The sequence below is a fragment of the Tachysurus fulvidraco genome, chromosome 22, assembly GCF_022655615.1.
Source record: "Tachysurus fulvidraco isolate hzauxx_2018 chromosome 22, HZAU_PFXX_2.0, whole genome shotgun sequence".
Lineage (NCBI taxonomy): Eukaryota > Metazoa > Chordata > Actinopteri > Siluriformes > Bagridae > Tachysurus > Tachysurus fulvidraco.
In genome coordinates this window covers 7,999,101-8,287,458 of record NC_062539.1, presented here as the reverse complement: position 1 = coordinate 8,287,458, position 288,358 = coordinate 7,999,101, and the positions used below count along the sequence as shown (strand labels likewise).

At 36.6% G+C, this 288,358-nt stretch overlaps 11 protein-coding genes across 31 annotated transcripts; 8 read left to right on the top strand and 3 right to left on the bottom strand.

Moving 5' to 3' along the window:
• Positions 1-24,823: 24,823 nt before the first annotated feature.
• LOC113640680 (CD48 antigen-like) lies at positions 24,824-46,459 on the top strand. Of its 3 annotated transcripts, none has more exons than XM_047806452.1 (8): positions 24,824-24,940; positions 27,713-28,009; positions 42,484-42,756; positions 42,905-43,045; positions 44,535-44,578; positions 44,680-44,790; positions 45,987-46,043; positions 46,166-46,459. In XM_047806452.1, the coding sequence occupies exons 1-8, from the start codon at positions 24,886-24,888 to the stop codon at positions 46,250-46,252; spliced, it is 1,065 nt and encodes a 354-aa protein (XP_047662408.1). In that variant the 5' UTR covers positions 24,824-24,885; the 3' UTR covers positions 46,253-46,459. The 3 variants fall into 3 exon arrangements, with proteins under 3 accessions (XP_047662408.1, XP_047662407.1, XP_047662409.1); XM_047806451.1 differs by lacking the exons at positions 24,824-24,940; positions 27,713-28,009 and adding exons at positions 39,648-39,795; positions 42,055-42,351; XM_047806453.1 differs by lacking the exons at positions 24,824-24,940; positions 27,713-28,009; positions 45,987-46,043; positions 46,166-46,459 and adding exons at positions 39,648-39,795; positions 42,055-42,351; positions 43,442-43,559 and having other exon boundaries at positions 44,680-44,703.
• Positions 46,460-58,353: 11,894 nt separating this feature from the next.
• Positions 58,354-60,217, top strand: LOC113640660 (SLAM family member 9-like). The gene is made up of 2 exons (XM_027143248.2): positions 58,354-58,691; positions 58,842-60,217. The coding sequence occupies exons 1-2, from the start codon at positions 58,406-58,408 to the stop codon at positions 59,090-59,092; spliced, it is 537 nt and encodes a 178-aa protein (XP_026999049.2). The 5' UTR covers positions 58,354-58,405; the 3' UTR covers positions 59,093-60,217.
• A 5,954-nt stretch (positions 60,218-66,171) lies between these two features.
• Positions 66,172-72,886, top strand: LOC113640682 (SLAM family member 9-like). Its single transcript, XM_027143291.2, has 3 exons — positions 66,172-66,343; positions 70,742-71,035; positions 71,169-72,886. Exons 1-3 carry the CDS (start codon positions 66,295-66,297, stop codon positions 71,471-71,473), a joined length of 648 nt encoding a protein of 215 aa, XP_026999092.2. The 5' UTR covers positions 66,172-66,294; the 3' UTR covers positions 71,474-72,886.
• Positions 72,887-77,603: 4,717 nt separating this feature from the next.
• LOC113636965 (SLAM family member 7-like) lies at positions 77,604-134,627 on the top strand. Of its 2 annotated transcripts, XM_047806449.1 has the most exons (10): positions 77,604-77,773; positions 89,601-89,728; positions 92,104-92,400; positions 128,139-128,411; positions 128,540-128,662; positions 129,673-129,711; positions 131,484-131,527; positions 131,629-131,739; positions 133,378-133,431; positions 133,562-134,627. In XM_047806449.1, the coding sequence occupies exons 1-10, from the start codon at positions 77,619-77,621 to the stop codon at positions 133,655-133,657; spliced, it is 1,320 nt and encodes a 439-aa protein (XP_047662405.1). In that variant the 5' UTR covers positions 77,604-77,618; the 3' UTR covers positions 133,658-134,627. The 2 variants fall into 2 exon arrangements, with proteins under 2 accessions (XP_047662405.1, XP_047662406.1); XM_047806450.1 differs by lacking the exons at positions 77,604-77,773; positions 89,601-89,728; positions 92,104-92,400 and adding exons at positions 121,044-121,111; positions 127,634-127,930.
• On the top strand, positions 98,987-157,296 carry LOC125139947 (SLAM family member 5-like). The gene is made up of 4 exons (XM_047806455.1): positions 98,987-99,046; positions 154,440-154,567; positions 156,508-156,804; positions 156,942-157,296. Exons 2-4 carry the CDS (start codon positions 154,510-154,512, stop codon positions 157,244-157,246), a joined length of 660 nt encoding a protein of 219 aa, XP_047662411.1. The 5' UTR covers positions 98,987-99,046; positions 154,440-154,509; the 3' UTR covers positions 157,247-157,296.
• Positions 157,297-159,733: 2,437 nt separating this feature from the next.
• svilb (supervillin b) lies at positions 159,734-223,864 on the bottom strand. 14 transcript variants are annotated; one of them, XR_007139126.1, is made up of 41 exons: positions 215,516-215,670; positions 213,946-214,006; positions 211,608-211,693; positions 211,474-211,528; positions 210,935-211,089; positions 209,960-210,668; positions 204,518-206,779; positions 203,697-203,870; positions 203,453-203,478; positions 203,281-203,345; positions 202,915-203,051; positions 201,927-202,022; positions 200,263-200,524; positions 199,923-200,009; positions 198,307-198,967; positions 196,226-196,685; positions 195,445-195,571; positions 194,432-194,479; positions 193,990-194,070; positions 193,038-193,185; positions 192,753-192,848; positions 192,533-192,613; positions 192,239-192,416; positions 191,317-191,489; positions 190,898-191,053; positions 190,635-190,771; positions 189,818-189,965; positions 189,581-189,726; positions 188,206-188,381; positions 187,979-188,126; positions 187,325-187,625; positions 186,979-187,133; positions 186,674-186,779; positions 186,295-186,502; positions 185,297-185,430; positions 185,029-185,184; positions 183,711-183,854; positions 183,081-183,202; positions 182,579-182,734; positions 181,182-181,425; positions 159,734-160,342 (listed from the first exon to the last, which is right to left on the bottom strand). XR_007139126.1 is itself a non-coding variant. In XM_047806437.1 (41 exons), exons 2-41 carry the CDS (start codon positions 219,712-219,714, stop codon positions 181,339-181,341), a joined length of 8,724 nt encoding a protein of 2,907 aa, XP_047662393.1. In that variant the 5' UTR covers positions 219,715-219,793; positions 223,712-223,835; the 3' UTR covers positions 180,410-181,338. The 14 variants fall into 14 exon arrangements, 13 of the variants coding, with proteins under 13 accessions (XP_047662393.1, XP_047662394.1, XP_047662396.1 ...); XM_047806437.1 differs by lacking the exons at positions 159,734-160,342; positions 215,516-215,670 and adding exons at positions 219,699-219,793; positions 223,712-223,835 and having other exon boundaries at positions 180,410-181,425; XM_047806438.1 differs by lacking the exons at positions 159,734-160,342; positions 215,516-215,670 and adding exons at positions 219,699-219,793; positions 222,136-222,521 and having other exon boundaries at positions 180,410-181,425.
• LOC113636967 (SLAM family member 9-like) lies at positions 162,961-167,164 on the top strand. The gene is made up of 4 exons (XM_027137337.2): positions 162,961-162,978; positions 163,591-163,718; positions 165,667-165,963; positions 166,109-167,164. The coding sequence occupies exons 2-4, from the start codon at positions 163,661-163,663 to the stop codon at positions 166,414-166,416; spliced, it is 663 nt and encodes a 220-aa protein (XP_026993138.2). The 5' UTR covers positions 162,961-162,978; positions 163,591-163,660; the 3' UTR covers positions 166,417-167,164.
• LOC113636969 lies at positions 174,690-178,593 on the top strand. The gene is made up of 3 exons (XM_047806454.1): positions 174,690-174,844; positions 176,942-177,241; positions 177,381-178,593. Exons 1-3 carry the CDS (start codon positions 174,790-174,792, stop codon positions 177,683-177,685), a joined length of 660 nt encoding a protein of 219 aa, XP_047662410.1. The 5' UTR covers positions 174,690-174,789; the 3' UTR covers positions 177,686-178,593.
• A 2,381-nt stretch (positions 223,865-226,245) lies between the features above and the next one.
• On the bottom strand, positions 226,246-246,258 carry LOC113636970. Of its 2 annotated transcripts, none has more exons than XM_047806657.1 (4): positions 246,145-246,258; positions 238,532-239,083; positions 232,634-238,101; positions 226,246-229,668 (listed from the first exon to the last, which is right to left on the bottom strand). In XM_047806657.1, the coding sequence occupies exons 2-4, from the start codon at positions 238,888-238,890 to the stop codon at positions 229,634-229,636; spliced, it is 5,862 nt and encodes a 1,953-aa protein (XP_047662613.1). In that variant the 5' UTR covers positions 238,891-239,083; positions 246,145-246,258; the 3' UTR covers positions 226,246-229,633. The 2 variants fall into 2 exon arrangements, with proteins under 2 accessions (XP_047662613.1, XP_047662612.1); XM_047806656.1 differs by lacking the exon at positions 246,145-246,258 and adding an exon at positions 245,585-246,060.
• A 5,894-nt stretch (positions 246,259-252,152) lies between these two features.
• kcnj9 (potassium inwardly rectifying channel subfamily J member 9) lies at positions 252,153-274,085 on the bottom strand. Of its 2 annotated transcripts, XM_047806627.1 has the most exons (9): positions 273,659-274,085; positions 267,752-268,008; positions 267,580-267,667; positions 266,880-267,093; positions 262,450-262,651; positions 259,719-259,911; positions 258,446-258,643; positions 257,328-257,458; positions 252,153-257,018 (listed from the first exon to the last, which is right to left on the bottom strand). In XM_047806627.1, exons 2-9 carry the CDS (start codon positions 267,872-267,874, stop codon positions 256,737-256,739), a joined length of 1,431 nt encoding a protein of 476 aa, XP_047662583.1. In that variant the 5' UTR covers positions 267,875-268,008; positions 273,659-274,085; the 3' UTR covers positions 252,153-256,736. The 2 variants fall into 2 exon arrangements, with proteins under 2 accessions (XP_047662583.1, XP_026993149.1); XM_027137348.2 differs by having other exon boundaries at positions 267,580-268,008; positions 273,659-274,082.
• Positions 274,086-276,372: 2,287 nt separating this feature from the next.
• Positions 276,373-284,691, top strand: LOC113636944 (calcium-binding mitochondrial carrier protein SCaMC-1-like). Of its 3 annotated transcripts, XR_003439238.2 has the most exons (11): positions 276,373-276,577; positions 277,735-277,861; positions 278,201-278,288; positions 278,936-279,047; positions 279,315-279,473; positions 279,746-279,898; positions 282,073-282,180; positions 282,431-282,598; positions 283,181-283,331; positions 283,428-283,545; positions 283,717-283,857. XR_003439238.2 is itself a non-coding variant. In XM_027137299.2 (10 exons), the coding sequence occupies exons 1-10, from the start codon at positions 276,395-276,397 to the stop codon at positions 283,896-283,898; spliced, it is 1,428 nt and encodes a 475-aa protein (XP_026993100.1). In that variant the 5' UTR covers positions 276,373-276,394; the 3' UTR covers positions 283,899-284,691. The 3 variants fall into 3 exon arrangements, 2 of the variants coding, with proteins under 2 accessions (XP_026993100.1, XP_026993099.1); XM_027137299.2 differs by lacking the exon at positions 283,428-283,545 and having other exon boundaries at positions 277,738-277,861; positions 283,717-284,691; XM_027137298.2 differs by lacking the exon at positions 283,428-283,545 and having other exon boundaries at positions 283,717-284,691.
• Positions 284,692-288,358: the final 3,667 nt, after the last annotated feature.

Genomic DNA, 288,358 nt, shown 5'->3' with positions numbered 1-288,358 from the left:
TTTGGAGAATTTTAAATTGTTTCTTCGCTCGTTTCTGTTCCTCCTCCAAGTATTTATATTCAAACTCCAATTCCTCCACCTTCATCTCCAGTCGTGATGCCTGACCTCGTAACTCCTCCATCGTCACATCTGCTTTCTGGCTTCGTTCCAGAGCTTCCTTTATTGCTCTTTCCTGCTGTTTCCAAGGGGGTCAGCTGCACTTCTTCTTCCAGTCTCACTCTTACTCCTCTCATATCGTGCAGGGGCTCCACATCAACTGGGGCCGCCCTTGGGCTTATGTCGTCATCGCTCACCATTTCCATTGGGGTGAGAGACTTTTGGTCACTCCGTCCTTTTATTCTCTCGCCGGGCATTTCTGTACCTTCCTCCAGCTGTTGATGCCGTTGCCGCACCTCCCCTGTCTTTCCATTGGGTGATAAATTCCCATCTGCCTTGGTCTGTTGTTTCTTTTCTTGCTCCTCCTGGACCGCTATGAGGGTCCTTTTTGTCGCACAGTCATTTGGTTTGCTTAGGGACCCCTGGGCTTCGCTGAGGTTCTTATGATGTTCCATGTTCCATCTGCCCGGTCTTTATTAATCCTCTCCTTCCCGACTGGCAGACATCTTCCATTTGTGGCTCCATATGTTCTCCTGCCCAATGTGCTGTTGGTGTGCTGTGTCTTTTTAAACCTGGCGGGTGTGTGTATTCAGTCAACCACTCCATATTACGCTCCTCTGCTTGTTGCCTCGATAAGTGGGAGTGACCTTCCTCCCATCGGGCATTAGCTTTCTCCACCTCCCTGTCCCAGTACCGGCGTCGGTATTCATCATCTTCCAGCGCTTCCTCTCTTCCTCCTGTAGCCCCTTCTGGGCATTCTGGGTATTTTCCTTCTTCTCCTCTGCTGCCGCCCTTTACCATGGGAGGGCAGTCCTCTTGCTCTCCCTTGGGACGTTCTTTTTCTGCTGACGTCTGCCGGATTACTCCTCTGACTTGCCCTCCTGTAATCTCCAGCTCTATTTCTTGTGTTTCACCTCCTTCTCCCAACTGTATTGATGGATCCCATTGTACTCGGATCTGTAATGTTCGCTATAAGATGGGGGTTGCAGCTGCTCCCTCCTCACATTCACCTGAGGGTGGGGCTGTAGCCTACTCTTACTCTTGTTCTTTACTCTGTTCTCCCTTTAACCCCTTTAACCCTGTAAAGCCCACCGTTGTAGAATTACACCACCTTGTTTATTTGTCCAGTCACTTGGCCATGAACTCACCCTACCTGCAAATTTATTATTATTTTTTTTTTTCCATGACTGGTTTTGTCAAGATCCGTATAAAATTCCTCAAAAAAGTTTCTGTGTTCATTACAATGTCTAGAACACATACATATTTAGTTAATTTGGAAAACTAGAGCTTATGTCCATGCTGTAATTCTACAACTTTGGGCCAAAGTGGTAGTCAAAATAGCCTGTGTACCTTATGCCTTACATAAAGACACTGCACTTCTTACATCATCACAAATCGAAATTTAAACTGTAAGATGATTCACTGTAATTCATTTCTAAATGTGCTTTTCTGTTAAATTTATACTTATTTTCAATTAGACCATAATTACAGGGACAGGTGCAAATGGATATGCTGGATAATATGTAGATTTCTCTTTCAGTTAGTCTATTCTTCCAGTTTACTGTAATAGTGGATACACAAACACACTGTGTAGCAAGTGCAATGTTCGCCTGTGCTTTTCAGTAGAAAAGAGCTGTCTTAGGGCCTATCACTGCAACCAATCACAGACTTCCAACCACACCAAAAGTGACAGAACAAAAACAAAAGCAAAGCAGAAACAAAAACTCTCCTAAATATTTTCTTCTCAATACCCATATCAATAAATGCCCATTCATACATCATATTATTATGCACAGTAAGCAATCAACCCTGCAAATGAATGCCTAAATGCTCTGTATATCTGATCAGACAAAGTAAGTACAAATACAGAAATTCTGCTCCTAGCAGAGCCCAACATTGCACTATTACAACATTTTCCTAAAAAACTTACTAAAATGTAAAAAATTTAAACAAAAAAATTTCACCATGCTTTTTACTTCTTCCCAGCATTTTATACTTACTCTCATCTTCCTGCATTTTACCTCATCAAACGTGCCTCCTTCAGGCCACTGCAATTCTCCTTTTGTCCGGTCTTGCCATTTTTTCCATGTACTGTACTTCTTAATTTCTTTTTCAGCCATCTTGTGCTTTATTATTACAATTGCAGCTGGAGTAATTAAGTTCTTTTACCTTTCTCCATCATGCACCCTTGTCTCGCCCTTGTGGCACTGTCACGTGGTTCTGTAATTATTGCAGTTGAATGTTTATTCTTTTTCTGGAAAACGTGGTTGTGCAGGATTCCTTCTAGTATAATTCTCAAGAAAGACAAGGCAGATATCAAGATCAGAGTATAAGTCCAATAAGTAACTTCAATTAAAATGAAAATTAAATTAAAATTGATTAAAATCAAATCAACTGAACATTCAAATAATTACATACTCAACCAAGTATTGACCTATTCAATTATTAACTCACTAATAAATCAAATAAAATCAAATAAACAATCAATCAATCAAATAAACTACCAGTTAAATCACTGTTAAATCACTTAGATAAATAATCAAAACAAATTGTTAAGTTGTAAAAATTAAATTGTTCTTACATTGTCCAAAAGGAAAAAATACAAATAAAAAATAAAAGTGAAAAAAACAAATCAATTAAATTGTTGTTAACTTGTTGGTAATTGTCTCATCAAACGACCCACTTATAACATAATATAACTCTATTAGAATATCTCATTGGAACCAAAACAATCTCTGTGTGTGTGCGTGTGTGTTACAAATGTCAAGGTGATTCTAGGCTTTACTGGCACAGAGTTACAGAGGCTAGAATGGAGGGTTTCTTTTACTGAAACAAAAACACTACATTAGGTTCTTATATGTCTTAATGTAATTATAAATCATATTGTAGTTTATGTCTAGTCCTGTTATGAATTAAAACAGATTTGTATGTATGAATATGCATATGTGTGGACCCAGGAAGACTAGCTGATTGCATAGACTTTCAGCTAATGGGATCCATATAAACAAACACAAACAACAAAAAAGTAAAATAAAATAAAACAAAGACAAAGACAAAAAATAAAATAAATAAAATAAAAATAACTTACACCTGGTGTAACACTACTAAAAAAACTTTCCCCAACAAAACAAACAAAACGTATGAAGTCAAAAAGAATGGCCCAAGAATTGTTTAAATTCTTTAACAAAATTAAAATGATTTATTATATGAATGTTTTCCCACTAAGCATTAGTATCTGCTCACGAAAAGAGAAAAAACTCAGAAAAGCTGTTCTGTGTGTATGTGTGTGTTTGGGAATTAAGTCATAACATTCACCTTGCCAGATGGCCCTTATCGCTCCTCGTTAAAATCGTCTCCTTATTGGCTAAAGGGACGTCAGGGTCTCGCTACTTGTTACTGGCTGGCCCAACTGCCAAACAAATACCGGTTACCGGGTATTGGCTTCTAAGCTTGTCTATCTCTGCTCTATGGGGCATCTATTGGCTCATGTGAGCTGGACTACAAATATGACACCAAATTTGTAGTTCATCAACTAGGAAGCGAGAGTCGGAAAAAAATGGACGGGAATAAACTCCGTGTACAGTCTTCGGTCAGAAAAATAACTATTGTAAGGCGAACACAGCAATTTGGATTAAAAGGCTTAGATACTTCTTGGACCCTTGGGGATTTATTAAAAAATATTGAAAACTATGAAGCAAGGTGAATCAGATGAATCAGGTGAATCTTATTTTCACTCAGTGTGTCTCATACAGTTCTCTGCTATAACTGAATGCTTGTGTAACTTAAATAAATGTTATGTTCTGCTTGTGTGACTTAGCGCTTTTTTCCGTTGCAACTCATTTTATAAGATCTTATAAGTGCCATAAAACACTTCACAATTGCTTGTTTGTACTTTATCACACATCAAACTGAATCGTCATTCAGTTTGACAATACACAAATACATATGTGCACATAAACAATTCATACACATTACACACCGTACACGTATCATTTATTATATACTTATTGGCGTACACTTATTTATGAATACTCATTTGGCTCTGTCCACTTATCAATGTGTACGTTGCCGTATCCACTTATCATTGTGTATCGCCGTATACTTATGATGATAACGTGCACGTATATAAACACTTATAAATACTGGGTACTTTACCGTACCCCAGGTACTTTACCGTACCCCCAGGGGGCCCCCACCAGCCCTACCTTATCTAGGGCCAACGCGTTTTCTCCACCTGCCCGTTCAGTCCCGGCTGTGAGTTATATACACACCGGCGGTACGCCACAGGAATTTTCAATCCTTAATACTAAAAATATAAGTAAGTAAAAAAATGTATACACCAGAATTCACTCATGAGTTTTTTTCTGTCACACACACACACACCCCTCACTCTGTCTCTCGCTCGCTCTTTCCGTGTGTGTGTCTCTCACGACAGAATGCACCCATGAGATTTTGTTCTGTCACACACACACACCTCTCCCTCTTTCTCCATGTGCGTGCCTCTCACGACAGAACTCACTCATGAGATTATGCCTGTCACACACACACACACCTCTCTCTCTGTCTAAGTGTGTGTGTGCCTCTCACAACAGAATCCGCACATGAGATTTTACCCTGCCACTCACACAGTCACAAATCAAAACAAAAAACAACTTTATCTATTTCCCTTCTCATCCAGTTATTATACTGATTATACTGTATTTCACTCTTAAGAGTTCTTGACATCAAGGGCAGCTGTCCGCCTCCCAGGGCCACCCCTCCCTTTTCAGGTCACAGATTCACTACGCACAGACTTCGAATATAACAGGCGTCTGCTTACCTTAATATTATGGCCGGCCTCTGTGACCCTTCAGAGAGAGTGGTCCTGGTCCCGGACACAGGTCACGCTAGCCCCTTTGAAGTCCCATCTGTGGTGCCATTAGATATGTCGGAACTCAGAGCCGGTCTCCAAGTCGACACATCACTGGGTGATCTCTTCTCTTAGGCCTTTAGTTAAATTTCACTGTTAACTCTATAATTACTACAAAAATACTGAGAAAACTCCTCAGACCTGGATGAGAATGAGCAAACTTCTTTATTGTGGTCAATCAGCCAACAAATTATAATTTGCCAAATTCAAAGTAACAAATTGCCAAATTCAAAGTAACAAATTGCCAAATTCAAAGTAACAAATGAAAACCCCCAAAAAGAGCATGTCATGCAAAATCAATCAAGAAAAACAAGAACTCTCGCGACGTCCTTGCAAAAATAAAAACCACCCACCTTGACCCGCGGACACGGGCACGCGCCCGTGTGCGCGCGCACGCGCCCCCACACGCACACACACACCTTCACCCCCGAAGAACCAAAAAAAAAACCTCAGATATCTTCTCAATATATACCCTGGCACTCCTAGGAGCCCAGGTGCCATATCACCTTATTTACCGGAATCATCTCCTATGTTTTCTAAATACACTGACCCAATTTCCCCTTATTTCCCATTACCTTTCACCCATATGCCCATTTATGGATTTTCCTTCCCTTATTTTTCATGACCTCAGACTAAACACCTGGGCCTTCTTCAGTCTGCACAACAAGTTTATGAGCACCACATGCCCATATATGGATTTTCCTTCCTTTAGTTATCAGTGCCTAGGTCTGTGGACCACTGTTTTTTTCATTCTACATAACATGTTATTGCTATGGACCAAGGTCTGAGAACCATGGTGTTCTTCATTTTCCATAACAATTTATGAGCTAAGGTCTGGGAACAATGGTATTTTCCCTTCTACATAACAAGTTGTTATTACAAATGTGCTCAGACTGACTAGGCCTAACAGCCCCGAATCTGGTTGCAATAAACAGCTTTGGCCTACCACATCACCTACATATGTCTTATGACAGCAATTGGAATATTTTGCAAGGCCTAACACTTTACTTTGGTTATAGTATTGTAAGGAATAATATTTTAATTATTTCTACTAAGATTTTTTTCCAACAAGGCACTTGGTTCTCGTGTTCTGTTTGTGATTGAGCTAGCTCTGCTGCTGCTACGCTAGCTCTCCTCCTCTGCTGCTGCTAGCTCTCCTTTTCTGCTGCTGCTAGCTCTCCTCCTCTGCTGCTGTCCCTAAGGTAGCTGAACCAGGAGTGGACCGTTAAAGGTTCTGGTTGCTCCTTGGGAAATTGGGATGGCATGATGTTCATGATGATCTGGAGTTTTCTGCAGCCTTGAATCGTATACAGGCACTGAGCCTTCCGTTGGTGGGGGGGGGGGGTTAATGGTCAGTGGTTGCTAGTAAATGGTAAAGGAACTGCTTTCCATGCCTGATAACATGTCCTCTGATCTGTTGGTATTTTACTAATAAGTTTGGCTAGTGAAAAGCTCGCTTTAATCCTCTGCTGGCTCTTCAGTTAGCATGAAGAGCCAGGGAGGATTGCCTGGTATGGTCTGTATGGGGGGGATTTTGTCTGGCTGCTTTCCCAGTTAATGGGAGATTGTCCCCCCACGAAGCTGCTGCTGTTCCCTGACTAGCTTTCATGGAGCTCATGAAAAGGAAGGGGAATTCAGAACAGAGCCATACCGCCAAATGTAAATTTCATAAGCTTGCAGATAAAAAATTTAAATATTTCAAAGAATTGTCTTTATTTTGACTCAAGTGGTCCTAACTGAAATATAGCGTTCAGCGTCAGTTCAGGCAGGCCACATAGTCAAGCTCAGCTATCAGCTGATGTCAATTTTCTAACCCTGCCCATCAGCTGATCTGATTCCTAAGCGCGCTATTGGTCCATTTCAAACAGGGCGACCTATTTAAATGCTTTTTTCAGTCTGTCTGCTGGGCTGTTTCCTCTGCATTGCTGCAACCCACCTCCTCCCCTAGCTCCTCCTTGGAACTGTGTTTAACTTAATCAGTGTCATTCTGTTGTCACTGATGCAGGCTCTGTTCTAAATGAGGGGGGATTTTGTCTGGCTGCTTTCCAAGTTAATGGGAGATTGTCCCCCCACGAAGCTGCTGCTGTTCCCTGACTAGCTTTCATGGAGCTCATAAAAAGGAAGGGGAATTCAGAACAGATCCATACCGCCAAATGTAAATTTCATAAGCTTGCAAATAAAAAATTTAAATATTTCAAAGAATTGTCTTTATTTTGACTCAAGTGGTCCTGACTGAACTAATATGTAAGCAAGATGAACTGTTGTGATTAATAATTAAGTGGTGCTTTATTAATTTATCATAATTAGCAAGGTGTTCTTAATCAGGATATTTTTATTTGGTAATTATTGAATACCAAATAAAGAATTACCTGTCCTAAATGTGCTATTACTTATACTGTTTAGTTCATCTTGCTTCCATATTAGTTCGTAGTATTAAGCTCAGTGTTAATGCAGTACTACCTATTACTTCCTGCATAGTCACTTGTTACCAACAAACCATTATTTTAAAGTGTTAGCACAAAATTCTCTCTGTTATTAGTGATAACTAACCCACCATTTCGGCGCCAGTGGATTAAAAGAGGGCGGGGCGCATGCGCACTTTGTGGAATCGATTCATCTTCCCTCGGATAGTAATGCCTGTGAACGTGATGACGTATTTTTGACAGTTGTTTCGCAGACCATTTTCGTGTGTGTAAAAGAGGTGTTGTGAAAACAAGCGTTGTGTCTGTAAACTGTCGTGGCCATAGATTTTGGGATCCAACTCTGCAAAAAAAATAATTACGTACAATAGTTTTAAATTACGCACAACTAAATTAAAGTTTACACACAAATGCTTTGAATTACGTATTATTATTATTGACAGTGTTTTTATTCCATATAGCTCACCCTATAGAAACTGTGTCTGTTCCCCGAGCAGTGAGCTCAAAAAGTAAGTACGTGAGAAGTTCTCGAAATAATCTTACTGTAATCAGACCAGAAAAATGCCAAAGAAACAAACAAAAACAGTTCTTAAGGTTTGGCCTTCTGAACATTAGACCGCTTGCACCCAAAGCACATATAGTAAATGAAAAGTTCTCAGAAAATAGCCTTACTGCACTCTGCCTTACTGAAACTTGGATTAAACCAAATGAATACATCAGTCTAAACTAGAAGGGTACATTTCCTAAAGAAAATGTGAATGTGCTTGCACATGGCAAGTTCCCCTCATCGTGCTGAGTGTTTTGATATATGACATGTCCATGTTGTGCTAAATTTATCTTGAACTAAAGCATCAATCAGTGATTTTACTGGGAAAAAATATAATCACGTTACAATAAGGATCATTAGTTCAAATGTAATGTATTAACTAACATTTACTAACCATGAGCAATAAATTATTGTATTTAGTAATCTTTGTTAAAATAAAGTTTATTCTTTGTTCATGTTAGTTCACAGTATATTAAGTAATGTTAACACGGTGTTAATAATGTATTAGTAAATGTTGAAATTAACATGAACAAAATGAATAAATGCTGTAGAAGTGCAGTTCCTTATTAGTTCATGTTAAGTAATGTGGTAAATAATGCCAACTAATGAACCTTTATTATAAAGTGTTGGAAAATATTACTGTCCAAGGGTGGATTCGAACCCCAAATCTCTGCATGCTAAACAAATTCGCTATCCACTAGGCCATTCAGGAAGACGAGAAAGGCTTTGTGGATTTATGTATTAATTCACTAATGTGAAGAATGGTGAGTCTAACAGTACCCAAGCCTTATTATATTAGTCATTCTTATCATTCTTTGTCATATACATGTGTCATATGTTTAAAAAATATTATGTAATGAGCGGAGACAAAGAAAAAATGCGCTTAATTTGAATTAATGGGTGTCTCTTAAAAGAGTCATTGCTGCTCTTAAAAGGACATTAGTTTAAACTGAAATAAAAATTATAAAAACTACACTGATAGTTGAAAACAACAAAAGGTTATACAAATGGCAGAAACAACAACATATGTGACCGCAGTGCCGTCCACGGCAAACCACCACTAGTTTTAAGCATTAAATCCTCTAAATACACAGTTAAATTTTATATTGTTTGAAAGCTTAGACTCTTGGGATTTTATTAAGCCCACACACAAAGCATAATATGATTTATAGACATCATACTAATTTAATCCAATTTGACTAGGCGGCGCTAGTCCAGTCGTTTACTTACGATTAAACGCTCCCCTTTCTTCACTGGGGTAATATTTTCCAAATCAAATGCTTGTAAAAATCCCCAAGAGTCTAAGGAACTGGAATATGTAAGCCTTTTAATCCAAAACGCTTTAATCCAAAACGCGTTTCTGATCGAAATCTGTAAACAGCAATCCACTTCCGTCCTTTGTTTTCGGCTCTCACTTTATTTTCCAAAACAAATGCTTGTAAAAATCCCCAAGAGTCTAAGGAACTGGAATGTGTCAGCCTTTTAATCAAAAACGCTTTAATCCAAAATGCGTTTCTGACCGAAATCTGTAAACAACAGTTCACTTCCGTCCTTTGTTTTCGGCTCTCACTTGTCCTAGGAGGCTTAAAAAACTACACTGAGGCGTCAGATTTGTAGTCCAGGGCCTAACGAATCAAGCGAAAATCATGAAAATAGGGGGCGATCCCACAATATATATATATATATATGAAATGAAACTGAAGCTCACTGTGAAATATAGCAACAAGCTTTAAAGACCTTTACACAGATTCACTGGTGTCTGCTGCCCTCTTTTAGATGTTAGCACATCTACAGAGAGATTTTAAGAATTCCCCATTCAAGTCTATGGGGAAAAACACCCCTTTGAGCTTCCATACTGGGAATTCTGGAATTCTGATCGCTTATAAAACCTACAGCACACCTCTCCTCAATGAGCCGGTCGATTTGACACCTCATTTATGGGTCTAGGACAAAAGCTGCGGGACAAGTTACGTGCCGAAAAAGTGTCCGGAAGAAGAAGCAGAAGAAGAAGCAGAACTAGAACGGTACATTTCCTAAAGAAAATGTGAATGTGCTTGCACATGACGTCAGTTCCCCTCATCGTGCTGAGTGTTTTGATATATGACATGTCCATGTTGTGCTAAATTTTTGATTTCGCTTATTTTGGGGGCGGGGCTACACGTGACGTCAGTTCCCCTCATCGTGCTGAGTGTTTTATGTTGTGTAACTGAGATATGGCTTCTTTATATTGCAATATGGTTCGTAAGGTGCACTACATGGTTGCTAGGGTATGGCTGCACAGTTACTATGATTATATTTGCAGACTAGTTTCTCACCTGCAACAAAAGAGCACACCTGAAAATCCACTTATCTTTTTCTGAAACAAGCGCCATGAACATCTTGAACTAAAGCATCAATCAGTGATTTTACTGGGAAAAAATATAATCACGTTACAATAAGGATCATTAGTTCAAATGTAATGCATTTACTAACATCTACTAACCATGAGCAATAAATTATTGTATTCAGTAATCTTTGTTAAAATAAAGTTTATTCTTTGTTCATGTTAGTTCACAGTATATTAACACGGTGTTAATAATGTATTAGTAAATGTTGAAATTAACATGAACAAAATGAATAAATGCTGTAGAAGTGCAGTTCATTATTAGTTCATGTTAAGTAATGTGGTAACTAATGTCAACTAATGAACCTTTATTATAAAGTTTTAGAAAAAAATAAACTATCCAACGGTGGATTCGAACCCCGAATCTCTGCATGCTAAACGGATTCGCTATCCACTAGGCCATTCAGGAAGACGAGAAAGCCTTTGCGGTTTTATGTATTAATTCACTAATGTGAAGAAAGGCGCGTCTAATAGTACCCAAGCTTTATTATATTAAAGTCATTCTCATCATTTTTTGTGATTTACGTGTCATATCATGTCAAAAAATAATTATGTAATGTGAGGATACAAAGAAAAAATGCGCTTAATTTTAATTAATGGGTGGCTCTTAAAAGAGCCGTTGCTGCTCTTAAAAGGACATTAGTTTAAACTGAAATAAAAAATTATAAAAACTACACTGATAGTTGAAAACAACAAAAAGTTATACAAATGGCAGAAACAACAACATATGTGACCGCCATGCTGTCCAAGGCACGCGACCACAAGTTTTAAACATCAAATACACGGTTAAATGTTATAGTGTTTGAAAGCTTAGTCTCTCAGGATTTTATTAAGCCCACACACAAAGCATAATATGATTTATAGCCATCATACTAATTTAATCCATCTTGATAGTCACCGGAAATAGGCGGCGCTTACCTTTCTTCACTGGGGTAATATTTTCCAAAACAAATGCTTGTAAAAAATCCGCAAGAGTCTAAGGAACTGGCCAAAGATCGCAGCCAATGACCCATTTGCATTGAGAGAGTTTGCTGATTTCCTTCAGGGACGTGCTGCAGCTATACCCTATGTTAAAGGATCGGTGATTTTGAATGATTGTGAAGAAAATCACAAGCTTCTTAAGAAACTTCCTGAATGGGTGGTGCGCAGGTGGAGTCGTATAGTCGTGGATAAATTAGACAAATTTGGCGAATATCCAAGTTTTGCTGACTTCACAAGTTTCCTGAAAAAGGAAGCTCGAGTAGTATGTAATTCAGTAGCCTCTCCTTTCCTAATTAACACCAAACCCACAGATGAGAGAGTGCCAAAGAGAGCCAAAGCACTTAACACAAGCACTTACGTAAGAAATCCTACTCCAGCGTCACCTTCTCGACACCCAAAGTGATTCAACCTTCATCTTGGAGGACTTAGCCTCAGAACTAAATGTGAACATGCAGTCAGTACAACTCAAGCTCAGTACTATGACAGCTGTCAACTCAGTGATAGCAAGTAAAACTGTTAGTGGTTTACAAGTTCGGGGACTGAACACCAATGCACATGTCAAACTGCAGCAAGCATATACACGAGATTTTATCCCAGTAGATAGGTCTCGTATCCCCACCAATAGCACAGCACTTCAGTGGTCTCATTTAAGACACCTGCAAAATAAGTTACCCTCATTGCAAGATTGCGATGTAGGATTGTTAATTGGCTATGACTTTCCATCAGCACTAGCTCCCTTAGAGGTCGTCATAGGTCATGAAACCGAGCCCTTTGCTCAAAGAACTGCACTAGGCTGGAGCATTATAGGAACAGTTAACCCTCTCTTAGATAGACAGGGAAGACAGAGTTTTGTTCATCGAATCGCTGTGAAAGAGATACCTGTGCCAGCTGCTGCTGATGTGCTGAAGATCTTAGAAGCAGATTTCAATGAGAGGAGTTATGAGGAAAAGTGTGCATCCCAAGAGGATATCCGTTTCATACAACTCTTAAGCGACAAAATAAGACAGAATGAGAACGGACATTATGAGATGCCACTTCCCTTCAAAGGCAATGGTCTACCTTCACTTCCTAACAATAAAAGGCTAGCCACTGTTCGGCTGCAACACCTGAAGAAAAAGTTAATGTCTAACAGACAGTATTATGACCATTACTTGACCTTCATGGATGAAATAATCGAAAGGGGTGATTCAGAGCTAGCACCTCCAGCATCTGAAGGAGACACTGTTTGGTACATCCCACATCATGGAGTGTACCACCCAAGGAAGCCAGATAAGTTAAGAGTAGTCTTTGATTGCTCAGCTAAGTTCTGTGGAATCTCTTTAAACGACACCCTACTGACAGGTCCAGACCTTATCAACTCACTCGTGGGAGTCCTGTGTCACTTTAGAAGGGAAGCAGTAGCTGGTAGACACCTTCACTTTCAACCTAAATACAAAGGACCACCCTTCAACTCGCCGTAGCCTCCTAGCGGTTATAGCCTCTCTGTTCGACCCACTTGGTTTTGTGACTCCTTTTACTTTAATGGGAAAACGCATACTACAGGAGCTGTGTCGTAGAGGCATTGAAAAGGACGGTCCAATTCCTGAGTGCATGCGCTCACGGTGGGAGCAGTGGAAAAATGGACTCCAAGGATTAAAGGAAATAGCTATACCAAGTTGTTATCATCCTCATAACTTTGGTAACATTGTTAGAGTGGAATTGCACCACTTTTCAGATGCTAGTAAGGTATGGCTCATGTTCCTACTTAAGGTATAAAAATGACAAGGACGAGATTCATTGTTGTCTTGTTATGGCTAAGGCACGGGTTGCACCTTTAAAAATCATAAGCATCCCAAGATTAGAGCTGTCAGCTGCAGTTACCTCAGCCAAGATGAGTGTTATGCTGAAGGCAGAGCTAGAGATTAAAACTGATGAAGAATTCTTTTGGACTGACTCTCAGGTCGTGCTGGCTTACATCAACAATGAAGCACGGAGATTCAATGTGTTTGTGGCAAACCGTGTTCAACTAATAAGAGAGTGTACAGACCCAAGTCAATGACATTATGTTGACACAGCACAAAACCCAGCTGACCATGTCTCGAGAGGTCTTGAGGCAGGAGAGATCTCTTCAGTTAGTTGGTTATCAGGGCCCAAGTTTTTATGGGAAGAAGAGGCGCTCTCACCACCTAAGTCCTCTAAAGAGCTGCTTGTTGGAGATCCAGAGGTTAAGTCAATTCGAGTATTTGTAAGTCAGGTCAGTGTGGTTGAAGATATTATAAGCCGCTTGAGTCGTTTCTCCATGTGGACAACAGTTGTCAAAGTTGTCGCAAGAATCAAAAGACTAGGGTCCAAACTAAAACAGCACAGTGACTTTGTCACTGTCGAGGAACGCAAGGGAGCTGCTAAAGTGTTAATTAATCTCATCCAGCAACAGGCCTTCTCTAAAGAACTAAATATTCTTAAAGGTGACCTTAAGGAGGCAACTCTTCCAAGGTCAAGCCCTCTTTTCCGCTTTGATCCCATTCTGAATGAAGGACTGCTTCGTGTTGGGGAAGATTGAAAGGGTCAACCCTCAGTCAAGAATTAAAGCATCCCATTATTCTGCCTAAAGATAGCCATATTACTAAGTTGATTCTATCTCACTACCATAACCAAATCCATCATCAGGGACGAACTCAAACCCTAATGGAACTCAGAGCTAACGGATTTTGGACACTATTTTACGAAGCGATGGCTATAATAAACAACCGTCCATTGCATGTCGATGTAATCAATGACCCCATGTCACTAGAACCCTTGACTCCAAATCATATCATCCTGATGAAATCCAAGACTGCCTTACCCCCTCCTGGAAAATTTGTTAAAGAGGACATGTATGCTGCAAAAAGGTGGTGCAGAGTACAATACTTAGTCGAACAATTCTGGAGCCGTTGGAAGAAAGAGTACCTGCTGAATGTTTCCGTAAGACAAAAATGGCACACACCTCGACGAAACTTGAAGGTGGATGACATAGTCATCATCAAGGAAGACTCACTTCCTAGGAATGAGTGGCGTCTTGGAAGAGTCTCAGACTTGCTCATAGAGGGATAAATATATACAGATTGTGAACTATATATATCTAATAATAATCTTGCATTTTTTTATTCTGTTAATTCTTTTCTTTTATTATTCGTTATTTCTTTTATTATTCCTTATGTTTACTCTTTTATTATTCCTTATGTTTATGTTCTGTAAAGCTGCTTTGAGACAATGTCTATTGTAAAATGTGCTATACAAATAAACTTGAATTGAAACTTGAATTGAATTGAACATCCTTTGTCTTTATTTTCTTTTAGGTTTCACGCTGTCTGCTAAAAAGAAAGAGAGAGTTAAAAATAAACAATAAAAGGACATCTGTATGAAGCATGGCCATTATTGTATTAGACCTGTGCAGCTATAATTATAAATATATTTGTATTGATTACATTATGTATGCTGAGAAATAAAATAGAATTATTGATGTGTATTTTTATTTAGATCAGGGGTCGGCAACTTAAACACTCAAAGAGCCATTTGGACCCGTTTCCCACAGGAAAAAAAAAAACACAGGGAGCCACAAAACCCATTTGACATCTAAAATGAAGACAACACTGCGTATATCATGTATACCCCCCCCCCCAACCCCAATTTTTTTCATTGGTTGTTGGGTTAAATCTTTCCCGGATATTGCTATTTTATGATTGGCTATTGTGTAACCTCTTTTTTGATTGGCTGATAAGTGTCAGGCTCGACTAATAACTTCAGGGGAGACGCGCTTGATTCCTGCGCGGTTCCATACAGCGGTGCGGACTGATACATTTTGGGTGCTGCAGCTTATTAAATATATGATAATTAGTAAAAAAGTTTTTCTGCATGAGAAATACGATGTGTGGCGGGAGAGCGTGATAAAAGACGCAAATCCGTGACTGTCACTCTCAATGTGTGACACCTGACAGCCCTGCATGACATCAAAATTTTAACTTGCTGGCTGCAGCAAACCAAAAATGCTTCTGCTTCTGTGTCGGATTTCACAAGTCGGCAGTTATGACACGGTTTATTTTAATGTTACAAGAGAATTTAGAATTACTTTTTAAACTAACTAACTAAAAATAAATTTAAATTAAATTTTTATTTTCCAAATCTACAGGGAGCCGCAGCAGAGGGATAAAAGAGCCACTTGCGGCTCCGGAGCCGCGGGTTGCCGACCCCTGATTTAGATGCATTAGATTTATTCAGGACATTACTGTATATTTATTTAGTTGCATGGATATACTGGGATTATTAAGATGTTGATAAACACATTAAAATATATAGTTTCATTAATATAAAAATTGCTTCATAAATTTGTGTAATCCACTCTGCACGTCCAGTGGAAAAAGGTGTATTACTATTACTATTTATTAGCCTATTAGTTTTCAAGTATAAATTGGCAATGTTACATACATACTTAATAAAAAAAGAATGTTTTAAAAAAAAGAATGTAAAAAGATTCACTTTCTACCCATATTATTGATTGCCCCAGAATATAGAAATGATAAAAATAAAAATTTTGGTGTTCTACAATGTCAGCTTGCTCTTATTCTGTTAAACCTACTGTATAAAGTTGGAAATTCCCTGTGACACTGTCACAGAGTTTGCACTTCAAAACCCAAGATTTACTGAAATTTGGCTGCACTGAACTTCTCACTGGCTTCTCAGAATGCACTCTCACTTCCTCATTCACAGTCACCAGCTTACTGAACACCCTCACATGTTCACAATTGCACATTCACTCACTTAAATCCCCATTAAAAGTAAGTCATTCACAGGTATTGTGCAGTATATGCTCTTTGTTCTTTACCTGACATTAATGAGCATTCGTTTATTGATCGTCACTCTGGTTTTTGATATTGATTCTACCTAAAGCTGTGGGTTGAATGTATGAGCTGTGCTTGTTGTTTGGACATTCAGAAGAAGATGCTTCTGGACTTTCAAACAGGACAATGCTTAGAACCTGAATTTCTAGGCACCGAACCCCCAACTTCTCCCCGGGCGCCGCAGCATAAATGGCTGCCCACTGCTCCGGGTGTGTGTTCACGGTGTGTGTGTGTGTTCACTGCTGTGTGTGTGCACTTTGGATGGGTTAAACGCAGAGAACAAATTCTGAGTATGGGTCACCGTACTTAGCCATATGTCACATCACTTCTACTAGTGTAATGAAGCGTCATGAGACGGAGGATCCATTTACACGCTTTAATAAGAGATTCGTGTTACAACAGGCATGGGTCAGAACCGACATACACAACAACATAGGAAGCAAAATCAGAAACTTAAGTAAAGTTGGCCTCATATTCACAGATTCAAGTTTCCCTAGTCAATAGCTCCTGAACTAAAGGGTGTTACTATAAAAATAACACCTCTTTTTTATCGTAGTAATGTAAAGAGTCAGCTACAACCAAATTTTTCTCAAAATCGTCTTTCCTCCACGGTGGACAAAATACACATGTCTCTATGTGCAGAAGACTGAGAAACAGCTTCCAAGGGACCGTCTGCAAAGTGCAAACCCGAAAAGCGAATACAAAAAAACAGTCAATAACTTTACTGTAGTACACTGTACTGTCACCAGTTTCAACTCACACATCACTGATGTCCTACAACACTTATTTTGGGGAAATGTCTTTTTGTTTATTTTGTATGATTTTTCATAATTTTAAAAAAACAATAAAAAACCACTTTACTGTAATACACTGTACTGTCACCAAACTCGTAACACACATCACTGATGTCCTGATACATATACTAAAACACTTATTTTGGGGAAATGTATTTTTGTTGATTTTTTATATTATGAAAAATCATAAAAATTAAACAAAAAGACATTTCCCCAAAAAAAGTGTTGTAGTATATCAATATGGACATCAGTGATTTGTGACCAGAGTTTGATGACAGTACAGTGTATTACAGTAAAGTTATTGATTTTTTTATATTATGAAAAATTATAAAAAATCAACAAAAAGACATTTCCCCAAAATTAGTGTTTTAGTATATGTATTATGACATCAGTGATGTGTGTTATGAGTTTGGTGCCAGTACAGTGTATTACAGTAAAGTTATAGATTTTTTATTAATTATGAAAAATCATAAAAAATCAACAAAAAGACATTTCCCCAAAATTAGTGTTTTAGTATACGTATTAGGCCACATATACTAATACATATACTAAATACATATACTAAAACACTAATTTGGGGGAAATGTCTTTTTGTTATTGACTGTTTTTTGTATTTGCTTTTCAGGTTTTGCACTTTGCAGACGGTCCCTTGGAATCTGTCTCTTCGGTGTTCGCACATAGATAATTATGTATTATGTCCAACGCAGAGGAAAGCTGATATAGAGGAAAATTGGGTTGTAGCTGCATTGTAGCTGCCTCTATACATTACTAAGATAAAAATGAGGTGTTATTTGTGTAGTAACACCCTATAGCTCAGGAGTTATTGACTCAGGAAAATCGAATCTGTGAGGCCAACTCTACTTAAGTAATCAGAATCGGTAATACAGGGGAAAAAAGTCAGGGCAGGCGACAGACAAATGTAAATCAAAGCAAACAGAACAAAGTCAGAAACCGGGAGAACACAGGACATGAATGCTCAGACCGATAGCAGCGGCAAATCGAGACTTCGCAGTGAAATGGAGTTCAAATTCATGCTTTATAGGAAACAGGTGATTGAAAGCAACTGGTGGTGTAATCATGACAGGAGCAGTGGTTTGTGGGAGATGTAGTCCGGAAGCCGCTAGAACTCGGGCGAAGGTTCCCTCTGGTGGCGGTCGGGAGACGAGGCAGGTGCTTTATTCATAACAACCAGATTTGTTTGCAGAGCAAATATTGCACTACATTTGCACATATTGGCACATCTGCACTTTATTTATAGTCTTACTGTTCTACCACCAAATTGCAATTATATTTACATATTTATATTTTTCCGTATGTCTTTTAAAAATTTATAAAATTCCAAACTTTAAGAATATTATTCTGTAACATCTTCAGAAAAGCATCTAGAATTTTGGGTGTGTCGTGAGAGAGGTTAAAATCACAACCAGCTGTATAACAGTTTTTTTCTCATTTGTAGAATTACAACATTGCTATTTTATGCCCAACATGTTATTAGCACCTAACATGTTATTATGTGGTTGTGCAGGTTTTTGACCTCCTTGGGCAAACCCATCATGCACCATAGCTGACCTCCTGGATGCAATCCTACTTCCAAAAGCAATTGCAGTTTGTAAATGTGAAGCGCAAATGCGTAATAATGATCCTATTTACATAGGTAACGCCAAAGCTGATGCAAGGGCAGCAGCAATACAACCTGAGCAATAACAAAACACAAAAATCATGACTAAACTGTCTTCTGTCCTAAATCTCACTGAATTACATGGTATGAGCAATCGTGAGAAAAAACAAAGCTGTAGAAAGCTGGGATGTGTCCAAAAACAGGGACCCTGTTATAGTCCCACGCATGGGCGTAAATTTCATTTAACACTAGGGGGTGACAATAAATATAAAATTCAGACCTGCCAACCTTGGAAAAAATTTTTGAGTAGCAACTTACTGCATCGACGCGGCGCAAGGTCAGACACATTTGCTGGTCAGTGTTGATTAAGTTCACATTCATCACAAATTTTTACTATATTTTTCCTATATAAATACTGGCAAATAAAGTAAAATAATTTGATCTGTGCGTAAAACTTAAACTTGAGGCACAACACCGGTCAAGAACTTCTGAGTGGCATATACTCGCTTCTTTTTAGATTTGCTTCCCTCTCCCTCTCTGTCAGTTCTCTCATCTGACATCATGTGTATTACTAACTGGAGTGTTGTATAAAGTACTAGAAGGCAATACTCGAGTAAAAGTACAAGTATCGTACTAGAAAAAGACTTTGGTAGAAGTGAAAGTCACCTTTTAGAATATTACTCAAGTAAAAGTCTTAAAGTATCTGATATTTACTGTACTTAAGTATTTGAAGTAAAAGTAAAAAGTAAAATTTCAGTGATTTTCGGTAGGCATAAGACCAGGGGAGGTTCTAGGGTTTCATCTTTAGGGGTTTAGTTAGGTTTAGTTTAGGTTTAGCCCTCAGTGAGAATTTAAAACAAGACGAGTTTTATATATTGTATATTTATATATAATATTATATATTATATATTATATGACTACATAGTAAGCCAAACGTTATGGTATTATTAAATGGCAAAAGTGGGCACCAAAATTTTATGCATGATGTAATGATGCCAGTCTTGAATCAAATCAGTTCATGTATGTGTGCATTCTCTACAGTGTGTCCAATGAATGCAGTCATTAATAAACAAATATTCACAAGACAAAGACCAAATCAATAAATGTTATTTTTATTTAGTATTGAATGGATTGTTTGCATTAATATTTTGTTTGTGCTATCAACTGTGGTAATAAGAATAGTGAAATTTCACTGCTTTTGATTGCCGTATTTGCGGCTTTCAGCCGAATAAACGCCTCCAGCTCTGACTGCGCGTGCACGCTGCACGTGCCTGTACTTCTCCGTAGCGCGCGCGGACGTGTGTAATGCAATCTAGGAGCAGTGATTCGCCAAACCTCCCTTATTACAGTCACTCACATTTCTTCTGATTTTATTTTGTAGTAACGAGTAACGAAGATGCTTGGTGGAAATATAGCGGAGTAAAAGTATACATTTTATCTAGGAAATGTAGTGGAGTAAAAGTGAATGTTGACATAAATTTAAATAGCGAAGTACAGATACGTGACATTTCTACTTAAGTACGGTAACGAAGTATTTGTACTTCGTTACATTACAACACTGACTAACTGCAAGGCACACACAACACACAGGAAACACACATTTGCATGAAAACACTTTGTACATTATTAATATGTTTTAAGGCATAAATGGCATGTAAGAAGATTCGCATTTTACACTACTGATGTACAAAATGTACAATAACAATACTTGGCTGCTACTAAAATAAAGAGTATAACGTTATGTGCATGATCGTTTGTGTATAATATCGAATACTCTTTATGTATTGCCATAAATTAGATCTAATGAACTAAACAGTAACTTCATATCTGACCACACATACATGTGTTAATTTTCTCAGCAATCATGCAAGACTCTAGACTTCACTGTGGTTTTGACTGGCTGATCATATAATAATACCTCCCTCATCATTTCTACTTTCTGCTTCTATTTCCCTGCTTTTCACAAAAAAAAATCTGATGTCCATCAGATGTGATCTACAGGAGCCAGTAACAATCGAGTCAGAATACGATTGATATTTAAAAAATTACATTAGTATCGTCATGTTATAGCATGACTGCGTGCTATAAAAGGGATACACAGACGCTCGCGGATATTGATTTCTGCGTGTTTGCGTGTTTGTCTTTTCCGTTAAAGTACGACGGTAATACTTTTACAGGCATGACTTACGTTTCCTATATAAATACTGGAAAATTATGGAATAAAAACACTGTCAATAATAATCGTATGTAATTCAAAGCATTTGTGCATTAAATTTTAATTTTGCGGAGTTGGATCCCAAAATCTACGGCCACGACAGTTTACAGATACGAGATTTTGAGTATTTGTTCAAATACAACTCCAAAATGTACGACTATGACAGATTACACACACAACGCTTGTTTTCACAACACCTCTTTTTCACACACGAAAACGGTCTGCGAAACAACTGTCAAAAATATGTCATCACGTTCACAGCCATTACTATCCGAGGGAAGATGAATCGATACCACGAAGTGTGCATGCGCCCCGCCCTCTTTTAAACCACTGACGCTGAAATGGCGGATCAGCAGCCATGCGCTCACTCATCGTCTGAGGTAAGTTGGTTTTTCCTTCCAAATTCGGACATGTTTGAGGGTTAGTTATCACTAATAACAGAGAGGAGTAATATTACAGATATAGGTTAACTATAGTAAGTAAGATTAGCTCTCAGAGTAAGGTTACATTAGGTGCTTAAAGAATACAGCTGTTTAGGAGGTCATCACTACAGTCTGTAGCGTGATAAGATAGGCCTACATAAAAGACACACCTCACACCTAGCCATTTCCTGCTGCACTGACTGCCCATTTGACTTGGACCTTCTTGCTTGTGCTGACTGTCCACTGATATTGGAGTGGTTCCCCATTTTCTGTTGTCCAACACTTAAGGTGTTGGTCAACATCGACACCAGATTCTGGGCTGAGTGCAAGATGTCACCTAATGGAACCTGATAAACAATAAAATATGACTTTAACACTTAAGCAGTGAACACATATTGCATGACCTGTGTATTCCATTGCATTTTATTTAAAGGCGCCTTTCTAACACTCAAGGTCAGCAGTGTTGTAACGGAGTAAAAATACTTTGTACTTACGTAGAAATGTCACGTATCTGTAATTTACTTCGCTATTTAAATTTGTCAACTTTCACTTTTACTTCACTACATTTCCTAGATAAAATGTATACTTTTACTCCGTTATATTTCCACTAAGCATCTTGGTTACTACAAAATAAAATCAGAAGAAATGTGTGTGACTGTAATAAGGGAGGTTTGGTGAATCACTGCTCCTAGATTGCATTACGCTCCGCACTCTGTACGGAGAAGCACAGGTACGCGCATCGTGCACGTGCAGTCAGAGCTGGAGGCGTTAATGTATAACGTTAATCGGAAAGCTGCAAATACAGCAACCAAAAGCAGTGAAATTTCGCTATTCTTATCACCAGAGTTGTAGCACAAACAAAATATTAATGCAAACAATCCACACAATACTAAATAAAAATAACATTTATTGATTTGGTCTTTGTGAATATTAGTTTATTAATGACTGCATTCATTGGACACACTCTTGTAGAGAATGCACACATACATGAACTGATTTGATTCAAGACTGGCATCCTTACATCATGCATAAAATTTTGGTGTCCACTTTTGCCATTTAATAATAGCATAACTTTTGGCTTACTATGTAGTCATATATTATATAAATATAAAACTCTTCTTGTTTTAGATTCTCACTGAGGGCTAAAACCCCCTAAAGATGAAACCCTAGAACTGCCCCTGCTCTTATGCCTACCGAAAATCACTGAAATTTTACTTTTACTTCAAATACTTAAGTACATTAAATATCAGAAAATGACTTGATACTTAAGTACAGTAATTATCAGATACTTTAAGACTTTTACTTGAGTATTATTCTAAAAGGTGACTTTCACTTCTACCAAAGTCTTTTTCTAGTACGATACTTGTACTTTTACTCAAGTATTGCTTTCTACTACTTTATACAACACTGACGATGAGTGAGCGCTTGGCTGCTGATCTATGGAATAAAAACACTGCCAATAATAATCGTACGTAATTCAAAGCATTTGTGTGTAAATTTTAATTTACAGACACGATGATCTGGATTTCTCAGTGTCTTCTCAATGCCATAGTCCCTCTCATCTCACGAGAACATGTGTATTTGAACCTGTTATAGCTCCTTACAGAGAACTTTAAACATTTCAGAGGGAACACATCACATATAAGCTCCTAAATATAACAAAAAATGTTTAAACAATAAATGAACTTAAATTGAAATACATCACAGTGAAAGCAACTGTCCTGACAGTTAGAATAACTTTGCTACAAAATGTATATCAATCACATTAAAATAACATTCTATACATTTCTTTTGTCTAAAAACAACTACAATTCTTACCGCAATTCTTTCGGATACTGATCAGCCTAATTACATTGCTTCTGATGAGAGCATCCTTCTTTGTGGGTTATTCTCTGATATGTTCCACCTCTGCCTTAACAATGTAAATGTAAATAACAAATACCAGATTAAGTTAAATAGTTATTTGTTTAGTTAATGCTAAAATAAACAGGGATCAGAGATGATTCTTATTTAACCAAACATAAGCCCCGATTGCCTGCCAAGGTGCCACCACACACAAAAAAAAAAAATAATCTCTGCATTGCACACAACCTGAACAGTAATTGAGTGAAATCCTTTCCTGTATACAAAAAGATTTTTAGTTGGTGCCTGAATGCACACATGACTAGCACTGATACAGCCAAAAAAAGTCTTTCCTTGATTTGTGTGGCATTCTCCAGAGTGGGAAGAAAACATTTTGGTGAGCCTCTTCTTGAAGGGGCAGCTGTTGTAATTCTGCTTACATTCACAGTATCATTGATTGTATTTGGGAATGATCGACTTATATAGAAATTAGTACCTGCAGCGCTAGGGATAGTGTTCCCTTCCTATCATTTACATTTTCCAGCTGCAGTTATAACTAGCCAATTAATAACAACTCAATCCTTCTGAATCAAAAGCTTTTAAGTTTTTCTTTTTACCTTATATAAGATTTTGACTCAGATGTAGCACTACGTTTGATGTAAAAGTTATTAATTCTACATTGGATTTTAGGAGCATTTTATATCCAGCTTAGTCTTAAAATTGGGTGTATGTTCAACTAATACAACCAGCACAGTGAATCTAAGGGTAGCTTAGCTAGCTTTCAATGCCTTTTTAAATAAAATTTAGTTAAGTATTGAGCAGTTGCTTTTTAGTGTGATAAGGCAGAACCTAATGATATTGTCAACCTTTGAATTTGGACTTATTAGGAGAGACTGAGAATTAAAAAGGAGGATATCAACAGGTACAACAGAACACATATATACAGTATAAATATTGACTTCTATAACAGGCATTATTTAAAATGTACCAGTTGTCACCATGTGCTAAAATATACAAAAGTTAAAATGATTCAAGAAAAGGAACCAGCAGGCTTGGTGTGGGTTAAATCTTTTAGCACCCTTCAAAAAAATTATGTGGTCAGTTAATACTAAAAAGGTTGAGTGAAACCCAAAATGCTTAGAATTTATTCAGTTTGGGACTCCTCTTAAACCCAGACTATTTTACAAAAGACTACAACAGTGTCACATCCAACACACTACGATTTTAATCAATATCTCCTTTACACTGAACACTTACATTGTAGTGATTAATTTCAAAGCATGCTCAAGTCTGGTTTCATTCTTTACTTAAAATAATCTGTGGAAAGTCCTAATCATGAGTCATAAAGTATGAAGTATGCTGTAACTTAAAATAGACACCACAAATGGGCATTGCATTAACATCATTTTTAAAACTACCTAGTTCTGTACATGGCATAATGAAACAGAGTAATTTCCATAAAGTTCTATAAATGTATTTTTATTTGTCCTGTATATATCCGGTTTTAAAAAAGAACGTAAAAAGATCTACTTTCTACCAATATTTTGAATGCCCCAGAATATAGAAATAATAAGAATAAATAGAAAAAATAGATAGATAGATAGATAGATAGATAGATAGATAGATAGATAGATAGATAGATAGATAGATAGATAGATAGATAGATAGATACATACATACATACATACATACATACATACATACATACATACATTTTTTTGTGCCATCACGAGCCTCTAGAGACTGTTTTTTGACAGGCCCTACAGGAGGAAGTACAACTTCCGCCCTGAAAAATAAGTTACAAGATGGTAACGGCAATGCAGCTCGTCTTTTTTCTCTACATTTTGGTTTCCATCACTGGTAAACTAATCTTCTAAAATCTTTCTAAATTAATACAGTAAAGTGTTTGCTATACTATAATGTACAGTTTAGATAACAGACAGTATTCAAAAAAGAATGTTACCCTTTAGGATATAGTGTTAGTGCTTAACTCTGCTAGTGCTTAAACTTTCTAAATTATCTAAAGCCAATGATGACAGTCAATAATTTCTAAATTAGTTGCTGTGATCCAATATTACACACCAAATTATACAAGTATGAACCTGCTCCTTCCAGACAAAGTGACATGTTAATGGATTATGACTATAAACAGTTCTTACCAACTAAATCTGATTTCTGAGACTGAACTTGTACGTTCAGGAGGCAGATGTAAGCTAAATATACATTTAAGATTTTATAAGATTTTATATTTTGAGGAAATGTAAAATCTGATTGTTTCTTTTTTTTTCTTTGAAAAAAGTCTTTTCCGGTTACTCTCAGGTTCTTTCCATAGATGACTTGCACTTTGTTGCACTTTGTAATTCATGTTTGGGTGTAGGTTGTTTCTGTTTAGCGCATTTAAGAAATATAAAATGATCATACTATTTAAAATTGCTTTTATTTTATTTATATTTTATACTTTATTATCTGTATTTATTACAATTTTTGAATGTATGTGTTTTTTTTTTGTTTGACTTTATTTTGCTTTGTTAATTGGTTTTGGCCAAATTAAAAAATATATATATTTTTTTTATTATTATTTGTTGTGACCAAATTGAAAAAAAAATATATATCTTTTTTTTTTTTTGTACTTAAAAAAATGAAATCCTGCAGTTATTAATAAAGTAATATACAGCATTTGGCAGACAATCCTATCCTATCTCCTAACCCTTACATTTTATTTCATTTATACAATTGAGTGTTAAGGGCCTTGCTGAGGGGCCCAGCAATGAGAGCTTGCTGGACCTGGGATTTGAAGTCATAACCTTTCAATTGGCAGTTTAACACATTAACCACTAAGCTACCGTGTCCCATTAAATACACATATTTAATGTAAGGTTCAATAATATTTATTTATTAGTGTTAACATAGGGATTATAGGTTTCCCACTTTACAGATATCAGACACTAAGTGATAATTTACTTATTACTTACAGTAGTAGAGTTTGGTCAGTCAAAATGAGCAAGGGGAAGAGCTGCTTAGTGGGGAACAAACAATGTGGCAATAATGCTTGAAAGGTCTGAATGCTTAAAAACATCTTTAAAACTGATTTAAAAGTGTCCCTGAAAGGATGATACCTTTTACAAATGTAAATGAATATAAATATATGAGGACTGAGCAGGTGGTTTAACACAATGTAAATGAATATACAGTAAGTGAGGCTTATTTGAAACAGCCTCATATACCAGCCCAATCTAGGCTCAGTGCATTTAATTAGTGAAGCTTAGGTGCAAAATGCTGCATTTGCTGCACAGAAAACGCCCACTCAACTTGAACTTGAACCAACTTATAAGCTTGGGGTTGTCTTCTCACCTACTAGTTTCTTCCTTTTTTGGAGCAATGTTAAATCAACATGGCCCTGCCCACAGTGAAAGCTATAAAAGTACTCAGCATAGTTTCTTGCACTACTGAATTTTAATTGTCATGTCATGTCATGTTGGTGCTCCGTTTTCTTTATTTGTCAATGATGCCATTTTCAGGTTTTGTGTATATCATGTGTTATACAGCTGTTTAAATAAATTAAGCCCCATATTGGAAAGATTAATTTGGTAGGCAGTGGCCATATTCTTTAGACACGTTTTACAGATTTTTTAATAGTTTACAACAGATTTTCTTACGTAATCCTACACAGTTTGGAAGATCTTTTAAAAATCCTAGGATATGATTACAAAAGTTTAGCCTGTAGTATATAATAAATAAATATTTTTTAGCATTTTATTGCATTTGCAACTTCAAGAGAAAAAAAATTCAAGAGAAAAAAAATATTTCCCTTTTTTTACATGAGACATTCTTGTTAATAAGCTTAAACATTGAAGGTATATGCAAAGTTATTTAAATATCATGCAAATTAGTTAAAAATAAATAAATAATCACAAGTGGGCAGAACTAAGTGGACACAATTGCAAATTGTTTCAGAATTTTCTCAAGGCCCAGTTGTTGTCAAGATATTTCCATAAAATTTGAAATTGCATACTATTCTGCCCTATAACAGCACTATTAGACTACCTGCCTCTTGCATGACATTCCAAATACAGTTCTTCATTCTTGCCTATAGGAAGAACAGCATCCTTTATACAACTGCAATGTGCACACCTAATCAAAAGGCACTATACTCTTTTCCTAACCAGACTAAACATTTTGGCATTGGTCCTGAAATGCAAAAACATTTACGCTGACTAATCTTATTATTTTCTACTTTTTTAATTTATAACAGTATTGCCTAAAGATCATTAAATATTCAGGCGAAGCACATTGTTATATCTATATTATTGACCATATGAATCATTGTTGTCTGTTAATAGTTTGTTGCTATAGTAAATTGTGTGCATATTAGTTTGCTGTAATATAAAACAAAACTTTCTACTGTGACTCTGACCTGTATTGTAAAAACCTGGTTAAAGTACCTCTTAAGTTACTTATGGTCTGATTGTGCAAAAGAATTATACATTCATTGTAGCTGTGCTGACAATGTTTCTGTTTTTGAATGAATAGTTCATTTATTAATTGATAAATTATAGAGATATAAAATATAATACATGGTCTTCATAACATTTAATTAACAATTAAATAGGTTTCTTTGCTCTTTTCTCACAGTGTGCAATGATGTTTTTAAGATGGAGAACAGTTCTGTTCAACTGGACATTCAAATAAAAGTTGAAAAGTTTGACGATATTGCCTGGACATTTAACACAAAAACCTTCATTGTGAGATTTCTTTATGGAAAGCCTCCAAGTAGAGTGTATGGAAGTTATAAAGACAGGGTGGAGTTTAATGAGGAAACCTACAGTCTGACACTGAAGAATGTACAGAAGAGTGATAGTGGAATCTATGAAGCAAGAGCCAATGATGAAACGGAGGAAGTTGTTGCTATGTACCAACTACATGTGTTGGGTAAGTCTTACAGACAAAATACACAACTAATACAAAAATAGTGTCCTTATCAGTTAAGTAATGAGTAATAATTAATTAATTACAGTAATTAATGTGTGTGTGTGTGTGTGTGTGTGTGTGTGTGTGTGTGTGTGTGTGTGTGTGTGTGTGTGTGTTGGCATTGACTTACAGTACAGTAATGCATGTGTGTGTGTGTATCTCAGATCCAGTGGAGAAACCAGTCCTTACTGCTTCTCATCAGCAAAGCAATGACACCTGTAATGTGACTCTCACCTGTGAAGCTCAGAAGCTCTCAGTAACCTCTCACTGCTACAATGATAATTGTGATATGATGGAAAAGAAAACATCTGGAGACATGTTCCTTTCCCTCTCACTGTATGTTAGTAACAACTTCATCATTTGTAATCATAGCAACCAAGCGAGCTGGAAAAATACAACTCTGGAGATAAAACATGTGAAAGAACTGTGCCCTAGTGAAGGTGTGAGCATGAACACATACACGCACACCATGTTTTATTTATCCACACATACACATGTACCTTTTTCATATAGCTTAATATTCTTATTGGATTATAGTATATGTAAGTTGTATTAAAAATAACATATTTCCCTACTAGATACAATTCCTGTGTCAGATAAAAAAGGCACAGATTCATCACGGACCATCTTAATTATCATCATAATTTTCATCATCATCATCATCATCATCATCATCATCTCCTGGCTGAGGAAAAGAAATACAAGAAGTATTTTTCACATATAAGGCGCACCTAAGAGCACAAAAATCAGCCGTGCGCCTAATAATCCGGTGCACCTTATATGTGCACAAAAATCTGTAAAAATGTTGTGTGACTTTGGTAAACGCTCCGCTTGATTTCCCGCTGACACAGGGACGTAATACATACACTACGTATGCTGGCAGCGATAAACAAATCAGAGAACATTACGTAATACGTACAGTACGTACGCTTACCTCCGCCACGCCTCCGGTAGGTATACTACCGGTATGTTGCAAAACAACATTTGTTTCTTCCTAACTGTCGCTACTCTATCCGTACAGCAACACGATCGGTTCGGCGCATGTGCGAAATGACGTCACTTCCTGTCATCGCCGACCCGCAGTATCGGAAATTAACGCTATCCTTACCGTTGTCATAGCACTTTATTTGTATTGCTCGTTTAATGTCTGTTTTGTGTGCAAGTTTGTTTACTCTAACGTGTTTTTATGGTATTGTTGTCCTAAGCAATCACTAAAACAATATATAAAATTTTTAAGGTTAATATGTGACAAAATAAAATGTATGAGAAAATGTAGTAAAATTAAACTATAGTTTACATGTTACACATCATTTGGGAAATACAGATGTGTGTGTTTACATTTACAAACACAGGACAAAACTGATTTATTCATAAATTAATTTGTTCACTCACTCACTTCCTCCCTCCCTCACTCACTCACATTCACGGAACATGGCATTGACATTTAAGCCTTTTTTTTATCAATGCAGTAGGACAAAAAATGTTTCCATGTCCTCTTGACATTTAAAAATAAACATAAAGTCATCCTTTGCCTCAGAGAATTCATCACACACGACCCTGTTGAGGGCGGTTTTTATTTATTTTATTTTATTTTCCGGGAGGGAGGGAACAAATTAATTTATGAATAAATCAGTTTAGTCCTGTGTTTTTGTAAATGTAAACATCTGTATTTCCCAAATTATGTGTAACATGTAAACTATATTTTAATTTTGTGTCACATATTAACCTTAAAAGTTTTATATATTATTTTAGTGATTGCTTAGGACAACAATACCATAACAAGTTAGAGTAACACAAAACAGCCATTAAACGAGCAATATTATTAAATGTTGAAAGGCAGACAAATAAGATTTGCTTGATAAGACTTGAAAATAAAGTGCTATGACAACGGTACGGATAGCGTTAATAACCGAAACTGCCGTCGATGACAGGAAGTGACGTAATTTCGCACATGCGCGGAACCGATCGTGTTGCTGGTACAGATCGAGTAGCGACACTAACCATTCATAGAAATCTATACACTAGATGTCGCCTTGGGGTCCTAAAAATGCGTCAAAACCGCCGCCATCTTTGTACGGTGCTCTTTTACCTCAAATGCATGGACGATGCCGGACTTCTGTGCTGCATATGGTTATTCAAACGAAAGAAATCTAAAAACCAGACAGCAATGGATTACATTACACAAGTGAGAATGTGTTTTATGATATTGAATGTTAGGAAATTATATTTCTTGTTCCGTTGGTTTGATTTATTCCTTGGTTAACGACCGCAGCTGATCCATGCTAGTTACCCATTAATTTTTGACAGTTAGGAAAACCGACAATGTTTGTAGAATCCGAAGCTCTTAATAAGGACATTAAAAATTGACCCATGCTTTTTTTGCTTAAAGGTGAAAAGACCCAACTTTATGTATGTTTTGTAAGATGTATGTCCAAGATTGTCCTGGACTTAACACAAGCTCTTTTATCAAGTTACTTCACTTAAGGACAGATTTAATGACATTATGTCTGAAAAGGGTTTGGATTTTTTTTTATCATATGTTAATTAAAATAAAAAATCTTATAATATGACTTGCTGTTTATATTTGTTTTGTTTTTATTGCATTTATATGATATTTGTGTTTTTGTAATTGAATTTTGCCATGAAAATAGCTTTTGATTGCTGACATGGTATTAAATTGAGTAATCAGAATCTGAATCTGTTTGCCCCAAGTGATAAAAGAGACGTCAGTCATGGACAAGTTGCAGGGAGACTAAACACTTTTTTTGGAGGAAGCAAGAAAATGAACTGCGCTAAGTTAAGAAGACACACTAGATGAGGACTTTGCTGGATTTGTGGGAGATGATTGATTTAAAAATAATGTGTGGGTATTGTTAAATAGTAGAATAAAGTTCAACTTAACTCACTGTTTTGCTTCTGTTACAGTACCTTTTTTTGTAGACCGTATGTTTTAGCATGCGCCTTATAATACGGTGCGCCTTATAGTATGGGTACAGAAATAGACCCCGTAATTGAGACTGTGCCTTATAATCCGGTGCGCCTTATGACTGAAAGCACCATTATTGGAATTTACATTTTTTTGGTACAAAATTCCAGTGATTTTGAATTTTTCTTTAAAAGCATTATTATTATCATTATTACAATTATCCTTACAGTGCAATGAGAGAGAGAGAGAGAGAGAGAGAGAGAGAGAGAGACTTATCACTTTGTATTTGACCCTTTTTTTTGATAATTAAAGAGCATTCTTCCTTAAAGCATTCACTAAATCTATTGTGTCAAGATAAACTAAAACTAAACTAACTCATGTTTAGCATGTTATGTATTTAACTTGTACATTAATATACACTACCAGTCAAAGTTTTTGGACACCTCGTGTTTTTCGTATATATTACAATTTTATAGAAATATTGTACTGAAAATAAGTAATATATTTAACTACAGCACAACAAAGGAGTTTTGATCTGCTATTTGAAATGAAATAACATTCATTCATTTTCTACCACTTATCCGAACTTCTCGGGTCACGGGGAGCCTGTGCCTATCGTCATCGGGCATCAAGGCAGGATACACCCTGGACGGAGTGCAAACCCATCGCACACTCTCATTCACTCATACACTCACATATTGTGCTCAAATTTCCAGAGATGCCAATAAACCTACCATGCATGTCTTTGGACCGGGGGAGGAAACCGGAGTACCCGGAGAGAACATGCAAACTCCACACACACAAGGCGCAGGCGGGAACCCCGACCCTGGAGGTGCGAGGCAAACACACACACACACACACACACACACACACACACACACACACACACACCCCGAGCATAATTCTTGAACTTTTTCAATGATGGTCTAAATTTAATTTGTAACTGACAGCAGTACTTCAGTACCTGTATACAGGTAATACTATAAAAGTGAAGTGTCTCTGTCACAGGCTGTGCTGTCAAGATGAATTGAATTAGAGCTTAATGGTTTGTCAAATAGTGGGTCTGTTTTAGGGTTCATCTTTATATGTTTTTATAACATTCAGTGTCAACTGGCAAATGTGAACTAACAAGAGAGAATAGGCAAGCTATTGTTACGCTGAAGAATGAAGGCATTTCTTACAGAAAGATTGCCCAGAAACTCAAAATACCAGTGAGTACTGTAGCATACACCATTAAGAGGCATGCAGAAATGGCGAAGAATGCTGATTGGAAAAGAACTGGAAGACCTCGTTCAACTACAATGTTGTAGGAGAAATATCTGAGTCTCCGGCCTACATAACAGTAAGCAAAGTGCACCAGAAATCACAGCACAGCTTTAAGCAACTTAAGCTGGGCCAGTGTCAAATTTGACAGTGCAGAGGAGACTTTAGGAAGCTGACTTGATGGGGCATGTACTGTAGCTGCCAAGAAACCCCTGCAGGAGAGTGCAGAAGAAGGTCAAAGGGCTTCTTTGGGCAAAGGAACACAAAAATTGGATTGTTGCTGACTGGAGAAATGTCTTGTGGTCTGATGAATCAAAGTTTGATATTTTTGGTTCTAAATGAAGATTTTACATGCTGGCAAGAAGATGATACCAAACTGAATAGTACCAATTGTCAAGGATGGAGGCAGAAGTGTTATAGTATGGGGGTGTTTTGCAAGCTGTAGAGTTGATGACCAGAGTTGATTATTTAGGGTTACCAGAATTCTCAACAAAGATTTCTACATAGTATTCTCCAGAGACATGCCATAGCATCTGGCTTAAGACTATTTGGACAGTCCTTCATACTACAACAGTACAATGATCTGAACACACATCTAAGCTTTGTCAGAACTATTTAAAAAAAAAATGAGGAAGGAAAGTGATGACATGGCCCTAGTAATGGGCAATATAAACGATATGCGATATAAACGATACAAAATTGGCTTACGATAGAGATTTTAATTCTATATCGCGATAATGCTTGTTGATGACGCAATCTACCCACGAAATTTAGAGCCACAAGCTGCAGCCGGCTGCAACGAATCATCATATTCGCCATTTTGAATAGAAATTGGCTGAAAGCGTCAGCGAAACAGAGGAGCTCGTGATAAAGACCGGTGCAACATCTATTATTTGGAATTGGTTTCCAATTCCAAACTCTGTAGAATGTGTGGGGCAAAAGTTCCAGCTAAGAGCGGTAACACGACTAATCTGTTCTACCACCTCAAAACTAAACATGTCGTTGAATACCACCAGCATTGCCAGGCAATGCAGCCAACCGCAAGATCCAGTACAAAGAATGCAGGACAGAAAAAACAGGAACTGATCCAAACCTCAATCCAACAGTCATTTTCAAAAGGTACTGCTTATATTAGGAAGAGCCCGCAATGGATTGAAATTACCAGGGCCATAACTGTTTACTTGTGTAAGGACATGGTCCCTTTTCAAACGGTAGAGAGACGCGGCTTTAAAGCAATGATCAGAGCTATTGATCCACGATATGAGGTGCCAAGCTGAAAATACTTCACAGAAACCGAGATGCCAAAATTTTGCTCCGCGAAAATGTTGAAAAAGAGCTGTGTGACTTGAAATACTTTGCTACTACAACGGACCTGTGGTCGAGCCGTACCATGGAGCCTTTCCTCAGTCTGACCATTCACTATATAACGGATGATTAGAATCTTGGCAGCCGGTGTTTGCAGACGTCGTACTTCCCCGCTGAACATACGGCCGAGGAGATAGCACAAGGACTCAAGGAAGCGCTTGAGTCATGGGGTTTTAAAGACGTGTATATATATATATATATATATATATATATATATATATATATATATATATATATATATATATATATATATATATATATATATATATGTAAACCCACTTGGTATTATATTAACATATTAATTATTTTTGTCTTTTTAGAGATGTAGAATTTGCCTCTGTTCAGTTGTATACCCAATGCTATTTTAATGTTGCATTTGTGTTAAGTGATGTTCATTCAATCCTAACAAGCATTTCAATAGTTCTAATGATAGTTGTTCAGTGTGTGTGGGGAGAGAGAGAGAGAGAGAGAGAGAGATTATAGATAAAATTAACTAATATCTTACAAATTTGTCAACAGAAAAAAGTATGAAAGACTCCCGAACTGACCGTGCTGTTGGCGTATGCAAGAAGATTGTGAGTGCCTTTTCATACTCTTGGAAAAGAAGAAAAGAGTTGAAGAAAGCCCAGGCAGAGCACCATCTTCCCTTTCATCGGCTCATCACAGAAACACCAACAAGGTGGGGGTCACGCCAGATGATGATCCAGAGGGTGCTTGAACAAGAGAAGGCACTACAACAGGTACTGAAAGCAGACAAGAAAACCAAACACCTGGTACCCACTTGGCAAGATACAGATGTCTTGGAATCTATAAGCCAGACCCTTGGCCCACTGCTGGAATTCACAGACGCGATGTGTGGTGAAGATTAGGTCAGTGTGTCGTACATCAAACCTGTTCTCCATCTTTTCTCCAAAACCACTCTTGCTGCAGCTGATGATGACACCGAGCTGACCAAGGACATGAAAAGAGTCATCTTAGAGTACTTAAACGAGAAGTACTCGGACCCAAAAACGGTTGACCTGCTAGATATGGCCTCCTTGGTCGACCCACGGTTTAAAGATGCATATATAGCTGATGACCGCCAGGAGTTCATCAAGACCAGAGCGGTAGCAGAAATTCTGTCACTGTTGGAGATGCAAGCTGCGACGGTCAGAGAGCCACTGCCACACCCAAGCACAGAAGCTGCAGCTGATGGTGCTGAAGCTGCTGAAGTAGCTGTTGAGAGGCAATCAAAGAAAGTAAAATGGAGCCTGGGAAGCTTTTTCAAAAAGGCCTCCTCCGATGGCACAGCTGCTCTCACTGACAGAGAGGTCATCAATGTGGAGCTAAAAAGTTGATGGAGAGACTGATCCACTGGACTGGTGGCGGCTGTACCAAGCTAATTTTCCAAGAGTGGCTAGACTGGCCCAGAAATATCTCTGTATCCCGGCCACAAGTGCTCCTTCAGAAAGGGCATTTAGCTTTGGTGGCAACATTGTTACCTGCCATCGGTCTCTGTTGAAGCCAGAGACTGTGGACAAGCTTGTGTTCCTGGCTAATAATCTTTAGGGCCTAACAAATGACAAATGGTGTGTATTAAACAAAATCTCAGTGAGTGCCTGATTTTAGGGTTCGTTGTTGTTGCTTTTTAACTGAGAAGACACCAGACAGTTTTTCCTGTTCTTTGCATATTTTGTCCTTTAAGAAAATAACTAAAACTACATTTGCACTTTTTACTGTATATATGGCATGGCACTACTGTAAAGAAACTTTTATACTTTAAAAATTTTCTTTAGTTGACGTATATGTTCCTTATACTGAAAGTATTTTATTTATTTATTTTGTGCTTTCATTTAGCACTTTATAGTGTTTTCATTTGAAGTATATGTGCACTACACTTGGAAGAATTTTCTTTATTTAAAATAGCCATGCCTAATACTGGAAGTATATCCCTAATTCACAGTGTCCGTTCCTTTATTAACAAGAAACCAGTTTTAATTTCATTAGGAGAACAAAATGTTTAAAACCAAATGCGTTACCTCGGCTGCAGGTTTGAAATATGTTTTTATTTAAAGTGTCTGTGCATTTACACAAAATTTTCTTTGCCTAATTAATACTGGAAGTATTTTCAGTACAGTGTATGTTCCTTAACAGTCTACCTCTACAGCACATCTGTGCTCACTCCATATCAAACGTTTCAACATCAGTATATATGGCCTAACTATATATATATATATATATATATATATATATATATATATATATATATATGTATATATCTAACTTCCTAAACCACTCTTTTTCATAGCTCTCATCTGGTTCCTGTCTGTGTATGTGTGCAGTTCAATGCAGAGCTTCCGGTTTTATGTTGTCTGTTTGAGAAGGGGAAGTAATGCATGTGATGTCAGTAACAAAAAAATCATGGCCCCTCCCTCTGGTATAATCTCCTTGGGCCTCAGACAACTGAACCATGGTGAGATGGTGTTTGATTGACTTTTCTTGCATTTATGAAACTGTTTCTCAGATGTGCCTCGTATGGTGTGAGATCAGCCGCTGCTGCCATGATGCCATGTTAGCAATCAGGGTCTGAAATAACACACATGCAATCTACAGTACTATACTGTTCATCTTTGCACAGATCAGATTTTTTCTACATTCTTAAATGCTGCTACAAACTGAATTTTTTTAGACAAATGCTGCTACATGTTGTTTACTTGTCTGCACTATTTTGATGCACTTCTGTTATATCTGCCTTGTAGTTTATTGTAGTCTCTTATCTCTTGTCTTACACTATTTACACAAGGGTGCACACACCACAGTCCTGGATAAACATTATTTCATTTCCCTGTGTACTTTATCTGCTATATATGGTCAAAATGACAATAAGAGCTGCATGAATAAGGCTTGCTTAATTTATTTTCTTTCTGTCAGTTGTCAAATACAAAAGCCTGGTGGCTAAATGCAATACTGTAAGTAAATTTAAAGCGGAGTCCACATGTAGCAAACTAAACCACATCCTTCCTTTTACACCAGAGGTACATGGTGCTAATAACATGTTGGGCATAAAATAGCAATGTTTTCAATTTGTACTTCTACAAATGAGGAAAAAAAAGGTTATACAGCTGGTTGTAGATACATAGGATATTTTTCAAACATGATTTTAACCTCTCTCATGTCACTAGATGCTTTTCTGTAGATGTTACAGAACAATATTCTTAAAGTTTGGCACTTTATAAATTCTTAAAAGACATATGGAAAAAATATATATGTGTAAATATAATTGCAATTTGGTGGTAGAACAGTATGACTACTATAAATGAAGTGCAGATGTGCCAATGTGTGCAAATGTAGTGCAATATTTGCTCTGCAAACAAATCTGGTAGAAATAGTGCATGTTGTGCAGATAAATCCAGGTTCTAAGCATTGTCCTGTTTGAAAGTCCAGAAGCATCTTCTTCTGGATGTCAAAACAAGCATAGTTCAGGCAATCAACCCACAGCTTTTGGTAGAATCAATATCAAAAACCAGAAGCAATTTTTTTACGAAGCAATTTTTATGTTAATGAAGCTATAACTTTTGTAAAGAACTCAAAAGTATGACAATGTGTTTATCAACATCTTAATATTCCCAGTATATCCATACAATTAAATAAATATACTGTAAAGTCCTGAAAAAATCCAATGCATCTAAATAAACATATACATCAGCAATTGTACAGTATTTTATTTCTCAGCACACATAATGTAATCAATACAAATATATTTATAATTATTGCTGCACAGGTAAATAAAGGAGGGCACGGTGGCTTAGTGATTAGCACGTTCGCCTCACACCTCCAGGGTTGGGGTTCGATTCCCGCCTCCGCCTTGTGTGTGCGGAGTTTGCATCCGGGTACTCCGGTTTCCTCCCCCGGTCCAAAGACATGCATGGTAGGTTGATTGACATCTCTGGAAAATTGTCCATAGTATGTGATTGCGTGAGTGAATGAGAGTGTGTGTGCCCTGCGATGGGTTGGCATTCCGTCCAGGGTGTATCCTGCCTTGATGCCCAATGACGCCTAAGATAGGTAATTCGGATAAGCGGTAGAAAATGAAGGAATGGAAGGTCTAATAAAATAACCTACAAGAAAATAAAGACAAAATATGTTCAAATAAACATTTCTCAATGTCTCCACAATGCCACAGTCCCTCTCTCATCTCACAAGAACTTGTGACCTGTTATGCCTCAATAGCAAATTTTACTTAAAGAGCCCCTTACTTAGAGAGAACTTTAAACATTTCAGAGGGCACATGTCACAGATAAGCTCCTTCTGTAAATATAACATACATTATTTAAACAATAAATTAACTTAAATTGAAATACATTTTCAATGCAAACCTACATCACAGTGAAAGCAACTGTCATGACAGTTATTGTATAATAAGTTTGCTACAAAATTTATACCAGTCACATTAGAATAAAATATCATTCTATATGTTCCACCTCTACCTTGACAATGCAAATGTTAATAACAAATACCAGAATAAGTTAAATAGTTATTTGTTTAGTTAATGCTAAAATAAACTGGGTTTAGGGATAATTCTTATTTAACCAAACATAAGCCACAGTTGCCTGCCAAGGTGCCACCACAAAAACAAATATTCAATCTCTGCATTGCACACAACCTGAACAGTAATTGAGTGAAATCCTTTCCTGTTTACAAAAAGATTTTTAGTTGGTGCCTGAATGCACACATTGACTACCATTGATAAAGCCAAAAAAAGTCTTTCTTGATTTGTGTGGCATTCTCCAGAGTGGGAAGAAAACATTTTGGTGAGCCTCTTCTTGAAGGGGCAGCTGTTGTAATTCTGCTTACATTCACAGTATCATTGATTGTATTTGGGAATGATCAACTTATATAAAATCGAAAAGAAATTAGTACCTGCAGCGCTAGGGATAGTGTTCCCTTCCTATCATTTACATTTTCCAGCTGCAGTTATAACTAGCCAGTTAATGCCAACAGCTCAATCCTTCTGAATCAAAAGCTTTTAAAAATGTTTTTCTTATTACCTTATATAAGATTTTGACTCAGATGTAGCACTATGTTTGATGTAAAAGTTATTAATTCTACATTGGATTTAAGGAGCATTTTATATCCAGCTTAGTCTTAAAATTGGGTGTATGTTCAACTAATACAACCAGCACAGTGAATCTAAGAGTAGCTTAGCTAGCTTTCAATGCCTTATTCATGAAAATTTGGTAGTGAGCAGTTGCTTTTTAGTGTGACAAGGCAGAACCTACTCATATTGTTGACCTTTGAATTTGGACTTATTCGGAGAGACTGAGAATAAAAAAGAAGGATATATCATCAGGTACAGTACAACAGAACATTGACTTCTATAACAGGCATTATTCAAAATCTACCAGTTGTCACCAGTGCTAAAATATACGTTAAAAGTAAGTTAAAATGATTCAAGAAAAGGAACCAGCAGGCTTTGTGTGGGTTAAATCTTTTAGCAAACTTCAAAAAAATCATGTGATCAATTAATACTAAAAAGGTTGAATGAAACCCAAAATGCTTAGAATTCATTCAGTTTGGGACTCCTCTTAAACTCAGACTATTTTACAAAAGACTACAAAAGTGTCACAAGCAACACACTACTATTTTAATCAATATTTCCTTTACACTGGTATTGTGTTGATTCATTTCACAGCATGCTCAAATCTGGTTTCATTCATTACTTTAAATACTATGTGGAAAGTCCTTATCATGAGTCATAAAGTATGATGTATAAGGACATGGCATAATAAAACACATTAATTTCCATAAAGTTCTATTAATGTATTTTTATTTGGACCTGTACTGTATATATCAGTTGTCATTAGTTTTTTTTTTAATCTAAAATTATTACTTTATTACTTATTAAAAGTGTTCTTAATAGAGAGCAATTTCTTTAAAAAAAAAAAAAAAAAGACAAATGTTCATGTATTCACAAATTAAAATTCAACTAAATAAAACTGAAAAATGAAACAAATATAACAGCCACCAGACATCTTTGCACTTGGGCAACTTTCACACTTGTCCTAAACAGACAAGTGGCAAATTAAAGTAAAACAATTCTGTTTTTGACAGGCCCTACAGGAGGAAGTACAACTTCAGTCCTAACAAAGAAGTTACAAGATGGTAACGGCAATGCAGCTCGTCTTCTTTCTCTACATTTTGGTCTCTATCACTGGTAAACTAATCTTCTAAAATCTTTCTAAATTAATACAGTAAAGTGTTTGCTATACTATAATGTACAGTTTAGATAACAGACAGTATTCAAAAAAGAATGTTAACCTTTAGGATATAGTGTTAGTGCTTAACTCTGCTAGTGCTTAAACTTTCTAAATTATCTGAAGCCAATGATGACAGTCAATAATTTCTAAATTAATTGCTGTGATCCAATATTACACACCAAATTATACAAGTATGAACCTGCTCCTTCCAGACAAAGTGACATGTTAATGGATTATTATTATTATTACTCTCTAAATCTGATTTCTGAGACTGAACTTGAAATTTCAGGAGGCAGATGTAAGCTAAATATACATTTAAGATTTTATAAGATTTTATATTTTGAGGAAGTGTAAAATCTGATTGTTTCTTTTTTTTTCTTTGAAAAGAGTCTTTTTCCGGTTACTCTCGGGTTCTTTCCATTGAAGAAAAAGAAAAAAAATTGTTCCGCTTGCACTTTGTTACACAATTCATGTTTGGGCATAGGTTTTTTCTGTTTAGCGCATTGGGGCAAATATTCCTTGTATATTTCATAGTTTAATTATAGTTTGGCATAGATCTAATACTGCAGAGTTCTTTTAACTGAAATGTATACTATATTAATAATGTATACTATATAAAAAGGCATATAAAATTATTATTATAATTTTTTTCTTATCTGAGTATTAACCAAAGATTAATGAATCAAAGCAATGGGCTCATTTAATATAATTTAAATATAAAATGATCCTACTATTTAGAATTGCTTTTATTTTATTTATATTTTATACTTTATAATCTGTATTTATTACAATTTTTGAATGTAGGTGATATTTTTTTGTTTGATATTATTTTGCTTTGTTAATTTGTTTTGACCAAATTAAAACAGACACACCTATCCTATCTCCTAACCCTTACTTTTTTTCATTTATACAATTGAGTGTTAAGGGTTTCTTCCTTTTTTAAATCATGTTGTTAAATCAACATGGCCCTGCACACAGTGAATGCTATAAAAGTAATGAGCATACAGTTTCTTGCACTACTGAATTTTAATTGTCATGTCATGTCATGTCATGTTCCTTTTTCTTTATTTGTCAATGATGGCATTTTCAGGTTTTGTGTATATCATGTGTTATACAGCTGTTTAAATAAATTAAGCCCCATATTGGAAAGATTAATTTGGCAGGCAGTGGCCATATTCTTTAGATACTTTTTACAGATTTTTGAATAGTTTACAACAGATTTTCTTATGTAATCCTACACAGTTTGGAAGATCTTTTAAAAATCCTAGGATATGATTACAAAAGTTTAGCCTGTAGTATATAATAAATAAATATTTTTTAGCATTTTATTGCATTAGCAACTTCAAGAGAAAAAAAATTTCAAGAGAAAAAAAATATTCCAATTTTTTTTTACGAGACATTCTTGTTAATAAGCTTAAACATTGAAGGTATATGCAAAGTTATTTAAATATCATGCAAATTAGTAAAAAAGAATTTTCTCAAGGCCCTGTTGTTGTCAAGATATTTCCATAAAATTTAAAATTGCATACTATTCTGCCCTATAACACCACTATTAGACTACCTGCCTCTTGCATGACATTCCAAATACAGTTCTTCATTCTTGCCTATAGGAAGAACAGCATCCTTTATACAACTGCAATGTGCACACCTAATCAAAAGGCACTATACTCTTTTCCTAACCAGACTAAACATTTTGGCATTGGTCCTGAAATGCAAAAACATTTATGCTGACTAATCTTATTATTTTCTACTTTTTTAATTTATAATAGTATTGCCTAAAGATCATTAAATATTCAGGCGAAGCACATTGTTATATCTATATTATTGACCATATGAATCATTGTTGTCTGTTAATAGTTTGTTGCTATAGTAAATTGTGTGCAAATTAGTTTGCTGTAATATAAAACAAAACTTTCTACTGTGACTCTGACCTGTATTGTAAAAACCTGTTTAAAGTACCTCTTAAGTTACTTATGGTCTGACTTGAGGTGGCACTGATTGTAGCAAAAGAAAATGAATTACTTTAATAATTTAATCTGTTTATGCTGTTATAGCTGTGCTGTCAATGTTTCTGTATTTGAATGAATAGTTTATTTATTAATTGATAAATTATACAGTAGATATATAATATAATACATGGTCTTCATAAAATAATGATTATGATTTGAAAATAATGATTTATTTTATTTTATTTTATTTTTGCTCTTTTCTCACAGTGTGCGATGATGTTTTTAAGCTTGTTAACAGTTCTGTTCAACTGGACATTCAAATAAAAGTTGAAAAGTTCGACGATATTGCCTGGAAATTTAACACAAAAACCTTCATTGTGAGATTTCTTTATGGAAAGCCTCCAAGTAGAGTGTATGGAAGTTATAAAGACAGGGTGGAGTTTAATGAGGAAACCTACAGTCTGACACTGAAGAATGTACAGAAGAGTGATAGTGGAATCTATGCAGCAGAAGCCGCTGGTGAAACGAAGGAAGTTGTTGCTAAGTACCAATTACATGTGTTCGGTAAGTCTTATAGCCAAAATACACTACTGATACAATAATAGTGTCCTTATCAGTTAAGTAATGAGTAAAAATTAATTAATGTGTGTGTGGGCATTGACTAACAGTACAGTAATGCATGTGTGTGTATTTCAGATCCAGTGCAGAAACCAGTCCTTACTGCTTCTCTCCAAAGTAATGACACCTGTAATGTGACTCTCACCTGTGAATCTCAGAATCTCTCAGTAACCTCTCACTGCTACAATGATAATTGTGATATGATGGAAAAGAAAACATCTGGAGACATGTTCCTTTCCCTCTCACTGTATGTTAGTAACAACTTCATCATTTGTAATCATAGCAACCAAGCGAGCTGGAAAAATACAACTCTGGAGATAAAACATGTGAAAGAACTGTGCCCTAGTGAAGGTGTGAGCATGCACACATTCTGTACACGCACACCATGTTTTATTTATCCACACATGCAGTACACATGTACCTTTTTCATATAGCTTAATATTCTTATTGGATTATATTATATGTAAATTGTATTCTAAATAGCATTTTTCCCTACTAGATAAGAGTCCTGTGCTAGATAAAAAAGGCACAGATTTATTATGGACCATCTTAATAATTTCCATCTTAATTTTCATCATCATCATCATCATCATCATCATCATCATCATCATCTTCTGGCTGAGGAAAAGAAAAACAATAAGTAATTATCTTTTTATATAAATATTATGAATACTGGCAAACACTATTAAAGTGATACATTTTTTATCACTTTATTGTTATCCGTTAACTGTCAGCTATATTGTCCTTACACTGACATTTATGTCATGCTGAAAGCACAATTATTGGAATTTACTTTTTTTTGGTATAAAAGTTCAGTGATTTTGAATTTTTCCTTAAAAGCATTATTATTATCATTATTACATGTATCCTTACAATGTGATGTGAGAGAGAGAGAGAGAGAGAGAGAGAGAGAGAGAGAGAGAGAGAGAGAGAGAGAGAGAGAGCGAGAGAGAGATTACTCTTAGCACTTTGTATTTGACTTTTTTTTTTATAGAAATATTGTACTGAAAATAAGTAATATATGTGAGTACTGTAGCATACACCATTAAGAGGCATGCAGAAACAGGGAAGAATGCTGACCGGAAAAGAACTGGAAGACCTCGTTCAACTACAATGTTGTTGGAGAAATATCTGAGTCTCCAGCCTACATAACAGTAAGCAAAGTGCACCAGAAATCACAGCACAGCTTTAAGCAACTTAAGCTGTGCCAGTGTCAAATTTGGCAGTGCAGAGGAGACTTTAGGAAGCTGACTTGATGGGGCATGTACTGTAGCTGCTAAGAAACCCCTGCAGGAGAGTGCAGAAGAAGGTCAAAGGGCTTCTTTGGGCAAAGGAACACAAAAATTGGATTGTTGCTGACTGGAGAAATGTCTTGTGGTCTGATGAATCAAAGTTTGATATTTTTGGTTCTAAAGATTTTACATGCATCGCAGAACTGGCAAGAAGATGATTCTAAACTGAATAGTACCAATTGTCAAGGATGGAGGTGAAAGTGTTATAGTATGGGGGTGTTTTGCGAGCTCTAGGGTTGATGACCTATTTATGGTGACCAGAATTCTCAACAAAGATTTTTACCATAGCATTCTCCAGAGACATGCCATAGCATCTGGCTTAAAACTATTTGGATAGTACTTCATACTACAACAGTACAATGATCTGAACACACATCTAAGCTTTGTCAGAACTATTTTAAGAAAAATGAGGAAGGAAATGATGACATGGCCCCCACAGTTACCCGACAATAACCCAATCGAGTTAGCATGGGACAAACTCAACAGAAAGGTTAAGGCCAGACAACTAGCCAGTGCTGATTCCCATTAAATAAAGTCCTTTAATGCTGGAAGTAAATTAGCATATAGTATGGTGCTTTGTGATTTGTAATTCATTTTTGCAAACACTTAATATTGAATATGAATTTTCTTTTTATTTCAGTAAATGAGTAACACAATAAATAGACATGGGCAGTACAGTTGTTATTATCAATCTAATGTGTACTGAATTTAAGTCTGGTATTTAGAGATAGAATCTTTGTGCAGTTTCTGAGGGATTAGTCTGATATTTATATTTTAATTGTGTCTTATATTTTGAATGCAATTTAAAAATCTAAATTATTTCCTTTCTAAACCTAGATTCTGTCAACACAATCTATGAAGAAGTTGATGCTAAAAACAAGGTGACCTTTTGATAGTAATATCTTTTGCATATCAATTACAAATTATGGGGGGGAACAGTATTTGGTGTGTGTATAACAGTTTGGTTAAACCATGTCTACAGGGGGGGGGGAAAGCAGAGTCAGTTGAGATGTCAGCGAACCATGCGGCTCCTTCTACTGTGTACTATACTGTTGGGATGCAAGCCCCCGCTTATAGTAATGATGAGAGCACTGTAAGTGTTATATATAATGTTATATGACTATTGTATAAAATATAAATATGCATTTATACACTGTTATTTATGTAGATACCATACCTTCCTTATGCATAATGGTTTATTGTTTTTTTTTAAACCACAAATATTGTAAAAAGTAGAATGTCATTTTTTTCCTATTTTTTTTTTTTTTTGCAATCCATCATTTCAATTAGTTGCTCAAAGTCCTTAAAGTGACTCTTTAGTACTCAAGTAAAGCTTAGTACTTTAGTACTGTCTATTTTGCTTACCAGTCTGTATGTTAGAGTTCTTAGTAGTAATCTTTCTCAAGCTTTCATACTTCAGATCACACTGAACTTTTAAAATGCTTCTGTGGCATGGATTCTGCTGTCTGTTCCTGGTAGCTTTACATGGTCATGTATTCATTCTTGTGAGATTTTTTTTTTTGTTATTCACAAACAAAACCTTTTGTATTCTACATTTGATTCTTTATAGTATTCAGGTTTAATTCTACTACCTTTTTTATTTGAAACCAGTAACCTAGCCAATCTGCTCTTGAAGAAAGGACCTGTATACATTTTATTTACCTCTCTTTTAACCAATGTTTGGTTAAGAAAAAAGTCATAATTCTTAGTATCCCGATTTTATACTTTCGGGCATCAACTTGTTAGTTTGTAAAACCCTGAGATCATTCTTATTCTTGTGTTAAAGAGGGCTAATTACTATTATATAGTGTGCCATTCAACAGAAGTTCATGTTAAATTACTGTCTGTGCTAATGTGGCTAATAGTGGCTAACAGAAAAAAGTTATTCATTATATTTTCTTTTGATGGATATGAATAGATAAATAAACAGTTTGAATTTAAAGACCAAATAAGTGCCTAGAATATATCTAGCTAAAAGAATGTCTCTGTCGATCTGTTTAATTAAATATATTTTAACTAGAATAACACAGAACATTACTAACTTTAAGGTCTGTGCCCTATACAATACATGTATTTGCTCCAGTTTATCGACTGCATTATTACAAAATCTTAATTAAGGAAATCACAATGTTATTATTATGCATAAGAATAAGATTATTAATTGCCAAGTGTGATTTAACCAGTCTATCTTTATTTGTATGTCCATATGTCTGTCTTATATATTTGTTTATGTTTATTATGTGCCATATTTTAATGTTCAAATTTTATTTTCTTTGTTCCTTTCTTTAGGGAATGGACATCAAGAAAGTGCCGCCCAGTGACAGCAAATTCTGTGAAACTCATCAAGTATGCTTAACAGAATCTTTCTGATTTCCTGAGTTACTGTAATTAGAGTCTGTAATGTAGTTTGAAGTTTTGAAAATTTAATCATGGCTTGTTTGTATTTTTCTATATATTTTTGTACCTAGAATGAAGGGGGAGAATGGAAAGATGATTCAGTGGACTTACCACAAACCATTTATTCTACAGTGAACAAGGCTGGTAAACCTGTTTGAGGAGCATGAACATGTCTTGTATGATTGATATTTTTGTAATTTTTTTTTATTTATTTAAACATTTTCCATACAGAATGTGAAATACCTCAAGAATTCTGGACAAATGTGATTTATAGTGATTATTATGTATGTAGAGTCATAAATGTCAAATAGTTTTATGTCAAATGTCTGTGGCATGAGACCAGAATGCTTTAAAAAGTCTCATTATTTTGTAATATTCTTTTTAATTTTTTTTTTGTTTTTTTGTTTAGTTTTAAGTTTAGTTGATTATTGTTTAGTTTTAAGTTTTGTTACATTTACAGCATTTACAGCATTGTTGATTATTGTAAGTATGATTGTTAGAGGGGGGAAATGGTCGGCCTTCAGTAATGTAACAATTTTACAGGACTTCTCTATTTAAGACCAAGTGTTCATGTCCGTCTCCTGGCCTGAAGTGTAAGATCAGTTTCTTCTTTTTGTTTTGTTTTTAATTGTATTGAATTGATAGAGAGATATAGATTTTTGTAAATATTTGTCTGTCTATAAAATATTTATCTATCTGTCTGTCTGTCTGTCTTTCTATTTATCTATCTTTTTAATATTTAAAAATATTTTAAAATGCCATGGCTGCAAAATGCCAAAGTCAGCTTAAATGACATGTTCACAGTATATATAGTAAATATACAAAACAGAATGAAAATTTACCTTATGTCTTTGCAGTATACATTACAATCACCAAGCTAATTTGTTATAAAAGAATCCACCACACACCCAACTCTATCTTCATTCTTTTTTTATCTCCTACATGTGTCCCTGCTTCATCAGAATAACACCCAACAAGCAACATTTATTCTCTTCTTTTTCACAGTCTTTCTCAAGCTGCATATACAACACAGGATCCTCTGAATAAATGCCTCAACAGAATGAGATATTCACAGTTTTGTTGCATTCGTGTTTTGTTCTGTGGATTTGGCAGCAGGGTTATTTCATTAAATTAGTAGAAATTGCAGGGGACACTGGTTGAAGCCAGGGCATTAATCTAGTAGAGCATTTTAGCATAGTAATTAATAGCAGAGAGATCTGTGCCAGTGCAGTTTTTAGAGCTAAATCAAATGGCCTCCCACAGAAATGCCATAGTAGTCCTTAACTTGTAACTTATTGCTGTCATGGCCATCCATTTTTTTTACTTTTGACATCTATCCTGACTATTCTGTAAATGTTGCCTCTGTATTATAGCATAAACAAATGTTTTTATAACCCAATATACTACAAAACATTGTAAATGGCTAAAAAGATGCATTTTACAGTTTTTAGTTTTCCTTTTTATTTCTCTGGTGAAGCAGAACAAAATGATAGCAGAAAACACATCACATCACGTGCTTCCTGTCTTTCCACCAAAACGGAACCAGTTAGTTTCACATCACTGAATACTCAGAAGTGTGAACTACAAAAATATGAGAGGCAAAAGAGACAAAAATTAACCTCAATGGGTTATGACCCCAAGTTAAGTCTTGGAGGTTCTCAGGGTCAGCAACTAGCGATGACCAATGTCGCTGTGAAGGGATGGAAAAGGCTAATCGGTATAATATAATATAATATATATAATAACTACCATATATAGCCAACAACAATAATTACATATCCTGATACAATGCTTGTGTTGATTTTTCTTTACTGTACAATGGGGCAATCTTATTTACAATAATATATACAAGTATATAAAAAAATGCTTTTGTACTACTACACCAGACATTGAAAATCATCTATAATTGTGTCCAAGCATAACTTTATTCTTTCTGCAATCATCGGAGCCAGTAACTTAGCAACATTATTGATTAAAGTTATGGGTCTCCAATTGTCTAATAGTAAGCAATCTTTATTAGGTTTTGGGATCAGTGTAATTAAACCCTGACACATTGTTTATGGGAGTTTACCATTATCTATATCCTCCAGAAAAACTAACAACAAAAATTCCAGTATGTAATCTTGAAATGCCTTATAAAATTCTCCAGTAAGGGCATCACTGTCTGGGGATTTATTATCTTTTAAAATACTTATGATTATAGTTCTTCTAGGGATATATTTTGATCACATACTTCTTTCTGGGCTTTGTCAATGCTTCTTGCCTCATTTTTTTGAGACAAGACATTTGAACCTTGATTGTTATCATGTTTGAGATATATTTTTTTTATAAAAACATTTTCTACATTTACATTTTTGCAGAGTGATGTACAATTTATTTCAAATTAAAAAAATAATACAACTGAGGGTTAAGGGCCTTGCTCAGGGACCCAGAAGTGACAGCTTGGTGGAGCTTGGATTCAAACTTATGACCTTCCAGTCAATAGTCCAACACCTTAACCACTCGGCCAGAGCGAGGGAAAAAGGGACTGTTAACAAGACAATTATTAATAATAACAATATATTTTTAATTCAACTATTATTACTATTTAATTTAATCCCAATTTTTATATTATAGCTACAATAATTATTATATAAATACTATCACTATAGAGCTTTTCACTTATTACAATGGTTATAACATAAAAAAATTGCTAGAAGAAATAAAAAGTATTTGAAGTTAAATAAATGTTTGAATTACAAAGGGTCTTTCCACTGTTCAATGGCCTTTCGAGATGCTGGACAGTACCATTTACCTTTAATTTGAGTATGGCCAGTAAGTTTGTTCTTTGACTGACCACATAATTTACACTGGTAGTGGTAGCCTTCTTTTGACAGACGCTTTTTTGGTGGCTCCCCTCTTGCCACAAGCTCTGCCTTTCGCAGTCTCCATGCAAGTTGTTGGTTCTGGGACTGTGGGACTGGAGCTATTGGCTGGGGACCTGGCAAAAGTGAAAGTGACGTGACATACGGCTAAGTATGGTGACTTAGAATTCGTTCTCTGCATTTGACCCATCCAAAGTGCACACATACAGCAGTGAACACACACCCGGAGCAGTGGGCAGCCATTTATGCTGCGGCGCCCGGGGAGCAGTTGGGGGTTTCGGTGCCTTGCTCAAGGGCACCTCAGTCGTGGCCGGCCCGAGACTCGAACCCACAACCTTAGGATTACGAGTCAGACGCTCTAACCATTAGGCCACGACTTGCACGATTAGGCATGACGATAAAGAACCCTGACTGCACTGACAGCACTGATAGGTGATGACCTGGCATAAAGGATGTATACAGTAATGTAAAGGGCGATGACCCTGTTGATTTAAATATCCAGGCCAGTTAAACCACACAGGATCATGCTTGACACTAGGCCAGAAAGAAGATTCACACGCCATATGAGTCAGGCTGGTGCAAGGTGCAGCTACATCTGCATGTGATACCACGGTCTCAGTTGTACCATGTTTGTGGTAGCGAATTACTGCCTCGCCCTTAAAATTTTCAGGCTCCTGGAAATCCATAACAGCATGCGCAGGTTCCACAGGTGCTCTTGGAAGCCCTCTTGGGTTTGGCAGTGAATGCTTTGCCTCTCTGATCTGCTGGGGAAGCTCCAATCCTTGCAGCCCCGGTCAGTCCTTTTTTGTCAGTCAAGCAGCCTGACAAAACAAATCCATTTTAGAAATATAGCTGCAAGCAGCGATGGCGGGCCCTCGCACGTTTTTTTATCGCTATACGGTGCCTCCCAGAAAACAATGCACAGTGGGCAAGTGCATCAAGTGGGTAAATATCAGTGGACTATTTTATGTTGTTACTGACCCATTTGGGGACGGTATGTAAATGAAACCCCACATTTTAGACAAACAGGGGGACTTAAGTGACACACCTTTGTCTGACCTTTTTGTCCACACTTAACGGCCGACAAATGTGATGTATGTGTCAAATTTCAAGTTAATCTAAACACCCCAAAAGCCTTAAATATGCCTGAAATAAAAGTAAACTTTGACACGATGCCATGGCAACAGTGTTTGAGTTATCAAAAATCCATTCACAATTTCACATTAGATTCAATCACATGAATCCTCTAGGAGGAGTATTTAAAAGTTCATTGCATGCAACTGTGAAAAAATCCACATTAGTGACTGACACACTTCCTGGGGCCTGTTGGTGGAGCTATGTCCGAGATTCACAATAGACACATCGATGCGATCGGAATCCTTGGCCGAACATACAAACCGCGTGTCATCACAATGACATTTTTTGCTTTAGATATTAGACATTTCCTGTTTCCCTGAATTCCCCATAATTTAGTCGCCTCGCCATGGCAGTGTCGGAACTCAGAGCCGGTCTCCAAGTCGACACATCGCAGGGTGATCTCCACACTTAGACTTTTTGGTTACTAAAGACTGTTTTAGTTAAACTTAACTGTTAACTCCATAATTACTACAAAAATACTGAGAAAACTCCTCAGACCTGGATGAGAATGACTCTTTATTGTGGTCAATCAGCCAACAAATTATAATTTGCCAAATTAAAAGTAACAAATTGCCAAATTAAAAGTAACAAATTGCCACATTAAAAGTAACAAATGAAAACCCCCAAAAAGAGCATGTCATGCAAAATCAATCAAGAAAAACAAGAACTCTCGCGACGTCCTTGCAAAAATAAAAACCACCCACTTTGACCCGCGGACACGGGCACGCGCCCGCACGCGCGCCACCACGCACCCAGGCGCACACACACCTTCGCCCCCAAAGAACCAAAAAAAAACCTCAGATATCTTCTCAATATATACCCTGGCGCTCCTAGGAGCCCAGGTGCCATATCACCTTATTTACCGGCATTACCTCCTATGTTTTCTAAATACACTGACCCAATTTCTTCTTATTTCCCATTACCTTTCACCCATATGACCATTTATGGATTTTCCTCCCCTTATTTTTCATGACCTCAGACTAAACACCTAGGCCTTCTTCAGTATGCACAACAAGTTTATGAGCACCATATGCCCATTTGGCATATGGCATCATGTTCACCACGTTTGGTGTCAATCGCATAAATTCCCTAGGAGGACTATTTAAAAGTTCATTGCATGCAACTGTGAAAAAAAACACCTTTGTGACTGACACAATTCCTGGGGCCTGTTGGTGGCGCTATACCCAGGACTCACAATAAGCACATCGATGCGATCGATGGAATCCTTGGCCGAACATACACACCACGTGTCATCCCAATAAGACATTTTTTGGCTTAGATAGAAGACACTTCCTGTTTCTCTGAATTCACCATAAGTAGTGGCCTCGCCATGGCAGCACCATTCAAGATATCAAAAATCCCTTCACAATTTAGCAAGTGCAATGTCTCGGCATCATGTTGACCACTTTTGGTGTCAATCGCATGAATGTCCTAGGAGGAGTATTTAAAAGTTCACCACATGCAACTGTTGTGACTGACACACTTCCTGGTGCCTGTTGGTGGCGCTATGTCCGATATTCACAATAGGCACATCGATGCGATCGGAATCCTTGGCCGAACATACACACCGCGTGCAACATCTCGGCATCATGTTCACCACGTTTGATGTCAATCGCATGATTTCCCTAGGAGGACTATTTAAAAGTTCACCGCATGCAATTATGAAATAATCCAAAATGGCTGACTTCCTGTTAGGCGGAGCTCATAGTTTAGAGCACGAAAGTTGTTCGGGTCAATGAGATCTATATGCGTACCAACTCTCGTACATGTGCGTACATAATTGCCCGATCTGTGCACAAATGTTTGTTTTTGCATTACAGGGGGCGCTACAGAGCCCACCTGCCACGCCCGTATTCCAGCCTTTGCCCGAGCCTAGCGTTGCCCGACTCTGACGTGTGTGCCAAATTTCAAGAGTTTTCGAGCATGTTAAGGGACCCCAATTGGCCAATGTGTGCAAAAAATAAATAAATAAATAAATAAAATATAGCTGCAAGCAGCGATGGCGGGCCATCGCACGTTTTTTTATCGCTATACGGTGCCTCCCAGAAAACAATGCACGGTGGGCAAGTGCATCAAGTGGGTAAATATCAGTGGACTATTTTACATTGTTACTGACCCATTTGGGAACTGTAGGTAAATGAAACCCCACATTTTAGACAAATGGGGGCGCTAGTGAGCCACTTAAGAGACACAGCTTTGTCTGACCTTTTTGTCCACTGTTGTGTATTCACGTGAAATAATAAGGCAATACACCGAGTACCAAACAGGTTTCATTTACTGAACATTAGCAACATGTGCCACTTCACTTCTTCTCTCCTGCTACCCTTCTAGCTATCACACACTAGCTCCATCTAATGTACATCTATTAATTAGCAATGTAATAAGAACACAACATCCACACTTAACAGCCGACAAATGTGATGTATGTGTCAAATTTCAAGTTAACCTAAGCATGCCAAAAGCCTTAAATATGCCTGAAATAAAAGTACATTTGACACGATGCCATGGCAACGGTGTTTGAGATATCAAAAATCTGTTCGCAATTTCGCATCTCTAATATCTCTGCGTCATAGTGGCCAAGTGTGGTCTCAATTGCATGAACCCTCTAGGAGGAGCATTTAAAAGTTCATTGCATGCAACTGTGAAAAAATCCACCTTTGTGACTGACACACTTCCTGGTGCCTGTTGGTGGCGCTATACCCGGGACTCACAATAAGCACATCGATGTGATCGGAATCCTTGGCCGCACATACAGACCACGTATCATCACAATAAGCCAATAACTCACCAAGAGGAGACTTTAGTGTTGTTATAAACAATATAAACACTTATATACACTTATAAACAATATAAACACTTATATACACTTATATACAATATAAACACTTATATACACTTATAAACAATATATACGTATATACACTTATAAACACTTATGTACACGTATATACACCTATAAACAATATAAACACTTATATACACTTATAAACAATATAAACACTTATATACAATATAAACACTTATATACACTTATAAACAATATACACATATATACACTTATAAACACTTATATACACGTATATACACCTATAAACAATATAAACACTTCTATACACTTATAAACAATATACACGTATATACACTTATAAACACTTATATACACGTATATACACCTATAAACAATATAAACACTTATATACACTTATAAACAATATAAATAATATACTTACACTTATACACCGTCTCCTATGGAGCCTCCCAAAATGTAAATGAAATCACAAATCCCTCTGCTTTAACATTTTTGTACAAGGACAAAACTTTGTCACATAAACAATCTTACTCAGTATTGAAATGTCATTGTATTGAAAAGTATTTCTTTTCTTAGTGTATAAACACATATTAAACACCTGCTGCCTTATTTCCAGAAAATAAAAATCATCTTTTCTTATTTTTTGTCATGGACCATTTTATATACAAACACAGACCATATTACAGTGTGATGTCCAATTTTAAAAGATGAAATTGTCTTCCTCGACCTTTTTTAACCTTTTACAAATGAGAATATAATTTTTACTGACTAAATTAAATAATGTAATTGTCAGGAGAACATAGACATTTTTTCTCTGTTCACTATGTTCTCGTGCCAGACCACTAGAGGGCAGCCCTGCACGACCCTTCTGTTGTGTGATTAAATTAATCAGTTCATGATGTTCGCCTGTTTTTTGTTGTTTAATTAGCTACCTGATTGAAGCTCTTTGTCTCACTATGTCTTTGTGAACCTTCTGTTGATGTAAGTATATTTTTGTGCCTATCTTTGAACAAGTTTTTGTGTGTTCATGACTCTAGTGTTTGTATCTACATGCTGCTAGATCAGCCAATCTGTCATCCGTTCTTATCCTCCTTGACCTTTCAGCAGCGTTTGATACGGTCAACCACAAGACTCTTATCCACCCTCAAGAGTCTTGGGATCTGCGGATCAGCTTGGGGATAGTTTGCTTCCTACCTGGAAGGAAGCTCATATCAGGTAACATACATACAATCACGTTCTTCAGTGAAACTTTAATTTTACTGTTTGTTGGACATTAATGCTCCGATATGTAAGTAGTAACACTACTTGCACTTTGTGTGCTAATGTATCACTGAACATTTGATGTTAAATAATTATGTTTTTTTGACTGGAGCATGGTTTAAGTTACATTGTTTATGCTACACTGTTGATTCCATATATTTTTGCACGCCAGTTTATAGCAGACACTGAATGTTCACCTTGTTTACCTGTTCATAATATAGTATTGCAACTGGTCACCTCTTGATATATTCTGTAAAATTAAGCATATTATTAAAAAAGTAGGTGATTATAGATTTATATTTAAATAGAACTTTGCTACAATAGTTGTTTTGGTTCGTAGTCTTCCTTCTCTCTCTATAGTTTTAGAGGGTTAGTTACATTAAACATACTGATTAAGGACTAAATACTCATTCCTGCGCATCGTTACATTATTTGTGCATTGTTTGTAGATTATATATTTATTACCTAAATGTTGTCCTTTATTTCTTTGAATACTAGGGGGATGAAAGATAATGCAAAACGTAAGGCTATTTTTCTTTTCTGTAAGGAGCAAAAGGCTAATTGTGTATTCTTACAAGAAACTCACTCAGCTGAGGCTGATGCAACATTTCACTCACAACGGTTTATTCCTCCGTACACTGGAAAAACCTCCGTAATAACGTGTTACTAAAACAAAAAAAAATACTCATTAGTATGAGAAAATGGAAAAAAAAAATAAAAGGGAATGTCGGTTGTAGCATGTGGTGTTATAACTGAAGCATGCGCACATCCAACTAGTACACACAACAAAATAAAGGCTCATTGCTCTTAAAGGGGTAGCACCACTCCACTCGTTACAAGTGACAACATTTGTATTGTATATACACATGTATATCATGTATGTTGGTGCTTTTTTTTTTTTTCTGGCGTTGTTTCCCTTTAAATGAAAAGTTCCGTTTTACTGTGGTGTTTTCTCTCTTCACAAATAGTGTCTTTATGCAACAATAGCTGGCTGTAAAGGTGTGGAAACGTACTGAGAAATTACATAAGTAAAACATGGGTGAAAAAAATCAAATGTCAAAAATTTACATAAAATAGGAAAATTATTATTTTAAATTTATTGAAAGGTTCAATAAGTAAAGATTCTTTTTAAATGCATTTTTATTTATGCATTTAGCAGACACTTTCATCCAAAGCGAATATTAAATGAGAATATAATTTTAACTGACTAACTTTAAATAATGTAATTGTCGAGGAGAACATGGACATTTTTTCTCTGTTCACTATGTTCTCGTGCCAGACCACTAGAGGGCAGCCCTGCACGACCCTTCTGTTGTTTTTTTTGTTTGTTTGTTTGTTTGTTTTTTCATCACGTTCACAGGCATTACTATCCGAGGGAAGATGAATCGATACCACGAAGTGTGCATGCGCCCTGCCCTCTTTTCAACCACTGGCGCCGAAATGGCGGATCAGCAGCCAAGCGCTCACTCGTCGTCTCAGGTAAGTTGGTTTTTCCTTCAAATTCAGACATGATTAAGGGTTAGTTATCACTAATAACAGAGAGGAGTAATATTACAGATATAGGTTAACTATAGTAAGTAAGATTAGCTCTCAGAGTAAGGTTACATTAGGTGCTTAAAGAATACAGCTGTTTAGGAGGTCATCACTGCAGTCTGTAGCGTGATAAGATAGGCCTACATAAAAGAATTAGCAATTTTAATTTTTTTTTTTTTTTTTTTTTAAATCTTACTTACTATAGTTAACCTATATCTGTAATATTACTCCTCTCTGTTATTAGTGATAACTAACCCTTAAACATGTCTGAATTTGGAAGGAAAAACCAACTTACCTGAGACGATGAGCAGTGTTGTAATGTAACTGAGTAAAAATACTTTGTTACTGTACTTAGAAATGTCATGTATCTGTACTTTACTTCGCTATTTAAATTTGTCAACTTTCACTTTTACTCCACTACAGTTCCTAGATAAAATGTATACTTTTACACCGTTATATTTCCACTAAGCATCTTCGTTACTCGTTACTACAAAATAAAATCAGAAGAAATGTGTGTGACTGTAATAAGGGAGGTTTGGTGAATCACTGCTCCTAGATTGCATTACGCTCCGCACTCTGTACGGAGAAGCACAGGTACGCGCAGCGTGCACGCGCAGTCAGCGCTGGAGGCGTTAATGTATAACGTTAATCGGAAAGCTGCAAATACAGCAACCAAAAGCAGTGAAATTTCACTGTTCTTATTACCAGAGTTGTAGCACAAACAAAATATTTATGCAAACAATCCATACAATACTAAATAAAAATAACATTTATTGATTTGGTCTTTGTGAATATTAGTTTATTAATGACTGCATTCATTGGACACACTCTTGTAGAGAATGCACACATACATGAACTATTTTGATTTAAGACTGGCATCCTTACATCATGCATAAAATTTTGGTGTCCACTTTTGCCATTTAATACCATAACTTTTGGCTTACTATGTAGTCATATATTATATAAAACTCTTCTTGTTTTAAATTCTCACTGAGGGCTAAAACCCCCTAAAGATGAAACCCTAGAACCGCCCCTGCTCTTATGCCTACAGAAAATCACTGACATTTTACTTCCCTCAGATAGTAATGCCTGTGAACGTGATGAAATATTTTTGACAGTTGTTTCGCAGACCGTTTTCGTGTGTGAAAAAGAGGTGTTGTGAAAACAAGCGTTGTGTGTGTAAACTTTCATAGTCGTACATTTCAGAGTTGTATTTGAACAAACGCACAATCTTGTATCTGTAAACTGTCGTGGCCGTAGATTTTGGGATCCAACTCCGCAAAATTAAAATTTACACACAAATGCTTTGAATTACGTACGATTATTATTGACAGTGTTTTTATTCCATAATGACGTTCACCTGTTTTGTGTTTAATTAGCTACCTGATTTAAATAGTATGTCTGTTAATCTTCTGTTGAGGTCAGTATATTTTTGTGCCTATCTTTGAACCACTTTTTGTGTATTCCTGACTCTAGTGTTTGTTTTGTTTCTTAAAGATGGGGTGCATGATGTTTGAAAGCCAATGTTGACATTTGAAATCACCAAAACAAACACGCCCCTAACCCAAATGGGTGTCGCCCCTGTTTTTATAGCTCCACCCCACACATACATGCGTAACCCAGGCAACTATTATGGGGGAACTTGTTGGGGAAGCCAGCCAAAGGGATATTTTTATCCATAAATAAACTGAGTAATACTATGGTAATACAAATGTGTTTTTGTAGTACTGTGTTTTACCATGAAAGGTAAAACACACAGTAAGACATTCAGTTCTCTCCAGCGCTGGAAATCTGATCCTATATTAACAGGTCCTGCTGCTTCTTGCTTTATCGTAAGCCTTTTTTTCGGTTTTATCTGGTTTGTCAATGTTTCAATCACTTTCTGCTAATGTCAGACATGTGCACTGAACATGCCCCTTTCTGCGCATTGGCTACACGTTTGATTTGTTTGTCGGTCCGACTCAGTTTTCTGAAGTATTTCTCAATGTACCCCACTTTTAATCTAGTAACTGTAAATAAATCTCTTCTGCACGAGTCCACCATCACCTGTATGTGACACAATTTTTCATGTGAAAAATAATTCTTATTAATACTCTTAGAAACAATTAAGCCACTTTGATTATGGTTTTATTATAATAAACACGGTCACTATTATATAACCAAAAATGAAAAATAATTTTGTTAGGAATTAGTGTGTACGTCTTGTTTGTATTATCAGACACTTTTGAAGTAAATGCTGTCCAGTTAAATAATTCTTACAGGGTTGTTGGTGTACAGGGGGCATGGTGTCTTAGAGGATAGCACATTTCCATCGCACCTCTATGCATGCTGACTAACATCTATATTGGCTGTAGTGTGTAAATGTGTGTGATTGGTTTCCACCACATCCAGGGTGTCCCCAACTTTATGCCCAAGTCCCTTGGAATTGGCTCCCGACAAACCTAAGTGGTAGAGTGGTACAGAAAATAGATGGAATTAATGTAGAGAATGTTTAGTGTAGTGAAGTTTGAGATACAGCCCGATGTATTTAAAAAAAAAAAAAAAAAAGACTTTCACTGATATGCCAGTGCTTTGCTAGCTCTACTTGTTGGCTGAATAGTTAATTTGTTAATTCGTGTAAATTATTCTGACAATGAATAAAACAAAATAAATCATCAAAAACAAGATAATTAAATAGTTTATTTTTGCTCTTTTCTTAGTGTGCAAAGATGTTTTTAAGCTGGTTAACAGTTCTGTACAACTGGACATACAAAAAAAATGGAACAGCCGATAAAGATATTGACTGGACATTTAAAGCAAAAAGTCTCATTGTGAGATATAATGGAAATCCTCCAAGTAGAATATTTAGAGGTTATAAAGACAGGGTGGAGTTTAATGAGGAAACCTACAGTCTGACACTGAAGAACTTACAGAAGAGTGATAGTGGAATCTATGAAGCAGAAGCCTCTGGTGAAACGAAGGAAGTTGTTGCTATGTACCAACTACATGTGTTCGGTAAGTCTTATAGCCAAAATACACTACTGATACAATAAAAGTGTCCTTATCAGTTAAGTAACAAGTAATAGTTAATTAAGGTGTGTGTGTGTGTGGGGGGGGGGGGTCATTAAATAGCAGTACAGTAATGCGTGTGTGTGTGTGTCTCAGATCTAGTGGAGAAACCAGTCCTTACTGCTTCTCATCAGCAAAGCGATGACTTCTGTAATGTGACTCTCACCTGTGAAGCTCAGAAGCTCTCAGTAACCTCTCACTGCTACAATGATAATTGTGATATGAAGGAAAAGAATACATCTGGAGACATGTTTCCATTCCTCTCACTGTATGTTAGTAACAACATTATTTGTAATCATAGCAACCAAGTGAGCTGGAAAAATACAACTATGGAGATAAACATGTGAAAGCTTTACAAGTGTTTGAAATTTTCATTTATGTGCTGGTACCATGAGTTGTCAAAAGACAAAAACTGTCTAAAAAGCATTATGGTGTGATCAAGATCACTGGATACAAACAAAAAAGTAAGCGTTCTATGGAAGAAGCGAGTGGTCTGGAATGCAGAAGGAATAATAAGTCAACCTGACTACATACTTTTTAGGGAATTCTCAATTATGCACTCATTTATGTCAATCCTACAATCTGCCTGCCTAGAAAACTAAAATATATGCTAATTATTTTATTACTTCTGCTAGCAAGCTCCATTGATCTGTGCATTGGTCACGTCCATGTTGCTATATTGATGTCTGGATGCTGCGGTTTGTATTTCTTTTTTATTTTTTCTGTCTTTTCTATGTATAGGGAGACTGTAAATATGAACTACCCTATTAATAAAGGAAAAAATAAAATCTGGATAACAGTCCAACATTGTGGACCATCAGTGCTCATGTGAGTGACATTATATTAGAAAATGATTTAGTAAATCTTAAGAACAACCTTCAATCCAGCCAAATATGTATAAAATAAAAAAGCAAATAAAATATTTATATAGGTTCCAAATTCAGAACTGTGTAAGTGCCATCCTCACATTTAAATCTTTTCAATTTGTTTCACTTTTTAGATCTTTAGAATCATGTGCATTCATTGCAGCAGTTTTTCTGTTCTTTTAGCTCTGAGCAGAGCTCCATGTCATAGTTTTCGATTTCTGAATCCAAACTTAGAAAAAAGGTTTAAAAAATATATTAAAAAAAGAAGAGAATAATTGTTGCACTTATTTTGTTGAAAAATTAGTTATCTTCCTAAATTATTCTTGCTAAAATCTCAAGCAGTGGTGCTTGAAGGTTGTTGAAGCATCTAGAATTTTCTATATTTCTGCAAAAAAGATGACCCAAAACACTCAGATTTTCATGGTTTCCAACAGCAGTGTGCAGCAATAACTGCAAGTAACCGTTTCCGCTAACTGTTGATCAGTCCTGCATTTATGTGAAAATCTGATGTTTTGGGTCATAAATTCACAGAAATATAGAATATTCTAAACATTTTATAATATACTGTATATTATCTTCTAATAAAAATGACATTTTAAAGCCATTGTCTGTCAAATCTTTTGATAGTGTGAAATAGAAATTGTATAAAACCTAGAATTAATAAACAATAAAAAATTTAAAAAGTATTTTTATACCTGATTTCTGCTGATGTCTTTGTCGCTGATATCCAAATACACACTGTCCATTTCAGAGTCATTCTGGAAACTACGGGTTAGCATACTATCTTCTAAGTCACACTAAAACAACTCTGAAATCTGAGATTTTGCTTTTGAAACAGCAATAATAAGATTTTGTTTAAATGTTCTTAAACAGTGTATCTGAGTGCTGTTTTAAATCTTTGAACTAATATAAAACTATTCATACATCTATGTATATGAAATATAAATACTTGCATCTCATCGAAAGACATGTGTCCCAAATGAACATAATTATTTTAAGCCAAAAACTGTAATTCATTAAGCATTACACAACTGTGCTAAATTCATATGAAAGAAAAGTGGTCATATGCCTATAATTACTTTACTCTATTGATGTTGTTCTTTATGACTATTTGTATATTTGTTTGACAAAGACAAACCTATTTGTAATTAAACACAAAGCAACAGTCCAATACAAATTTCTATTTAGGGAAAATTTAAATAAAATCCAGAAAAGTGTGTTGTAAAGTTGTTTGACAGGTTGAAAATTGATTATGCAAATTCTCCCAAGAAATACAGGTAAAAAGACCTTATTCAAGTCATTTTTTTTATTAGAAGGGCCGTGTAAGTGTAGAGAAGAGGCAACATCATTGCAGTTACTAGGCTTTTACTACAGTAATGTTAAAAAATAAACTATTGCTAAAACTTTTTACCATTCTTACTGGATATTCTGTTCCTCATCTAGATTTCTCCTTTTCTGCCTTCAAAGCATAACATTAGCTTAAATAAGAGTCACGCGGACACACAAAAAATGACTCTTATTCTACAATATAAATGCTAAAAGATAGATTGTGTATATACTTCAAACATAATGGCTTGAACATCATGGCTTAAATATCAAAAATACACACTGCATTTCAAATTGATCAAAATAATGTTTTGTTTTTTTGTTTGTTTTTTTTGTTTTGTTGTTATGTTATTACAGTGTTTTTTTGTTATGTGTGTCTACAAATAAAAGTAGACCCTTTACAGATTTGATCGATGTATTGCTCTTATCTGAACGATCAAAACTGAAAGTGTAATTTAAGTTCTTTTTGGCCTAATCAGGAGATTATGCCACAAAACGCATATCCGCGTTTATCGACTCCAGAGGGTTAAATTCAGTCATTTCTTGAAACTAAAGAACTCAAATTCAGATTTTCTATTGAAAAGAGGCCAATTTTGATTAGCAGTCAGTATATGTATCATCAAACTAATGAAAGACTTTCTAATCACATGAGCCAATATTTTATTCACAATACAGTAGAACAAAGATAACATATCAAATGTTTAAACAGAGAAATTTTACACTTTTATTCACTAAATGCGCTTATTTGATGTCTGCTACAGGTCTCAAAATAGTTGGGATGAGGGCATGTTTACCATGGTGTAGTATCTCCTCTTCTTTTCAAAACTATTTGAAGACTTTGCTGAAGACGAGGTTTCTGGGGTTTTGGTGTTGGAATTTGGTGTTGGAAGCACCCGGACTCTTCTATGACAAAGCCATTCCATTGTAATACTTTAATTCAAGCAACAATGTTGAGCAACAGAATGAGGCCAAGTTCTGTCATTACCATTCACAGCAAAATCCAAATGCAAGAAAGAGGTGTTCATTCCAGAGTGTCACATACAACATTTTTTGTACTAACTGTCTATGAAAAACATTAAATGTGCATGAATTACTTGCATAGGGTCATATCCAAAGCCAGTTGAACAGATTAAAAGGGTGAAATAAGTTGGTCACTTAAAGCTTAAGCAGATCACATCTATGCTATCTCTCTAAATTCTGTATAATCCATGTAACTAAACAGCTGCAATCCATATCTAAGCTTCCACATATCCATTGGCCGAAGTATTATAAGTCCATACATTTTCACATTTTTATCACATTTGAGTCTGTCATTCTGTGCACTCCTAGTGATTAGCCACAGTTAGAAGGATGGAAATGGAAATGTCTCAGCTCCCTGCATAAATACATGCTATGAATCTGCTGGTAAGGGGCTGAACAAAGTTTGAAGTCAAATTTGATCTAATTGTCGTAGCCTAAACAATCTTTTCATGTTCATCAATGCCCAATAAGCAGACGAAAGCCCAGTCTGGACTGGAATTGGCACTGATAGGCATTCATATTACTCTTCAAAACAGCATCAGTCACAATCTGCTGTTTTTTTCTATTCTATACAATGGATGGATGGCTGTGAGATTTTTACTTTTTACTTGACTTATTTACAGTATGTATTTATTTTCTTAAGTCCCAAATCCAGTGGATGTTTCTTTAAATTATTGCAGTCAACCAGACTAATCAAAAATTATCAAAGTTCAATCTAATACCATTTGGGAGTCATATTATGCACCATTTAAAAGTGGTACTAACTTTTCTGCTACATGGTCAAAGGAGCACATAGTGTGAGAATAAGATAATAAGAAAAATAAAAATAAAGATTGCTAATAATAATAATAATAATAATAATAATAATAATAATAATAATAATAATAATAATAATCTAGCCACAGTTTTTGCATGCCAGTGACTTCTTTGCGAAGTCCAGGTAAAGAGATGGTTGAATCAAGAAGGGCATCCGGTGTAAAACATGTGAGAAGATGCCTGACTAATTCAGGAGAAGTCTTCTAGTGCTGATCTTTATGAACAAGGGTGATGTGCAGAGTTGTAACAACTACAGAGGTATAAAGTTGGTGAGCCACACAATGAAGCTATGGGAAAGAGTATTGGAAGCTAGGCTAAGAAAGGAAGTGGATATTTGTGAGCAGCAGTATGGATTCATGCCCAGAAAGAGCACTACTGATGCAATTTTGTCTCTGAGAATGTTAATAGAGAAGAACAGAGATGGTCAGAAGGAGCTGCATTGCATCTTTGTGGATTTAGAGAATGCATATGACAGGGTGCATTTGCTTAATATATTTTCTGTCAAAAACACAAGGCTGGTTAATAATGTCTAAATGCAGCAAGTAAGTGTAAAGCTGACCCCAAATGTGCCAAAATCACCCACATCCTTCCTTTGAAAGCACATAGGTACATGTTGCTAATAGCATGTTTCACATACTGTAAAATATCTTCTACAAATGTAAAAACTGTGATGCAGCTTGTTGTAGATACATAGGCTATTTCAAACATGACTTAACCCTCTTACCCCACCCCCAAAAGTCTTTGGGCTTTTTTTTTTTTTATGTTACAGAACAGGAGGACATTGCAATGTGTGTTTTGGGGCTTTCTATGGTTGGGTCAGCAACTGTAAGCTAAGGCCTTTGGATGCAGCGGTTAAGGCAGTAAGAGACTTGCAGGTAAGTTGTTTAATGCCCATTCCTCAAGAGTTAATTAGCACTGTGAGGATAGAGAGTGCCAGAGTGTAATATTCTGGAAGGTTATGTGAAGGTATGACGAGACATAGACAGGGAGAATCTAAGAAGCAACAGCTTGGTGAACCTCTCGTATGAGGTTCAGATCTTGCCTCCTTGTTTCCAGACAGCTAAAGCTGACTTCAAAGCCTTCATTGTGAAGAGCTTGATTGATGGCTTGCCACCAGTCTGGCTCTTCCTGTATCTATGTAGCAGCAAATTGTTTTGCTGACAGATGCAATTGCAGGTAAAATAAAGGCTTGGCTCCAAATTGACAGACGATACGAAGGTGAATATGAAGGTCAAAAACGAAGGTTCAGTTGGGACCAGGTGAGGGTCATTATTAAGCTGGTGACTGTGAACAAGGAAGTGAGTGTGCAGTCTGTGCAGCCATGTTTGTAGGCCACAGTGAATCTTGGGTATTGGAGTGCAAAGTCTGAGAAACATCACAGGGAATTTCAATCTTTATAGGTCTAACAGAATAAGAGCAGGCTGACACTGTAGAGTACTGACATTTTCCTTCCACCTGACATGCAAGTTCATTAAACACTACTAAATAGGTACAGTACCATGGCCTCTAAAGAAAATAATAGAGCAATGAATAGTGATACTAATAAATCTTTTTGGATGTACAGAATAGCTTATTTAAATTTATAAATAAGTTGAATAAATGCTTCTGATGAGAGTACCCTTCTCTGTGGGTTTGTCTCTGATATGTTCCACCTCTGCATTAACTATCACAATTTTTCCTTTGGGAGAGTCTTGACAATTCAAATGTTAATAACAAATACCAGATTAAGTTAAACAGTTATTTATTTAGTTAAGGCTAATCAGGGATCAGGGATGATTCATATATAACCAAACATGCACTCTCACCTGCACCTGCACTCCTACTCAGCATTCAATGACAGAGTTTGTCCATGATTGCACATAGTTGTATTGCCTTTCCTGCTCCGTCTGGGGTTAGTTCAGGGTCCATGAGCTACTTTTTTAAAGAGTAGCCACTGTTGCCAAGCATTATTGTGAGAGAGATCTGTCTCCCCTCACACACTCCGGCCAGATCACTTTCTTTCAAAAAAGAAAAAAGAGGCATGTATCATGGGCACACCCAATGTGCAACCACATACATACATTTAAACTCTCCATCGCACGCAACCTAAGCAATAATTGAGTAAAATCCTTTCCTGTTTACAAAAAAGGGTAAACAAATCAGTAGCCAGCTAGCTAGAGATGCATTATTTGGTTTTTATACTATATTTAAAATAACCAGTGTGGAGCATAGTTTTTAGCATGGCAAGACAGAAACTACTGATTTTGTTGACATTTTGGTTTGGACTTTTTAGGTGAGACTCAGAATTAAACATGAGGCCTGATCAACAGATAAAACAGAACACAATCATATGTATAAATACTGTATAGATTTGTACTGTAATTCAGGCATGATGTGTGCATGATCTTCCCATTGTCACCAGTGGTAAAATACACAAAAGTTAAAATGATTCAAGAAAAAGAACCAGCAGGCTTGGTGTGGGTGACATCTTTTAGCACCCTTCAAAAAAAATTAATGTGGTCATGTGGTCAGTTAATACTAATCAGTGTCACATTCAACACACTACTTTCACAGCATTCTCAAGTCTTGTTTCAGTCTTTACTTAAAAAAACTCTGTGGAAAGTCTTAATCGAGCTATAATGAGGAAAAAATGTTAAAATAGACACCACAAAATGCAGAAACTTAAATTATAGCAATGCCTATCTTTTTGTTTAATGAACTGGATTGTTTATGGACATATAAATAAGTCATATTTTCCTATTTGTTTGGTTTCTTACTAACCATCTGTTTTGGTGATTTATTCTCCATCCTATTTTATATTAGCAGACTTATGAACACTGGTTATGGAAATCTTCCACAGAAAGTGGGGCATTTTAGTGACCAGTAGATATTTTGCAATCCTTAGCCTATTATGATAACTTCCACAATTATCTTTTTGTTGTGTTAGTAACCTCATTGTGTGAAATGTTTTATGTGCTTTGTCATTATTTTCAGTTCTCTAGTCGCTGGGAAATGGATGATAGAAGACCATCAGAAATAGTGTACATCACTGCAATACAGTTAAGATACTATGCAGAAAACACAAATGATTAGTATGATTAGTAACAGGTTAATTTCTAGAACGTTTTACTATTGTATTTTTTAGTTCTTGTAGTTTGTATCTTGTAGTTGACATTAGCTTTTCATCTAAAATCATTAATTTATTAATTTAAAAAGTTGTTCTACAAAAATAAGAACATAAATATTCCATACTAAAATCTGTGCTTAAATGCATTTTCTACCCATATTAATGAATGATCTGTATAAAATAAAATTTGAAATAAATAAAAATGCTGACATATGAAACAAATATAACAGACACCAGAAATAAATGCATCTTTTACACTGTTGTTTTTGCAGTCTGACATATACAAGTGACAGATTAAAGTAAAACAACATGAACTCTGTCAAGCTACTGGGTGGAGGAATACTGTTTTTTTATAGGCCTTACAAAAGGAAGCACAACTTCCTTTCTCACAAACAAGTTACAGTACAAGATAACAATGGCAATGCAGCTTGTCTTCTTTCTCTACATGTTGGTCCCCATCACAGGTAAACTAATATCATAAAATCTTTCTAAAATGAAAAGGGTAAAGTGTTTTATATACTATGACCTAAAGTAAAGATTAGATAACAATGTTCAAAAAAATAATGGCATCCATCAGACAGTGACACATTAATGTTGGTGTGTAACGGAGGAAGTGTAAAATCTGATTGTTAGTTTGTGTTATTTACTTTGTCTTTTTGCCTTTTTACTCATATGTTATTTGAATAGAAAAGATGAAGGAAAGAGGTTCAGCTTGCACTTTATTTCACAATTCATGTTTGAGCGTAGGTTGTTTCTGTCCAGTGTAGTAGGGTAACTACTAGGGTCCCCTGTATATTTTATAGTTTAGTTATAGTTTGGGAGAGTTCTATTAATATATTAAAATGTATGACTCATAGTAAAGTTAAATATTACAATATTTTCTTAAAATACTATATTAAATAATAAAAAAAGAAAAGAAAAAGAAAAAACCAAGATCAGTCATGTAAGAACTTTTTCCAACCTCAATGTTTTTTGAAATACAGCATTACAAATGTAAGTGAAAAACCATCAGAAATATTTTAAGAAAAATAAAAAAAAATTTAAAAATTACTATAACCTAGTTGCATGTATGCACACTCATTTAACAATTTAATTATTGTCACAATTTGATTCTATGGCAGTTTTATGTGTAAGAGTCTATCAGCATGGCACATCTTGATTTTGGCAATATTTTCCCAATTTTTCTTGCAAAAAAAAAAAAAAATTCTAGATCCATCATTTTGTAAGGGCATTTTTAGTTAGATTCAGTTCTGGGCTCTGGCTAGTCATTTAAAAACTAGCCATCTTAACCTATAGCCAAAATATGTGAAGAATATGAGAGATTACTGCCAGAGGCAGAGCAATTAGTCTTGACTGCAGCTCCTTTAATGTTGCCTGTATGTCAAATGCCAGCATCCCTGATATGTTTTTGTGTTGTTCTATAGGTTTTAGAGGAATGTGCTTTCCTAGGTGTTTTCATGTTGGTGCTTCTTCTTCTTTATTTATTAATGATGGCCTTTATGTTGTTTTATGGTACATATGAATGCTTTGCCACATTTCCAATTATAAACAGCTGTGCACGTTTATGGAGCCATATTTTTATTAGATATTTTTATATGGATTTATATATTAGATTAATTTATTATATGGTTTTATTTTTCTTAATTTTCTCTTAAGTGCTTCAGATTTTTATTCATTTAATTTTGAAACATTGTAATTTACCAGCAAGGATGAGTAAAAATATGTATAATAATTGTTTTATTATTTCTATTATTCTTAGTAATTATTTATTAATTATTATCATTAGAATCATAATCATAATAGTAAATAATTTATCTTAGTTTAATTAATTTCTTTCTTTCTTTCATTTTTTATTTTACATGACAAAAATCTGCCATATACATTGGCATGTTGTATATGAGAAAAAGTCACATGAACTTAACCACACCCCTAATGGTGACCACAACCCAACTATAGCACAGGCCTGAGAATCTAGCCCTGAAAATACCGTTTAAGTTTTGTGCATATACTGTTATGTGTTATAGCTGTTTGAGTAAATTAAAATCCATCTTTTAATAGTTTACAGACAAAATTTAATACGTAATTTTACACAGTTTGGAAGATATTGCAAAATACTAGGATTTATTTACAAATGATCATGTCTATAATACACAATATCCATAAATAAATATAAATAAAAAAATACATTATAATAATTACAAATTTTCTGTCTTTTTTATACCATATGCAACCGAGGGGGTTTTTACACCTGGTCACTTCATGCGTTTTCTGTGATCCGATAGCTATCCGATCGTAAAAAGACCAGGTGTAAATACCCTCCGAGACGGTTTCAAGATGGAAATAAATCCGATCGCTCAAACCACTTCAGGAGGTGGTCTGGGACGCATTTCAGATGAAACTGGACAGGTGTAAATGCATGTGGTTGTTCAAGCCACATACATCAGTGCTATACTCCTCCCAAACGGAAGTATGTCACTCGCAGGTGACACGCGAGTCGTGCATCGCGCCAGAAACAAATACTGGCTCCGATCTTTCACCCAGGTGTCTCGTTGGGTCTTAAAATGCTGCCGCCAGCGAAAATGCAGCAAACAGTAACATGCTGTTTTTGGTAGCAACTGTATACACCAAAGCGTGTTCCATTTCAATTACCCGAGAAATGAGGTAAAATATATTAGCATTTTGGGCGGGAGTAGAAAGATCGGATTGATATCAGATTCACCAAGACGCATTTATGTGGCCTAATGTAAATGGAACAATTTTAACCTGTTCAGGACCTCGTCCCCTTTTTGCAGGTTTTTCACCTACATGACCTACCCAACAAAAAGTGGTACAGCTCCCACATACTTTGACACACAGGGGTGAGCCTGGTCTCATTGGAAAGAAGAGATTCTCTAGTTTCAGATGTCAGATTGATTCTAGGCCTTACTGGCACAAAGTTACAGAGGCTAGAATGGAAGGTTTTCATTTCCGCCTGAGTTGTTTACCTGATAAACTGATTAATCTTATTTTTCTGGAACATGTTAGGGACCAAATAACAACTGAGGGTCATAGCCACCTGTCTTGGCTTTCACCAAAAAAAAATTCAAGTCAAAAGACCCAAATTTTTATTGGCTTCAATAAAAATATTTTTCTACGGACATGTCCGTCCAGTCATGTGTTTTTGTGTACTTGTTTACTGTATAACTTTGAATTAAAAAGACTGCATGCTCAGTTTAAAAGGCCTAAAACACACATAGCCTCTCTGTCTACAAGTCTGCTGTGAAAAAAGGCCTGTAACCTGACACCCTGAGCTCTGAGAGTGTGAAAAGGTCGAGGATTGCGCAATAATTCTTTTGCGCACCTTTTTCACGCAGCTTCAGGCTGCGGAGACGTGCCATGTTGCATACCGTTGGAATCGTCTCCTTATTGGCTAAACAGCTGTAAAGGTCCCGGCACATTTCATTGCTATTGGAAGGAGTAATTGTCAGTCAAAGGCGGGTTCCCAAAAATGATGTCATGACATCATTGGCTTCTCAGCCATCTATCTCTGCAATACAAGCGCCGATTGGTTCAAGTGAGGGCTTGTTTGATTCGTTAGGCCCTGGGCTTTAAATATGACGTAAATTTTTGAAACCCCCAATGAGAAGTTAGAGCCGAAAAACAAGATGGTGGCGCACTACTGTTTCCAGTTTTCGGAACACAAACGGAATATTTGCGGCGCGACCAAAGCGTTTTGGATTAAAAGGCTTACAGATTCCAGTTCCTGTGGGGATTTTGTGGAATATTTGTTTTGGAAAATATTATCTCAGTGAAGAAAGGGAAGCGTCTAAAGGTAAGGGGAAAACTGGTCTAGCGCCACCTAGGTCAGTTTTCTCCAAAAAAAATTTCAAATAGTATGCCGGCTATGAATCATATTATGCTTTGTGCGTGGGCTTAAGAAAATCTTGAGAGTATAAACTTTACTAGGTAAATAGGTTTTTTCGTGTTTTTAGAGGATTTAATGCTTTAAAGCTGCAATGAAGCTTGTTTCTGGCTCATCCCCTAGTGGTCACTTTGTCTTCCGTGCCGTAAAGAGGTTTAACAAATCAGATAGCTATCGGATCAGAGAAAACACATGAAGTGACCAGGTGTAAAAAGGCCCTGAATCAGAAAGAAAGAATAGTCCTCTTATTTAACATGTGCCATGCTTGTTAGCATAAAAAATGGTGTTTGAAGTGACTTCAGTCTCGTTTCCTACGTTCAATCTTGAGGATTTATTTGTACGTGATGAATCGATTTATGTGGAACTGGAAATGTTTTGCACTGGATTTATCCTGGAATTGAACTGTTGTTGAGTCATAATTTAGTAATTTGAACTTTTCAACGCTCAAAGCTGTTGTGGACAACAGCTTAAACAAAGCTAACCATTACCACACGTTAAGGCTTGACTTGCATTAGGGTTAATGGATGTCATTTCAGTTCTTAGGCTGTTAGTTGTTCTGCGTGTTTGTCCTTGTTCTGTGTTCTTTGTTTATATCTGGCAAATTTCTGTACACTGTACTAACTAATGTACACTGTACTAACATATATGCTTGTACTGGTTGTGCATCATCTATTTCTCTGCCATTTCTCTGTGAAGGGTTATTAAGTGGAGGTGTTTCTTTTACTGTGTACGACTGAGGCCAGCCTCATATTTTGTCCGGGGTAAATCTGTAACGGGTGAAATATGATGTGGCTCCTTTAAGAGCAGTGCGGCATTTTGCGGCAGACACGTGACACAGAACATAAATAAAGCACATATCCAAAAGTCCGTGCTGGATCCTGACAATAAATGAATGTAACATAAAAATATAACACAAGTTATGAGTATAATGAAGTAGTATATATTTGCTCTTTTCTTACAGTATGTGATGTTTTTAAGCTGGTTAACAGTTCTGTACAACTGGACATACAAGAACATTTGGACAAGTCCTTCTTCTTTCTTTTCTGGATATTTAACACATCCAATTACATTGTGAGATATATTGAAAATTCCCAAACTAGAGTATCTGAAAGATATAAAGAAAGGATGAAGTTCAATGAGGAAACCTACAGTCTGACACTGAAGAACCTACAGAAGAGTGATAGTGGAATCTATGAAGCAAAAGCAGTTGGGGATGACAGTGTAATTGTTGCTATGTACCAATTAAAGGTGTTGGGTAAGTCTTAATTCCAAAATGCACTACTGATACAATAATATTGTCCTTATCATTTGTCATGAGTAATAATTAATTTTGTGTGTGTGCATGTGCATTGACTAGCAGTACAGTAATGCATGTGTGTGTATTTCAGATCCAGTGCAGAAACCAGACCTTACTGCTTCTCTCCAAAGTAATGACAACTGTAATGTGACTTTCACCTGTGAAGCTCAGAAACTCTCAGTAACCTCTCACTGCTACAATGATAATTGTGATATGAAGGAAAAGAAAACATCAGGAGACATGTTTCCATTCCTCTCACTGTATGTTAGTAACAACTTCATTATTTGTAATCATAGCAACCCAGTGAGCTGGAAAAATACAACTATGGAGATAAAACATGTGAAAGATGTCTGCCCTAGTGAAGGTGTAAGCATGCACACATACTGCCTGGTCTAAATTTAAATGTAAGTTCTTCCTCTCCATGCTATGCTGCATTGTCAGATTCTCTGATGATACAATACTGAATTATCTTCTCAAATGCCATGGTCTGATCATAGGTGTGCTGTACTTGCATGTGTAAAATGGTGTGATAGCAATTTTGTTCAGCTTAATGTGACTAAAACTATAAAACTAATTGTAGACTTAAGGCAAACCAAAACCAGCATCATTCACAGAGTAGTTCATACAAACATACAAGTATTTAGGAACGGTTTGAATTACAACTGAGGTTTGATAAACACTATCTGTATTGTCAAGGTGGAACATCAGAGAATTTTATGTAACTTTCCACAAAAAACTGTCTAAAAAGCATTGTTATGGTGTGATCAAGATCACTGAATACAAACAAAAAAGTAAGCGTTCTATGGAAGAAGCGAGTGGTCTGGAATGCAGAAGGAATAATAAGTCAACCTGACTACATACTTTTTAGGGAATTCTCAATTATGCACTCAATTATGTCAATCCTACAATCTGCCTGCCTAGAAAACTAAAATATATGCTAATTATTTTATTATTTCTGCTAGCAAGCTCCATTGATCTGTGCATTGGTCACGTCCATGTTGCTGTATTGTCTGGATGCTGCTGTTTGTTTTTGTATTTATCTTTTTGATTTTCTCAGTCTTTTCTATGTATAGGGAGACTGTAAAAATGAACTACCTTATTAATAAAGGAAAAATAAAATAAAATCTGGATAACAGTCCAACATTGTGGACCATCAGTGCTCATGTGAGTTACTAAATCATTTTCTAATATAATGTCAATCTTAAGAACAACCTTCAATCCAGCCAAAGATGTATAAAATAAAAAAGCAAATAAAATATTTATATAGGTTCCAAATTCAGAACTGTGTAAGTGCCATCCTCACATTTAAATCTTTTCAATTTGTTTCACTTTTTAGATCTTTAGAATCATGTGCATTCATTGCAGCAGTTTTTCTGTGCTTTTAGCTCTGAGCAGAGCTCCATGTCATAGTTTTCGATTTCTGAATCCAAACTTAGAAAAAGGGTTTAAAAAATATATTAAAAAAAGAAGAGAATAATTGTTGCACTTATTTTGTTGAAAAATTAGTTATCTTCCTAAATTATTCTTGCTAACATCTCAAGCAGTGGTGCTTGAAGGTTGTTGAAGCATCTAGAATTTTCTATATTTCTGCAAAAAAGATGACCCAAAACACTCAGATTTTCATGGTTTCCAACAGCAGTGTGCAGCAATAACTGCAAGTAAACGTTTCCGCTAACTGTTGATCAGTCCTGCATTTATGTGAAAATCTGATGATGTTTTGGGTCATAAATTCGCAGAAATATAGAATATTCTAAACATTTTATAATATACTGTATATTATCTTCTAATAAAAATGACATTTTAAAGCCATTGTCTGTCAAATCTTTTGATAGTGTGAAATAGAAATTGTATAAAACCTAGAATTAATAAACAATAAAAAATTTAAAGTAATTTTTATACCTGATTTCTGCTGATGTCTTTGTCGCTGATATCCAAATACACACTGTCCATTTCAGAGTCATTCTAGAAACTACTGGTTAGCATACTATCTTCTAAGTCACACTAAAACAACTCTGAAATCTGAGATTTTGCTTTTGAAACAGCAATAATAAGATTTTGTTTAAATGTTCTTAAACAGTGTATCTGAGTGCTGTTTTAAATCTTTTAACTAATATAAAACTATTCATACATCTATGTATATGAAATATAAATACTTGCATCTCATCGAAAGACATGTGTCCCAAATGAACATAATTATTTTAAGCCAAAACCTGTAATTCATTAAGCATTACACAACTGTGCTAAATTCATATGAAAGAAAAGTGGTCATATGCCTATAATTACTTTACTCTATTGATGTTGTTCTTTATGACTATTTGTATATTTGTTTGACAAAGACAAACCTATTTGTAATTAAACACAAAGCAACAGTCCAATACAAATTTCTATTTAGGGAAAATTTAAATAAAATCCAGAAGAGTGTGTTGTAAAGTTGTTTGACAGGTTGAAAATTGATTATGCAAATTCTCCCAAGAAATACAGGTAAAAAGACCTTATTCAAGTCATTTTTTTTATTAGAAGGGCCGTGTAAGTGTAGAGAAGAGGCAACATCATTGCAGTTACTAGGCTTTTACTATAGTAATGTTAAAAAATAAACTATTGCTAAAACTTTTTCCATTCTTACTGGATATTCTGTTCCTCATCTAGATTTCTCCTTTTCTGCCTTCAAAGCATAACATTAGCTTAAATAAGAGTCACACAGACACACAAAAAAATGACTCTTATTCTACAATATAAATGCTAAAAGATAGATTGTGTATATACTTCAAACATAATGGCTTGAACATCATGGCTTAAATATCAAAAATACACACTGCATTTCAAATTGATCAAAATAATGTTTTGTTTTTTTGTTTGTTTTTTTTTGTTTTGTTTTGTTATGTTATTACAGTGTTTTTTTGTTATGTGTGTCTACAAATAAAAGTAGACCCTTTACAGATTTGATCGATGTATTGCTCTTATCTGAACGATCAAAACTGAAAGTGTAATTTAAGTTCTTTTTGGCCTAATCAGGAGATTATGCCACAAAACGCATATCCACGTTTATCGACTCCAGAGGGTTAAATTCAATCATTTCTTGAAACTAAAGAACTCAAATTCAGATTTTCTATTGAAAAGAGGCCAATTTTGATTAGCAGTCAGTATATGTATCATCAAACTAATGAAAGACTTTCTAATCACATGAGCCAATATTTTATTCACAATACAGTTGTAACAAAGATAACATATCAAATGTTTAAACAGAGAAATTTTACACTTTTATTCACTAAATGCGCTTATTTGATGTCTGCTACAGGTCTCAAAATAGTTGGGATGAGGGCATGTTTACCATGGTGTAGTATCTCCTCTTCTTTTCAAAACTATTTGAAGACTTTGCTGAAGACGAGGTTTCTGGGGTTTTGGTGTTGGAATTTGGTGTTGGAAGCACCCGGACTCTTCTATGACAAAGCCATTCCATTGTAATACTTTAATTCAAGCAACAGAATGAGGCCAAGTTCTGTCATTACCATTCACAGCAAAATCCAAATGCAAGAAAGAGGTGTTCATTCCAGAGTGTCACATACAGCATTTTTTGTACTAACTGACTATGAAAAACATTAAATGTGCATGAATTACTTGCATAGGGTCATATCCAAAGCCAGTTGAACAGATTAAGAGGGTGAAATACGTTGGTTACTTAAAGCTTAAGCAGATCACATCTATGCTATCTCTTTAAATTCTGTATAATCCATGTAACTAAACAGCTGCAATCCATATCTAAGCTTCCACATATCCATTGGCCGAAGTATTATAGGTCCATACATTTTGCTATCACATTTGAGTCTTTCATTCTGTGCACTCCTAGTGATTAGCCACAGTTAGAAGGATGGAAATGGAAATGTCTCAGCTCCCTGCATAAATACATGCTATGAATCTGCTGGTAAGGGGCTGAACAAAGTTTGAAGTCAAATTTGATCTAATTGTCGTAGCCTAAACAATCTTTTCATGTTCATCAATGCCCAATAAGCAGACGAAAGCCCAGTCTGGACTGGAATTGGCACTGATAGGCATTCATATTACTCTTCAAAACAGCATCAGTCACAATCTGCTGTTTTTTTCTATTCTATACAATGGATGGATGGCTGTGAGATTTTTACTTTTTACTTGACTTATTTACAGTATGTATTTATTTTCTTAAGTCCCAAATCCAGTGGATGTTTCTTTAAATTATTGCAGTCAACCAGACTAATCAAAAATTATCAAAGTTCAATCTAATACCATTTGGGAGTCATATTATGCACCATTTAAAAGTGGTACTAACTTTTCTGCTACATGGTCAAAGGAGCACATAGTGTGAGAATAAGATAATAATAAAAATAAAAATAAAGATTGCTAATAATAATAATAATAATAATAATAATAATAATAATAATAATAATAATAATAATAATAATAATAATAATCTAGCCACAGTTTTTGCATGCCAGTGACTTCTTTGCGAAGTCCAGATAAAGAGATGGTTGAATCAAGAAGGGCATCCGGCGTAAAACATGTGAGAAGATGCCTGACTAATTCAGGAGAAGTCTTCTAGTGCTGATCTTTAAGAACAAGGGTGATGTGCAGAGTTGTAACAACCACAGAGGTATAAAGTTGGTGAGCCACACAATGAAGCTATGGGAAAGAGTATTGGAAGCTAGGCTAAGAAAGGAAGTGGATATTTGTGAGCAGCAGTATGGATTCATGCCCAGAAAGAGCACTACTGATGCAATTTTGTCTCTGAGAATGTTAATAGAGAAGAACAGAGATGGTCAGAAGGAGCTGCATTGCATCTTTGTGGATTTAGAGAATGCATATGACAGGGTGCATTTGCTTAATATATTTTCTGTCAAAAACACAAGGCTGGTTAATCAGGGATCAGGGATGATTCATATATAACCAAACATGCACTCTCACCTGTACCTGCACTCCTACTCAGCATTCAATGACAGAGTTTGTCCATGAGTGCACATAGTTGTATTGCCTTTCCTGCTCCGTCTGGGGTTAGTTCAGGGTCCATGAGCTACTTTTTTAAAGAGTAGCCACTGTTGCCAAGCATTATTGTGAGAGAGATCTGTCTCCCCTCACACACTCCGGCCAGATCACTTTCTTTCAAAAAAGAAAAAAAGAGGCATGTATCATGGGCACACCCAATGTGCAACCACATACATACATTTAAACTCTCCATCGCACGCAACCTAAGCAATAATTGAGTAAAATCCTTTCCTGTTTACAAAAAAGGGTAAACAAATCAGTAGCCAGCTAGCTAGAGATGCATTATTTGGTTTTTATACTATATTTAAAATAACCAGTGTGGAGCATAGTTTTTAGCATGGCAAGACAGAAACAACTGATTTTGTTGACATTTTGGTTTGGACTTTTTAGGTGAGACTCAGAATTAAACATGAGGCCTGATCAACAGATAAAACAGAACACAATCATATGTATAAATACTGTATAGATTTGTACTGTAATTCAGGCATGATGTGTGCATGATCTTCCCATTGTCACCAGTGGTAAAATACACAAAAGTTAAAATGATTCAAGAAAAAGAACCAGCAGGCTTGGTGTGGGTGACATCTTTTAGCACCCTTCAAAAAATTCATGTGGTCATGTGGTCAGTTAATACTAATCAGTGTCACATTCAACAAACTACTTTCACAGCATTCTCAAGTCTTGTTTCAGTCTTTACTTAAAAAAACTCTGTGGAAAGTCTTAATCGAGCTATAATGAGGAAAAAATGTTAAAATAGACACCACAAAATGCAGAAACTTAAATTATAGCAATGCCTATCTTTTTGTTTAATGAACTGGATTGTTTATGGACATATAAATAAGTCATATTTTCCTATTTGTTTGGTTTCTTACTAACCATCTGTTTTGGTGATTTATTCTCCATCCTATTTTATATTAGCAGACTTATGAACACTGGTTATGGAAATCTTCCACAGAAAGTGGGGCATTTTAGTGACCAGTAGATATTTTGCAATCCTTAGCCTATTATGATAACTTCCACAATTATCTTTTTGTTGTGTTAGTAACCTTATTGTGTGAAATGTTTTATGTGCTTTGTCATTATTTTCAGTTCTCTAGTCGCTGGGAAATGGATGATAGAAGACCATCAGAAATAGTGTACATCACTGCAATACAGTTAAGATACTATGCAGAAAACACAAATGATTAGTATGATTAGTAACAGGTTAATTTCTAGAACGTTTTACTATTGTATTTTTTAGTTCTTGTAGTTTGTATCTTGTAGTTGACATTAGCTTTTCATCTAAAATCATTAATTTATTAATTTAAAAAGTTGTTCTACAAAAATAAGAACATAAATATTCCATACTAAAATCTGTGCTTAAATGCATTTTCTACCCATATTAATGAATGATCTGTATAAAATAAAATTTGAAATAAATAAAAATGCTGACATATGAAACAAATATAACAGACACCAGAAATAAATGCATCTTTTACACTGTTGTTTTTGCAGTCTGACATATACAAGTGACAGATTAAAGTAAAACAACATGAACTCTGTCAAGCTACTGGGTGGAGGAATACTGTTTTTTTATAGGCCTTACAAAAGGAAGCACAACTTCCTTTCTCACAAACAAGTTACAGTACAAGATAACAATGGCAATGCAGCTTGTCTTCTTTCTCTACATGTTGGTCCCCATCACAGGTAAACTAATATCATAAAATCTTTCTAAAATGAAAAGGGTAAAGTGTTTTATATACTATGACCTAAAGTAAAGATTAGATAACAATGTTCAAAAAAATAATGGCATCCATCAGACAGTGACACATTAATGTTGGTGTGTAACGGAGGAAGTGTAAAATCTGATTGTTAGTTTGTGTTATTTACTTTGTCTTTTTGCCTTTTTACTCATATGTTATTTGAATAGAAAAGATGAAGGAAAGAGGTTCAGCTTGCACTTTATTTCACAATTCATGTTTGAGCGTAGGTTGTTTCTGTCCAGTGTAGTAGGGTAACTACTAGGGTCCCCTGTATATTTTATAGTTTAGTTATAGTTTGGGAGAGTTCTATTAATATATTAAAATGTATGACTCATAGTAAAGTTAAATATTACAATATTTTCTTAAAATACTATATTAAATAATAAAAAAAGAAAAGAAAAAGAAAAAACCAAGATCAGTCATGTAAGAACTTTTTCCAACCTCAATGTTTTTTGAAATACAGCATTACAAATGTAAGTGAAAAACCATCAGAAATATTTTAGGAAAAATAAAAAAAAATTTAAAAATTACTATAACCTAGTTGCATGTATGCACACTCATTTAACAATTTAATTATTGTCACAATTTGATTCTATGGCAGTTTTATGGGTAAGAGTCTATCAGCATGGCACATCTTGATTTTGGCAATATTTTCCCAATTTTTCTTGCAAAAAAAAAAAAAAATTCTAGATCCATCATTTTGTAAGGGCATTTTTAGTTAGATTCAGTTCTGGGCTCTGGCTAGTCATTTAAAAACTAGCCATCTTAACCTATAGCCAAAATATGTGAAGAATATGAGAGATTACTGCCAGAGGCAGAGCAATTAGTCTTGACTGCAGCTCCTTTAATGTTGCCTGTATGTCAAATGCCAGCATCCCTGATATGTTTTTGTGTTGTTCTATAGGTTTTAGAGGAATGTGTTTTCCTAGGTGTTTTCATGTTGGTGCTTCTTCTTCTTTATTTATTAATGATGGCCTTTATGTTGTTTTATGGTACATATGAATGCTTTGCCACATTTCCAATTATAAACAGCTGTGCGCGTTTATGGAGCCATATTTTTATTAGATATTTTTATATGGATTTATATATTAGATTAATTTATTATATGGTTTTATTTTTCTTAATTTTCTCTTAAGTGCTTCAGATTTTTATTCATTTAATTTTGAAACATTGTAATTTACCAGCAAGGATGAGTAAAAATATGTATAATAATTGTTTTATTATTTCTATTATTCTTAGTAATTATTTATTAATTATTATCATTAGAATCATAATCATAATAGTAAATAATTTATCTTAGTTTAATTAATTTCTTTCTTTCTTTCATTTTTTATTTTACATGACAAAAATCTGCCATATACATTGGCATGTTGTATATGAGAAAAAGTCACATGAACTTAATCACACCCCTAATGGTGACCACAACCCAACTATAGCACAGGCCTGAGAATCTAGCCCTGAAAATACCGTTTAAGTTTTGTGCATATACTGTTATGTGTTATAGCTGTTTGAGTAAATTAAAATCCATCTTTTAATAGTTTACAGACAAAATTTAATACGTAATTTTACACAGTTTGGAAGATATTGCAAAATACTAGGATTTATTTACAAATGATCATGTCTATAATACACAATATCCATAAATAAATATAAATAAAAAAATACATTATAATAATTACAAATTTTCTGTCTTTTTTATACCATATGCAACCGAGGGGGTTTTTACACCTGGTCACTTCATGCGTTTTCTGTGATCCGATAGCTATCCGATCGTAAAAAGACCAGGTGTAAATACCCTCCGAGACGGTTTCAAGATGGAAATAAATCCGATCGCTCAAACCACTTCAGGAGGTGGTCTGGGACGCATTTCAGATGAAACTGGACAGGTGTAAATGCATGTGGTTGTTCAAGCCACATACATCAGTGCTATACTCCTCCCAAACGGAAGTATGTCACTCGCAGGTGACACGCGAGTCGTGCATCGCGCCAGAAACAAATACTGGCTCCGATCTTTCACCCAGGTGTCTCGTTGGGTCTTAAAATGCTGCCGCCAGCGAAAATGCAGCAAACAGTAACATGCTGTTTTTGGTAGCAACTGTATACACCAAAGCGTGTTCCATTTCAATTACCCGAGAAATGAGGTAAAATATATTAGCATTTTGGGCGGGAGTAGAAAGATCGGATTGATATCAGATTCACCAAGACGCATTTATGTGGCCTAATGTAAATGGAACAATTTTAACCTGTTCAGGACCTCGTCCCCTTTTTGCAGGTTTTTCACCTACATGACCTACCCAACAAAAAGTGGTACAGCTCCCACATACTTTGACACACAGGGGTGAGCCTGGTCTCATTGGAAAGAAGAGATTCTCTAGTTTCAGATGTCAGATTGATTCTAGGCCTTACTGGCACAAAGTTACAGAGGCTAGAATGGAAGGTTTTCATTTCCGCCTGAGTTGTTTACCTGATAAACTGATTAATCTTATTTTTCTGGAACATGTTAGGGACCAAATAACAACTGAGGGTCATAGCCACCTGTCTTGGCTTTCACCAAAAAAAAATTCAAGTCAAAAGACCCAAATTTTTATTGGCTTCAATAAAAATATTTTTCTACGGACATGTCCGTCCAGTCATGTGTTTTTGTGTACTTGTTTACTGTATAACTTTGAATTAAAAAGACTGCATGCTCAGTTTAAAAGGCCTAAAACACACATAGCCTCTCTGTCTACAAGTCTGCTGTGAAAAAAGGCCTGTAACCTGACACCCTGAGCTCTGAGAGTGTGAAAAGGTCGAGGATTGCGCAATAATTCTTTTGCGCACCTTTTTCACGCAGCTTCAGGCTGCGGAGACGTGCCATGTTGCATACCGTTGGAATCGTCTCCTTATTGGCTAAACAGCTGTAGAGGTCCCGGCACATTTCATTGCTATTGGAAGGAGTAATTGTCAGTCAAAGGCGGGTTCCCAAAAATGATGTCATGACATCATTGGCTTCTCAGCCATCTATCTCTGCAATACAAGCGCCGATTGGCTCAAGTGAGGGCTTGTTTGATTCGTTAGGCCCTGGGCTTTAAATATGACGTAAATTTTTGAAACCCCCAATGAGAAGTTAGAGCCGAAAAACAAGATGGTGGCGCACTACTGTTTCCAGTTTTCGGAACACAAACGGAATATTTGCGGCGCGACCAAAGCGTTTTGGATTAAAAGGCTTACAGATTCCAGTTCCTGTGGGGATTTTGTGGAATATTTGTTTTGGAATATATTACCCCAGTGAGGAAAGGGAAGCGTCTAAAGGTAAGGGGAAAACTGGTCTAGCGCCACCTAGGTCAGTTTTCTCCAAAAAATTTTCAAATAGTATGACGGCTATGAATCATATTATGCTTTCTGTGTGGGCTTAAGAAAATCTTGAGAGTATAAACTTTACTAGGTAAATAGGTTTTTTCGTGTTTTTAGAGGATTTAATGCTTTAAAGCTGCAATGAAGCTTGTTTCTGGCTCATCCCCTAGTGGTCACTTTGTCTTCCGTGCCGTAAAGAGGTTTAACAAATCAGATAGCTATCGGATCAGAGAAAACACATGAAGTGACCAGGTGTAAAAAGGCCCTGAATCAGAAAGAAAGAATAGTCCTCTTATTTAACATGTGCCATGCTTGTTAGCATAAAAAATGGTGTTTGAAGTGACTTCAGTCTCGTTTCCTACGTTCAATCTTGAGGATTTATTTGTACGTGATGAATCGATTTATGTGGAACTGGAAATGTTTTGCACTGGATTTATCCTGGAATTGAACTGTTGTTGAGTCATAATTTAGTAATTTGAACTTTTCAACGCTCAAAGCTGTTGTGGACAACAGCTTAAACAAAGCTAACCATTACCACACGTTAAGGCTTGACTTGCATTAGGGTTAATGGATGTCATTTCAGTTCTTAGGCTGTTAGTTGTTCTGCGTGTTTGTCCTTGTTCTGTGTTCTTTGTTTATATCTGGCAAATTTCTGTACACTGTACTAACTAATGTACACTGTACTAACATATATGCTTGTACTGGTTGTGCATCATCTATTTCTCTGCCATTTCTCTGTGAAGGGTTATTAAGTGGAGGTGTTTCTTTTACTGTGTACGACTGAGGCCAGCCTCATATTTTGTCCGGGGTAAATCTGTAACGGGTGAAATATGATGTGGCTCCTTTAAGAGCAGTGCGGCATTTTGCGGCAGACACGTGACACAGAACATAAATAAAGCACATATCCAAAAGTCCGTGCTGGATCCTGACAATAAATGAATGTAACATAAAAATATAACACAAGTTATGAGTATAATGAAATAGTATATATTTGCTCTTTTCTTACAGTATGTGATGTTTTTAAGCTGGTTAACAGTTCTGTACAACTGGACATACCAGAACATTTGGAAAAGTCCTTCGATCTTTTCTGGATATTTAACACATCCAATTACATTGTGAGATATATTGAAAATTCCATAACTAGAGTATCTGAAAGATATAAAGAAAGGATGAAGTTCAATGAGAAATCCTACAGTCTGACACTGAAGAACCTACAGAAGAGTGATAGTTAAAAGCTATTGATATTTTTATTTTATGAAAAATCATTAAAAAAAATCAACAAAAAGACATTTCTCCAAAATAAGTGTTTTAGTACATGTATTATGACATCAGTGATGTGTGATCTGAGTTTGATGACAGTACAGTGTATTACAGTAAAGTTATTGACTGTTTTTATAGTATTCGCTTTTCGGGTTTTGCACTTTGCAGACGGTCCCTTGGAATCTGTTTCTCAGTTGTCTGCACATAGAGTCTTGTTTATTTTGTCCACCGCGGAGGAAAGCCGATTTTGAGGAAAATTTGGTTTTAGCTGCCTCTCTACATTACTAAGATAAAAACGAGGTGTTATTTGTGTAGTAACACCCTTTAGTTCAGGAGCTATTGACTCGGGAAACTCGAATCTGGGAATATGGGGCCAACTTTACTTAAGTATAGTGGAATCTATGAAGCAAAAGCAGTTGGGGATCGCAGTGTAACTGTTGCTACGTACCAGTTACATGTGTTGGGTAAGTCTTAATGCCAAAATGCACTACTGATACAATAATATTGTCCTTATCAGTTATGTAATGAGTAATAATTAATTTTGTGTGTGCATTAATTTTGCATGTGCATTGACTAGCAGTACAGTAATGCATGTGTGTGTCAGATCCAGTAGAGAAACCTGTCCTTACTGCTTCTCTCCAAAGTAATGACAACTGTAATGTGACTCTCACCTGTGAAGCTCAGAAGCTTTTAGTAAAGTTCGGATACAGCGGTAGAAAATGAATGAATTCTGATAATGAATAACAAAATAAATCAACAAAAACGAGATAATTAAATAATATATTTGTGCTCTTTTCTCACAGTGTGTGATGATGTTTTTAAGATGGAGAACAGTTCTGTTCAACTGGACATACAAATAAAAGTTGAACAGTTCGATATTGCCTGGAAATTTAACACAAAAACCATTGTGAAATTTTTTTATGGAATACCTCGAAGTATAGTGCTTGGAAGTTATAAAGACAGGGTGGAGTTTAATGAGGAAACCTACAGTCTGACACTGAAGAATGTACAGAAGACTGATAGTGGAATCTATGAAGCAAGAGCCGATGATGAAACGGAGGAAGTTGTTGTTATGTACCAACTACATGTGTTGGGTAAGTCTTATAGCCAAAATACACTACTAATACAATAATCGTGTTCTTATCAGTTATGTAATGAGTGATAATGAATTAATGTGTGTGTGGGGGGGGGGGGCATTGACTAGCAGTACAGTAATGCATGTGTGTGTATTTCAGATCCAGTGCAGAAACCAGTCCTTACTGCTTCTCTCCAAAGTAATGACACCTGTAATGTGACTCTCACCTGTGAAGCTCAGAAGCTCTCAGTAACCTCTCACTGCTACAATGATAATTGTGATATGAAGGAAAAGAAAACATCTGGAGACATGTTTCCATTCCTCTCACTGTATGTTAGTAACAACTTCATCATTTGTAATCATAGCAACCCAGTGAGCTGGAAAAATACAACTATGGAGATAAAACATGTGAAACAACTCTGCCCTAGTGAAGGTGTAAGCATGCACACATACTGCCTGGTCTAAATGTAAGAGAATGTACCTTCTATATTAATGTACTATTACTAATTGATATTTGTGGTAAAGTATTCCTGTGTATAAACAGATTATGTAGCCTCATGAAGCCTGTTTCTTTCTGCCTGTCCCTTTAATGTCCATACATGTCTTCTATATGTAAGGAAAATACTCTCTAGGCTATATTTAATACCTCCCTAATAAAAGAAATGAAAGTATTTCTTTTCTTAGTGTATGAACACATATTGAAAAACCTGCTGCTTTATTTAGAGAAAATAAAAATCTTATCATATTTTTTGTCATGGACCAATTTATATACACAAACAGACCATATTACAGCGTGATGCCCAATTTTAAAAGATTAAATTGTCTGCCTTACCGAATATAGCTTAGCTTTACACAAAGCATGATGCAGCTGTGTTTTTTTTTTCATTGAGCAATTAACTTCTGATGTTAAGTCACCGGATAATATTTTAGTGTTACTTTTAAACTTTAGAACAGATAAACACACGTTTACTGGCACATGTCCATCATAATAACACATTGTGTTACAAATATTTAGGAACAGTGTTTGACTTGCAACTTTGATGATAACACTAGCTGTATTGTCAAGGGGGACATCTGAGAATTTTATGCAACTTTCGGTGTTTTACCTTTTCACAATGTATATACACAAACAGACCATATTACAGTGTGCTACTCATACTCTGTCTACTGTACCTAAAGCTGAGATACAGAGTAGTAAAATATTATGCTATTAATCTTACAAGATGAAATCGCCTCCTTTGTTGATGGCAAAGATTTGTTAACCTTTAACAATTGGCAAAGTAATTTTATCTGACTAACATAGATAATTGAATGTTTTCTCTTATTCACTATGCTTATGTGCCAGAATACTAGAGGGCAACCATACATAACCCTTCAGTTGTACAGCTTTGACCTAGTTTTTGTGTTTTTTGTTTGTTTTTCCATAGTTTCTGTTTACTATAGTAGTTTATCTTGTACTGTAAATAAAGACTCCCAAGACTTTTATTTATTGATTATAGCTCAGTGTTTAACAAGAGGCAGCTGTTGTTTTTTATATAGCAATATGCTTCTGATGTTAGGGGTTTTTGTTTATTTGAGCATGTACAAAAATGGCACTTGCCAGGTGTTTCAGGTGTTCAGGCTTATTGTTAAAACTCATTTTTTATATCCATATTTTTGAAGTAGAAAGAACCATCATTGAAATTGGAGCTTTTATTATTCAGATATTTTGTTAAAATGGAAACATTGGGGATTAAATCCAGAATGATCTGCCTTTGCCTATTCACCCCAATTGTGAAGGGTTTTATCCAGAGTGCAAATATGTGAACCAGACAAAAGAATGAGTATTATCGCTATATTACCCATAGATTGTGAATGTGTACGATTGTGCCCTGTGATGGGCTGATTCGCAGTCCACAAGGTGTGCCTTGTACCTCAAGTCATGTGATAGGCTCCAGGCTAACTGTATAGATGGCAGAGATAGATGGATGTTTTAGAATCAAGTTTATATTAGAATCTGCTTTATCCATTAGTTAATGAAAATATTGTATCTGTGCTAATGTGTCCCAGCAGTGAAGAGGGGGTCATTATTACACTGTATGTCTTACATAAGAATGTAACCATAATAACATTGCACAATAAGCAGAACACAAGTTTTATTCAGGGGAGATTTTTTTCCATTTCACTTTTGTACGTGACAAATTCTTGAATCTCTATTCAAATGTATTTACATACAGAAAAAATACATCACTATATTATGGTGATAAGTGTAAATATGCTTTATTACCATTGCCTTTATCACAAGTTAAGTCTTTGAAATACAGACTAGAGTCCATTCTGTATATAAACTGTACACAAAAGCAAGGCACTATGCTGTACATTTACAGTGTTTCATTTGTTAATTCATCTTTTAACTCTCCTCACATATTTCATAATGTTTTAACAAGTACAAGCAATGACTCCAAGATCTTCGATGCAAGAGATCACCTGACAACAGCCAAAGTTCGTTCACACAGTAAAAGTACCTTACGTTCTGGTAAACTCCACTGTAGATGGAAAATACAAGAGCAATTTGAAAATTAAAAGAGAGTACTGTACGCTCCCTTGCTACAAATTAGGCTACACTTTCCTCAAGCACACAGCACTATCCCAGGAAAAGTTGGGAAGACACAAAAACCAGACTGGATTACCTTTACTTGTGTAATAATAAGAGAACAGAATAGCTGTTGTCAAAGATGGTACAGAAACTTACTGCACAGCACAGTTCATAGAAAAGTGATGACACACAGTGGTGACTGTTGAAAGTGCATAGAAACAAAACACGTCAACATCATATACAGACACCACAGCAGGTAAACACCGTTAAACCTAAAGTGACATTTTGCATAACCCATGCATGGTCAACATCACTATTGAGAGGCAATTAAAAGAGTCCTTTGGCTTTTTTTAGGTTGACTTGCTTCCACCCTGGCAAGGCTTCATACTCCTCTCTCTTCATCTCCAGGGTTTTCTGGGAGGAAAAAAGCACAGTGCTTATGAAAGGAGAGGAACACAATGAATGCATGAAAAACTCTCATTCTGCTACTTCTCAATTTTATTATGCTACACCAATAATATCTTGGATTCACAGAAGTCATAGCAGTCATTCATTCCCCAGTCATAGCAACTGCTTGTCTTCTATAGACCACTGTACAGCATCTCAGATGGCTGAAACAATGGTTATTATACACAGATGTTTATCCACCATGAGGAGCCAGATCAACAGATCATGATGCAGTTTTTAAAGATGAATGGGTGAATAAATGGTTTCACACGTCTCAGAGGAATTTGGATTAGAAGAAAAAGCAGCATTTATTTTTCACATGTACATTAAAGCACAGTGAAATAGCTCCTTTGCATATTCCAACATTAGAAGTTGGGGTCTGAGTGCAGGGACAGCCATGATACAGCACCCCTGGAGCAGTGATCAAGGGCGCAATAGTGGCCGTTTTGCAGTGCTGGGGCTTGAACCCAATCAACAACCCAGAGCATTAACCGCTTGAGCTACCACTGCCCTCAACTGTTCACAACTACAGTCTTTAAATTTCCAGGCACATGTAGCCTCACACTTAATAGGTAATGAATTTTATTGACCAGTAGATTTCAGGGAATTGTTGTAATGTGACTCTCACCTGTGAAGCTCAGAAGCTCTCAGTAACCTCTCACTGCTACAATGATAATTGTGATATGAAGGAAAAGAAAACATCAGGAGACATGTTTCCATTTATCTCACTGTATGTTAGTAACAACTTCATCATTTGTAATCATAGCAACCCAGTGAGCTGGAAAAATATGGAGATAAAACATGTGAAAGATGTCTGCCCTAGTGAAGGTGTAAGCATGCACACATACTGCCTGGTCTAAATTTAAATGTAAGTTCTTCCTCTCCATGCTATGCTGCATTGTCAGATACTCTGATGATACAATCCTGAATTATCTTCTCAAATGCCATGGTCTGATCATGGGTGTGCTGTACCTGCATGTGTCAAATGGTGTGATAACAACTTTGTTCAGCTTAATGTGACTAAAACTATAAAACTAATTGTAGACTTAAGGCAAACCAAAACCAGCATCATTCACAGAGTAGTTTAACAAGCATACAAGAATTTAGGAAAAGTGTTTGACTTACAATTGAGGTTTGATAAACACTATCTGTATTGTCAAGGCGGAACATCAGAGAATTTTATGTAACTTTCATCAAAGCTTTACGAGTGTTTTAAAGTTTTCATTTATGTGCTGGTACCATGAGTCTAAAAAGCATTGTTATGGTCTGCTCCAAGATCACTGGATACAGACAAAAAAGTAAGCGTTCTATGGAAGAAGCGAGTGGGCTGGAATGCAGAAGGAATAATAAGTCAACCTGACTACATACTTTTTAGGGAATTTTCAATTATGAACTCGATTATGTCAATCCTACAATCTGCCTGCCTAGAAAACTAAAATATATGCTAATTATTTTATTACTTATGCTAGCAAGCTTCATTGATCTGTGCATTGGTCACGTCCATGTTGCTGTATTGATGTCTGGATGCTGCTGTTTGTTTTTGTATTTATCTTTTTGATTTTCTCAGTCTTTTCTATGTATAGGGAGACTGTAAAAATGAACTACAGTACACTATTAATAAAGGAAAAATAAAATCCAGGTCATAGTTTTTTTATTTCTGAATCCAAACTTAGAAAAAATGTTTAAAAATATATATTAAAAAAAGAAGAGAATAATTGTTTAATTTTTTGTTGAAAAATGAGTTATCTTCCAATATTATTATTGCTAAAATCTCAAGCAGTGGTGTATTGAGTCATAAATTCACAGAAATATAGAATATTCTAAACATTTTATAATATACTGTATATTATCTTCTAATAAAAATGACCTTTTAAAGCCATTGTCTGTCAAATCTTTTGATAGTGTGAAATAGAAATTGTATAAAACCTAGAATTAATAAACAATAGAAAATTTAAAAAGTAATTTTTATCCCTTAATTCTGCTGATCTGTTTGAGTCGCTGATATCCAAATACACACTGTCCATTTCAGAGTCATTCTGGAAACTATTGGTTAGTGTACCATCATCTAAGTCACACTAAAACAACTCTGAAATCTGAGATATTGCTTTTCATAAGATTTCCTAGATATGAAAGAAATTAAAACGTCTGCATTTTCACTTTTTTGACTCAAAGGCCCAATCATTACCTATGTGTGGTTATATGTCTCTAAATAGAATAGGTATAAATGTGTACTACAAGATATGAGAGGCAAAACAGACAAAATTCTAAAATTCACAAGGATATGTCCATGTAGATTTCAGTGTTGTTATTTGGTACTGTTTGTTATGAAATCATAGTTTCATACATAAAAAATCTGTCCTATCCGCCTTACATTAAACAGATTTTGCCACTGAGGTCTAACATGAGCAACTTTTTAAGAGATACAACCTGAGTCACAAGATGAGAAATTACTGGCAGCGCTCAGGTACAGTGTCGTTCCCTATTGTTTCAGTTCTTACTTACAAAAGACTATCCAAGTTCAGGTGTGTGGAAATGTTCACATAAAGACATGAATACATTTGCATGTTATCATGAATTTGTTTTATTATGTATGGTTAAATCTAGAATCTGACTATATTAACATGTTAATTCTGTTTGAAGCATGTTTTATGTATTATTAAAGGTATTCATATGTTTTCATGTACAGTATAATCAAATTTAAAAGAAACCAAGAAATTTTGTTATTCATCATCATCATCATCATTATCATCATCTTCTTCTTCTTCTTCATATTATTATTCTGGGGTTTTCACCAGACTTGCCAGTCTAAGTAAGACTGAAAAAAAATAAATGATTCAAGGCAAAGTCACTTGTGACTGCAACTTATTATATAATAACGGTGTAATTAAAATAGTAATTTAAGCAAATTAGTTCATTATAATTATAAGAATTTAAGTATGTGATTATAAATAATTTAAATAATTGATAAGCAATAGAAATTAAGTAATAATTAAATATATATTTTTTCCTGTTTTGTACCAAGCAAATAGATCATAGCTCCTCCCACTTGGTTTCTATTGGTTCATGAGTTTATATTCACAGATCAAAGTTCACCCTAAGTAAAGACCAACACGATCATAACTTCCTCCATCTGAGGAGGAAGCTCTCGTACATGATGGCGCTGGTGATGCAGCTGGTCTTCTTTCTGTCCGTTTGGGTCTCAGTTACAGGTAACTAATCTTCTAAACTGACTGAAGAGGTCAAAATGCTTTGATTTAATGTGTGTGAGCTTTGGATACAGATTAGAGATTAAAATTGAAGGATCATAAATATCAGTGCTAGTGTTGTTGCCCTTTAAATGAAAAGTTCCATTTTACTGTGGTGTTTTCTCTCCTCACAAATATCATGTCTTTATGCAACAATGGCTGGTGTGGAAAGGTGTGGAAATGTACTGAGAAATTAAATATTACATAAGTAAAAATATGGGGAGAAAAATCAAGTGTCAAAAATGTACTCAAAAAAGGAAAATTATTATTATTGTAAATTTATTGAAAGGATCAATAAGTGAAAATCATTTTTAAATGTACTTTTATTTATGCATTTAGCAGACACTTTTATCCAAAGCAAATATTAAATGAGAATATAATTTTTACTGACTAACTTAAATAATGTAATTGTTGAGGAGAACATGGACATATTTTCACTGTTGACTATGTTCTTGTGCCAGACCACTAGAGGGCAGCCCTGCATGACCCTTCTGTTGTGTGATTACTTTCACCAGTTCATGATGTTCATGATGTTGTTTAATTAGCTACCTGATTTAACCTCTTTGTCTCACTATATCTTTGTTAATCTTCTGTTGATGTCAGTATATTTTTGTACATATCTTTGAACCAGTTTTTGTGTATTTATGACTAGTTTTTGTTTTCTGTTTAGTAAAGGTGTGTGTGCACGATGTTTGAAAGCCAATGTTGACATTTGAAATCACCAAAACAAACATGCCCCTAACCCAAATTTATTTCACCCCAGTTTTGATATCTTTGCCCCACACATTCATACTTAACCCAGGCAACTATTACTGTATGGCGGAACCTGCTGGGGCAGCTGGCCGAGGGGACATTTTTATCAGTAAATTAACTCAATGAGTAATACTATGGTAATACAAATGTGTTTTTGTAGCACTGTGTGTTGTACCATAAAAGGTTTAGCTTCGTTTCACATGGAAGACATTCAGTTCTCTTCAGCACTGGAAAGCTGATCCTATATGAACATGGGTCCTGCTTCTTGCCTTATCGTAAGCCATTTTTTCACTTTTCGTTTTTATCCGTTAATGTTTCAATCGCTTTCTGTTAATGTCATGTGCACTGAACACTCTCTCCACCACATATTGACAAGACACGCCCCTTTCTGCTCATTGGTTACACGTTTGTTTAGTTTGTTGGCCCGACTCAGTTTTCTGAAGCATTTCTCAAACAACGTGCACCCCACCTTTAATCTAGTAGTTTCTCTTGCACTGTAAATAAATGTCTTCTTCTGCACTTGAGTCCACCATCATCACCTGTATGTGACACAATTTTTCATGTGAAAAATAATTCTTATTAATACTCTTAGAAACAAATAAGCCACTTTGATAATGGTTTTATTATAATAAACACAGTCACTATTATATAACCAAAAATGGAAAATAATTCTGTTAGAAATTAGTGTGTACATCTTGTTTGTATTATCAGACACTTTTGAAGTCAATGCTGTCCAGTTAAATACTTCTTACAGGGTTGTTGGTGTACAGGGGCATGGCGACTTAGAGGATAGCACATTTCCATCACACCTCCATGCATGCTGACTGACATATATTGGCTGTAGTGTGTAAATGTGTGTGATTGGTTTCTACCACATCCAGGGTGTCCCCAACTTTATCCTGCGAGTCCCTTGAAATTGGCTCAACACAACCCTAAGTGGTAGAGTGGTACAGAAAATGGATGGATTTAGTGTGGAGAATGTTTAGTGTAGTGAAGTTTGGGATACACCCCAATATATAAATATATAAATAAATAAATAAAATGCATACTTTCATCGATTGCTTTGCTAGCTCTACGTGTTGGCTGGAATATAAATTTGTTAATTTATGGAAATTATTCTGACAATGGGGGGGGGGGGGGGCATGGTGGCTTAGTCGTCAGCACGTTTGCCTCACACCTCCAGGGTTGGGTTTTCGATTCCCGCCTCCGCCTTGTGTGTGTGGAGTTTGCATGTTCTCCCCATGCCTCGGGGGTTTCCTCCGGGTACTCCGGTTTCTTCCCCCGGTTCCAAAGACATGCATGGTAGGTTGATTGGCATCTCTGGAAAATTGTCCATAGTGTGTGATTGCGTGAGTAAATGAGAGTGTGTGTGCCCTGCGATGGGTTGGCACTCCGTCCAGGGTGTATCTTGCCTTGATGCCCCATGACGCCTGAGATAGGCATAGGCCCCCGTGACCCGAGAAGTTCGGATACAGAGGTAGAAAATGAATGAATGAATGAATGAATGAATTCTGACAAGGAATAAAACAAAATAAATCAACAAAAACGAGATAATTAAATAATATATTTGTGCTCTTTTCTCACAGTGTGTGATGATGTTTTTAAGATGGAGAACAGTTCTGTTCAACTGGACATACAAAAAAAAGTTGAAAAGTTCGACGACATTGCCTGGAAATTTAACACAAAAACTTTCATTGTGAGATTTCTTTATGGAAAGCCTCCAAGTAGAGTGTATGGAAGTTATAAAGACAGGGTGGAGTTTAATGAGGAAACCTACAGTCTGACACTGAAGAATGTACAGAAGACTGATAGTGGAATCTATGAAGCAAGAGCCAATGATGAAACGGAGGAAGTTGTTGCTATGTACCAACTACATGTGTTGGGTAAGTCTTACAGACAAAATACACTACTAATACAATAATCGTGTTCTTATCAGTTAAGTAATGAGTAATAATTAATTGTAATTACAGTAATGCATGTGTGTGTATCTCAGATCCAGTGGAGAAACCAGTCCTTACTGCTTCTCTCCAAAGTTATGACACCTGTAATGTGACTCTCACCTGTGAAGCTCAGAAGCTCTCAGTAACCTCTCACTGCCACAATGATAATTGTGATATGAAGGAAAAGAAAACATCTGGAGACATGTTTCCATTCCTCTCACTGTATGTTAGTAACAACTTCATCATTTGTAATCATAGCAACCCAGTGAGCTGGAAAAATACAACTATGGAGATAAAACATGTGAAACAACTCTGCCCTAGTGAAGGTGTAAGCATGCACACATACTGCCTGGTCTAAATTTAAATGTAAGAGAATGTACCTTCTATATTAATGTACGATTACTAATTGATATTTGTGGTAAAGTATTCCTGTGTATAAACAGATTATGTAGCCTCATGAAGCCTGTTTCTTTCTGCCTGTCCCTTCAATGTCCATACATGTCTTCTATATGTAAGGAAAATACTCTCTAGGCTATATTTAATACCTCCCTAATAAAAGAAATGAAAGTATTTCTTTTCTTAGTGTATGAACACATATTGAAAAACCTGCTGCTTTATTTAGAGAAAATAAAAATCTTATCATCATATTTTTTGTCATGGAACAATTTATATACACAAACAGACCATATTACATCGTGATGCCCAATTTTAAAAGATTAAATTGTCTTCCTCGATGATGGTAAACCTTTTTTTAACATTTTACAAATGAGAATATAATTTTTACTGACTAAATTAAATAATGTAATTGTCAGGAGAACATGGACATTTTTTCTCTGTTCACTATGTTCTCGTGCCAGACCACTAGAGGGCAGCCCTGCACGACCCTTCTGTTGTGTGATTAAATTCATCAGTTCATGATGTTCGCCTGTTTTCTGTTGTTTAATTAGATACCTGATTTAACCTCTTTGTCTCACTATGTCTTTGTGAACCTTCTGTTGATGTCAGTATATTTTTGTGCCTATCTTTGACCCAGTTTCTGTGTATTCATGACTCTAGTGTTTGTTTTCTGTTACTTAATCTAGTAGTTTCTCTTGCACTTTAAATAAATATTTTCTGCACCTGAGTCCGCCTTCATTTCCTCTACAATTTTTTAAGTGAAAAGTAACACAAATTAATACTCTTACAGCAACAAATGTCACTCTACTCTGATATAGTAGCAATAACAACCTTGGTCACTATGATATAACCAGAATTGAAAATAATTTTGTATGAATTTTTATTTGATGGCAAACTAGACCCACTGCAGTTTGCATTGAAACTGGAAAAGGCGTAGAGGACTTAAAGCTTTTCATCCTCTACAGCTGTATAAACATCATGAACAACCCAACTCACATGCAAGGCTTTTATTTACAGAATATAGCTTAGCTTTACACAAAGCATAATGCAGTTGTATTTTTTTCATTGAGCAATTAACTTCTGATGTTAAGTCACCAGATAATATTTTAGTGTTACTTTTAAACTTTAGAACAGATAAACACACGTTTACTGACACATGTCCCTCATAATAACACATGTATTGTGTTACAAATATTTAGGAACAGTGTTTGACTTGCAACATTGATGATAACACTAGCTGTATTGTCAAGGGGGACATCTGAGAATTTTAGGCAACTTTCAGTGTTTTACCGAGTGTTTTACCTTTTCACAATGAGTTGTGTACAAAATACAAAACCTGTCTAAATAGAATTGTTAGGGTCTGCTCCATGATCAACCAAGTCCAAGAAAAAAGACTATGCTCTCTAAGGAAGTAGCAATAGGTCCAGAGAGCAGAGGGTATAATAAGTCAACCTGACTGTGTACCTTCTAGGGAATATCTTAATTATGTAAATCCTAAGATAATTCATTAATTAATTTGTCATAGACCATTTTATATACACAAACAGACCATATTACAGTGTGCTGCTCATACTCTGTCTACCTAAAGCTGAGATACAGAGTAGTAAAATATTATGCTATTAATCTTACAAGATGAAATCACCTCCTTTGTTGATGGCAAAGATTTTTTTAACCTTTAACAAATAGCAAAGTAATTTTATCTGTCTAACATAGATAATTGGACATTTTTTCCTTTATTCACTATGCTTACGTGCCAGAACACTAGAGGGCAACCATACATAACCCTTCAGTTGTACAGCTTTGACCTAGTTTTTTTGTTTGTTTTGTTTAGTATTTCCATAGTTTCTGTTTTTTACTATAGTAAAACTATAATAAAACATAACAACTCTTGTACTGTAAATAAAGACTCCCAAGACTTTTATTTATTGATTATAGCTCAGTGTTTAACAAGGAAGCTGTATTTTTTATATAGCAATAAGCTTCTGATGTTAGGTTACCAGATAACATTTTAGTGTTTCTTTTAAACAGGGCATCAATCTCCGGGCAGTTAGCACAGCTGTGTCTGTCCTGGCCTCAGTAAAAGCAGAGCTGAAGGCAAAAACAGCATTGATGTTCCTCTAGGGGACACTCTTTTCCTGCCAAGCTACATGGATTTGGGGAGGTTTGGTAATGGCAGGTCTCCTTTGAATCTTGGGAAGGGGCGAGACAGGAGGTTGGGGTGCTGGTTTCTGAGGAGGTTATTCCAGGTGAATGGCTTGGGTGATAAACGGTGATATCAAGATATCTTGGTTCTTGGATGCGAGTCCTTGTAGCGTGGTTAAGGCTCTACAGATCACCTGGCATTTAAGGTGGGAGAAGTGACTGAACAAAGCGTGTACCTGAGTGTCGGCATCCCATACAGCAGATGCCCAGTCAAGGACCCTCCCTGGGAGTAGGAGCCTTAGAGAGTTGCACTTGGTTGACTTCTCGCAGTAGGCCTAGGGCTGGAGGGAAAGGCTTTGTACCTGCCTGCTTAGCCATCAATTCTTTCAGGCAGAGCCATTTATGCCTCAGGCCTGGGAGTGGGAATGCCGCACTTAGGAATTGTCATAAAGGTTAAAGTAATATTCAAAAAGTAAAGATAGTAATGAACTTGGTATTACACAATGATATTGGATAATTCTTGAATCAAATCAGCAATGTCTGATATATTCACATTTCAAGTAAAAAAGCTCATGATATCCAGAGATTATCAGGATTAAATGAAAAATGTATAGATATTAAGACATTAAATTTAACATGCAGTGAACACAACATATGTTATTGAATGAAGCCTCTCTCAACACCCCTTGGACACAGAATGATTACAAATTGCATAATCATGCAATACTAAATTCACATAATTAAAGCACAATCTTCTTAGATAGGTGTAAAGTGATAAGGAGTTTTTGTTTATTAGAGCATGTAAAAAAAAGGCACTTGCTAGGTGTTTCAGGTGTTCAGGCTTATTGTTAAAAATCGTTTTATATATATATATGTATATATATATATATATATATATATATATATATATATATATATATATATATATATATATATATATATATATTTGAAAGAACCTTTCAAAAAAAAAGAATTGACATTGTCTGTAAAAACTTTTGATAGTGTGAAATAGAATTCAATTAAATATGTAATTAGTTATAGTCTAGAAATTGTATAAAACCTAGAATTAATAAACAATAAAAAAATTAAAAAGTCATTTTTATACCTGAATGCTGCTGATCTGTTTGAGTCCCTGTTTGATATCCAAATACACACTGTCCATTTCAGAGTCATTCTGGAAACTACTGGTTAGCATACCACCATCTAATTCTTCACGGATTATTGGTGTTTGTGACAATTTAAAGGTTGTGAACTCCACCCATCTTTGGGGAGATGACCAATACTTCGGTCAAGGTTTTGGAGGGAAAAACTCCCTTTGTTTCAGGTGTCTGTGGGTGTGGTTTAGCTATCAAACTTTTAGATGACTTTAAAGTTTTATCCAGGGTGTATTAAGACGGTATGGCACCTTTCGTGCTCAAATACAATACACCATTGTTTGAAAAACAAGTAACCGATAATTTTGTGGTCATTTGGATACTAAACATGAAGGGTAATGACGGTATAAAGGCAGCGGTAAATTACATACACAGATCAGTAATCGAAGGGTAACTGATGTTAATACGCTATTGTGTTCTTATAAAAGCAAAGAAACAAAAATGAAACATAGAACAAAATGCACTTTCATTAGGGAAGTAAAAAGAAAATGTTAGCTTCGTATACATTCTGACATTAGACAGCATTAGAACAGGTATACATTAACATGTCATGATCAGTAATTAGAGTATAACTGATTTTAAAATACAATGTTGTTTTCTGACACATGAATAAAATACACCCTTGTCAGGAAATTAAGGAGCAAATAATTTTAAGTCAGGCAAGCCTTAAAAGAAGAACACATTACAAAAAGGGTTATAAGAATGAGAACCTTAGAGTACCTTATCTTCGGGTTTTATTAGTAAAAGGAATGTCTCATTGTGTTGTGTGTGTGTGTGTGTGTGTGTGTGTTGAGGGCCCCTATGGTTTCAATCAGAGAAGCCGCATGTGGTCTTTGTGTAGGCTCCAGACATTCTGGAGCCAGGTGTGTGTGTAAAACTGGGTTGCTCATCGGTTAATTGAGGAGTAGATGTTGAAATTTAGGGTGCCTGGGACATGAAATCTAAAATGACCTGTACCAGACGCTACACTATCACAATTTTTCCTTTGGGAGAGTCTTGACAATTCAAATGCTAATAAGAAATTCCAGATTAAGTTAAAAAGTTATTTATTTAGTTAAGGCTAAACAGGGAACAGGGATGATTCATATATAACCAAACACCCTCACCTGCACCTGCACTCAGCATTCAATGACATAGTTTGTCCATGAGTGCAAATAGTTGTATTGCCTTTTAGTTCAGGGACTATCAGCTACTTTTTTAAAGAGTAACCACTGTTGCCAAGCATTATTGTGAGAGAGATCTGTCTCCTCTCACACACTCCACATAAATTTATTTAAACTTTCCATCCCACACAACCTAAGCAATAATTGAGTAAAATCCTTTCCTGTTTACCAAAAATGTACACAAATCAGTAGCCTAGCTAGCTAGAGATGCATTATTTGGGTATTATACTATATTTAAAATAACCAGTGTGCAGCATAGTTTTTAGCATGGCAAGGCAGAAACTACTGATTTTGTTGACGTTTTGGTTTTTAGGCGAGACTGAGAATTAAACAAGTGGCCTGGTCGACAGATAAAACAGAATCATATGTATAGATATAGATTTGTAATTCAGGCATAATGTATGCATGATCTTCCCATTGTCAGCAGTGGTAAAATATACAAAAGTTAAAATGATTCAAGAAAAGGAACCAGCAGGCTTGGTGTGGGTGACATCTTTTAGCACCCTTCAAAAAAATTAATGTGGTCATGTAGTCAGTTAATACTAAACAGTGTCACATTCAACACACTACTTTCACAGCATGCTCAAGTCTTGTTTCAGTCTTTACTTAAAAAACTCTGTGGAAAGTCTTAATCGAGCTATAATGAGGAATACATGTTCAAATAGACACCACAAAATACAGAAACTGAAACTTAGTAATGCCTATATTTTTGATTAATGAACTGGATTATTTATGGACATATAAATAAGTCATATTTTCTTATTTGTTTGGTTTATTACTAACCATCTGTTTTGAAGCTTTATTCTCCTGCCTATTTTATATTAGCAGACTTATGAACACTTGTTTGGTAATCCTCCACAGAAAGTGGGGCATTTTAGTGACCAATAGACATTTTGCAATCCTTAGACTATTATGATAACTTCCACAATTCTCTTTTTGTTGTTTTAGTAACCTTATTGTGTGAAATGTTTTATGCGCTGTGTGTCACTCTTTTCAGTTCTCTATGTAGTCGCTCTGGGTTTCTGTTTCTGGCTCTTTGATCTTCAAATTTGCAATGCTGGGAAATGCAGAAAACACAAATAATTAGTATGATTAGTAACAGATTAATTTCTAGAAAGTTTTACTATTGTATTTTTAGTTCTTGTAGTTTGTATCTTGTAGTTGACATTCGCTTTTCATCTAAAATCATTAATTTATTCATTTAAAAATTGTTCTACAAAAATAAGAACATAAATATCATGTTTTAGAAAAGAAGATATGTCAAAAAATTCCATACTAAAATTTTTGTTAAATGCATTTTCTACCCATATTATTGAATGATCTATATAGAGTATATAATCAAAAATATTATTAAAATATTATAATGTAAAATAAGAAATTTTTACATTTTACAGGTTCATGTATTCACAAATTAAAATTCAACTAAATAAAGCTGACATATGAAACAAATATAACAGCCACGAGAAATAGATGCATCTTCTACACTGTTGCTTTAGAATTCTGACATATACAAGTGACAAATTAAAGTAAAACAACATGGAGTTGCCTTATTTGGCTGTTCTATAACTCTGTCAAGCTCCTGGGTGGATGAAAATATTTTTTGAATATTTGATGAATACTGTTTTTTATATGCCCTGCAGGAGGAAGTACAACTTCCTTCCTAACAAACAAGTTACAAGATGGCAATGGCAATGCAGCTTGTCTTCTTTCTCTACATGTTGGTCACCATCACAGGTAAACTAATATCATAAAATCTTTCTAAAATGAAAAGGGTAAAGCGTTTTATATACTATGACCTGTAGTAAAGATTAGATAACAATGTTCAAAAAAATAATGCAATCCTTCAGACAAAGTGACACATTAATGTTGGTGTGTAACGGAGGAAGTGTAAAATCTGATTGTTAGTTTGTATTATTTACTTTGTCTTTTTGCCTTTTTACTCACACGTTCTTTTCATAGAAAAGATGAAGGAAAGAAGTTCTGCTTGCACTTTGTTTCACAATTCATGTTTGAACGTATACGTTGTTTCTGTCCAGTGCAGTAGGGTAACTACTAAGGCCCCCTGTATATTTTATAGTTTAGTTATAGTTTGGGAGAGTTTTATGAATATATTAAAATGTATGACAATTAGTAAAGTAATATATTACTATATTGTCTAAGATACTATATTAAATAATAAGATGAAGAAAAAAGAAAAGAAACCAAGATCAGTCATGTCAGAACGTTTTCCACCCTTAGTGCTTTTTGAAATAGAACAGGGGCACAGAAGCCTTTATTATCGCCACATATACATTACAGCACAGTGGAATTCTTTTCTTCACATACCCCAACTAAGGAGGTTGGGGCCAGAGTGCGTTTTTCTTGCAAAAAAAAAAAAATTCTATATCCATCATGTTGTAAAGGCATTTTTAGTTAGTTTCAGTTCTGGGCAGTTATTTAAAAGCTAGCCATCTTAACCTATAGCCAAAATATGTGAAGAATATGAGAGATTACTGCCAGAGGCCAAGCAATCAATCTTGCTTCAGCTCCTTTAACGCTGCCTGTACTGTATGTCAACTGCTAGCGTCCCTGATGAGTTTTTGGGTTGTCCTATAGGTTATAGAGGGATGTGTTTTCCATGAGGTGTTTTCATGTTGGTGCTCCTTTTTCTTTATTCATTAATGATGGCCTTTATTTTGTTTTATGGTACATATGAATGTTTGCCACATTTCCAATTATAAACAGCTGTGCACGTTTATGCAACCATATTTTTATTAGATATTTATTATGTGGATTTATATATTAGATTTATTTATTATATGGTTTTTATTTTTCTTAATTGTCTCTTAAATGTTTCAGATTTGTATCCATTTAATTTTTAAACTATTATTTACCAGCAAGGATGAGGAATAATATGTATAATAATTGTATTATTGTTTCTGTTATAATTAATTAATTATTTATTAATTATCATAATTAGAATCATACTCATAATAGTAAATGATTTATCTTAGTTTAATTATTTTCCTTCTTTCTTTCTTTCTTTCTTTCTTTCATCACAAAAATCTGCTATACACATTGGCATGTCTGTTATATGAGAAAAAGTCACATGAACTTAACCACACCCCCTAAAAACATTGTAATGGACCAGCAGGTGGAATGAAAACTGATCAGTTTCGAAAATGTGGGACAAATGGAACAAAATAGAATGTCATTATTTTAGCCAATCAATTTCAGATTTTTAGATCTATTCGAAGTTCCTATTTTAATGAAAGGAGAACATAGATATTAATTTACAATGTTTTAAAATGTTGAATAGTTTCATGTTTCATGTATTTAGGTATTCATATGTTTCCAAATGTACAGTATAATCAAATATAAAAGAAACCAAGAAAATGTTGTTCATCATCATCATCACCATCATCATCATTATCTTCTTCATAATAATATTAGTAGTAGTAGTAGTAGTAGTAGTAGTAGTAGTAGTAGTAGTAGTAGTAGTAGTAGTTTTTGGGTTTTTTGGGGGTTTTCCAGACTTGCCAGTCTAAACAAGACTGAAAAAAAGAAAATCAAGGCAAAATCACTTGACTGCTACTTATTATATAATAATGGTGTAATTAAAATAGTCATTTAAGTAAATTAGTTAATTATAATTTATTATAATAATTTAAGTAAATTATTATAAATAATTAAAATAATTAATAGTAATAATTAAATATGTATTTTTCTTGTTTTGTATCAAGGAATTAAATGTAATTAAAATAGAATTTCCCCAACAGTACAAATTTTAATACAGAACTGAAAATATCAGGTTATATTGAACAGTAGCTCAGAAAATAACTCCAGAATATTCTTTATGTTTAATATAATTAGTGCTTTTGTACTTTTCTAAGACCAGCGTAACAACTTCCTAAAAACGTAATATTAAGTGAAACAGTTCTTCTGTAGTCATCTGCACTGATGACAGTATACAAAATATCAAGGTGAGAGCTAATGTTCTGTTGTACATTTTTATTCTTTAAAACTTGTAATTAATGCTGTTTTTCCATAAGTATATTAGGTCATGAATGTAGAGGTAGGTGTTGTGTCTTTTAGTGCAGCTGGAATAAATCTGGAAAAAAAAAAATTCTGGTTGAGACACGCATGCTGGCACGCACGCAGACAGACAGACACACACACAGTCAAGCAGACACACACACCCTAAAGAGTTTTCCGAGGCCACTATATACAGTATACATACTACATGAAGCCGTTAAATATCCTACCTTGTGTAAACAGATACACACACACAGATAGACAAACACACAGACAGACGCAGACACATACACCCTAAACAGTTTTCCTAGACCACCATATATACATACTACATGAAGCCTCTAAAACTAAAACCTTGTGTAAACACATACACACACAGACACACACAAACAGACAAGCACACACAAAAGCAGACACACAAACAGGCAGACACACACAAACGGGCAGGTAAACACACACACACACACACACACACACACACACCTTCCTTCCATTTTGTTATTGACATACTTGAATTTCCTTTGGGATCAAAAAGGTATCCATGTGTACTGTGGATGAGGAAGTTAAAAGGAGATCTCAAGTTGGAATGAATGGATTTCAGTTACCACACCACCTACTAACTCCTTCAGTAACACAGTTAGGGTAGTACTGTGTGCGAGTGAACAAAGGCTTTATTTTGAGTGCGTGTGTGGTTGTGCTTGCAACTGAGAGAATGGTCATTTCAGGGCTCCCACTTTAGACAGGCAAGAGTGACAAAAGAAAATTTATGAAATAAAACATGCCAAAACTTAATATTTGAATTAAACAAAACATACTAAATTATACAATGTAGTGCTGGTGGTTAGTTGCCTTATTTTTCTGAGATTTAATTTATGATAAATTTATTATTTTATAAATTTATCATAAATTAAATCTCAGAAAGCCGGGGCCCCTGGCACCATCTCAGGGCCCCCAGTTTGAGAAGCACTGGCCTAGACTACTTGCTCTGAGCAGGTTGTCAGTGAACAGGCTGTAAAACTGTTGGCTAAGTTACAGACCCTCATGAAACACTGATGCTGATTATCTGGGAAACTTTCTCTAACAGCAGTCAAAATGTCATTGTGTCAAACAAGTTGTGAATTTGTTGTAACGTTAAAACAGGAGATCATGATTTACTCTGTGCTCAAAGTGATGCTGAACAATTCCAGGACATGCTTTTTTTTCCATTGGTTGTTGCGTTAAATCTTACCTAGATACAATAGTGCTATTTTCTAATTGGCTATTGTGTAGCCTCTTTTTTGTTTGGCTAAGTGACAGGCTTGACTTAGAACTCCAGGTGAGATGCGCTTGATTCCTGCCCGGTTCCATTGAGACAGCGGTGCGGACTGATACATTTTGGCCGCTGCGGCATATTAAATATATGATAAATAGTAAGTTTTTCTGTGTGAGAAATACAATGTGTGTTGGGAGAGCGTGACTCAATGCGTGATACTCTATGGCCCTGTGACTCGGTTCCTGATCCTACATATGGATGTGTTAAGACTAATCGGAACATTGCACCTGTGCTGGCAGACAAGTCGGCTTTTAGGCGAGCGATACGGCTTTAAAGTAAATAACACTTACACACTTCCAAGCTCGTGAAGTCCAAAAAATGTTTCTGATTTATTTGTTTATTTGCATGGCCCTGATTGAAAACAAAACGTGAGAAAAGCTTAATAACACTTAATATTTTTGTGCACAGCCATTGATCAAGCAGTTGACAGACTGACATCACACACGCTTTTTCCAGGCTTGTAGCACAAACCCAAGTGTCTTCAGTGTAAAGCAAAAACAAGAGATCCGACATGTGACTGTAACTGTTTACCAGTAAAAATGCTGCTTTACTGTATAATTTTTGTTTATATTGAAATCAGTGAAAATATCAATACGTGACGAAATAAAATGGCTTCTTAGATTTTGGATTGTGCTTTTAGTGATTGTTAAATCACTGATTATATCAAACATGCTTATTAAAGTGTTAACCAGTTTGTAGCACATCATTGTTGACTTCTCAAATCCCACTTCTATAAGCACAGATCAGATCAGAAGTTTTTATCAATGTGCTTTTTTTAATACATAATCGTTGCTATAGTAACGGCCCATTAAGAATGACTTGTATAGTGGATGCTCGAGCCTGTTGTATAACAAAGAAATATAATAATCATTGACTTGGTAAAGCAGACTTGTCTGCCTTTTGAATATAAGAGAAAGAAAGAAAGAAAGAAAGAAAAAAGTAAAGGGGTCAAAAGGTGTATGTTATTTTCATATAAGGGCAGATGAGCTTGTAGTGTGGGAATGACTGTACTGCATGTATAATATAAGTGAGAACAGGTGTGATATGTTGCTCAAAAATAAATAAAACATAGTCACTGGTAAACAGCTGTGGTATATAAGTTAAATCCCAAACTCCAGCATGTGCTGTTTCAGCTTCAGGGTGGTAACAGTAGCTCTGCTTCATGTCTGGCTGCATCACACATCATCCATCATTGTTTTTATTTACTAGCTGTTTGTTCTATAAACAAAAAAGCTGATCAGTTAAGTTATAATTTAGACAATATTTATAAATATGCTGTGTACCAGTGCACATAAACTCTCACAACTTAACTCCCATTTAGAGGGATGTACTGTTACAAGTAGCTCGACAGTGAAAGACCTCGGTGTTATATTAGACAGTAACTTGTCTTTTAAAAATCATATCGCTTATACTACCAAAACAGCCTTCTTCCACCTTAGAAACATTGCCAAGCTGAGAAACATCCTGTCTGTATCTGATGCTGAGAAGCTAGTTCATGCGTTCATGACCTCTAGACTGGACTATTGTAATGCATTACTAGGTGGTTGTCCTGCATCTTTAATAAATAGGTTACAGTTAGTCCAAAATGCAGCTGCCAGAGTTCTCACTAGGACAAGAAAGTATGACCATATAACCCCAATTTTATCATCTCTACACTGGCTACCTGTTAAGTATAGAATTGACTACAAACTGCTGCTACTTACGTACAAGGCTCTTAATGGTTTAGCTCCCATGTATCTAACTAGTCTTCTAACATGTGCACATAACAATTATATAAAAAAACTCATGATATTTAAAATATCTACTACATTTCCCTCTTTTTGTCATATAGGACAAACTATATATGCCATTTTTTTATATAATCATGACTTAAGGCATTCAAAATGACAGTTTTAGACAGAACATCATACATCATCTTTTCCCTTAGGGTTTTTCAGTGACATCTTCATTAACTAAAACTTAGACATAATTAGATATACTGCTGTTTTTTTCTTTGAGAGATAGGCCCTTTGAGCATAGGAAAAGATAGGAAGAGAAGAAGCATAACTCCAATTAGTAACCAAACATTAATCAATTAATACCATAACTATAAGCTTAAGCTATAAAACTAAACTTAAGAAAATGCTGCTATTTTTGTGAGGCAAAGACCTTGGGTGGTAGCAGGCAAGAAAATAAATCTAAGCAAAGCTAATTTATCCATCTACATTTATCAATGCCGGAGCATAGTCAGTTTGTGTTGGATCAGGTGGAAAGTCCATGTCTTGAAATAGTTCTCTTCACTCATCAAATTTGTCCTCTGTTCTCTCTCTAGCAAAGGTGTGCATTCATCAAAATTCAACTCTCTGTAGCTCGTTAACAGGATATTTAGGATGTCTGTCTGGTGACTCATGTGGACAGCACTAAACTTGAAGTGAACCTTCACCCTTCTTGATGTATAGCGGTTCTCAGAGAGCAGGCATTGCCCTTTTGCACTTGCCCCACCTCACCGGGGCTTGGGAACACCACCAGTCTAGGCTGTTTCGTGAGTGTGGGTCATAACATAGAATGTTAGACATGTCTCCGCTTAGTTTTTCTGGAATGGTAAAGTAGGTGTTGTAGAGGTTTCTTCCCGTACGTGCAGAGACGAACAGCTCAACCATTCAGAGGCGGTGCCAGTTGGACTCAGATTCTTATTCGTAGGGGATTAGTTTCACCCCAGGTGGAAAGAGCGGACCTACCCAACTGGTTCTGTACTCAATGTCAATTATATCTGTGACACCAATGTGATGTGTGAATTCAGTAACTATTTTTCTAATTCCTCTCAGGAGATCTTCGAATGGTCTGTTGGTTATCACGGAGAGTTCAGCCACTAGCAAGTATTTCTGATTCAGGTTACTGTTATCGGTGTTCTGCAGTCTCCTAACCATGACAGTTCTTGCCACAATAGGGTCTTTTCCAAAAATATTGTTTTCTTTTACTGTAGTCAATGGGCTCTGGCACAGTAGAATTTCTTCTAAAGTGAAAGTGATGTGACATACGGCTAAGTATGGTGACCCATACTCAGAATTCGTTCCCTGCATTTAACCCATCCAAAGTGCACACACACACAGCAGTGAACACACACACACCGTGAACACACACCCGGAGCAGTGGGCAGCCATTCTAAAGGTGGATGTGGATGCAAGGCTGCTTCTTGTCGAAGCTCACTATGGAGGCCATCCTTGGGTTGTCCCCCCCCATCCGAGGATTGTGAAAACCAAACCAAAAAATATTTAAAAAATATTGCACTATCTATTGTGAAAAATATATGTACATATAAATAAATAATTGTGTAAGTAGAAAAAAAAAAAACGCAAAAACTGCATTTAGAAACAGTTGAGTTCCCCCTCCCCTTCCTCACAGTGGTTTGACCCACTGCCTGTTTTCCCAATTCATCTAACCTACTGTGCACACACGAGTCGTGTGTGGCTGCGGCTCAGTTAATGTTAAACTTTATGTTAAATTTTATTCACTTTAAATAAAGCGATTCTTTTTAATGTATTTGATGCAGACCCATTCATAATTTAGTTGCGGCAAAAATGCTGATTACCGATGTAATTTCTTTGAATCTGCTATATTAGCGATTAAAATATTACTTATCTAGTTAATGCTAGGTTGTTTACAATAGCTTGTTGCATAGCGCACTGTAACTAACACTTCAAAGCCGTTTTGTTGTTGTAGAGCAGTTACTGTAAATTTATTATTTAATAATTGATTTTGATACAAAACATTACTTATTTTATATATATTTTTCACAATAACAGTCATGTTTATATTTTATTGTATGTTGATGGCTTAACTGTAAACAACACAATGCAATAAATAGTTTTGAAGAAAAATCTGCTTCGTCATTGAACCTGAGAAAAACTTTGAAAATAATCATAATGATGCATAATGTCTCCATGCTACAATAATAATGATAAAAGCAAAGTTTTTCACTGTGGGGACATGTCTTTATAAGTACAATTAGACTGTATTATTTGTGTCCCCCTTCAAAATTTGCTCATGAAATTTTATACTGTATTTATTGTCCCCCCTACTGTTAATGAAATTTACGCCCATGTGTGGGACCATAACAAACACCCTGTTTTTGGACACATCCAAGCTTTCTACAGCTTTGTTTTTTTTCTCACGATTGCTCATACCGTGTAATTCAGTGAGATTTAGGACAGAAGACAGTTTAGTCATGATTTTTGTGTTTTGTTATTCCTCAGGTTGTATTGCTGCTGCCGTTGCCGCTGCATCAGCTTTGGCATTACTGTAGCTATGTAAATAGGATCATTATTACGTGTATGCGCTTCACATTTACAGACTGTAATTGCTTTTGGAAGTAGGATTGCATCCAGGAGGAAAAACCTGCAGTGTTTCCACATGTGTGATGCCAAAGTTGTACCTGCTATCATACAGACACAGTCTTACCTTCTGCAGGCTTCTATAAGGGTGGTAAGTTCTGTTCTGAGTAATGAGATAAGAGCTTACCTGAAAGTAAAATTTTGTTCTGGGTGACTACTGCAAACCACACACAGTTTTGAACTGTTTCTGAGTTCCTGGATGCTGAACCTCCACAAATAGTTCCAGATCATGGTTGGTCAGCGGTGTCTCCTACAAATCAGGTCTTGGGCTACAAACTTCATTAACCACACTTACACAATCATGAGGGTCTCCACCCTGCTCTGTGGGAAGAAGAGTGGCAGGGTTAAGAGTTTCTAAAAGCACAGTGTTATATCTCAACCATTGTGCGGTCATCATATGTGAATGCCAAAACTGACTATCTGGGTGTACCGGTATGCTAAAGACTGCATTTGTAAAATTGACAATAGAAAACCATGCACTGTCTGCTGAAGTTCAGAACAAGATAGTGTATGGGGACTTTTGGTGGTCATTGGATCACAGCATCATTAACCACTTTTAACTGTCTCGTATGTGAAAACATACTTGGCAATAAAGATCTTTCTGATTCTGATTCTGATTTTTTCAAATCTTGTACAAATCTCCACTCCTCTGGCTCCCCTGGAGCTCATATTTTCTTTACTGGGAATAGTGGGGTTAGCACAAGAGACATCTGACATGGCACAATAACTACAGCACATCCATGCTCACTCCATATCAAACGTTTCAAAATCAGTATATATGGCTTTTCTAACTTCCTAAACCACTTTTTCTCATAGCTCTCATCTGGTTCCTGTCTGTGTATGTGTGCAGTTCAATGCAGAGCTTCCGGTTTTATGTAGTCTGTTTGAGAAGGGGAAGTAATGCATGTGATTGTCAGTAACAGAAAAAGCATGGCCCCTCCCTCTGGTAGAATCTCCTTGGGCCTCAGACAACTGAACCATGGTGAGATGGTGTTTGATTGACTTTTTTTGCATTTATGATACTATTTCTCAGATGTGCCTCATATGGTGTGAGATCAGCCGCTGCTGCCATGTTATCAGGGTGTTCCAGGCCGCTGTGAGCGTCATATACTTCTGTCAATCGTGCAAGATATCTGGAGACTGTTTCTTTGTCCTCTTGTATACATAAGGAGATTTTTGTCATGTATATTTTTACTGGAAAGGCTTGGTCAAGAGCTTCATCCAGGTGTGCTACTAAGTCTCTGTATACAGCATTCTTGCCGTTATTACAGTTAATGTGACAAACCTGAGTATTTCATGAGCCATGGGTCTGAATTCTCTGCAGAATCAGATCAAAGTGCACACACACACACAGCAGTGAACACACACACACCGTGAACACACACCCGGAGCAGTGGGCAGCCATTCTAAAGGTGGATGTGGATGTAAGGCTGCTTCTTGTCGAAGCTCACTATGGAGGCCATCCTTGGGTTGTGTTACCCCCCCCCCCCCCCCATCCGAGGGTTGTGAAAACCAAACCCCCGAAAAAAATATTTAAAAAATATTGCACTACCTATTGGGAAAAATATATGTACGTATAACTAAATAATTGTGTAAGTAGGAAAAAAAAACACAAAAAAATGCATTTAGAAACAGTTGAGTTTCCACTCCCCTTCCTCACAATGGTTTGACCCACTGCCTGCTTTCCCAGTTCATCTAACCTACTGTGCACACACGAGTCAGGTGTGTGGCTGCGGTCAATTAATGTTGAACTCCATTAAGTAGGGGATTTTATTCACTTTGAATAAAGCGATTCTTTTTAATGTAGTTGATGCAGACTCATTCATAAATTAGTTGCGGCAAAAATGCTGATTACCGATGTAATTTCTTTGAATCTGCTATATTAGCGATTAAAATATTACTTATCTAGTTAATGCTAGGTTGTTTACAATAGCTTGTTGCATAGCGCACTGCAACTAACACTTCAAAGCCGTTTTGTTGTTGTAGAGCAGTTACTGTAAATTTATTATTTAATAATTGATTTTGTTACAAAACATTACTTATTTTATATATATTTTTCACAATAACAGTCATGTTTATATTTTATTGTATGTTGATGGCTTAACTGTAAACAACACAATGCAATAAATAGTTTTGAAGAAAAATCTGCTTCGTCATTGAACCTGAGAAAAACTTTGAAAATAATCATAATGATGCATAATGTCTCCATGCTACAATAATAATGATAAAAGCAAAGTTTTTCACTGTGGGGACATGTCTTTATAAGTACAATTAGACTGTATTATTTGTGTCCCCAAACCACACACAGTTTTGAACTGTTTCTGAGTTCCTGGATGCTGAACCTCCACAAATAGTTCCAGATCATGGTTGGTCAGCGGTGTCTCCTAAAAAATCAGGTCTTGGGCTACAAACTTCATTAACCACACTTACACAATCATGAGGGTCTCCACCCTGCTCTGTGGGAAGAAGAGTGGCAGGGTTAAGAGTTTCTAAAAGCACAGTGTTATATCTCAACCATTGTGTCATCATATGTGCTGTTTTTGTTCTAAAAGCAGCACTGCATGTGGTACCAACTGAGTTAATTCACTTAGCCTACAATTTCTCATCATAAGCATGTAAAAGTACTGTATCTGGGGGTACCGGTATGCTAAAGACTGCATTTGTAAAATTGACAATAGAAAACCATGCACTGTCTGCTGAAATTCAGAACAAGATAGTGTATGGGGACTTTTGGTGGTCATTGGATCACAGCATCATTAACCACTTTTAACTGTCTCGTATGTGAAAACATACTTGGCAATAAAGATCTTTCTGATTCTGATTCTGATTTTTTCAAATCTTGTACAAATCTCCACTCCTCTGGCTCCCCTGGAGCTCATATTTTCTTTACTGGGAATAGTGGGGTTAGCACAAGAGACATCTGACATGGCACAATAACTCCAGCTTTTAACAGTCTACCTCTACAGCACATCCATGCTCACTCCATATCAAACGTTTCAACATCAGTATTTATGCCTTTTCTAACTTCCTAAACCACTTTTTCTCATAGCTCTCATCTGGTTCCTGTCTGTGTATGTGTGCAGTTCAATGCAGAGCTTCCGATTTTATGTACTGTAGTCTGTTTGAGAATGGGAAGTGATGTATGTGATGTCAGTAACAGAAAAATCATGGCCCCTCCCTCTGGTATAATCTTCTTGGGCCTCAGACAACTGAACCATGGTGAGATGGTGTTTGATTGACTTTTCTTGCATTTATGAAACCGTTTCTCAGATGGTGTGAGATCAGCCGATGCTGCCATGTTATCAGGGTGTTCCAGGCCGCTGTGAGTGTCATGTACTTCTGCAAGATATCTGGAGACTGTTTCTTTGTCCTCTTGTATACATAAGGAGATTTTTGTCATGTATATTTTTACTGGAAAGGCTTGGTCAAGAGCTTCATCCAGGTGTGCGACTAAGTCTCTGTATATAGAATTCTTGCCGTTATTCCAGTTAAAGTGACAAACCTGAGTATTTCATGAGCCATGGGTCTGAATTCTCTGCAAAATCAGATCAGATCTCCAAACTTTTGACCTCCCACTTCCCTTGGGTCTGGCAGTTGTTTTTGTGTATCTTCTATGTCGTTTGAACCCCATGGACGGCACACTAGAAGTGGGCCTCCTTGAGCATTGGTATTTCCATGACAGAGGTTCTTTACCATCTGGGTGAAACAGTGAGCTGTGCCCACCATGTAGATCTGTTTCACCTGGAAAGAGGATCATCTGGTCTCGCCCCTTTGAAATCTGCATTTCTTTGTGCGCGCCCACGTGTATAATATCCCGCTGTAGAGTAAACTGGCTGTTGGGTGGGTGTAGAAGCCGCAGCAGTGTAACAGGGTGGTGGTTGGTTATTGTTTGGCTGTGGAGGTGCCTGAGGTGGCTTAGACCCAGACCGTCCAGGTCTGGTCTACAAGAGATTTAAAACACTGAAGTTTGTTTTGCATGCTCTGGTTTGGGCCTCAGTTGCCCACATATTATACTGTATGTTATATCCCTGGCAACCAACATCGAGACTGGCATACAGAAGAGGGATCTCGATGGAACCTCCAAAAATGTGGTGGCAGTTTTGATCTAGATGTGTAAAATGCAGTCAGACCCAGAGGTGGTGGTAAAAGCAAAGAAGTAAAGAAAGAATGTAGCTGCAGCAAAATGCATCTTCCATACAGTGCACAGTCTACACAGTGAAGAGGCAAATTGTAGTGTTTCAGCTCTCCCTTTTGTACCCCAGGTGTGTGTGTGTGTTATTTCACAGCAAAGAAGAACTCATTTATTCATTCATTCATTTTCTACCGCTTATCCGAACTCTTGGGTCATGGGGAGCCTGTGACTATCTCAGGCGTCATCGGGCATCAAGGCAGGATACACCCTGGACGGAGTGCCAACCCATCGCATCGCGCACACACACCAAAAAAGAACTGCTTTTTGAAATTTAACAGACTGACATGACAACAAATTACATGATACACACCTACACCTGGATAAAATACATAAATTTGTTTGAAGTGCATTTAACTTTATTTCTGAATGATTTATTGTCATTATTTTAAAGGATTGTGTAACTGTGTATCTTGACCCTTGACTTATGATCTGTGAATTCATCATTTTCTCTGTGCTTCTATACCATTGTCACACAATGTAAATTAACTTAAAAAAATATTAAATAAATATCTAAAATTAAACCAAGAAGTTGTGTGGAAATTTAATCATGGGCAATCACAGTGTGGCCCACTAGACATAGCATATAGTACAGTATACCCATGTGTGTTTTATGGTTATGTATGTCTTTTTATATATTTATTTATGAAATTTGTAGTGCCTATCACTGATGGTAGTGAGGAAAGATCCTCAGAGTGTCACTTCTCTCTGTCACAGACATTTACACCACACGATGCATCTACAACATTGTGGATGTCACCTCTCTCTCTCTCACACACACACACACTCACACACACACACACACACACACACACTTACTTACTTACTTCACACTCCTGATGTCTGCTCTCACAACCAGACTGTGCAACAGTTTCTTCCTTCAAGCCATCAGACTTCTTAGCAATCAGGGTTTGAAATAATATATACTGTTCATCTTTGCACTCAGTCTGCAATTTTTGCAGATCAGATTTTTCTACATTCTTAAATGCTGCTACAAACTGATTTTTTTTTAGCCAATACATCTATACACACATACCATCCTAAATGCTGCTACATGCTGTTTACTGTTCTGCACTATTTTGATGTACATCTGTTATATCTGCCTTGTAGTTTATTGTAATCTCTTGTCTCTTGTCTTACACTATTTACACAAGGTTGCACACACCACAGTCCTGGATGAACATTATTTCATTTCTCTGTGTACTTTATCATCTATATATGGTCAAAATGACAATAAGAGCTGCATGAATAATGTTTGCTTAATTTATTTTCTTTCTGTCAGATACAAAAGCCTGGAGGCTAAATGCAATAAGTACATTTAAATAAAACATTGGATTTATTTAATGTAAACTCAAAGGAGGCTTACACGTCAGCACCCCTCCCCCCTTGGGAAGATCGGATCACAACCTAGTTTTTCTCAGATCTGTATACAAACCCCTTGTCTGCGGCAACCAGCTGCCTCTCGCACAGTAAGGACATGGTCTGATGAGACCAGTGAGGCTCTGAAAGACAACTAAGAAAACAACTATTGCCCCTTTTCCACCAAAAAGAACCTAGTGCTGGTTCAGAGCTAGTGCTGGTGCTGGTTCCTTCTAAGCAGCACCTCTACTGCAGAAAGGAAGAGGCTGGACAAGCTGATCAGGAAGGCCATCTCAGTCCTGGGGATTCCTCTGGACACTGTACAGGAGGTGGGAGAAAGGAGGATGGTAGCAAAACTATCATCACTCTTGGAGAACGACTCTCACCCCCTGTATGAAATGGTTTCATTCTGAGCAGCTCCTTCAGAGGATGTAACAGTCTGTCACTGAAGGTGACACATATAGGTGACAATACAGACGCTCTTTTCTCCCTGCTGCTATTAGACTTTACAATCAAAGCTGTATTTACAATATATACTGTATATTATTTTATGTCTCTATTCTTTTTATATATTTGCATTTCTTTCTCTTTGCTGCTGTAACAGAGAAATTTCCCCATTGTGGGATGAATAAAAGTATATCTTATCTTATCTTAAAGCTGGGCCCACATGTAGCAACCTCAACCACATCCTTCCTTTTACACCAGAGGTACATGGTGTTAATAACATGTTGGGCATAAAGTAGCAATTTGTACTTTTACAAATGAGAAAAAAAAATGTTATACAGCTGGTTGTAGATACATAGGATATTTTTCAAACATGATTTTAACCTCTCTCACATCACTAGATGCTTTTCTGTTACAGAACAATGTTCTTAAAGTTTGGTGTTTTTATAAATTCTTAGACATAGACATATGGAAAAATGTAAATATTTGAATATAATTTGGTGGTAGAACAGTATGTCTACTATAAATAAAGTGCAGATGTGCCAATGTGTGCAATATTTGCTCTGCAAACAAATCTGGTAGAAATAGTGCATGTTGTGCAGATAAATCCAGGTTCTAAGCATTGTCCTGTTTTAATGTCAGGTAAAGAACAAAGAGAATATCCTGCACAATGCCTGTGAATGAGTTACTTTTAATGAGGATTTAAGTGAGAGAATGTGCCATTGTGAACATGTGAGGGTGATCAGTAAGCTGATGACTGTGAATGAGGAAGTGAGGGTGCATTCTGAGAAATGAGTGAGAAGTTCAGTGCAGCCAAATGGCAGTAAATCTTGTGTTTTGAACTGCAAACTCTGACAGTGTCACAGGGATTTCCCATCTGTATAAGCTTAACAGAATGAGTAAGCTGACACTGTAGAACACTGAAGTTTTCCTTCCACTTAAAATGCAAGTTCATTAAACATTTATATAACATTGCCAATTTATACTTGAAAAATAATAGGCTAATAAATAGTAATACACATTTTACCACTGGACGTACGGAAAACAAATTTGCGAAGCAATTTTATGTTAATGAAGCTATATCTTTTGCAAAGAATTCAAAAGAATGACAAAGTGTTAATCAACATCTTAATAATCCCAGTATTTCCATACAACTAAATAAATATACTGTAAAATCCTGAATAAATCCAATGCATATAATTAAAAGTATACATCAACAATTGTATTTTATTTCTCAGCATACATAATGTAATCAATACAAATATATTTATAATTTGTTGCAGAGGTCTAATAAAATAATGGCCACGCTTCATACAGATGACCTTTCGTTGTTTATTTTTGTCTCTCTCTTTCTTTTTAGCAGACACCCTGAAACCTACAAGAAAAGAAAGACAAAAAATGTTCAAATAAACATTTCTCAGTATATCCACAATGCCACAGTTCCTCTCTCATCTCAGAGAGAACTTGTGACCTGTTATGCCTCAATAGCAAATTTTACTTAAAGAGCCCTTACTCACAGAGAACTTTAAACATTTCAGAGGGCACACATGACAGATAAGCTCCTAAATATAACATACATTTTTTAAACATTCATTCATTCATTCATTTTCTACCGCTTATCCGAACTTCTCGGGTCACGGGGAGCCTGTGCCTATCTCAGGCGTCATCGGGCATCAAGGCAGGATACACCCTGGACGGAGTGCCAACCCATCACAGGGCACACACACACTCTCATTCACTCACGCAATCACACACTACGGACAATTTTCCAGAGATGCCAATCAACCTACCATGCATGTCTTTGGACCGGGGGAGGAAACCGGAGTACCTGGAGCAAACCCCTGAGGCACGGGGAGAACATGCAAACTCCACACACACAAGGCGGAGGCGGGAATCGACCCTGGAGGTGTGAGGCGAATGTGCTACCCACTAAGCCACCGTGCCCCCCCCCCCCCCCATTTTTTAAACAATAAATAAAATTACATTGAAATGCAAACAAAATCACAGTGAAAGCAACTGTCCTAATAACTTTGCTACAGAATTTATATCAATCACATTAGAATGAAATATTATTTATTTTTCTATTCAATTCTTATTGCAATTCTTTTGGATACTGATTAGCCTAATTACATTGCTTCAGATGAGAGCATCCTTCTTTGTGGCTTATACTCTGATATGTTCCACCTCTGCCTTGACAATGCAAATGTTAATAGCAAATACCAGATTAAGTTAAATAGTTATTTGTTTAGTTAATGGTAAAATAAACATGGATCAGAGATGATTCTTATTTAACCAAACATAAGCCCCAATTGCCTGCTCTTGTACATGCCAACTTAGCATTAAATGATAGATTTTGTCCATGAGTTCACATAGTTATTTTGCCTTTCCTGCTTACACACTTACCTTAAGAGGCATATATGGCAAGGTACCACCACAAAAAAATATTTAATCTCATGCATTGCACACAACCTGAACAGTAACTTCCTTTCTTGTTTACAAAAAGATTTTTACTTGGTGCCTGGATGCACATGACTAGCACTGATACAGCCAAAAAAGTATTTCCTTGATTTGTGTGGCATTCTCCAGAGTGGGAAGAAAAACATTTTGGTGAGCCTGTTCTTGAAGGGGCAGATGTTGTAATTCTGCTTACATTCACAGTATCATTCATTGTATTTGGGAATGATCAACATATATAAAATTGAAAAGAAATTAGTACCTGCAGTGCTAGGGATAGCGTTCCCTTTCCTATCATTTGCATGTTCCAACTGCAGGTATAACTAGCCAATTAATGCCAGCAACTCAATCCTGCTGAATCAAAAGGTTTTAAAAAAGTTTTTTTTTACCATGTACTGTATAAGATTTTGACTCAGATGTAGCACTAAGTTTGGTGTAAAAGTTATTAATTCTACATTGGGTTTGAGGAGCATTTTATATACAGCTCAGTCTTAAAATTGGGTGTATGTCCAACCAATACAACTAGCATATTGAATATAAGATTAGCTTAGCTAGCTATTAAATGCCTTATTCAATAAAATTTAGTTAAGTAGTGAGCAGTTGCTTTTTAGTGTGACGAGGCATATTGTTGACCTTTGAATTTGGACTTATTAGGAGAGACTGAGAATTAAAAAGGAGGATATATCATCAAGTGTGCTTTAACTCTCTACATTTGATTATATTGTCTTCTGGTAAAGTAGGTTCCTGTCTTTTGTATACTATCTGCTTAACTCACTTTGTTCTAGAGTAGTGTGATTTGAATTGTGTTATATTCTATACCATTGTTGATTTTTATAGTGTTGGTCTTTGTTGTTCTCTCAGCTGATTAATCAGGAGTAGTTTCAGTCTCCCTTAAGGTGTGAATTGGGGGCAGGGCTTACCTATTTAAATTGAAAATTTGTCAGAATCTCTCTCTAACATTAGTGTCTAGTACTGCTTGATATATTCTACCATACCTTAATTCTCACTCTTGTTTGACTACAAATATGTGCATTAAACCCATCTCTGTACTCAAGGCCTACTCTCGCAGATGCTCTCATCCACAGAGCAGAGGTCACAATCCCAGTAACCTCATCTACCCTCCTCTGTTGTGTAAGTCTCAAACAGTGGTGGTAGGTGGGCTCTGGAATTATCATTGTTGTCTACCGCACTCCTGGTCCCCTAGGAGACTTCCTGGAAGAAATGGACTCACTGCTTAGTGCTTTCCCTTCCGATAGCTCCCCCCTGACAGTGCTTGGTGACTTCAACCTCCCCTCTGACAAGCTACATTCTTCTTCCCTCCTGTCTCTTCTCGACTCTTTCTCCCTCACACTCAACAGCTACATCCCCACACACAAAAGGGGCAATGTCCTGGACCTGGTTTTCACCCGTCCTTCTCCAGCTACAGACGTGACTGCTACCCCACTACACGTCTCTGATCATCACCTGGTATCCTTCACCATCACTCTACTTATTCTACCTAAAACTACCTCTCACCCCCTCGCTCTCTTCACCGCAACCTTCGCTCTGTCTCCCCTTCATCTGTAGCTTCTGGCACTCTTTCTTCCCTTCCTGATACTGAGTCTTTTTCCTCACTACCCTTGGACTCAGCCACAGATACTTTCCTCTCATCTCTTTCCTCAACTATGGACTTCCTCTGCCCTATGTTCACTAAACCCAAGAAAACTTCTTGTTCTGCTCCTTGGCTTTCAGATGTGCTGCGCAATAATCGAAGAGAGCTAAGATCATCAGAGAGAAAGTGGAAGAAATCACAACTTGATGCAGATCTTGATTTTTACGGAACACTTCTTGTCAAGTTCTCCTCAGATGTGACTTCTGCCAAGACTTCCTTCTACAAGGAAAAGCTTGAAGCTTCCTCACATCTCACATATGACCCTCGGAAATTCCACAACATCATCTCTTCTCTGCTCAACCCCCCGGCTCCACCTTCTTCATCCTCCCTGACTGCAGAAGACTTTGCTTCTTTCTACCAGGAGAAGATTGAGGGAATCTGGTGGACCTTCACTTCAGCCCCGACTGCACTTACATCTCAGAGTATGCATTCCCCTACACCTTCGTTGTCACATTTCTCAACTGAAGAGATTTTACAACTCATCCAGTCCTGCAATCCTACCACCTGCTCATTGGATCCACTTCCTACCACTATGCTCCAGACCATCTCACAAGACCTCTTGCCCTTCATTTCCACTATCGTCAATAGATCCATAGCATCTGGTCAGGTACCAACTACTTTCAAGAGAGCAAGGGTTATTCCCATCCTAAAGAAACCTGCTCTGGATCCATCAGACATCAGTAACTACAGACCGGTATCACTTCTCTTATTTCTTTCAAAAATTCTTGAACGCATTGTCTATAATCAACTGTCTGTCTATCTCTCACAGAACAACCTCCAAGATCCCAACCAGTCTGGCTTTAAAGCAGCTCACTCTACAGAGACAGCCCTTTTGGATGTCTCTGAGAAGCTACATACTGCTAGATCAGCCAAACTGTCATCCGTCCTTATCCTCCTTGACCTTTCAGCAGCATTTGATATGGTCAACCACAAGACTCTCTTATCCACCCTCAAGAGTCTTGGGATTTGCGGATCAGCTTGGTTTGCCTCCTACCTGGAAGGACGCTCATATCAGGTAACATGGAGGGGAGTGACATCTGCTCCACGCAGACTCTCCACTGGCGTCCCACAGGGCTCAGTACTTGGTCCTCTTCTTTTCTCCCTGTATACTCACTCTCTTGGGGAAGTTATTTCATCGCATGGGTTCTCTTACCACTGCTATGCTGATGATACACAACTTATCTTCTCTTTCCCACCCTCAGATGCCACAGCTTCTGACAGGATCTCAGCATGTCTGGCAGAAATTTCATCATGGATGACTGCTCATCAGTTAAAGCTCAATCCTAGAAAAACTGAACTGCTGTTCATCCCAGGTGATTCATCCCCAGGTCATGATCTTGCTATATCCTTGCACAACGATCTGATCTCCCCTTCAGCCACAGCTCGCAACCTTGGGGTAACCATGGACAATCAACTGTCCTTTTCCTCTCATGTTGCTAATGTGACTCGCTCATGTCGGTTTCTTCTCTACAACATTAGAATTATTCGGCCATTTTTGTCCACACAGACTGCTCAGGTACTTGTTCAGTCTCTTGTCATTTCTAGACTGGATTACTGCAATGCACTGCTGGCAGGTCTACCTATGAACGCAATCCGTCCTCTGCAAATGATCCAAAATGCAGCTGCCCGGCTTGTTTTCAACCTGCCAAAGTTCTCGCATACCACCCTGCTGCTGCGATCCCTCCACTGGCTTCCGGTAGCTGCACACATCTGATTCAAAAAACTCTTATGCTGGCCTACAAAGCCAAAAATGGACCAGCTCCCTCTTACCTCAAAGGACTCATCATTCCTCGCACTGCACCCCGCACCCTCCGATCTACCAGCACTGCTCGACTGGTTCCACCATCTCTCAGGGTAAGAGGCAAGTATACTACAAGACTCTTCTCTGTTCTGGCACCAAGGTGGTGGAATGAACTTCCCCTAGAGGTCCGGAAAGCTGACTCACTGGCTATTTTCAAGCGGCGGTTGAAGACCTACTTATTCAGGAAACATTTCAACTAGCACTTCTTTCCTTATCTTTTGCATTTAAAAAAAAACAAAAAAAAACTTTGACACTTTTTCATTGTAACTTTGATCAAATGTTTTAAACTCATGGTATCATGGTAAATGTAAAATGTAAATGTAAGTACAACAGAACACAGATATATAGATATTGATTTCTATAACAGGCATGATTTAAAATCTACCAGTTGTCACCAGTGCTAAAATATATAAAAGTTAAAATGATTCAAGAAAAGGAACCAGCAGGCTTTGTGTGGGTTAAATCTTTTAGCAAACTTAAAAACATTCATGTGGTCAGTTAATACTAAAAAGGTTGAATGAAACCCAAAATGCTTAGAGTTCATTCAGTTTGGGACTCCTCGTAAACCCAGACTATTTTACAAAACACTACAACAGTGCCACATCCAACACACTACTATTTTAATCAATATCTCCTTTACACTGGTCTCTGGCATTGTGGTGATTCATTTCACAGCATGCTCAAGGCTGGTTTCATTCTTTACTTCAAATACTCTGTGGGAAATCCTAATCATGAGTCATAAAGTAGGAAGTATAAGTACACGGCATAATGAAACACAGATTAAGTTCTATAAATGTATTTTTATTTGGACCTGTATATATCAGTTGTCATTAGTTTTTTTTTATCTAAAATTATTACTTTATTACTTAATAAAAGGGTTCTTAAAAGAGAACAATTTGATAAAAAAATATAGGAATAAAAAAGAATGTTTAAAAAAAAGAATGTAAAAAGATCCACTATCTACCCATATTATTGAATGCCCCAGAATATAGAATTAAAAAATAAACCTATGGATATAGTTATCCCATTTTTCCTTTTCAACTGGCTCAGAAGGCAAAAATTCATGTATTCACAAATTAAAATTAAACTAAATTAAACTGAAAAATGAAACAAATATAACAGCCACCAGACATTTTTGCACTTAAACAGACAAGTGGCAAATTAAAGTCAAACAATATGAAGTTGCCTTAGTGAGCTGCTGGGCCATCACGAGCCTCTAGAGCAGGGGTGTCAAACTCAGGCCTGCGGGCCAAATTTGGCCCCGCGAGATCATATCAAATGTGCATTACACCTGGCTAGCCGCATGCTCCGCTAATACTACAAATCCCAGAATGCCTTGCCACAGTATTGACGCGTAGTCACGAACAGCAAGCGCCCCTCATTCTCTGTTGACAGTTGTTAACTACCATGCAACAGTCACATTGGGCAAGTTAATTCCACCCTCCACATAAAATGGCCAAACGAAAGATGGACAATAGGAGCTTTCAAAACAGGAGGGAGGCAGATTATCTGTTCACGAATATAAAGGACAGACCTGTTTGTCTTGTGTGCTAACGGAGCTAACATGTCTGTAACGAAAGAATATGACATAAGAAGACACAATGAATCAAAACATTTTGAGAAGTATAAGGACCTGGACGTAAAGCAGAAGCTCCAGAAGACGGAGGAGATGAAAAAAAGTCTGGTTTCCCGGCAGACTATGTTCATGAAAGCAAAATCAAAAAGTGAAGCTGCTGTAAAGGTTTTTAGTTTTATTGTGGCAGCAGAGATGGCAAAATCTGCCCGGCCCTTTAATGAGGGAGAGTTTGTCAAAAAGTGTATGGTCAATGTTTGCGAAATGAACACCACTGATGTGTCTTTTATTTCGAATTTATTTTCTTATGTGTTTGTAATATCAAGCTCTGGTTGTTCCAAATCCTGTATTTAAGCTAAACTAAAGTTTGTTTCCATATGAAAAAGGGTAACATTACATATCAGTTGCTGTTCATTTTTCAATAAATATTCAGTTTGGCCCGTGACTTTATCTCATTTTTATATTTTGGCTCACTGTGAATTTGAGTTTGACACCTCTGCTCTAGAGACTTCTGTTTTTAAACAGGCCCTGCAGGAGGAAGTACGTACAACTTCCACCCTGAAACATAAGTTACAAGATGGCAATGGCAATGCAGCTCGTCTTCTTTCTCTACATTTTGGTCTCCATCAGCGGTAAACTAATCTTCTAAAATCCTTCTAAATTAATACAGTAAAGTGTTTGCTATACTATAATGTACAGTTTAGATAACAGACAGTATTCGAAAAAGAATGTTACCCTTTAGGATATAGTGTTAGTGCTTAACTCTGCTAGTGCTTAAACTTTCTAAATTATCTGAAGCCAATGAATATAGTCACTAATTTCTAAATTATTTGCTGTGATCCAATATTACACACCAAATTACACAAAGTATGAACCTGCTCCTTTCAGACAAAGTGACACATGTTAATGGATTATGACAGTCTATAAATAGTTATTACTTTCTAAATATGATTTCTGAGACTGAACTTGTAATTTCAGGAGGCAGATATATATACATTTTAGATTTTAAAAGAATTTATATTTTGAGGAAGCGTAAAATCTGATTGTTTCCTTTTTTTTCTTTGAAAAGAGTCTTTTTTAGGTTACTCTTAGGTTCTTTCCATAGATGAATTGCACTTTGTTCCACAATTCATGCTTGGGCGTAGGTTGTTTCTATTTAGCGCATTGGGGCAAATATTCCTTGTATATTTTATAGTTTAATTATAGTTTGGCATAGATCTAATACTGCAGAGCTTTATAACTGAAATGTATACTATATTAATAATGTATACTATATAAAAAAGGCATAAAAATTAATATTATACATTTTTCTTATCTGAGTATTAACCGAAGATTAATTAATCAAAGCAATGGGCTCGTTTAAGAAATATAAAATAATCATAATACTTAGAATTGCTTTTATTATATTTATATTTTACACTTTATTATCTGTATTTCTTAAAATTTTTGAATGTACAGTAGGTGATTCCTTTTCTGTTTGACTTTATTTTGCTTTGTTAATTTGTTTTGACCGAATTATCTGTCATAATTGTACCATTTTTATGTGAAATTATTTAATTTAAAAATAATTATAAAGCTCAGGGTTTTTTATACAAAAATTGTAAAAACTATATTCTGGTATCGCCCAATACACAAGGTTTCAGTATACTGTACTTAAAATATACAATATTCTGCAGCTATTAATAAAGTATTAGTGGTATTGTGTCTTAAATATTTACATTTACAGCATTTGACAGACACACCTATCTTATCTCCTAACACTTACATTTTATTTCATTTATACAACTCATTGTTAAGGGCCTTGCTGAGGGGCTCAGCAGCAAGAGCTTGCAGGTCCTGGGATTTGAACTCATAACCTTTCACTCGGCAGTTTAACACCTTAACCACTAAGCTACCGTGCCCCATTAAATACACGTATTTAATGTATGGTTTGAATTTTTTATGTATTAGTGTTAACATAGGGATTATACATTACCCACTTTACAATATCAGACACTAAGTGATAATTTACTTATTACTTAGTAGAGTTTGGCCAGTCAAAATGAGCAAGGGGAAGAGCTGCTTAGTGGGGAACACACAAAGTGGCAATAATGCTAGAAAGGTCTGAATGCTTAATAAACATCTTTAAAAAATAAAAAGTAAAGCACAAGACAGACAACTACTCGGTTTGACAACTGATCTCAACTCAGACATGAATTTAAACTTAAACTGAAAATAGTGAGTATGAGACAACCAGCTCTGCAACTGCAAAACAAAAAAATATACCATTTACCTTTGTACATTTACACTTGTTTCACCCACACACACGTTAGTGGAAAAAAACAGCTGCAAGAGGTGCTGTTTTTCTCATAGGTCTAAATAATACATCTCCTGGTGCATACAGGTTTTATGGGACTTTTTCACAAGATGAATGGCTAATCAAATTTAACTAATACTTCTTCAAATGAATTAAACTTCATTTTGGTTATTTAACATCTAAAACCACTTTAAAACTGATTTAAAAGTGAACCTGAAAGGATGCTATTTTACGAATGTAAATGAAAATAAATATATTGGGACTGAGCAGGTGGTATAACAAATTTGTAAATAAAAGTAAGGCTTAAGTGAAACAGCCCAATCTAGGCACATTGCATTCTATTAGTGAAGCTTACTGTAGGTGCAAAATGCTGCAGTTGAGGCAGACTTCTAAAACCATAGAAAACAGCTTAGGGTTGTCTTCTCACCTACCAGTTTCTTCCGTTTTCAGAGCAACATTAAATCAACATGACCCTGCACACAGTGAACCCTATAAAAGTAATGAGCATACATTTGCACTACTGAATTTTAATTGTGTTGTGGAAAAAAAAACACCTCCATGTCAGTTAGAAGGAACTCTGCTATTACTACAGACTGCAAAAAAAAAATGCTTACATCATAAGAAAAAATTCCATTTCAAATTCTGCATATCAAGTTTCAAAGCTTTAGCAGAAAATAATTACAACCCCAAATCAGAAAAAGTTGGGACAGTATGGAAAACACAAATGAAAAAAGAAAGACGTGAGTTCTAAATTTACTTTGACTTTTATTTCATTACAGACAATACAACAGCATATTAATGTGTTCCTCATGATTTTATTGTTGTTGTTGTTGTTGTTGTTGTTGTTTTAAATAAAAAAAATTCCTATTTTGGTTCTTGCAACACATTTAAAAAAAGAGTTGGAACAGTAAACAAACAATTGGACACCAAGTGATGAAGTGTTTCAGGTGTAATTTTGTCCCATTCTTGCTGCAAACAAGTCTTAAGGTGGGCAACAGTACAGGGTCTTCGTACGGGGTCTGCGCTTCAAAATGCGCCACACATTCTCTATTGGAGGCAGGTCGGGACTGCAGCCAGGCCAGTCAAATACCTGAATCCTCTTTCTCAGCAGCCAGGACTTTGTAATGTGTGCAGAATGTGGTTTTGCATTATCTTGTTGAAATATGCATGGATGTCCCTGGAAAAGATGTCTTCTTGAAGGCAGCATATTGTGCTCCAAAATCACTATGTACTTTTCAGCATTAATGGTGCCATTACAGAAATGCAAGTTACCTTTGCCAAGGGCACTTAGGGCTGGGCGATATGGCCGAAGACTGTATATTTTAGTAATCGAGTATTCTACCAAAAATTTCATCGAGTAATCTGACAAAATGTGTTTTTGCTTAGTTAAAGAGCAATATTAAATACAGAAAAATACAGAAAATACAGAATACAGAAGATAAATAAATACAGAAAGAGTGACTAATTGGTTTCCTTTTTTAGAAAAATTAACTTTTATTTCTGTTATCTCACCCTTGCATTTTGCACGCTAGCACGCGCCCTAAAATCAAAAGGCCGCTAACTCCTCGCGTCTCCTTCCGCTTTTACATAAGCGCGTTGTCTCTCACACACACACACACAAATAATTGCACTAGAACGTGACGTGAGCTTTAAAATTAATTAAAAGAGGCTTCGAAGGCAGAGGAATTTGCCTTGAACAATTTTTGTAATTGAGTTACTCGAGGAATCGTTTCAGCCCTAGTTATAATATCCAAAAAACTGCCATACTGGCGAGCTGATATGGCTCAACCAAACATGATACTGTTACATGATTGGCTGTTAGAGTGTCACTCCCCAAGTTGCTAGTTTACCAGAGAGTGAGCACCTTTGTTAATGCAACCAAACGTGCTTCGCAACTTCTGTTTTCTTCCGTCGAAGAACAAAAAATATCGAACGTCTTATCGAGCACATTTTTTATCGCTATCGATCACGTGTCTATCGCGATACATATCATTATCATTTTATCGCCCAGCCCTAGCACTGACACAACCCCATACCATGATAGACCATGGCTTTTGGACTTTTTGCTGGTAACAGTCTGGATGATCCTTTTCGTCTTTAATCCGGAGCACACGGCATCCATTTCTCCCCAAAAATACCTGAAATACTGATTTGTCTGACCACAGTACACGTTTCCACTGTGTGATGGACCATCCTTGATGCCTCCGAGCCCAGAGAAGTCGATGGCGCTTCTGGACACTGTTAACATAGGGCTTCCTTTTGGCACAGTACAGTTTTAACTGGCATTTGTGTATGGAACTATGTATTGTAGTACTTGACAAAGCTTTGCCAAAGTAGTCCTCAGCTCATGTGGTGATATCGCTTATAGATGAATGTCGATTCTTGATGCAGTGCCGCCTGAGTGATCGGAGATCACGGTTGTTCAGCTTAGGCTTGCGCACTTGTCCTTTACGCAATGAAATTTCTCCACATTTCTTGAATCTTTTAATGATGTTATGCACTGTTGAAGGTTCTTTCTTTGAGGAACATTGTTTTTAAACATTTCAATAATTTTCTCATGTATTTGTTGGCAAACTGGCGATCCTCGACCCATCTTTGCTCCTAAAGGACTAGACCTTTTTTGGATGCTGCTTTTGTGCCAAATCATAATTACACCTGTTGACATCACCTGTTTAAAATCACATAATTATTTAACCAATTTACCTGATTACTAGCCCTAAATTGCTCCTGTCCCAACCTTTTTTGGAATGCGTTGCAAGTCTGAATGACAGGAAACGATGTATATTTACAAATGAAATTACCAGACAAAACATGAAATATTTTGTGTTCACATTGTCTGCAATGAAATACAAGACAAAGTAAATTTAGAAATCACTACTTTCTTTTTTTAATTTGTGTTTTCCATACTGTCCCAACTTTTTCTGATTTGGGGTTGTAAATAAATAATAACATCTTTAAAGATGAAAGTTTATTTCCAGAAGAAAAGAGTGGGAGTACAGATTGCATGCACAACCGGTGCACAACCAGGGGTCACTAATGCCCCTTTTCCACACCAGAAAAAAACGGGTGCTGGTTCAGTGCTGGTGCTGGTTCGAAGTTGGTTCCACTGGCGATCCTTCTAAGAACCGGTTTGCCTTTCCATGGGTTAGAGAGCCATCACAGAGCCAAGTGTTATGTCACTGTTTACATGTCATCTTTCTCAGCAAAGTTAGTGCAGCAGCAACAAACACAATCACAAAATCAACAAATGCAGATGTTGCTTTATTGTTAATGCTCATGGCATTGGCATCCAAACGAGGCGAATCCAACATGTACGTGCAGCTCCATGTAATCTGTATAAACTGAGGTTGTAATCGAGAAAGTACATAACTTTATTTTCTTCATTATTTTATCATTAACACAGAAAAAAAAGTTAGCCTTAGTATGTAGCTACCTATCATGTGTGCTGATAGTTGATCATATTGCTGTAAAGTAAAAGTGCATTAAACATTGGTATACTTAAGGTACATTATCAAAGGAGCTAACAGTAACCCCGCCCCCAGCCCAGCCCCTACTTAAGGTACATTATCAAAGGTGCAAACAGTAACCCTGCCCCCAGCTCCGCCCTCAGAATTGCCAGTGCCTTATTTAGATTCAGATCTTAGCTCTGGCTAGTCATTCAAAACTACTTTTCCTAACCCAAAGGCAGAATGTGCAGAATGCAAGAGATCTTGTCAGATATTTTCCTTTAATGCTGCCATATGTCACTCGCCAGCCAGACACCTTTTTTTGTTTGTTTGATTTTGAGGGATGTGCTGTTTTAGGTAATGTCACATTGGTGCTCCTTTTTCTTTATTTGTTAATGATGGCCTTTATGGTGTCCCATGGTACAATCTATTGCTTTGCCACATTTCCGATAATAAACGTGTGCACATTTATTTATTTTATTTATTTTTCTTATTTTTCACTAAAATGCTTCTGATGTTGTAATTTACCAGTGATGATGGGAAATCTGACACAATTTATCTTGGTTTAATTCAGATTTATTTTACATCACAAAACCTTGCTATTTAAAATGCCATATCTTTTGATTTTTGGCACCCCCTAAGGATGACCACAACCCTCAGAATCTAGCACTGTGCTATAGTTTTGTGTATTTTGCTATCATGTGTTACAGCTAAATTAAAGCCCAATCTTGGAAAGATTCATTTGGTAGACAGCGGCCATATCCTTTACAGAGGTTTTACAGACAAATTCTAATGAGCCTTTTTACACAGTTTGGAAAATCTTGCAAACATCCTAGTATTTGTTTACAAAAGATGAATTCTTATTAATAATATTAATAAAGAAAAAATATATACAATATAAATTATTTATAATTATAATACTAAATAATATAATTGACATATTACATTATAATTACAAATTTATTGCATATGCAGCTGAATCAGGAAAAAGAAAAAAATGTGTGCTTATTTAACATAAGACGTGCTCTGTAATTATAAAGCATAGACCACCCCTGACCAGATCATTCTGAAATTGGTTCTAAAATACAAACAAATTAAACATTTTATTTTATTTTATTTTATTTTGGGGGGGGGGGTAATAACAGTATTGGCTTAAGATAATTTTACATACACACAAATCATATGATTAAATGTGATGATTAACACTGACCATACAAAATAGTTTTGAGATGAGCTTATTGATAATGCTACCCACTATTGTTCATAAATAACGTGTTGATCAAAAAAAATTGTACTGCAATTGTTAGTCCAAAATGTTGCTTGAATGTTATTATTATTGTAACATAAAATAAAAATATAATACAAGTTTTAAGGGTATAATGAAATAATATATCTTTACTCTTTTCTTACAGTGTGTGATGATGTTTTTAAGCTGGTTAACAGTTCTGTTCAACTGGACATACAAGAACATTTGGATAAGTCCTTCTTCTTTTTATTGTGGACATTTAACAAAAGCATTACCATTGTGACCTATAGTGGAAATCCCCCAAATAGAGAAGGTGAAAGATATAAAGACAGGGTGAAATTTGATGAGGAAACCTACAGTGTGACACTGAAGAACCTACAGAAGAATGATAGTGGAATCTATGCAGCAAAAGCAGTTGGGGAAAAGGAAGTAATTGTTGCTACGTACCAATTAATGGTGTTCGGTAAGTTTAAAAATGCAGTGTGTGTGTGTGTGTGTGTGTGTGTGTGTGTGTGTGTGTGTGTGTGTGTGTGTGTGTGTGTGTGTGTGTGTGTGTGTGTTTTTATGTGCTGTACAGTTCTTGTGTGTGTGTGTGTGTGTGTGTGTGTGTGTGTGTGTGTGTGTGTGTGTGTGTGTGTGTGTGTGTGTGTGTGTGTGTGTGTGTGTTTCAGATCCAGTGGAGAAACCAGTCCTTACTGCTTCTCTCCAAAGTAATGACACCTGTAATGTGACTCTCACCTGTGAAGCTCAGAAGCTCTCAGTAACCTCTCACTGCTATAATGATAATTGTGATATGAGGGAAAAGAAAACATCTGGAGACATGTTTCCTTTCCTCTCACTGTATGTTAGTAAAAGTTTTATCATTTGTAATCATAGCAACCACGTGAGCTGGAAAAATACATCTATGGCGATAAAACATGTGAAACAACTCTGCCCTAATAAAGGTGAGAGCATGCACATATATACACCATGCAACATATACCATGTTTTTTTTAATTGCACATATACATGTGCATGATATTCCTATTGGATGATATTTAATTTCAGTTGCAATTAAATTTTTTTTCTCTAGAAATTAAACCGGAGGAGACTTCAGGTCATACGACAAAAAATATTATAATAATTTGCTCAGTCATCGTCCCTGTCATCTTCCTTGTCATCATCGTCATTGTTGTATTATGCTGCCAAAAGAAAAGTAGGACTTTTTTGTACCTTTTTTCCATATTATTATTGAAATTAATGTGGAAGTATAGTGGGTACTTGATTCGTGTGGTACATTTTTGATCACTTTATTTTCCAATAATTGTCAGTTATATTGTCATTGATCTGTCAATATCTTGACCCTGAAAGTACCAATCATGGTTTAAAGTAGTATTATATAATTTTTTTTTTCAAGAGAGAATTAGTTGTTTTCTTTACAAAAATTGTTCTGTAATTCATGTAGATTGGGCAAATCACAATTAAATATAAAATACAATAAAGATGAGAGTCACATGTAGAGCCATTAGCTTTTGGGGGGAAAAAAGGGAGATGTTGCACATTTTGTTTATTTATTTATTTATTTTATCACAAGGCCATGTTTTTTTTTCAAAGCGAGAGAGAGAGTTTCTGTATAGAGTAATTACGTTTTATGTAAGAATGGCATTTTTAGTATTAATACAAAAATAATACACAGGATTTGTGTGGAAAGATGCGCTTACCACTTGATCCTTTTCCCCTCGATAATTATTTTATTTTTCCACTTATAATTATTCTAAATTTACATATAATATAAATTCCTTATAACATATTCACTATATCTATGGTGTCAATATAAATTACACCCTTTCATGTTTAGCACATTATGTATATAAATTGTACATATTATTATATCTTTTTTATATCCAAAAATAAGTTGTGATGCTTTGCACTTGAAAATAGTTCAGCTCCAAAAGCTTCAAGCTGTCTCCAGTGAATTTAATTGCTACTGAAAGCTGATAATTATTAATGCTTTGAAAAATAACTGCACAAGTCATGAAACAGACACACAAATGCTTACACATTTTTTTTCATTATTTTGTTTATTATTTTTTATGTTTTTATCTAGGCAAGAATTTCATTAAATGGAGACATAAATGACATTTACATTTTAATGACAGTTATTATTAGTTTTTTATTATTCTTTTATTTTAATCTAAATAATGAATTCATATGCTCTTTTTGTAGAAGCTGATTGTCAAAACAGGAACACTGATGCAATGCCAGGTAATGCAGCTTTAATAAAGTATTAGGAGACAGTCCAGAACATTAACATTACAGAACCAGGCACAGGTCAGCAGACTGGCAAACAGGATAAAATATGCTAGGCAGAAACACAGGTATCTAGGGTTAGGAACTAGGGTTAAGATATTGGGTTAAGATATTGTTTACACAATAACAGAGGCTTGCTATAGTCAGACACACAAGGTAAGTTCAGCATATACTGGTGTGTGTATGAAAGTCTTGTAAAAAAAAAAAAAAAAAAAGGGTGGGGTGGGGGGGTGAATGGAGTGTGTATGATTGGAAACTAGGTGAGACTTTCCAGACGTCTGGCGATTATGAGCCAAGGCAGTGATTGTGGGTTCTGGAAAATAAACTCTGGTGTTTCTAGGCCATGGTGCATGTTGGTAGTTGGAGTTTGTGGCTTTGACTGACCTATAATTCATTAAAACGAGTATAGTTCATGTATAACACAAGCTTGAGCAAGGCCCTTAACCCTCCCTGCTCCAGGGGCACTGTACAGTATAATAGCGGCTCCTGCGCACCCTAATCTGTTGGGATATGGGAAGAACAGAATTCCACTGTGCTGTAATGTATATGTGGCGATAATAAAGACTTCCATGCCCCAATTTATTCATATTAGTTTAATATGATTTTTTTCCAACGGTTTTAATGCAAATGATTTTGCAATATTATGTACAAACATTAAGTATCAATGATTAAAGCAGATTATTTTACTACACCTTTAATTATTGTCAGTAACTACTAAACAGAGTGTGTATATTGTTTGTTACCAAGTCAAAAAGAAAACAACATAAGCTGCAAAAAGAAAAGTGCATTTGAGTAATTCAGGTAATTATCTTGCGGCAATTTGCACATTTTATATTAGAAATCAACAACTTTTAGCTAGTTAATTATCAATTCCCATTACATAAAGTCCCATAATTCTGGAAGTGTTTAAGCATATAGTGGGGTGCTTTGTGGTTTGTGATTGAGTCTTGCAAACATCAATTAAAGTTGGGGTGTACGATGTTTGAAAAATGCTTCAGAAAACAGTCGGGCCGACTGACAAAACAAACGTGTAGCCAATGAGCAGAAAGGGGCGTGTCTTCTCAATACGCGGCAGAGTGCTCAGTGCGCATGTCTGACATTAGCAGAAAGCGATTGAAACATTGACATGGAGGATACCTGTCGTTACCTCTGCCTCGGGTTCTAGGTGTTGAACGTCGTCTTCCACGTGAAACAGAGCTAAACCTTTCACAGTACAACACACAGTACTACAAAAACACATTTGTATTACCATAGTATTACTCGTTGAGTTTATTTATTGATAAAAATTTCCCCTCGGCCAGCTGCCCCAGCAGGTTCCGCCATAATAGTTGCCTGCGTTATGTATGTATGTGTGGGGCGGAGCTTTCAAAACAGGGATGACACCCATTTGGGTTAGGGGCGTGCTTTTTTTGGTGATTTCAAATCACCAACAATCAGTCAACATTGGCTTTCAAACATTGTGCACACACCTTTAATATTAAATATCATACCAATTCCTTTTCTTTTCTTTTTATTTCAGTTAATGAATAACACAATAAATAGACATGGGCAGTATAGTTGTTAGTATTATCAATCTAATGTGTATTGAATTTATGTCTGGTATTTAGAGATAGAATTTTTGTGCAGTTTCTGAGGGATTAGTCTGATATTTATATTTTAATTGTGTCTGATATTTTATTTTGAATGCAATTTATAAATATAAATTATTTCATTTCTAAACCTGCTAGATTCTGTCAACACAATCTATGAAGAAGTTGATGCTAAAAACAAGGTGACCTTTTGATAGTAATCTCTTTTGCATATCAGTTACAAATTACTGGGGGGAAAACAGTATATGGTGTGTATAACAGTTTGGTTAAACCATGTCTACAGGGGGGGAAAAAAGCAGAGTCAGTTGAGATGTCAGAGAACCATGCGGCTCCTTCTACTGTGTACTATACTGTTGGGATGCAAGCCCTCGCTTATAGTAATGATGAGAGCACTGTAAGTGTTATATATAATGTTATATGTCTATTGTATAAAATATAAATATGCATTTATACACTGTTATTTATGTAGATACCATACCTTCCTTATACATGATGGTTTATTGTATTTTTTTAAACCACAAATATTGTAAAAAGTATAATGTCAATTTTTTCCTTTTTTTTTTTTTTTGCAATCCATCAATTCATTTAGTTGCTCAAAGGCCTTACAGTGACTCTTTAGTACTCTAGTATAGCTTAATACTTTAGTACTGTCTATTTTGCTTACCAGTCTGTATGTTACAGAGTGATGTCTTTCACTAAGCTTTGAGACTTCAGATCACACTGAACTTTTAAAATGCTTCGGTGGCATGGATTCTCCTGTTTAAATCAATCCCTCTGGTAGCTTTACATGGTCATGTATTCATTCTTGTGAGATTTTTTTTGTTCAAAAACAATGTATTCTACATTTGATTCTTTACAGTATTCAGGTTTAATTCCCTTTTTTATTTGCAATCAGTAACCTAGCCAATCTGCTCTTGAAGAAAGGATCTGTGTACATTTTTAGGGAGAATTTAACCATAGTTAATTTTTTTTGACAGCAGAAATATTGTTCACACCAGAAATAATTTATTCTAGACTAGAACAATAAACGCCCCACTGTAGTTCGAGAAATATGCAAGCTTGTCATTATCGTCTCTATAAACACAATTATGGAGTTATGTGATCAGTGTTCTATAGCTATGTGATAAGCACATAGGCCTATGTTCTTTGGTTAGTTACATTTTTATTTTTTATTGTACTAAATTTTTAATGCCAGTAATGTTGAAATATTTTCAAAATGTTACTAATTTCACCCCAATTATTTCATGGCTTTTTTCATGCATCACTTCAGCTTGTTTAATTTCATAGAACTGATGTAGCGTCCGCTTTTATTGGTAATTTTAATTATTTTGCTACTTTTTGTTATTAGTGCAATTTTTGGAAGAAGCTTCAATAATCTTGTTTATCTTGCTTTTATCATTAATATTTTTTATAGATTTTACAAATAAGTTTTATCCAGAAAGTACAGCTATTTCATTGCTTACACCAGACTTTTGTAAAGAGGGCAATTTATTTTTTTTTCCTATTTCTGTACCACAGAGACTTCTATACTTCCTAGACTTCTAGACTTCTAGACTTCCTACTTCTATACGTTTTAAATTACTGTCTGTACTAATGTGGCTAATAGGAGTAGTAGAAACAGAAAAAAGTTATTCATAATATTTTCTATTGTTGGAGATGAATAGATAAATAAACACTTTAAATATGTGGACCAAATAAGTGCCTAGAACATATCTAGCTAAAACAATATCTCTGTCGATCTGTTTAATTAAATATATTTTAACTAGAACAATGCAGAACATTACGGTCTGTGCCCTATACAGTACATGTATTTGCTCCAGTTTATCAACTGCATTGTGACTCATTATTACAAAATCTTAATTAAGGAAATCACAATGTTATTATTATGCATAAGAATAATATTATTAATTACCAAGTGTGTTTAACCAGTCTAACTTTATATGTATGTCTATATGTCTGTCTTATATATTTGTTTATTATTATGTGCTATATTTGAATGTTCAAATTTTATTTTCTTTGTTCCTTTCTTTAGGGAATGGACACGAAAGTGCACCCCAGTTACAGTAAATTCGGTGAAACTCATCAAGTATGCTTAACAGAATCTTTCTGATTTACTGAGTTACTGTAATTAGAGTCTGTGATGTAGTTTGAAGTTTCATTTTGAAAATGTAATTATGGCTTGTTTATTTTTTATATATGTATATTTTTGTACCTAGTATGAAGGAGGACAATGGAACGCTGATTCAGTGGACTTACCACAAACCATTTATTCTACAGTAAAGAAGCCTGGTAAACCTGTGAGAGAAGCATGAACATGTCTTTATGTTCCATTAAACATTTTCCATGCAGAATGTGCAATACCTAAAGAATTCTGGACAAATGTGATGATTGTAGTGATGATTATGTATGTAGAGGCATAAATGCCACAAATGTCTGTGGCATAAGAACAGAATGCTTTAAAAAGGTCTCATTATTTTGTAATATTCTTTTTTTATTTAAAGTATTCATAAGTTTTGTTGATTATTGTTTAGTTTTAAGTTTTGTTGATTATTGTAAGTATAATTGTTAGAGGGGGGAAATGGTAGGCCTTCAGTAATGTAACAATTTACCAGAACTTATCAATTTATCACCAAGTGTTCACTTCTCCTGAAGTGTATGATCAGTTTATTGTTTTTGTTTAGTTTAGTTTAGTGTAATTATATTGAGTTGATACAGTTTAGTGTAATTGTATTGAATTGATAGAGAGCTATAGATTTTTGTATATATATATATATATATATATATATATATATATATATATATATATATATAGAGAGAGAGAGAGAGAGAGAGAGAGAGAGAGAGAGAGAGAGAGAGAGAGAGAGAGATAGATATAAGTATTATGTTTTAAATCTATCTATCTGTCTGTCTGTCTGTCTGTCTGTCTGTCTTATTTAATATTTTAAAATATTTTAAAATACCATGGCTGCAAAATGCCAAAAGTCAGCTTAAATGACATGTTCACAGTATATACAGTAAATAAACAAAACAGAATGAAAATGTTTTGTCTTTGCAGTATATATTACAATCACCAAACTAATTTTGTTATAAAAGAATCCACCACACCACACACCCAACTCCATTTTCATTATTTTTTATCTCCTACATGTGTCCCTGCTTCATCAGAATAATACCCAACATGCAACATTTATTCTCTTCTTTTTCACAGTCTTTCTCTAGCTACATACAGTATACATCACATGATCCTCTGAATAAATGCCTCAACAGAATGAGATATTCACAGTTTTGTTGCATTCGTGTTTTGTTCTGAGGATTTGGCAGCAGGGTTATTTCATTAAATTAGCAGAACTTTCAGGGGACTCTGGTTGAAGGCAGGGCAATAATCTAGCAGAGCATTTTAGCATAGTAATTAATAGCAGAGATGTGTGCCAGTGCAGTTTTTAGAGCTAAATCAAATGGCCTCCCACACAATGGTCTTTAACTTGTAACTTATTGCTGTCATTAGCATCCTTTTTTTTAAATTTTGACGTCTATCCTGACGATTCTGTAAATTTTGCCTCTGTATTATAACGTAAACAAATGTTTTTATAACTCAATATACTATAAAACATTGTAAATGGCTAAACAGATGCATTTTACAGTTTTTATTGTTTTCCTCTTTATTTCTCTGATGAAGCAGAACAAAATGGTGGTAGAACACACATCACATCACGTGCTTCCTGTCATATGCCAAAACGGAAACAGTTATTTTCACACTGAGTTTCACATCACAGAATACTCAGACATGTGTACTACAAAGATGCGAGAGGCAAAAAAGACAAAACTTAACCTCAATGGGTTATGACCCCGAGTTAAGTCTAGGAGGTTCTTAGGGTCAGCAACTAGTTATGACCAAAGTGGCTGTGAAGGAATGGACAAGGTTAATCTGTTCCATATGATAATTACCATAAATAGCCAACAACAGTAATTACATATCCGGACAAAATGCTTGTGATGATTTTTCTTTACTGTACAACATGGCAGTCTTATTTACAATAATATATACAAAAATGGTTTTGTACTACTACACCAGACATTGAAAATCATCTACTGTATAATTGTGTCCAAGCATAACTTTATTCTTTCTGCAAACATGTGAGCCAGTAACTTAGCAACATATATATAAAGTTATGGGTCTCCAATTGTCTAATAGTAAGGGATCTTTATTAGGTTTTGGGATCAGTGTAATTAAACCCTGACACATTGTTGATGGGAGTTTACCATTATCTACTGTATAGCCTCTTGAAAAACTAAAACTAAAAATTCCAATATGTAATCTTGAAATGCCTTATATAGTAAAATTCTCCAGTAAGGCCATCATTGCTTGGGGATTTATTATCTTATAATTTACTTATGCTTTTTTTTAGTTCTTCTAAGGATATATTTTGGTCACATAATTCTTTCTGGGCTTTGTCAATGCTTCTAAAACAAAAGAGAATTAAATTTGACATTACTTGGACAAAAGATTTGCATAATATCAGTACAGTGTTCATTCAAATAGCCAATCTTATCCCAGGTGATAATTCTCTGCTATAACACAATCTACCACTTGATTTTATTTATTTTTTTATCTCCTACATAAGTTCCACAATAACAATGAAATCTGTAATTCTTATTTTCATCTCTCTCACTGTGTCTCTCATGCTGCCAAATACATCACATGCATTGCAGATTTCACCAATACCTATATGAATATTGCAATGATCACATTTTTAATCTGCAGTATGTTATGCATGCTAGTTATCAATTACCTAGGAAAACTGACATTTTCAGATTTTTAAAATGTATTGCAAAACATAAATCAGCTCACTTATCTCATATTCTGCTTTGCCTTTACTCATCTCAACAGCCTCCACCACACACGAGTTATTTGTACATTTACAATGTTTATTGCTTGCTGCACAGTGAGTATATGATCTTATTCTGCTTCTTCCTTTCTGAAAAATGCATATGTGGATGAGGGTTCCTTTTTTCTCTTAATCTTCTTAAGATATTGTGACTATAAAGGACTCTTCACCTCTTAAGATGGTGATAAACTCTGAAGGCATCTATACATATTTTTTCATGTCTTTAGGTTGCACTGGGTGTATTTTGTACTTTGTAGAGACATTTAAATTGTTCTGTTGCTCGGCACAGCATGTAAATCTTAGTCCCTTAGTACCTACAATTAAATTCATAGTCAAGGCAGACAAAATCGAAACTAGAAGAAGCAGAAGCAAAAACACGAAATGGAATCTTACCATACACACATCCACAACATGCTACAGTACACTAGTTTGCACCCAATAAAACACACAATAGGACACCATCAACAGCAACTAAAGAGTGTCAGCAATGATATCTAATGTACTTTTACGATGGGTGAACCCCTGGACAATTAAAGACCAGTGCATCAGACTCTGGTTGTTGTTACGCATTTGGTGTAAAGACACTAAAAGGTTGTGGTCAGTGTAAACATGGAATGGAGCATCACTGTCATCAAAATAAAGTTTGAAGTTCTGTAAAGCCATCAACAAGGCAAAAGTCTCCTTTCCAGTAGTTCTGTAGTTAAGCTGGTGCTTCAGGAACTTCTGTGAGTAGTAGCATACCAATGGATCCAGCCCATGGCCATCTTCCTGTTTGAGTACCAGCACTACTGGTATCTAATTTCAGACTGATTGGCTTGTTCATACCAGGTGCAGAACTGGAGAGCTGGTTGGTAGGAGTTTCAACAGGAGTTGAAGACAGACTGGCACATAGTGATGGCGAAGTGAAGCTTTCTTGAAACAGTGAAGCTTTCAACCCAATTGTATCGGAAAAAGGTTCATTACTCAAAGCTTTTCAAATCAGAGCCCGATAAGGACCTCTGCTGGTGAAAGTGCTATCACAAAATGTTCCACAACCAATGTATTAATTTTAGAAGCAAAAATTAATGGATTGACAAATTAAGGATAGATTAAAAAAATAAATGAATCAATATTTTAAATACAATAATGTACGTTCTTATTGCATTTCTATAATTTACTATCTTACTTTTAATTATGCACAATGTACTTTGTTAAATTTAACTTTTTGTACTATTTGTATGCAGCACAGCTGCAAATGCTTTGGTAATACAAATGTACAGTTTTTGTCATGCCAATAAAGCACACTTAAATTGTGTGTGTGTGTGTGTGTGTGTGTGTGTGTGTGTGTGTGTGTGTGTGTGTGTGTGTGTGTGTATGTGTGTGTGTGTGTGAGAGAGAGAGAGAGAGAGAGAGAGAGAGAGAGAGAGAGAGAGAGAGAGAGAGAGAGAAGGTGTTCCTATTTTCACAATAATAAAATAACAGCAGCCCTTTTAAACCACTTAATTATTCAAATAATTAAAACTGAAACAAGTGAATAAAATTAAAAGTAGGCTTTAACCTTGGCTGTTGGCTACATCTTGGCCAGAGGATCTGACGAAAATGCCTCAACCTGGATGATGTATTATTATAGACCAGCTGCTGGGAGCAAATCAAACACTGGATCTAAAAACAGATTAAGGATAGACCTTGTCTCAAAAGTATAAAGTGTGAACCATTTAAAAAAGATCATGCTATTAAGCGGGGCACAAAAGGCTTTTCTTGCATTCCTTTTCATTTTTCAACTTATTACTACTATCCAATAAATATATATGACAAAATGTACGACATTAAATGTTACACTGAATCGTATAATTGCCCAATAATGAGTGAAGTTATAAATATAGATATAAATATATCCGGATTTGGTCATCTTGAAAACGGTGTATGTGGATCAGGGTGATCCAATTCAATGTTGCTTTTCAATGATCCTGAATAGAAAAAAATGGGATTTCCAAATCCGGATCATTTTGATCCGGATTAAACTTTTTGAACAACTGGTCCTTCAAGATTACCAAATTCGGATTACCTGTGCTCTAAATGGAACAACATATCACATGAGCTACCAGCTATGTAAAGAACAGTTTGAAGAGCCAACATGGGGAGTTTTTTTATTTTGAGACAAAACCCAAAAAATAACAAACATCCACTTCCATTCATAATTTCTCTTATGACCCCTCATCTTAGTCATAAAAAATAAATATACATTAACAAATACGTTGTGGATATTTTGAAAATGTCTTAAAAAAAATAAAATGGCTAAATGTCCAATAGTTAACAAAATAAAGAATGTTCAGGGTTCTTTTTCATCTGAGGACGAGAGACCAGTATTTCCAAGCTCTGCTTTTAGGAGGCGGATCTGAAGTTTTGTTTTGAAGTTTTGCTTCAATAAAAGTATATACACTCATTCATTCATTCATTCATCTTCTACCACTTATCCGAGTATATACACTAAATGATACAAATGTATTATTTGACCCATTTTAAAGTTAATACACTTTCCTCCTGGAATCGACCTTGAAATCCTACCCCCTGTTGGGATCAGGATAATCCTGTTTTTTTTTTTTTTTGGATCAAAGTTATCCACATCCTACTGACAAGTTTTGAACAACACAAACTGAAGGTTTGATCCAGATTAAAACTAGGATTGGATTTCGTAATCTAATCGGATTTCAGATTCCTTCTTTCCCTTTTGAACAACCCATTTTCAAGATTTGATCCAATCCGATAACCAAAATCCGATCAGCTTACTTTGAACAACTGGCCCTAGCTTATGGCAACCTTAAACATGAATGCATCAGATTCCACACACCAGTGTAACCCAAGTGCTCTTTCTACAGGTAGATCATCTTTATCCAGGTTGAGATCTTTAGGTGATTTTGACAGGCTTTCTTCTGGAATACTTGCTAAAACCTTATGGCTATTACGCATCCATTTGGATAGCTGGAATCGTCTTTTACACTGCAGTTGTCTTTAACCATGTGAGGTGCTTCCTCTTCAGTGGAAACAGATGTTAAACCATCATCTACATAAAAGTTATGCAGGATCGTATTCAAGACGTTTTTTGGAAAGCAATCGCTGTAATCTTCAGCAAGTTTTCGCAGAGTAAAATTGCAACAGCTCTGTTATAAAATAGCTCCAAACAGATGCACTTTCATTCCATTTTCTGTGAAGTTTTCCGTAGTATCACTATTGGGCCACCATATAAAACGAAGAAAATCCACATTCTCCTGTGACACATTCACTTGGTGAAACATGGCTTGAATGTCTGCCATCAAAGTCACATGCTCTTGCCTGAGCCTGGTCAAATCACCAAATGTTTTGGTGAGATTTGGGCCTTGTAGTAATTGTGAATTCAAGGACACTCCTTTATAAACTGCACTACAATCAAACACAACTCTAATAGTCTTCTTTTTAGGATGGTATACCCCATGAAGTGGGATATACCACACTTTACCATCATTCCGAAGTAACTGATATTGTGGTACTGCTTCAGCATACCCCTTATCGATAACAACAGTGAGAAAAGCTGTGTATTCATTTGAAAACTCCTGGTTCCTATTGAACTTCCTTTTCAAGTTCATTAAACATTGTTCAACAAGGCACCTATTATTAGGCATGATGTCATCATCCTTCATGAAGGGTAAGTCAATACAGTAGTGACCATTTTCAGTGCTAATTGATCCATTATCTCCATAAACCTTTGATCCTCTATAGATATTTTGAGATCATCTGAAGATTTCTCACTGAAATCGTGATTGTACTGAGCAATTAGTAACTCTACTGGTTTGGTAACAGAAATCCTATTAGCAGTGACTGTTTGAAAGCCAGTCTCCCGTCCATCATCTGCTCCCTTTACAAAACCGTTTATGACCCACCCCAATAGGGTCTTGACGGCATAGGGTCCTTGACCTTCACTATTGATGATTTCCCATGGTTCCAAGAGCTTTGGAGCACTTGTGCCAATTAACAATTCAACTTCAGCATCCAGTTTGGGAATCTTGACATCATCCAAATATGTCCATTTCTTTAAATCTTCTTGATTAACCACATTATTTTTACTTACAGGTATTGTCTTCTGAGTAAAGACTTCTGGCAAATCCCTGAATTTATCCTCAGACAATCCTGATATCTCCAGTCCAGTGAGCACAGATGTGTTTACCACATTTTCCTGTCTCATTGTTCGAAGCAATATGCACCTTCTTATTCCAGTCATCTTCAGCTTCCGCATAAGCCCTTCAGTGCAAAAAGTGGCTGTACTCCCTGGATCCAAGAAAGCATATGTTGTTACTGTAAAGTCTCCAAACTTAGTCTTGACCTGAACTGGCACAATGAACAATGAACAATTTTGTTCTCCGGCCCCAGTATGAGCATATGTCTGCAAAGGAACAAAAGCATTACTCACTTGTTTCTCCTCAAACGGTTTACTCTTAGCTGAGATATGCAAGATAGTAGGATGCTTCTGACTACACACACCACAAATATGCCGACTTGTACAATCTTTGCTAAGATGTCCAATTTTCAAACAGGCAAAGCAAATTCCATGATTCTTCAAAAATTCAATCCTTTGTCTGTGAGTCATTTTCTGAATTAGAGGGCATTTTTCAAAAACATGATTTTCTTTGCATGCATAGCAGCAAGATGAAGAAGTGTGCTGTGATGGATGTACTTTAGGCTGAAAATCTTCAACAGCATCAACGATAGCCACTGTAGCTGAACTTCGCCCTCTACCACTGTATGGTAAAGATTTGACATTGTAGGAGATGTGTGGTTGTGTATCTTTAATATCTCCAAATAAAGGATCCATGAGAATCTTTACCTGATGTTCGATAAAATCCACCATCCCTGCTAAAAAAACAGCATTGCTGGTCCAGCATAAGGTATGTTTTGCATACTAGGACCAGCTTGGGATGGTGGTATGCTGGTCCAGCATTAGGTGCTGGTTGCTGGTGTGCTGGCTGACCAGCCTGGGATGGTGGTGTGCTGGCCGACCAGCCTGGGATGCTGGTGTGGTGGCCGAACAGCCTGGGATGCTGGTGTGCTGGCCGAACAGCCTGGGATGCTGGTGTGCTGGTCGAACAGCCTGGGATGCTGGTGTGCTGGCCGAACAGCCTGGGATGCTGGTGTGCTGGCCGACCAGCCTGGGATGCAGGTGTGCTGGTCGAACAGCCTGGGATGCTGGTGTGGTGGCCGAACAGCCTGGGATGCTGGTGTGCTGGCCAAACAGCCTGGGATGCTGGTGTGCTGGTAAACATATGTTGTCGTTTGGATGTTATTATAATCCCAGCGAGACCACAACAAAACCCATTTGTTACATATCACGTCTTAGTGCATATTCATAGTTAAATAAAGACCAAGATAATTTTCTAGAGAATTTCAATTCACTTTTTAATAAAGAAAAACACTCTGGATATTCCGATCATTTACATGACTTATATATATATATACACACACACACACACACACACACACACACACACACACACACACACACACACACACACACACATTTATATATATAAAATAAAAGTTTGTTTAAAATATTTATTGGACAATGACATTTGCCATCACACTGTAATTTACACACGTGCACAAATATAACCCTCACAACACACATTTTCGTTCTTAGCTTCCGCTCTCTCTTTTAGCGAGTAACAAGTAGCATGTGGTGGCGATGATCATGTTTTTTTTAAGAGGTGCTACCCGGAGTCGTTTGCCTTTAGACCACTCCTGCTCTATGTCTTCTTTATTCTCTGAAATATTATAGAAACAAAATAAGAAACAAAACTATATATCACTCATTTGTTTATATTGTGCAGTGAACGAGTTACGATAAAACAGCTACTGCCTAAGTTACATACCTTTAAGCATTAGTATTTGTATCCTGAAGAAGTCTTGCTTCCATCATAGATACCCAATAAACCTGAGTTTGGTCAAACATGTCATAGTTAAAGTCCTTAATTTCGCTAGTGCAGCCGTCATCCAGGTACCTCACTTATGCAAACATTCTGATTCCCAGTAATCAGCAGATTTGTCGTGTAGAGGCGGAAGCTTTTTATTTACCCAAAACAAAATCCTAATTACGGTGGCAAAAACATGATGATCTGGAACACGTGCACTTATACTAATTTCGATAAACACTGTAAGGTATATACTGTAGTCGAAAACATTGCAAGATTTATTTTTGGAAAGTGCAGGAACTACATTTAACTTCGTGAACATAGTTGCTTTAAAGGTTAATGCTGATGCTGGGTAATACTAAAAAAAACAAACAAACAACTTAACTACTTCTTAATTGAGACAAATGGATTATATATATATATATATATATATATATATACATATATATATATATATATATATATATATATCTTATTTATTTATATATATATATATATATATATATATATATATATATATATATATATATATATATATATATATATATATATAATCAATATAATGGGGGGCACGGTGGCTTAGTGGTTAGAATGTTCGCCTCACACCTCCAGGGTTGGGGGTTCGATTCCTGCCTCCACCTTGTGTGTGGAGTTTGTGCCTCGGGGTTTTCCTCCGGGTACTCCGGTTTCCTCCCCCGGTCCAATGACATGCATGGTAGGTTGATTGGCATCTCTGGAAAATTGTCCGTAATGTGTGATTGCGTGAGTGAATGAGAGTGTGTGTGTGCCCTGCGATGGGTTGGCACTCCATCCAGGGTGTATCCTCGATGCCCGATGACGCCTGAGATAGGCACAGGCTCCCCGTGACCCGAGGTAGTTCGGATAAGCGGTAGAAAATGAGTGAGAGAGAGTGAGTAATCAATATAATATAATCTTTCAAAAACCATCATTCTGTATGATTTATATGCTGCTTCCCTCATGGAGCCCACAAAGTCAGCATTTGTTGGTATTAATGTATTTAATTTGTGGAGACACTTTAATCCTTAACGAACGACTTTTTAAATGTTTTTATTCTTTGTTATTCAAAACTTTTTGAGCTTTGTTATTTCAGTTCTTTATTCAAAAGAGGGAGCAAATGAAATAACACACTTATAATTAATATATTCCAATATATTGTGTTTTAATCTTATATTAATGTGTTACATAGAAACATACATAAGCAAAAATAAAGGATGTCCCCATAAAGCTCATTCCAGAAAGATCATACTGGTTAACCGGCTACACCAGCCCCGTTTTGCTTGATAACACCATGACTATGCTGGCCACCCATCGATACCAGCACTATACCAGCATTATACCAGCATTATACCAGCACTGTACCAGCATGAACCAGTAAAAACCTACCTGGACCAGCATGCTGGTTTATGCTGGATTTTTCAGCAGGGATTTCTGTAAACTTGACCCGACAGCCATTCCATTCTTGTAACTTGCACGCTATGACTCTCCATTTTTTCCTGAATCAGTAAGGCAGTTTCATCATGATGTTCTTAAGGTCCGATGAAACATTGCAATACCCTCTCAGAAGCATATGCTTGCAACCCTTTAATGTCATCAGGTTTTATTGTAGGCCAATTCAAAGCCGTTTCCATGTAGGCTGCAGAAATTTTTAACTCATTACCAAAATGTTCCTTCAACAATTTTTTGGCTTTGCTGAACTCTTGTTGTGCCGGCATATGCTGGCAGCTTCTGACCAACTCTATCGGTTGTCCTCTAGTGTACTGTACTAAATAGTACAAGCAATCCTGTGCATTTGTGGTCTTTCTTTTAGTTCCATGCTCAAAGGCTTGAATAAGGGCAGCAAACTGTAATGGATCTCAATTTAATTATGCAATTCTTCAGCCTCTTTACAATACTTATCAAACCTCTGCATTTGCTTTTCCACATCTGGTATAGTTCACTTGTGATTTTGAGAGAAATTAGATCATTCACCTTCTGTTTGATTTTATTGATTTGACTTAACTTATCTGTTTTCTAGTCTTTGGCAAATTTTCAAAGAGCAGAGCAACCTCCTTTGCAGTCATTTTTCTTGCTCTTTTTTGTGACTCATTTTCCTCAACAGAACCAACAGCAGTAATGTCATCATTTGCAGCCTCTTCAGTAACAACCTTTCTACTATCAATACCAGTAGCCATTTCAGAGTCTGATTTCTCCTTTTTATCCATGAGCAACAACACCACCAGCATGAATCAGCATCACAGCATGTCTCTGTTTGATTCAAACTTCAAATTCCATTGCAGGAAGCCTTTAAACATGTTAAGCAGCACCCACTGGCCTTCCTTGTCGTCCGTCCTGTTTCCACGTTGCGAACTTGAACAAAGTGAGCGGGATCCGTTGAATCCTCATTCACCTTTGTTTGTTTTCCATTTATACAGAAATCCACTCCAATAGCGCTTCACGTATAATCCATTCAATGCCGCTCAGTGATCCAACGGGCACTAGTTTTTTACTTTTGTTCCAGCAGCTCCTATAGCTGCTGATGGCTTGGATAAAACGCGCACGCTTTATACACACCAAAAGACCTTTGTAGTAGATTTTATTGATGTAGACTGGGGAAGGTCTCCTGCTGTTAAATTTCTGAAAGGCCACAATGAGCTCTTTAGTCTTTGTGGCATTGAGGGTCAGGTTGTGGATGGCACACCATGCTTTCAGGCTTCGGATCTCTTCCCTGTAAGCCGATTTGTCGTTGTTGTTGATCTGGACAACCACGGTGGTGTCAACTGCATATTTGATGTAGATGATACAGTTATGCAGAAGAGCACAGTCAGAAAGAAACCACACAAAGAAAGAAACTGGACCCTAAATGGATGGGACCATATCGAGTGGTTACTGTGGACATGAATGGACTTTATGCAGTACTGAAACTGACACATGTAAATGCAGAACCCAAGGTCATTCACAATGGACTTTTGAAGTCTTACAGGTCCAGGTGGAAGGAACCAGCAAACCTTTCCACATGTGTTGGTCAAGATGTAGACACCAGGGTTTGGGAGATGAGATAACCATATATAACTTTGTCTGGGTCTCTCCCTTTGACAACAAGAAGGCCATTTGTTGGTGAGAATAGGGCCCCTGTACTTCCTGCTGTGTTTCATGTACGTTGGTCTTCAGTTTGCATGTCACAGGTTTCACATTCTGCACAGCAGCCACTACAGTTGTTTAAATGTGTGCTTGGGTGTGTACTTTCAATGCTGTGTTCCATCTAGATTTGTAAATATACAGTGGTGTGAAAATGTGTTGGACCCCTTCCTGATTTTTATTTATTTATTTATTTTGTATGTTTGTCACACTTTAATGTTTCATATAATCAAACAAATTTAAATATTTGTCTACGATATATATCAAGTAAACACAACATGCAGTTTTTAAATCAAGGGATTATTGAGGGAAAACAAATTCCAAGCCTACATGGCCCTGTGTGGAAAAAGTGCTTGCCCCTAAACCTAATAACTGGTTGGGCCACCCTTTGCCTGCAAGAACTGCAATCAAGAATCTGGTACAATGCTGTGGAGGAATTTTGGTCCACTCATCTTTGCAGAATTGTTCTAATTCAGCCTCATTGGAGTGTTTTCGAGCATGAACCGCCTTTTTAAGGTCATGCTCCAATATATCAGTAGGATTCAGGGCAGGACTTTGACTTGGCCACTCCAAAGTCTCCATTTTGTTTTTCTTCAGCCATTCAGAAGTGTACATGCTGGTGTGTTTTAGATCATTATCCTGCTCCAGAACCCAAATTCACTTCAGCTTGAGGTCACGAACAGATTGTCCTTCAGGATGTTTTGGTAGACAGCAGAATTCATAGTTCCATTTATCACAGCAAGTCATCCAGGTCCTGTAGCAGCAAAACAGCCCCAGACCATCACACTACCACCACCATATTTTTCTGTTGGTATCATGTTATTTTTCTGAAATGCAGTGTTACATTTATGCCAGATGTAATGGGACATACACCTTACAAAAAGTTCAACTTGTGTCTCATCAGTCCACAGAGTATTTTCCCAAAAGAGACATGCTGTTGTGTTTACTTGTGTTATCTTTGACAATTATTTAAATTTGTTTGATGATCTAAAACATTAAAGTCTGTCAAACATGCAAAAAAAATAAAAATCAGGACACTTTTTCACACCACTGTATAATTATACAGTACATCAAGTCAAGTCAATTCAAGAAGCTTTTATTGTCATTACAACCATATAGCTGTTGCAGTACACAGTATAATGAGACAACGTTTCTCCAGGATTGTTTTGCTACATAAAACAAAGACAGGGCTAAGGACTTAGTAAGTAAGTCCTAGCCACATGCAAGTGCAACGGTGCAACCTGGTGCAAACAGTGCAGGACAAGACAGTGCAGGACAAAAGACAGTGCAGACAAAAAGTTACAAGACAATACAAAAAATACAATGCACAAAAGACAATAAACAGAAACAGTGCCAACCAGTATAAATACTGTATGTAAATACTGAATGTTAAAACAATATTTCGTGCAGTAATATTAGAATGAACACAGTTTCTTTGCAGCAGGTCCCTGAGATTATGTGTATAATTGTGCAAAAACAGCAAATGACTGAAATATTGTATAGTATGTGCAAAATGACTGAGATATTGTACAGTATGTACAAAACGACTGGAATACTGTATTTTACAGTATGTGAAAGGATAAACGACTGAGATGGACAGTTTGTGTAGAAGAGCAAAAAAGTGTGCAAAACAGCATGTACAGTAAACAGTTTGATGGGTGTAAGCAGCATGTAAACAGTTTGATGGGTGTATATTGTAAGTGTGTGTGTTTCAGGGTTCTCAAGTTTTGAAGACAGGCAAGTGTGACATCTCCAAAGCGCGAAAATACCCTCGCTAATGAATATGTTTTTTTCATTGGTTGTTGCATTAAATCTTACCCAGATAGTGCTATTTTCTGATGGGCTAATGTGTAGCCTTTTTTATTGATTGGCTGATAAGTGTCAGACTCGACTAAGAACTCCAGGGGAGACGCGCTTCAGTCCTGCCCGGTTCCATAGAGACAGCGATGCGGACTGATACATTTTGGGCACTGCGGCATATTAAATATATGATAAATAGTCAAAATGTTTTTCTCTGTGACAAATACAATGTGTGGCGGGAGAGCGTGATAAAAGACCCAAATGCGTGACTGTCACTCTCAATGTGTGACACTTGACAGCCCTGGTGTTTGGTGTAGGTCTGTGACTCTGATGTGTGCGGGGCTCCACTTAGAGATCAGAGTAAGGGAATAAGTGAAGTACAGCCTTGTATTGATTGGTAAACTGCATCTTTTATACACTTCTTATCTATAGTGTAAATTTGTATTAAATTAGCATTGTTTCCATATGTTTTTACATCATGGAAATCTAAAAGGCTTTATGTAGTATGTAAGATATACAGTATATGACATATGATTGAAAATACACTAATAATATGCAATTTGTATATGTGGTTTTTGCAGCATATATGTTCCTTTTTTAACAAACCTTTTCCATATGGGGATGAAGGAAATTGTTAAAGTAAAAAATTTGTAATGTCCGCAACACTTTTAAACTCCCATCTTTATTAATTTAATTTTTAAAAAAAGCAACGTTTCGACCCTGTTGGGTCTTCTTCAGGCAAATGAAGCACATTTGTCAAAAAGAAGGAAAGAAGCTTTACCTGTTACCGTTGTGGAGAGCCAGTCCACACAGAGTGCTTCCGGATCCGAGCCCAGCTAAAGCCGAGCAGCCTAAGATTCCAGCTGACAGACACATGCAATCTGCTCAATATTTAAATGCTTAGTGCCCAAGGCAGCTGGGGCATCCATGGGTACACAGCAAGGCCACCAACCACATGCCAAGAGGAATCACACTGAAGGAGGGGAAACAACCCTAGTGGGACCCAGGAACGAAGGGGAAGTAGAAGTCAACGGTGATGCACGCAAGGCTCTCATTGACTCCGGCTTCCAGTATTATGCACAACTACAGGCAGAGCCACCCAGCTCTATAGAAGCAGACACTACAGTCTTCTGAAATATCTATAGAAGATGCAGCAAGTCAGATCATGTCCTACAGTGGCATTCTGCTCATCGACCTGAAAGTGCTGGGGTCAAGGCTATACTTACCTTCGTTATTCCTGATTCTGACTATCGCACTTCAGTCCCTCTGCTGGTGGGCACCAATGTCATTTGAGCCTCCCGAGCCCACCTTCATGCAGCCTATGGCCCACAGTTTCTGCCCCAGGTCAAAGGGAAGCACCAAGAGTGGTATACAGATTTACTGAAGGTGGGGAGCACCGAGCAAAGTGAAATGCATGATGTTGTGCAACCTGCTGTTTATACTGGTCATACAATAAACATCCCTGGTGGGAAAGAGATGGATTTAAGATGTAGGAGTAAAGCTGGCCCTCAAAGGAAGACTTATACAGCCCTGACAGAAGGTCATCCTTCCTTGCAGCTGCCCCAGGACATCCTGGTGTCCAAAGTGCTTGCAACTGTGAAAAGAGGTTGTGCTCCAGATAGAGTGATGAATCTTTCCCAGCGAGTCATTACAATCAAATGACACACAAATCTGGCTAGTGCAGTCCTAGTGGACAAGGTTGTGGAGTTTCCAGATAAAAAGCATGGTGAACCTCGGAACAGAGGGGCATGTCTCAGTCTGGAACAAGTAGTGGCTATCTGCAGGTTTGACCTAAGTGACGCAGTGGTGGAAAGTGGGATCTGCTGGACAAGAATGCAGATGTGTTCTCCCAGCATCCCATGGACTATGATCACACCACAACTGTACAGCATGAGATTCCCTTGGTGGACCCGGGGCCCTTCCAACTGCCAACACAAGATATCCCCATCCCAGTAGCAAGATGTGAGGATGTTATCGATGGAGATGGAGACAGTGGGAGTCATTTGCCCCAGTAAAAGTCTATATGCATCCCCTGTTGTGGGTGTGACCAAGAAGGCTGGATCACTTCGATTGTGTATCAACTACCAGAAGCTCAATTCCTGCAGTACCTGATGCATTCCCCCTGCCAAGGATAGAGGAGGCCCTAGAGGCTTTAGGCCAAGCAAAGTACTTCTCCACCCTTGACCTGACCTGGATACTGGCAGGTATATGTCGTGGAACACAATAAGCACTAGAATGTATTCAGCACTTCTATTTTGGATTCTTAAATTTCACCCATCTCTTTATTTACCTTGATGATATTATTAAAAAGTCCTTTCATGAACATCTAGAGAGGCTCCAGCTGGCTTTTGATAGACTTCAGGTGCATTGTTTAAAACTGAAACCATCGAAGTGCCAGCTAGTGTGGAAGGAAGTGCAATACTTTGGTCACTGGGTGTCTGCGGAGGGCTTCAGATCAGACCCAGAAAATATCAGCAAGGTCAAAGATTGTTTGAGGCCTACTAATCGTATAGAAATGATGCAGTTTTTAGGTTTTGCAGGTTACTATAGCAGGTATGTTATGGGCTATTCCAACTTGGCTGCCCCGTCATACCACGTTACCTCTGGTGACCCCTAGAAAGAAGAAAGGGACCCTGAAAAGCCCAAACCCTGACCAGCCATTTCTGTGGACTGCAGACTGTGAGGAGGCCTTTCAGTCTTTAAAAGAAAAGCTGATAAACACACCAGTGCTTGTCTATCCGGACAACAGTTAGCCCTTTCTGCTGCAGACTGATGCCTCAGGAATGGGGCTTGGTGCTGTACTAGTATTACTAGTGTTTACCCATAAATGTATTTAAACTCTGCATTGTACACTATCTAAGCAATAATTGAGTAAAATCCTAGTTTTTAGCATGGCCAGGCACAAGCTACTAATTTTGTTGACTTTTGGTTTTGGACTTTTTAGGAGAGATTAAACATGAGATCTGATCAACAGATAAAACAGGACACAATCAGATAAATAGATTTGTAATTCCGGCATGATGTAAGTTGTCAGCAGTGGTAAAATATACAAAAGTTAAAATGATTCAAGAAAAGGAACCAGCAGGCTTGGTGTGGGTGACATCTTTTAGCACCCTTCAAAAAAATTTATGTGGTCATGTAGTCAGTTAATACTAATCAGTGTCACATTCAACACACTACTTTCACAGCATGCTCAAGTTTTGTTTCAGTCTTTACTTAAAAAAAACTCTGTGGAAAGTCTTAATTGAGCTATAATTAGGAAAACATGTTAAAATAGACACCACAAAATACAGAAACTGAAACTTAGTAATGCCTATATTTTTGAGCTCTGAACTGGATTGTTTATTGACATATAAATAAGTGATATTTTCCTATTTGTTTGGTTTCTTACTAACCATCTGTTTTGAAGCTTTATTCTCCTGCCTATTTTATATTAGCAGACTTATGAACACTGGTTTTGGTAATCCTCCACAGAAAGTGGGGCATTTTAGTGACCAATAGACATTTTGCGATCCTTAGCCTATTATGATAACTTCCACAATTTTCTTTTTGTTGTGTTAGTAACCTCATTGTGTGAAATGTTTTATGTGCTTTGTCATTATTTTCAGTTCTCTATGTAGTCGCTCTGGGTTTCTGTTTCTGGCTCTTTGATCTTCAAATTTGCAATGCTGGGAAATGGATGATAGAAGACCATCAGAAATAGTGTACATCACTGCGATACAGTTAAGATACTATGCAGAAAACACAAATGATTCGTATAATTAGTAACAGATTAATTTCTAGAACATTTTACTTTTGTATTTTTTAGTTCTTGCAGTTTGTATCTTGTAGTTGACATTAGCTTTTCATCTAAAATCAAAACTAAATAAAGCTGACATATGAAACAAATATAACAGACAGCAGAAATAAATGCATCTTTTACACTGTTGCTTTAGCAGTCTGACACAAGTGACAAATTAAAGTAAAACAACATGAACTCTGTCAAGCTACTGGGTGGATGAATACTGTTTTTTGATAGGCATTACAGAAGGAAGCACATCTTCCTTCCTCACAAAAAGTTACAGTACAAGATGGCAATTGCAATTCAGCTTGTCTTCTTTCTCTACATGTTGGTCCCCATCACAGGTAAACTAATATCATAAAATCTTTCTAAAATGAAAAGGGTAAAGTGTTTTATATACTATGACCTAAAGTAAAGATTAGATAACAATGTTCAAAAAAATAATGTGATCCATCAGTCAGTGACACATTAATGTTGGTGTGTAATGGAGGAAGTGTAAAATCTGATTGTTAGTTTGTGTTATTTACTTTTTCTTTTTGCCTTTTTACTCACATGTTATTTTCATAGAAAAGATGAAGGAAAGAGGTTCAGCTTGCACTTTATTTCACAATTCATGTTTGAGCGTAGGTTGTTTCTGTCCAGTGTAGTAGGGTAACTAGGGTCCCCTGTATACAGTATTTTATAGTTTAGTTATAGTTTGGGAGAGTTCTATTAATATATTAAAATGTGTGATTAATAGTAAAGTAAAATATTACAATATTTTCCTAAAATACTATATTAAATAATATAAAAAAGAAAAGAAAAAGAAAAGAAACCAAGATCAAGTAAGAACTTTTTCCCACCCTCAATGTTTTTTGAAATACAGCATTAAAAATGTAAGTGAAAAACCATCACAAATATTTTAGGAAAAATAAAAAAAAAAAAAAAAAATTACTATAACCTAGTTGCATGTATGCACACTCCTTTAAGTAAATTTCACAATTTAATTATTGTCATAATTTGATTATGTGGCAGTTTTATGGGTAAGAGTCTATCAGCATGGCACATCTTGATTTGGCAATATTTTCCCAATTTTTCTTGCAAAAAAAAAAATTCTAGATCCACCATGTTGTAAGGGCATTTTTAGTGAGATTCAGTTCTGGGCTCTGGCTAGTCATTTAAAAACTAGCCATCTTAACCTATAGCCAAAATATGTGAAGAATATGAGGGATTACTGCCAGAGGCAGAGCAATTAGTCTTACTGCAGCTCTTTTAATGTTGCCTGTATGTCAAATGCCAGCATCCCTGATAAGTTTTTGTGTTGTCCGATAGGTTTTAGAGGGATGTGCTTTCCTAGGTGTTTTCATGTTGGTTTCATGTTTTCATTTTCTATCTTTTTTATTCCATATGCAACTGAGGGGGTTTTTACACCTGGTCACTTCATGCGTTTTCTGTGATCCGATAGCTATCCGATGGTAAAAAGTCCAGGTGTAAATGCCCTCCGAAACGGTTTCAAGATGGAAATAAATCCGATCGCTCAAACCACTTCAGGAGGTGGTCTGGGACGCATTTCAGATGAAACTGGACAGGTGTAAATGCATGTGGTTGTTCAAGCCACATAGGTCAGCGCTATACTCCTCCCAAATGGAAGTACATCACTCGCATTAAAAAAAGCATTGTTATGGTGTGATCAAGATCACTGGATACAAACAAAAAAGTAAGCGTTCTATGGAAGAAGCGAGTGGTCTGGAATGCAGAAGGAATAATAAGTCAACCTGACTACATACTTTTTAGGGAATTTTCAATTATGCACTCAATTATGTCAATCCTACAATCTGCCTGCCTAGAAAACTAAAATATATGCTAATTATTTTATTACTTATGCTAGCAAGCTCCATTGATCTGTGCATTGGTCACGTCCATGTTGCTGTATTGATGTCTGGATGCTGCTGTTTGTTTTTGTATTTATCTTTTTGATTTTCTCAGTCTTTTCTATGTATAGGGAGACTGTAAAAATGAACTACAGTACGCTATTAATAAAGGAAAAATAAAATCCAGTAGTTTTTTTATTTCTGAATCCAAACTTAGAAAAAAGGTTTAAAAATATATATTAAAAAAAGAAGAGAATAATTGTTTAATTTTGTTGAAAAATGAGTTATCTTCCAATATTATTATTGCTAAAATCTCAAGCAGTGGTGTATTGAGTCATAAATTCACAGAAATATAGAATATTCTAAACATTTTATAATATACTGTATATTATCTTCTAATAAAAATGACCTTTTAAAGCCATTGTCTGTCAAATCTTTTGATAGTGTGAAATAGAAATTGTATAAAACCTAGAATTAATAAACAATAAAAAATTTAAAAAGTAATTTTTATACCTGAATTCTGCTGATCACTTTGTCGCTGATATCCAAATACACACTGTCCATTTCAGAGTCATTCTGGAAACTATTGGTTAGTGTACCATCATCTAAGTCACACTAAAACAACTCTGAAATCTGAGATATTGCTTTTCATAAGATTTCATAGATATGAAAGAAATTAAAACGTCTGCATTTTCACTTTTTTGACTCAAAGGCCCAATCATTACCTATGTGTGGTTATATGCCTATAATTAGAATAGGTATAAATGTGTACTACAAGATATGAGAGGCAAAACAGACAAAATTCTAAAATTCACAAGGATATGTCCATGTAGATTTCAGTGTTGTTATTTGGTACTGTTTGTTATGAAATCATAGTTTCATACATAAAAAATCTGTGATATCCCCTTACATTAAACAGATTTTGCCACTGAGGTCTAACATGAGCAACTTTTTAAGAGATACAACCTGAGTCACAAGATGAGAAATTACTGGCAGCGCTCAGGTACAGTGTCGTTCCCTATTGTTTCAGTTCTTACTTACAAAAGACTATCCAAGTTCAGGTGTGTGGAAATGTTCACATAAAGACATGAATACATTTGCATGTTATCATGAATTTGTTTTTATTATGTATGGTTAAATCTAGAATCTGACTATATTAACATGTTAATTCTGTTTGAAGCATGTTTTATGTATTATTAAAGGTATTCATATGTTTTCATGTACAGTATAATCAAATTTAAAAGAAACCAAGAAAATTTTGTTATTCATCATCGTCATCATCATCTTCATATTATTATTATTATTATTATTATTATTATTATTATTAGTAGTAGTAGTAGTAGTAGTAGTAGTAGTAGTAGTAGTAGTAGTAGTAGTAGTAGTAGTAGTAGGGAGCAGCAAAAAAAACAACAACAACAACATGTAGATCTTCTGGGGTTTTCACCAGACTTGCCAGTCTAAGTAAGACTGAAAAAAAATAAATAAATCAAGGCAAAGTCACTTGTGACTGCTACTTATTATATAATAATGATGTAATTAAAATAGTAATTTAAGCAAATTAGATCATTATAATAATTTAAGTAAGTGATTATAAATAATTTAAATAATTAATAAGCAATAGAAATTAAGTAATAATTAAATATATAATTTTTCCTGTTTTGTACCAAGCAAATAGATCATAGCTCCTCCCACTTGGTTTCTATTGGTTCATGAGTTTATATTCACAGATCAAAGTTCACCCTAAATGAAGACCAACACAATCATAACTTCCTCCATCTGAGGAGGAAGCTCTCGTACATGATGGCGCTGGTGATGCAGCTGGTCTTCTTTCTGTCCGTTTGGGTCTCAGTTACAGGTAACTAATCTTCTAAACTGACTGAAGAGGTTAAATGCTTTGATATAATGTGTGTGAGCTTTGGATACAGATTAGAGATTAAAATTGAAGGATCATAAATATCAGTGCTAGTGTTGTTGCCCTTTAAATGAAAAGTTCCATTTTACTGTGGTGTTTTCTCTCCTCACAAATATCATGTCTTTATGCAACAATGGCTGGTGTGGAAAGGTGTGGAAATGTACTGAGAAATTACATATTACATAAATAAGTAAAAATATTGGGGAAAAATCAAGTGTCAAAAATGTACTCAAAAAAGGAAAATTATTATTATTGTAAATTTATTAAAACGATCAATAAGTAAAAATAATTTTTAAATGTACTTTTATTTATGCATTTAGCGGACACTTTTATCCAAAGCGAATATTAAATGAAAATAAAATTTTAAGTGACTAACTTAAATAATGTAAGTGTCAGGAGAACATGGACATTTTTTCTCTGTACACTATGTTCTCGTACTAGACCACTAGAGGGCAGCCCTGCGCGACCCTTCAGTTTTGTGATTAAATTAATCAGTTCATGATGTTCACCTGTTATGTGTTGTTTATTTAGATACCTGATTTAACCTCTTTGTCTTACTATGTCTTTGTTAGTCTTCTGTTGATGACAGTATATTTTTGTGCCCAGTTTTGTGTATTCCTGACTCTAGTGTTTGATTTCTGTTTCTTAATCTAGTAGTTTCTCTCTTCTGCACTTGAGTCCGCCTTTATCACCTCTACAATTTTTCAAGTGAAAAGTAACAGAAATATAAGTGAAAAATAATGTTCTTACAGCAACAAATGTCACTTTACTCTGATATAGTAGCAATAATAACCATGGTCACTATGATATAACCCAAAATGGAAAATAATTTTGTAGGAATTTTTATTTGATGGCAAACTAGACCCACTGCAGTTTGCATTGAAACTGGAAAAGGCGTAGAGGACTTAAAGCATTTCACCCTCTACCTCTGAGATTCAAGAGATTTTGGAGAGATGTGCTTTCCTAGGTGTTTTCATGTTGGTGCTCCATTTTCTTTATTTATTAATAATGGCCTTAATGTCGTTTTATGGTACATATGAATGCTTTGCCACATTTCCAATTATAAACAGCTGTGCATATTTATGTAACCATATTTTTATTGGATCTTTTATTATGGATTTATATATTAGATTTATTTATTATTATATGGTTTTATTTTTCTTAAAGTTCTCTTAAATGTTTCAGATTTTTTATCCATTTAATTTTGAATCATTGTAATTTACCAGCAAGGATGAGGAATAATATGTATAATAATTGTATTATTGTTTCTGTTATTATTATTAATTATTTATTAATTATCATAATTAGAATCATACTCATAATAGTAAATAATTTATCTTAGTTTAATTATTTTCTTTCTTTCTTTCTTTCTTTCATTTACATCACAAACATCTGCCATATACATTGGCATGTTGTATATGAGAAAAAGTCACATGAACTTAACCACAACCCAACTATAGCACAGGCCTCAGGATCTAGCCCTGAATATACTGTTTAAGTTTTGTGCATATACTGTTATGTGTTATAGCTGTTTCAGTAAATTGAAATCCATCTTTAATAGTTTAGAGAAATTTTAATAAGTAATTTTATACAGTTTGGAAGATATTGCAAATTACTAGGATTTATTTACAAATGATCTATAATACATAATATCCGTAAATAAATACAAATCACAAATAAAAATTAATACATTATAATAATTACATATTTGAATCTTTTTAATTCCATCTGCATTTTGCGGCAGACACGTGACACAGAACATAAATAAAGCACATATCCAAAAGTCCGGGCTGGATCTTGACAATAAATGTAACATAAAATAAATATATAATACAAGTTATAAGAGTATAATGAAATAATATATCTTTACTCTTTTCTTACAGTGTGTGATGATGTTTTTAAGCTGGTTAACAGTTCTGTTCAACTGGACATACAAGAACATTTGGATAAGTCCTTTTTCTTTCTTTTGTGGACATTTAACAAAAGCATTGCCATTGTGACCTATAGTGGAAATCCCCCAACTAGAGAAAATGAAAGATATAAAGACAGGGTGAAATTTGATGAGGAAACCTATGGTCTGACACTGAAGAGCTTACAGAAGAGTGATAGTGGAATCTATGCAGCAAAAGCAGTTGGGGAAAAGGAAGTAATTGTTGCTACGTACCAATTACATGTGTTGGGTAAGTCTTAATGCCAAAATGCACTACTGATACAATAATATTTTCCTCATCAGTTAAGTAATGAGTAATAATTAATTTTGTGTGTGTGTGCATGTGCACTGACTAGCAGTACAGTAATGCATGTGTGTGTATTTCAGATCCAGTGCAGAAACCAGTCCTTACTGCTTCTCTCCAAAGTAATGACAACTGCAATGTGACTCTCACCTGTGAAGTTCAGAAGCTCTCAGTAACCTCTCACTGCTACAATGATACTTGTGATATGAGGGAAAAGAAAACATCTGGAGACATGTTTCCTTTCCTCTCACTGTATGTTAGTAACAACTTCATCATTTGTAATCATAGCAACCCAGTGAGCTGGAAAAATACAACTATGGAGATAAAACATGTGAAACAACTCTGCCCTAATGAAGGTGTAAGCATGTACACATACTGCCTGGTCTAAATGTAAATGTAAGAGAATGTACCTTCTATAATAATGTTAGCTATGCTGTTCCTCACCTGTGGTATCACACTGTTGAGATCTCACCCTCATTCCTTAGAAATTCTGGAAAGTATTTTAAAGGGCATGTTACTTGCGTAGGGTTAAAGTATTCCTGGGTATAAACAGATGATGTCTCATGAAGCCTGTTTCTTTCTGCCTGTCTCTTTAATGTCCATACATGTCTTCTATATGTAAGGAAAATACTCTCTAGGCTATATTTAATACCTCCCTAATAAAAGAAATGAAAGTATTTCTTTTCTTAGTGTATAAACACATATTGAAAAACCTGCTGCTTTATTTCCAGAAAATAAAATTCCCATCATCTTTTCTTATTTTTTGTCATGCATCATTTTATATACAAACACAGACCATAGTACAGTGTGATGCCCAATTTTAAAAGATGAAATTGTCTTCCTCGATGATGGAAAACCTTTTTTAACCTTTTACAAATGAGAATATAATTTTAACTGGCTAACTTAAATAATGTAATTGTTGAGGAGAACATGGACATTCTATCTTTGACCCAGTTTTTGTGTATTCATGACTGATATTTGTTTTCTGTTTCTTAATCTAGTAGTTTCTCTTGCACTGTAAATAAATCTCTTCAGCACCTGAGTCTGCCTTCATCACCTCACCATCATTCATTCAAGTGAAAAGTAACACAAATTAATACTCTTACAACAACAAATGTCACTTTACTCTGATATAGTAGCAATAATAACGATGGTCATAACCCAAAATGGAAAATAATTTTGTAGGAATTTTTGATTGATGGCAAACTAGACCCACTGCAGTTTGCATTGAAACTGGAAAAGGCGTAGAGGACTTAAAGCTTTTCATCCTCTACAGCTGTATAATCATCATGAACAACCAACTCACATGCAAGACTTTTATTTACAGAATATAGCTTAACTTTATACAAAGCATGATGCAGCTGTATTTTTTTCATTGAGCAATTAGCTTCTGATGTTATGTCACCAAATAATATTTTAGTGTTACTTTTAAAATTTAGAACAGATAAACACGTTTACTGACAAGTGTCCATAATAACACATGTATTGCTTAACAATTATTTAGGAACAGTGCTTGACTTGCAACTGAGATTTGATGATAACACTAGCTGTATTGTCAAGGGGGACATCTGAGAATTTTACCAAGAGTGTTTTACCTTTTCACAATGAGTTGTCTACAACATACAAAAACTGTCTAACTGAGTCCAAGAAAAAGACTATGCTCTCTAAGGAAGAAGCAAGAGGTCCAGAGAGCAGAGGGTATAATAAGTCAACCTATGTACAGTACCATCTAGGGAGTTTCATAATAATGTAAATCCTAAGTGTGTGTGTGTGTGTGTATATATATATATGTATGTATATATATATATATATATATATATATATATATATATATATATATATATATATATATATATATATACACACACACACACACACACACACACACACACACACACACACACACACACACACACAGAGAGAGAGAGCAAGAGAGAGAGAGAGGTTAAAGTAATACTCAAAGTAAAGATAGTAATGAGCTTGGTATTACACAATGATATTGGATATTTCTTGAATCAAACCAGCAATGTCTGATATATTCACATTTCAAGTAAATGAGCCCATGATATCCAGAGATTATCAGGATTAAATGAAAAATGTATAGATATTAAGACATTAAAATTAACATGCAGTTAACACAACATATGTTATTGAATGAAGCCTCTCTCAACACCCCTTGGACACAGAATGATTATAAATTGCATAATCATGCAATTTTAAATTCACATAATTAAAGCATAATCATTTCAGGTGTTCAGGCTTATTGTTAAAATTCCTTTTTATATACATATTTTTGAAGTAGAAAGAACCATACTTGAAATTGGATTTTTTATTATTCAGATATTTGTTGAAATGGAAACAATGGGGATTTCATTCAGAATGCTCTGCCTTTGCCTATTCACCCCAATTGTGAAGGGTTTTATCCAGAGTCCAAATAATATGTGAACCAATCAAAAGAATGTGTATTCTCTAAATTTTCCATAGATTGTGAAAATGTGTGTGACTGTGCCCTGTGATGGGCTGATTCCCAGTCCACAGGGTGTCCCCTGCCTTGTACCTCAAGTCATGGAATAGGCTTCATGCTAACTGCATGGATGTTTTATTAGCATTTAGAATCCAGTTTATAATAGAATCTGCTTTATCCATTAGTTAATGAAAATATTGTATCTGTGCTATAGTATCCCAGCAGTGAAGAGGGGGTCATTATTATACTGCATGTCTTACATAAGAATGTACCCATAATAACATTGCACAATAAGCAGAACACAAGTTTTATTCAGGGGAGATTTTTTTCCATTTCACTTTTGTACGTGACAAATTCTTGAATCTCTATTCAAATGTATTTACATACAGAAAAAAATACATCACTTTATTATGGTGATAAGTGTAAATATGCTTTATTACCATTGCCTTTATCACAAGTTAAGTCTTTGAAATACAGACTAGAGTCCATTCTGTATATAAACTGTACACAAAAGCAAGGCACTATGCTGTACATTTACAGTGTTTCATTTGTTAATTCATCTTTTAACTCTCCTCACATATTTCATAATGTTTTAACAAGTACAAGCAATGACTCCAAGATCTTCGATGCAAGAGATCACCTGACAACAGCCAAAGTTCGTTCACACAGTAAAAGTACCTTACGTTCTGGTAAACTCCACTGTAGATGGAAAATACAAGAGCAATTTGAAAATTAAAAGAGAGTACTGTACGCTCCCTTGCTACAAATTAGGCTACACTTTCCTCAAGCACACAGCACTATCCCAGGAAAAGTTGGGAAGACACAAAACCAGACTGGATTACCTTTACTTGTGTAATAATAAGAGAACAGAATAGCTGTTGTCAAAGATGGTACAGAAACTTACTGCACAGCACAGTTCATAGAAAAGTGATGACACACAGTGGTGACTGTTGAAAGTGCATAGAAACAAAACACGTCAACATCATATACAGACACCACAGCAGGTAAACACCGTTAAACCTAAAGTGACATTTTGCATAACCCATGCATGGTCAACATCACTATTGAGAGGCAATTAAAAGAGTCCTTTGGCTTTTTTTAGGTTGACTTGCTTCCACCCTGGCAAGGCTTCATACTCCTCTCTCTTCATCTCCAGGGTTTTCTGGGAGGAAAAAAGCACAGTGCTTATGAAAGGAGAGGAACACAATGAATGCATGAAAAACTCTCATTCTGCTACTTCTCAATTTTATTATGCTACACCAATAATATCTTGGATTCACAGAAGTCATAGCAGTCATTCATTCCCCAGTCATAGCAACTGCTTGTCTTCTATAGACCACTGTACAGCATCTCAGATGGCTGAAACAATGGTTATTATACACAGATGTTTATCCACCATGAGGAGCCAGATCAACAGATCATGATGCAGTTTTTAAAGATGAATGGGTGAATAAATGGTTTCACACGTCTCAGAGGAATTTGGATTAGAAGAAAAAGCAGCATTTATTTTTCACATGTACATTAAAGCACAGTGAAATAGCTCCTTTGCATATTCCAACATTAGAAGTTGGGGTCTGAGTGCAGGGACAGCCATGATACAGCACCCCTGGAGCAGTGATCAAGGGCGCAATAGTGGCTGTTTTGCAGTGCTGGGGCTTGAACCCAATCAACAACCCAGAGCATTAACCGCTTGAGCTACCACTGCCCTCAACTGTTCACAACTACAGTCTTTAAATTTCCAGGCACATGTAGCCTCACACTTAATAGGTAATGAATTTTATTGACCAGTAGATTTCAGGGAATTGTTGTAATGTGACTCTCACCTGTGAAGCTCAGAAGCTCTCAGTAACCTCTCACTGCTACAATGATAATTGTGATATGAAGGAAAAGAAAACATCTGGAGACATGTTTCCATTTATCTCACTGTATGTTAGTAACAACTTCATCATTTGTAATCATAGCAACCCAGTGAGCTGGAAAAATATGGAGATAAAATATGTGAAAGATCTCTGCCCTCCTGAAGGTGTAAGCATGCACACATACTGCCTGGTCTAAATTTAAATGTAAGTTCTTCCTCTCCATGCTATGCTGCATTGTCAGATACTCTGATGATACAATCCTGAATTATCTTCTCAAATGCCATGGTCTGATCATGGGTGTGCTGTACCTGCATGTGTCAAATGGTGTGATAACAACTTTGTTCAGCTTAATGTGACTAAAACTATAAAACTAATTGTAGACTTAAGGCAAACCAAAACCAGCATCATTCACAGAGTAGTTTAACAAGCATACAAGAATTTAGGAAAAGTGTTTGACTTACAATTGAGGTTTGATAAACACTATCTGTATTGTCAAGGCGGAACATCAGAGAATTTTATGTAACTTTCATCAAAGCTTTACGAGTGTTTTAAAGTTTTCATTTATGTGCTGGTACCATGAGTCTAAAAAGAATTGTTATGGTCTGCTCCAAGATCACTGGATACAGACAAAAAAGTAAGCGTTCTATGGAAGAAGCGAGTGGGCTGGAATGCAGAAGGAATAATAAGTCAACCTGACTACATACTTTTTAGGGAATTTTCAATTATGAACTCGATTATGTCAATCCTACAATCTGCCTGCCTAGAAAACTAAAATATATGCTAATTATTTTATTACTTATGCTAGCAAGCTCCATTGATCTGTGCATTGGTCACGTCCATGTTGCTGTATTGATGTCTGGATGCTGCTGTTTGTTTTTGTATTTATCTTTTTGATTTTCTCAGTCTTTTCTATGTATAGGGAGACTGTAAAAATGAACTACAGTACACTATTAATAAAGGAAAAATAAAATCCAGGTCATAGTTTTTTTATTTCTGAATCCAAACTTAGAAAAAATGTTTAAAAATATATATTAAAAAAAGAAGAGAATAATTGTTTAATTTTTTGTTGAAAAATGAGTTATCTTCCAATATTATTATTGCTAAAATCTCAAGCAGTGGTGTATTGAGTCATAAATTCACAGAAATATAGAATATTCTAAACATTTTATAATATACTGTATATTATCTTCTAATAAAAATGACCTTTTAAAGCCATTGTCTGTCAAATCTTTTGATAGTGTGAAATAGAAATTGTATAAAACCTAGAATTAATAAACAATAAAAAATTTAAAAAGTAATTTTTATACCTGAATTCTGCTGATCACTTTGTCGCTGATATCCAAATACACACTGTCCATTTCAGAGTCATTCTGGAAACTATTGGTTAGTGTACCATCATCTAAGTCACACTAAAACAACTCTGAAATCTGAGATATTGCTTTTCATAAGATTTCATAGATATGAAAGAAATTAAAACGTCTGCATTTTCACTTTTTTGACTCAAAGGCCCAATCATTACCTATGTGTGGTTATATGCCTATAATTAGAATAGGTATAAATGTGTACTACAAGATATGAGAGGCAAAACAGACAAAATTCTAAAATTCACAAGGATATGTCCATGTAGATTTCAGTGTTGTTATTTGGTACTGTTTGTTATGAAATCATAGTTTCATACATAAAAAATCTGTGATATCCCCTTACATTAAACAGATTTTGCCACTGAGGTCTAACATGAGCAACTTTTTAAGAGATACAACCTGAGTCACAAGATGAGAAATTACTGGCAGCGCTCAGGTACAGTGTCGTTCCCTATTGTTTCAGTTCTTACTTACAAAAGACTATCCAAGTTCAGGTGTGTGGAAATGTTCACATAAAGACATGAATACATTTGCATGTTATCATGAATTTGTTTTTATTATGTATGGTTAAATCTAGAATCTGACTATATTAACATGTTAATTCTGTTTGAAGCATGTTTTATGTATTATTAAAGGTATTCATATGTTTTCATGTACAGTATAATCAAATTTAAAAGAAACCAAGAAATTTTGTTATTCATCATCATCATCATCATCATCTTCTTCTTCTTCTTCATATTATTATTCTGGGGTTTTCACCAGACTTGCCAGTCTAAGTAAGACTGAAAAAAAATAAATGATTCAAGGCAAAGTCACTTGTGACTGCAACTTATTATATAATAACGGTGTAATTAAAATAGTAATTTAAGCAAATTAGTTCATTATAATTATAAGAATTTAAGTATGTGATTATAAATAATTTAAATAATTAATAAGCAATAGAAATTAAGTAATAATTAAATATATATATTTTCCTGTTTTGTACCAAGGAAATAGATCATAGCTCCTCCCACTTGGTTTCTATTGGTTCATGAGTTTATATTCACAGATCAAAGTTCACCCTAAGTAAAGACCAACACGATCATAACTTCCTCCATCTGAGGAGGAAGCTCTCGTACATGATGGCGCTGGTGATGCAGCTGGTCTTCTTTCTGTCCGTTTGGGTCTCAGTTACAGGTAACTAATCTTCTAAACTGACTGAAGAGGTCAAAATGCTTTGATATAATGTGAGTGAGCTTTGGATACAGATTAGAGATTAAAACTGAAGGATCATAAATATCAGTGCTAGTGTTGTTGCCCTTTAAATGAAAAGTTCCATTTTTCTCTATTCACAAATATTGTGTGGTTATGCACTGTGGCTGGCTGTAAAGGTGTGGAAATGCACTGAGAAATGACATATTACATAAATAAGTAAAAATAAGGGGGGGGGGGGATCAAGTGTCAAAAATGTACTCAAAAAAGGAAAATTATTATTTTAAATTTATTGAAAGGATCAATAAGTAAAAATTCTTTTTAAGTGTATTTTTATTTATGCATTTAGCAAAAACATTTATTCAAAGCGAATATTAAATGAGAATATAATTTTTACTGACTAACTTAAATAATGTAATTGTTGAGAACATGGACATTTTTTCTCTGTTCACTATGTTCTCGTGCCAGACCACTAGAGGGCAGCCCTGCATGACCCTTCTGTTGTGTGATTACTTTCACCAGTTCATGATGTTCGCCTGTTTTGTGTTGTTTAATTAGCTACCTGATTTAACCTCTTTGTCTCACTATGTCTTTGTGAACCTTCTGTTGATGTCAGTATAATTTTGTGCCTATCTTTGAACCAGTTTTTGTGTATTCCTGACTCTAGTGTTTGTTTTCTGTTTCTTAAAGATGGGGTGCACGATGTTTGAAAGCCAATGTTGACATTTGAAATCACCAAAACAAACACGACCCTAACCCAAATGGGTGTCACCCCTGTTTTTATAGCTCCACCCCACACATACATACGTAACCCAGGCAACTATTATGGCGGAACTTGCTGGGGCAGCTGGCCAAAGGGATATATTTATCAAGAAATAAACTCAATCTGTAATACTATGGTAATACAAATGTGTTTTTGTAGTACTGTGTGTTTTACCATGAAAGGTTTAGCTCTGTTTCACGCGGACGACATTCGGTTCTCTCCAGCGCTGGAAAGCTGATCCTATATTAACACGGGTCCTGCTTCTTGCCTTATCGTAAGCCATTTTTTCGCTTTTTGTTTTTATCTGGCATGTCAATGTTTCAATCGCTTTCTGCTAATGTCAAACATGTGCACTGAACACGCCCCTTTCTGCTCATTGGCTACACGTTTGTTTTGTTTGTTGGTCCGATTCAGTTTTCTGAAGTATTTCTCAAACAACGTGCACCCAACCTTTAATCTAGTAGTTTCTCTTGCACTGTAAATAAATGTCTTCTGCATTGAGTCCACCATCATCACCTGTATGTGACACAATTTTTCATGTGAAAAATAATTCTTATTAATACTCTTAGAAACAAATAAGCCACTTTGATTATGGTTTTATTATAATAAACACGGTCACAATTATATAACCAAAAATGAAAAATAATCTTGTTAGGAATTAGTGTGTACATCTTTGTGTTATCAGACACTTTTGACGTAAATGCTGTCCAGTTAAATACTTCTTACAGGGTTGTTGGTGTACAGGGGGCATGGCGGCTTAGAGGATAGCACATTTTCATCGCACCTCCATGCATGCTGACTGACATATATTGGCCGTAGTGTGTAAATGTGTGTGATTGGTTTCCACCACATCCAGGGTGTCCCCCAATTTATGCCCAAGTCTCTTGTAATTGGCTCCCCAGAAACCTAAGTGGTAGAGTGGTACAGAAAGTAGATGGAATTAGTGTAGAGAATGTGTAGTGTAGTGAAGTTTGGGATACAGCCCGATGTATAAAAAATAAATAAATAAAATACAGACTTTCATCGATATGCCAGTGCTTTGCTAGCTCTACTTGTTGGCTGAATAGATAATTTGTTAATTCATGAGAAATTATTCCGGCAATGAATAAAACAAAATAAATCAACAAAAACAAGATAATTAAATAGTATATTTTTGCTCTTTTCTTACAGTGTGCAAAGATGTTTTTAAGCTGGTTAACAGTTCTGTTCAACTGGACATACAAAAAAAAAATGGAACAGCCGATAAAGATATTGACTGGACATTTAAAGCAAAAAGTCTCATTGTGAGATATAATGGAAATCCTCCAAGTAGAATATTTAGAGGTTATAAAGACAGGGTGGAGTTTAATGAGGAAACCTACAGTCTGACACTGAAGAACTTACAGAAGAGTGATAGTGGAATCTATGAAGCAGAAGCTGCTGATGAAAGGAAGGAAGTTGTTGCTAAGTACCAACTACATGTGTTGGGTAAGTATTTTAGCCAAAATACACTACTGATGCAATAATAGTGTCCTTATTAGTTAAGTAACGAGTAATAGTTAATTAAGGTGTGTGTGTGGGGGGGGGGGGGGGTTTAAATAGCAGTACAGTAATGCATGTGTGTGTATCTCAGATCCAGTGGAGAAACCAGTCCTTACTGCTTCTCATCAGCAAAGCAATGACAACTGTAATGTGACTCTCACCTGTGAAGCTCAGAAGCTCTCAGTAACCTCTCACTGCTACAATGATAATTGTGATATGAAGGAAAAGGAAACATCTGGAGACATGTTTCCTTTTCTCTCACTGTATGTTAGTAAAAGTTTTATCATTTGTAATCATAGCAACCCAGTGAGCTGGAAAAATACAACTCTGGAGATAAAACATGTGAAACAACTCTGCCCTAGTGAAGGTGTAAGCATGCACACATACTGCCTGGTCTAAATGTAAATGTGAGTAAAATGTATCTTCTATATTAATGTACTATTACTAATTGATATCTGTGGTATGATTACATGATTAGAACTGAACATATCTTCTTCTCTATGCAATGCTATTCCTAAATAACCCTATTAAAAATAACTAATAAATTATTAAATAAATAATCCCTAATAAAATAAATGAAAGTATTTCTTTTCTTAATGTAGAAACACATTGAAAACCTGCTGCTTTATGTCCAGAAAATAAAATATCTATCATCTTTTCTTATTCTTTGACGTGGACCATTTTATATACACAAACAGGCCATGTTACAGTGTCATGCCCAATTTTAAAAGATGAAAATCTCTTTCTCGATGATGGCAAACTTTTTTTTAACCTTTTACAAATGAGAATATAATTTTCACAGTCTAACTGACTAAATAATGTAATTGTTGAGGAGAACATAGACATTTTTTCTCTGTTCACTATGTTCTCGTGCCAGACCACTAGAGGGCAGCCCTGCACGACCCTTCTGTTGTGTGATTAATTTCATCAGTTCATAATGTTCGCCTATTTTGTGTTGTTTAATTAGCTACCTGATTTAACCTCTTTGCCTCACTATGTCTTTGTGAACCTTCTGTTGATGTCAGTATATTTTTGTGCCTATCTTTGACCCAGTTTTTGTGTATTCCTGACTCTAATGTTTGTTTTCTGTTTTCTACTTAATCTAGTAGTTTATCTTGCACTGTAAATAAATCTCTTCTGCACTTGAGTCCGCCTTCATCACCTAAATTAAAACCACAAATTAATACTCTTACAGCCACAATTGTCACTTTACTCTGATATAGTAGCAATAACAACCTTGGTCACTATGATATAACTCAAAATTGAAAATAATTTTGTAGGAATTTTTGATTGATGACAAACTAGACCCACTGCAGTTTGCATTGAAACTGGAAAAGGCGTAGAGGACTTAAAGCTTTTCATCCTCTACAGCTGTATAAACATCATGAACAACCAACTCACATGCAAGACTTTTATTTACAGAATATAGCTTAACTTTATACTTTTAAAACTTATAACAGCTAAACACATGTTTACTGACACATGTCCATCATAATAACACATGTATTGTGTTACAAAATATTTAGGAACAGTGATTGACTTGCAACTTTGATGATAACACTAGCTGTATTGTCAAGGTGGACATCTGAGAATTTTAGGCAACTTTCAGTGTTTTACCGAGTGTTTTACCTTTTTGCAATGAATTGTGTACAAAATACAAAACCTGTCTAAATAGAATTGTTAAGGTCTGCTCCACGATCAACCAAGTCCAAGAAAAAAGACTATGCTCTCTAAGGAAGTAGCAATAGGTCCAGAGAGCAGAGGGTATAATAAGTCAACCTGACTGTGTACCTTCTAGGGAGTTTCTTAATTATGTAAATCCTAAGATAATTCATTAATTAATTTGTCATAAACCATTTTATATACACAAACCGACCATGTTACAGTGTGCTGCTCATACTCTGTCTACCTACTGTAAAGCTGAGATACAGAGTAGTAAAATATTATGCTATTAATCTTACAAGATGAAATCACCTCCTTTGTTGATGGCAAAGATTTTTTTAACCTTTAACAAATAGCAAAGTAATTTTATCTGTCTAACATAGATAATTGGACATTTTTTCCTTTATTCACTATGCTTACGTGCCAGAACACTAGAGGGCAACCATACATAACCCTTCAGTTGTACAGCTTTGACCTAGTTTTTTTGTTTGTTTTGTTTAGTATTTCCATAGTTTCTGTTTTTTACTATAGTAAAACTATAATAAAACATAACAACTCTTGTACTGTAAATAAAGACTCCCAAGACTTTTATTTATTGATTATAGCTCAGTGTTTAACAAGGCAGCTGTATTATTTATACAGCAATAAGCTTCTGATGTTAGGTTACCAGATAACATTTTAGTGTTTCTTTTAAACAGGGCATCAATCTCCGGGCAGTTAGCACAGCTATGTCTGTCCTGGCCTCAGTAAAAGCAGAGCTGAAGGCAAAAACAGCATCGATGTTCCTCTAGGGGACACTCTTTTCCTTCCAAGCTACATGGATTTGGGGAGGTTTGGTAATGGCAGGTCTCCTTTGAATCTTGGGAAGGGGCGAGACAGGAGGTTGGGGTGCTGGTTTCTGAGGAGGTTATTCCAGGTGAATGGCTTGGGTGATAAACGGTGATATCACGATATCTTGGTTCTTGGATGCGAGTCCTTGTAGCGTGGTTAAGGCTCTACAGATCACCTGGCATTTAAGGTGGGAGAAGTGACTGAACAAAGCGTGTACCTGAGTGTCGGCATCCCATACAGCAGATGCCCAGTCAAGGACCCTCCCTGGGAGTAGGAGCCTTAGAGAGTTGCACTTGGTTGACTTCTCGCAGTAGGCCTAGGGCTGGAGGGAAAGGCTTTGTACCTGCCTGCTTAGCCATCAATTCTTTCAGGCAGAGCCATTTATGCCTCAGGTTTGGGAGTGGGAATGCCGCACTTAGGAATTGTCATAAAGGTTAAAGTAATATTCAAAAAGTAAAGATAGTAATGAACTTGGTATTACACAATGATATTGGATATTTTTTTAATCAAATCAGCAATGTCTGATATATTCACATTTCAAGTAAAAAAGCTCATGATATCCAGAGATTATCAGGATTAAATGAAAAATGTATAGATATTAAGACATTAAATTTAACATGCAGTGAACACAACATATGTTATTGAATGAAGCCTCTCTCAACACCCCTTGGACACAGAATGATTACAAATTGCATAATCATGCAATACTAAATTCACATAATTAAAGCATAATCTTCTTAGATAGGTGTAAAGTGATGAGGAGTTTTTGTTTATTAGAGCATGTAAAAAAAAATGGCACTTGCTAGGTGTTTCAGGTGTTCAGGCTTATTGTAAAAAATAATTTTTTATATATATATTTGAAAGAACCACCATTGAAATTTGATCTTTTTTTATTCAGATATTTGTTGAAATGGAAACATTTGGGATTCAATTAATCTGATGATGTTTTGAATCAAACATTTGCAGAAATACTTTTTATAATAACTTTTTATAATATACTGTATATAGGCTCATAATGAAAATTACCATTTTAAAGACATTGTCTGTAAAAACTTTTGATAGTGTGAAATAGAATTCAATTAAATATGTAATAAGCTATAGTCTAGAAATTGTATAAAACCTAGAATTAATAAACAATAAAAAAAATTATTTTTATACCTGAATGCTGCTGATCTGTTTGAGTCCCTGTTTGATATCCAAATACACACTGTCCATTTCAGAGTCATTCTGGAAACTACTGGTTAGCATACCACCATCTAAGTCACACTGAAACAACTCTAAAATCTGAGATATTGCTTTTGAAACGACAATAATAAAATTTTGTTTAAATGCTGTTAAATAGTGTATTGTATCTGAATGCTGTTTTAACCCTTTAGGGGGTTAATAGATATATATTATTCATATATCTATGTATATAAAATATAAATACTTGTATCTCTTTAAAAGACATGTGTCCCAAATGAACATAACAATTATTTTAAGCCAAAAACTGTAATTCATAAAGCATTACACAGCTTTGCTAAATTTGATTATGAAATCCTCATGATATGATTTTATACTGTATATATGAAAGAAAAGTGGTCATATGCCTATAATTACTTTACTCTATCTGGCTTTGAACTAGGGTTTCTCTGCCTTTTTCTTATTGTTGTTGCTCTTTATGACTATTTGTATATTTGTTTGACAAAGACAAACCTATTTGTAATTAAACACAAAGCAACAGTCCAATTCAAATTTCTATTTCGGGAAAATTTAAATAAAATCCAGAAAAGTGTGTTGTAAAGTTGTTTGACAGGTTGAAAATTGATTATGCAAACCATTGAATTTTCCCCCAAGAAATACAGGTAAAAAGAACTTATTCAAGTCATTTTTGTTATTAGAAGGGCAGTGTAAGTGTAGAGAAGAGAAGAGAAGAGAAGAGAAGAGAAGAGAAGAGAAGAGAAGAGAAGAGAAGAGAAGAGAAGAGGCATAGGTAATCTGTCTATTGGTTAGTGTCCTGCCCTACAGTACATGGGTACATTATGTCTCAGTAGTAAGCATTTGTTTAACATCATTGCAGTTACTAGACATTATAGTAATGTTAAAAAAGAAACTATTGCTAAAACTTTTTTCCATTCTTACCGGATATTCTGTTCCTCATCTAGATTTCTCCTTTTCTGCCTTCAAAGCATAACATTAGCTTAAATAAGAGTCACGCGGACACACAAAAAAGGACTCTTATTCTACAATATAAATGCTAAAAGATAGATTGTGTATATACTTTAAACATCGTGACTTAAACATCATGGCTTAAATATCAAAAATACACACTACATTCCAAACTGATCAAAATAATTTAGATTTTTTTTCACATTTGTTGAAGGTTTTTCTGTGTTTTTCAGTTATTGCTTGAAACTAAAGAACTCAAATTCAGATTTTCGATTGAAAAGAGGCCAATTTTGATTAGCAGTCAGTATATGTATCATCAAACTAATGAAAGACTTTCTAATCACATGAGCCAATATTTTATTCACAATACAGTAGAACAAAGATAACATATCAAATGTTTAAACAGAGAAATTTTACACTTTTATTCACTAAATGAGCTTATTTGATGCCTGCTACAGGTCTCAAAATAGTTGGGATGAGGGCATGTTTACCATGGTCTAGTATCTCCTCTTCTTTTCAAAACTATTTAAAGACTTTGCTGAAGACGAGGTTTCTGGGGTTTTGGTGTTGGAATTTGGTGTTGGAAGCACCCGGACTCTTCTACGACAAAGCCATGCCATTGTAATACTTTAATTCAACAGAATGAGGCCAAGTTCTGTCATTACCATTCACAGCAAAATCCAAATGCAAGAAAGAGGTGTTCATTCCAGAGTGTCACAAACAGCATTTTTTGTACTAACTGTCTATGAAAAACATTAAATGTGCATGAATTACTTGCATAGGGTCATATCCAAAGCCAGTTGAACAGATTAAGAGGGTGAAATATGTTGGTCACTTAAAGCTTAAGCAGATCAGTGTTCATCTATGCTATCTCTCTAAATTCTCTATAACCTGTGTAACTAAACAGCAGGTCAATGGCTGCGATTCATATCTAAGCTTCCACATATCCATTGGCCGAAGTATAATGCGTCCATACATTTTGCTATTCTGTCCACACATTTGAAGTCAAATCTGATCTAATTGTCGTAGCCTAAACAATCTTTTCATGTTCATCAATGCCCAATAAGCAAACGAAAGTCCAGTCTGGACAGGATTTGGCACCGATAGGCATTCATATTACTCTTCAAAACAGCATCAGTCACAATCTGCTGTTTTTTTCCTATTCTATACAAGAGGCAATACAAGAGTCTATCACTATAAACTACAGTACACTATAAACTACAGTACCAGAAACAAATGAGTCCAATCTGAAGTCAAATCAATCCAATCCCTAGTATTCCCAGGATCCTACACAACTAGTGATGACAATAGATAGATAGATAGATAGATAGATAGATAGATAGATAGATAGATAGATAGATAGATAGATAGATAGATAGATAGATAGATAGATGGATGGATGGATGGATGGATGGATGGATGGATGGATGGATGGATAGATGGGTGGGTGGGTGGATGGATGGATGGATGGATGGATGGATGGATGGATGGATGGATGGATGGATGGATGGATGGATGGATGTGAGATTATTACTTTGCCTGACTAATGGAGAAGAAGTGTTCTAGTGCTGATCTTTAAGAACAAGGTTGATGTGCAGAGTTGTAACAACTACAGAGGTATAACGTTGATGAGCCACACAATTTTTTTAGTAAGAATTTCATCGTGCAGGGAAACATGCTTTCTGTCTGTGCATATGACAATAAACACTTTGAACTTTGAACTTGAATGAAGCTATGGGAAAGAGTATTGGAAGCTAGGCTAAGAAAGGAAGTGGATATTTGTGGTTAATAATGGCTTAATGCAGTAAGTAAAGTAAAGCTGAGCCCAAATGTGCCAAAATCACCTACTGTACATCCTTGCTTTGAAAGCACATAGGTACATGTTGCTAATAGCATAAAATTTTTTCACATAAAATAGCTTCTACAAATGTAAAAACTGTGATGCAGCTGGTTGTAGATACATAGGCTATTTCAAACATGACTTAACCCTCTTACCCCACCCCCAAAAGTCTTTGGGCTTTTTTTTTATGTTACAGAACAGGAGGACATTGCACTGTGTGTTTTGGGGCTTTCTATGGTTGGGTCAGCAACTATAAGCTAAGGCCATTGGATGCAGTGGTTAAGGCAGTAAGAGACTTGCAGGTAAGTTGTTTAATGCCCATTCCTCAAGAGTTAATTAGCACTATAGAGAGAGAGTGCCAGAGTGTAATATTCTGGAAGGTTATGTGAAGGTATGACGAGACATAGACAGGGAGAATCTAAGAAGCAACAGCTTGGTGAACCTCTCGTATGAGGTTCAGATCTTGCCTCCTTGTGTCCAGACAGCTGAAGCTGACTTCAAAGCCTTCACTGTGAACAGCTTGATTGATGGTTGCCACCAGTCTGGCTCTTCGTGTATCTACAGTATGTAGCAGCAAATCGTTTTGCAGACAGATGCAATTACAGGTAAAATAAAGGTTTTATTTACACAAAGGCTTGACTCCAAATTGGCAGACAATACGAAGGTGAATATGAAGGTCAAAAACGAAGGTTCAGTTGGGACCAGATGAGGGTCATTATTAAGCTGGTGACTGTGAACAAAGAAGTGAGTGTGCAGTCTGTGCAGCCATGTTTGTAGGCCACAGTGAATCTTGGATATTGGAGTGCAAAGTCTGTGAAACATCACAGGGAATTTCAATCTTTATAGGTCTAACAGTATAAGAGCAAGCTGACACTGTAGAGTACTGACATTTTCCTTCCACCTGACATGCAAGTTCATTAAACACTACTAAATAGGTACCATGTACCAGTACCATGGCCTCTAAAGAAAATAATAGAGCAATGAATAGTGATACTAATAAATCTTTTTGGATGTACAGAATAGCTTATTTAAAATCACAAATAAGTTGAATAAATGCTTCTGATGAGAGTACCCTTCTCTGTGGGTTTGTCTCTGATATGTTCCACCTCTGCATTAACTATCACAATTTTTCCTTTGGGAGAGTCTTGACAATTCAAATGTTAATAACAAATACCAGATTAAGTTAAACAGTTATTTATTTAGTTAAGGCTAAACAGGGATCACGGATGATTCATATATAACCAAACACATGTACAGTATATACAGTGTATTTCTCACAGTCCCAAGGTGCAAAAATATTAGCAATAAAATTTAAATAAATCAGGCATGATGTGTGCATGATCTTCCCACTGTTACCAGTGATAAAATACACTAAAGTTAAAATGATTCAAGAAAAGGAACCAGCAGGCTTGGTGTGGGTGACATCTTTTAGCACCCTTCAAAAAAATTCATGTGGTCATGTGGTCAGTTAATACTAGTGTCACATTCAACAAACTACTTTCACAGCACGCTCAAGTCTTGTTTCAGTCTTTACTTAAAAAACTCTGTGGAAAGTCCCAATCAAGCTATAATGAGGAAAACATGTTAAAATAGACACCACAAAATACAGAAACTGAAACTTAGTAATGCCTATATTTTTGATTAATGAACTGGATTATTTATGGACATATAAATAAGTCATATTTTCCTATTTGTTTGGTTTATTACTAACCATCTGTTTTGAAGCTTTATTCTCCTGCCTATTTTATATTAGCAGACTTATGAACACTTGTTTGGTAATCCTCCACAGAAAGTGGGGCATTTTAGTGACCAATAGACATTTTGCAATCCTTAGACTATTATGATAACTTCCACAATTCTCTTTTTGTTGTTTTAGTAACCTTATTGTGTGAAATGTTTTATACGCTGTGTCACTATTTTCAGTTTCTACCCATATTAGTGAATGATCTGTATAAAAAAAAAGTGAAATAAATAAAAATAAGTATTTTTTTTTTAATATAGTTACCCCATTTCAGGTTCATGTATTCACAAATTAATATTCAACTAAATAAAGCTGACATACTGTATGAAACAAATATAACAGACACCAGAAATAAATGCATCTTTTTCACTGTTGCTTTAACATTCTGACATATACAAGTGACAAATTAAAGTAAAACAACATGTAGTTGCTTTATTTGGCTGTTCTATAACTCTGTCAAGCTACTGGGTGGATGAATACTGTTTTTTGATACGTAGGCCTTACAGAAGGAAGTACAACTTCCTTCCTCACAAACAAGTTACAGTACAAGATGGCAATGGCAATGCAGCTTGTCTTCTTTCTCTACATGTTGGTCCCCATCACAGGTAAACTAATATCATAAAATCTTTCTAAAATGAAAAGGGTAAAGTGTTTTATATACTATAACCTAAAGTAAAGATTAGATAATGTTCAAAAAAGTAATGCGATCCTTCAGACAGTGACACATTAATGTTGGTGTGTAATGGAGGAAGTGTAAAATCTGATTGTTAGTTTGTGTTATTTACTTTGTCTTTTTGCCTTTTTACTCACATGTTATTTTCATAGAAAAGATGAAGGAAAGAGGTTCAGCTTGCACTTTATTTCACAATTCATGTTTGAGCATAGGTTGTTTCTGTCCAGTGGAGTAGGGTAACTACTAGGGTCCCCTGTATATTTTATAGTTTAGTTATTTTTTGTGAGAGTTCTATTAATATATTAAATTAATTTTTTATTAATTTTTAGTGAGATTCAGTTCTGGGCTCTGGCTAGTCATTTAAAAACTAGCCATCTTAACCTATAGCCAAAATATGTGAAGAATATGAGAGATTACTGCCAGAGGCAGAGCAATTAGTCTTACTGCAGCTCCTTTAATGTTGCCTGTATGTCAAATGCCAGCATCCCTGATAAGTTTTTGTGTTGTTCTATAGGTTTTAGAGGGATGTGCTTGGTGTTTTCATGTTGGTGCTCCTTTTTCTTTATTTATTAATGATGGCCTTTATGTTGTTGTATGGTACATATGAATGCTTTGCCACATTTCCAATTATAAACAGCTGTGCGCGTTTATGGAACCGCTTCAGATTTTTATCCATTTAATTCTGAAACATTGTAATTTACCAGCAAGGATGAGTAAAAATATGTATAATAATTGTTTTATTATTTCTATTATTCTTAGTAATTATTTATTAATTATCATCATTAGAATCATAATCATAATAGTAAATAATTTATCTTAGTTTAATTATTTTATTTATTTATTTGTTTGTTTGTTTGTTTGTTTGTTTGTTTGTTTGTTTGTTTGTTTGTTTGTTTGTTTTACATGACAAAAATCTGCCATATACATTGGCATGTTATATATGAGAAAAAGTCACATGAACTTAACCACACGCCTAATGGTGACCACAACCCAACTATAGCACAGGCCTTAGACTCTAGCCCTGAATATACCGTTTACATTTTGTGCATATACTGTTGTGTTATAGCTGTTTGAGTAAATTAAGATCCATATTTTAATAGTTTACAGACAAATTTTAATAAGTAATTGTACACAGTTTGGAAGATATTGCAGATTACTAGGATTTATTTATGAATGATCATGTCTATAATACATAATATCCATAAATAAATATAAATAATAAAAATAATGATACATTATAATAATTACATTAATTTGTTTTTGTTTTTTATTCCATGTCCAACTGAATTAGAAAGAAAGAATAGTCCCCTTATTTAACGAGACATGCTTGTTAATATGAAGCATGCAGCCCGACCATGCGGCGTACATTTTGTGTTGCAGATAAGAGGGATTCGTTTTCACACATTTGTGGATTTCTAAGGGACACGGAAACAACTCTGACTGTGGTTTATTTTGTTAATGGGAACAGTGTTAGTGAACTTGCCATTTGAAGTGAATTTAGTCTTATTTCCTACGTCCAATCGTGGGGATTAATCGATTCATGTGGAACTGTAATTGAACTGTTGTGGAGTCTTAATTCTGTATTTTGAACTTTTCAGTGCTCAAAGCTGTTGTGGACAACAGCTTAAACAAAGCTAACCCCATCACACGTTAAGGCTTGACTTGCATTAGGGTTAATGGATGTCATTTCAGTGTTCTTAGGCTGTTAGTTGTTCTGCGTGTTTGTCCTTGTTCTGTGTTGTTTATATCTGGCAAATTTCTGTACACTGTACTAACTAATGTACACTGTACTAACATATATGCTTGTACTGGTTGTGCATCATCTATTTCTCTGCCATTTATGGTGAAATATGTTGTGGCTCCTTTAAGAGCAGTGCGGCATTTTGCGGCAGACACGTGACACAGAACATAAACAAAAGCACATATCCAAAAGTCCGGGCTGGATCCTGACAATAAATGAATGTAACATAAAAATATAACACAAGTTATGAGTATAATGAAATAGTATATATTTGCTCTTTTCTTACAGTGTGTGATGATGTTTTTAAGCTGGTTAACAGTTCTGTACAACTGGACATACCAGAACATTTGGATAAGTCCTCCTCAATTTTTTTCTGGACATTAAAAAAAAAAGACATTAACATTGTGGTATATCTTAGAAATACCGAGACTACAATATATGAAGGATATGAAGAAATGGTGGAGTTCAATAACAAAACCTACAGTCTGACACTGAAGAACCTACAGAAGAGTGATAGTGTAATCTATGAAGCAAAAGTAGCTGGAAGTCGCAATATAATTGTTGCTACGTACCAATTACATGTGTTGGGTAAGTCTTAATTCCAAAATGCAGTGTGTGTGTGTGTGTGTGTGTGTGTGTGTGTGTGTGTGTGTGTGTGTGTGTGTGTGTGTGTGTGTGTGTGTGTGCATTGAGTAGCACTACAGTAATGCATGTGTGTGTATTTCAGATCCAGTGCAGAAACCAGTCCTTACTGCTTCTCTCCAGAGAAATGACACCTGTAATGTGACTCTCACCTGTGAAGCTCAGAAGCTCTCAGTAACCTCTCACTGCTACAATGATACTTGTGATATGAGGGAAAAGAAAACATCTGGAGACATGTTTCCTTTCCTCTCATTGTATGTTAGTAAAAGTTTTATCATTTGTAATCATAGCAACCCAGTTAGCTGGAAAAATTACACTATGGAGATAAAACATGTGAAACAACTCTGCCCTAGTGAAGGTGTAAGCATGCACACATACTGCCTGGTCTAAATGTAAGAGAATGTACCTTCTATATTAATGTACTATTACTAATTGATATTTGTGGTATGATTACATGATTAAGATTGAACATCTCTTCCTCTCCCTGCTGTTCCTCACCAACCCTCCTCCCCATGTTGTATCACACTGTTGAGATCTCACCCTCGTTCCTTAGAAAGTGTCATTTTAAAGGGCATGTTACTTGGGTAGAGTTAAAATATTCCTGGGTATAAACAGATGATGTCTCATGAAGCCTATTTCTTTCTGCCTGTCTCTTTAATGTCCATACATGTCTTCTATATGTAAGGAAAATACTCTCTAGGCTATATTTATACTTCCTTAATAAAATAAATGAAAGTATTTATTTTCTTAGTGTATAAACACATATTGAAAAACCTGCTGTTTTTTTCCAGAAAATAAAATTCCTATCATCTTTTCTTATTTTTTGTCATGGACCATTTTATATACAAACACAGACCATAGTACAGTGTGATGCCCAATTTTAAAAGATGAAATTGTCTTCCTCGATGATGGCAACCCTTTTTTTAACCTTTTACAAATGAGAATATATTTTTTTTTACTGACTAACTTAAATAATGTAATTGTCAGGAGAACATAGACATTTTTTCTCTGTTCACTATGTTCTCGTGCCAGACCACTAGAGGGCAGCCCTGCACGACCCTTCTGTTGTGTGATTAAATTCATCAGTTCATGATGTTCGCCTGTTTTGTGTTGTTTAATTAGCTACCTGATTTAACCTCTTTGTCACACTAAGTCTTTCTGAACCTTCTGTTGATGTCAGTATATTTTTGTGCCTATCTTTGAACAAGTTTTTGTGTATTCATGACTCTAGTGTTTGTTTTCTGTTACTTAAACTAGTAGTTTCTTTTGCACTGTAAATAAATCTTTTCTGCACCTGAGTCCGCCTTCATTACCTTCATTACACAATTTTTCAAGTGAAAAGTAACACAAATTAATACTCTTACAGCAACAAATGTCACTCTACTCTGATATAGTAGCAATAATAACCTTGGTCACTATGATATAACCAGAATTGAAAATAATTTTGTAGGAATTTTTATTTGATGACAAACTAGACCCACTGCAGTTTGCACTGAAACTGGAAAAGGCGTAGAGGACTTAAATATTTTCATCCTCTACAGCTGTATAAACATCATGAACAACCCAACTCACATGCAAGACTTTTATTTACAGAATATAGCTTAGCTTTACACAAAGCATGATGCAGCTGTATTTTTTTTTCATTGAGCAATTAACTTCTGATGCTAAGTCACCAGATAATATTTTAGTGTTACTTTTAAACTTTAGAACAGATAAACACACGTTTACTGACACATGTCCATCATAACACGTATTGCGTTACAAATATTTAGGAACAGTGATTGACTTGCAACTTTGATGATAACACTAGCATCTGAGAATTTTAGGCAACTTTCAGTGTTTTACCGAGTGTTTTACCTTTTCACAATGAGTTGTGTACAAAATACAAAACCTGTCAAAATAGAATTGTTAAGGTCTGCTCCACGATCAACCGAGTCCAAGAAAAAGACTATGCTCTTTAAGGAAGTAGCAAGAGGTCCAAAGAACAGAGGGTATAATAAGTCAACCTGACTACTTTATGTACTGTACCTTCTAGGGAATATCTTAATTATGTAAATCCTAAGAGAATTCATTACTTAATTTGTCATAGACCATTTTATATACACAAACAGACCATATTACAGTGTGGTGCTCATACTCTGTCTACCTAAAGCTGAGATACAGAGTAGTAAAATATTATGCTATTAATCTTACAAGATGAAATCACCTCCTTTGTTGATGGCAAACCTTTTTTTAACCTTTAACAAATGGCAAAGTAATTTTATCTGACTAACGTAGATAATTGGACGTTTTCCTTTATTCACTATGCTTACTGTATGTGCCAGAACACTAGAGGGCAACCATACATAACCCTTCAGTTGTACAGCTTTGACTTAGTTTTTGCGTTTTTTGTTTGTTTTGTTGTTTTTCAATAGTTTCTGTTTTTTACTATAGTAGTTTATCTTGTACTGTAAATAAAGACTCCCAAGACCTTTATTGATTATAGCTCAGTGTTTAACAAGAGGCAGCTGTTTTTTTATATAGCAATATGCTTCTGATGTTAGGGGTTTTTGTTTATTAGAGCATGTACAAAAATGGCACTTGCCAGGTGTTTCATTTGTTCAGGCTTATTGTTAAATCTCTTTTTTTTATATACATATTTTTGAAGTAGAATGAACAATCATTGAAATTAGATCTTTTATTATTCAGATATTTTGTTTAAATGGAAACATTGGGGATTAAATCCAGAATGATCTGCCTTTGCCTATTCACCCCAATTGCGAAGGGTTTTATCTATAGTCCAAATATGTGAACCAGTCAAAAGAATGAGTATTATCGCTATATTACCCACAGATTGCGAAAATGTGTATGATTGTGCCCTGTGAGGGGCTGATTCCACTGGGTGTGCCTTGTACTTCAAGTCATGTGATAGGCTCCAGGCTAACTGTATAGATGGCAGAGATACTGCAGATGGATTTTTTATTAGCACTTAGAATCCAGTTTATATTAGAATCTGCTTTATCCATTAATAAATAAAAATATTGTATCTGTGCTAATGTGTCCCAGCAGTGAAGAGGGGGTCATTATTATACTGTATGTCTTACATAAGAATGTAACCATAATAACATTGCACAATAAGCAGAACACAAGTTTTATTCAGGGGAGATTTTTTCCATTTCACTTTTGTACGTGACAAATTCTTGAATCTCTAAAGTGCTTTGATGTTAGCATACCTCCACATTGTCTTAAAACCTATTCAAATGTATTTACATACAGAAAAAATACATCACTATATTATGGTGATAAGTGTAAATATGCTTTATTACCATTGCCTTTATCACAAGTTAAGTCTTTGAAATACAGACTAGAGTCCATTCTGTATATAAACTGTACACAAAAGCAAGGCACTATGCTGTACATTTACAGTGTTTCATTTGTTAATTCATCTTTTAACTCTCCTCACATATTTCATAATGTTTTAACAAGTACAAGCAATGACTCCAAGATCTTCGATGCAAGAGATCACCTGACAACAGCCAAAGTTCCTTCACACAGTAAAAGTATCTTACGTCCTGGTAAACTCCACTGTAGATGGAAAATACAAGAGCAATTTGAAAATTAAAAGAGCGTACTGTACGCTCCCTTGCTACAAATTAGGCTACACTTTCCTCAAGCACACAGCACTATCCCAGGAAAAGTTGGGAAGACACAAAAACCAGACTGGATTACCTTTACTTGTGTAATAATAAGAGAACAGAATAGCTGTTGTCAAAGATGGTACAGAAACTTACTGCACAGCACAGTTCATAGAAAAGTGATGACACACAGTGGTGACTGTTGAAAGTGCATAGAAACAAAACACGTCAACATCATATACAGACACCACAGCAGGTAAACACCGTTAAACCTAAAGTGACATTTTGCATGACCCATTTCACCCTGTTGTCAAACGACAACATCAGCTTTTAATGACAAGCCCATACTACGAAGTCGTAGTACCCAAGTGCACACAACCAGAGCTGTGACAGAAACAGAGCATGGTCAACATCACTATTGAGAGGCAATTAAAAGAGTCCTTTGGCTTTTTTTAGGTTGACTTGCTTCCACCCTGGCAAGGCTTCATACTCCTCTCTCTTCATCTCCAGGGCTTTCTGGGGGGGAAAAAAGCACAGTGCTTATGAAAGGAGAGGAACACAATGAATGCATGAAAAACTCTCATAGTGCTACTTCTCAATTTTATTATGCTACACCAATAATATCTTGGATTCACAGAAGTCATAGCAGTCATTCATTCCCCAGTCATAGCAACTGCTTGTCTTCTATAGTCCAGTGTACAGCATTTGAGCTCACATCTCAGATGGCTGAAACAATGGTTATTATACACAGATGCTTATCCACCATGAGGAGCCAGATCAACAGATCATGAAGCAGTTTTTAAAGATGAATGAGTGAATAAATGGTTTCACACGTCTCAGAGGAATTTGGATTAGAAGAAAAAGCAGCATTTATTTTTCACATGTACATTAAAGCACAGTGAAATAGCTCCTTTGCATATTCCAACATTAGAAGTTGGGGTCTGAGTGCAGGGACAGCCATGATACAGCACCCCTGGAGCAGTGATCAAGGGCGCAATAGTGGCAGTTTTACAGTGCTGGGGCCTGAACCCAATCAACAACCCAGAGCATTAACCGCTTGAGCTACCACTGCCCTCAACTGTTCACAACTACAGTCTTTAAATTTCCAGGCACATGTAGCCTCACACTTAATAGGTGATGCATTTTATTGACCAGTAGATTTCAGGGAATTCAGAATAACAGTATCATTCTGTTGTGCTAAATTTTTCAGAAGGCCTTAGTATTCGCAATGCAGGAAAGCTTCAGGATGTGGTCATGCTCATCAAGTCTAAAGCCTTTAAAAACTTGAGGCTCAAGTGTGCACAACAGTGTCAAACCTTACACTTATTGTGTTCTGTGCAGCATCTGATTAAAGGAAAATATGTAAAGTTGGGAAACGTGAGAAAGGGTGCAAAAGGAAGAACATGAAGCAGATTCATTAGTGAAGGAAAAGTGAAGCAGTGCGTAGTAGAAAAATTCTGTGCCTGTGTAAGATCTTGTGATTTTTTAAAAATAAATACTCACCAACTCAGAAATCTCTAGACTAAAGTATAAAAAACAAAACATCAGACTCTTTTGTAAGAGAAACTATGGTCTCTAATGAAATACACTGATTCTTAATTTTTTTTGTTTTTGTTTTACATATTCTGGTTAAGCAGAGATAGTAAATGAACAATGGGAGTGGTCTCACCTCAAAGTCCTCATTTGATAAATAGATTTCAAGGCGCAAGGGGTCTACACCGTGGGGAAGGGGCCGACTCTGCAGTGCTGCAAGAGGATAAGTGCTTTGACAAAGACGAGCCAGAACATCCTCCACCAGCGTAATCTGGTTACCCATTTCTGCCTCCTACACACAAACACATAAGGGGTCCAAATGAAAAGTGCTGCATAATGCAAACTAGAAAATGATAACACTACAGCTGTATAACCTTTAGATTTCATTACCATCTCCTAGTACCTATTATTACTTATTCTTTAATAAACACTTTAACTCTAAGCAAAAACAGTTCATCTAAATAAATGTGCTGTATGTTTCATATAAAAATACATAGCACATACACACACACTATAATTACTGATCTTAGCTGGTTTTACCTCCTACACACTTTGCCTGCATAGCTGATGAAGGACTTTTGTCCAAAACGCCCTGCTCCTGTGGAAATCTAATTTTTTACACATTTGTGCTGTCTCACCTGTTCAATGAGCTCTGCAATATCCTCGCGGTGCTCCCAGCTGGGGAACATGTTTGTAAAAGTAAGAGGCTCCAGTCCAGCATGGATCAAATACGACTTCTGAGGATTCTGCTCATTCTTTTCTGTAAAAGAAGAATGAGCATCACTGACACACTCATAAAGCAAGGAGAGTTATTTACCCTATCCTTTCTCACCCTCGCCCTCACCCCCCTCCCAAAATGTTTTAAAAATAAAAACTAAATGCAGCAAAACGTACAAAAGTACAGACAATAGAACTAAAAAATATAGTGCACAGCCGTGGAGAACAACAAGGTTTTTAACGATGTGTATGCTTGAGGTTATGGTTAAATGGCAAAGTGATTTAATTTTTTTAATTTTTCTCCCTCACACCATTCTGCTACTGTTGAGACCAATATAATGCTGTGCTCAACCATAATAGTTTCACTGTCAAGCTGCTAACTGGTATCACAATTTAACACCTCACTTAACCTTCTGTGGTTTAAAAAAATAGTATATCTTCATATCTTCTTTAGTTTGAAACAAAAATAGCATGATGTCTTTAACAATCCTTGGCATACACTTCCGGGACAAGTCTGTTCTGTTTATTCTAACTCTATGGTCACGTCTCACCTCTGCAGTAACGGAGCACTGTTTCCATGGCGCATTTTCTGTCAGCATCCCAGCGGATCCGGGCTGAGCCGGGTGTTTCTGTATCCTGTGGCCACCAGCCCTGCCACAGGTAGACTTCATGATAATTATCCACCAGGAACAGAGCTAAAGTGAAAGGGAGTCAGAGAAAGAAGGAAAGGAAGAATTTGTATTTTTCAGCACCACATTTAAAAATAGCTCTCTTAACCAAATTGTCTTATAATTTAACAGACATAACAGAGCATGTGCATAAATTTCCAGGACAACCTACAATAGAAAACAAATTGCATTAGTGAGCTGCAAAACCTATATCTAACTTCATGTGGTAGACAGATCCAGAACATGGACACCTACTGAAGATAAACAAACACATTTTTCAATCTAGACCAAGGTTCTAAGAGGAGGACCACATGGGTCTATGTGAAAACAGACCTGAAATATGCTTTTAAATTTCAATAGAACCTTTAACTGACTTTTAAAATGAACAAAAAGCAACTGAAGCTAAACCTGCATGAGATTCATTTAATATATTTTGCTCAAACATTGTAATTGTACTCAATTATACAGCTTCAAGAGCAATATTTGTAAGGAGATAGAATGCAACTAGCTAACTAATATTCTGCTACAGCTGTATTCGTCTGACTGCTGATTTGGATGTCCCATTGATTCAAATAACCTGTTAATATTAGAGCAATCCAAACCCCAGACTACAATCCACACTACAGGCATGTTTTTTGATTTTGTTTTGTGCTTCTTGTGTTTCTTCTTCAGAATTTGGAATACTCCAAAAAAATCCACACATTCTGCACAGATTGTGAGCCAGGCGCTCTGGATCCTAGCAAAGAGCTGTGAGCAACTGATCCATTGTTACACGCCTGTGAGCAACTGATTCATTTTCAACTCAATTTTAATTAAAAATGTTTATGTAAATCACAAAACCTATTGCAATGACTGTGGATCCCCTGATGTTAGATGCAATTTGTAAGATTTCATTTTTTATTTGTAGACATTTATTTCACCTCTTTACTCAAAATTACATGAGAGTACAATCTCTAATATTAATAATGCATTTTTAGCTATTATTTTCATTGCTGTAATTAACTATTATTGTAGTTTTAGTAATTAGTATTGTAGTTTACAAATATACATACACACACACATTACTGTGTGTATATTATATGTATATGTATATGTATATATATGTATATATATATTATATATATATATATACACACATACACACACACACACACACACAAACTTTCAGTTTCAAAGTTGGTATATTTTGTTGTATGCTTACCAGGTTGTGGTGCAGAGTACAGGTCTTCCTGGAGAAAGGGGAATGCACTGACCATGTCTAGAGTTCTGGATGGGTAGAAGAACTCCTGAGCCACAAAATCACCTGAAGAACTACTTAACTGGAAGAGGCGTGGGGTGAAGTTAAACTTCCCTGGATCTAAAAATGAATAAATAAATACTATACTTGTACTACATTTTTTTTTCAACAAGCTCAATCAGCTTAAAAATAATAACGGCATCTGTTTATGTTAAATACAAAAATTCCGTACCTTGAAGCATGCAGTCATAAGCCTTACGATCCTTTCTGCCTAATGCTTCCCAGAATTCCATGGGCTCCATCCCTTCTTCACACTCATGGATGGTCACATTGCAACTGCTGTGCAAACCAGCCTCCAGTGGTCGCCTGGGAGACATTAAAACTTTTGTTGGACTCAATAAAACCTTGAGAATTAATAATGTTTGAGCAGTAATAATATTATACATCACAGATTACACATATGTTTTAATCATAGTTGCCTGGTGAACAAGCAGGTTTAATTTGTATTTAATATAACAGTTAATTGCCTTTTTTTATTTATCCAACAACCAGACAAAAAAAAAACATGTCAGCAAATATAAATATATTATTTATAGATCTATAGATATTTTTTTCAACATTATCCATAATAGAATAATATATAAATTCTAATATTCTAAAATTCATGTGAGTGGGAGAAAGAGCTGTCAGATATGTAGCTCAAATAAAGACCATGTTTATTAGAAACCTGGTGTAGTCTGATAAACTTGTTAGTGTGTTCATTGATAGAGACTTTAAAGCACTTTACAAGCTTTATAGATAAGGGTGACTGCCAAATACTGTAAATGGCAATCTGGTAGTCAGTTTATATTAAGAATAACAAGGTAAATTTGTTTCACTATATACCACAGAGAGATACATTGTAAGAAAGATTTAAAACTGATCCATGCATGTCTTTGTTTGAGACCAATGAAAAACTCAAGTGAACATAACTTATCCTATACCCACTTCAGAATTAAATCTGAAAATGGATATATATCCAAATACATTCTGCAAACATGCACCTCAACAGCACATACATTATCTGGAGAAAAAAATAGCTTGTTATGATGTTGAGTTAAATTATGTTTCTCATGTCCTATAAGCCTCTAATTTTGATCGAGCACAACATGAGACTGGAGAGCACACTGGAGCTTTGATTTTTCCAGTCCTTCTCTAATATCAGAAGGCACAGACACATCTTTAACTCACTGTTCTTTAATCTTGTCAGCGGCGGTTCTCGCTACCTCACGGGTATGTGTTTGTGTCTTACAGCCATGCCACAGGTAGATGAGGGCATTGTTAATGTTGAGCAGAATCATGGAAGTCCGAGAGCGCAGACTACTGCAGTGACATGCTACCTCCAGCAGATGGCCTTCTACTGGCAACTCCCCACGAACACAGTACAAACGCCATTCACCTAGAGAGATTGAAGAAGAAAAAGGATTTAATATCTAACTAATCTGATGCTCTCCCTCTGTCTCTCTCACTATCTCTAACAAACTATGAATGCTAGACTTAAATATCTGTTTTTCAGCACCAACCGTTTTTTTTTGGTTTGTTCTTTAAGTGTCAACTTAAATGTCCTTACTCTGAATGTTCTCTTCCTCTTCCTCCCTCTTCCCACAATGCACTATCATGCCGCCATTGAAGCACTGAAGGAAGCATGGTGGCTCTTTGCCCTGCTGCACCTGCACCTGTAAACCAACACCCAGGTTCAAACTTACTGCGTTCAGTGTAATATCACTGCACAGTGAGTCAGAACTGTTCAATTCTTATGTTCTTATGAGTCTGATGTTCAGTTCTTATTTTACTGATGTAAATTAGTCAATTCAATAACTAAAGAACTGTTTGTGTGAACTGATATCAGTTTGTTAAAAGTAAACACACACATACCTGTGCACCTCTCTCCTCATCCAGCTCAATGGTCATTAATGCAGAGGTTCCTTTTTCACTGACTGTACAGTTCCTGCCTTGCCAGAAAAAATAGCAGCACTTCTCTCGCCCTGGACCAGCACTGCGAACCTGCTCGGGCTTCTGCCTGTTGCCCACTAAACACACACAAAATATAAGCTCACATTCACATATTGTCAACATTTTTTTTCTTTTATTCTTTTGGGTGAAGCCTTAACAATATATGATTGAACAGTATTTTTGACCTCACTTGTAGCTAATTCCACTGCTGTGTTTATGCAAATAACAAACTCGTACACAGCACATTGATTCTGTTGTTCATACTAACCTGCTACGCTCATCATATACTTCCATTTTACCACATAAGCATCTCCCTCATGAAACTGGCCAATGCTCTGCTTGGGAAGGCAGCTGTAGTCGAATTCCAGAATATGCCAGACATCCACACTAATTGTGCTAATCTCCAAAGAGCGCAGACAGTCCTCAGGACATCCGCTATCCACAGGACCATGACCACGACCAACGTCCTGCCCTTCCAGAACCATGCTGATAGGGGTCTGAAGTGCCGGGAGCATCAGCCCCACATCATATGCAGCATACTCCAAGCGAGAAGGTGCGACCTGAGAGAGCTAATATGGGTAGGAAAGACAAAGGGATTCAAAAGTAAGCGATGTGAAAGAGAATGAATTTACAGATTAATTTGTAAAATCCCTTTATCCTGGTCAGGACTGCATTGTGAGACTATCATACCCTGCATTATATCAGTTTGGCTTTTAAGCCAATTAAATAGTTTTTAGTTGTTAAATCTAGTTGTCATGTGTATCTCTGGTCTTCTATTTCAACATATCAAAAAGTCAAAAAATGATAAATAACAGTGGTTAGTCTTAGATTTATGAATGGCATGTCGGAGTAAAAGGCCCCATTTTGTCAGCCATAACATTTATTACACAGAATATACACACACACAGAGAAGGTAAGATACCTTCTGTTCGAAGGAATGTTCACTGCTGCTCTTTGGTAGGGAGTCAACTGCGTCTCTCCAGTCCAGAAACTTCTCTCTGAATAAAGATGTCTCATTGTGTTCAGTCAATCTTCCGAATATCGCCCAATCTGGACGACCTTGGCCTTTCCTGAACACAGATATTTCATCAGCTTAAACTGAGGAAAGGAATAAAAGGAAATGGGTTTTTTTGTGCGTGTTGTCCAGACCTGGGTATAAGTGTATTGCATCCTCCTGGGTCGAGTGGGTTGATGTCACAGTTAGTGTAGTCAAAGGTGCCATTCCACAAGTGTTTGGCCAGTTGGAAAGCCACCTTTCTCTGTGCCAGAGTGACTTCTTTACCATGCCATACATACACTTCACTGCCAAAATCAAACACCAGCACCTAACAAACACACAAAATGCTAATGATGATATAATGCAAAAAAAAAAAAAAAAAGTCTATTAGAAACAATTAGAAACTTTTTAGGGGGGCAGAAAAACAAAAACTCACAATAACCCTTTTATAATTGCGCTGTGGTTCTGCTTAGAAAGAACCGATTACATTCAATCTCATGTTCAAGTTAATTATCAAACACCTGTAGGATTTTCTTCACACCTTCTTGGTTTCATTCTGCTGAAGCATAGTCCATAAAGAGCTTACAAATAATGTATGGTACCTCACATGATGAAATATACTAAACAGTAGAGAGGTAATAAAGTAATTTTTATATCAATAATATATAAATATCTAAATTAATGACAAAAAAAAGATTAGGACAAGAGATATAAATAAAAAACATGTTATTCAGAATAAATATACAGCGCAAATGGATACATATACGAATCAGGGGTTGGTTACTGTTTGCCTGCGAGTATTTTTTCCTTTCAAAGACAGCTTGCCACAAGAGTTTACAAGATGTCTGCGTGAGAGGTACACATCAGAAATGGGGTCGCTAGACTGCTGCTAGTGAGCAGTCAGATATGAAACGTAGCCCATCCTTCTTAATGACACGATCAGGGTCATGGAGGAATCAGAGTCTGAATTTATACACCATGCTGAAAGTGCTGGGATGTCCAACTCTATATTTTTCCAGTGGTTTGGTGATTTTTTAATTTATACATGAAAATGAATAAAAAGAAATAAAAGAATCCCTTGCGGGTTTTGTCGATGCTTTATGAGATTACAGATAGATATGTGGACATAATGTGTAGATAATTAGAGCACTAAACAGATACAGATAGTGGCACTGCTTTACTCCCCTACTTTGCACTATTGTACAAAAAATGTAATAAACAATTTTTATTCACTCATTTTTTAAATGCTCATTATAACAGAACAAGAAATATATGCTCTTAACAATGGGCTTTTAATTAACAGGTGTTGTAACTAATAGCAAAGAGATTTCTGACTATAAAAGTGTTTCTCTTAGTTAAAAGTCAAAAGGTTTTAGCAGAATAAAATTTCAATTAGATATCGGTCGTCATCTTTTCTTATTTGAATGTACTGTATTTCTACATTTTCTCCCAATCTTTGAACAAACATTTCAACCTTACTTCAGTAGTGTGTGCATTTGTTCATTATTTTATATACAGCTTTCATACCTCTTTGGACCCCAAAAGTGAACAACGAGGAACTCTGCCCCAGAAATCATCATCAGGAAGCAGCTTATCCTCCACCAGCCGAAAGATGCAATTAGTCTCAACTATTGCGCTCTCAAAAAACTCGTCCTCTTCTGGTGTACCAGCAGCTGTTGTGACACAGGCACAGGATGTATTTCATTTGAACGTGAAAGAAATTAAATATGATCATGTTTTACAGTTTTAGGGTTAGAAACATACGCTGGTAGCTGGCTGGTCCTCCAAGAATTTTCCAAAACTCAGCTGCAGCAGGGCTTTCAAACTTCACCCCCTGCTCAATGGTCTCCACTTGCGCTGCCCGGCAACCAAGATCATGGTTCAGCTGAATAAAACTGGCCAGCTCTGATGCCTAATAAAGAAACAAAGGATAAATAAAAAGTAGCATTTTGTGTTAAAAGCTCATGACAGTCTTAGTCATGGGTAATCATGGATAAATCTGAGCATCATGTAACAATATATTTTTAGATTTATAGTAAATGTATTAAATGTGTAGCATTTCTAAGTGACTCAAAAGGGTAACACTGAAATCCACAAAAACACAGCAACAGAAAATTCAAATGAACAAGGAGATGACAAGTCAGCACTAAATTAATGTTTATTTTCTTTTTTTGACCAACAGTCCAATTATCCAGAACACAGGTCCTGCATTTTCAGCAGTGGTTTTCTTGAGTTTTAGTTGAGCAGCCCAAAAAAATGGCTGGGTCAATAAAGGGTAAAAATGCTATCCCACTGCAATCAAACCTGCACAAGTTTGAGTTTGTTTAGAATTGGATGGATTGCTTTGATGCACATTGTCTAAAAGAACTGCACCAAGGGATGATATGTGAATATGCAAGATATAGAGTGGGTTCCAAATATATACAGTATAAGAATGTACTGTAGGTAACATGTTTTGGAGAAAAACTAAGACTAAAATATAGCTAGACTATAGACCCGGTGTAAAACGTTTATTAAATCAAAAGACAGCTGAAATGCCTGATTATGCTTCATGTTAAATAGTAGCCATGCCAGCCTGTACCTTTGCTCTCTCTATGACATTTGCAAACTCTCCAATCCAAAGGAAGCAGTGCTCAGGCGTAACCAGTAGAAAACAGTCACCGTTGTTCAAAGATGAAACTCTTGGCTCCACTAGTCTTGTCTGGACATGTCTGCGACCTGAGCAATGCAATATTTTCTAACCTTAGATTTATACCACTGATGTCATCTATTAATTTAATGATAAACAATTATACAAGTGACAAAGACTGTAACTTTCTCAGAACTATTGTGTACAGGACTGACCTTTGACTTGCATGAGCATGAGCTTATTGTATGGAGCAGCACTGTTGTTGGTCACCTGTTCAGACATGCTGACACTGCGCAAACTCACACTGCTGTAGTTCTCCTTGCTAGCCAACCCAGCCAGAGCAGCATCTGAAATGCTGGAGCTCTGACTCACTGCAAAACAGATAAAAACAGATCAATACAAGCAAACACGTACGTTTCTTTGTCAACTCACCCCTCAATTTTTAACTCTACCACAGAACTCCCTTTCTTTCTCCATTGGACCAAATCATCTTTCAGCATCAACTTTGAATGAGCATTTTATACCATTTTCTTCATCAATTTTTTTCTCCCCTTAAAATACCTCAATTTTATGCCCTTTCATGACCATGTAGCAATTTTCATTTCCACGTCTTCCTTTTCCTCTTATAACTCACTTTTCTCCTGTGTGATCCTCTTGCTTTCCAGAATACCGATATTGAGCCTCTGTTCAGTGTACTCATGTCTGATGTCCTCACGTGCCGCCAGAATCTTCAGTGGGTTACGTGATGCCTGAACGTTACGTGAAGGACGTATTGCCCTCTTGTGATGCACCATTGCTGATGCCAGCCTAAAATCAAAGAAATGCAAAAAATTTGTGTCTGTCACTGTGTATGAATTCATGCTAATGTAAATATTTTACATGTATTTATACAACAGTCTTAGAAACTAATCATTTCTGATTTGGCATTCATTTCTAATATTGGAAATCCTGAGCTAAATAAATAAATAACTGAAGAATCATGACAAATATGTAATCCTTACAATATCATCCTCCATGTGGTTGCCAGAGTCTACCTTTCATGTCCTGAAGCACAATCAATTTGCAATAGTATAGAAATTGATCTTCTATTATAATATAAAGTACAGAGGCTAGCTTTTGTCATCTCCACCTTGATTGTCTTTTCCATATATTGCACAGATTATTGCCTAAAGAAAGGATGTCTTAGTGTGTTAGATGTGTACAATAGGCATGTGGTCATGTACTGAATGGATATGCTATTAATAATTGTGGCCAAAATGTTTAAATGTGCATGCATATATGCATTTTCTCTTTATTTTATACAAGCAAAATCCATAAACATGAACCACAAACTCAATTCATTCATACAAATTTAAAAAATAAACATGTTTTCCATATATTTGGTTTCATGTGCATAAATTAACATATTATCCATTATAGTGAAGATTAAGCTTAACTTTAAATGTGGTTAAAAGAGACTGTAGATACAACATGTAATTCCACAGCCAGTTTATCAATTCATTTATCTGGAACGTCAATATCATTATTTAGCATTGGGCATTTTACTGTATACTTACTTTGGCGTATGTTTGCCAAATATGGCATCAAAATCATCATCGATTGGCACTCTTGGCATGCTGCGTGGGATGTCTGCCATGCGGCGATAGAACTTTGAGAAGATTTCATCATCCAGTCTCATAACTTCTTTCACAGCCTTCTCAGTCACGGTCAGTGTCGTCTCCTGCAAACTAGTCACTGAGAGACAAACAGACAAAGCACTAAAAGTGAGAAAGAGAAGCAAGTCATTACCATTAACACCAGACTCAAAGAGACTAATCTATAGACCTGGTCAAATTATCAACAGTACGCACCTTTACTGTTCAAACGTCCCAAAAATGTCTCTAGCTTATCCAGTTTCTTGTCGGATTCCATATCTTCTGTGACCTCAATCTCTATTATAGGGATAGACATTGGCAGATTCCATGAAGGATTATGCATTTATTTCCTCACATACAGTACATATAATGCTACGTATAAGCTTGCAGCATTTCAGTCTTAAATAGAAGGAGAGAGCATGTGCGTTACATTTACCGTCCTGTGGTTTAGAGATAGCTGGTAGACCATTCTTCAACTTTGCAGAGACTGGAGACAGAATAGGACTGATCACTGCAGAGGATGCAGCCAGACCTACAAGATATTTTTTTTTAGATTGAAAAAGCCCTTCAGTTATGTGGGTGTGTATACTACCAAAGTCTACAAAAAAAAATGCCCAATATGCACAGATGTGCTCTGTTATGACTGTAAAAGCTGAAATGATAATCTGCGTAAATGTGCCATGACATAATTTGTCCTTGAATTAATGTATATCTTTCTAACCTTTCTTCACCATCCGAGAAGCCACAGTGTACTGGCCAGAGTCATTTGCCACACCCTTTCCAGTGCTTTGCCATGCCTCCTCTCGTGTAGAGATCATCTGCTTTCTCTCTTCGATGGACATCTGTCCCTCTACTCCATCTCCCAGCCTCTGATTGGATAGAACACAAACAGGTATTATTAATAGGAAATGTGGTGCAAATGCCACATATGCTGCCACAAAAAAAAAAAAAGTGCAAACTTTCACAATTGGATTGGTCATTCTGTGAAAACATGCCATCCATATCATCAAATGGAGCAGTCAGATCGCATGTTGGAAGCAGCTCGTTTTTTGCTCTTGTTTTTTTTTTTTAACATTGGCTTTTTTGTGCTTTATGATGAAATGAAAGAGTGACATGATCATAACAGTCAATAGACCCGGCTTATTTGAGACCACATTAAGACAACCTGGTGCGAAGACTGTTCAAGACTTCTAGCTGTAAATCCTGTAAACCTTTTTTTCTGCTTCAGATATAATAACATGTCTGAGCTGGAATACGAGGTTTGTGTTTAACACTTCCCACTAACAAAACCATGACAGCTCTGACTTTGAATTACTGTGAGTTACTATTACTGGATTATCAGAGTGACTCATAGCAGCTCAGCAATATCCCAGACTCAGTGATGCATTACTAACAAAATATCCTTTGCATTGCAGATTTAACATTGTTTTGTTTAACTGCAGCAGGAAGTGTAGATCATGACTGATAATGGGAACAAAAACAAACAAATAAACTAGTATAATAATAAACCAAAATAAGTAGTACACCTGTTACCCAACACTAGTTTTTAAAAGCCACTCATTGAGTACATTCAGACACCAAGACCATGTTTGCTGCATGTTTGCAAGGTCCAGAGCCCTAAAGAACACAAGATGATTGCGAAATAAATTGTTGAGTGCATGGGCCACACTTACCTGGCATGGATGGTCTACAGGCTGACATTTTTGGGTGGAATGAAAAGGAAGAGGTGAATAGGTAGAAGCAAAAACAGGCTCCTAAGGGCAGGAAATGATGTGAGAAAGAAAGAGCAGAAAAAAATGAAAATACAAGAGCACACTGAGGGAAAGAAATGAGAAAATAATTCCAAAAGGGCAATGCAAGACAAAATGACACTGAAAGAGCCGAGGAATATAATGGCAAACGTCTACCAGAAGGAAATAGGGCAAAGTACGGCAAATAGCTTTTGAAAAGAGAGGTGAATACAAGCAAGTCAACAATCAATGCAAAGCTCCAAAAGGTACTCAAGCCCAAACTAATCACCTTGTAGCATACAGTAAGCCAGGAAGCAGTGCAGGTAAAATATCTAATCGGCAAAGACTAATGTTAATTAATGCAATGTGCATGAACAAATCTTACCCAAACCATCTCAGATGAGGCAAACTCCTCAATAACAGCCCTTTCTTCCTATAACACACAAGTAATGGATGTGTGTGTAAAGCACAGGTTGGTTTTTCTTGTAAAATGAATTGACCACATCTTGAAGTACAAGATGCCTTAAAATAATGGTGCCAAAAAAATCATCAATTGTCTTTTTGATTGCGTGTATTTCCAGCACACAAACACACAATTAAAATGTGATTAGTTGTGTAGCCCAGGTTTGGACACAACTAAGCAATGGTCTTAACCCAAGATAAGCACATCATTGTATGGCACAAGGCTAAGTTTAAAATAAGCTTAGCAAAACCCTGGAGTTTCAGATCTGTGTTTTTGTTTTACCCTACGCATTTAGAATGATATGTCAGTGCCAGGTGACTCAAAGCATGTACTGTATAGAACTTACTCTAGCTCTGTGTGTAAAAGTCAGAAGTACAGTAAACTTGGGACAATGGGACATTTCATATTTGCATCACTCAACATGTCTGTCATTTTGTTACACCGGGGGAAGAAGAAAAAAGAAAACACCCTCATTACTCAGTAGAAATTATGTAGTTAATGATATGGAACTGTATTACACTTGGAAATTCGTTACTATTTTTACGCAACTTAAAAGAAAGATATTTACCAAAAAAAATGTTAAACTGCTATCTTACAGACTTTCTGTTGTCAATTTCTGCTTAGTTACACCCATAACTATTTCTTACGAGTAGAATGATTGTAGAAATTCGATATCACACACGTAATCATGCTGTTGTACAGAATATTGCCATGGTTTTGATTACCCACAGCCCATGAGCTCAAGTCTACAACCAAATCACGGCTGCGCAGATGTTCACTATAATGCCGTATTGCTCATGCGACGTTTTTTATTTATTTGTAGTACAAGATTAATTATTTGTAGCACATATAAACTATATGTAGACATGAGTGATTAAAAATATTAAGAGCCCGGGTTCTTTTTTTTTTTATCGGACACTTCTTCAATCATATACCTTCTTCTTGAAGCCTTGCTCCTCCCATATTTGGTTGCCCATTGATGCTACTTCCTGCACAACTTCTTGTTTCTTGTTCATCCTATTCTTCCAGTCCTCCTCCCCACTCTTTTTCAACAAGGCTAACCTGGGAAAAGAAATACCATCATACACATGAGACTTCACTCACACATCACTCCATACATTTTTAAGACAAAACAAATAATCAGTAAACTGAAATATGCATTTAGCTTTCTCATGATACATATTTATTTATAGCCAATATTCTCCTTTTTATTCTCTCCCTGCAACCTCTTTTTATTCTAGCATCCTCACCAAAAAGAAGGACAGTCAGTCGAACAGCACATTCCAAAATAGCAATTTCTATGTGGCTCAGTGAAGGAGAGGAGCACTGACCCACATTCATTCATCAAACAGGACGCAAGGAGAACAGTGCTGGTGCCCTTGACACATGCTGCATTCACAACCATTTCCATAACCAGGTACTATACACTTTAGCAACATTTTTTCTTTGGTCTTATTTCACAAATACAATTTAATTTTAGTTATATTTACAAAATAGGATGATGTATATCTGAACATCCACTGTAATTACTGGATTTGAATATTTAAGATATTTAGAGGTCTTCAGAATGGTTCCATCATGTGAGGCCACATTTGAAATAAAGGTCTGACAATGCATTTTGTGGCATTCGTTTTGCAACAATCTCCTGTATACACACCAGGATAATATTTGTACTATATTTTATAGTCTTCATGAGACTACTAACCACACACTCACCTCTCCTTAATGGACATTGACGTCATTGTCTCTGGTTCTTCCTGGGCCACAGGGGAAGCCTGGTTTTGATTTGGTATGATGTACTGGGGCTTAGGTTGAGTCTGAGGTGGGACTTTAGTCTGTGGCAGAGTGTAGGAATAAGACTGATTGGGGTTGATTGTATCTTTGATTTGTATCGGTCCAGGGGACTCTGGGTAAATTTGTGCTTCTGTTGGTGGAGGAGATTGGAGGTATGACTGGGGTTTGGGATAAGTCTGAGGTGAGGTTTGTGGGGAACGATGAGAAGAGCTTTGGAAGTGAGGCGGTATCGTCTTCGGCTGGGGTTTAGGAGAAGTGCAAGGAGGACTGGGCTGCAGATATGTTAGTGTGTGTGAAGCAGTAGCCGAAGTGCGCAAAGGGCTTTGGAAGGAAAGAACTGCAGTGCTCACAGTACACACTGAGGGACCAGGCTCAGGAGCATCTATGTAACACACACAAAGTGGAACAGTACAAGTGACATGGTTACACACAATAATTCTAACCAACATAGAGATGATTGTGACTTTCCTACAGTTAGATACGTATCTAACTGAAATATATACGCGTGTGTGTGATATATATATATATATATATAAATATTAATCACACACACGTGTGTATACACACACACACACACACACACACACACACACACACACACACACACACACACACGTCCAATAACAGAGAATCATGGGGGGGGGGGTTTACCATAGTAAGAGGGATATAAAAATTATAATTTTTTTACTTAAGATAAAGATAATATTGAAACTTAATTTTACCCATTTCAAATTGTGGGTAAGAAGAATTAAAAAATGCTGTAACTTGTATTTCAGGAAATATTTAATAAGTGTTTTAGGAATACATCATTCTCCAGTAGCTAAAGTGCTGCCAATTGTTGGCTAATGGACAGTTACCTGTGTTTGGTGAGTTTGTATATTTACTTGGTTATATTACAATACTTTGTATTTAATTCAATAATGTATCAGGATATTTTGTGGTCTCTTCTCCGCTAGCTGGACTTAACTACATAATGGTCAGTAAATGTGACAGGTCAAATTGATGTACACAATAAATGCTTTGCTTCTTAACACTTCTGTATTGCTGTGGAAACAGTGACATAAGAGCACATAACATTTTAAGGGAAGCAAATACATACCAAATTACATACTAACATTAAATAGGACACCACCAGTGGCACTATATAGGCAGCTGAATGATCGCTGAATGTGCACTGACTTGGCAATCACAGCCCTGAGATTAGTCAGAATGGTAGACAAGGACATAGCGCAACACATAACAAAATGTGTATAATATTAGTCGTTTATCCTGTGTGATCACATTACACACAAAAATATTCACTCATTTGATTGTGGAAATAACAACAGGCCTTCAAGGCAAACAAATGGGTACAACATGCACACACTACAACTGTGTTGCTACTGCACAAAGGCAAAGAATAATCTGATTGACTCTGTCCTGAGCAGACATCCAAAACATACATCATCAAAATCGATAGTAAATACAAAGAGAAATGACGAGATATTTTTTCCCCCTCCAAATATGTGTATAGAAACATGAGGCTTCCATTGTACCTTTCTGGTGATTTTTTCCCCCACTTAGAATACTCACATTAACTGGATTATTACATCTTTCAAAAAAAAATTCTCTCATTCATTGTTTCCTTGAAGCAAACCAGCAATTTATTGCTGCATTTGTACTCACAGAGTGCTAAGAGCACTCTTCTGACTGAAGATAGTAACACTCCAGTAAAAAGCCTCCCACCTCCGTAACAACAGCATTATTAGTTTGTGATACTCGGGCACAGACAAAGAAAGCTGTGTGGGTTGCTTGGATGTGAAATTATGCTAATCGCATTCAGCCCAGCATGGTAGAGCTTAACCCAATCAGAAATGGGCTCAGCACATGGACAGGCAACCAAGTGTAACAGTATGTGCATCAGATACAATAAGGAGACAACCAAATTAATCACACCCCCATAGCTTTATTTATTTATTATTTATTTATCCGTTCACTCATTCTCTATTCCCCCCATCTCTTACCTGAGGCAACAACTCTGCTGTGCTCCGTCTGAACAGCGTCTGGCAAGAGGTAACCTTGTGAGATGAGGATCTTGTCTTTCCCTCTCTCCCAGTCTTGCTGCCTCAGTCTGTCATGCTCCCTCTCTTGCTCGCTCTCCTCCTGGTTAGTCAGCCCCACCTCCCTCTCTCCATGAGTGTGCGATAGTGTGTGTGTAATAGTGTGTGCATGTGTGCGCTGCTTAAACACATGAGGGGGCGTGGGTTCTCTGCTTTCTGCCAAACCAAGTCTACACCCATGATCCTCCTTTTGTTTCTGATCATTGGCTGATACACTATCAGCCAAGCCCTTGCCTTGTGTTGGTTGGATCAGCCCCTCTGATGGGGGTGGAGAGCATATCTCAGAGGGGCAGTTTTCCCCACTCTCTGTCAGACTGAAATATCGAACACCTCTCTCATATGCTGGAAGCTTATCGTGTGGTGACTGACTGGATGAAAGCAGACTGGGCGGTGCTGCTGGAGTAGGAGTGCGAGAGAGGGCTGGACATGTCTCTGTGTGAACATCTGCAGGGACTGCCATGGATCGGCTTGTCACCATGGCAACAGAAGCCTGGGCGGTGACCGCAGCAACAGAACGGACCAACGATGCAGAGAGAGGCTCCAACTTCAGACCCCCGTTCTGCAGCTAAACATTCACAGAGGAATACAGGAAAGAAAAAAAAAAATAATGAATGCATGACCAAACAAAGCACACACACAAAAAAAAAAGGCAAGCACAAGCACACACACACACAGTTCAGCTGAGAATGCATAATATACTTGACATTTAGCAGAATTACTTTCTCAGTATAACTCCTGAGACATTACTATGTATAAACACACAAATGAGAGGCTATATCCAACAAGAGTTGCAAGGGGCATTCAAGCCTGGCACACATTACATCTATAACAAATGAAATTTATCCTCTATCAATTATTTGCAAAAAATGCATGCTATAAACCGTGTGGGCAGCAGATGTACAAAAGTATAGATCTTAATGTCTGACAGAGCAGGGGCCAGTTCATGTATAAAGAGTATAAATACAAATCTATGTTAGCAGTAGTACTGTAGTAGCAGTAACATTACAGTAGAAGTAGAAATAGCAGTTTTATTAGTAGCAGCAACAAAAGAAAAGCAGTAGAAGCCACAGTAGTAAATAGTAGTAGTAGTAATAGTAGAAGTAGAAGTAATACTAGTATTAGTAACAGCAGTAATAAGTTCTAGCAGTAATAAGTGACAGTAATAAGTTCAGTACTGTAGTAGCAACATTAATAGTAGCTGTAGTATTAACAGCAGTATCACTTAAATCACAGCTGGATGAAAGTGTAAAAAAAAAAAAAAAAAAAAAAAAAAAAAAAAAGTCAGGGGCCATGAAGCATCATTCACATTTTATTCATCTCCACTTTAATCCCACTTTAAGAATCCCAAAATGGTGAAAATTTAACCAGATATTCTGCAAAGTCAATGAAGTGTTCAAGCAAACATTCTATTCGCAACTAACAAGAAGCATAAAATCAATATGAGGATGCAAATTTGCCAATCCAAAGCTGTTATTGTCCCAGGCTAACAATTTAGCCGAAAGTGGTTCATATTGTCTTACTTGATTGCCATTGGGTGGGACTACAAACCCATCAGGCATGGGAAGTGGATCTGTGTAATCTGATGGATCTACAGCCTGCATAAGATCCTGTGAAAGGGATAGTGTTCTGATGCTTAAAATTGTGACTAGTTCAAAAGATCTCATTCCTGGAATATTTCAAAAATCCATTTATTTAAAATCCATCCATTCATCATAAACTTCCCAAATCACTACATTAATAACAATTAGAATGTGTCCCATTTGAAACATAAGAATTGTGCTGAAACAAAATTTTTCTTTAAAGTTAATCTCAAAAGTACTTGCGGAAAAATATAATTTACCAAAAAATAGCTAAATTCACCTGATTTACTTCCCCTTGGGTGATGGGTTGGGTTTGGAACCGGGCATTTCGCCTACGTGGACGTGAATCTGCACATGCACCCTCTGCTTTTTGGGCTGGAGGATGAGACAGGCGGTTAAACAGAGCCATTTTCTCAGCCAGACTCAGTGTCGACAGGTCAGGCTCTTCAGATGCTGCCCCTTCTCTGGTCCCCACATCTCCTGGTGGCACCCCCTTCTCCTTCTCCTGTGGAGCAGAGGAGGGGGCTGAGGGAGTCTGCAAGCTGGGAGGAGACAAACAAGCACATCACTGCAAAAATTTGCATCACTGAGATGTGTACATGCTCCAAAAGAAATTTTTTGAATTAATTTTTTTTTAATATTTAAATAATTCTTAAATTTAGTCACAACTAAATATATGTATAGGATGACAGGATGCATAAAAGTAAATGCAGCTTGCAAAAGAAACACACTAAAGAGCACACAGACACAGCAAATCATGCAACACTAACACCACTCAAAAACTGTGCGCATACCGATTCATTAAAATGGTATATTAAATTCATGTGAATAATTAAAAATCATTTAATCCATTACTGAGTGAAAGAACCAGAATATGGTAACAGACTAGTGGTTATTAATCACTGCCTGATGCACAGAGTGAAGTGACCTCTACAATCTAGGTCAGAATTAATACACAATAATTAACATTCATAAATAACCCAACTCTTATATGAACCCACTATGGACCATATTATGAAAAAAAGTTAACAAAAAAAATCTGTTTTTCTTTTTTTTTTTACTCCATCCATTAAATAGATCTACATGCTTTTTTTATTTTTACAAAATTTCATTTATATAGCACATAAAATGGAGCATTTTGACCAGTGTTTCTTTCTGTTCCTGAAAACATTAAAAGTATACTATATTTAAGAAACTCGACCTTGAAGAGTAAAATAATTTTTCATAAATTGTGTTTCTCAACAATAAAACAGAATATTTAAAAGTTAACAAAATTAACAGAAGAAAAAAAAAAGAATCTGTCCACATTCTAAGAATAAAACTTTAAACATTTATACAATATTTTTAAATCCAGTACCTACTCCTTTCTTATTATATATACTGTTTGCACAAAAAAGAAATAAAAATGTCTAGTCTACGGAGATTATAGTAGCATGCACTACATGCCATTTATATAACAAAAGTTCTATAGAAAATTACTCTACTTTAAATAATTAAAAAAAAAAAAAAAAACTTTTATTCTGTCTGGGAAAGCAACTGGTTTATTTGGTTGACCTGAGACACAAGTACATATAAGCAAATATTTTACAATTTCAAGTGACCCTAATACTGAAGGTGAATTATTTCCTTATTGTGCTACTGCAAAATGGAATAATAACTCGCAGTACACTGTTTCACCAGGAGAGGATGCTCTCCACAGCGTTTACTTCACTGGAGGGAAAAAAAGAGACATACTAAATACACACCATTTCAAGATGCAGAGAAATCTTGAAGATGCACTGTAGGCACAGCAATAAAATCACAGTAACTGGAGCTTTGGGCAAACTTAAAATCAATAGCCATGCTGCAGACATGTACATATAAAATTGTATTACGTAAAACACAGCAGCACTAATTGCATAAGCTTAATGCACGCTCTAATAGCTCATACACATTATCAGGTACCTGAATTTAGTCATTGTGGTGCTGACTACTGTGGGACTGGGAAACCTGGGGGCTGTGGTTTGAACAGTGACCATTTGGGTGGGGGGACCAGAAGAACTTTAGGAAAGGACAAATAATGCCAGAGAAAGTCAATAAAAGATGGTTACACATCCATAAACGAGTGACAAATGAACTATAAATAAGAGCAACCTAGATGAATCTTTGCATAAGGATGCTACATATAATCCAAAACCCTGTCGTTACTGTCGATACTGAAACAGCTTATAATTAGTCAGACAGGTCCAAAATATCTACATGTTCTATCCAAACAAATACTAGAATTTTGGCAGGAAAATAAAATGACAAAGACATAAAAAAAAAATTTATGGTTACACACCACAATGAGCTATTGAAAAGGTTTTGCAGTGCCTTATATATGTATATAGCCCCTTTAACTTTTCTGCATAATGTCTAAGGAGCACCACATCTCAGATGGGAAAATCTGTTCACAGGTTAACCATAGCCTGGAGATTACAGAAGAGTCTCATTTGGAGTTTACCATAAGTCATGACAGAAATTCAGCAAAAGTTTCTTTAATCTTATGAGAACAAAACTGATTTCTGCCAAATGCAAAATTCTATGAACAATAAATTCAAACAGCTTTGATCATCTCCACATTGAAGCATGGTGGTGGTAGCAGCATGTTATTCCTCTTCATACAAGTTATATTCTTTCAATTTTTAAGAACATATTTTCCAGTATGTTATTATGTTGAATGGTCAAGGATTAGGATGATGATAACAAAAGCCTGGTCTATACAGGAATGGGTGTATTTATATTAAGAGACCCATGGCATTCAGCTGCACATAGGAGACCGTCACTCAACCAGTTGTGACAACTAATACGGGTCTTTCAGCATTTCATAATTTATCTTTTATTTGAAAATACATTTGTACGCTCAGATTTTTCAAGGGATATTTTATGTAGTATGTTAGCAGAAGTGACCTACGTTGCAGCGATGACCACTTCCTCTGTGGTAACGGGCTGGGTTCTGGAGCGGTCCTGGGTACGCCTGAATCTCCGCTCTACTGCTGCATTACGGGACCGAGGTTTGGGAACACCACTTTCTGAAGTCCTCTCAAGCTCCTGAAACATGATGGCATGTAAAAACAAAAATCCTAAATATTAAAATATCAAAGCAGACATAGAAAGCAAACAAATATATATTTTAATATTAATTAATAAAAATATATTTTTATTGCTGATATTTGATAATGGCTATAAGAGTACTCATTATCTCAGACTTGGACCTCCATACCTAGACCAGGCTACACAATTTAGTTGATGCATACATATATACTATATGATCTTATACCCTGAAGAGCGACCTCTTGGCTGCTACACTCATCTTTGCTCGCTCATCCAACTTCTCTTCATCTTCTAGAGAAACAAAGTGTGTGTTTATGAGTGAGTTTTACAGGTATATTCACTGATCTTTTTGTTTGATGTATTATGAAAACAGAATCCATAAATGAAGATGAGCTCACCTTCAGCCTTATGTAACTCCAGAGACCTAAAGAATACCAAGCACAAAGTACAATAAAACAAAGTGCCAAGAATTGCATAGAAACACTGTTGAGGAAAAGAATTTAAATAATTTCCATTAAACACTCATTAGCAAGACTTGGTCTAAAATGAGAGCAATCATGATAATCTTAAAAACCTAGCCTAGAGAAGTGTTAAAATTAGGAGGGCATCAGGTTAGTGTATCATCACTTGGTCTTATCATACCTATCAGACTGAAGTCTTTCAGCTGATGTGACTGGCTGGGTTCTGAATCTTTCAGAGGCCTTGCGATCATCACCAGGGTTGATGTACCTTCTAGGTCGGCGTTGCCCCTTTTCTTGGTCAACAAACTCTGCTGACTGAGTCTCCTGGGCAGTAGTGTCGATGTTAGATTCATTTCTTCATATCAGGATTTTGATATATAACAATAAAAAAAACAAGAACAAACAATTATTAAAATGCATATCGTTGCTTATTGACATTACATTTAGCAATTTAAAAAAAGTACTCCATGATAAAGCAACACATTTATCATAAAATGAAGCACACCATGCACACCAATAAACACATGGTTTTGCTTAGTTAATTTGCACACATGCAACTGCTAAATAGTAGCATTTTATTAAAGAAAAAACATTTCTGCAAATATTCCCTTTATTGTGGAAAAAAATAAAAAGCAATATCCATTTATAAAATTCTAGCAGTTTATTAGGGTTAGTTATGGTTTAAAATTTGGTAAGATTTTGTTTCTCGTAGACACACATTCCTTTATACACTAGCTAGATACAGTATATTGCCCAGTGTGTCACAGCAAAGTTGGGTATTAGATAAACCAATTAAAAAACTGAGGTTAATCCACAGAGTCTAACAGCATGTTAAATTTCACACCCATTTAAACTGTCAGCAGATTAATGTAGATGTGTGCGTTTAGTTCGCTTGCTTGAACACAACGTTAATAAATAAAAGCCACGAGAGCACAACATTGCCTCCAGGTTAAAATAATTAGTATTTGTATCTATTTCAAGACTCAAGTGCTATCCACGTACAATTCCGGCCTACGTCCTGAAGCATTCTCCAGATAGGAATGCCTGAGCTTTGCCACAGAAACTCTTGTATCCAAAGCCCCTACTTCAGCATTGGTAGTTCCTGTGTCCTTGGCACTCTGTCCCACCCCTGTTGGCATAATAGATTCTCGACTTGCAGAACGATCAATACACCGAATTGCTGCAGACCTCTGAGCCACTCCAATATCAGACATTGAGCGAGTCCGGGATTTTGGCTTAAGATCATCTTTGCTTCTTCTGTGGCGGGCCTGAGGGATGGAGGAACCGCTTTGCAAGTAACAACCTTCAGCCAGTCTATGATGCAAGGATGGGTCAGTGCCCACTTGTTGTGTGTGTATGGTGTCCATAATCTCTGGCATGTCCCGATTTATCTTCTCATGTTTATCTTCCTCCATACGATAACCTGGTTGGCCAATGTGATCTTGGCTTTCCCAGTTACCTGACTGGCTGATCCTACGCACTCGACGTCCTTTCCCATCATCTTCGGATTGGCTTATCTTTCTGTGTCTGAGATTTACTTCACCATCCTCTGGCTGGCAGACCCTTCTTTGTCTGCACTGAATTTCTACCATCTCTTTCTGGACCATCTTTTGACCAACATTTTCTGCATCATAAGCCTTCATGTTGCACAATTCTTTCTTATCTAATGTTGCAATTCTCCCTTCACTTTGTCCATCTTTCATCTCAAATTGAGTAAGCCTTTTATCAAGGCATTGCGCTACATCGGATGTGCTAGCCCAGCTTTCAACCTGCCTGGATGGATCTTCAACATGTTTAAAGATATATAACTGTTCTTCTGACTTCCCATTAATATCATCAAACTGTCCTTTACCATGATGCTGAACTTGACCTAACTTGCTAATTTTTCTATCATCCCACCTCTCTTTCCCTTCCATCTTTTCACATCCAACCTGCATTTCTCCCTGTATTCTCTTTTTGTTGCCCAGTCCAGCTTTTTCTTGAGACTCACTAATTTTCCCATCACCTTGGCCTGATCTGTTCTGCATGTGGCTGGTCCTGTATTCTCCTTTACTTCCTTCCTCCCCTAATGGGCTGACTCTCCTTTCATCTTGCCCTTCTCTCATCTCAAAGTTGCCATCCCTGATTCTGCCTGTATCTACTCTCTCATCTAATTGACCAACACTCACTCTACCACTTCGTTCAATCTCTTCTGACTGGCTGATTCTCCTGCTTCTCCGACCCTCCAAAACCTCCTCAGCACGTCTGTTCATGGTGTCATCTACACTTTTCTCCCTTCTGCGAATTTCAGAAGGCAATACAGCTTTTCTGCTCCTCAGCAATCTCTCTGATGGTGGATCAGTCCTTAAAGCTGATCTGCCTTCCCTTTGGTAAAGCGGAATATGATCAGCACTGGCCCTTCGCATTGTTTCCACGCCTTCTCTACCAATTGGGGTCAACCTAGGTATGTCTGCATGGCCCTGAGAATCTGGCTCATTAACTGCAGATGCACTGGGTGAGGAGCATGCAATATTCCCATTCAATGGAGCAGATTGTTTGACAGGCCAGTAGGAAGAACCATGGTGAGGAGAATGGCCATAGATAGGATGCAGATCTACATTGGGACCATAAAGAAGAGGCTGACCAGGATTATATCCAGAAACAACTGGCTGAGTCTGTCCAAATGACTGAGACACATGTCCAACCTTATACAGAGGTTGGTGTTGAGAGGCATTGCCCACAAGCATTGGTTGATGGGTGTCTCCATATTTAAGTTCAGGTTGTGGGGCATTTCTATTCTCAGGAAATAATTGTTGAAAGTCTCTGTCTCTAGAATGAATCTGTGGGGGAATTCTAGATATTTGATATTTGAGCTGTATGTCTCCATAATAGGGTGAAGGTTGTGTATAGTCTGGCTGGCAACCCATAGCGTTCGGATGCCCCTGAAGCCTCTGATTATAGTTTATATGTTCTACATTTGGTGCACATTGAGGTTCACCTGAGAGTAAACGCTGATGTTGAGTCGATTCTGTACTCTGTGCACGTTGATATCTTGGTGGTTCGGCACTGTGTGCTCGAAAGTAATGGGAAGGTTCTGTATTCAAATTCTGTTGTTGGCCATGGGGCTCTGCAGTCCATGTTTGTAGGTGAATTGTAGATTCAGAGTGAGGGGCTAAATGTGAAGGAGTATCAACAGGGAGACGTCGAACTGATAATGCATCTGATCCTGGATCAGATGACCATCCTAAGCTGCCATCCCTTGCCCGTCTCTCTCTCCCTCGTATTCTTCATAAGGGGATAAAAAAAATATTAGCGCTGGCCAAGAAAAGATAACCATCTAGAGAGACCTTCATAATAAAGTCAACACTAAATAATAAATACTAGATCCAATATTTTGCTTGTTTTTGATGTGTAATGTGAAAATTGAACTTAAAGCCATATAAAAATAAACAGCCACTTTCCTATGTATACAACTTTTAACCAAGGGTAGTGTTTGTTTAGCCAAATCACAGGAGCATATAGATACATTATCCATGTATTTGAATAAAACAATGACTAGACTGTTAATGTTTTAATTAGAAGTTATTTGAATTTGCATCGGATATCGTTTATACATATTTAAACATTATTAACATCCCCACTCTAAGAAAATAAGGTTGGTAATTATTTTGACACACATGACAAAAAAGCTGCACAAAACGGGTAGAAATTAAAGCTCAGTCCAAAGCATTAGGCATTATAATCAACTGGTATACAGTATGTATTTTATTTAGTATTGGTATTACATATAATCTATTTTATTTATAACCAATCATGCGATATTGTGTGGCAGGCCCCCAAAGACCAAAGTAAGTGGAAAACAAAATAATACTTTCTATTATGCTATGTGCAGAAGGTGCACCGCAAAAAGAGAACTACTGTACTGGTAAGAAGCAAAAAAAGAAAGGAAGGAGGAAGGAAAGAAACAAGTAGTAAACTCCGACAACTCTAAAAATTTTAAGTTAGAAATATCCAGACATTCTTAACAGTTAAAAAATGCTTTTACACTTCTGTCCCCATTTTCTCTTAGACAAGTACAGAGCTTTTTCTGATTTGATAATCAAGGGTCAACAACCCTGAATCTATAGAAATAGATTCTAGAGATCAAAATTCTATAGAAATACTCCCCCAAAAGTCCCCCAAATATTCAACCCAGCTTTCCTGATTTACATAATTATTTGCAAAAAGCATGCACCAATTTAGCAAATAAGAACATAAACTGGGATTTTCCCATCTAAATTAAGGTGCATATCATTTAAAATAAAACTGCCATTAATATATGTGTGGCAATAACCTCTGAGCCAATAAAACAAAATATTTTAAAATAGAACAAGAACAGTCACTAATGCAAAATAACATTCTTACATAGCAACTGTGATATCCTATTTTTCCCCCCCTCATTCTAGCTAGATGTACATATAAATATGAAAAAGAGCATTTTATTCCATTACTGTGATGCTGCATTGTGTGTACTGTAAAGTCTTAATCATTTATTTTAAATAATATGTTTGGTAAATCTTTCCTGTCCCTATGACAAGTATTATGTCAGGTTTTTGATAAAATTATACTAAATGCTGAATATAGAAGCTCGTCTGTAATATTTGCATATGATATATTTGACCTATTTAATAAATAATAGCTCAAACATTTTTTTTATAATTCCAACAAAGTGAAAACATAATACCAATTGCTCCAAAGGGTAAAATGTTTTTTTGTGGGATTTTTTTTTTTTCTTTAAATGTTAAAACAAGAGTGGTGCAAACAATATTTTAAATAAATGGACAAACTGAATGACCATTGGGTTGCCTGCCTTGGAAGGTCAGTAAGTGAGACTCAAAACAGATGAAACTTGAAGAATCCACAAGTTAGCAGGGAAGAATTTAAGTGGTTTCTCTGACCGTACACTATAGATAATGGAAAAGCACTTAAACGAATATTGCATGCCCAGAAGGAATATTTTAAAAGGGCACAAGCAATCGTATACCTGGACAGCCAGTTGATATGCGAGTATGTTTCATCATCCAAGTCTTTCTGGAGAGACCACTCACTTTAAGACAAAGACACCATGCTAGAACATCGGCCAGGACATGGCAACTTATAATGATAATAAATAAACCAGAAAATGGTAAAAGGGTTTCCCTATGGCAATTTAACAACAGTGCACTTAACCTTTAGAAGCATGGACAAGGACAATTCAACCATAACTTGAGCTGATCAGGACAATTGCAGAACATATTCTAAAGTTTTTAGCGTGTGATCGGTCTTTTAACGTGATATTTTAGGATTAAGAGATCACTACAACAGAACCTCAAAAAAACAAAAAAAAACAAACAATGAGTAAGGTTGTTTGAAATCAGCATCCGGTTTGTTGTACGTCTTTAGACCTCTGCCTTTAGCACTCAATACAAATCATATTATATAATAATTAATATTTACTGTAAATTATATAATTTAAAGCATATACAATAATTACATGGCTAGCTATTATACAAATACAACCCGTCTGTGCTTATTATAATTGTAACAATATTTACCTTTACCTATTTAACTATAGTTACTTGTCTTGATGTACTTGGTTATAGCAAATTAAATGTGTTCCCAGAAGGTCAGTGCTGGTCCTACCTTTATGGCTCTGGACTATTGACCAGAATTTGAAAGAAGCCCATTTTATCAAGTCAATTTGGATAAAAGGATTTACCAGATGTGTAAATGCAAATGCAAAGCCCCTAATTGGTGAAATGTAACATGTCTTTCTTGCATAAAAGCAAAAATGGCTGAAGTAGCAAGCATACAGTAGCATATCACTGTTGTCAGAGCCAAAGCAGGTGAGAAAAGCTCCAGATAACCAAATTGGTTTAACAATAAGTAAATAACTAAGAATTATAATTCCATAACCCAACTTTGTAGTTTGCTATTGCATATTATTGGATATTGAGAAGTAATGCACCAAATTCTGTACCCCAATATTAAACTTGAACCAACTAAACAATGAGAGGATTAAAATCACAGCATATAAACGTTATTTGATAGAAATGCAAGTATGCATAGGCTTATGAATCCAGGGGAAATCTATGTTCTCCTCTAGAGCTCTTCGGAATCATTATATTAAAAATAAAAGGGTGTTTAATTACAACTCTAGTAGGTGACTGGCCAAACACACTGCATGGGTTTTTGGGGTTAACACAACAGAGACATAAAAGATTCTCAGTAAACATTCAGCCTTAGGCTGTCCACTTATCCATACTCAGAATAAATGATCAAAATTCTTTCATCATAATGATCAATGCGTATTAAGAAAGGTAGAAGCTGATGGTTTGCTGACATCCAGGGTTTTTATGAGCTTGTGTTTTAATCATGAAAGATAGATTAATCTTGAAAAACAATCATGGAAATACTACACTAATTCAAGGAAGCTCACAGACTCACCCCTGTCGGTTGAGGATGTTTTGTGCCTGCTGCTCAATGAACAGGTCTCCTGGTGAGATTCCCTGGCGCGTGGAGGGCAATGAGGCACGGCGTGCTGCCTGAGGGGATCTAGGCACTGCAGGAACACCTCTGGCCTGTTGGGCTGGCCCCTTTTCCACAGTGGAAGAAGCTTCTTGTTGATTTGACCGGCGGTTGCTGTCTGGTGTTCTCCGGTATTTCTCCAGGTTGACCCTTTCACTCTCTTGCTCTGCTTCCAATTTCTTGTCTCGAGAACTGAAAGTATTTCTTCTTTCCCGGTGTGCAGGAGAAGCAGAATCAGCGGGCATGGAAACCCGGCCGACACCTGAGCTGCTGTATCTTGGCCTGTTGGTGCTACGGTCACGGCCTTTCTCCTTGTCCTCCCTCAACTGTTCCGGTTTCTGACCTTGTCCCCCATGAGGCAAAGCTTGTTTGTCCAATGTCTCTCTGCGGGATCGTGTGTGTTGAGGCGTGTAATCTATATCCGGTTCTTGGTCAAGAAGGATCCCGTAACGTTCTGATAACTGGCGGCGACGCTCAGCTTTGTAGCGAGCTATTCGTTCTGCTTTAGTGCTCTGGCTTTCAGGAATGGAATCCTGAACAGGATGGGCAGTAATTTGTAAATTGGGCTGTGCTTGAGCCCTGGATTGCATGTCGGTGTTGTCCTGCTCATCACAACTGTATCGCTTCACTTTGGGAAAACAAGTATGAACAAGGTGTAGAAATACATTGTGAATTCTATAATTATATTATATTAACTTGTAAAGAGATTAATAACTTATTTTGCAAAGATCTCGCAAACTATACACAGTATTTACTTACTTCAAGATTATTATAGGAAGTGGTGTTTTACTTTAATTTGGACATTTTCCTAATTGACCGTACTGTAATGTCTGTAGTCATGTGACAAATATTAAAGCAGTCTAGTTAACATGACATTCTTTACAAGCACAATACCTGGCTCATTAGAGTCTGAAGAACGTGTATACCGTGGCGTGTCTTCCTCCAGGAGCCGATTGGTCACCATGCCAGGTGTGTATTGCATACTTGTAGCCAAGGCAGATGGCACATCTGTTTCTATTCCCTCCAACCTTCGTGCAATTCTTTCTTTTCTAGAGTGAATGCCATCTTTTCATATTTTTCAGTTTCTTTATAATTGTGAAGTCAGTAGGTTTACTCTAGAACAAGGTTCTTAACCTTTTTCCCCCAGTGCAACCCCTTTAATCACATAATGGGATGGCTGGGCCTGCACTGATGCACAGACAAATACAGATGCCTGATTCACAGAGAAACACTGATGTGAATTTTTTTTTTAACAAAATTTAATCTTTGATGGTGCCATCAGGCAAACCTTACAATCTATCAAGATGAATTACATTTTTCTTTTTTAGTGTCACTCTCCAGGACACCATCAGAACCTTCAGGAAGTCACGACCCTAGGTTAAGAACCTCTGCACTAGAAATGTAATATTTAATATACATGTACACACACTCACCTTTTCATTTTATCACTTGTGATACCAGTTTCAAAATGCTTTCGTAACTCTGAAACTATAAACAGTGTGTGTGAGGGTCCCAAAAACCTTTTCAAACTTCTCTAGGTGAATGTCAATGGGTTAGGATCACTTACCTCGGGGCAGCACAGCAAGGATTTTGTCATCGAGATCTGTAACAGTGTGTGAGTTTTTATATTCACTGGAAAAGTGTCTTGTACAGCTGTAAAGCACAGAAAAAGTAAAGATTTAAATATCCTTATTTCAGGAAACAAAATAATCAAAACATGACCTAGCCTTACCTAAATGTCTGAAAAACTGCAGGCTCAGCAAAATATAAATACTGCAGTCAGACATTTCTTGAACAAATAATGCATTTTAAACACCACACCAAGTTTCCACTTTAAGAGCACTTTAACACCACTGAGTTTCTTAGCGCTAAAACGGCTCGACACTTTTAACAACCACTGGAAGCCTTCGTCAGTCCCATGCTCTTGTGACATTTTAAAATTAATTAGTAAACTCCTCATGGTTTGCCTACAGAAATAGATTAGAAGCTAAGCTATTAATATGTGGTTTCTACTTTAACAAGCCACCATGCTTGCCCAGTCTAAACAGGGTACTCCAATTACGTCTGCATTGAAGACATTCTGATACCCAACACTCGCCCACTTTTTCGTGACTAATGAAAAAAATCATGCGGCTATATTGTGATACTGTATATAAAAGGTAAAACGTGTACAATTAAATGGGTTGAATCATAACTAATAGAAGATTGGACTCGATTCATAATAAACCTTCCATAATTCTTTGATGAACGGTTCTCAGTGATAAGTGTCTGCACCTAGACTAAAATTTTTGCCTGGTACATGTTGTAATACATAGAAATTATCAATAGATATTAGAGAAAGTTACAGAGTAACCGGTCTTCCTTAGTCATTCATTATAATTATTGGCACCATGAGGTATTCAGAAAAGAGGCTACAATTATCCTAACATTTTCTCCAATTAATTGCAACATTTAACAATGTTTAATTATTTTGAGATTTTAAAATGTTAATATTTTCTACAGCATGTAATATTTACATTCCAAATCATTGTGGTAAAAATAGACCATCTTAAAGAATATTTAAATAAAGTGACAAAACAGGGTTTAATTGTATTGCTTTTTTTAAAAAATATATCAAATTTAACAAAGTATATATTCCTTGTCCCCATTCACTGCAGTTGTTTTATTAGTATGGATTATTTTCATGAAGGGTCAATAATTTTATTTGATTTTAAAGATGATTAAGCAAAACTCTAGACAAGTTAAGACCCAGTTTAAAAAAAAGCTAGCAAGCTTAGCAGATGGACAGCTTTGTCCTGAAATCTCTACAAACCCAGATTCAAGTGTTAGAGAATTGAACACACAGATTCGCAACATAAGGTTCAACCAGATAAGGCAACAAAGGGAGCTGCTCTATTCAAAGGCTCTATCACTTTGATCACCCCATTCAGTAAACAATTCAAACAGCAATACACCTTCATCCCACTACCTAGAGGCTTGTGCACATGGATTTTTACATTACTGTCTCCTTAAATCTGCTCCAATTTTTAAGTAGGTTTTTTATGGTTTTAAACATCTAAGCATGTTTTTTATGGGTTTATATATTTATGGTTTTGAGCATCTGTGGGGGAAGTTGTATCTCTGTGCTTAAGATGTTAGACTACTGATTGGAAGGTTGTGAGCTCAAATCCCAGTACAAATTCCCAACAAACTGCTCAATCTTAATTTCTGACTGCTCTTTATTTATTTATTTTTTTTGTCTTTGCTACTATACACTGAAGACATTTGGATTGAGATCAAAAGAAAAAGATGGTAGATTAGAATTGCATCTCCTGACATTTACAGCTAGATGATATATAATTTCCTGATATTTACAGCTAGATGTTTTAAACAGCTTATAAAGGTATTTACTTTGAGACAATAAATGTTTTTAAGTGAGCAAAACATATAGTAGCTGAATAATCTTGACTTCTTCTGAATTAATTCTGATACCATCATGAGTTACATCAATAAAGTAAGCCTGTTCCACAAAAAGCCATGCAAGCCAAAGCCAAAATACTACCCCAACATGGACATCCCATCCTCACTTGGGTGACACTGGACAGTAAATAATGTAAATGTAAATAACGCTATTTCTACAACAGTTTATAATAGTGCAACCGAGAGCTCCTGAGGAACTAATGGGTCAGTGCAAAGAGGCTTCTGATAAAGACCAGACCATACAACTGACGGACACAACATTGGTTCAAAGAAGGCATGACAGTCTCCAACAAGACTAGTCCTTCTTGTTACTAATTTGTATGTGAGAAATACCTTTAAAATATATTAAAAACAGGAAGGAAATCAAGGAAGAAAAACATTAGACCTTGTTGGGTCACAGGGGGTTAAAAACAGTTAATCTTGTAGTGGATAAAGTAAAAGCACACCTGTGTGTTTCTTCCTGTAGTGTAGCGTTGCAGAGTTTAGCTGCTGATTCACCACCAAGTCCTGTAAAAAAAAAAAAGAGACAATCTTTACTCCGATTAGAATTCCTCACACTAGAAAAGAAAATACAATGCCTTTATTAGGCTGTCTGCACGGTCTAGGCACGTACAGTATGTCACCTTCAGATGAGGTGGGTTCAGACTAAAATGGCAGCAGCTAAAATTCACCATCTTAAAACAAAGCCATGAAGATATTCCAGTAAATACTAGTGCAGCACTTACTTTATTGTCTTTATGAAGTTTTATCAGAGATATGCTTCCTTAAAAACCTTAAAATAACCAACCTGGTCTGGGACCAAAATCCTCTCTAAGCACTTTTCACACTTAAATGTGCAGTGTGTCATTTTTAAAGTCCTCTGTTGCCTGCAAAGCAAACTGCTATGACAACCAACTCACAACCAACTGCACTGCCTCTGGTAAAACTACATATGGTGCCTTTTTAGGAAAAAGCTGAGCTGAGTAGCAAATGGTGCTTCTTTCTGGGACTGAAAAAATGTAAACACGCTCTTAAAAAAAAGAAAAAGAAGACACTAAGAAACCAATTTTACTGCAGGCAACAATTACAAATAACAGGGTTGTTTTTTTGTTTTTTTAGGTATTTCTTGAATTAATATCATCATAATAGTCTTACCTTCAAAAATAAATTTAAACCACACTCGTTTCGTGATTTTACCATATTTGTCAAATTAAATCATACATCACATCAAACATTTGAACCCTTAAAATTTCTGGAGATATATATATATATATATATAGTACACATATATTAGCTTTAAGATAAAAGTGTTGGGATTTGTGCTCTGTACAAATGCCAGAATGAAGCTTAAGGATGCTGACTGGCACAACCAACCTAGAGAGGGGAGGAATGGGGGATTTACTAAAAATACAGAAAGGGGAGGACAAAGTGAAAAATAGATCTCTCTCTAAAAATGCCACCCCCTCCTTCATAAGCACATACAGCCCTCGGAAGAGAGACTGTGAAGGAAAAAGTCATATGTACAGTAACATGCCACAAGATATAAAAAAGTAATTCTGCAGGAGTAATAATTGTTAGAAAGTCTTTGATTTTTTTTGTGATCTCTGACTACCCTGACTTGGTGTCATCAAAAAAAAAAATCAACTCCAGCATTAAATTAAATAAGAGATAAAACTCAAAGTGTATACTGAGTGAATACTTTTTATATCATGAAGTCTCAAGTGGGTCAAAAACGGGGATAGAAAAATAAGTACTATATTACATAGCCATTTGGCGCAAACAAAACACTCTATTGTTCCCTGCCCTCTACTTTCTAATTAGTTAGATTGTCAGTGATTTATCAGACATGACATGAACAAAATTTGATGGTTACATTTAAAAGTAATTAAGATAAGGAGTATCATGTACAAACTCAATTCTACTCAAAGTCACTCCTTCAGGTAGATATCTAGTAGATCTTACACCACAACAATCCTATACTTCACCCTATCCTGCTGACAGGTAACAATATCCAGGTGAAAGGAACCGGAATCTTACCTTGGCTGTAGTGTGAGACATGGCCGAGGTAGTTAGTAATCCACGGGTTTCGAAACATTATGCAATGAAACAATTATTAAAAAAAATGGAGATTGGAGCAGACAGCAACAGGGAAAGAGAGAGAGAGACGGGGCAAGACTCAAATAGTGATGGAAATGCAGACCCATACACAGTCCTGGGGAGGATATAAAAATCATGTACACAGAGAGAGAGAGAGAGAGAGAGAGAGAGAGAGAGAGAGAGAGAGAGAGAGAGAGAGAGAGAGAGAGAGAGAGAGAGGTTTAAAGTCAGCGCACAGGCTGTAATCTGACTGCAGGCAGAAATTCGTCTGGATGATATAAGTGGATTGTAAACACATGGCAGATTTCCAGACTTCTAGCACATCTACCAACACACATGCTAAGGTTTAAAGGTATTAATGTTTAAAGGTATTCCTCTAACGATGTTAAACAAAATGTGAGTGAGTGAGTGATTGCTGCAAAGTGTATAGTCCAGAATTTGTGACTCCCACTTAGTCAGAAACACAGAAAGACAGGAAACATTTTCAGTAGTATACAATTGCACAAATTTATACACACATCACAATGCCATCTCTCTCTCTCTCTCAACAACCCCTCCAAACCCCGCCCACCCTGTGCCTACCCCACGTCCCCCAAAACACTCACATGTGTACACACACAAATCAGGTTTTGTTTATAGCCAGAAATATTTCTATGAGTGACAGTTCACTAAAGGGCACAAAAATGTGTGAATTTTGTCCTGCAACGATTCATCAATGATATGTTTTGGTTTTTCATTTGCCTTCTCATCACAACGAACAAGAAAAAGAGCAGGACTGCAAAACAAAGACGCAGCGATGTTCATTTCGTATTAGAAAATCAACTAATTTGTAAGTACCTCTTCCAGACCATGCAAGACCAAAGAATAAACTAATTTTCTCAAATCCTCCATTATGTGATCTTTGCAACTTGCAAATAAATCAACGATATCAATAGACAGAGAGAACCTTCTTATTCCTATTTAAAAAATGTTTACATAAATGAAAATCATATGCATGCATGTTTGTACATGTACTCTGTCCTTGTCCCTGGCCTTTCATTGCCCTGCAAATCCACTTAATAAGGTAATGTGTGCTGTGATTGGTCAGGAGGCCAGTAAGTGGGGGGGGCAACCTTGTTTATCCTGCTGCTCTGTCCATGTGCTCTGGAGTGTCATTCTCTTAAGGATCATTTATTTGTATCATTTTTGCACATTTGTCTTTTGGAAAACTTGTCGTTTTCTTGATATTGAAGCACATGCCCTTTTTTTGTCTTCAGCATTACAACTTTTCTATCATTAATCCTACAGCCAGCCACACTCTCCCAAGTCACTCCCCTTTTAGATGCAAATAAACAAACTTCTGTGTAATCCTGACACGCTCTTTGCTCACATGCACACTATTTATAAGCTGAGCTTAAGTGGTGTCCATTAAATCACAAACCACAGAAACACATAGGAGCTTCTACTTATACCTTTATTGCAGCAATAACCTGGAGCCAGAGATTCCGGTGTGAATGTCGTCCTTTATTCTAGGGTTTTCTTAAAGAACTACTGCAAACGGCAGTTTGACTCACTAGCATAGCTATTTTTAAGGTAATATGAAGAATTGGAAAGGAAATTCAGAGAATTTATATGTCTAAATTTACAAAAAACAAAACACACTCAGTAAACATCCACCTGTGACCACACCACAACAACTAAATTCTGCATTAAAGTGCAGGGATTTAAACCAATAAAACTGCTACCTTTAATTTGTCTGTTTCAGATGTTTTCTGATGTAGTGCCGGTATCTTTGGCAGAAGATTTGATTTCAGCATGTATTATTAATTATTTAAATAAAGACATTATTTATGGATTTTATATTGTTTTGCTGCTGTTTCATACAAGTCAAGATTTTAATCATTGGTAAGGAGATTTTAGGCACTGCATTGTATCCTTCCTAAGAACAATGTTACCTGTAATAAAATCACTTTAACTAATGGCTGCAGGTGTATTAGTGTTTGAATATAAAATGGTATATGGATATGAACAGATTTGCTTTGTGTACTTTTATTTTAAAATGTAAATTTCCTTTTAGATAATGTTTTATTAGAAGGGCTATAGATCCTACACTAGATCAAGCCCATTCAGGCCAAGCAGATTTTCAACTGTAAAGAAAGCAAATCGGGCTAATAACTTTCCATAAATGAATATAGTTAACGCAAATTCAAAGAAGTCAATAATAATTGTACTGTAAAAAATAGACATTTACAAAGAGTCCCATTCTATCTCTGCTTCACTAACCCTACTTTGAGAGCCATGCTTATAAATAACATCTCTAAGACTGGGGAGAGTTACAAGAAGTGGCACATAGTCCCACAAATGGACTGCATTTCCTTTCAAACAGATCCGTTTTTCAATGTAGCTATATGCATATGATCTAATATGATAATCTTCTTCAGATACATTCAATATTTGTACATGAAAAATTGCCATTGAGGTTTCCAAGCAGTAAACTTTTCATTAACAAAAACCAGAAGGCCGTATGAAAGCATTATGGCAAGTTTCTTTGTTAGGAAAGCAGAGTGTAATGTTCAGTCTGCATCCTCAAACCACACATTAGGACCATACACACATGCATGCACACACACCTGATAATTTTCCATCACATAAGCATTTGGAATTATAGGAATCAGTAATGCCTAGTGATGGCAAGGGCTAAAACTCCATTAATAGCTCAACAATGAAACTATTAGGGTTAAACAATGCAATATCACAAAGTCTCATCAACTTATTTTTTTTTGGACAATGTGTACACATCTATTTAGTGATAGACTGAGATCTTTTGAGTTCATGATTAACTCCTGATTATGCATTACCTGAGATCCTCCTTTAGGGCATGTATTAAAAGCAAATAATTTAATACAAATGGCAAAACTAAACTTATTTTGATGTCTTATATTGCCTATGGAAGACAGAAGAGACTATGGCATGAAGGGGTGTGCTTTGGCCGCAACAATTCAGAACATTATCAAGAGCTTTTCCTAGGTCCTAACCACTGCATACTGGGAACATCCAATAAGACCTGCCCAGTCATCTAGCCATCAAATGTTTGCACAATCACTTAGATCTTTAAGCTATTTTTGTAGTATTCTTTGTGCAGGGATATAAATATGAAGTTAGTAATATTTAAACATGGAGAAAATCAGTTCATCTTTTATATTACATAGACCAAAATAGACCTTTAAGCTTATTTAGTTCTGAGGCTTTACACACACACACACACACGCGCGCGCGCGCGCGCATACGTGTGACCAAACTATTATAAATAAATAATTTGGATTAATATTCACAGCAACATTTTTAATAGCTTACTGCAAATGTTGTGTTTACTTCTTTGCATTATTCCCTGCAAAAATAACTAAAATGGGTGCCAAAATGTATGCATACAATTATAACTAGTTAGGGTTTCTTTTTACTAAGATATTTAAGCCATTTTTGTGCCTTGAACCCACCATGAAATCACCTCAAGAACACTTTCAATTATTCAACCACTGCTGAAGGCCACTTCTAAATTCCTACTAAACAGATGGGGTAGTGATGAAAGACTCCCTTGCTCTTCTCTGCTCTCACTCATCTGCCTTTATTAGGAGAGCAAACGGCACGTTACAGTCTGTTTATGTAGTCGCTGGACTGCAAATGACTGTGAAACAAACCAGTCATTTAGCACTTCTTTTTAGTCCAAACCCAGGACCAGAAGCGTTAAGACCCTGCCTGAGGAACAAGCTTGTTCACCGACGTCCATTCGATTTTTACTGTTTCAATATTGCAGAAGTAGAGAACATTTTGGGGTTGAAAAATATTACATCAACGAATGGCAACTTATCCCAAATCCCTGCTAAATATACTGAGAAGCATTAAAGCTCATATAATCACTTTACACATAACTATGTAAGCTATTCATCATAGTAAGCTATCCTTTTTGTTTTGCTTGAAATTACAACTGCTGATCTAGCTGCACCTTCAGTTCACATGGTGAGATTTATCCTTCTAGTAAACAGCATAATCAGAATTGTAACCAACTCCGAGAAGCACCTGGTTCATACTGTGCAGCACTTCTGCTTCATTATTCTCTGATTCTCTAGATACAGGAGCAGGAACTTTCCCCGTTCTGTGTTCATATATGGCTGAGCAGATGAGAAATCATTTACAGCAGCTGAGGCACTGGTTCTTAGGATACGCTTCTTGAGAAATATTCACCTAAAAATAAAAGAATGAAGCTATAAAAGCCTGCATCCCAAACAAAGCCTGCATCCCAAAACAGATGCATTAAAACTACTAAAACCTTTATCCATGTCCTTATGTGAACATGTAATCAGCCTTTTACTAAGACTGTAGTGCTTTATACCTCTTATAGCATAACAACTATTACTATTAATAAATGATAATCATAATTTTCATCACATGTCCTTTGTAGATCCTGTGTACAGACCAACAGCCAAAAATATCTACACTTAAACCTGCCACATCAGTTCCCATATATTTTCACTCAGATAACATTTTTATTTTAAAGATCCATATAAATTGAGTATGACTTTTTAAAACACATTGTGACATATTTCCCTATACAGTATATATCTCATAAAATACTGTAGGTAGATATGCAATCGGTAATGAAAGGAAAAGACTGAACCCAAAGGTTAACTATGGGCCATATACTGTGTATATATATATATATGCATCTAAATGAACAGCTGCAATATTAGTGCTTGCAAAGGCCACCACACAAAAAAAAAAAAAACATGTGGATAGTGTTTGTGCATAAGCGAGTTACTCTTATACACTCATGATAAGCTGGCACCACTAAACTACAGTACATAGTAATTTGTACAGATGGTAAAGGGACTCAGCTAAAAGTCACTTAATATAAATGTAAGTGTTCGAAATCTATCCTAATAAGGATACCAGGGATGAGGAAACTGAAAAGCTTTGTGAAACAACATTAGAAAGAAACCTTGAAAGGGAATCCAACATCTTTAAACTCTACAGGTTCTATTTACATTTCTCAGCAGCTTCTTTTTTAAATTTAACATTCCCTACTTGGTGGCATTTTAGCTTATCCAGGCATCAAACAAAGGATTTGAGTCAGGGTTAGTGATTCAGTCAGACATTTCAGAGCACTGTCTTATTCAGTAAATTACAGAAATATTTAACAAAATCCAACTTGCCTTGAAAAGGCATTGTCTAGCTCAAGCAACGCAATATCATACAACAGAGCTGGCTTCCTTCATACTCTATACCCAAGGAGAAAGCTAAATTAATTCTAGTTGATTCTAGTTTTTCTGTCAAGTGTCTTGACTCAAGACCAAACAAACAAAAATTCCACCTGCAAAGATCACATCAGGTAAAATGCTATTTTAATAAACCCAGTAGTACAACAGTCAGCCTGCTAAAGATGATAAGGTGCCATCGGTGCATCATGAAAACAGAGATGTGCGCCCACATACCGTCTACAAATGATCAGAGAATTTTCTTTTTACACTTTTTAATGAGCTAATTAGTCAAGGGAAGAGACATTTGTGAAAATTAGTACACATTCATTTGACATCTTCAAAATTTTTTATTCAATTTCAATTAAAATTATAATTTTAGACATATTAATCTATCTATTATTATATGCCTTTGAATCCACCATGTATCCACCAAGTCCTTTGGCCAAATTGGTCAAAAAGTCTGTATTTTAATCATAAAGATAAAAGCATTTATTGGTCTGATGAATTGCACTGGCTCTCTAAATTGTAAGGTATGCCAAACAAACACACTGAGGATGCCAAGCATGGACATGCCAACAAAACTGAAGCTCTCTCCAGCTAGCTCCAGTTACCCTGCTGACCAGAACAGCTGATTTCAGAGAAGATCAGAGGTTCAAAGGGAACACAAAGTTCTAACCTCTGTATTTGTGAAACAGAAACTAGAGCTGAGTAAACAGGACATTGAGACACCATCTCCCAAATTTCTAACCATTTCTTAACATGTCCAGACTATGAAACATCCACCACATTCAGGTTTGAAGAACAAACATCTAGTCTGTATAGACTAACTGTACCAGTGCCACACTAAAAAAATCTTTTTTTTAAAATGCTTTAAATTGTTAAAAGACGTAGAACTGTGAGAGCTTTTTTAATTTTTTTTATGGGAATGGACATGTTGAACATGTAACAGATCACACGTGCATAAAATGACAATAGAATAATTTAAATAAGAGTCTGTTACCCATCTAGATAAAATTAAGTCTTCTTAGCTGCAATTAATTGGGTATTGATGCTAGAGATGCATTTGCATAAATTTTGATTAAAAGAATGCTTCAATGTTTAGCTCCTCTTATACAAATTTGTACCCAATTCTGTTGACAAAGATCATAAAGGCTGAAGGATGAGACATATGTATGGTATGTTATACATGTGACACGTTATGATGTTGAATATAATTCCCATTCCTAGAGATCTAACATAGTAAATAAATCCAGCCATTGCTTTAAAATGCATACACACATCCATTAGCCACAAGCCCATTAAGCATGCCTAGATTAATAAAATGGATACCTGTGTTTCACCTATGGGCCCTGGTGTAATAATCCAAGATGAACACTTTTCCTGTCTGTCCAGCACACAGTAACTCTGGCAAATTTACATCATTACACAGAGAGTACAGTGATAGATAATTAGGAATGTTAAGAAGACTAACAAAAAAAAAAAGGCTGCACAAGAAAATATTCCAGTTGGATCTTCTGAAATATTACGCAATAAAATTCTTCAGACTGTCACAACGCAGGTGAAAAGTTCCTGTCGAGGTGGGAAAAACTGCAGGCGGAAAGTTGCTGAATTTCTCTCTCAGCTAACAGAACCGGAGATCCAGAATGACACATCAAACTACTACGAAGAGGCAGAGACGCTAACAGGGAAGAGTGAGAGGCAGGAGAGCTAACCTAACACAGCAGGCTCCATGTATGGGCCTAAGAGAGGAGCACAGTGAGAAGGGAATCTGCCATAAATAGCCAAAGCAGTAGAGAGGGAGAGATAGAATCAGCTGTCTGCCATGCAGAATCACTAGGAGCACGCTTTCTATTCACTCTCTAAAATGAAGGCCATCACAATTAAAAATACATTTTTGGTTCTGCAGGTTTAGATGTATTTTGATAGATTACAAGTGATTCTTAGGGGTGTTGGCCTTAGATTTTACAGCACATGGCTTCCTAGAGGATCGGTCACTGTCATGCTGGCTGAGCTGAGCAGCAGCCATGTTGAACATGACTCTGGGATTTCGTGGCAGCTGTTGATCGCTCGCCAGCAATATGACCAGACCAGTGTGGTCTCTGTTACATTCTGTCACGGTCACAGATATGTGCACATTAACCTCCAGGATAAACATTTATAATATCCAAATGTTTTCCCTGAACCAAACACAGGCAAGAAGACACATGAAAGATACTTATTTAGCATACATCCAAGCAGAGCACACAATAAATACCATGCATAAAATCCACTAGAATAAAATTTTACAGAACTCCTAGCATCACTAAAACTAGCAAGCAGGACACAGACTCCATATTAAAGGTATCTTACATCTGTTATTTTAACCACAGAGACACATGTTCACATGAGGATATGTACTACCTTTAAAAGTTTCTGGGACCTTTCATCTATTGTGCTGTTTTAGAATATAAGATTATATCAACGCACGTGAAATAACAGAATTCTGCAGTAAACAAGAAAACTTCCTGATTAAGCGTGGTATCTTCACCAACTGCTTCACAAGGAAACCACCTATGGAAGCTTTTCTTACATTTCCCAAATGAACTGAGCACATCTTGGGTGTTTCTGCTTATAATTAAAATATATATTCTCTGACTTAAGTCTCTACATTTACTTTTGGCTTTGAAACACTTTCTTCACAATAATCAAATTGACTAATTTTGTAGTATATAGTTAAACACACGCTGTACTTGGTCCACATTCATTTTGTTGCCTATCCAGAGCTTTATGCTTTACTTATTTTAGAGATAAGTATAAAACAAAATGCAGTACAAAATTTCGAGACACTCGTTTCTTAGGAAGGCCTAACTAAGGAACCTTTAAAAAACAAAAAACATTCCCTATATGTTTGGACAACCGCATTTACCTTAGTGTTTACACTCCTCCCTACTGCCCAGTTTGGGCCAATAACAATGAATCAGAATTTATAAGGCTTAGCTTATTTATAATCGCGCACTGAGCATCACAGAACGGTTTGTTTCCCACGTGTTTGAACTACACATCACGGCATTTAAAAACTTCTAACCTGACTTGTGACCAATCTCAACCAATCACAACACAGCACGAGCCACCCCTACTATCGCGCACCCCCCCCCCCCCACACACACACACACACACACACACACACACACACACACACGCACGCACGCACGCAGACAAGTCGCTAAGTATTTGCGGGCTTATTTGCATAAATATGGAATCATAAATGGCGGATACTATTTTGTAATTACACCTTGATTTGTCAGACAAAGAAAAATGGAAGATGTAAATTAGTTTTTTTTTCTTTTTCTTTTTTTACAATGCCCTCAATACATTTTTTTTTCTCTTTTATTTCCTTTTATAAACGGCAGCTCGTGCCTTACTGGATTAAACAACTCTAAATCACTGCTCCTGCTGTCTGGTATCAACTCCAAACGCATGTCATACATGTCAAGGAATCTTCTCCAAATTCTGGTGGATCCTAAATAATGTATAAATAATTAGACGTAATGGCAAATAGAAGGTCGATATATTTTACCGTCCAATATGTTATGTTAGCAGAAATTTAGCTTATATTTTCTAGGTGTCTGTTTAAAAGAGAAAAAGAAATGTACATACACATACAAAATGTAACTAAATACATACAGTACATACATACATACATACTGTACAGTACATACATACGTACATATACATACCTACATACATACATACAGTGTATACATACAGTGTATACATATATACAGTACATACATATACACACACATACATACATTCATACGTGTGTCTGAAAAGTGGTCTTGTAAAAGTGGAAGCTGATTAAAACTATGATTATATTCAAGATGACATTATTTATAGGTTTTCAGTTATTCAGGTCAACCCAGTAAACTTCAATTCAAGTAAGCAGTCATACAAAATATTAATTATAAGAACTCAATAACTAATATAATACATTTATAATAGGTGGTTTTAATTTCCACCACTGAACCAAAATTATAATAGTAATAACAAATACTACAGAGCCTACAGGCTATGTTTTTGTTGACCACTGTGGAGCTCCACTATAAGAACTCTTTGTAGAAAATCACATCATCTGATGAAATTTGCACATTTAGCTTGTAACTCTTCACGTTATGTTATTGAGCGATTGTGTTGTTATTTCTCACACTTAATTTGTTTGTACAAGTGATCACTTTATTCACATGAGGTCACGTATTTACTTGAATTCACGTGTGGGCATAATTCAATGCAAGTTTTTCATGTATTGTTCACATATCGTATGCAAATTGTATGATCATATGTGAAATGTGTGTTAAGTTCTTTAAAAATTATTTTGGCTTTTATTTTATCATCAATGAGGAATGATGTAATTTTCTTTCAGTAAATATAAACTGATAGGTCTTAGTATAAGACATTTTCTCCAGTCACACAACACCTCACCTTACAGTCTCACCTTAAACTGTGTTTACAACAGAAAACAATTTGCAGCAGCGTTTGGGTCTTGAACATATCTGTGTTGCTGTGTGTGAAACAGAAAAGGAGATCTGCCACTGATTTTGACACTTTTCCCTTGCCAGACTGAAATACTTATTTAGCCAGCAGGACCCAACTGTTGGCAAAACTCTTTTTTAATCGCTCATAGCTTTGGCACAGGATTTTATGAATTAATCAGAGCTGTGATGCACTTTATGAATGAAGGCTAACATCATCTCAGCATGCTGTATAATATCTGGAGTACATCCACCCATCCAACCTGTTAAAACACTCTATGCCAAGTTCTCCCACTCATGCAATAATACACACAGAGACTAGTTCCAAACAGGGCTGTTTAAAAATAATGCTAGAATTTAGCACAAAAGGAAATGATGAATGGAATGGGGCAAAGATACACCATGTCTGTGCCCAAAAGAAAAATGTAGATGTGACATTATTGTTACACATTCCAAGAGTATTCAGATGTTTATATATTTAAGAAACATATCATAGCAGTGTCTACTATAAATTTCAGCATCTTTATTGTGTGTGCGTGTGTGTGTATAGATATACAGAAAGATAGATAGAGAGAGAGAGAGAGAGAGAGAGAGAGAGAGAGAGAGAGAGAGAGAGAGAGAGAGAGAGAGAGATATAAGTGAGCATGTGCTTTCATAAAATTGGGGAAAATATCATTTATCACAAGGCCTAAATATAAAAAAGGTATTGGGTATACAGTGTGTTGTATGGACCACTAAATAAATGGACCGCTAATAAAAAAAAAAATCTTTGAAAAAAATATTAAATTAAAATTCATTATACAGTGTTTATAAAGATGCAAAATAATTTCATTAATGTAATAAATTTCCCTTTAAATGACTCATCACATTTACTGCAAATATCAGCATATCACAGTTTCAGCATTTGTAATTCAAACATTTAACAACAGAGTTAAATTGTAGAAAATGTTTATTAAATTTCACTTTTTTAGCTTATTTAACATATGTACATTTCAATGCCTAACCGTTTACAAACATGGAACCAATAGTCTGTTGTGTTTTGTGACATGAATAATGACCCAGAGACCTCAAATATTATGGAAAAAAATTTGCATCAAAATGTTAAATCATGTCACTCTTTGCACCCCATAGCATGTAGCAAAATGTAAAGAGCAGTTTATGCTTTAAAGGTATACACTGCATTACGTTTGAGTTTCATCAAGTCACAACTTCCAAAAAAGAATGATGAATTTCATCTACTTTTCCCACAATGCGCATTCTCCAAGTGCTACAATGGCAATAATGCTACATCGTTCATGAAAATGCCATGAAATAATAACAGTTATGGGCCTGTGGAATGAGGGGTAGAACAGTTCCAGTCGATGTGCTACACATATTCCTTTCAGCTTGATTTTAGCTTATAATACTTGCAAAGAAATAAAAAATATTTGGCTATATGACTGAAAGGTTCCTTTTGTTCTAGAAAAAAAGTAGACATGACATGACGTGACACTGAATCAAAGACATACAAATGCTCAAATAAAATAAGGCCACATTTAGCTTAGAAACATAGGTACATAACATATTTTCATTTACACTGTAGGCTACTGTATGAACTTTGGGCCAAGTTTTTTTTATGTTAAAACTAGCTTTGGACAAGAAGAATATCTGAATTGGTAGAGGGTATTGAGGGTATTCAACTAGTTTCAGTATGCACCTGGAAAGCTGGTCCTCTGTAAGTATCTAGGCTGTTGACTGGATTTTGCTTAACAACCACTTGAGTAAATGTTAACATAATACTGACTCTACAGAGTTCCAGGTATGGACAGAAGTTCTTACACATTTAACTACAGAAGTGTGATACATATTCCAAGCACAAGCTGAAATCCACATCGTTATCAAAGTATACAATGACAACTCTTCTCATTCACAAATTTCTGAGCAAGAACAAGGCATACTGCAGGTGTTTTAACAGAGATATTTTTAGCTCAGCTAAATTTACCCTATTTTCTGTTGGGTTTTTAAAGCACTAGAAAATTATATATTTTCTTCCTGCACTATACAGCAATATGATACTGCCAACTGGATCAAAGAGCAAAGAAATAAACTATCATGGTAAATACAAAATATTTCAGAAAATATTTAAAATATACTTTTTTATTTTTTACATTATCCGGCCTGGTTAACAATTTTAATGATAACAAAAATAAATATTCAGTGAAATGCAATTCTTCTTTTCAAATACATGGATGGCACATGTAGAGAATGATGGGGGAGCAAGCGAAATTTCATGCACGCACACATGCACACACGCAGTCTGAAATGTTTCTTGTTGTACAACAGTTAGACAAATGACATTTTTATACATCCTGGCTTGTACATATTCTACAGCCACTGAGCTTTATGTTGGACAATACTGCTCTAGCTATCAAACACATATATCCTGTCATACCGTACACTATCTTTCCACCTTAAAACCCTGCTTTTCTTTTTTACCACTATTATCAAAATGGTATATGTAATTATGCTATATTATGTTTTTTTTATTGTATCTTCTCAAATCATGGCCTAACAACTCGTTCCCTACTAAATTCCTAAAATCTGTACACGTTTATATGCTTAATCACAAATAATTGTTAGCATTTATTGCTTCCTGCTGCACTTGGTGACATAGAGACACCGCAAAAAAAATTAGAGAATTAATTGTGTTCATATCTGGACCCTGTTTTTAAAAATTTACATTGCGTGAAAAAAAAAACGTATCCCAAACCTGGGTTATTCAATGGAATTTTCAATATTACAAATATTTATAGTGATTTAGATATTGGACATATCGTGTTTGTGTCTCTTGTGTAGGTGTATCATTAATAATGTCTTTGAAAAAGGCTATTCAAGAGCTTTTATTCTCTTAGTTTTAAGCAAAATTAAAAAAAAAAAATCTAACCTTCCATTCACAAGGTGCAATGTTGGTTCATCAAATACTAAAATGTTCATTCTATCCACACTTCTATTTCGTATAAAATACATCTATGGTTTCAGTCAATACAACATGAACTGTAGCGCTCTGTATTTCGGGACATTATGTTACAAAGTGTTGAAAAGTTTTTAAATGGGGATTATGGATCAAAATCAAATGCTTCGGATGTTTTTGAACAGTCTTTGCTTGACTGCTAAAGTAAAACAGTTCTTGAGCCACTAATCTTCAACTTGCTACAGCTGCCCATCTCAGATGGAGCTCTTAGTTTTTGAATTGCTCAGGTGACACTTTAACAACAAATGCAAACAAATGTATCCTCCACAATACTTGGTTAAAACATAAAATTGAACATAAAATGTAGAAATACAGACAACATCATGTCTGGACAAATGAATTACACTGGACTACAAGTAGACCACAGGTTCTGACAATTGACACAAGATCCACAAGGTCATCAGAAGAGAAGCACTGGGTGGAGAGGAGGAGAAGGAACAGACTCTGCTACGTTTTAACCCCATCTTAATTTGAAGCAGGGTTTAACGGGGGGCAAGGAGGAAGGGCGTGTTGTGGGGCACATAATAAAAATAAGGAAATCTTGATTTCAATCAAAGTATTTAAACACAAGATTTTGTTAGGAATCAGGGTTAGGAAAAGGTATAATTTGGTTGAGTTGCTTAAAGTGATACTTCAACCAAATAATGTTAATGCAGCTAATAATGAATGAAAGCTAATTCAGCAACCAGTATTTAGTTAGCCTATCTATTTAAAATGTTTGACCCATATTAAAATGGGATTATATAGCTATTGGTTGTTAATATGTATTATAAAACCCCCTAGGTATTGTAATATACTTCCAATACATTACATTTTCTATAGGGAAAATTTGGACAATTGGGCCATAGCAGTGCACAGACTCCCATGAGTAAATTGATTAAGGTTGGATGGGGGACAGGAGCGGTTGGTTGGGTCTTGCCTCCTTCTGGCAGTGGAGCAGCAACATTAAGAAACCCAGCAGGTAGGGTGGAGTTGATACACAATGCTCTTGTCGGAGAAGGCCATTTTTGATTTGTGTATGTGTGTGCATTTATTTTTGAATGCATGTCAGAATTCATGATGATGAACTGAGGTGCATGTGAGATCGTTTATATGTTCTATGTCTGCATATGCATTATGTAATTACGTAGTGCATAAATGCATGTCAGTGTGTGTATTTGTGTGTATGTATATGTGTCTGAGTATACTTGTGCGAGTGCCATATGAAAATGAAGGCATTTAGCAGACAGCCAGGTCACAGTGTTGGAAGCTGGCTCTAAGTGGCAATGGATGTCCCTTCACCCCCTGATTTATGACTTCCGGGGTTCAACTATGACTTCTCCACCTGGCTGGCCTCGTCCGACTCTGAAACACAAGTGGAAGGCTTTAAGTACTATTTAAAGGGGAAGACGTTGCCATCCTAAAGTCACAGTGACTCTTTGGCAAAATCAGTAAGTGAACATTTTCTGTATAAGCCAAGACTGGGAAATATACATTCACTTTAAACCACACAAACACACAATATAATGATTACATAATTATACTGTTGTGTTACATTACTGAATATCAAAACAAAACAAAGCAGTTTGATAAAGCTCAAACAACTTCAAAGAAAGTGAACTTTACTGAAAAGCAACCTAAAAAGGACTTTAAATTCATTAAATGTGATTGTATTAATTCACAATTGAAGGAGTGCTACTCCATCTAGTGGTTATTATGCATTATCTTAGAAGGAGCATTTAAGTGGTTTCGAAAGTCTTTATGTCTGAAACTGAAACTTCATAGATCCATATACTATTATATCATATCATATATTATCATATATGATATTTTTTCATATAATATATGATTATAATAAATTTTTCAAAAGAGTTTCTGTAATACACTGAATGACAAATGAAGGAGAGTTATTACCAGTTATTACATTTTACATTTGTTGTATTTCTTCTCACTATAAGGAACAATTGTAAAACACATTTCACATATGTCATTTTGTGTATGTGTATGTGACAAATACAATTTAAATTTGATTTACCAGATGTCTGAAGAAAGACATGATTTCAGCATTTCATCACCTGGCATATACTGCCTTTTAAAATGACATGCTTATTGTTCACACCCAGTACTTATAAATAACTTAAAGGTATAGTCAGTGATTTTGATGAAATGTACAAATAGGTGATAAGGTGTTGTGCATACTGACATGCCATTCTGCCTACCATGGTTGTAAAGAGGCTTTTTTTTATTTGTTTGTTTTGCACAATTTGAAATAATCAAACCATTCCATCTGGCACCACAGTTTATGTTTCTCACATACTGTTGTTTGATCCGAACATTATCTAAGCTCTTAGATAGCTCTGGGCCATCTTTGGGCTTACTGAGTATCTGAAGCATCAGCATTTTGGGGTTTGATAATTGAGTCAAAATGGGCAAAAAAAAAAAAATTCTTTGCTTAAACTTTTTAGCTTATTCTTGTTCTAAGAAAAAAGCAGCTATTCAATGTGACAAACTGAATATTTTATACAACATTGTGCAATATTCTCTTCAATAAACAACACAAAATATTGTTTGAACATTCAGTATTTACACTGGTCGGTTGGCACTGTTTCTGCATTTTATGTGGCTAAGACTACTTACAGTACATGTCCTTAGCCTTGTTTTATGTACCACCATGATCCTGGAGAAACGTTGTCTCATTTCACTGTGTACTGCAACAGCTATATATGGTAGAAATGACAATAAAAGCTTCTTGACTTGACTTGACTTAACCTGACAAACTGGCTCTAACTAAAATAGAAAGAGAAGTGGGAGGCCCCAGTGCAAGAGAACATCAGAGTCTCTAGAAGAGAACAGGTCCTCAACTAACAAGTTTTTTGAATGGTACCCACAAAACACCAGCTTCGATGTCATCAGACAAGAGGAAACTCCAGGATGCTGGCCTAAGACTGCCCAAAAAAAACTGACTAAAATGGGCCAGGTCCAGCAAGACAGTGGACAGTAGTAGATTTGAAAAAGTGTTATTGTGTTATGGACAGGTGAATCTAAGTTTGGGCTGTTTGGAACACAAAAGAACATTCGTGAAATTTACTACTTGAGAGAAGATGCAGTCAGCTGGTATTCTATATGTAACTGTTGTAGGAGCAGTCTGACTGCATGACTTATAAAAAGTTCCCATCAAGCCAATCCAACTTGTGGGAGGTGATTCTGGGTAAAAGTTCCTAAGATTACTTCAACAAATTGACATCTAGAATGCCAAAGGTCTTTGACAATGTTAAAAATCATTATTAGATCCTTTAGGTCCGATAAGGTGTGAGGTTGGGCCTCCATGTATCAGAATTGTTTGTCTAGCACCTCCAAGAAATGCCTGATCAGACTGAGAACTGAGAAATTTGGAGGCCAAGTCAACATCAAGAACTGTATTTCATGTTCCAGGATGCATTATTCTGCTGAAAGAAGCCACTGTCATTAATGGTAATGTTACAATAAAGGGCTGTACTTGGTCTGCAATGACGATGTTTCAGTATGTGATACATGTAAAGAAATATCCATATGAGTGCTAAGACCAAGGCTTCCCAGCAGAACATTGCCCAGAACATCACACTGCCTGTGTCAGTTTTCCTTCCTCCCTTGGTGCATCCTGGTGCCATATTCTCCCCAGGTCAATGACACACATGTACACGCCCTTACACATTATGTAAAAAAGAAACGGGATTCATCAGAGAAGTCCACCTTCTTCCATTGCTCCATGGTCCAGTTCTGATGCTCACTTAACTATTACAAATGCTGTTGGTAGTAGACATGGTATTAGCTTTTTGGTAGTGGTATGGGCACTCTGACTGTTCTGACGCTCTGAAGTCCTGTACACAGCAAGCTGCAATGTACTGTGTGTCCTGAAATTATTCTATTATTACCAGCATTTACATTTTCAGCAATCTGTGATATAGTATCACTTTGTCTGAGGTATCAGAATGAATGGGATAGCCTTCACCCCAGGACACTGGTGTCCTTCCTTGAGCCGCTTTTTGTTGGTCCTTACCACTTCATACTGAAACCCCCCATAAGACCTGCTGTTCTGAAGAGGCTCTCAACCAGTCATCAACAATCACAATTTGGCCTTTTTTTGTCAGAATTACTCAAATCAACTTTGAGAACTGACTCTTCACTGCCTAATATATCCCAACCTGTGACAGGTGCCACTTTAATTAGATACAGTATTCATCTGATTTTGGAAATCTTGTTAATTCATTCCTGTTTTACCCATTTAATTAGCGTACCATTTCAAAACAAAGACTGATAAACAATTTTAAATAATTAAATAATAGCAAAGTACCTGCTGAAATTGGATGATCATCTTGTGTCTCACAAGGCTCGTTGCTGTCTGAGCAAGGCTCTCGGATTTCACTGTCCTCCTTCTCTGCTGCATTTGGAAGTTCCTGGGATGAAGGAAGGGACTGTCTATCATCCCTCACTAGCTCTTCAGCACTAGATACAAAGGCTACCCCATATAGTCCATCCCATGAGTCTGTGCTACGAAGGCTAAGGCGTCTCATGCGGGAAACAGTGTCCACCTCCCTCATACGGGCAAGTCTCTCTTCAGAACCATGACCAGGTGGGGCTATAAAACGATCATGCAGAGCCTCAATTCGTTGAGAAACTACTCTGCCCCGTTTTCCTGAACCTTGCAGCTCCTTGACCCTTGGACTCCCTTCAGCACCTTGTATCTGTTCATCTGCCAATTTATGTTTGTCCACCACTAAGTCTTTATTTGACACATTACTGCTTTGGTCTTCACTTTGTTCCAGCCCCTGCTTAGGATTCCAGTTTTTTACATCTAAAACCCTTCCGTTATCCCTTATGTTGTGAGTATCAGAATCTAAATCCCAAACTGAATCATCTGAACCATGTCTATCTATCCCACATCCTCTCCAGCCACCTAGACCACGCTTTTCACCACTGGATTGTTGTCTATCACTTTCTAAGCCCCACCTATCCTCACCTAAGTCCTCCCTCTCCGCATCAAGGGACCGCCTTTCTCTTGCCCAACCCCCTCCAAGAATCCTAACCCCTTCCCAGCCACTTCTCTCCCAGTCAAGCTCTAAAGATAATCTACGATTTGGATAAGCTAAAACAGACAGGGGAAGGTGATCTGGGGGAAACTCTGGCAGAAGCCCTGGGTCTACGCCTGAATGAGTCCACATTATAGCCTTGTTTGGCCTTAAAATCACACTTGGTTCCCTGTTGGGTTCACGCATTTGCCTGTCCTCTTTTGCTTGTTCCTCTGTATTTTTACACATGTCTTCCATTTGTAAATTTTCTGGCTCCACCTTAGTCTCCTCTTCTTCTGTCCTCCTGTAATCACCATCAGTTCTTATTTCTAGTATTAACTGACTTTCAGCCACTTGTGCTAGTTCAGTCTCTTCTTTCTCTACTTGGGTATCAATTTGTTCACATGTTTCAACATTGTCCCCTTCCATTACTTTGCTTGTTTCATCTTCTAAATTACTGGCACAGATGCCTTCATTCCTCTTAACATCATTTATTTCATCTACAGCCTCATCTGACCCAAGCTTGCACCCTTCCCCAGTGATAAGTGTGGCAATATGTTTCTCAGCTAGTGACAGCTGCATTTGCCAGTCAGGTGGTACTTCTGGGTTCACCTCTAGGGCTGCTTTTTCTCCTATTGGCTTGACACATAATACATTCCTGTTACCAAGGAGTTTGTTACTCTGATTTGTTACCCTTCTAAAGCCAGAGCTTCTTTCTTCACTTAATAAAGTGATAGGCTCCTGTCTCAAGTTATTTTCATTATCTAATGCTAACGAGCAGCATGGCTGCTCTGAATCAACTGCAGATCCACTAGGCATGGCCGCATGCTGTTGATTATCAATGCTCATGGCACTACCTGGTTTGGATTTTACACAAGCCCCTCGGCTGATTGCCCCAGAATCACGGGCCATCTGGAGAGTCTGACAGATGTGCTCATAGTCTGGGGGGCTGGTTAGGGTTGAGGCATCCTGCATGGGCTGCCTGTCTCCCCATGGTATCTCAGCTGACATGGATGAAGTGGAGGAGGTGTGTGCAGTCAAACTCTCATCTTTGATTAAGGTGTCCTTAGAAGTTGAGACATCCAGCTTCACTGATCTGCAGGATTTTCGCTGTGTTATCTGAGCCATTACTGTTTTGTAATCTCTGAAACCTGTTTCTGGAGGAGGAGCTGCTGGACAAATCTCCTCCCTTAGCTGTTTGCTAAAGCTGACACTTTTCCCTGTTGATGGTCGGGAAAAGGCACTCTTAACTTCCCTGTATTCTGGGTCACTTCCTGGTACTAGGCTGGACCTAAGTGTGGTTGCAGGCATTCCCAATGGCTCAGAGGACAGTCTTGCTTTTATACGGTCAGGGATTTGCATGGAGGAACGGTTGGGAAGGTTATTACTGGCAGTAGTAAGCTCCAGGATATCTTTGTAGGCCTCATTAAGATCTTCAATGCACTGGTCCACACTAGGACGCTTACCTGCTTGCTCTTGCAATTCCTTATTAATGGACTCTAGCTCCTCAATGGCATCCCAAGACCTTCTTCTCACTGGCTTCAACAAGTATTGACTAAAATCCTCTGGGTTTGGGCCAGCAATTAAGTTAGCATCTTCAGCTTGATCCAAAGGGGGTGATTTGTGTGGAGGCTGTGTTGGGGGAGGTGGCGGTGGTTGGGAGGGCGGTTGGGTTGGAGGTGGTGGTGGTGGATGTGGAGGAGGATGTAAAGGAGCTCTGTGTGAACCTGTGCTCTTGAAGGTGCCTGTTCTTGAAAAGGCACTGTTGCTGGATGGTTTCAAACTTTTCTGACCCTTCATAGGATACCCATAGGGAGTACTTGGGTCTGAAGCCCCAGGGGCTCCTGCAGCCCCTGAAGTTCCTGTTGGCCCTGGATTTCCTGTAGCCCCTGTAGTTCCTAAAGGCCCTGGATTACCTGTAGCCCCTGTGCCTCCTGTAGGCCCAGATGTACTTGGAACTCCAGACCCACTTTCAGCAGTGGCTTCTGCTTCTGGGACAGCAGGCAGTGTTTGTGCTTCCATTTTATCAGGGCCTGGATGTTGAGCACTCTTTGCAAGTTCAGGACTAGTTTGGGTTTCCTGATCACGGTACTGGTCCCCTGGCCAAGCCCCAGAATATCGTCTCAGCTCATCATGGGGGTTTGGCTTAATTATTTTAGTGCGAGAGTTTCTCCTTCGATGAGCTCTTCTAGTGATTATGCTACTGGAAGCACTGCCAAGTGTAAGTGCCTGTAGTTCCAAATCAGTGGAGGTGGTGGATGTGCTTTTGAGGCTTTGGTTTGGCAAAGAACCAAGGGTGTTGCTGTTTTCACTTGAGGAGCTTGGTGGTGGAGGTGGAGGAATACGAGGGGATTCAGGGTCTTTTTCTTCATTGTTGTTTTGATCTCTTGACTTTCCACTTGATTGTGAAAGAGGGACAGACACCAGGCAGAAAATAGTCTCACTTAATTTCTTTTTCACACTCTTTTTCTCAGGTTCATGTGCCATTTCTGTCTTTGCTGTGGAAACACTTTCTGAGGAACCCTTTTCAATAGATTTGTCTGCCTTTGTCTGTTTGTCTGTGACTTTCTCTGCTTTTAACTGTTCAACGCTTATGTCTGCTTTTGTCTGTTTCTCAGACTTAACAAGCTTGTCTGTTAGTTTATCTGATTTAATTTGCTTTTCTGACATTTTGTCTCCCTTAAACTTTTCTGTAATCTTGTCTGCTTTGACTTGCTTGTCTGGAACTCGCTCTGATTTTATGGGCTTTTCTAGAATTCTCTCAGTTTTATTTGTTTTTTCTGGAATCCTCTCTGCCAGTTTATCAAGTTTAGTTTGTTTTTCACAGTATCTATCTGTTTTACCCTGGTCTGGATTTTTATCTAGTTTTGTTTGGTCTTGCATTCTATCTGTTTTAATCTGTTTGTCTGTAAATCGGTCTGGCTTAACTTCTGCAACTTTTACTTGATCTGCACCTCGGTCTGGCTTGACTTGGTCTGTGATTTTCTCTACTTTGATCTGCTCTGCGGGTCTGTCAACTTTAACCTGTTCTGTTCTCTCTACCTTGACTTGACCTGGGTCTGTAATTCTGTCTACCTTAATCTGCTGGTCTGCACTCCGGTCAACTTTTATAACTGCTTGTGAGGGTCTTGTCTGAAATGTTGTGGAGTACTTTGAAAAGCTCTGGTCAGGTGCTACACTTTCACTGCCTTTGTTCAACCCTCTATTCCATCGGTTAGCACTCTCCTGTTCACTAGGAGCTGATTTATGAGTGTCCGTGCTCGGCCCCTGTGGAGGGAGGAAGGCACTATCATGTGTGGATTGTCCTAAAGCTGCAGTACAGGGAAGCTCTTTGTTGACATGTCGGATCTTGTCTGCATCCGTGAGTGAGTTTCCACTGGGCCCCCCTGAGATATGCCTAACACGTTGATCTTCAAATGGAACATAATGAACAGGTCGATTTGGTATGACTGGGCCTGGATGCACTGGCCGCCTGGGAACAACTGCCATACTCCTGTCTTCCTGACGTTCTGACCATGACATTCCTGCTGTTCTTGAAAACCACTCACCCATCTCAGCACTTACTGGTTCTCGTTTCCATCGGACAAGGGCTGAGTCAGCACGGTAAATCTGTCCACTCCTGGGAGGCAGAAATCTCCTGTAAGAAGGGGGTGGTATGTAACCAGGGGGCTCCATACCAGTCAATTCCTGATAAAACAGATCTGCTCTATATGCTTCTGGTCTCAAAAATTCTGCACTCTGTGAGTAACACATAGACCTGTCTCGAAGTAGTTCTGAGCTATAACAAAGTGATCTGTCCCTTAAAAGGTCAGCACTGTGAGAGTGGCTTAAAAAGCGGTCTCTTAACAGGTCTGCACTTTGTGAATGACTAACAAATCGTAGTGGTTCGGCACTTTGGGAATGGCTCACCATTCGATCTCTTAGTGGTTCTGCGCTCTGTGAAAAGCACAAGGACCGATCCCGTAATGGCTCTGCACTCTGAGAATAGCATCCAGACCTGTCTCTTAATGGTTCAAAGCTCTGTGAATAGCAAATTGACCGGTCTCTGGGTTTAGAAACTGGTTCAGAGGAAAGAGTTTCCCAACTACCCCTATTCTGCTGGTGAGTCTCATAAGATGGGGGCTTTATGGGACGACTGAAACGAGGCTTTGGCACAAGTGCAGTGGGACCTTGGCTCTGACCACTCCACCGTTCTCCTAATGGCCATTCATTATGATAACGACTGTATGGCACAGAGTTGTTTCTTTGTGTAGGGGCCTGGCTTGAGGCACCCGTTTGGGGATGTTCTCCATACTGTGGATCTTCAGGAGAGAGAACTCTGGGCAGTGACTGAGACTTCATCCTGACTGTGGCAGACACACTGCCCTCTATGGGCCGCAAACGATTCTGCTGTTCCTGAGACCAGCGTTCAGCTTCTCCATCAGATAACTGCCGACCCAGACCTACTGCAGGACGCCACTCCTCTGTTCCCAGGCTTTGGCACTTCCTTTCTCCAGTAACTCGTAGTGTCTCTGGGCCTGAGTCTATGGGCTCTCGCATCCACTGCACTTCTTCCCATCTCGTCAAAGGCCTTTCTGTCCTTAGCTCCTCAGGAGCCAGCACTGGCCCTCTCCAAGGCCCTCCAGACACACGCAACTCCCTAGGGTCAGCAAAGTCCAATAGGGCACTAAAGTCTTGCCCTCTCCTTCTCCAATAGGCGATATCTCGTTCGTCTGTGTGTTCAGAGAATGTCAAGCTTGGGGCGTCATAAAACCTGAAAACAAAAATAATGCAAATTATGGAGAACTTTTGAGCAGACAATACCTATTCTACATGCTAGCATCTATGATAAAAACATTGTGTTAAAAGAAAATGTAGTAATTACAAAAAATATCTATTCCCTGTCATCTTTCATAATCCGAATTGTTAGAGTTATTCAAGGTTACTGTATCACATGTAATAATCATTAAATTTGTGAGATCCAAGAGTGAATTATGCAGGTTCATATCCAAGGTAAGTCTAAACCTGAACCACTAAACACAAAATGAAAAATTTACTGCTTTTATTTATTTTATTTTTTTATTTAACCCTGAGTGAAATATTTATTCTAAAATCATTTCTGATGCATGGATCCATATTTCATGGGAATTTCTCTACGTATTTGACAGTAAATAACCTCAGGAATATCAGTTTTACTGACTCACCCACTATCAGTAGCAAGCGAATCTCCTAGAGGCTGCAGATCACCAAGAAAACCAACAGGAACTTCCAGCCTCCTCTGGATTCTGTCAGGTCCTTCGCTGATATTGTTGTTGTTTTCAGGATATGCTTTTACAGACTGCGTTGGTCTGTAGGCCCCTGTCCCTGTTTCTGTCCGGTTGTCTGCTCCACCTTCTGCTGTCCCAAACCCGTTTAAGGCCCCGCCACCACCAGAGGGACGGTTCTCCACATTGTCACGCCGACAGTCGGTGTTCCGATTCTCATAAGGTGCAGAGGATGAGGCAGGGCCACTCCTGGGCAGTTTGTATCCATGTGAGATCAGCAAGTCTTCCACACTGTACATGATGTCTGCTTGTGTCTGTGTGTATGGAGGTGAACCTGATACCAGGTGTGTGCCTGTATGTATGTGTGTGTGTGTGTGTGTGTGTGTGTGTGTGTGTGTGTGTGTGTGTGTGTGTGTGTGTGTGTGTGTGTGTGTTTGGCCTAGGAGGAGTGCTGGAGAAAGCAGGAACACAGCTGCTCAGCAGAGGCCATCACTAAAAAGAAGGGGGGAGAAAGAACCATTTTACTATTTAATATTGTGGTAATCAAAGTATTTTAAACTAGGATGTGGCCAAGAAATGCACCAAATAGTGTTTATTAAAAAGCTAATCATAAGAGGAAAGCACTAAAAAAGATAAAACAAAAAAGTCCTTAAAAAGATGTTACAGTATATGCGCAATGCATAATATCATGCAAGTACAGGTATAAGGTGTAATCAATCACATTAAAGATCAAAATGGAGAAAAATCTGAACTAAATGACAGTGGCATGGTTGCTGGTATTAGTCTGTCTGGTTTGAATATTTCGAGAACTGAGTTCTTCTGATTTTCGTGCACGACTGTCAAACTTAAAATATCCAGTTTAAAGCAGGTCTGTTGACAGAAAAGCCTTTTTTGTTGAGATATCATAGCAGAAAGGACAGGTGAGCAGAAAGGATCAGTGGTGAGCAGAAAAGCATCTCAGAATGAAGGACATGACACTTTGAGTCAGATTAGCTAAAATGGCAGAATACCACATCAAGTAGACTCCTGTGTGTGAAAATCCCACAAGATCTGCACTTTCTGAAATTTCTCAAATCTGCCTGCCTGCAACCAACAACCATGCCATGATCAAAGACATTCAGATCACAATTCTCTATTTTCAGGTGTTTGATGTAAACAATAAATAAAAATCTTCACCTGCATGATACCATGGCATACTGTACTACCACAAAAATGGCTGATTAAATAATTCCATAAAATAAGTTCCAATTAAATTGTCCTGTGTGTGGGGTGTCTAAAATGACTGTATTGTGTATTAAATGTACTTTGAGCTTTTTTTTTAAAGAATAGAAAGATATACATAAGTAGAAGCTATTTCATAATAAGCTATTTTAACAATATGTTTATTTTCTTGAGGAAAAAAAACTACAGTAATTTTCCAATGTACTGTATGCTTATTTCACTACCATTTTCACCTGGATTCCACCATCAAACTCAACCTCTTGAAGACAGAGCATCTTGCTATACCAGGAAGTCCTGCAATCCATCACAACATCACCTTCAGGATTGGATCCTCATCAATATAATTTACAAGGTCTGCTAGGAACCTTCGAGTATTGACAACTTGCAGGCTTTCACAGACCACAATGCTGCAAGCTCCTTCTTGTATACACTCACTTGGTATAACAGCAAAATCAGGCCTTGTCTGTCAAAGTATGCTGTTCCATGCCTAATCAAATATGTTTTATTTGTGAGTGTTAAAATTTAGAGAAACTAGATTGATTACTGATTGACTGCCTATATATATTCTTGTATATCTTATGGACATTTTTAAAAAGTCTTATTGATGAAATATGTTTCTAATCTTATGTACACGCTAGAAAGCGTTCAGTTTTTGACAGTGACATTTGAATTGAGATTTTCTCATAATAGAAGGTAGACTGGACCAATCCTATGCATACATATAGTCCAACATTAAATCAGCCCACCAATCACAACCTTAGTACTGGTCTAATTTACTAATTCACAGAGAAAATATTACGAAAATCATACAAACGTGATTTCATCTATTCTTGCCATGTACGATCTCATTAAATGGTTTTAGTGACATTATAAAGAAAAATAAAGCTTGGAAGGAAGTAGAAGGGGTCTGGTGAATGTACATATGCTTAATATTATATACTGTTACAAACTATTATATAATAATATAGTTTGTATAGTAGGTTTGTTAAATGAACTAAACAAAATGCTGGAGAGTGCCTGCCCTCAGTGATAACAGTAGTGGTTTCTGACAAGGTTAATGACAAGACACAGACTACAAGCAACACAAGCCATGTGTTGTGTGCTAGTATAAATACAGGTTAAGAAAATTATAAATAGTGAAATTAATTTTCATGTATAAATATATTTCTAAATCAAAAATGTTTATTCAATAAAGACATTACTTGAGTAGTCTAACTTCAAAATAAACTGTTTCTTCAAAACAACAGTTTTCATACAGGACTTTGAAAAGTGCTCTCATAAAGATAGTAGAGTAGAAGTCACAAGTATGCAAAGCTTCTTCAGGAATAGTGCTATAAATTTAAAATCTTCATATTATCCTGCTTACTGTTGTGGTGAATCTAAAACCAATTCCACAAATACACTGAGTGAAGAAGTAGCCCACTCTGGATGATATGCCAAACCATCAAAGGACACCATGCACACACATTCATACACATTCACACCTAGGGACAATTTAATTTTGTCAATCCATTTAACGACAAAAGAAAACTGAACAACCTGGAGGAAACTTGTGCAGACACAGTGACAACATGCACAGAAACTCCACACAGACAGTAACCTGAGCTTAGCACTGAACCATGGACCCTGGAGCCTTGAGGTGCCAACACTTTCCACTAAACCCAGTTTAAAATATAAAACAAAATAAGTCCACATTTATTTTTCCATATGGTTATTGCATTCATTATCATTCTAGAATAGATTAATAAATGTTCTCAATATTTCATATATTTTTCAAAATACTCTGTTCCAGAAAAATACTAAAAGAAATACTAACACTATTTCATTATTCTGATTTTGTGAAGTTTAAAGATGCATCTGGGTTTTTTTTTGTTTTGTTTTTTTTTACCTGGGTTGGTCTTAAAGGCAGGGTCTCCGGTTTTTAAGAAATGCTTCAGAGAACTGAGTTGGGCCGAATAATAAACAAAAATCAAAACAAAAATCAAAACAGATGTGTAGCCAATGAGCAGAAAGGGGCGGGGCTTGTCGATATGCAGCAGAGAGAGTGTTCAGTGCGCATGTGTGGCATTAGCAGAAAGCGGTTTTAACAATGACATGGAGGATAAAAACAAAGAAAGAAAGCGAAGAAAGGCTTAGGATAAGGCAAGAAGTAGGACGTGTTAAAATAGGATCAGCTTTCCAGCGCTGGAGAGAACTGAAGGAGCGGGAAGTTGGCCGCATATTCAAAGATTGGAGTTTCCCGAGTCAATAACTCCTAAGCTAAACGCTGTTACTACACAAATAACACCTCTTTTCTATCGTAGTAATGTAGAGAGGCAGCTACAACCACGTTTTGTGTAGTAACAGCGTTTAGCTCAGGAGTTACTGACTCGGGAAACTCCAATCTGTGAATATGCGGGAAACTTTACTTAAGACGCCGAGGCGCTTTTTTCCTTCTCGATAGGTGAATAATGTTGGTTTTGCTTTGTTTCACAGAACTAATATATACCGTCCTTTGCATGATTATGCTTGTGTGTCATTTTTGCTTGTTTGTTTATCTGCAATCGTATTGTTCTTCATTTCAGCTATGATAAAGACACATTTCTTCCCATTATTTGCCTGGGTTACGCATGTATGTGTGGGCGGAGCTATCAATACAGGGGTGGGACCCATTTGGGCTAGGGGTGTGTTTGTTTTGGTGATTTCAAATTTTGGCATTGGCTTTCAAAAATCGGAGACCCTGCCTTTAACATACGGTGCATACTTTGAATGTTTGTTGTCAACTGGAATTTAAAGCGAGATGTCCTATGTCTTTTAGCAATATTTGCTCAACTGAACCTGGTATTTCAAACATCATGGACAAATAGTGACTGACTGCTCAGCAGCACATATTATTAATTGTATTTCGCTACCTCTGTATTTATACTATGTACATGCTGCTAAAGTATGACCAGTGTTAAATTTAGCTGCTTTTGTAAAAACTTTAGCAAATAGTATAGTCAGTTTGTGATATAGACTGTGAATAGTATCTTATTCAAGTTAAAATCTACTTACCTTAATTCCTGCTTTTATTAAAAAAAAAAACCTGAATATCAAATTCCTGCTTTACAGTTGTCATCTTGTTGCTTTGGGCACTATACTGGAGTTCAGCTAGTTCTCTTGCACTATTCTTGAAATGTCAAAAGCTTTTCCATCAAAGTTGTCATATCTGTATATTTGGATTGAATGTAATTATAGCAGCAATATTACAGAACTGATCAAGATCTTATACAAATTGCAACCAGTATACTGTATGCAACAAATCTCAACAATTCTCAGTTCTCTTTTTTCTTTTGACAGCAAACCTTGTAACGTATGGTATAAAATGTGAATTTTGAAATATAACACACAAGCTGGTCCTAAGGATGATAAAAAGCATTCCTCTTATAGAAAATTGTTCTCTTTTGTTTCTGTATGCCAATTATAAAAAAAAATCAAGGTGAAAAAAAAGATCGATGTATTAGCAATATTGCACACGCAGCCAACAAAATGAAGCAGTCAGCAGAAAGTGATTAAACACAAACAAAACCGGACAGTTAGTTCTATCTGATTCCACGGTGTCCATCAATAGCAAAGCCCTTCCCCAATGTTGTTTGTCCAGGTGTTAACCTTTGACCCCAGCAGTGACCTTAATATGACCTTGAAGACAGTGTTAATTGCAATGACCTTGCTTCACACCCTACAGATACTCTCCTTGTACATGAATGTTTATAAGTGTCCATTTTGAACTACATATTGCCTTTTTTTCCCTAAGCTATTCTCCAAGATGATTTGATGACTGGTGTGCAGCGAGGCTGAAATTGCAGTGTAGAGTGAAATACTGGAAGCTATGCTGAAAGCTTCAGCTAGGACTTGCACTATCTGAGCAAAATCCAGCATAATGTCTGCACATTGCAGTCTTTAAGCAAATACACCAAAGCCTACACATATGACCTCTGTATGACCTTTGCATATCCCCATGCTGTCTTTGTGCACATCTGAGAAAAATGTGCAGTTTAAATCCATAACACCAAATGTTTGAAAATGATTGTTATAGAAATTTCATTGTACACTGCTAATAAAAACTAACTAACAGCAGCTACAATCAGACTAGTGGTAAAACTCAGCTAAATCTAGTTTCATATAAAAGTACACAAGCAAACATTACCTAAAAAAGTTTGCCTAATCTTAAATGTTATACCAGCATATAGTCCATATAAAGTAAATAGGTAATTAATAGTGGTACCTAATAGTGATCTATATAATTTTTATCTTGCAGTATACTGTATCTTGCAACTATCTTATCTACAACTAGGCCAAAGTCTCAGAAATGCAGGCAAGCAAAATAAATAAAAAACAAATATATGCACCCTTTCCTTACAGACGCAGATTAAACTGTTATGAGTGTGATAGGAAAATTGTATGCATGTAAATAAAACAAACAAACAAACAAAAAAAACAAGATAATTAAATGTCTCAACTGACATGACACTGCTCAAATCCAACTGCTTGTACAGCAATGCTTGAACATTTCCACTGAGCACTAGATGAGGCTCTACGGCATGCGGCTGGACCCCCAACCTCTCTGTGGTGTTACCTTTTTAATGCTAACAGTCAGAGGGGAGAGACAGCCATAGTCCAAGTGTGATATGACCATGACAGCTGCTGTCAATGATATCACATCGGTGTTGCTAGGTAGAAAAAAGGGGTGCTGCTGCCTCATTTTGATGGGAGTATGAGAGTGCAACAGCATCGCCACTGAAATAAAATCTTGCGATTTCTCCTGAGTGAATGCAGCCCAGGGGGCTACTGAAGAAACATCTACTTCTCCGAATGACTTGGTTGCACAGGCTGTCAAATGCATATAATTATATTATTACATAACCAGCCAGTCATCTGTCCCTAAGTGGAACATTCAGTACATATTTGTATACTTGTTTTTCTCTGTAAAAACTTTTAATCAAGGCTATGTAATATCCAATTAACTGCATGTCAGGGTAACTTTAAAGGTGTGGCAATAGGACAAAATGTGTCATATGAATATGGAAAACTTTAACCACATGCAAAACCGTACCAAAATAACCAGCTTTGGTAGTTTTACAGAACAGATAGGTTTAACATGTAAAACTGTATAGCCTGTGCCCACTTGGCAACATGGCAACAGCTGCCCAGGCAGTCATTTTGAAACAAGCAGACACACACACACACACACACACACACACACACACACACACACACACACACACACACACACACACATATGAACGCCGGCTGAATACACAACCTCCTCTCAGCAGTTCTGGACAGGTACCTTGAAAAAAAACTCGTGCAGGTGAGAAAACGGCGTCACTCCGGACCGACAAACAGCCGCGCGCAAAAAAAACGGGCTGCCGCGTGTCGCCATGGCAGCATCAGCGTGCAAGTTTGCAGCGCGAGAAACACCCAAAACCGATACGCCGCTCCCGCCTATGGAGTGTGGAGCTCTGTTATTAAAGAGCATGAAGCACGTGCTTCGCTGTTATTGCCTCCCACAAGGTATCGCCTTAAAATCCGCAAAATCCCACCTCCCGCTCCATCCTGCCCAAAAGCCGATCAGCAGCGCCACAAAAACACGCGGCGCCTTTTCCGGCAAAAGCGCGCTGCAAAGATGCGCATGTGACCTACAGTAGCACGAAGAAGCGCGCTGAGCTGCCAGCCGTACCGCAGTATGCTGTGGTGTACATAAAATAGGCCGCTCCTGACGAGCTAGAAAGGAGGGAAAAAAGTCGCACGTACCAAATAGCGCTATACGCCACGCTGCAGGTGCAAGCAAATCCGCATGCTCGCGCAAAATCCGGCAAACGGTCGCTCGATCTGTCCGCCGGTCAGTCCAGATTCCCCGCTGCATTCTCGCATATTGCTCCTCTTCCAGGGGAACATAAACACGCGCTCGGCCTAAGTGCGCGTCTCGGACGCACGCCGCACGGAACCGAACCGAATCTTTCCTCCCTCTTTTCCTCACCGGTGGCAGCGAGTTAAAGGAGCCGTTCAGACATTTTTTTTTTTTTTTGCAGATGCGCCTCTCGCTGCTGCCGGAGGTACGTGAGCGCGGCGTGCGTGCGTGCGTGCGTGCGTGTGCCTGTGCGTGTGCGTGTGTGTTTATCGAAAAGAGCTGAAAATGCACTACCGCTCCCTATGCAAAAAAGAAGACGCGCGCACAGCAGCAGGCCGGCTGCGGAATCGGTGTAGTTCGTTTGCGCTTTCTGCAACAGCGGCCTGGTAGCATTATGTTATATTTATTTATCCATTTATTTATTTATTTATTTATTTATTTAGGAATTTGTTAAAACGCCTACCTGGTTGTTCCGTCGCCCATCTTCAGAGGCGGAATTCTGTCCGCATTTCTAACAAACCGGCCGGGGAGCGGCGCGCCCGACAAGCGGGGCTCTCCGTACTGCGCTCCACACAGTAAAAAAACACACACGCGCGCGCGCGCACGCACAGGGAGAGAGAGAAAGATAGAGAGAAACGAGGAAATTACAAAATGGTTTCTTCCGAAGTGCGCGGAAAAAAAAAAAGTTGATATACTCACTTTGGCATCAGCTATCACTCAGGCTCTCTCATTTCTCTCGTGCACATCATGCCAAGTCTAAAGTTTGTCCTTTAGTGACAATTAGTGCAGTTGAAGTAAGCATGGCTAACATGGGACTGAGCTAATCAGAATCGCTGACACCACTGAATCTACTGTGGGTGATTCTCTGCTAATGATTCCTGCTAGGGTGTAACTGGAAAAAAAACAGAGGAAAGTCAGTGCACTATGTTACATAATTTATACTATATAGGTGTTGCCTCCGCAGTTAAAATCACCGCAAAGTGATGCATCTAAATGTACATCCATTTTTATCTAGAATTTCAAAGGTAATATGTGTAGAATGCAGGTTTACATTAGTGAACTGTACAGAATGCTTGTGATCCGACTAAACAATGCTGCATTATGTGTATCACAGTGCTGAAACAAACTATATCACAGTGCTCTATTCCAGCCATATGAATAAGATAGACACCAGCATCAGGAACTTTAGACAGTAACAGCTAAATAATTCTGCATAGGAAAAAGTTGCATCTGCAGGATAATAAATGTTTCTTGGTGAATGAATGAAAGAGCATGTGACGTTAACGTATTGCTGACATATTACAGCCTTAATAACCAGTGGGATTCATCAGGAGAACCATAATGCTACAGTAAAATGATTAAGATACAATGATCTTAAACCTGCTTTGACATGTGATTTGAGGTCAGATTTGGGTGGCCAGGTTTATTTCAAGGATGGCCACACCCCTTGATTTAGAGTGTTTGGGGTGTGCAATCTTTATTTGAAGAAAGATTGTGATTAGTTCTCAGGAAACATGCATGCAATGACATATCCAAATCACAAAATAACATCCCATACATATGTATGTAAAGGGTACATGCAAAACAAAACATGCACACAAACACACAGAGAATTTATGGTACTCCCAGCTGGACCACAATTGAACAAGACTGATCTACTGTGCCATTCTTTAGAGATGCACCAGTGTGTGTGTGTGTGTGTGTGTGTGTGTGTGTGTGTGTGTGTGTGTGTGTGTGTGTGTGTGTGTGTGTGTGTGTGTGTGTGTGAGAGAGAGAGAGAGAGAGAGAGAGAGAGAGAGAGAGAGAGAGAGAGAGAGAGAGAGAGCCTTAAAACAATAAGGGCTCTTCTTTTACACCTAACATCATAAAATACATACAGAAATACCAGTCTGTTCAGTGGTGCAATGCATGAATCCATGCGACACTGTAGTATTTCTGTCCACTGAGTGCACTTGACTTGATCACTCTTATTGAGCAAACACAGAGAATGTCAAAGCTTGGAAAAGACAAGCTGTGTTTTTCTGAGCTAACAGACCACTATGCACCTTCATTTTTCTTCAACGGTCCACAATCCTTGCTTCTACATAGTGCTGTCTTCCTGTACATTTCACCAGGATTTGAAATGCAAGAGATCTTGTTCCTTTAAGTTGAGAGATACTCTGCTGATGAGTGGACCTGCAGAGCCCTATGACCTGTATCTGTTACTAGGTAAAACAGGCAAGCAGTGACTAAGCCAGAAAACACTGCCCTCTAGTGGCTGATAACAGTATTATTATATTAGTGCTGTATCAGTGATATAGAAGTATAGCATCCAGGAGGCATACAGTTTATCCATTTTGCACACAAAATGAAAAAAGAGGTAATCTATGTAGGCACTTGAAAAAAGAAAAAAAATCTTCATATTGCTGCCATGGAAAAAGCAACACCACAGTTTAAATATTTAAAGACTATAAATATTGCATTCATTTATATCCTATATACCCATCATCATATACTGTATATTTATGATGTACACGATACACTTTTTTGTCACAGCATAATTGTTTGCTGTCATTCTTTGCTTTTTCGTGTGTTTTTCCTGTGTCCTTTTTATTGTGTTGAAGAATAATTTAAAAATGTTCAATGACAGAAGAGATAATGGATAGGATAATATAATGAAATAAGATACAACTAACATCTACTAAGTAGAACCTTTTTGGGAGGTACCTTAAGCGTACTGCTAGTGCGACAGGCTCCAGATACTCAGGATAAAAACATTAATGAATATAAATGGATATATAAATATATAAATATTTTTCAAAAGAATTAGAGCCTTATACTTTTAATTGAAGCCCTTTTAATTAAATAATTGACTTATTTGAAGAAAAGATGGCAAAGGGAAACCGGACAAAGGATGATGTAGTATGGTCCTTTAAAAGAGAACCTTTTAACATACTATAAACCAAGTAAGGGATTGTATGAATAAATTGATAACTAAGTATCATGTTGTTCTTCATTATTACTTATTATTATTATTATTATTATTATTATTATTATTATTATTATAAAATCTGCACCAACATTTCATGATGGTAATTCTAATTATTTTGATTATTACTATTGTTTTCATGGTAAGAAAAGCAGGTGGGTTATTGTTATTATCAGTGCGCAGCATGAGAGCCACTATGTACACAGAGATACTTAGAATTGGCCATTAATTGGTTGTTAAACATTTATACCTTCTTGCATTCCGGGACTAGGTAACATGCTGATTGTTCTGCTACACCCAGATGGAGTTGCATGATTGACAATTTTCAATGGCCAACTTCTTTGGAACCAGCACATCTTGGATAAGCACTCAGAGAATATTGCTATATCTGCAGTATAATGCTTATGTGATGTGTGAAACTTGCAGTCAATGAACGATTACTGATTACCTTGATCTTATGTGTAAAGGTAAGCTCATTTTCTAAGACTAGGTGTCTGGTTTTATGGGATTTTAAATATTGGTTATATTTCCATTACAGAGATACAGTTGTTCCTTGCCATTAAAGAGATGACTGTACAGTAAGTGCAGACACCGTGTGTACAGAAAATCAAGCAATGAGAGATTCATTTATATATACCATCACTGGAGCTTTTTTTCCAGCTGCCACTAGTACATGGTGTACTTTGTTAGCTAAATCTGTATAATCCCGAACTCCTGGACATTATACTCACCACCCTTCAGACCAGAGCTGCTAGACCTAACCCAGCTGGTCACTGTAGCACAGCAGACCACACACTCTAAAATTCTGACATGCAAGGAGTCAGATGTTCTATGCACTATGCAGATATTTTGCAAGCAAGTGGAAAATATCTTCAATGTACTAAAATACTGGCCATCATAAACAATGTTGTTTTTGCAGACTCAGCGAGTTGCATCTCTTTTTGGGTCTAGTCTAAAGATGTATTTCAAGAGTTATCAATTAGAACTGGCATGAGGCCAAATTCTCTCAGGAAAAATTGCTGTATGGGCCGGATGTCATCCTACAGCCCCCCTTAAACCCACCAGCTAAAAACCTCTCACACAAAACTCTCTCATATATATTCCTAAACTCTCATCCACATCAGAGAGTACTGACATTCAGTGGAAAATTATATTATGTTAATTTCAGTTGTCATTTTAAAATACATGAACACATGAAGTACATGTGTAGCTCGAAACAGAAGATTATACAGTATCATGCAGTGTATTCACATAATGTACACAAACAGCACAATATGCTATGTTTCAGCCTATTGACCAACAGTAGCTTTGTGACCGTAGGAATGAATAAAAATACTCAACCATCCAAGATGAATATCACTTCTTAATAGTCGCTTCTCATAGAAAATGGGCTCTCATCTCTTTCATTTTAGAGTAGTAGGCTTTCTGGACATGAAAAAAATGATCTTCTAGTTCACTTGCATGTAACACTATGCAGTATGCAATAAATGGGATTTGCTTATGATAGCAGTAAATTCTGCATCCGCCTCCAGTTTCGCTTCAAATTCATTTTAATCCCATGAATCCATCAACCTTTGAAGTGTAGGCCAATCAAAAAACAGCAAGTGACTGGGGTCACATCAATCTTAAAGCCTCAACATGGGGAAAATGCTTGTTATTACTGTTTTGTTATGGCAAAAAGCTTCATGCTCTAAAGGAGTATAAGGTTAGCTGTTCAGTGAAGCACTACTTTTGCTTTCAGTTACACATCACACCAGAACCTTTCATAATCATCTGGTAATCTCTGAGGTGGAGGAATTTACAAGGTTGCAAAAACTGGTTTTAGTCAGACCATCTAAAATAAACTTGCTGCAGATTACTAGAGGAGGAGGATGTGAGTGAAGCTGCTACCAGATGAAATTTCTGCAGTCTTTTGCTGTTGTCTGTTCACAGGGAAATGTTTTCTTTGTCATGATAATTTTATTGTGACTGTACAATGTGTTGGAAGAGGGGTTGTGGCCAGAGATGTCTCTATCAGTTTGTGCTGTTTGATGGTCCCAGATATACAGTACGTTGCAGTATTGTCTCTGCATGCGGTTCTGGTGAATGAACTGCTTCTGAAAAGTGCAAAGAACTTGTTAAAACTTTTCTTAAGAGTATGGAACATCTGCTTTCTCGACACAAAATGATGCTCCTGCTTCTGTACATTTTAGTACATGCTAAACTGAGCAATGACATGTTATCTGGATATTTCGTGGAATAAACAAACAAACAAACAAACAAACAAACAAACAAATAAATAAAAACATTACCACCGAATGAGAGTGTGTGTGCCCTGTGATGGGTTGGCACTCCGTCCAGGGTGTATCCTGCCTTGATGCCCGATGATGCCTGAGATAGGCACAGGCTCCCCGTGACCCGAGAGTTTGGATAAGCGGTAGAAAATGAATGAATGAATGAATGAATGAATGAATGAATATTACCACCTACAACCTATTACCACCTATTTTCACCCATACAAACTCACATTTCTTTCCCTTTTAATTTGCTTAATTTGATCATATAGTCATATATGATGTGATTATTGTTTACATTTATTGTAGTGAAATCAAGCCAAATAAAAAAGCAAATTATGCAAAAGAATGAATTTTATTAAACAGGTTGTGAAAACACCCTAAGAGGCGTGTCTCAGCATCATAAAGCTCACTAGCTACCATCACCAGACTTTATGAAATTCTCATCCACGCTAGAGTATAGTATCATATTCTGAACAATATATAACATTTTGGAGGGATTTTAATCCTCAACGGAAAAAGTATCAGAGCCTCGAGCGATTCATATCCTCAGTAGAGAACATTATCACAAAACTCAATGTTTCTTATCCTTAGTAGAGAGCAGAATCAGCACTTTGAGCAATTGCCATCCTCAATAAAGACCGGTATCAGCACTATTTATGTCTGGTGGGGTGAGCGATCAAGATGTGTAACAAGACATTGTCATGACTTTGCATCAACAATCTGCTAAGTGAACTGCCTCAAAGTCTATTAAATTAATTAATTAAATAAAGTGGCCTCCAAAGAAAGAAAGATGATGTAATTGAAGTTAGACGTATGCTGAAATAGCATGAAATAAGAGAAGCATGTATGGAGAAGAAGGGAGAGGAAAGTCATGGGGGATTGGCAGGGTAGTCAGAAGGTCAGTGAGCAGTCGATACCTTAACATTTACCCATAATCCCTCTTCAGAATCAGAGCAGGACACACTGGTGCATATGAAGCATCCAGGACTCCCTTGGCTTTGACATGATAGGATGTTGAATATAAAATTATACACACACATATACACACACACACACACACACACACACACACACACACACATTTTGATTTCAGTTATGTGAGCTTGCAGGCTGTTAACAGAGACCTGATATAAGCAGAATGAAAAGAAATTGTCACATTTTGTCAATGCCAACATGACTGCATTTGTATATATACGTATACGTATATAAGTATTTCACAAGACAATGTTGAATGTAGTTTTTTATTATCTGTGTCATTTCTAATACAGGTCCTCATACAGATTAAAAACATAGATTAAAAAATGTCTAGAGCAGCGAAAGCAAGAAGGTGAAAAGTTTCAGGAATACAGGGTTTGTGCTTTACATATTTTATGTGCAAGAAATATTTGCGTGTGCTACCGACTGCTTACAAGACTTTATATAGCAAGATTTCAGAGAGAGCAAGAGAAAGAAAATGATGGGCTTTTCTTAATCACTACACTGTGTCTCTCTACAGGATGTAAAGAAGTTGGCAAAAAGTCCAATTGGCACATGACATTAAAAGCCATATAGAAAGGCTGTATTAAAAAGGCATGTATTGCGACTTCTACAGTTCATCGAACACAAAATCTCAGAGACTTTAAACGTCACCCAAAATGTTCCCTACAGACAACAAAAATGACACAAATAAAGAGCACTCAAACTACTAAACTTTGCCCCTGGCTTTCTGATATAATATTTGGTTATTATGTAGTTACAAAATGAACTTTAGCCATCCTTTAATACGTTGAGATTTTTAATTATACAGCAGTTAATACAGATCCACTAATTTGCTAATATAGTACAACCACTCTGGTACATTTCACTGTTTACTGTTTCACTCAATTTGCCACATAGAATTCCTCTTCCTAGTTTGTAGCAGTTACAGCAGTGAAGTTAGTGACATTATCAGTGGACCTGACAAACAATACCTTCGCTACCTTGAAATTTTAGGATGAAGGTGAAAATTAAGAGAGGATGCCAATTAAACTCGGAGCAACTTTAACTGAAATGTACATATATCGTTTTTTAGTACAAATTACTAGAAAGCTTGTCAACATGCTATAAAATGTGTGTGGCTTATTTTATATTTGATAGTGAAGCAAAAACAAACAGACCATTTGTCGATATTGTGTGTGAAATATCAGTAACTCAATATTAATTTTTCCTGATTCTTGTTTACACAATTGTTGTTTAAAAGCAATAAAACAGTGCCATGAATTTGAACATAGACTGTACATAGACTCACAAAATCAAATTCATGAAGCTCTTCATCAAATCATAAATCTAGACTCTAATCTAATCTGGAGTATTCACTCAAAGATCAAGATTAAAACAAGAATTTGCAAAACACTACTGAACTGCCTCAGATTTCTATTCTAGCTACAATTTACTTGTATTTAAGATATTGTTCTGAAGATTGCATTTAAACATGCTGTATGTAATGTTTAAAACATTTAGGACCATAAAATTTCTTACATACCCCATTCAAGATTTTTGTTTCCGGTTTGGTCCTGTTCTACCCGCCACACTAATTACTAGTCTGTTAGCTTATACTGTAGTGTTCACCTGTTCTATGTAACTCTTTGGTTATTTAGTCTATATTCTGTATATCCTGTTGTTTCTTTGTAATACTGCAAAATTTTATCATGCATTATTGTCATTAAGTACATTATTCTTTTGACCCTCAACTGTTTCCCTAGGTTTTGAATATGGATTTCTCAGATAATAGACAATTCATAATACTGTAGGATTTGCCCTAATAAAGCTGAAACATGATTAAGCACTTGTTTTCTGCATCTCACAACACTGTACTGTAGAATAACTCTGAAGAATTATAATTTATAATTTAAAATGTTTAATTTCAGGCTGTTTTTCACATTTCTTTTGGCAAAGAAATTAGCCTGCTCTTAATCAAAAAATAGTCGCTCATCCTTTTCCTTACAAGGCTATACATGAGATGTTCATAGTTTTAACAGTGCCACAAGGTAAAATTCCTCATATTTGCTTCTTTAAACAATGCTTCTTTAAATATATGATCATGAATTACCAAAGTAGTGTAAAGCATCTCTAACAAAGGTATATGTAGAAAACAGCTAATTAATCTTGTGCTAAAACAATGAATGTGGTAAATATTAAATGCCCCTACTTATTCTGATTACACTAACTCACTCTATTTCAAGGCTCTAAACCCAAATAACTTTAGCTTAGGACCACTTATTGTTTTCATTTTTTTCTTGGCTTTTCAGTTTTTAATGAACTGAAATCAGGTTCACTGGAGCAGGGAAACCTCTAAAACAGTGTCCATGTCTAGTAAGTGTTCTTACTACATTAACAAAAATCCCAACTGTTGGAACATATACAATAACGAGACCTCTTAACTGGTATTACTTTTGAGTGTTCATAAGATTTAATATAGATAGATAGATAGATAGATAGATAGATAGATAGATAGATAGATAGATAGATAGATAGATAGATAGATAGATAGATAGAAAGAAAGTGCGAGAGATGTATGGCATTGTATAAATGAAAGACAGACAGTCTATTGTCTATATGTTATGGTCACAGTACCTTAGAGACCAGGCATATTCCAATAATGCACTGTGAAATGGCTACATGCATCGAACTGGTCAATACTATAATTGTTCGCTATGATATGTGTAACATACGGCTAGGTGCCATTTGCTTTTGGTGTCCCATGACTATTGCCTGTTGCTTATCTAACAACTTCCATGACATGATTTCCCTTTATATTGACAACTGCTACTTTGTCAGTGTAACTCTACCACACTGCTACTACATTTTTCTCACTTGGATTAGACCCAGAGACAAGATGTGGTCCACTATGTCTGGATTTTAAGTCTTTACTAAGCATTTAAACTAATATTAGAGTCTGTTAAAGCTTAGTCAGGTTCATTCTCCAAAAAAAAAAAAAAAAAAAAAAGATTTTCTTGATCCATGAAAGTCTGGCATTACAATATTTCCTGACAAAATGATTTCGTTAGAAATCAATTAACTGTACATTAGGATGTCATTTTGTGAAACATGACATGACTATATTGTCAGCCTACCTAATGCACGTATAATGCATGTACAGTACCAAGATACCACAGATCCACCAGTATGTCAGTGTGTGTATAACTGGTCAAATTTTGAGCCATATTCAGATTTTGGTGCAACTTATTTTAAAGAGATATATTAATATTTATTCAGGGACCAGGTCTGGACCATCGCCTTTGAAGCAATCACTTCCTAGGTGATAGATATAAATACAATACAATGTACCAGAATAGCAATAGGCAAAAATAAATACAGATTTGAAACATGATGTACAAGTAGACAAATTTGTAAATAGTCTTCTAACACTAGCTTAACATATTATGAATATATTGAGTCTGATTGTCATGATTATTTCAACTTTTTTTGTGCTCTCAGCTTGCAATTTCACTATGTATTCATTTACCTCCCTCTCCATGTAACTGCGTAATAGAATTAATTCACTTATATGAATGAAGGTTTTGTCATATTTTTTCCTTCATAAATTGTCCATACATTCCCAACCCTATGTGCTATCACTGAGTTGTTACTGATATATCATGATTGGTATTTTTATGGCTGTATAATAGTATTGCACAGAGATCCAATTCCTTGTAAGGTCCAGAAACATCAGAAAAGGCACCAGCAGGTTTCCCTCCCATAGGACATTACAGGAATAATTAAACTGTGCATTAGAAATGCTTTGGTTTTGGGCAGCTTCCAAGAATAGAATGGACTAGAATATTAGTGGAATATGTTCCATCAGAGTAGCCTGCACTCACCAATGTAATTCATCATAAATTTATTGGCAGCTCTGAAGACAAGAGAGCAGCCATGAAATGAATAGTAGGAGCAAAAATGCTGACATGGCATTGTATAAATGAAAGCCAGTAGCCATTAATTAACATGATGTGTGTGGCATATTGCCAACTGATGGCTACTAGCTCTCTGTACAGCTCTGCTACCATTTTTTGATTAGACTATTCTTTTAAAGTCATGAATCTCTGACCCTAGTTTAGCATTTCCTCTGAAAACTATAAAATGCATCATTCCCGGAACACGTACAGTATTTAAGAATTGTTTTAGAGAATAGTTAAGTAACAACAAAAAAAAAAAGTTAACTCTGTGCAAGATATTTTTGTAAGGCCGACTGTGACTTTACAATAACAGACACACATACTGTAGGATTTATGGTTTTAAACAAAAAAAGGCATTTCATATGCCCATTAGAGCAATTTCCTGCATTGGAGAGACGGTACTGAAAAACAGGTACTGTAGAAATACCAATAAATTCCTGGCAGTCAAAATCCTGTTAAAAGCTGATAAAGCGAACCCCAGGGATTATAATGTTTTAGTTGCATGGCACTTCCATCAACTGTAATACAGTGTATCTAATGTATCTTCAATACACAAACAATCTGTCCAGTCTGCCATGTCTCAAAATGAAAACATTGTGTATAGTGAAAGCAAGTATACCCTGTGTTAGTTTTGAGAATTCTGTGAAATGGCTGGTATCAGGAAACCTAATGTTAACTGTGAAAACACCCTGCCACAATTTAATGCAGGACAGTTTCAAATGTCTGCTTTTAAAACCAACAAACCAAGTGACTTCCCCGTTGGGGAAATGTATTCTATGCTATACATTAGAGGCTAAATGGTTAAGATTTGTAGAAGAAGGCATGGATTGTTTCACAATCAAATCTAATATAATATTTTTCTAAACCTAAAAATACTTGCATCCTTACTTTCTTTCTCTTAGGCCTCAGTTTCTGATTGGTCTGTAGTGACACTCCCATTCTGTTCCCCTACAACCTGCGGTTCCTGGGTTTCTGTAACTCCACCCACAATGAATTTTGGTCCGTCTCCGTCTTTTCCAACGACAGATTCAGAATCAACAGGGTTTTTTGACTGCTCTGTCAGGTTAGGCCCCTCCCACTTCTCTTCATCTAGCCGGCTGGAGATCGACCAGTAGAGGTGAGCTTCCAGACGAGCAGCAGCTAGCGCAAGCTCTCGGGCTGAAATAGAAGGAGTGTCCACCTATGGGCAAATGGTGGAATAGGGGTTCATGAAATCTTCAATCCAAATGCGAAAATTATTTCCTATTTATTATTATTAATTATTATTATTAAATAATTATTATTTATTTTAGATTTGCTGTGATTGTGACAATCTTTTTTAAGGTGCACCTTAAAAAAGACCAGCTATTTAACCTTTGCTGAATGTTTAACTACAGTAAATACTGTGTACAGAATCGTATACAGTCTAAAAGTCTTTCACCCCTGGCCAAAATATACCCTATGTAGGAAGTAGGTTTACACTAGTTCTTCAAATGTATTAATTTTGCACCTCAAAAGTATGATGAAATGCACCGTAGTCCACATCAAAGTATCCTTCGGCCAGGCACATCATCGGGCTGAACCTGTGACCCCAGAGCAGCTCCTCAGCCAAATAGGAGCTCCGGGCTTGACATGTCATACCTGTTTTTCACATAAGGAGACAGATAATACATATATAAATGTATAAAACCCTCAATTTAAGCATATGGTTGATGACTTGCATAAATCAGGTAATGGATATAAACGAATAAGCACAAATTATAATTATAAAGTCATTAGCAAAATGTATTTTTGCATGTCTGAAGCAGTTTTTGCAATCTTTTAGAAGCAGAACATTGAGAGCATCTACTGAGAGCATCCCTCAAAATGCACTTCACAAAAGAAACATTAGTTCAACTGATCAGATGAGACCAAAATAAAACGTTTTGCTCATGCACTGTCAGTATGTTTGGTGACAAATAAAATGCAGGACCTGACACCACTGTAAAATGCTGTGATGGATCAGGGCTTGATTGATCATTGCACTCCTTTGTGATTTTTGCACATTTGTTTTAGACTGTTGCTACAATGCTAAAACAAACTGCTGCTACAAACTGGGCACTGTGTTTACATACACAGAATTTTACTATTTCCCTTTATACATTACAAAACTGTAAAGGTTGGTGCTCCGCTGTCCCTTATCACTATTGCAATGTTTGTAAACGTTTGACTTTTATCTAGTGTTTTGTAGGTAATATCTAGTGTACTTAGTGATGTGTTGTCTCCTGTAGTTCTGTGTTTATGTAGCGCCATGATACTGGTGGACCAGTGTTTCATTTTACTGTGTACTGTAGCTGAATATTAATGAAATGACAATAAAAGCTTCTCTTGGGACGTCTGATAACATGAATTCAGCCAAAACCCTTTTGCCTCTGCCAGGATGTTCAGACTTGGCCATAGATAGAGCTTAAAATAAAAAAATGACGAGTCAAATATACTTTGCAGTTGTTGAAGAAATTCAAAATCAGTGTTTCACAATGACCATCTTATTGTGATTTTGTATTTAAAACCTACATTGAAGAGGGAACTTTATACGTATTGCCCGACTGTAACGGTCAAAGGGCTTTGATGTAATTGTGTCTGTCTCACCTGTAGCTTCCACCATGCCCTCAAGAATAACAACAATCTCAAAGTCTTCCTTCTCTAGCTGTGACTGGGACATGTCCCAGAATGGTGAGCGTGAGTCGATCTCGTGAGAGATGACTAATGGAGACACAAGGAACAAGCGGTCATCCCCTGTCTCAAAGCCCACACTGATATCTGTCTGATCCAGTGGAATAAATTCACCTAGAAAGGAAAAAATGACAATAGATGAAAATTGAGATAAAACATTAACTATCACTCAGATCTCAGACAGAACAACAACAAGAATTGCAAACAGGTGCATATTACGCGTCAATACTATAAAGTTTACCTTCGGATATTGAATTTTCAGTCAGACATTACAGACTGCTGCACTCATGTTTTCTTGTTAATATTATGAATTTACGTACAACTATGAAATGTATGCAATATGCAGCTAATAAAAAAAATAATATTCAATAAAAAACAATTGTTGTGTGGTTTCAGATTATTACAGCATGTGCAATAACATGTTCCCCATGTCAGATTATGCAATGAAGATTCAGTATAGATATGTTTTGCTTACATCTATAAATAATGCAGCAGCATAAACAGAAGCATTCTTTAAAGTTAAATTGAAAAATTTTGAGGATAACATCAGCATATTTGTGAGTCATGTGTGATGATTCTGCAATTCTTTGGCCTCTTCCTAAGCCTCTTAACAGCGGACACGGTGGCACAAAATCGGATGCACATCATATTATCATCTCTACAACTGTGAATCTTAACTCATGATATGATTATTATCCATGATAATCAGGCTCAAGATGAGAAAGTGTCTACCCTAATAAAATGTTTTTAAGAGCATTTTTATCATTCTATTTATTAAATAAATTTAAATGTTTTGGGTTTTTTTTCTAGGTTTTATATGCTGGATTTCTAAAAAGAATATTTATGAATATGAAAAAAAATTGATTTAAGGAGGCTCAATTTAGATTTAACTGAGAATAACAACAGTTCTTATTAGTAGACTTATTAGCCTTCCATTAATAACATTGCCATTTGAGAGTTCTGCCATTAAATACCGCAGTATTTTAAATGTGAAACACAGCAGTGGTGCGTTTTTTCAAGATGCAGATCTAACCACTGCAGCTATTGATTATTTTTGACAAGGAGATTTTTAACTTGTCCACCACCAGGAGGCACCCCTGCATTCATCCCTAACTTTGCTGACGTTGAGCTCTTTGATTTCCATATTTTAAGGTCTTAATGATTTGAGAAGCTGCAGCTGGAGTCTCACCCTCTTGGGTCTGTTTGGATTTGATGAGCTTAGCTCTCATGTTTGCTCCCACGATGTGTGAGGATCTCAGATCTCCGACTCTAAACATCAGACACAGCTTATCGTCGCGCAGAGAGATGACCGCGTTCCGGGAGAACACCAGCGTCTCTGCCCGCTTGTTTGGCTGAGAGATCTTCACAAACATACAGCCAACCTGAAAAAGTTGGAAAGTAGAAGAAGGTTATAGGATTATATAATTATGTCAAAAGCAGATTTCCCCAGTGAGATCTATTCCCAAAACAGGAAAATTAATGCTGGCAGAAGTGAGACAGCAAAAATGTCTAGTATTTTATCTATGTATTTCTTTATAAAAATGGCATTCTTTAAATGTCACTGTAAAGTACAAGTTCAGAATTATTTTTAAAGACCCTGCTCTGTTTTTTTTACCCATAAGGTACCATCAAAATTGTGCACCACACAACACAAATAATTACCAATCAATCTGTTTTTTTAACACACAAAATTACAGCATTACAGAGCCTTCTAGAATTATCAGCACCTTACATGAACACCCTACATAATAATTAAAATTGTACACTCAAACAATGTAAGAAACTATGTTACATATATAATCTGTAATATATCATTCTTAAAAAATTCGGTTTCACAAGCAAACACATTATCATTATGGAATTTTTAAAATGCATTAATAAACGAAATGATTACAAATTATAAATAATTATTGCAAGATCCTCATAAGCAAATGAAAACAAATTAAGACTGAATTTATATTAGTATTCTAACCAGATGGTATTGGCAATGGAGATTGTGTGTGCGTGCGTGCGTGCGCGCATGTATGTGTGTGTGTGTGTGTGTGTGTGTGTGTGTGTGTGTGTGTGTGTGTGTGTGTGTGTGTGTGTGTGTGTGTACATGCGTATCCCCAAAATATATGGGTGAAATACAGCCTGAGGATGAGACTTTAAATTAGGACAATCAGAGCAAGACAAATTACACACACACACACACACACACACACATACACACACACTCACACACACACACACAAATCCCCATTGCCAATACCATCTTGTTAGAATGCTAATATAAAATTAGTTTTTAATTTTTAGTTTTTTTTTTTATAGTTTTTCATTTGAATGATGAAAAGTAAATTAACTTCTCAGGACAGGGGGGAATGAAACATACTGTAAAGGAACAAGGACAGCACAATCAGGTGGAATAAAAACAGAGAGGAAGAACTCTTTAAAAAGCATGACTCATTTGACTCTGTCGGAAATTACACACACACACACACACTTTAGAGGAGCTGCAGAGGAACAAGTACTGAGTGCAGTGAAAGCCAGAATCCATTTTCACAAAACCTGACTGCATGTGAAAGATTCTGCTGCAGCAATGTGCTACAAATTTGGAGAGAAACATGAGAGAAAGATAAGAAGAGCAAAGAAAAAGAGTTATGTACAGACCATGAAAGGTTAAAAGCTAGCTTTCAAAATTACTAATATACCTGAGTACTAAAATTAAACCATTGAAATGTCTAATGATTTAATGCCTAATAATAAAACTATTAACTGTGCAAAATGGTTAAACAATGCTGTTAATTATGGCCAATCATGCATGTCTGAACCACACACAGGTTTCAACACTGAGGATCTGGGATGAGGACTATGGACCTGTACTGTAAATTTCTAAACGGATGTATCTCAACTGTGAAAAAATGTAATTACATTACCACAAATTTAGCCTGGCAAAATGACACAATTAACTAGATAAAAAAAAATATATACTGTATATGTCAAATATTTGATGTAGCCTAAAAGTAAAAGCTTTGTAAGTAACATTAACACCAGTAAATTCCTGCATTAATACATTGATATACAGTGGTGTGAAAAAGTGTTGGCCCCCTTCTTGCTTTTTTTATTTTCTTTTGCATGCTTGTAACACTTTAATATTTAAGACCATCAAACAAATTTAAATATTAGTCAAAGATAACACAAGTAAACACAACATGCACTCTTTAAATTAAGGTTTTTATTATTAAGAGGAAAAACTAATTCCAAACCTACATGGCCCTGTGTGAAAAAATGTTTGCCCCTAAACCTAATAACTGGTTGGATTGTGAACAGGTGTGGCAGTAATCAGGCTTGGGTGTGGCTAGAGAAGTTGTGATAAAACACAGTTATGTTTTGGGGGGCCATTTTTCACACAAGGCTATGTGGGTTTGGATTTTGTTCCCCTTAGTAATAAAAAACTTCATTTAAAAACTGCATGTAGTGTTTGCTTGAGTTATCTTTAATTAAATTTGTTTGATGGTCTTAGACAGTAACGTGTGACAAACATGTAAAAAATACTTTTTTCACACCACATTGTGTATCTATCTATCTATCTATCTATCTATCTATCTATCTATCTATCTATCTATATATATATATATATATATATATATATATATATATATATACAGTATATATGACTTCTGCATCTGTATAACCAAATGTTCTCACTAAAAACACTTGTATAACTTATGGACTTAATTTATCTCTGATTATGAAAGAGGAGTACTGTAAGTCATCATAGCTGCAAGGCACTGTTTCATGTATTGTTAGGTTTTCTATTTCTATAGATATGTCAGAGAAATAACATGTTTGTGTGATCGATATGTGAAAAGGTGCATGAGTGCTTAAAAAGCTAAAAAAAAAAAAAAAAAAAAAAAAAAGGCATGTGAATGTGTCCTTACCATAAAAGCATTGACCATTGAGCCCAGTATGGCTTGCAAAAGTAGAAGCAGAGTGCCCACAGGACACTGGTCAGTGATGACACGATGGCCATATCCGATGGTGGTCTCAGTCTCAATGGAGAAAAGAAAAGCGGAGATAAATCCGTTAACATTATTCACACATGGAGTCCACGTCTCATCCTCCAAATGATCCAGATCTCCCCTAAAAAGAGAAAGACAGAAAGAAAGAGGGATAAATTGATTTGTGTACTGTACAAGTGTAGCTTGGGCTGATTTATTTCTTGCCCAGTCTCTAGCTTCATGCAGCCTATCAGTGATGAAATCCACCTAGACTTTAAGAGCACTGGAGCAATATTTTCACTTACAGATCTGTAGCACCTCATCAACGGTGGCTGAGAAGGTGCACATTAAATAAAGTCACGGTCCTATCCATTAAAATGCTTTTGAAGGAGAAAGTAAATGTAACTAGACTAAACTATCTTTAATATGACCAAATAATATACAAATTACAGTATATAACAGGATTAAAGACAGAACTGGAAGTTAAACAGTGTTTGAACAAACAGGTTCAAACCTTTATGTTCACAATGTTTGTCGTCCAGAGGAAAGAAGACAGGAAGCCAGTAGAGCAGTACAGACTTACAAAAAAATTAGAAATCATGACTGCAGCTGCCTATTTGTCTTCATGTGGATGTCTGACAGTTCATACTTATTGGAGACACCTTTGATACAGCCTCACTGTTAAAACCTAATAGTTTCATTGTTAAACTATAGACAGATTTTAGAACTCAGATCTGATATCATGATCATCTATTACTATAATAAATGTTTAAAAGTAAAGCATTCATGATTTTACATGCCATTTGGAAGTATCCTCTTATACTTACCATTTGGTAAGCTGTACCTCCTTGGAGACAAGTCTCTCATGTCACCAGGAGTCACTAAAGCAGAGCCTGGACTAAATCATGCAGGATTTATTGTAGCAAACAGACTAATTTTATTTAAGAGTCCACGTAGACTTCAGTGTACAGAGCATCTTAGCTGTACATAAATCTTGAGGGAAATTTATCCAGCCTAGGAATAAATATTTTAACATTGTAGATAGGATCAGAAATTAAGTGGAACTCTTCATTGTGACCTTGACACAGGGTGGGGTTTTAAATAGGGATATGTCTTCTGACTAATTTTTTATTTGGATGAACATATATTCAGCCAACTGCTAGCAGAGTGAAAAAGTGGATTTCTTTTACTGTCTAAAATTATTTTAAAATTGAAAATTAATCAAACGACAAAAGGAAATTGTTAAAATAACCGAAATAATTACTTTATTTAGCAAGTGACTTTGATCCTGAAATGCAGTGGTGAAATCCAGATTTAGTCATAAAGGTTAAGAGCGAAAGAGAGAGTAGAGAGAGAGAGAGAGAGAGAGAGAGAGAGAGAGAGAGAGAGAGAGAGAGAGAGAGAGAGAGAGAGAGAGAGAGTAGGAGTTTGCTGTTTTTATGTTCTCTAGTACCCACCCACTCAGATGACTGCAGGTTAATCTCAGGTGGGTATGTGTGTATGCCTGTATTTGTGTACATTTGAGTGGGTGCCTGAAACAGTTCCTGAAGAATATAATCCTTTATAATATGTACGTTTTCTCTATTTAGTGTATGTAAGCGTTAAAGGAATGCATTCTTTTTAAAAATGATACCAACATCAAAGATCTTGAGTTTCTGTGTTAGCATGAGTGAGGTCTTTCACTGCAGAGTATGCCAATTTGCATAGCACTCTGAAACCTTGATTTCAATATGGCAGCTCTTGTTGGCTGACAGCTATGATGTATGCATCAGAGGAGCCAGCTTCTCCCCAATATTTAGCCACCTCATCACGCAAAAGAGCACACCTCTTCCTATCGTTGCACAAGGACGGTGGTCTGGTGTGATATTTTACTGCTATCTGAGAACAGGCTTTATAGTCATAACCTAAAGATCTCTTTTATGTATTTGTTTCAGCATTTTGCAATACACACATTCTAAAGACCAGCTGACACAAACTTGAATTCCCATACCTCTGTCCATGTGCAATTTAAAAACTGGCCAACACACCAAATTATTCAGTCAGCACTGCACTTAATATGATGCATGATATCCAGTCTGTAGAATCTTACAAAAGTGTTCAGTGAGGTCTATAAGGCCCTAAAAAAACAAACACCCCAAATCATGGCCCAAAGTGGTTGCTTATTCCTTTAGTAATTTCCACATAAATCATCAAGCATATTGCCTTGTGGCAAAAAAAAAAAAAAAAAGAATTATAGAAAATTCCCACAAAGAGCATCCATAGCTGATCTAGCAACTGCTTGTGTAGTTTTCACTTATAATGAGGGCCATCCCTTAACAATAGGTCTGAACATAGATTTTAAAATCCCAGGCACATGATTTGCCTTCAGAGACAGAACTGCTCTATGCTGGTAGATTGTGTGCCAGCATCTGCAAGATTTAGAACCATATAACTCCGCTGTGGTGTTGTCCATGTGGACAGCAATATGATGTCCTCTCAAGAAGAGTGGATAATACTTTAGGGTTACGAATCTTTATGTGAGAATTACTGTCCTGCATGGATACATTGTCTGCACACTACTTTGGCCATGGTGTGTTTGGTCTAAATTGAGGGAGGTCACCCATCGCTGGAATTCTCTCAGATCTCTCTGAACTCACCTACATTTGTAGATGCTAGTATGCTCAGATGCTGTACAAACATCCTGGTGTTTTGCAAGGTCTCTTGTTCTGACTGTGCTTCTAAAAGCCAACCATCGCTATAACTGTCCTGACCAATGGCTGCACCACAGCCCCCTAAGAGCATTTCACAAATGCCTGAGGGCTCAGTGGGAAAGAAAGACCAAATATTCGTACATCACATTCTGAAAAGCAGACCAAATCTCAGAAACCTTCAGTGGGGAGGATATATGAGGGGAATGAAAATATTTGTCTTGTAGATCAACTGTAGTTTGTGTGGTACAAAGTGAAAGAGGACTATATGTGCCAACAATCTGAACGTTTCGGATGTGTTTGTTCCTCATGCACAGGTCTAGAATCAGCCTCCCTCTTTTGGGTCTAGGAAACACCTTGAGTAGAAACTGGAATTAGAATGAAGCAACCTGGATTTTTTTCCTTACTGGGCAAGCTGGCACTTCAGGATTGGGCATTTATATGGTGTTTTGTGATCCTAACAGCTAAGGATTGGTGACCTGTGTAAAAGTTAAGAGCAGGAGGACTACCTGGGGAGGCATAACTGCAGAAAATCTGCTCTCTATGTTTTCTTCACAGTGTTGTTGCATTGAGGATACTGAACAAGCCCTAAGGATCTCGACATCCAGCACCTGGACTTCTTCTTTGTGATAAAGTCTAGTGAGGTTGAGCCACTGTGCACACCACTGAGCCAGCTGTGCCAGAGGCATGTGAGAAAGTACATTTCCCCCCACACGCCCCATGTATGGAGTTTTTAGAGAAAGCAATTTTTCTCCATGTACAGTGATTTCCTCTTCGAACTGTGGAAGATAAACAGAAGTTTCTTGCTGCAAGTTTCTTGCTACACTCTTCTCCCTAGCTTCCACTAGTTGTAAACTCTGCAAAATCTTTTCCCATAGCTAGGGCTATATATCCCATAGCTATATTGCAGTCTAAGACAAAAGAGTATCTGGTGAGTGTCCAGGCATGAAAACTTGTTGCCACATGGACAACCTGTAGCAGGTGGCTTTTCCATCTCTCTGGTGGGAGATGGATCTGCATCTGTGTTAAAGGGTTTTAAGTTCTCAGTGGGTTCTAGACTAACGAACAAGAAACAGATGTCATTTGATCAAGACAATTGTCGGAGCAAGTACATTGTTTAAAGGCAGGCAAACTCTGTATTCCCACAAAAAGAAGGCATTTCTGTGGTAAAGAAAATGGCTCACCAAGGCCAAAGTTATAACCCTGTGCTTATGTTGTCAGTTTGAACCGTTGACTTTTTAGCCAAGCCTACCAACCTAGCCACAATAGTGTATTCTGAGTAAAGTGAGAAGAGGTACATCAGCCCTTAAAAACTGGAGAAGAACATATCCCGCTTGAACCAATACAGGCATCTAAATAGAGGTTAGCACACAGTGAGATGTAAAATCTAATGCTTGAAAGAAAACTAATACCTGATACAGATTTGTTACCGACATTAGGTAATGCGAAAACCTAAAGATGCATTGCCAGTGTCGTCTAATACAATTACACCTCTCACACCTTACAGTGTCTGTACATGCACACAATTCATTCACCTTTTACTTGCTCTCAGTTTATGTGTAATGTAGGATGATGCTGTAGTACCTACTCAGGATATTTTTTACAGAAGATATTTTGTGGTCTGATACTAGTGTAGGGATAGATGAATCCCTGTAAATTTGTGTGTATGTTTGGTTTAAATACCTGCAGTATGCAATAAGGTACCAAATAGCACCAAAGAAAAGCCAGGTGACGGCGTAGGCCATGACGAAAACAAAGAGCGAGCAGCGCCAGTTCAGATCCACCAGAGTGGTGAAGATGTCTGTCAAGTAACGGTAAGTTTCCCGCATGTTACCATGCTGTACATTGCATCGGCCATTTTTCTCCACATAACGTTGCCTCTTACGTTTACTGCGGGCTAGAAAGTAGAGAGTAGAGAGGGTGTCAAAGAGAGACAAAGAAGGAAAAAATTGAATGAGGATGGATGCCATACAGTAAGAAACGAGGCAAGTAAGTGAGACAGATAGAGAAAAGACTGCTAAAAGATAAGAAAGAGACAGAACAGGGAGACAAGTGGGTCAGACAGACAGGAAAGTAAGATAAAGTGGAAAGCAGTAAATGAAAAATGAGCCAAGATAGTGTGGATAAATAAATAATGTGGACAAGGAAAAGCATAATGCAATATTATATAACTGTTCTTCTATGCTGATGCACTTGCACACATGCGTGCATGTACAAATTATCATTTAAGAATTAACAGTTCAACAACAACAAAAAAAACTAAAACTGTGTATCTGTTTTGCTGGTGAGAAAGCAAGCACCCTTTTACAAAAGAATGACAGAAGATAAAACAATATTTAACATGTACGAATATTGCTTTTTAAAAACTGGTGAAATCTCTTACCCCAGCCAAACCTTCCTCGTTCCTGCCCTGTCGCTTGCGGTTTCTTTCTGTGCTGATTGGCTTGTGCTTCCCGTGCAGCCATCTTGTCCTGGAATGACATGCTGTTATTAGCATTCACTTGTGGGGGTGATGATGTCTCTGTGGTTACAACATGCCCGAGTTCCTCAGATACATTAAATACTCCAGTGGCAGGAGCATCTTCTTTGGTCTCCTCAGCAGGCACCTCCCCTTTCTCTGGGACCGGCAGAGAGAGGGTCTCTGGCCGAGAAGAGAATGTGGAGTTTTCTAGTGCCATCTGTGTGTATAGTGTGTGAATGTGTGTGTGTCAGTGGGTGGACAGCTATGTGTGTGTGTGTGTCCTAATGTGTTAATGATCTTTCTTGGTGTGTTATTCTCAGTTGCAGGAGCTCATCTGTGCCAACTTGCTTCCTGTACAGAAATAGGAGAGAGAAACAAAAGATAGCTGTGATTAGTAAGATATAAAGATTCTACAAAACATAATCTCTATTAAAAGGACAAAAATTATTCATCGCCTGGTCATCCCAAGTGTAGCAGGATATAAAAATGTATTTTTTACTATTCAGTCAAATAAATAACTAAGGACATAACATAACAAGGCATGTTGTTACAGGAAAATAATCCATGACATAGAGTTATGATGCAGCCCCATTGAAAGCTGAATAAATTATTTTCTCAGTATTTTATAAAGGGATAATTGCAGTGATATTCTAACAATTATTTTTCATTTTTCTCTTACATAACTACACCTTTTTCATCTGTTTATACATAGATTATGTGGAGCATCCCCTATTAAAATCCCTGTGAATGAGCTGTTAGCGTGTTACAATAGCGTGTTAGTATAAACACTTTAATATAACCATGATTTGGGTTACAGTTAGCACCATTAATAGATCTTCTGTTATAGTAAAGTAGTAAAACACCTTCAGATCAGATCCAAAAATTCAACAGTATAGACATGTGACATATATTTCCTGTAGATACACTATATTGGCAAAGGTTTGTGAATACTAGGGCATCGCACCAGTATTGTTGAACATCCTTGCCCAGTTAAGTGCCCCCTTAGCTCTTATAATATCTTAGCTGTTATAAACCACCATTCTCCAGGGAATGCAGGCTTTCCGCTTAATTGTGGACCATGTCTCTGGGGATTTTTTATCTTTCAGCCATAAGGGGCATTAATGATGCTAAAGACTGATATCCAGGGAGGACTTCTGGCACACGGTAAGTGTAATTAATATTAAAAGTGAAAACTGGAGTTTAGGTCAGAAATCTGTGCAGGTCATTTAACTTTTTTCACACTAACATTGATAAACCATGTCTTCATGAACCTTTCTTTGTGCACAGGGGCCTTGTCATGCTGGACAAGGGTTGGGCTATGTTCAAGACTACATATAAGTATGAAGGTATGTTAAAAGATGGTCATCATGTAGAATTTTATCCCAAATTGGCATCTATATCTGCATTCTTGACTCAACTGTTCTCATAGTTGACTTTGTATGTTTTATCTGTCAACACAACTACATCACTCCTTTCAGTTCAAAAGCCAAACACACAAATACACTGCCTAAGCAATTCAGCCCGTATGCTAGTTTAATTACATAATAGTACATTATAACATTCCTTGTAATAGTGCCTTCAGAAAAGAACAAGCATTAAGTCAAGAGCGGTTGCTGCCTCAAAGCTTTGCCTATCTAGGCACCTAACTCTGAATGGAATATAGCTGGAGTGATTAAAAGTGCAAGAATTGCAAGGCTGCTCACAATTTGATTTATTATTTATTATTTATTACGATCCCAAGCTGTTATTATTGCTGCATCTCACAGTATTAGCAAATTATTACATAGTGTGTATGTATGGTGTATGTATAGGGCAGTTCTGATTCGGATAAGTTATCATTTCTATAGTAGCAACTACTGTGGACACAAAAAAAGATTGGTATTTGAAGCTAACTATGATTTCCTTTGTCTTGATTAAAGCCCCAATCCCAGCTATAGAAAAGTGCTAATCATACTGTAGAGTTATGCCTAAAAATGTCTACAATGTTCTAGCACATTTTTTGCCACATGATATGGGGTGATTTACTGCAGATTAAAGTGTTTGTCATGATAAGGGTCTTCTGTCATGATAAGGGTCTTCTGTGCATAATCTATAAGCATGTTATTTAATATGATGAAGCTTTTTGAAGGAGGGGTTTATTTAACTTTTATGTTGGAAGCTTAGTAACAAAGTAGTACAAAGAGAGATTGGTGAGACTATTTATAGCTGCTATAATCTAAGTGATGACATGAACTAAATTGCTTCAAGGACATTCCGTAACTTTTATAAATAAATTCCACATTACAACAAGCCCATCACTGATTAGTATCCTGTAACAACAGTGCATATTATGGTTTATTTCTTATTTCTGCATAAGTTTAATATGTATATGTCTGAAAATGATGTTTTGTGGATCAATGCAAATTCTTTCCATACAAATCCACAATGCATCAGTGAATCTATTGCAACTTAGTGTGTAAACAGTCACTGGTGCATAACTATTCAACTTGAAATAAATGAAATGGAAACATAACCGCATGTGTATGGCGCATACACGTGCACACACACTACACCTCTTCTAGTCCACTTCTCTGCAAGCCAGAATTACAGTACGACCATAATATTCATTCAAAAAGGATGAAGAGACAGAAACGGCCTGTTGCTACGTCTTTCATGCGCTCCCACTCACCAGGTCTTTGCTGAGATTCTGCTATTATGTCACTATTGATTATTCCTCAAACAGTACAAGAATCCTTATAGAATCAGAGCAGTCTGTGTGTGTTACACCCAGTGTCTCTGTGTGGTTATAATGCGGCATGGTCAAGCATAACCTATCCCCTTAGTGTCTCTTTCTCAGACTCTGCAGACTCTGTATGGCAATTGTGTCTGTGTGTGTGTTTGTGTGTGTGTGATATGATCCCGATCGGAGCACCAACATGGCTCTATATTTAGTTCGGATGCTTAAGCTTGAGTAATTGCGTTTCATCATTGACAACTCGCTTCAGCTTGCCCATGTATAGACAAATAGTTCTTGTGTGCACAGACATTATCAGTATGCAGGTTGTGTTTAAACCCCAGGTTCGTGGAAAAATAATAAACAGAGACCGCACACGTTGGGATGAGAATGCAGACTCCACTCTGGCTATTTCTAATTTTGGGTCATCAACTGATAAGCACATGCGTGTGCACAAACATATACACACAGACACAGACACACAGGAAAAAACTCATCACCAAGAGATTCTGAATGTGGAATATTTTATTAGACCTGCTCCAATTAAAGTATCAGGGTTAGACAATTCTGGTAATCGTGTGAGAGTGTATGTGCGTGTATGTGCATGTTTATGAGCAGAAAGGGTCATGTGATCTCTAAATGTGGCCTTCTGAGAGGCGAGAATGTCAGATTTGCACACAGATGCAAATATACACTGACATTTTGAGAGAAACTCTGCCATGTTACACACACACATACACTCACACACAAGAAATGGCCTTTGGGCTATATGTGTGGGGAGGGATGTTTTTACCTCTTTATGGGGACCAAATGTCCCCAACCACATTTGCCATTTTTACTTGTGGGATAAATTAAAAAAAACTCAAAATATGTTCTTGGTCAATAGGATATAGACATAATTGTATAGCATGCAGGACTGTGAAAATAAGCAGTGTTAAGTAATCCAAAGGAATTGCTTCCTATATAATCTCCGCTGCTCTCTATAGTGGATGTTGCTTCTGAACAATTTAATCTCACAAATTCCCAGAGGGATTTAAGTCATTTAATGTCCTGGCTGTTTCTCAACCGCAATTCCCACCTCCGCAAGCCACTTTTGGCACCTTGTTGGAATATCCAATCCAATCTCAGACAGCTGAGATCAGAGAATCCAGCATTAAGTCAATTCAAATACCCCATGGAGGTATCCACATTTGTCAAAATACAAAACACTTCTGCTATGATGCTATATCTCCAAACCTTAATCCCAACTCAAACATGTTTTAAAGCAGCATGAATGCTAGTAAACTAGGAATATTCAACTAGATATGCAACTACCAGCACTAAATGGTGACAACACATACACTTTAATGCTTAACCATTTTATTGCTATATACAATTAGAAGCGATTATATATTATTTCATAGCAGTGCCTGACATTATTTTTGACTTGCAACTCAGATTGCAAACATACTGTATGAAATACGTCAGTTTTCCAATCAGAACAGAAAGAGTGAATAATAATAAGGAAAAAAATAGAGTCTGTGAAAACTCTTCTTTTTGTAAATTGGCCGCTCTAACGCTGTAGCTATGTATCATGTAGTCTATGTTACACCGCTTTGTGTTTAGAGCTGATGAACTTTGGACATTTGGTAAAATATATTAAAAAGTTCAGATACATGATTTTCTTTTGGTCCACTGAAACACTTCCCTTCCCATCTGCTGCCTCATATGGATTATAGAGCTGTCTATCACTTCTCTCGAGAAGAAACCTGGAAGCATTACTCAACATCACCTCTGCTGTTTCAGCCAGTTACTAGCCAAAAATCTTGTTGAGCCCATTTGTGTTTAATTTTAGAAGCTTTGGTTATCTTCTTGACTTTTAAGCGAGAATCCAGCCTCTCTCATACTTCTTTGCTCTACATACTCAAGTGCCATTTCTTCTTTACTCTGAGCAGCTTGCTCTCTCTGATAATAATGCTGTTTCCTCTTATTGTCTTTCTCCCAGCACACTAGTTGTCCTTCACTGAACCACACTCTCTTTGTTTCTTCAGTATGCCACTCACACTCGTATGATTGTCAACAACTTTAACTGCAATTTGTCTATGTGAAAATCCAACACGATTTTCTATGCTTATAACCAGTGTTTTACCAAGTTTCTCACTTCTTTTATTTATGTTAACACTATTAGTTTATGAATACCTTATAGCTGTTGTTTAAGACCTGAGTTTGGACTCTATATTAAGAACACCTGATTTCAATAGTCTGGAAATAATCACTTTATTGCTACCGAGCATGATAGTATACTTCCTATGCGACCAATACAAAGACACTAATGACTACCTGACAACCACACAACACTTGGCAACCAAATAGATGAAGCGGTCTCGTTCATTCTGCTTTTCCTCTTTTAGGAAAAGCCTGGTGCTAATTAGTTTTTCTGCTGTAGAACTTTGCAGCTGTCGGCCGTGCTAACGTCACGTTACTACGCAGTTAAAATGATCTCAAACATAAGCGATAAAGGTCAGTTTTCACTGTTAACACGATGGATGAAGACATGAAACCCGACCTGTTTGATACAGGGAATACAGATGAGGAGGTGAGAGAGCTGGACAGAGTAATAGATTAAAGTGCTGCTGCATCTATCTTTTAAGTAGAGATAAAGGAAAGGCTATTTTGCCACCGTCTTTAGGTAACCATAAGTAAAACCCCAACGTTAACCAGAGTGGGTTGTTGGATATTATTAAACAAATAGGGATGAGTTCTGCACACACACCCAAACCCACACACACACTCGTGTTAATGATCAAAATATATATATAAATATATATATATATATATATATATATATATATATATATATATATATATATATATATATATTTATATATATATATATTTATATATATATGGGTTTTTGTTTGTTTGTTTGTTTTTGTTTTTTTTAATGAACAATGGGGAAATAGATAGATCACTCCACATGTAACAAAAACAGTGCATAAACATCAACGTATGACACAATTGTAACCGAGCAATTCTTTATTTATATACGGCTTTTGATGTATATATAACTTAATGATGAAATATCTACATTTCAATAATGTGTCGGTTGAATTAAAAGAGCAGGTGTGTAGGCAGAAAAGCTGTCACCTGTGAACACACAATCAACACGATACAAACAAAGGCCAGCTCAGCCTCCAAACATTATTATCTCATTCCAGTGGAGACGTTTTCTTTATATAATCATTAAAAAAAAACAACGATAGACTCACGACCCATATGTCTCTTAAGGAAGATAAATCCTACCCTTACCTGTTTTCAGGCTTCTTTCAGTCTTGTAACTTCACCAAGGATTTTTGCTTTTAATATTGTTTTTTGGTTTTAATTTCAGTTAGATGTTTGAATAGCCTAAGCGTATACATTTTGGGTTATACAGCAGTTATATAGCGGATGTTGCTCTGCATCCCTTCGTGTTCTTTATGTCCTCCAGGAAACAACAGCGTATCTCTTGTCCAATCCTGGCGAGAAAAGAGACGGGGAGGGGAAATGTTTGCGAATTTAATCTAAACGCGGAATCCGGGCGATTTTTTTTTGTAACCGTGTTACGGTTAAAAATGGAGGCGGATCCGGAGACTGAACATCTGAAAGGCTCGAGCACGACTGAGCAGCGAGAGCATCTGCGCAGGTGACGAACAGCGGCGGCGCGCGAGGAACATAAACAGGAGGGAGGCGGTGTTTCACAAATTCGACTCTTTCCCGTTTTAGTTACCACAAGAACCGCCTATTAATATTTGAAACTAAAACGGTTTGTAATTCAGAGTTTTTTGGAGATATTTTAGAGGACGGTATTTATTTATTTATTTATTTATTTTATGTTTTTCTGTGTATTTTGAAGAATAGCAATGAAATATTCATTGCATCCATTGACTAAAAACACAACAAATAAATTCCAGTTATATATGAGAAGTACCAGCTTCCATACACTCAAACCATCTTTGAATTTTTTCTTGTATACATATTTATATATATATATATATATATATATATATATATATATATATATATATATATATATATATAGAGAGAGAGAGAGAGAGAGAGAGAGAGAGAGAGAGAGAGAGAGAGAGAGAGAGAGAGAGAGAGACTCCCACCTATAAACAGCCCCAAGCTGTTAGATGGCTTTAACTGGTAACCAGTCTCAACTGGCCAAGTTGGTGAGATGAAGTTTTTAGAGGACATAATAGTCATGTCAGTCTTGTTCTTATTTAATTTGCTTTGTTTGATGTTTTTAGGGCATTTGGACACTTACTGTAGTTATTTTGCTTGATTTAATTTTGAGAGGTTTTGGTTAGGTTAATAATACTGGTAGTTCAGGTTGGTTGTAGTTTGGCAGATTGGATGGGGCTTGTCAGAACGGTTCATTTGGTTAGGACACTTACAGGTTAGGTTTAGCTGGCTGGGTCGATTAACCTTTTTGTTAGACCTGGTTGTAGATTGTAGGCCTGATTTGTACATTTTAGAAGGGGCTTGGTTTTAGCTGGTCAGATTGATTTGTTTTGATACATTTTGGGTGCTTACAGGGTGGTTGAACTTAGTTAGGTGGTTAAAATGGTTTAGTTCGGTGGTGTTAAATGATATTTAGACACTGTAATAATGGTTCTAAATGATTGTGTTGAATACACTGATTTGTCAAGCTTGTTCTAGTTCTAGCTTACCAGACTGGTTTTAGCTGGTTGTAATAGTCTGGTTTGTTGGTCTGGCATTAAAGGACTATTTAAACTTACAGGCTGGATCTAGGATCTAGCTAGGCAATCTGACCAGTTAGCTCCAGCTGGGATAGCCACACACACACACACACACACACACACACACACACACACACACACACACACACACACACACACACACAGAGAGAGATATTATTATTTTTGGATAGCATGTTGCCCTCTGCTGGCTAAGGTATTGAGCTTTTCATCCTGTTATTATCAAAAATCTGACATTGTACACAAATGATACCACAAGATGATTTAAGTGTTCGGATATACCTAAGTCACGAATAACTCTTCTTTAATGGAGAGGTAGTGCATTTATAGAGCATAGAATACATTTATTTCCATATTATATGCTAATGTAGTGCACTTTTAGGATATAGGTTGCCATAGGTCATCATTAAAAAGGGTTAAAATGCCATTTGTACTGTATCACTCTCTCTTTATGTGCAAAACATAAAGACAGAAAGCCACTGATTGTTTTCTATAACACATGCTGTGTTGCCTGTCATGTCTTTGTTTTCTGTAGGCATATTTAACTGCGAGCCAATGGAATGCTAAAGAGAAGTTAAAGGTTAAAAGCTTACTGAAGCAGTACAATCAGTGTCATTTGTCATTTACTAAACACTCAGTTTAAAATCAAATAAACAAATGATGATGAAATATAATTTGGATTATACCCAGTGTGAATGAAGTGAATGAGCCCTGGGCATTGTGAACTCAAAAGCTTGATCTGCAAAATACTGAAATTATGGATCCATGTATTTGGGAAGTGTGTGAAAACCAGAGAACCCAGAGAAAACCTTATTGTTAACAAGCACAACTCTGCACATATAGTTTCCTGAGCTGAGGATCAAACTAGAGAGCCTGAAGGTACGAGGCAGCATCACAACCTTCTGCTAGAGCAAATCATATATTAAGATAAAATGCATCAGTTGTATTTGTTTTATAACTTCTCATATAATTTGGATTTAAACTCACAGTTTCCTCAAATTTCTTATTTATAATCTACCCATAAACAACTATCATCTAAAGCTAATGAGATCTGATTTGGGTGTTTTCTCACTAGATCAGCATGGCTAGATAAGCTTGGCTTGTATAGTTTTGTTAATAATATAGTTTTGTTAAGTTTACGAAAATGAAAGCATAATAAGGATTCCCCCCCCCCCCCTATGAAATTCAGTGGAGTTGCCCTTTAACGCATGCAACGTGGTACCATGTAAACTGACATACACAAACTGGGCGTGGTTTAACCATAGCCCCGCCTCTAACCGCAGGGATGCTTGCGCTTCTACGAGGATTTATCATGAAGGACTGCTGGTGCTGGGATGCGAACAGCAACAAAAACTACGAGGAGCTATTTGACAAACTAGACACTAATAAAGATGGGAAAGTTGACGTGGCGGAGCTTCGGTCGGGTCTCATAGCGATGGGGATAGCCTTGCGTACTGGAGAAGCCCAGGTAGAAAAATAAGCACCCAGATTGCATTAGCGCCCGAGACCTAGCTAGTGTATAATTCTAGCTGTGACCATAGATGTCTATCTGTGAGCTGTGACAAGCAATTTGCTGCTAGTACTAGGCGCCATTCTACATGCACGTGCTCCCATGTTACCATTTTGCACTTGTAGCCTAAATAAGATGCACGTGCGATGCACTCTAATGCTTGGTATACATCACTGTATCTTCCTAACATATTAATGTTTTATAATAATACGCACGCCTACCATTCACCTTTAAATTCACCTTTTGAGTCGCGAAGGCATCGCGATTTTATGCTTTGCCAAACCTAAATGATCATAATCTGTTTTTTTTTTTTCTCAAATCTGTTTCAAGCTGCATGAATCTACCAGTGTTCCCCGTTTGCTTTCCTGTTTAATTGTCCAGTTTTTAAATTTGCATAAAATGCCCAGTGAATATACAGTAGAAATCATTTTGGCAGCATGTTTGTGGTATGATTTGTGGGTCAGATCTCATCTCCTAACAAACACCCCTACACAATTCAAGTAGGACTTAAAACTGTCAATCAATATTTTGAGTTGTTCTTTGTTCATTAAAATAAATATTATAATCTTTTATATTCATAAAGAATTTAGTAATTATACATAATTACTAAATTGTACATAATTTAGTAATTATGTATAATTGTTATACTTATTTTAAGTGGTTAAATGTTATGCACGTTAAGCTTAATCATATATTAATCTCTCAAAAGGCTGAAGAACTTTGTACGGCTATGAAAACATTGTTTTATACCCTAGTGTGCATGTAACAATTAGTCTTTTAAAGATAAAAAGCAACGCACTTGAACGTAAACGTGCGTATTTTACATAATTATTCACAGTCCAGTGACTGAAACTGCATTGCATGTCAGGAATCTACACTAAACAGTCTATAGGCCTTAATCTTGAATATCAGCCTGAAACTATCAAACTTTTTTTTTCAAGTCTCTACAAGATATTATGTTTTATGCCTTACACAACCTACACATCTTAGAACCATGTTAAGTCAATCATGGCTATTTTCCAGTGTCATATAAGGTCAATCAGGATTCTGTGTTCCATGCTTGACAACTTCCCTTCAACCAGTGTTTGGCTTTAACCATTAACATGTCTTGACAGAAGATAGTGGCCACCGGGGACAAGAACAGGGATGGTGTGCTTGACTTCACTGAGTTCACCAGATACCTGAAAGAGCATGAGAAGAAACTGCGGCTTACATTCAAGAGCTTAGACAAGAATAATGATGGTAATAGTCTTGTCATTCCTCATTTACAGTCATGCTGAGCTTGTAAATGGTGTGTGATCATAATATAGTGTTAATGCAGCACCTTGAACTGGTTGAAATCAAATTATATGGAATGCACCCCATTACCTATTTAGATAAATCTGACCATGTATATATAATATCATGCAGCTATACAGTATCCATGTTTACAATCAATATTATAACAGATATGTCATAGTTAGATTAGGCCCATGTTTTTATTGCTTTAGAGCTTTTTATTGCATTAGGCCCTGCAACTCTTAATTAAAATGCATTACTGAAGGGTTTGGAGCCGCTGTAATTCTCTTTATTGGCTATTAGGTCGCCTGGATGCCCATGAGATCAAACAATCTCTGGCTGAACTGGGAATGGACATATCCACAGAAGCAGCACTGAAAATTCTACAGAGGTTAGATATTCACTAGATCTCTCTTAGTATTCTACTATTGTAATAAATACATTTGAATATATTGTCTAGGAATTTGTTTATATATATATATATATATATATATATATATATATATATATATATATATATATATATATATATATATATATATATATGAGAAAAAATTACATTCTAACATCTAATCAACAAGAGGAAATTAGCATTTTTTCTGTTGTTCTTTTTTTTTATCTCAATATCAGTATTATCATCATATCACACAACCCTTTGTAACAACAAAATAACTCTGTGTGTTTAGATTACTAGTTACTGTTGTGGTAGTGTAATTGACACCTTCCCAACACACAAAGCTGATTAATCGAGGTTAATTTATGGTGCAAAGCATCTGTATATCAATAACTTGAGTGGATGCAAAGCATCAGTTAATGATCTATGTGCCTAACTTTCTAGCTCTTCGTTAGTCACGTATCTTAATACATTAAAGAAACAGCCTATCATTACATTAGCTTTGATTAATTAGGTGTCTTGGATCCTAAAACCGCACAATGGAGTCTTTATGAATACAAATGTTGCTAATATTCTGGATCCAAGCCACTTCTAATGTTATGATTTGAGAATATGAGACTTATAGGATCGGTTTTGTTTTGCAGCATTGACGTTGACGGCACTATGACGGTGGACTGGAATGAGTGGAAGGAGCACTTCATGTTCATGCCTGCGACTGATCTAGAAGAAATTATTAGATACTGGAAACACTCCTCGGTCAGATATTGTTCCAATTCAAATGAATGTTTTTTGTGCTGTTGTAGTTCTAAAATACAGCGAAATAATTTTTAATGTGACCAGAGGAACGACACGGTTCAGTTGTAAGTGAAAAATGTATTTTTATACTGTAGAGATTGTTGTTGTTAAGTTAACTGTATGAGCTGAAGCTGGCGTTTCACAATAGTCTCCATCGTTTCCCTAAATGTCAACCCATAAGCTGATTATCAAATTATTAGCATTATACTCTATGCCTCTCCAAGTTAGCAGCTGGACATTGGCGATAATCTTGTCGTTCCCGATGAGTTCACTAAGGAGGAGAAGATCTCTGGTGTTTGGTGGCGACAGCTAGTTGCTGGGGCAACAGCAGGGGCAGTTTCTCGAACAGGCACCGCACCTTTGGATAGAATAAAGGTTTTTATGCAGGTACGAACAGTACAGTTTTCACATATATATGTTACTTTATGAAGTTTTAATATATGAATTCAAATGCCAATAGATTTTTAGTAGTTCCTGAATGTTCTGAATAAAAAATGAGCACTGCTGTTTATTTTAATGTTGCTTTATTTACCTCTCATCGTGTACAGAGTTGTTCAAAAATAGAGCACTGTAAGGGAAGGGTCACTGCCGAGTGCAGTAGATACTATAGTATTGCTTTGAATTGTGTTTTGATGTTTCACAGATTTGTCTTGTTGTAGGTTCATGCATCCAGGTCAAACCAGATCAGTCTGGTGGGGGGGTTCAAACGGATGCTTGCTGAAGGAGGAGTGATATCTCTGTGGAGAGGAAATGGCCTCAATGTGTTAAAAATTGCCCCTGAGACCGCTATCAAATTCATGGCCTATGAACAGGTGGGCTGTCATAAAGTCTTTTGACCCTGTATTTTCATGGCACTAACCCACACTACCTAATTAATCTCATCAGATAATTACAGAGTTCATTATGAGATTCAATATCTGTAAATGGAAAAAGATTTAACTGGATTTTATAATGACTACTGCTCCTTTGTTTCTTTGGTATTGCGGTTCTTACTTTCAGTACTTTCTCATGGCCCACAACATTGTAAAAAGACAGAACAATGGTTGTTTCTGGCAGAATATCCTATTAACACATGGTAATATGTGTCAAATGTGCTTCAGTGTCATCCAAAATCGAAAATGAATTCAACTGGTGAAGCAACCTGACCCGTAGCCTTTGTCTGCCCCTGTTCTCTGATCCTCTTTACAGAGTACGTTGTACATTGTCTTGAAAATAAAATTCCTATTCCTTCTATATGACTGAATTGGTTTAATAGGTAGACAGCTCTTAAAACAGGTGTTCTTTTGTCCACGTCTAGAGCTTTCTTGCCCAGCTTCACCATTTTTATGATTTTCTGCACCATTGGTTGTCGATGGAAAACACCACCAGGTTATGGTTGTACTAGTGAGTCTGACCCAATTAGAGGTTTCTCATAGGAACATAGATTTCATTTCAGGAGTTTCAGATGCTGTCGTGGATACTTAATTTCATGTTTTGCCACTCAACTTTCATTAGGCATCTGCAACATACCCAATTTAAATACTGGAGTTGCAAATACTTATGTCCAAAGTTATACAAATGTGTGATGTGTGACCGTTCAGTTTCATGATTATATCCATATATGAGATGTTTCTATCCTCTGTCAAGAAGTCTTGCATGCGAGTCCAGCTACTTGCCACTGAAGAGATTGAGAAGGAGTTAAGTCACACTTGTTTATTAACTCTTAATCCTAGCACATCCACATGCAAAGCTAAAAACATGTTGTTCTAGCTCACATACACTTGAACGCAGTGGGTGACATAGCTGAAATATGTGTGAAGCGAAGGAGAAATTTCCTGTATGCGACAGCTACTGAAAAGTGGAATCGCCTCTTTTTCGAATCCATGGCCATTCTTATTACATCTGATTTGCACAGTAGTGTGATGGTTTTTGAGTGAGTCATTAAGGTTAGTGACTGCATAAGGCCCTGCAGTTGATCTCCTGTTCTCTTAACTGCTGCGCACAGCAGTAAGTGATGCAGTATTTCCAGAACCCAGGAGACTTGCTTCCTGCATCACTAACGCATTATGTTTTCAGTTATGCCAGAGCTCTCTATGCTTATGTTCAGATCCCAAACAATTTAGGCAGTGTTCAAGTCTAAATCCCCCCAGGTCTGGCAGAACAAACAACTCACCACCCTGCCATGACATACACAAGAGCTTCATACAAGTTATGAGTTATGAACTGTGTCCACAGTGTCCAAGCTGCCAAACACTAACACAAAGAACAAGCCATGTATTATGTTCACCGATACAGTCAATAATGGTCTAGCCTTCTCCCATGGCACAAGCAAAAAATGTCCTTAAATAGAAGAGAATAGGAAAGAGCTCTCCTTGAGTCATGGTCAGAAGGTGATGTGAATTTTTTTTTTCGTGGTATTTAGCATGGAATTGATCAAAATACCCCCCGCCCCTGACACATGATGCTTTTCAGTAATGAGCAACCTTACTTAAGTTTCACTGTGTCAGACTTTCAATGTGCCTGTTATTGTGGCGTGTTGTTTGCTGCTCTACATTCGTAGCCTTCGTTCACTATTTCTGCATGGTGTTCTTTTGGTCTGTGCTTTGCTGTGTGGTTATTCCTTGTACACTTTGCATCCACTGCCTCGAAACAGTTTCTGAAGAATCCAAATCTGTCTGTACGGAACTGAAGAACGTCGAGCTGTGCTATGCAGCATATTTTAAATAAATACCCCTATTAAATAAGCTTTAAAAGCTTGTCATCTTCTGTATTATTTCTTTCAAGCAATCTTAAATCCTCCATGAATTTCAAACTAAGAAATTAAAAATGGAGTAATTCATGATTACTTTTAGTCTTTCACCATAGAAAAACATAATATATTTCTAACAGTGACCATGTTTGTAAATGAAAAGCTTTGGTGTATGTAGACGTGTAAGTTTATGTTAAATGTAACTATCATGACCCCCACTCCTTAATGCTGTGTATCTAAACATATTATACCTTTCAGTATAAGAAGTACCTGTCATCCGATGGTGATAAAATAGAGACAGCACAGAGATTCATGGCTGGCTCCTTAGCCGGTGCCACAGCACAAACTTCCATTTACCCTATGGAGGTGAGCCTTTAAAATGTTTATTGATCTTCTTTACTTTTTTCCACTTTCAGGCATAAATCTAAGGATGTAAAGATGTCAATGTCTTAGTTAACTTATTTTTTTCTTGAGCATTAAAATTGAATCCAGCTATAGTTTACAGTAGTAAGACATTTATAAAAGAAGTCAACATTGTTCCCATAATCTCTAAACAGTAATTACAATCCCATATGTAGATAAACAGAAATATGTCCTTTTTTTATGTTTTCACCAGGTAGTGAAGACTAGACTGACACTGAGGAGTACCGGACAGTATTCTGGGATGATCGACTGTGCCAGGTCAATTCTGAAAAGAGAGGGCATTAAGGCTTTCTATAAAGGTTACGTCCCCAACACGCTGGGCATTATTCCTTACGCTGGCATTGACCTTGCTGTTTATGAGGTACATGCAGCTATAGCCACACACTGATTGTCATTTTTGAGCCTATTAACTTTAAATACAGTGGGATTGTATACCTGTCTACCTATTAAACCAATTAATTACCCCCACAGTGTTGAATCTACCTGTCATGAATTAGGATAGTCATCCATCCATATACAGCAGTGCACTGTGATTACAAAGAGGTTTTACTCTTTAACCTGGTACTCACTCACTGCGATAGTCATATGTAATGTGCACTTTTTTATCTGAATTTTTTAATTCTTCAGCTGCTCCCTGTTTGGGGTCATTACAGCCGATCATCTAGTCCACATATTTGATTTGTTACAGGTTTTACACCAGATGACCTTGAGACCTAGACTGAGATAAGAGTTCTCTTCATTGGCTGGGTTAGCTCACTACCCGGGAGAGTGCATGATTTGCTGCTGGGCCACTGGCTCTTTTTTATTATTATTATTTTATTAATGCTTATATGATATAATACTGAAATTGGATAAATTAATTAAGACAAATTAAACACTTGGGCAGCATCCAAAATTGCATACTACAGTTTCTAATCCAGTTCTTGCATTCTGCCACTTCTAGAGCCTAAAGAATGCCTGGCTCGCACACTATGCAAAAGACACAGCAAACCCCGGTGTTCTGGTCCTGCTGGGCTGTGGTACTGTCTCCAGCACATGTGGGCAGCTGGCCAGTTACCCTCTGGCTTTGGTACGCACTCGTATGCAGGCACAAGGTAGGTACTGTGTTAATTAAAAAGCCCCAAAGAGCTCAGAGAGCCCCGCTTGAATGCTTGATGGACACCAGATGTGTCCCTATGCTCTTTCTGCAGGAGTGAGAGCTGAAGAGAATACAGAGATGGCTGGCATTTTAGGAGGCATTTAGAGAGCTGTTAGTTGGCAATAAAGGAAAGGGGCACATTAGTTACAAAAGTCCATGATGGCTTAAGGGTTAGTATTAATTAAGCTTCGTGTACAGTAGGAGTGTGTTCATATTTATTTAGAGAAACAAAGAGAACTAAATACATTTGTTTGTAAAGTGCTTTAGTAAACCCAATTCAGTCTAATACACTGCATAAGAATGTGTTAATAGCTGGTGTCATTTCTATGTTGCGCTTTCAGCATCGTTTGGAAACTCGGAGCAGCCTTCTATGCGCTCACTGATTAAGAGCATTGTGGCAAACGAAGGCATTTTCGGTCTCTATCGGGGGATCCTACCCAACTTCATGAAGGTCATTCCAGCTGTCAGCATCAGCTATGTAGTGTACGAGTACACAAAATCATCGCTGGGTATCTCAAAGTGAATGTCACTGGGCTGGGTTCCCAAACCCCCATATAGGAGTGCTGTTCCAGATCCATTTATCTTCTTGGACACTAGGAAAAAACATTAATTAAGAGAATCAGCTATAATCTGATCCCCGATCAGCTTTGCTGTTTAAAATGCCTTGTGAGTCCAGAGTTTCTTTCATGGATGTCCTGTCTGCTCTAAACACCACTGATTTTTAAAACTCATCACAAGAATAAAGCGGACTCTTATCCTGTAGATTTAACTACATGATTAAGTCTTATAAGTGTATTTCATTTGGTTATTTAAATTTGTAGCAATAGGAATGTCTGATCACTGCACTGAATAATATGACAAGTACGATTTGCCTTACGACTTGCATGCTATGACTTCTTTATGGTGTCTATGCATGTGAATGCCTGATGTCTGTGAATGTTGGTTTTATTTCTATTACATTGTTTTTTTATATTTTTATATTTTATCAGAAAGAAATATACAATGTAAGTGTACAATCTACTGTATTATAATGAAGGCCCTAAAACACAAGTGCATAGCCGACAGGATAACACCAATGCACCAGGGAGAAAGGTACCACAACCGGCATTTTAACCATATTAATAATCCAAAATCTGTGCACTTACTTACTTGCTTTCCCAATCTCCAAACGATAGGAGGAATTTCCATCGTTCGTCATAAGTGTCCCTGCTTTATTTATTATTATTATTGTGAAAATTGTCTGAGGGATTGCAATCTGATGTAATTTCCTTTTCAAAATGGCAAATAAAATGAATGATGCAATAAAACAGAACATACTGAAAAATAATTATATTTGATTTGCTGTGTTCACATAGGGCTTTAGTTCTTAGCAAGCTGCCTAATTAGCAAGCTGTACACAAGTAATAAGTACACTTGTATCACCAAAGAACTTGATTTCATTTTATTTTCACACTTGAAATTACAGTATGTTTTTCTAGTTGGCTATTCATGTAGTACACTAGTTTATTAGCAAGGCAACACAACAGTTCAGAGAAGATACAAAATATATATAAAGAATAAAGACATAATATAACATACAGTATATACAAAAACAAAATGTATAAAAAGAATAGTGGTTACACTGAAGACATATTGCACATAGGTAATATTGAGCATTTTTCAAAATTTCTGTTATTGCACGTTTAAAAAAAATTGTTATTGTTTATTATTGCAGTGAAACAGTAATAACAGTGTGTATTATGGTGACTGGGGCTTTGAGCTTTGTCTAATAGCAGCAGGGAGAAAAGAGCGTCTGTATCGCTCCTTCAGACACTTAGGATGTAACAGTCTGTCGCTGAAGGAGCTGCTCAGAGATGAAACCATTACATACAGGGGGTGAGAGTCGTTCTCCAGCAGTGATGATAGTTTTGCTAGTATCCTCCTTTCTCCCACCTCCTGTACAGTGTCCAGAAGAATCCCCAGGACTGAGCTGGCCTTCCTGATCAGCTTGTCCAGCCTTTTCCTTTCTGCAGTAGAGATACTGCTACTGTACACCAGCATACCACACCATAGAATATGGCCGATGCCACCACAGAGTCAAAAAAGGTCTTCAGTAGCTCTCCCTGCACCCCAAAAGACCTTAGTCTCCTCAGCAGAAAGAGTCTGCTCTGCACTTTCTTGTAGATTACATCAGTATTGTCTGTCCAGTCCAGTAAATAGTGTGATTCCTGTGTTCACACTAAAAAGAAGATGAGTACTTCATGTATATGGATGATACACTTGTTAAACTGAAAAAATGTAAGTGCGAAATCTCGAGGCTCGCAGTTTTGCTTACGCAGTGCGCTGACACTGAATGAGAAAAAAATTATTTTAAATTAGTACACTTTTTTAACATTTCAAAAATTCATTGTATTCTGCTAAAGCTAGCAATGTGAAATTATTTGCTCTTTGCCATCACTTGATGTTGGCCCGGGTAACAGCTTATACTTCTGGTTAGTAAAAAAAAAAAATAGTGCGACTGATGGAACTCTCTGCTAAGTGTTGGGTTCCAAATGTCATGTGCGTCAACCCAAGAGCATTTCTCAGATCCGTATCTTTCCCAATCCACCAGATATTGTATACAGCTCTTGATTTACTCTCTTGGCTTGCCCACTGGATTGGGGATGGTAGCTAGACATTAGACTGATGTTTATCCTGAGTTTTTTGCAGAATGCTCTCCATACTTGCGATGTTATCTGGACCCTGGAACTCCATAGCATCAATCAAGTGTTTAAAGAGGGTTGTAGCTGTCTCTATCGTGGTGCTTCTTAACGGGATTAGCCTTCAGATCAAGCTTCAGATCATCAATCTTCGGCCACCAAAATGGTGCTGAAGCCGTGGGAATAGGGCAGATCAGTGACAAAGTCCTCCCAGATGTAAGCCCATGGAAGTGGGAAGGGGTGTGCACTTGTACTCAGATGAAGCAGGCCTCGTAAGCTCTGATGTCCTGGGCCAGTGTTGGCCACCAAAAGGCATTAAGCAGGAGTTGTGTGGTACTTTGGACGTCTGGGTGTCCTGTGCTAACGGACATGCGAACCCCATTCCATAACCTGGATTCTTAGAGAGGCCTGGAGGAAATTCCGCGTGGGTGGGCATTCCAGTGGTGGTGCCTTATTCTGTTGTACTCGGAGGATTTCCTCCATAATGTCCCATCGTTTGGGTGCCACGATGGTGGTCATGATGATGGGAGCTTTGCTGTTCTTGGTCCCTAGTTGGTAGGAAACAGAGTAGTTGAATCTTGTAAAGTATAAGGCCCAATGTGCCTGCTTGGGGCTAAGTCATTTGGCATTCTTTATATATTCTTTATACAGGTTCTTGTGGTCCATCAAAACTTAAAATGAATGCTGTACCCCTTCCAGCCAGTGTCTCTACTCACTGAGCACCTCCTTGATGGAGAGGAGTTCCCGATTCCCCAAGACGTAGTTTGCTTCTGCTGGGTTTTTAGGAGAAGAATGCACATGGGTAAAGTCTCCCTGAGGTTCCATGTCTTTGTGATGAAACAGCTCCTATACCTAGACATATTCTTCCATTGATTTGGCCTCTGGAGCTGAGAGGGGGTAAATCCTGCTCTTGGGCAGAGTGGTGTTTGAAAGGAGATCAATGCTGCAGTCCCACTGATGATGAGGTGGTAGTTTGGATGCACATTCTTTTCTGAAACCCTCTCTGAGATCCAGATATTCCTTGGGAATCTCAGGGGGCAAGATCAGGATTTTCTACTGAACTAGTGAAACAAGGAAGATGTAGTGGGTCCTTGGAAACAATGGCATAAACATTTGGGGGACCATTTAATTAGTTCCTTGTGAGCCCAGTAGATGGTTGGGTCATGATCCTGGAGCCAAGGAAGACTTAGGATGATGGAGTTTAACGGTGCTCAGGTGATAAAAAGTGAGATCCCCTCCCTGTGGAACAGCCTGATGTTAAGTGTGATGGGTGCAGTCTGGTGAATGATGAGGCCATCTTCTATGGGTTGTTTATCAACCACAGTGATCCTTAACGTAATAAAGCAGGTGGTAGTAGGGAGGTGGAGTTTCTCCACAACCCAGAGTCAATTAGGGCTAAAACAACATGAACAGTGTCATGAAAATTGGAAATTCAAAACAGGAAGACTCACCTTAAATAGATGAGTGGCAGATTTGTAACAGTTGTAGCTGTTGCCAGCTTTGGCGTTCCTCTGCTGGAACCCAGGTGTGTCCGCATGGGATTTGGGGCTTTGTGAACAGGCAGTGGCCGATTGGTGTGAACATGACTGGATTGATTTTAAATTAGGTTTTCCAGCTGTGTTATATGTTATACGGCAGTGATGAGCATGGTTTAAATTTCCTTGATCTGGAAGTAGAATCCGGAAATGGTTAAAATTTGGGAGAGGGTTCCCTCTGGTGGCTGTGGGTTTGTGTTCAAGTTACAATATTACTAATATTACTAAAATTCATACATTATACAGCAGAGTAGCATACGGTATGTGCATAATGTATATTATGTCATTTGGGATACAGCTGACACAACTGTTTGGCTTTGCATTTGAATTGATGCTAATGCTTGAATAAAGACTATATTCATTTATCACTCTCACTCCCTCACTCACACTCATTTTCTACCGCTTATCCGATTCATTTATCATGTAAATATTAAAAATGCAGTTGTTGTAGGGGTAAAAGCCTCCCTGCATGGACATATAGTCTACTACATATTGTCTGAAAGCCATGATTTCTTATTCTGTGTAGTGTACTTCTCCAGGGAAAAGAGAGTCAATTGGGATTACCTGCTCTGTTACCATAGTAGTGTTGCTATGGTAACAGAGCAACCTTGACTGGCCTTTGGACCTCCTAAATGCTGGGATGTCGACAGAACAAGTTTGTTATTGTCAGCACTTCTTGTCCTGACGTCCAAGATAACAATGCTGCTTGTATTACCCCCACTCCTTTTTTAAAATAAATCACTTTGGATTCCTTGTTTTTTTTTTTTTTT

Bases quoted from the DNA above. Each gene is read 5' to 3' on its own strand.
- LOC113640680 (XM_047806452.1), top strand. From the start codon at position 24,886: ATGGTAACGGCAATGCAGCTCGTCTTTTTTCTCTACATTTTGGTTTCC. The intron at 43,046-44,534 runs GTAATTATCTTT...TTCTAAACCTAG, and splicing joins GAGGAAAAGAAAAACAATAA to ATTCTGTCAACACAATCTAT. The intron at 44,579-44,679 runs GTGACCTTTTGA...CCATGTCTACAG, and splicing joins AAGTTGATGCTAAAAACAAG to GGGGGGGGGAAAGCAGAGTC.
- LOC113640660 (XM_027143248.2), top strand. From the start codon at position 58,406: ATGTTTTTAAGCTGGTTAACAGTTCTGTACAACTGGACATACAAAAAA. The intron at 58,692-58,841 runs GTAAGTCTTATA...TGTGTGTCTCAG, and splicing joins GTACCAACTACATGTGTTCG to ATCTAGTGGAGAAACCAGTC.
- LOC113640682 (XM_027143291.2), top strand. From the start codon at position 66,295: ATGGCAATGCAGCTTGTCTTCTTTCTCTACATGTTGGTCCCCATCACA. The intron at 66,344-70,741 runs GTAAACTAATAT...CTTTTCTTACAG, and splicing joins CATGTTGGTCCCCATCACAG to TATGTGATGTTTTTAAGCTG. The intron at 71,036-71,168 runs GTAAGTCTTAAT...TGTGTATTTCAG, and splicing joins GTACCAATTAAAGGTGTTGG to ATCCAGTGCAGAAACCAGAC.
- LOC113636965 (XM_047806449.1), top strand. From the start codon at position 77,619: ATGAACTCTGTCAAGCTACTGGGTGGAGGAATACTGTTTTTTTATAGG. The intron at 92,401-128,138 runs GTAAGTCTTACA...TGTGTGTTTCAG, and splicing joins GTACCAACTACATGTGTTGG to ATCCAGTGGAGAAACCAGTC. The intron at 128,663-129,672 runs GTAGGACTTTTT...CTCTTTTTGTAG, and splicing joins ATTATGCTGCCAAAAGAAAA to AAGCTGATTGTCAAAACAGG.
- LOC125139947 (XM_047806455.1), top strand. From the start codon at position 154,510: ATGATGGCGCTGGTGATGCAGCTGGTCTTCTTTCTGTCCGTTTGGGTC. The intron at 154,568-156,507 runs GTAACTAATCTT...CTTTTCTTACAG, and splicing joins CGTTTGGGTCTCAGTTACAG to TGTGTGATGATGTTTTTAAG. The intron at 156,805-156,941 runs GTAAGTCTTAAT...TGTGTATTTCAG, and splicing joins GTACCAATTACATGTGTTGG to ATCCAGTGCAGAAACCAGTC.
- LOC113636967 (XM_027137337.2), top strand. From the start codon at position 163,661: ATGATGGCGCTGGTGATGCAGCTGGTCTTCTTTCTGTCCGTTTGGGTC. The intron at 163,719-165,666 runs GTAACTAATCTT...CTTTTCTTACAG, and splicing joins CGTTTGGGTCTCAGTTACAG to TGTGCAAAGATGTTTTTAAG. The intron at 165,964-166,108 runs GTAAGTATTTTA...TGTGTATCTCAG, and splicing joins GTACCAACTACATGTGTTGG to ATCCAGTGGAGAAACCAGTC.
- LOC113636969 (XM_047806454.1), top strand. From the start codon at position 174,790: ATGGCAATGGCAATGCAGCTTGTCTTCTTTCTCTACATGTTGGTCCCC. The intron at 174,845-176,941 runs GTAAACTAATAT...CTTTTCTTACAG, and splicing joins CATGTTGGTCCCCATCACAG to TGTGTGATGATGTTTTTAAG. The intron at 177,242-177,380 runs GTAAGTCTTAAT...TGTGTATTTCAG, and splicing joins GTACCAATTACATGTGTTGG to ATCCAGTGCAGAAACCAGTC.
- svilb (XM_027137338.2), bottom strand. From the start codon at position 215,573: ATGTTTCGAAACCCGTGGATTACTAACTACCTCGGCCATGTCTCACAC. The intron at 211,529-211,607 runs GTAAGTGATCCT...CACTGTTTATAG, and splicing joins CCTTGCTGTGCTGCCCCGAG to TTTCAGAGTTACGAAAGCAT. The intron at 195,572-196,225 runs GTGAGTGTGTGG...TTCTTTTCCCAG, and splicing joins TCAATGTCCATTAAGGAGAG to GTTAGCCTTGTTGAAAAAGA.
- LOC113636970 (XM_047806657.1), bottom strand. From the start codon at position 238,890: ATGTACAGTGTGGAAGACTTGCTGATCTCACATGGATACAAACTGCCC. The intron at 238,102-238,531 runs GTGAGTCAGTAA...TTTTGTTTTCAG, and splicing joins TCGCTTGCTACTGATAGTGG to GTTTTATGACGCCCCAAGCT. The intron at 229,669-232,633 runs GTACTTTGCTAT...CTTGTGTTTCAG, and splicing joins TGATCATCCAATTTCAGCAG to AGTCGGACGAGGCCAGCCAG.
- kcnj9 (XM_027137348.2), bottom strand. From the start codon at position 267,874: ATGGCACTAGAAAACTCCACATTCTCTTCTCGGCCAGAGACCCTCTCT. The intron at 267,094-267,579 runs GTAAGAGATTTC...TCTACTTTCTAG, and splicing joins ACGAGGAAGGTTTGGCTGGG to CCCGCAGTAAACGTAAGAGG. The intron at 262,652-266,879 runs GTATTTAAACCA...TTCTCTTTTTAG, and splicing joins TACCTTATTGCATACTGCAG to GGGAGATCTGGATCATTTGG.
- LOC113636944 (XM_027137298.2), top strand. From the start codon at position 276,395: ATGCTTGCGCTTCTACGAGGATTTATCATGAAGGACTGCTGGTGCTGG. The intron at 279,474-279,745 runs GTACGAACAGTA...GTCTTGTTGTAG, and splicing joins GAATAAAGGTTTTTATGCAG to GTTCATGCATCCAGGTCAAA. The intron at 279,899-282,072 runs GTGGGCTGTCAT...TATACCTTTCAG, and splicing joins AATTCATGGCCTATGAACAG to TATAAGAAGTACCTGTCATC.